Here is a 288,358-nt window from a genome sequence, read left to right as displayed (position 1 = left end):
TTCACATCATATTAAGAAAAAAGCTCTATAGCGCGTTCGTCACGGCTAACCAAAGGGGCTGCGCCTCCTGTACCCCCGATCACTCGCCACGCGAGTGACATTCGCCTCTCTTGGCCGGCCATTTTTCTGAGTAGTTAGGCATTTGATCACTATGATGTATTCATCTTGGAGACTCTCAAGACAAAAATGAGTTTGTCACAGAACCTGTTGCCGGAGCGTGCCATCATTTGCACGTTGATAATAAATATACATAATATGGAGATGAAACAATGATGGGGCTCGATCATTTCTTCAAAAACGTTCTTGACTGGGACGTCAGTCCCATCGGGTGGAGGAAATAGTCCGGCCCGACGACATTTTGGACACAAGTCTTGACTAATTGAATCTGAACTGACACGGAAAATGGTTGTCTGCCACGTGTTGGCACACCCTACAACGTGGCCAATGATCAATTTCAGTGTCAATTTGAGTAAAGCTATTGATTTAAGTGGTCAAAACTTGTGTCACGAGTTTGTCGCAAAATGACATCGGGCTCTCGGACTAAAAGTGACAATACCGTGGCTCTCATTCCGCCATTTGACTCGCTGAAGTAGCAAAATTTCATATTGACGACTTCTCCATACTAATGGCTAAAGTAGAAAATTTCTTCTCAGAAAATTTTAAATCGCAGCTTTCTGCTAACATTATTACCATTCCATCTCTCCCAAACAGGAGTCATAATATTAATGACCAAAACAGTCCAATTAAAATGCGAGGTGTAGGTATGTTGTTTGAACAAGTTGTGTGTGCGGTACCATGGCTGATGGGTGCATGGCCCTTTGGGTTCGCCCTCCGGGCAGACTCTATAATCCCCCGCGATATACTTTGGATTCCCAGGAATTCATTTTGAAACTCTTCAACCCCAGTGGCGTGGCGTGAATTGCGATATATCGATTGTTATGCCATTTAAACCTATGGTAAAGAATCGACTATTAAGGTGTTCGCTGCGAACACCCTATTTATCGATCCTTCTGCATAGGTTTAAATGGCATAATAATCGATATATCGAGATTCACGCCACGCCACTGTCCAGAACGTAAGTTTCGTATTCGTTTCGCGGAAAGAGAGTCGCACTCCCACAGCAAAGGAACAGGTAAAGTCCGCAGATATTCGATCGAGAGGAAGGTGTGACAAAAATCTTCGAACACAAACGAGCAGGAAATAAGTTGCCGGGATTTCCTCCCGTTTTGTCCAGGTATAAGTGCCGGAAATCAGGAAGTATAACCTGTGATTAAATACAATTCCAATTTAACTTCGCCAAATTTCCTAAAAAAATGCTTCACAATCGCGACGTATGCGAGGGAACTAGCAACTTTTTCTGCCATTTAGCAACAACATCCTCCCCCTATCGCGTTGAAGTCTATTATGCGTTATTGAAGGACCGAATTTTGACACTTTCTGTATTGGAACCTCTTTGCAGGCAAAAAAGGGTCTGATAATCACTTGGGGTGTGCTCCTAGTCTATTTTTCCCCTCTATACTTCTCGCCCTACGATCAGGCTAAGAGGAGTCAGTGATGACATATCGACGGTGAAACTATCAAACCACGTATCTCGGTTTGCGACGTCGCAGACTTCCTGTCATACTTTATTTTTTAAATGAATAACTACTGAACGTCCAGTCTTGAAAATTTCTGTGATTTTTCCTCTTCGTGCGGAGAAGATTCTGTGAAAATTTCAAGGAATGATATTGATTTGGTCTACTTTAAAAAAATAAAATGTGAGCGTAGATTTTTAAACACCGCAACCGAGATACGTGGTTTGGTAGTTTCACCGTCGATATCCAGAGTCTTCACATAGATGAAGGGGCAGAGCAATTTTGGACCATCGGCAACTCCTCTGTTTGTTTGTTTGTAATTTGATTGCGTAATGCAAAAGTGCAAGTTTTTTGAGAAATATATATATACTATCCCCTTCATATTTTTACTTAAGGCTTCAATCATCTTCTCTGTATTCTCACATTTTTTAATAAAATCTGGATGCGAGTAGACTTCCACGCTGAGCTAACAATAAGTTCGCAGTACTACATATGGACTGTGAAACTACCAGACCACGTATCTCGGTTTGCGACGTTGTATACTCCCTGTTATACTATTCATTTTCGTCATTTTCGTTTTTTTTAACGTCACTTCTTGAAAACGTCCGTGTTATTTCCTGTCTGTGGACGGTCTGAAGGAAATCTGTGAAAATTTCAAGGAATGATACCGACTTGTTCTCCTTCAAAAGAATGAGATTTAAACACCGCAAACGAGATACGTGGTCTGGTAGTTTTACCGTCGTCGATATTATCTTTGCTACCCAGGTGCTGGGTACGTAAGTACTTTAAAAAGGGCACTCATGGCTTAAGATCCGTGATTAGGAGCATTTCCCCTGCAAACTTAATCTAAAAGTAGGCCATGAAGACATTTTTTTTAGAATCACGCGTGACCCACCCGTAACGCTAGTCTTTCTCCTCCAAACTGGCAAATTTCGCACTAAAATTGAAAAATATAGGTAATGAGAATACAATACTCGATACTCTACGCTTTAACATACCAAAATTGTAGATTTTTAACTCTTATGGAGGATCAGACTTATCAAAATATAGAATAAAAAAAGAAGGATACTTCTGGCGCCTCACCTGTTTCAGCATTTTCATCAAAATTAGCTGATATTGAAAAAAAAAACTATCTAAAATGATAGTAATAACTGAGCTTGACCCGTCGGGTTTGTAACTTTAGAATTTAGTCTTAACATGAATTGCTCGGAAATTCTCTCTGAAGGCGTATGAATGTGTCATCCGATACACTAGAATTACCCCTTTTCTCATCGTCCGAAAATGTTCCAAATTAGGCTACCCAAAGACGCCACATCAAGCTACCTCTGTGTTCATTCTATTTTCACTTACACAATTAGATGGCCTCTGTAAAGTCTAAATAGAGGGAGCTTTTGAGCCAGCAATATTAACCTGTTTTGCAAAAATCGATCAAATAAATTTGAAATGCATTTTAAGGTTTTCAAAAATAAAATGAACAAATGGACCTGGATCAATGAGCTCACGACTCAGCTTCTGCAGGGGCTTTGTTTGGTTTTCAAGCTGGGTTTCTTTGATGTATTCGCATGCTTTCGCTAAAACTCAACCCTGTGTGTAAGCTCCATGACCGCTTCGCAGTCCAACCCCCCCCCCCCCCCAAGTGCTTCGCGCCTCAGACGTCATGCGTTTCTCTTACGTGATTTAATAGCATAGATAGGTGCCCGATTACCGCACAGGCTCGCCAGGCTGAAGCCTGGGGCTCAAGCTTCTTGGGTGCGCCATAAATTTTGAATTTTATCGAGACTATGAAGGAAGAAAAAAAAAAGAAAATCCTCGTCATCAGGAGCGGAAAAAATGTGTGGAATAGGTACGTCTATGCGCTCCGTGCCCCTTCTCTGGGCCCGGAGGCAAAAAGAAAAGGAGCCGGGAGGAGGGGGGAGCAAAGAAATCATTAGCCTGGGGCGCCAGATTCGTGAAGATTTTGGAGTAATTTCTCTAGAGGCATCATTGTGATTCTTACTGCGTCCGTTCCAGAGAGCTAAATGTCAAACTGCAGGACTCAAACTGAAATCTACCATAGCTTACCATTTTTTACTACGGCAATCGTTATTGGGTCGCCAATTTCTCCTCATAACCCAAGGCAATGTAATAGACGAGGACCACACCATTAAACGAGATGATTTGTATCCATAGTCTCACGAAAACAAAATAAGGGTTGTGTAAAATTGGAGTTCATAGTGGAAATGAACAGTGTGCATGAATCAACATTTTAATCTGAACATCAAGAAATGAGATTCGATCGATTAGACACGTAGATAGATAGGATCAATCACCTCACATCAGAGACCCGAAAGAGAGGGGGGGGGGGGGAGTGGAGAGAAAGAGAGGGGGAGAAAGAGAGCGAGAAAGCCTTGGTGCAAGAAATAAATGATAAGATGACAGCAAACACAACATGCTGTCGGATTGGTGCGGCCGCTTGATCTGACAAGTTTGAGTAAAAAAGCCGCATCTACACGGCAAGTTGAAAATAAGCGCGGAACTTCACACAAATTTCGATGACTGGATGCCCCCCCCCACCCTCCCTCCCAAGGTGTCTCATGAGAAAAAAGTGTGGTTTGCGTCGTGCAGTTATTACAAGGATCAATTGCCATGTCAAAATTGAGACTTGTGTCGTGGATTTATGTGTTCTTGAATGCAAGAATCATGCGTCCGCTGCTGTAACTAAAGCTGCGGATTTAGGAAAGGGAGTAGTTGGTTTTGCGTCTCTTGGATGAAGATGAGGATTTTTGTTGCCAAGTAGTAAGCTTCATTTCTGTTGCTTGTAGTCCTAGCAGCAGACATTATTTTTACTTACTTTCACATAATTTTTCCCTCTTGCTCGGACACGTATATTTTGGGTCTAACAAAACTGTATAAAATCTACTGTCATGTTGCGTATGACCTACCTCCTCTTACGTGAGTGGCCTCAACAATAATGTTTACTCAGGTACGGAATTTTTCTACTTTAATTTCACAAGAAAAATCATTGGGGCAATAGTACTTGATGTAACGGGACGTCCTGTTAGAAGACTTGACCGAACTAATACGGCAGGACCCGGGCTTGATCCCCTAGTAGGCTCCAAAATGTAATATGCATTGTCTCACATCAAAGAAGTCGAGGGAAATACGTAAGGAATAACTCCGACATTAATCATTTTGTGATTTTGAAAGTATTCTTCCTTTTATAAATGCTGATATTCCTCTTACTGAGGGTTCACAACCCATGGTTTTTCATTGAGGTAGGTAATCGTGTTCTTTGAATTTAAGAACCATTTCCAGTTACTTGAACTAAATAAAAATTAACTGGATATTCGAGTTGATTCAAGTAGCATTCTCGCCCAGGGAATATTCATTAGAGTAGTATTTATATGGAAGGATAAAATGGATGTATGATAAATGGATATATTTTTGGATTTTTCTTGTTGATCTGACTGAAAATTTCTCCAAGTGAAAGGTTCTATGAAGCCCGTAAAAAAATTACAAAGAAAAATATAGTAACATCAATGCCTTATCGATGAGTTGTTAAGAAGTTACTTCTTGAAACTGAACGGACTGGCGCGGCGCGGCGTGCGCATGTCAATTGCATACGTTTCCTTGTTGGCGGACCGGCACCGAAGAGGCAGACAGCAGACCTACCACCAGTTGCTAATGCTCCAAAGAAAGTGCTCCTCGTAAATTCACTCGGACATTGAGTGTCAGGATCGCTATAACGGACTGTGTTTTGATCACTCAATCGCCTTCTGCGGATTATTTTGTCACCTCTGAAACATCAAATCTCTTGTTTCCAGGATTAATTCGCACGTTCGGGATCATTTATTGCGGCAATAATTCATCTTGCCGTATGAAAGGCTCAACGATAAAATGCAACAACATTGAAAGCGAGATGTCAATAAAAAATCTGTCGTTTAAAATTGTATCCGTGTGGCTCCTGAGTGCATGATTTGGACATCATTTTGCAATGAGGAACTGTAATTTCTGATTACTTCATAAAGCACATATCTACATGGAGAAACTAAAGGCACATATGTTGTTCCTAAAATGAGCCGATACTTAGTAGTACATTAGAGTAATTCTAAATTGCAATATGTAGTCAATTTTCATATTTTCCATCTAAAAGCCCCCTCCCCCCTCCATTCGTAAAACTGAAGGAGATAGGGAAGTCCTGAAGTGAATGGTTGAAAAAAAGTGTGCCTTTTTTTAGAATCATCGAATGTAGTTCGTCATTTCCATACTGCAAAACCTCTCCCACCGTCCTTCATTATGTGTACTAGGTACTTAATCTCATTGAAAACCACTTAATGTACAAAGTCTGGTGTACATTATGCTGAATTTTGGAATTAAAATATTGATTTAAAAAGAGAACAAGAAATAAACAAAGTATACTTTCTCTCCTTTTACTTATCAATCCGATAAAAAACTAACATCTAAAGTCATGTAATTTTTATAAAGAATCGTCGGTTTACAGATCAGAAGGCATCATTTAGATCAATTTCAATTTTGAAATGTTGTTATGATTCATTGACTAGAATTAGTTACATTGGTGATGACGAAGGCATTAAGAGATATAACAGACCTGAAATCTTAAACCAATAGTTCGATCCGAAACCTAAACAACACCAATAAAAAAAGCATTACTGTTTAACAAACGAAATAATACGTGGAAATACAAATCCTTTAAAGTGCACCTCCGTGTCAGACTTCATGTCATACTGTATTTTTCTTAGAGAAATGAGTGGATGTGATTTCTTGAAAACTTCCTTGATTTTTCTTCTCTGTTAGTTCTGTATGAATTCTGAGCTTTAACGTTGGCTTATTTCTCCTCGAAAAACTAAAATGAGGGCGGAAAGTTTAAAACATCGCAATGGAGATATGTGGTTTTACACTTTGTCCTTTGAAATAAACTGCATTTTGCAATTTGGAGCTATAAATTCTGGCTCATCTGAAAAAACACTTATGTGCATAGGGAAACTAATGACACACATACGTTGTTTTTAAACCGGGCTAGAATTTATAGTTCCAAATTGCTAAATGTAGTCCAAATGTAGGTACTTTGGTCTTCAAGGCTGTAAAAGACATCCGACAGCTTACTGTGGAGGATAAAATTTAGCAACCCAAATTTTCCTGGCATGGTGAGCAACTTTAAATTATATTCACCCATTTAAAATGTTACAGTTGAATTATAGGTCAGGCAAATTTTTTGCTCAGCTATTCGCAAACTCCATGCATCTGGTCCAATGAACTCAAACGATATTATTTACATAATATTGGGCAAGTTTATGCTGATAGTTCAATGGCTAAAGTGCGACGCCACCTATCCATTGCAGTGTTTTAAAATCTCCGCTTCTTCTTGATTTTTTCGAAGAGGAACAAGTCAACTCATTATCATGTCTCTACAGAATATTCCACTGATAGAGAGGAAAAATAAATAAAGTTTTCAAGAAATTACGTTGACTGGTTTTCCAGGGAAGAAGTAAAGTCTGACCAGAAGTCCAGGGGTCGAAAAAGTTCCTTGCTTTTCACGAGGCCTTTTACCTTGCTCGAGCCGAAAAAGTACTCCCACCAAAAGTAAAGACCTCTTCTTTTCTCCCCCTCTCCCTTTTGTCTTTTCTACCTTCTCTTAATCGTCAGGTTTTTCGGTCGACCAGTGGGATGAAAATTTTAAAATGGTAGTAAGAGGGGCTTATCCAACGCTTATTTTACCATTTTTATGCCGGACGTCACAAAAAAAAATAAAACAAAACAAAACAAAAAAAAAAAAAAAAAAAAAATCTGAGGACTTTTTACAAATGTATGCGAGTTTGGATCACGTGATTGGGAATTTTATCGACCCCTGCGGGAGTATATGCCGTCGCAAACAGAGGTTGGAGCAGTAGCGTGGCGCGAATTGCGATATATCGATTGCTATGCCAATTAAACCTATGGTAAAGAATCGATTGTTAAGGCGTTCGCTGCGAACACCCTGTCTATCGATCCTTTTCCATAGGTTTAAATGGCATAACAATCGATATATCGCAAAGCATGCCACGCCACTGGGTTGGAGGTACGCGGTCTCGCACATTAGCCATCGATTTATTCTAGTGTGAACTGTCAAAACTCATGTCCACCATTGGAACGTTCTCACACCAGCAAAGAATTAGGCACAACGTTCGTGAACGAGGAAAGGATTTTATATCTAAGCAATTTGTAGATCAAAAGACTGGCATCGTGTAATCTGCTTCGTGCACGAAACACAAGTGTCGTTTGAGTTTGATATATCCGTTGTGGTTCGAATGTCTTGCACACGATTTCGGGCGATGTGGGTTTGGGGGCTTGTATTTTGGCTTGCATCTCTGGTTCCGGCGGCGAGGAGGATCTTCCTTCCAAAAACAAGATTGGTAAAGGCCGCATTTTTTCATGTATTTTTCTTTACTTGCGGTCTCCTTACATATAATATTTCAAAGAAGTTATGTCCCTCCATTTGGCTCAGGTGAGCAAAGAACCGCTCAATGCGGACGTATAAGCCGTTTTCCCCCTTCAGTAGAGATTTAGGGTGTTGCAATCGCAAATTTGCATATTTTTACCGCAATTTTGTCATTAATATTGTTGATTCATCGATGATCTGGAAATTGAAATTTGTGAATGCGTATATATTAAAGGAGAAGAGAGGGGGAGTACTTTTTAGTGAGTATTACTTTTGTAAATACAATGCGTCTGCCAATCAGAGCCGGATTTACCAATAGGCTACATAGGCTATAGCCGAGGGCGCAACATTTTAAGGGGCGCAAAATTTTTGAGAATTTATTCAAAAACGTGACTTATTAAAAAGTGTCCACGTTGTGGTTGACAAAGGTGTTTTTTTAAAGGTGAATTTGAACATTTTCCGGACACTACTTAACATTCTCCTTCTGATTTGGAGAGGAGGGGCGTCTGGGAGACCCCCCCCCGCCCCCCACGAGAGCGCCTACTTTTAGGGGCGCCACCCCAAGTTTAGCCTAGGGCGCTAAAAATTTAAATCCGGCCCTGCTGCCAATATAGTTCCATATTTCTCTTCTTCTTCATCTTCTTTTTTAAGAAACAGGAGCATTGCTTCTAGAGCTTGATGCGTATAGGTACTCATGATAACCAGGTATAGGCATTTTTTCATCAAATTTTTAACGGTGCCGGTGGAAGTTGATTAATGTCACTACTAATTTTCTTTACACACGGAGCATGAACTTCCACCCTCTAATTGCTGATCATTGATCTATGCTGTAGGCACTGTCAACCCTAGTAGCAATCATCCTACAAGGGTGGGAGTAGTTCCAGAGTTTAAACAGCTCTGTCTGCCGTCACGGGTCACGTGATATTCATTTCCAGCCGAACAGAACGTTCTTCCATCGAACAATTTGCTATCTGTGTTACTAAAAACACATGGAGAAATGGCAACGCCACTATGGCACTTGTACTTGTTGCACTTTTATCACTTGTGGCAAAATTGAGGACAGAATATGACATAAAGTAAGCTGTTCTTCAGAAAATGAGCTTCTGTGGGAAATAATTCTTAGTGAAAAATTCACATTTTCGTATATTCTTCACTTTTTCATTTTTTAGCGTAAAAGTTTAGTTCACCGTTTAGATGATGGATAAGCGGTATCATAGAAATGTGGGGGAAAACCGGATGATTGGAGGCCATTGTTGAAATTCTGATCTAGGTTTCAATTGCATCGCCATTTAATCGCTCTGAATGTAAAATATACGACTGTGAGCCAAATTTGATGAGTTATATTATCTCTTCTCCAAATTCGAATGTTACGAAAGTTCTTGACTTAAATCTTACAATTTATTACGATGTATTAGCTCTGGAGACTCAAACGCACGGTACGGAAAGTATAGATTGCCTAAATTCCTCAGGTTTTGGAAGCTGCATGAGATTGGACGATAATTCGAAATAAAACGGTTTTAATCAGCGGCGAGGCGTAAATGATCGATTATCGATCTTTCCCCATTTGAAGCTATGGCAAAAGATCGATTATTAAGTTGTTCGTTGCGAAGACTCTCTTTAATACGTTTAAATGGCAGATCAATCGGTATATCGTAAAGCACGCCACGCCGCGTCATTGGTTTTAATGCCTCAGTAACCGATAACATACGTCATCGATTAATGTAATACATACATTCAATTAAATCTTACTTTTAATTCGCAATACTTTCATCAACATTTCTCTCCGATCAAATCAATTCATACATAAACGTCCGTGTTTGGCTTGCTTGAAAACAGCTCTTCTCAAGCCGCGGCTCCAATGGCTTCTCACGAACCAACGACTGACGGTTTTTTCTCCATATGATTCCATTGTAAAGACCGATTCTAGGTGAGGCAGAATCGACTGTTTTACATGCATTTACATGGAGAAACAGCTGTGTTGCCAACGCGTGTCGCCGGACGCTGCGAGTGAGGCGCCGCGCCGCGCGCATAAATGGACTCACCGTCCAGTCAATTAAAAATAATAATCGATCCCGAGTCCCTCTTGCCCACCAATTTTTACTTTATTTAACTTAGTCACAACCTGTGACGTCACACCGCAGCTGCGAGCACACTTCTACCCCGGCTCGTACCACCTTGGAACCCATAGGGTGTTAAAAAAAAAAAAAAAAAAAAAAAAAAAAAAAAAAAAAAAAACTTCCTGACGATTCACGGTATTTAAAATATTCGTGGTTTTCATGGGTTTTTAAAGGGATTCATCTACCCACCATATACTTTCGTTCAGGCCTTTATCAACGGTGCTGAGGAATGTTCCACAATTTTGTGTTTTTCAGCATAGTCAGGTAAAATTACACATGTCTGGATTTTCATTAAACAATTTCCCGGTCAGGTTTTTCCGATCGTACCGTAATTTTCCCAAACGAAAGAAAAGAGAATCTGCGTTTTTCACTCTCCAGGCATCTGCTTGCCAAGGAAATCGGAAACTGTAGATTCACATGCAAAGTAATTAAAACAATCGGTTTGGAAAGACGAATGCAAGTGTTGCAAATGAGTTCGAACATTGATTAATCTATTATAAACCATACCCCGGACTTTAAAGCAACGCTAAACAATCGATAATCGCCACGGCCTGAAAATGTTTTACATTGACACATTTTTTAATTTTTCTCAGAAACAACGCACAAAAACGAATGACTGTAAAAAAATGAAAAAAATATTCACAATGCCTATCTATACAAAGTTTGAAAATATAGATCTTTTAAAAACATTTCACTCAAAAACAATCAATGTGTAGTGATGACGGTTTCCATCGCCAGCAATATTTCTCTGCTATGTGGGGAAAAGTTAGTTGATCCAACCCTCGGAATAGCGAATGGAGTAGATAGGAATGCGATGTAACTTCAAAATCACTGAAAACTGACGAGTGTAAAAAAAAAAACCTGACCGCAGCTAGGAGCTAAAAGGCTTGAAAGAAGGAAAGAACAGTCAACTACCAGCACGGTACTTTCATAATCAGTGGGAACCGCCGAACATGAAAAAAAAATAACTGCAGTTAGGAGTTAAAAGGCTTGAAAGGAGGAGAAGACCGTCAACTGCGGCTCTTTGTCTTAGGTACTGATTTTGGGGATGAATCTTTCAAAGCTAAAGAAAGCTACTTAAGGGTAAGAATAGTTGTTGAATAACATCATCCAAAAAAGTGTCGAAAATTCTTTTGGAAAGTCATACGGAAAGGGGGGGGGGGGGTCCTACCAATTGGCATCGGTCACTGCCTCTCTCAAGGAAAAATGCATCAGCCAAAAATCAGGGATAGGATTTGCATTGTTCTGGTACAAAAAGATGTGTTACAGATTCTATGGGAAGGTCGGAAAGGGGGGGGGGAGGTGCTTCCCATCAAAATGTGTCCGTCCCAAATTCACTTGACGGAAAAGCCGGGGGAAACCCATCCCACAGAACGGAGGGGTAGCATGTTCATAGAGCGTTAGCCAATCAGCTTTCAGTGCTGGTACAGGGTGAGTGCGGTGTATACAGACTTCCTTTCCAGCGCTTTAACCATTCCTTGACAAGTGAGGAGAGATGGACCAATCAGCAAGTAGCTTGCATAGAGTGACTCATACACACAGACGTCACTCTCATGGGAGAGATTAGGGCATACAAGTTTGAAAAGCTCCAGGAAAACTTTCAACGGAAGATATTTAAAGTTTCGAATTTTTGGTATCATCTAGACATTAACAGCTTTCGTTTGCAACAAAAAATCAAGGAAATCGGCCCGGCAGTTCCTCAGAATTCAACTCAGGATCCCAAGGTTTCGACCCTAACAGTTTTATTTCTATAGATGATTACTAGTTCAGGCTTTTATATTCAATTTCATTTTATTTTATTCAATACTGAGTCTATGCATAACGACGGTGAAAGTCGGCAATCACATAACTCGGTTTGCGACGTCGCAGACTTCCTGTCATACTTTATATTTTAAATGGAAAACTACTCAACGGCAATTCTTTAAAACTGTCATGATTTTTCTTCTCAATGCGAAGAAAATTCTGCAAAAACTTCAAGAAATAATATCAATTTGTTCTCCTTTGAGAAAATGACGTAGAGGCGGAGATTTTCAGACACCGCAAACGAATTATGTGATTGCCGACTTTCACCGTCGATAAGTTAAATGTGTGTCCATAATGAAAGAAAGAGAGAGAGAAAGGAAAAACCAAAGCAACCCTAGATCAGCATCGGACCCATCGGCATGTCGGCGTCGGACCATTTATATACCTCAAGTTTTAACTTACAACCAACTTGACTCAACTTGATTCAACTTGGTTTCAGCATCGCGTTCTCGTGGTGTTTGCTATACGTTTGCCAGTATTAATTGATTTCGTCGCCGAAATATTCGCAATACAGTTTTCAGAACACCCTATAGACGCCCCTCGTTGTCCTCCCCAACATGTACGGAGTGAATAGCAAAGGATGAGGGTGCTTTGGGCCAACTGGCTGAGTTAATCAACACGAGCTTGAGCATTCCGTTGAGCTGAATGGGAATTTATCGGTGTTTATTCAGGATAATTACACGTTCACGTAAAGGGGTTCAAGTCTGATTTTCGATCGGAGGGTAACGACGGCTTGGAAATGGTTTCGTCACTTCAAGCTCACTCACCTGAGAGTGACGCCTGCTCGACCCTCCCCCTCACCCGAAGGCAAGGGCCTTGGCCGGTTGGGTCCAAGAGGGCCCTAAAAGCACCACATTTCTCGATTATACCCTTGGCCCTGAAGCAAAGTAAAGCCACGTAAATGGGAAGCATAAGTATTGAATAGGTACGATCCCCTTGGTACCCTTGGCTGAGGGCAGTCCGTGAAGCCATTTTGGGTTGAATGCATCCAGTGGCGTGGCGTGCTTTGCGATATATCGATTGATCTGCCATTTAAACCTATGGAAAAGGATCGGTAAATAGAATGTTCACAATGAACACCTTAATAATCGATTCTTTACCCGTAGCTTCAAATGGGGACATATCGAAAATGGATCATTCACGCCTCGCCGCTGAATGCAACGACTATTAGCGTCCTCCTGGCGTTCATATGAAGTGGAGTCATGTGTAAATAATGATTTTTGGGCTCTACTTAGTCTTCTTGTGCGCACTTGGGTTACATTAAAAAAAAAAGATGCAAACGAATTGAAGCGAGGAGCTTCGTAATTAACGGAAGCGGTCATTGTGTAAAACGCATCAAACGGGGCATGGAACTAGATAAAGCGCTTTTGAAAGGAGGATGGGGAGAAGGAGTAGAAGGATGAAGAGGGAGAGGTGGAGAAGGAGGAGGGAGAACAGGGAGAATGGGAGGAACAAAAGGAACAGGAGGAACAGGAGGAACATGGTACAGCCCTAGTAAAAGTGAGTCAGCCTGACGTTAGACTATGTTTCATAAACTACCCTGAGTCTGACTGATTCAGGCTGACTCAGGGTAGTTTATGAAACATAGCCTGACATCGGGCTGATTCACTTTTACTAGGGAGGAGGAACAGGAAGAACAAGAAGAACAGGAAGAGGAGGGAGAGGAGGAGAAGAGGAAGGAGGAGTAGATGGAGGAAAGTAAGGAGGAGTAGAAGAATGAGTGTAAACTATTTTAGCCATATTAACTAGGAGAATAAACTATTTTCGCCTACTTCGTGGCTCAGTTTCATGGAAATGAATTTTTATTTTCTTTAAAATTAACAATAATTTTTTTGAAAATGCTGTGACTGACCAACATCAAATAAGAATTAAAAAAGACGAAGAATTATGTCGTACAGAAGCACGTCGAGGTGGGGGCTTTGCTTTGGCACGATTTTGGCGACCACCAAACCCACCGTCTACCGCGGACCCCACTGCTTTAATTATTTTCCGGAAGCAGCTGAAACGTGACACGAATCCCTTTCCTTCGGGTACGGATCAGGGACAGGCAAAAAGAAATTGTTTACCGAAAAACATAGATGATTTATCTAACCGGGGCCAAACACATCTGTGAAAACAGGCTGCAACAGGTTTCGCCGCGTCCAAAAACGCCTCTGCGAATGGCACGGGCCGGGCCCCCTACCCCTTTAGCTGCAACCCTTCCGCCGCTCGGAGCTCACCCTGATCCAGCCAGGTACAGAATACTACGGTCAAAGGCGTGCAATTGATTTAGCTCGCACACCAGAAGTACCACTGTGCAGTAAATCTGCAATCGGCATTGCCAAAACGTCCAAATATAAAAAAATTGTAAAGCGTATGTATCCTGAGGAATTGAGAACGAGAAAGTAAAACTTATGCATCAATGACTTAGTTTGGCATTGGTGCACAATCTGGCGCTTACTAGGCAGGCTTGAATGGGTCTGAATGTGTGACAGTGTCACTGAACGAATTTGTTTCTTGAATAGGCAAGGGTTGGCGACTCCTCGCCGCACCTTTAAAGGCCCTTCGCATAGGCTGCAGGGGAGTGGGGGATTTGTGAGACTCAATTCTTTCGCGAATCTCTGTAGTTAGTAGGTTACCCTTTGGGTCTCCCCTCCTACCTGGGGGTCCTCAAGGCCAGCTGGTTGCAGGAGAAGCGTGCCGTCTTGCCCCTGGTTCCATGGTTGCGAAAACGAGCATCTAGTTACGGCAGAATTTTTTCTTCCTTACTTATTTTTATTTTCTTGAGTTTTTCCCATTTTTTCATGGTAATACCTCTGCAAGACAAAGATTTTGACATGACGTCATATCCATTAGGCTGTTTTAAAAACATACATTTCTACTATAACGGAGAAACTGAAACCCAACTGATAAAAGTAAAAACTAACACTCAACTCTCTTTCAAGTGCCTCTCAAATGTCATCCGAATATTATTCGGGATACACTATACAGTATTGCACAGTATCAGGATCCCCCCCCCTCCACTCCCCAGTTCAGCGAGGGATGGAGCTATGGATTTGCACTAAGCCATGAGTTCTCTTGATTCATAATTTAAAACGGAAACCCCTTACCTTGCTCCATTCAATTTCTCAATTTTTAGCTCACGTCTCCCTTGTTGATAAAAGAAATGGGGGGGGGGATGGTAGTTGATATTTTTGCGAGAACCTTTCAGATTTTACAGAACCATTACAGATTTTTAGATAATTGAAATTCAAAGCATTTAAGCTGGATTTTCAGCCGTGCGCAGTGAGGCGAACATCTCCACGCAGTGGACGCAACCGCCATGTTTTCATTTTTTGGTTCACAATATGGTCAATTTAGTCCTTCCAGCTTGAAACAAGGAGCAAAAAGATATCATTTTTGCACGCTCTAAATGAAACATTTCTCTTCACACCGATTAAACTAGATGAACGACTTTAAAACTTCCTAGCTGGCAACCACGCATCACATCCCTCACACGTTTTGGGCTCGGCGAGTTTCCTTTCGGCAATCTGCCCGGGAACTCCGGAAAGATGTGGCAAAAGCTATAGGTTGACCCTTTGGTGGGTAAGGTCAAGTTTCCATCTTTTCACCCAATCTTGACGGGTGGCCGCTCTCTACACAAAGATGCACGTGGCTTACCAGATTGTTTCTCTACTTTTATTCAGATCCCGGCTATCGAGAAGTGGGATTGATCAAAGGTGAATTTTAACATGTTTTTCTGTATTTTTATGGAATTTTTGCCTCATTTTATCGTTGCTGTCTTGAAATCGGCACTTTTGACCGGAAACTCACCAATAACTTTTTGGAATAATTGGACCCTGTCTTACGTCTTCCACAAAAGTGAGAGAGTCGATAGTTTAGGTTGATTAAAAAAAGGCCTTTCCAAGTAGCATTGTTCAACGGAAAAATCGCGATATTTTAAAATTAAATTACGATTTTTTTAAAGATATTTTGGCGATGAAATCGCTCGGATTATCAACATCCGAGCGATCATCCTCAATCTTGTCGCGATTTTATCCCCATAAGATCGCGTTCGATAAAATCAAAATTATATCTCAATTTATCACAATTTTGTGTACGATAATATTGCGATAAATCGCCATCGATAACATTGCTATATTATTGCAAATTTATGGCATGTAATATCAATTTATCGCAAATTTTTATCCGGTAATATTGCAATAAATCGACATCGATAAAGTCGCGATACATTTTCCGATCAAATCGCAACTCATCATCAGCATTGCTACTTGGGTAGTAATGATACTTAATTTGAAGAATGTAATCTTTGAATAGTTTTATTTTCTCTGCGATAAATCAAGCCACAGTGCGGCACTACGTATCTCCACTGACGACATTTATTTGATCACTACCGAAATCTTCACTCCGTGTTTTATTTACAGAATCCCTAAGGAATAGTTTTCTGAAAACGTCAGTTTCCAAAGTGATGCCGTCATGCTGGTTCCTATGAATCAACCGTCCCTCACATAATCTTCAAATAAAGTTTTTATGCTTTCCTCTGAAGAAAATCATCAATCGATAAACTTCTCATCTCCTAGCATCCAACGGCACTATAGCTAGAAGTCATGAGTCGGCTAATTTTGCTTTGAAAGCAATGTAACAAACGAGGTTTCAAAAGATCTGTAAATTATTTTTTGAAACTTATGTGCCACAAGGGGTCGTCCAAGTATTACGTAAAGCATTTTTGCCAACTTTTTGACCCCCCTCCCCCCCATTCCCCCCATCCCCCCCCTATAAGGCACCCGTAAGGAATCTCTGACCCCCCCCTTTTTGAATTACGTAAGATTGGCCGGGACCCCCCTCCCACCATTTTTTTAAAAAAAACGGAGAAAGCCTGATAAAATAGCTGAAATAAATTTAAGGCTTTTGTAAAGGTATTTTGATGAAAATCGGCAAAAAAAGAAGCAAATAATTTAAATTTAACTATCACATGGTGTTTATCAGTTATAAAGAACCAAAATTGGGGACTTTCAGGGAGTTTTAGGGGTGTTTTTGCGGCATCAAAAAGTCTGTATTGAAATGGCAGGGTTTCACATGTCACAACGCCGATAATTTTTTTGTTTTTTAAACAAATAGCCTTCTTCTACAGCGGAAAGCTTCCGTTAGACTCGGTTTGACCCCCCTCTCCCTTCGAAAGGCTCCGAAAGACAAGCTCGGACCTACCCCCCCCCCCCCCCCCCCGTGCTTCACGTAATACTGGAACGACCCCCAAGGACACTTAAAAGTGGTCCCAGCAAACCATTTTCCAATTTAAAAAAAGAGAAAAAAAACAAGAGAGCTCTGAAAAGCATGTGCTTATTTGAAGCAGCTTGTCAATGAAGGCGTTCAATTCTTGCAGGGTTGTCTGGAAGCTGGAGCCTCCTCTGCCTGGACCAAATCAATGCATCTCGAACAACTTGTCAGATCTGAATCTGAAGCCCCATGAAAAGTTCGACTGTGTCGAGAAGGGGTTGAAAAGGGAAAGTGAGGCTAAAAAAAAGTTAAAAGAAAATCAAACAAAAGGGGTGCCTCTGGCGGGCGGCAAACAGACCGTGCATCGAAACCAGTCGGTGAAGTCAGTGGGGTGGAATGGCTCGGTCCGCGGCAATTCCTCCACTACTGCACCAATCCACAGGATACCCCAAAAGTTTTAACCCCTGACTTTTAAAATGCGTTCGACTCAACTGAGTGACTTCCGTGGTTTTTTGTGTTTTCCACCCTGAAGTGGACGTTTTTATACTAATAGGAACGACAGACGGGTGGGAGAGAAGGAGTGTGCTCATTAGTTTAGAGTCGTAAGAATGAATGGAAATTATAAAGCGTAAGTAACGTCAGCAGTGACAACGGGAGCGACTATTACGAGCTACGCGGTCTTTAACTCATGAGCCTTGTACACATCGCTCTTATCTTATGCCCAAGGCTCATGAGTTGGATTGCATTTTGCAAAAAGGAACCACTAGCATTGCAATGATGCTAAGATTGTGCAACTTCATCCTTTGCAATAAAATTGTGGAAATTGTGAAAAACTATGAAATTTAGATGGTAATTTTTGTCTTAAATTTACAGTTTTTAACGAGTAAAATAGAAACTATTAAGGGATAATCGGGTTTTTCCTCCAAGACGAAAGAAGTTGCACAATCTTAGCAACATTGCAATGCTAGTGGTTCCTTTTGGCAAAATGCAATCCAGTTAGCACACGGCAGGCGCTTCGTTCCTTTTGATCAAGTGAAATCTCATTTTTCCCAAAAAGAATCACGCTTACTTTTACATTGTTCGTATGCAGCTCAAGCGATCACTCTCCATCTTTCCCGTCCTTCCCATGTTTCTTTTAGCACAACACAGCCAAGTTTCACTGCTTGCACTGAATTATTCCAAATTCCACTAGTTCAACACAAACACAAACTTACTACAAAATTAACTTTGTTTATTCGTATAGTTGCCCACGTGGGCATTGATCTATTTCCTTCTTTTTCTTCTTTTTCTCTCTCTCACCGCCCTTCCCTTTTCTCTCTCTCCTTCTCGTTTTCTTTAAAGTTTTCTTCATTTTCGTTAAAATTAGTTTCAGTGTGCGGTGCTTTTAAGGATGATGTTTTCACAAACGTAACAAAGCATTTGCCATGTTTTTTACGACCAACCATAGGATCTGGTGATGGGGGCCTTGAGCCTTGAGCCTTGAGCTCCGATACATCTAACAAAAAACAGTGTATATGAACAGGGTGAGAAGACAAAAACACTATATATTTCTTATCTTCTTAAATGGAAAAAGAAAAGCAAAAAATCCTCGTAGGGTTTTACTTCAAAATGAGGGTACAGCGTGCAGGAATTTTCCTTCAGCCGAGCAACCCTCGGCGAGGGGTTGAACTTTTGAACCTCCCTGTCCTGAGTGTACCACTATGCAAATTGCGCGCGGGCCAAACATCTGCTCGGCCCACAGCGCACTACGATTTTAAAACCGCCGTAATCTTTTGTATCGTAATTTATTGTTGGACTTGCGCGCGCATTTGCTGGCGGGCGGTTTAGCCACCCCCTAAAATCAAGTCGACGCCTTTCAAATCATGGCGGATCACACTCGCATCGACGCGTGGCAGGCGGTCAGGGGTGGCCCCTCCGCTCCCCTCCCGCAAGGTGAGCGAGTCTCTCCCCTCAGGCTAGTGTACAACCGGTACAGAGGGTGGCGTGCCTGATTATTTACGGAAACTTATTAAATTCCGATTTGCTGCATTTTAAATTGCCCGCTGTGAATACCGATACAAGTTTGCACGTGCTTTGATTTGGGTTCATGCGGAGGGGGTGGCTATGGCGCGACCTCTTTGATCGCTCGTAATTGTTATCGTTCCTTTGGATAGGGCTGCATATTCGTGCTCGCTCCTTAAATCTCCTTTCAACTAAAGGCCGGTTATTTGTGATCGAATTCGTGAGAAGGGCCACTTTTCGTCGTTACCCGGACCAAGGAACGTGACTCCATTCCAAGATTACAGCACTGAAAAAAAAATCTCGGTCTATTAACTAAGAGAAGGGTAAAAATACCAAGAATTCAGGGTTCTATATGATCCCAGTTTTTTCTTGGTAAAATTACCATCTATGGAATTGGTAATTTTACCGAGAAATCTCGGTAAAATTATTGGACTTTTTCAATAATTTTACTGGACCTTGGTAAAAACGCCAATATTTTTTATCGACTGTGGTAGAATTACCGAGATAAAATGGCAAAGTTACCGGGAATTGATTACCAATAAAAGTGGTATTCTTACCTGAGAAAAACAGTAAAAATACCGGTTTTTAGGTAAACTTACCAGTCTGTCTTGGTAAAATTACCAATAATTGGTAAAAAAAGTGAGATGGTAAAGGTACCAACGGACCGTGGTAAAAACGCCGAGAATTTTTTTTCAGTGAGAATTAACTCAAACAATACAATTTCTTAAGAGAATGTACCCGCACAATGTATATGTCTAAAAGGTCTGATTTTTGCGTGAGATCAGAAGAAAATTAGTAAAATATTAACTGAAAATGCCCATGATTCTCCCGATAAAGCTGCCATTTCCGAGGGGCGATTAGGCAATATTGCAGTGTAGTTACGTCCTTTTGAGAGGAAAACAACGATTTTTGCTGTGAAAACTATTTAAGAGATAACGTAGGCGCGATTTGAGCTACTCATGCCTAAGATTAAAGTGACAGAATCATGATGCACAGTTTCTTAACTGGCACCATAAAACTTTTGCGAATAACCGAAACTTACGGATAACGCGAATTACAGAACTAGACAGTAGGTGATTCGTCGCTCGTCGTTTGGCTGGCAAAAGAGTGTAACTAAAATTTGAGATGAGCCAGAGAAAGCATTGAGTGATATGGGCGGTAGAGGGAGTTATAAAGATAGTTATGTCTTTTTGTCAGGAGGGCGACAAATTGCCGACTTGCGAGTAGCACATTCTTGAGTAGGTAACGAGGGATCTCTGTGCATCAATAAACGTACTGCGTTCAGTAGAAAGGAACCCAGCCATATCAGCCATTGCCAAATTTAATTGGACAGTTTAATTTTTTACATGAAAACGGTTTTGCGAAGAAAGTAACGTGCAAATGATAGATAGCCATCTCCATTCATAAACCATTCCGCTCGTCTCCACCCAACCTCCCTCCTATGACTGGAAAATTTACCCCGAAGCAGTCTTTCATTGTCATTTTCAGGATGGTTTATTTGTTAGACCTGCCCCCCCCCCTTCTCAAAAAAATGTTTAACCGTAAACACGTCCCTCGAGAAAAATTCCTGGCTACGCCACCGGTCTTTTCATTACAATGCAGTGCAGTGCAAGTGCATTGCTGCAAGTGTGCGTTTGGGGATGTGAAGTATGGGATCCGTAGGGCGGAGGGGGGAGGGGGGTCCGCGCGTGCTGCACCCCCCTTGTTCCACACGCAAGCAACAGATTCGGGCCCAAACAAGCAGGAAGGAAGGGAGAGGGGGCCTGGGGCCCAGGTGCGATGCATCAGTTACCAGATGGTTCCTGCACGGCTGCGGTGACTCCTTTCAACGTTTGACCCAAATATCGCTCCTTCAATCCTTTACTCTCGATTTTCGGGTCAAGCAAGTGTGACGTCAGAGGGAAAGAAGCAGATGTTGGCACTGATTGGGATCAGACTTTTGCATGAAATACTCGTGCATTATAAAGAGGAGTTAGTCTAGGTCGACCTGTCGAAGGTTTTTTGACTGTCTTTTTTTTAACTTGAATGGCGTAGTTTTTGGATCCTTAGGTTCCTATTTAAAGGTGTACTTATCTGTGTTCCAAGAGACTATTCAGTTTCAAGCGTTCAAATATAATTCAGATCCTGTGCGAGCCATCGAAGCATCTTCATGTGGATTAAATACAGGAAAAAGAAATTAAGCCGCACTTTATTTGTCATATTTGTCATAATTCGGAACCAAAAGAGAGTTCACCTCCAAACAGATGCTCTTTACATACCGGTTCTCACATCGTTTTCCAATAAAAGCTGTGGGAGCACCAAAATGGAAGATAGAATTATTTGAACTAAAGTGTAGCTAATATTACATATCAATCGAATCGAATTATTTTTCGCTCTTAAAGTGGTCCAGGCTCAATGTGTGGAAGATAAAGGCTGAAACACGTGATACAATTTTTCAACCCCCAGGTGGCTCTATTTGTATCGCCATCGGATTAAAGCGCACTGTACAGAAAAGAGGTTACGAGTTATGTAGACATACCGTCCGTTCCGGGCTCAGAGGCCGACATTCCCGGCTGCTGGAGCCGTAACTTTGACTGCCCCGGCTGCTACACCCGGAACGCGGACGGTATGTCTATACAAGCCCGTAAGTACGGCATCCACGGCCGTGCCTTTATTTCCACCCTGCTAAAAATGACCATGTTGGTAACAAGTTCGTCTGGCCCAACATGGTAGCAACAGGGTGAATGGAACCTGTTATCACCATGATATCAACATGTTACCAATATGGTATCACGCACTGAAAAAAAAGTTCCAAACATGCCAAAATGCTTAAATTTAGGCGCGCTGCACGTTCTTAGGCTTAATTTTCATCGCGGTCACCAGAGAAGTGACGCTGAGAGAACCTGACAGTCAATGTTCGCCAGAGTTAAGCCGCGCTGCGCCCGAGTTCCCAAGCGGTCACCCATCGAAATACTAACTACGCCCGACGTTGCTTTAACTTCGGTGATCGCCCGAGTGTCGCTGCCACTCCGCCACGGAAGCTCGTTTAGGGGAGGAGGCTAATTTACCAGTAATAAACGTCCCCAGATCTGGTTCAATGATTAGAAGCAATGGTATTCTAGCAATTTTGTACATCATTCAGTTTCACAATGAAGGATACGAAAATAATATAAAGTAGATCAAGTTTTTGAAAGAGAGGAGTACGAACAACACATGAAAACAATAAAATAAAATATGGACGGATAAATAATTATTAAAAATGAAATTAAGATAAATAAATAATAATAAGTTAATGAAAAATGAATAATATTATTAATAATTTATTATAATATATTATAATTTATTATATTATATTTATTATATTATGATTTATCATATTAATAATATAAATTCGTAATATTATTTAATAATTTGTATAATGACTTCCTGGTCCCATCTTAATTGAGCAACATTCTTTTGACTTTAAGCCGCAGATATAAATGAAATTTTATTCAATGCACAAATGAGTTTCGAAAGTAAAATAGATGAAAAAAAGTCGAAAGGAAAATTTACTCACAGAAAAAATATCAACTTGGATTTCAAAAATTAATACCTAAGGCCACAAAGGCAAGAATAAGAAAATCGTCTTTGAACACAATCCATGGATCAACACATACAATAATAAGACGCCAACCGAACGTTCCGTTTCTGCATTGTGAGCATTACGGTAACAAGTACACATCTTTTTCCTTTTCTTTTTCTCTTTTTTCCAGGGGTGAAGAAAGAAATATAAAACTTAAAAGAGTTCAAATACACTCAGGACGTCACGCAATACCTTTTTCCAGATTTTACGCATCGTTAAAGAAAATGTGAGTATCAAAAGAAAGACACGTAGCTGTTCACTGGATGAGCTGAAAGATCTGTATCTGACCTTGAGGCGACATCTGAATTATTGCTCGCTTTGGTGATGCCGGCGTAAATACTTTAAAGGAAAACTGGACGACACGCCTTAAAAGTTTAGCGCAAATACACAAAGTCTCCAAACAAACTGTCAGCTTTGACGGTAATCTCGCACAAAAATTCTTACCGCAAATCGCATCATTGGCAGCACTGAAGCATACTCCAAAAATGAAATGAAATTGAACGATTGCGCTCTGAACATAGAGGATATTTTGTACCTACTGCGCTGAAAATACCGGTTCGGTAAAACAATGCGTGGACGATAAAAGGTATTTGAATGGGTGTATAACTGATGACTGAACATGCGCGCTGCGTTTGTTCTTTATTGAGATCTTCATGCGAGTGAAAACTGCGATAATTGGGCTTTAATTTTGATCAGAGTGAATGACAGCACGGTATCCCTGACAGCGGGCAAACAAAGCCGTTGTTCGAGGAAATTTGTTCACAGGACCATAAAAATAAGAGCGCTGTGTTGCAATGTCTTCGGATTCCTTTCATTTACGTGTAAGTCTACCCCGGTCAAAATTGGCTGTATAGGAGCTGCGTTTCAAAATACCATAAGAATTCTGATAGCCGGCTACAGAAGGCGATAGAAAATCATAGAGCTGGCTGTAGAAAGCGAAGAAAATCATTCAGCTGGGCTATACGAAGCGATAAATAATTATACAGCCGGGCTACAGTTCCGATCGCCGGGCTATACAGTTTATCGCCTGGCTGTAGCTTTATCGCCATCGGCTATAAGAAATTGTATAGACGGGTATAGAAGCTATAGGAAATCTTACAGCGGGCTGTAGGTCTAGCTAGTAGGTATTTTGGAACACAGATCCAGAGCCAATTTTTAACAGGGTAGGCACGCTACGGTTCAGTGAGAAGGACGGGTCCCATCGGTGCTAAAGTCACGATTCATAAAATAAAAAAAAAAAAAAAAAAAAAAAAAAAAAAAAAAAAACCGCGATCAAAAATAATAATACGGAACTCTAAAAATGGAGGTGAAGTTCCATCCGACTGAAGCCAGTGAAACAGCCAAGTGCAATTCATTCGGGAGAGTTGAGTTGAGTTAAATCTTAGAAATCCGATTCTATAAACATAAAGCTCGTGGTTATATGCCGTCCGTATTCTTAGATTATCACTAACTTCTCATCAGGACCATACGTCAGATTGTGAGCGGAGACCAAAAAATTGATGGTGAAAAATAGCCCTATGTATATATCTAGCACCACTCTATGTTGTTCTGTGTTGATTTTATTTCAGCATAACACAAGCTTTTACAATTGCAGCGTCGACTCTGCCGAATATGCACGGTATCTCCCGAACACGAACTAGCACAACCCTAACATTTTTGAGTGTGTATTTAGCCATGTTAAGAGGAGGAAATAAAGATTACAAAATGCGTCTGACTGTAACTTGGGCACCATCTCATCTCAGGATCTATCAAAATATGTGATTTATTCGTAAGCTCCTCTTACCACACAGGATCATATTTTGATGTATAATTATGATAAAATTCAATCTAAACGCCAAATTCAACGTCGTATCGCACAATTACGAGGTCAAAAGCTAATAGGAAAAACCACGCGAATCAGCAGGTGGATGAAAATCATGCTTTCTACATAGTTTGGTCTCATCAATGTTGCTAAAAAGACAACCATTCTAGGTGTACCACAGCACTGCCATGCTTGAAAACGCCGTATGAGCCTCCAAGCGTTGCCAACTTTCCTTCAACAAAGCTCAAATTTCCAGGAAAATTTGTGAATATTTCTCTACCGATTTTACAAAGGATCGAATTCATAATTTGATCCCGGAAGTCTGAAAATCTCAAGGGGAAATACTCATAACTTTCTCCAGAAATGAATATTTTCTGAGAGGAAATTTGGCAACATTCCAATGTTTATACTGAGTTTTTACGTAGCACGCTAGAGGCTAGAGCAGTAGATAACGTCATTCGTCATCCACCGTGTTCCCGAAAATAAGATTTTTGGCTTCGGATTTAAATCCGCTGCTCTCAATTTTAGCCAAAGCTATGAACAATGCCCATCAAAATTGTAGTCCACATAATACACTTGAGTCGGCCAGGGTCGGATTTACCTACTTGCCGCCCATGGGCCGCCTGTATTTTTCCGCCCCCTTCTCATTCGTTTTGAAACATCAGTAGATCGTATTCGACAGTGGTTCGATGTATCGTTTGCTTCAAAATAATAGAACATAACCTCAAACAAAAATTTTAGGATTTAATTTGGAAAAGCTGAAAATGAAAAAATTCCTCACAATTTCATTTTTCATTGCCATACGGTACTCGAGAGAATAAAAATTCGATCACAAGAGACCCGTTACCTCAGATTTCTAAATTGACTTTTGAGGCTGTGGTTACATATTGAACCAATCGATATCAATATAATCTCACCTGTGAGATCTGTCGAATACGATCCATAAAAACCATCAAGTGAACGTGCCGGTGGAGAGAGGTGTATGAGACGCGTTTACTCGTGTTAAGCTTGAGCACATTTTTTGTGAAAGCCCTGTCAACACTAACAAAAGTTCGGTTCCGTAAATCCATCCTTGTTTGGACAAGGCCTTCCATTCATAAAAAACGAACGAAAAAATTATGAAAGAACAAACATAAATGTGGTTAAAAATTTTAACTTATAACCGACCGCACCGTGTTGGCGCAATGCGTGAAGTATTCATGCAGTCTTATAGGCGCTATGCGTGAAGTATTCATGCAGTCTTGTAGGCGCTATGCGTTTCAAGCCGACTGCTGCTGACCGCAGTGTGTTTGACCGTGTTGGCGCAATGCGTGAAGTATTCATGCGGTCTTGTAGGCGCTATGCGTTTCATGCCGACCGCCGCGCCGCTCCGTTCCAGGTCAAATTGCGTGTTTGGTTTCTCTCTTAACTCGACTAATTAAAGGTGTTGTCTCTTGTATCACCGAAAGACGACAAAATTAGAAATTACTATACTTTTACCTTCAGGAAATGAGAGATTTTGTCGCCTTCTCTCGTTTGTAATTTATTTTCTGAATCCGATTGTTTTCTCTCATTTTTTGACACCTACATTCAAAAAGATTGCGAAATTTCCCGCCCCCTACATTTTGCCGCCATGGGCCGCGGCCCATGTGGCCATCCCCTTAATCCGGCCCTGGAGTCGGCTCTTCCCAAAAAGAACTTCTCGCATTTCCAGACCATCCGACAACGCGGGAGACGCTCAGATATTAAGGCATGCACAGACTGCCGATTGGATCCGCTGCATACATTGTTCGTCAAACGTCCGGTAAAGTCTTCTCAGCAAATCCATCAGCGGGGAAGCCAAGGAAAAATTCGTCAGGTCTGCAATTAGGTTTCGCCGCTTTGAATGCCTCAAAGATGGCATTCAAGGCATTTGTAGGTGTAGGTATCTGTCGGCAGCCCTCTTTTATTTTAACTGAACCATGTCGCACAATGAGCGTGTCTGAGCTCTAGTTCGACACCACAGCAAAATAAAACATTAAAAGTAACGATGTTTTGGGTCAAACTTGCGGTAACATAGCGGGTGGATAGGGTGCGGATGGGGTAGATTGGTAGATGATACTTTTTTTTATTTTAGGGAGGGCAGTCCACCCTGCCTCCTGCCCCCCCCCCCCTGCTTCACTCATGGGGAAAATGGATAATTCGAAAATATTCGAACCCGGATCATGTGTGCTCGAACAAAATGTCGGAGAAGTTTTAGAAACAGAACAAGGAAATTTCGCTTAGGAAGATTTTCGAGATGAGCAAATGATGAGCAATGATAAGCAAAAGAGAAAATTTTAAATTTAAAAGTCGGGGTGCTAACTTCACAGACATGATTTTAACTACTTATAGAGGCTGTGCGTGCGATCTTCAGTTTTTATGACTCCTTTTCCAACAAAACTCAGTAACCAAAACTTCATCCCTCCCCCCTCTCAGCACGGACTTACACATCATTCAGATTGGAAAAGAGAAAGACCTCAAACTAAACTAAAAATGAATCCTTCGAAAGGATTCTTTAAATATAGGTATATTTGTTTCCCATAACCCAACTTGTCAATCTATATACTCAGTCTTTAGAATGTCTTCTCCAAACACATTCTGTTTTTTACAAGTATTTCGAAAAACGGCACCTAAAAGAATTCTAAAAGCAAACAGATAAATACCTATGTAAAACACTATGCTGTCTCGACGAGAGCAAATAGAGCGAACTGCAGACATAGTCTAAACATACCGTGAGCTATATCAACACTAACTATAATTTCAAATTTTGATAACCGTCATTTACGCCCTCCAAATAACATCATAGATTCAGACAGCAGAGATTTGCGTCAAAATACATTCTTTCATGATGACTTCAATTTTCAAAAATGAGGTCGATGTTGCAATTGTAATGATCGGAGCGAGTTTTAATATCGATGAGCCAAAATGAATAAGTTAAATATAGATGGAAAGGTCTCTCTCGACCTCGGACCAACCATACCTTTCTCTCTCACACCCTCTTGTATTGTCAGAGAGCGTTCTTTTTCGTTTGACCCTTTCCCTCCCGCGCCCGATCCTTTTCATTGCTGCCATGTTGCGCCGATAATGAGCTCTTTCTCCCATTTGAATCCATGTAAAATATCCATATTTAGTGGCACACCCTGGCAACCTTGAATCCTTTTCTGTAGTATTTGCAATCTACAGTTACAGCATTTGCACTGCTTTGAGACGCTTCGTTTCGCGCCCACCGTATCAGCTTACATCACCTGCGACTGTTTGTCGAGCCGGGACTCAAAGGGTTCCCTCAAGATCCTCTGGCAAAGGGTAAGGGGGGGGGGGAGGAAGGGCTCTTTAACAATAGTTATTTTTTCTTTCCAAATATGAATTTTGATTCACAAACCCCCGGCGCCCAACCGATCTCTTATTGAAAACCCCCGTCCATTTCAACCCTTCTTCGCACGCGCTCTCACCCTCTTCCCTTTCACCCGCGAGTCCTCTATCCCGTCGCTGATCAAGAATCGGTTTTCAAAAATATTATATTCAATATCCTGCACCTTTCCTTTACAGGCTCGATTGCCATAGATAAGCCAAAAACAAGGGATCAAACGATACAATTTTTTTAGCTCATGATTTAGACCTACGGACATTAAATTCGTTCGTTCCCATAACATGCTGAAGTTTTGAGTGGCGATGACAATTTTCGCAGATTTATCATGAATGCATACAGAAAATTAATTTTTTCAACCAAATGTTGCAGCTTCGCAAGTAACCATCACACCGGATCGATCCAGTAACCCACAAGCCTATACCTGAACATTAACCCAATCAATTGACGGGTCGTGGTAAAAACATAATCTTATCCTTCCCAGAGCCAGAGCAGAGGAGATGAGTTTTTCGGTTGCCAGAACTGCTGTTCAGTGTGATTCGGTTGAGTTTGATTTCGAAGAAGAAGAAAGTCTGATTGGTAAATGCTCGAAAAAAGTTAGGGCTTAGAGATTTCCTCCTCTTTTATCACTCTCACCTCTAAGAATCTAAGTAGACTTATTGCTAAAATGAGACGAAGAAAAATAGGTACCTTTGGCACCTTTCAGGAGGAATTTAAGAAACTGTAAGATTTTGCATTGATCTCCAGAGGAAATAAAAAGTAAATGCGACGATGAAACTTTCAAATCAGGCATCTCGGTTTGCGACGTTGCAGACCTCCTGCAATTCCTACTTTATTTTTTAAATGCGAAAACTACTCTATCTGATTTCTTCAATATTCCCGTGAGTTTTCTACTCTGTGCGAAGAAATTTCTACGCAGATTTTAAGGAATGATGTTGATTTGTTTCCCTTCAAAAAAATAAAATGAGAGCCAAGATTTCAAAACGCCGCAAACGAAATTCGTGGTTAGGAAGTTTCACCGTCAATATACATATGTATGTTGACAGACGAGCGTTAAAATGTTTAGAAAAGTTCACTCACTCGCGACAATTTCATTTGTATTATGCAATATAATCGAAATTCGTCGCAAGTGAGTAAACAAAATTTTAACTAATTTACCTAACTTGTGCGGAAACATCGTTCCCTCAATTTAAAGAAAAAAAAGCTGGATGCAGAATGATAGCGATACATGTACCCGTGCCTTTGCAGTAGCACACGCGCTGATGAAAAGAGCTCATATTTAAACAATATCACGCTTTTCGTTTTTCACATTTATATCCTTATTATCATCTAGGCCCAGGGGTCCGCAGGCTCCTAAGCCCGGATGGCGATCGTCACCCCGTCGTATAGTGGCGGTTGTGTGACAATAGTTCGTGCAGCTATATTCGATACTGATCTCAGAGGTAGACCTCTTCAATTAAAGTTCCTCGAGGTCCCTCTAATCTTGTTTTCCGAAATATGGACTGGCTGAACAATTGGAGAGGAGGTGGAATTGCGAACAACGTAAAATTGTCCATCCTGTGCGGTGCACGGCTCCATTAAATAGGATTAACTACTCGGACAAAGAAAACCGAAAAAGAGGAGCGCTGCAAACTGCAAAGCCGGAAGTTTTCGGCCGCAAACACTTAACTCTCAAGGACGAGTCGAGGTGGAGCCACTTACCAATTCAACCCTATCTCGATGACTCGAAATTGGACGTATTTCTGTCAAACGGAACTATGTGCATTAAGACATGAGCCCTGACACCCATAAGCATGTGTGCATAACAGGGCTCACGTCATGATGCACTTAGTTCCGTTTGATAGAAACACGTCCAATTCAACCCTACGTTGCCTATTTGGACGTATTTCTACCAAACAGACCCATGTGGAGGTGAGAAATACGGGGTGTGCTCGTTAGTTCTCTGGCCGTAAGAGTGAATGAGAATAATAAAGCGCCAGTGACGTCAGCGGCAATGATGGTGCAGCCGAGTATCGAGGGGGGATCATTGTCGGGGCGCTTTAACTCATGAGCCCTGTCCACAACGCTCTCGTGCCATGCCCGCGACTCATGAGTCCCCAATCAGTTGGCACATAGGTCTGTTTGATAGAATGTAATATCCCGCTTTTACAATTCTTCGAAAAGAATCACGCCCTCTTTTACATTGTTTCTTATGCAGCTTCGACGAGCACACCCCATATTTCTCACCTCCACATAGTTCTGTTTGATAGAAATACCGTCCATTTCAAAGAAAGGGTTTCGATAAGGGCTGAAATTTCTTCAGCTCTACAATTTCTTGCACATTGAAGGTCTGTATTTTGCAGAATTTATAATAATTTGATCATTTTCTGTCTCTTTTCGGGTCTAGCACTGGCCTAAATATGGGTTTGAGGACCTATCTCCGGATAGTACGAGTTTTGCGGGTTTGCGATCGAATGCCAAAAATCCGAAATTGTTCGCCAAATTCGATCACCTGCAATCCCACACTTAGGCCCTAGACCTTAGACGCTCAATAGACCTAAAGAATGGCCAAATCATGAAATATAGACATGCAATCAGCGAAAAAATTGAGGATGAGAGGTAATCTAGTTAAAATGAGCTCAAAAACGGCCCATGTAGATACCCCTCCTGTCTAACTACCCCAGACATGAAAAAATTGTTACGGGATTCTCAAAAGATTTCTCTTACAACCACACCATATTTTACTAACATCTATGGATTCAATATAGGTAACAAGCCTGCACACAATAAATATTAAAGTTATAAAATACTTCATTTTCATTTTTATATATCCGCGCAGAGCCCAAATCCTGGGACAATCAGTGTAACAGGGTCGTTTTAAATTCAAATTGAATCTATTGTAGGTATCCGTTTACCTTTAAATCAATATGGCTCAGACAAGCTATAAGACTTACCTTTGTCATAGGAGCTCATTTTTTAACCTTCCGTTACTTGCGTTATGTCGTCTTATGTGCGGAATTTTGCAAAAATCACGTGAAATGTGCCTTGTGGGGAGGGGGGGGGGGGGGTCATCAATTTGTTTCAAATATTAAGTTATTGTCAATCTACCCGCTCACAACCAGTATAAATTGGACGTATTTTGGTCAAACGGAACCAGAGGCAGGTACGACAAGGAAGGCGTGTGCTCGTTAGTCGAGGGCCGTAAGAATAAATGGACTACATTTTGCAATTTGGACCTATAAATTCTGGCTCATCTGAAAAAATACTTATGTGCAAAGGGAAACTAATGGCACATACGTTTTTTTTAAACCGGGCCGGAATTTATAGTTCCTAATTGCAAAATGTAGTCCAAATGGGAATTACAAGGCGCCAGTTACGTCAGCGGCACCGAAGCCGTCTCTGTTGTCACTCATGGTCGGCATTAACCCATGAGTCCTGTCCACAACGATCTTTTCACATGCCCACGGCTCATGAGTTGGCACATAGTTCCGTTTGACTGAATGTAAAATCCCACTTTTCTATTTCTCCAAAGGGATTTGCGCCCACTTTATTAACATTGTTTCTTATGCAGCTTTCTAGAGCACACCCCATCTTTCTCACTCGTCTATACTTCCGTTTGGCGGAAATACGTCCAACTGGCCTCTTTCACACACGGGAATCTCTTGAACGCTGTGTTTGACGATCAGACGCCTACGGATAGAAGAACCAAGTCTCCCTGAAATCATCTCAGGAATTGCCTAAACATGAAGATTCCAATCTGCGTAAAAATGTGAAGTCAGGAAATTTGCAAGAAGAGTCCTAAAGTATTCGCTGAGGGCAGTTTCAAAGGGAGAACTTAAATCATTACTCTTTAATCCTTTCCCTCGTCCCTACATTTTCTCATTTTTTTACTTTTTTTCATTGTTTTCTTCTAAAATTGGATTAGGCTTCTAACAGGCATCACGCGTAATGCCACGCACCACGATAAAAGGAAAAAGTTTAGATGAGTGTTCCAGTCCTCTGTCATCGAGACTCTGTAACGCTATAATCCAATGTTAATGTGTAAACTGTAAGGCACATAAGAAAATCAGCAGAGAATGATGGATAACTTGCAACATGGTTTAATCCAATGACGAAAATCCAATCCTATCACAGTCCCAAAAACGCACAAATGCATTTCTTAACTAAGGGGTGGGTAAGAGCCGGCAGGAGTGTGTTGGTCAGAGGGCAGCTGTGGCCAAAAAGGCGTGATAATTGGCACGCGTGGTACATTAAGCCACTCAAAAATCAAGGCAGGATGCTCACTCATTCTGCCAATTAACTCAGCCGTTATGCAGGGTCGCGCCGGCCGCGCCGGTGTGACTGCCTCCAGTTGTTTTGAGATGTTTTGACAAATTTTTACTTGACATTTACGCGCGCGTTAAATACCTGCAGAAACCCGTGTTCGCGCCTCCGGCTCTCCTCCGCGCATCACACAAATGTCATCGCTCCGTTTAAAAGTAGCGCCGATCTCAAATGACACGAGTGCAGTAGTTGTCGGTCAGATTTTATCGACCCGGAAACCTAACCTTATTTGGACGCTGTTATTTTCCTTTGATTACTTGTCTCCAGCCAGATTGCCACGAGTCAAGTCCAGGCTTGCCAAGCGCCCTTTCGGGATGGCTAATCTGAATCTCAGTACCGTAGCCGGGGGGGGGGGGGGTGTTAGTTTGAACGAACGCCCCTCTAAATGACAGGAAAATCTTCATTAAAAAATCGGCATTGTTGTGATTTTAAGGAATTTTTCATCCTCAGACCCCCCTTCCATCAGAAATTTTTGATCCTAGACGCCCCTCCCCATGAAAATTTCTGACTACACCACTGCTGAATGTAGGCACCATCCAGTCGCGTGGCGTCCTTTGCAATATATCGATTGATTTGTCATTTAAATCTATGGAAAAGGATCGATAAACAGGGTGTTCGCAACGAAACCTTGATAATCGATTCTTCACCATAGCTTCCAATCGGGGAAAAATCTATAATTGATCATTCACGCTACCTATTCGCCACTGGCATTATCATCTATAAGTGTCGGATTTTATTCCTTCCACAAAACTCTATTAGCTAAGCCTGTGCTAATTTCAAAAATTAGAAGTTTGGCTCTCAAGTGAATTTGAGAAATTAAGAGTCTTGCAGGACTGAAATCCTAGGCTGCCCCTCTTGACTCCTTTCATGTACAATCTCATTGAGATTGCGTCAAGTATAGGGCTTTGAATCCATTGTTAAAATGGGAGTTTTAAGTAAAGGAAACAAGCATTGTCTTAAAATCCATCGAAAATCCACGACAACCTGACGCTATTCATCAAGGAACAAAAAAAAAGAAAAGGAGTGTAACTGTACAGAATTCCCTATCAACTAGAAAGCAAAGATAACGTCGAACGCTAGAGAGCGAAACTGGAATAAAGTTTGATTATAAGACTAAGACAATATCTTTACTTTCCACGAATCAAAAATGAGTCGAAAGGCCAAATACTTAGCAAGGAATCCGTCGTTTTAAGCTAGTAGATTCTTTACGTTGATAAGTGACAACACGGTATAGGATGATTGCAAGTGCGATAGTCAATCCGGAGAAATTTCGGCAAGGGTTTCCGCTGATTTATCGGTGTTTTTGGCACTACTTTTTGATAATTCCAGGATGGCTATCTTGGCTGTTGACACGCAAAGGCGCGACCTAAAATTAGCGACTTCTCGGCTTTATTGTTCTCTTCCTTTGTCTCTCCCCGTCCCGTCGTGTGTCAGCAGATATGTTTTCGTGAGAGTGAGCGCTCGCGTGCCTACATCTCACGCCTCCCTTCACTGACTTTTAAAAAATGACACAAGTCCCTCCGGAGATCCGAAGATGAGTTGCGAAGATTACTCCGAACCGAACGGTTCATTTGGCGGCTGTGTCAAAAGATGGTGCCGAGGGGCTGGCGCTGGCCAGCACAGGTGCCATTTTTCACAGTTTTGCAAAGCCATGCTCACCTATGAATACTCACTAACGAATCCGCTGATTTATTCCCCCAAGAGCTGTTGAGACCGAGTGTCATTCCCATAACCGATTGCAATCGGATTTCTATCCATCGAGGTTCATGATCAAAAAATTCAACGGTGGTTCTAGGGTATCTCTTAATTGGACGTATTTCTGTCAAACGGAACTATGTGCATTATGACGTGAGCCCTGTTATGCATATATTCGTATGGGCCTCAGGGTTCATGTCTTAATGCACATAGTTCCGTTTGACAGAAATACGTCCGATTATTAATCTACTTGCTTAATTTATAGCTTCCTACCCTCCGATGCTTACAACTTGACAATTTTGTCATTTCGGCTAGTGGTAAGGTGTTACTAAGTGAGGACAGATTTCGAACAGGTATTCTCAACGATTAAGAGTTACTTTTTAGGAAAGTAGCGATAGGTTTTTGCCCTTACTATACCCTTGCATTCATTGTGATTTCCTCTTTCATTACACTTTGCGAGGCATGGAGAAAGCGAGGGATTGCTAACGTAAGAGGATCCAACTATGGGGGATTAAAAAAAAAATATTTTAATTAAATGAAGTGCACCCACCGTAACTAACACGTAACAACTGTTTCCAAACACGTCTTTTCTGTATCACTGATGTAACTTCCACGGCATAAACCGTGTGCAAACGATGTTAAAAAGAATGCATTTTCACGCTGCAGTAACAGTAAAGTTACCCCTGTTTTTTAACTTACCAAGGGAATCGCCCCCTGACTGCAGTAACTGCTTCGCGGCCCGGAATGTGCTTTGGGCCTCGGGTGTTATGTGTTACATGATATTCGTATGATTTTATATGATAAAGAAAGATTAAAATCGGAGGAGGAGATGCTTGCAATGGCTTAACTTCTGAGGTATGGGTCTCGTTGAGATCTTAAAATGTCGTATATGCTTTCATGGAGTAATATCGATTTGTTCCAATAGATAAGAAATGAAGCGCGAAGACATAAAGGAACTACCAAAGATAACACACATACATTTTTTCATACGACGTGAGGACATTTTTTAGAGTGATTAAACCAGTGACAGCTGGGAGACTGAAACGCAGGTCAGAAAAATAAGCGATTCGTATGATAAGACGCGTCGAAGCGTATCCTCATTGCCCCATCAAGTTTTCCCTCCATTTCGTAACCAATTGCATCAAGTTCTACCAATTTCTATCTCTGAAAAGATAGTTCCTCTTGAAAAAAGTCACCTCTTATATTCTTGCATTTGGAATAAAATAGAGATGAGCTAGCCCGAAACGTTGTCCTGATTTTTCAGCCTTGATTCTCAAGGCTGCCACCGCACCGCAGAGAGCGGAAAAAACGTGCATTCACAAAGCTTCAATAAATTATACGATATTTAAATATTAATAAATGCAGACGCACAAAAATTTCCGAGACGGCGCGGCGGTCCATACATCCTCGCTTGTTCTTCACATCATAACAATAATTATACATCTTTTCTCGATTCATAATGAGCGCCCGAAAAAACCCCCAAGAGCACCGACGTCTGAGCCAACAAACACACATACTCCCACACTCAAAACACAAGAAAACACTCACACAAGAGCGCACGTTTGAAAGAACACACACCGACAGCTTTAGACACATTCAAAAGAGGAGCCCACTCACACACAGACCAAAAACTGATAAACTCAGATAATAATTGAAAGTTAGTAAGTGGTCCAACAAAGCCGAGAACAAATTCATAAATATTGATTACGAATTCTTCGCGACTACGAAAAGGGTCTGAATTCTTCTGGCGCTTGGTGCAGGTAAAATGTATTATACTAACGGTGGGTCAGGGTAGGGCGGGGGGGCTTGGATCAAGTGCCCAGGAGCGCAGTGGAATGCTTTACGACCTGCTATCTCCTTTTTGGAGATAAATAAAACAAAGCACCGCGAGATAAAGTGGATTTGCCTATCAAAGGGACATGGACTGTGTTGTCAGTTATTCACCGAAAAACCCCAAATTAAAGTAAGAAGAGACCCGAAATAATTTCCAACGGAACTCGGATATTTGTAATGATACCTATCAATACTTTTTAAAAAATTTCAGGGAACAACTTAAGGAATTCTTTGAGCGAAATTTTGTAGACTTGAAGCACGTGAAATTCGATTAATGTCGGTTCTAGGCGCTTGTTCCCTGCGCCCTGACAACTTGAACGACATATATAAATTGAAAAATTTGACAATATCAGCTTTGAAATGAACAAAATTGATTTCGTTTTTTCAATGTGTGAATAAAAAGCGTACACAACTGATTTTCATGACAATGCCTTTGAAAACAATTTTTATTCTTTTCACTTTTCGAATAAAACTTTAGGAGAAGCAAAATGGTAGCGGTTCGTCAGAGAGAGAAGATTGAAAATATAACAAAAAAATCATGGGTACTTGCCGTAAAAAAACTTTGATAAAAATGTCCTTTTAAATTGTCTGTTTTCAAAATATTGACAGCATTTCCCGATCAAACTGCATTTACGATGTCTATAAAGAAATCAATATTGAACTCACGGCGCACGTCAACCTTTAGCTATCCCTCCCTCCTCTACATTTATGTAGTTCAGAATATCTCCCGTTAATTTGACAACTTCGATGGAATTTACAGAGCGTCGCGAGCCGATTGAGATACACGCAGCTTGTGTGTTCTGTTTTCTGTTCCACCCCCATCCGCTATCATCCCCTGACAACTCGGACCCGACTGATATCAAGCGTCTTAAGCAAGTTCCCATTAAAAAAGCATATTAATTTGCCCTTAATCGCTGTCCGACCATCTCGCATTCGAAGTGCGCTCAGAGCAATTCAAAATACACGTGATATTTCTTCCGTACGGATGAAAGATGTTCCTAAGGGTTGGTTCCTGCACGCGCGCTCTCACCGTTGCCACGCTTCTTTTCGTCGAGGAAGTTCGGAATATTGGTGCCCTCCGACAAAGGGAAGAGTTAACGGCATGTGTATTAACTAATCATGCTTTCGTTGTTATGTTCACAGAACAGCGAAGGAAGAAGAACACTGGAATTGGTCCCCCGCGTTGCATATCAACGAATGTGCTGTACTTTGAACTTTTGGTGGATGACGCTTTTGTTTGGGCTAGAGTCCTCGTGCGTCTCACAGTTTCCTCTAATCTGGTTTCACTGATGTGAAAAAAATTCAAAAATTGGAAAAACCGTACTCTCTCACGAAGTAAGTATTATACACTCGAACAAGTTTCAACATCTAAGATACTATTTTCAACCTCGATTGGTACCGTGGATGACACGAAAGATTTCAAAACGTGTCCCGGAATAAAATTAGTTTTGTGCCAGTAACATTTATACAGTTATTATAATTTACTATAAACAGTTATTTTGGTACCAATAGCGAGTTGATTTTCCAACTTTTGAAATTTCTCTACTGTTTTTCGCATTAACAGTGCTCCTATTTCACATCACCTGGAAGAGTAAGACGGAACCGGTGCGGACGAGTGTCCGTGTCCGAAGTGCGGAACCGCACGTATCTCCATTGCGGTGTTTCAAAATTTCCCTCTTTATTTTTTTTTCGAAGGGTAACAAGCTAGCTCCATACCTTTAAATTTTTACAGAATATTATGCTGGCAGAGAAATAAAATCAAGGCAATTTTTAAGGTATTATTAATTTAAGAATCAAATTATTACACTGGTCTAAAATCTGTATCCATTAAAACAAGTCATCATTGTGTGGTAAGGGCAACTGCATGCGATCAAGCAAACTTTCAGCCTTCCTCTAGGTCCTCGACAGCACCTCTGTTTCCATAGATCCACGTAGCTCTAAGACGGTTGTTGACAGAGATCGAGTTTATTTCAGATTGTCATTTTGAATTAATGTTGTCCTACTCCTACGAACCCAAGTAGCGGTAATCGCAATAAGTTGCAATTTGATCGGAAAATTTATCGCGATTTTATCGATTTATTGCAATATTATCGGATAAAAAATTGCGATTTTATCGACGGCGATGTATCGCGGTACTATTGAACTAAAAATCGTGATAAATTGAGGTAAACTTTCGATTTTATCGATCACGATTTGATAAAGATAAAATTGCGACAAGTCGAGGAATTTCGCTCAGATGTTGATAATCCTGGCAATTTTATCGTCAAAAAATCGTAAAGAGATCGCAACTCAATGTCGACATATTTTAATTTTTCCGTCAGTAAATGCTACTCGGGGAAAGAATAAGTATAAAAAATACGAAGGCAATAATGTCTCAGGTGATATGATTTCTGAATGTCTGATGATCCACGGCAACAATGGAATCATGTTTGAATCTTCATTATTGATCTTACAACCGTTAAAGCGGGAGCCCAGATCTTTAATGGAGACACAAGAATGGCTAAAGAGGCGCTCGGGTCAAAACTGAAGACAGAAAAGAATTAAAGTGTGTTTGGGATGTCATTTTTCGGAGACTGTAACTCATCCTAGACCTCCCTACCGCAGACACCCACTCCATGTCGTATTTTTATTCGGTTTTACTTGTTTCCAGCCCTTTGGAATGATTTTTCTGCCTCCTTCTAATTAGTGACTTAATATTCCCCGGCTACCAATATCGAAAGGTCAGATTTGCCGGCCACTAATGAGCCATTAGGAGCCTAAATAGTCTTCGTGGCGCTTTTTATGACTTAAGCACGGCCTCTTCCGTAGATTAATGATTCAGCTATCACTTTCACTGATTCAACCCCCGTCTTAATTACTCGTAACCCTTGAGATGTGGCCGACCGCGATTCGCCGCCACATTAATACAAGGATCCAGCCAATCAAAGTTAATTTGAACGGACCTCCAGCGTTTCCTCGTAAAGGCGCCGATATGGCTAGATATAATCGTAAAACTTTGTAATTATCAGGCTCAAGTGTGACTAGAGTTTTTGGATCGAAGTTTGGACAGGATTGAGTGGAAGAGGGTACCTACATTTTTGGGGTGAGTTTCATTTCGTTGGATTGAATATCGTTATCGTAGCTCACGCCGGACGTAGGTAGCTTTCTTTAACTTAATGCGCTGTTCAGTTAACTAACACAACTACTAGTGAAATTAATGACCCTTAATTGAAGCGTTCAAGGGGTGAGTGTCATTAATGTGTCTCAAAAGGAAACTATACGTGTGACCTGAAATTAAAAAGTATCATCCTTTAGACGATGAGATTGTATTTTTGTAGTAGTCACCTTTACGGAGGACGCTCTGCGACGGCCAGCCGCTCTATCAAGGTAGAAATGTTCCGGATACTGGCATCTTGTATATCTCTCTTTGGTTACGATATGTCCAGATTTTTGATTGACCCTCTTTTCTGTCCGGAGGGAGTTGAGCCGAAACATTCTTCGGAGAGCTGGTATCAGTCATTTTCTGCACATATCCATACCATTCCAACTGCGTGGTGATTACATCGTGAACGATTGTCCCTCGAACACCTATGATCTGTTAGGACCGAGACTGTGAACTGTGTTCATTTTTAATAGGTTCTCTTCTCGAGATTCCAGCCGATCTTCTCCATCTCTGTGAACCTGGGCATTCCTTAGGACCGCCTCTTCATATCTGGTCCTTCTTCGACCAATCGCAGTGGATCAATATTTTATAGCACGTTCCGAAATTTCTCGGATCGAAATTTCAAAAACTCTCGTAGGTGGGCGAAAACTTAAAATAGGGGACAGACTTCAAGGTGAAAAAAGTCGAAAAATCAGCTTCACAATTTCCCCTGGAAGTTGTGTTTTCCTAATTCTGGGCGATTTCTTGGATCTAAAAACGTATATGGTCCCAATGTTTTCGGGATTTTTTCTTTTTTTACACAGTTTTCCCTATTCAAATTTCAGCCATTCGTGACGGTCGCAAGCGTGTGGCGATCGTAAGTTTTGAAACGAAAACGCAGCACATGCCGCTATGTTTGAAAACTAACAAATGAGCACAAACATGGACAGGACACTAAAATTATAATAAACGGTTGAACCAGATCGAATCATAAAAAAACGAGGCATGTAAAATACAATGAAGGATGAAGAAAAGAATGAAAGTAATGAAATTAAACAAACAAACAAAAACAAAACAGAACAAAACAAACAAAATAAAGAAAATACAGAATAACTGCTCAGATTTTTACGAAAAATGTTAAATGAAACAAAATTAATCAGAAGAGGCGTTCTAGAGATCGTGACAGAAAATCTAGCGTTTCACTGCCTGTCTGATTCATTTGCATGCGTACATTATGTTCACTTTCATGAGTTTCATTGACTCCAAGAATTTGAGCATGTTGTGGTCAGGGCCGGGCCGGATTTACCTACTTGCCGCCCTATGGGCCGCTAGTATTTTGCCGCCCCCTTCTCATTCGTTTTGAAACATCAATGAAAACCATCAAATGAACGTGCCAGCGGGGGAGGAGTGCATAAGACGCGCTTACTGGTGTTGAACACATTGTTTGGGAAAGCCCTGTCAACACTACTAGCAAAAGTTCACGAAACTTTGCGCGAAAGTTCGGTTCCGTAAATCCATCCTCGTTTGGACAAGGCCTTCCATTCATAGTAAATTAACGAAAAAATTATGAAAGAACAAACATAAATGTGGATTAATGATTTTAACTTCCGCCGCCGCGCCTCGCAGACCGCACTGTGTTTGACGCAATGCGTGAAGTATTCACGCAGTCTTATAGGCGATATGCGTCTCCCACTGATCGCACTGTGTTTGCCGCAATGCGTGAGGTATTCATGCATTCTTGTAGGCGCTATCCGTTTCACGCTGTCCGCAATGACCGCACCGTGTTTGATGCAATGCGTGAAGTATTCGTGCAGTCTTGTAGGCGCTAATATGTGTTACATGCCGATCGCCGCGCCGAGGGCTTCTCCTTTTCATCTCAAGTCCTCGTCATCATTTCTCTCTCGGTAAGTCGCGCAGTTCCAGGCCAAATTGCGTGTTTGCTTTCTCTCTTAACTCGACTAATTAAAGGTGCTGCCTCTTGTATCACTGAAAGACGACAAAAGTAGAAATTACTATACTCTCAGGAAATTAGAGATTTTGTCGCCTTTTCTCGTTTGTAATTTTTTTTTTCTAAATCCGATTTTTTTTTATACCTACATCTAAAAAAATTGCAAAATTTGCCGCCCCCTATAGATTTGCCGCCATAGGCCGCGGCCCATGTGGCCACCCCCTTAATCCGGCCCTGGTTGTGGTTAGGAGAGTTTTAGAATTTGTCTTTCACCTGAGGTAGATACTGGTCGATCCATGAAAATCCAAGGAGGAAGGCTGTGCCTTTGTGATTCTTTGATGGAACACTAAAATATTAGATTTTCTTTTTCCCCTCGGTAACATCTGAGGCTGCGGCTACTGTCTAAAAAACAATAAAACCACCATTTTTCTCCGGATAAGTTTCTGTTTTAAACCATTCAAAAATTCCGTGTAGAAATATATAACATTTTATTGTTTGTTAAGTATTTAAGGTCATTATTCCGGTAAGCTCACGTGTAAATCAATCAATATGAAACAACGACTTTGAACGGGAGACGAGTGACGGTTTAAAATTAACTCTGTGGTAGGGCTCAAAATCTTCGGTATTAATGTTTATATGCATTTGAATAAGTACTCCGCCTTAGCGAACGGGTCATCTCGTTTTTTGCCTAAGCTAATCGCTCAATTAAGTCAAATCGGAACCATTTGACCATGATTGCCCGTCTGCTGTTCACTTTATTACGCCTGTTAGGCTAAATGGTTGAAGACGTCTCTCACGTAAAACATTTTGGGGAAACACTAAACGAAAATGGATTGAAAATGTTGGAATGCCTCGAGCGGAGGTAGACAGTGAGGTCGTAAAAATTAATCGGCAACCTTTTATCATTGGCGTTACGGAAAACGAAATGCCGTCGTTCACAATACTTCATTAATTAGAGGAGGCCAGAGAAAATTCAAAAGGGTCTCAAATATCTAGTTCTTTTTTACGTACTCGGTGTAGGATTAGACAAACCTACCAACTTTTTCCCCTTTAACAAGTCAAGGTCCAACTCTGTCTACCATTTTCAAAGCCGATTTTCTAAGAAGACAAAGAACTTTCAATCATTGAGCAACGAACCAGTCCTGAGGTTTTATACATGTTTGAGGAGGTGAAGGAATGCGGAACACCAAAGGGATGATCCGACACGCAGGGACATACGAAGCTCCTTCATTTGAGTTGAATACAACTTGCACCACACAGACCTTAAACCGACGTGGGTCATTGAATCAACATTGAAAACGAAATGTATACTGTTTGCCATGTGCCGGAAGTTAACAGCTGCATGAAAGAGGAACGAAATCAGGAAGATTTGCATGAGCAAAATCCAGATGTCGGTAGCCCAGTTCAGGTGAATAGCCGACAGCGGAGTTAACTTTCGTCCGCGTGTTATTCATACTTGGTTCAGGATTGAGAGGAAATCTTTAGTCACACCTTCAGACCTTTTTTTTTTGTCGGAAAGAAGAGACTCGGAACTTCGGCAGGTGTGACTTCCAGAATAGATTGACAAAAATTCCATAGTCTTTCAAGATGACGTGAATTAGTTACGTGGTAATATCACTGTGGTTCTCCTTTTCTGCTTAAGTCTTAGAACAAAGTTCTTATTTTCTCACTAATGAAAAAACACAAAGTCTTGAGAAATGCTATCTAATGATAGCTATATTGAACAATCTATTTTTAAAAATAAAGAAACAAAAAAAAGGGGGGGGGAAATCACAGTTTAATAAACTGACGCGCATTTACCGATCATAAGTATTCATTCGGTGGATATGATGTATGCTGCTCATATATGATGCTGCTCAATGATAATATTTCCCAAAGAAAGTCCGACCAATCTGGGAAAATGAGCAGACTTTTATAGAAGTGCTTAATTTCAGTTTGCGCAGAGCACATTTATGGTGATGAATACCTTGCCAACGAATCAGAAAAAGGACAACCACTACATGCAATTAGGCCAGAATTGCAATTTTGGTTAAGAAAACCAAGGCACTGAATATGATATTTTCAATTCTAAAGGGGGGGGGGGAGGCAGGCAATTTTAATAGAAGGGACGAGGAAATTCCCGCTCCCAATTTATACTCATCAGGACTGAAGTAAAATTAGATGTATTCATGTGTGGGGTTATGAGTGGTTTGCCTTGAAATTTAAATACGTTACTATTACCATCGGAAACTTCTTTTGATGTACTCATTTTTTCGGTAATATTATTATAATCTGCGGCAAAATAAGGTTTGTTCTTAGCGTCTATGCGTTTCTACGGACCGTGGCCGTTTAGAAACTGTCGGAATATGTCAAATAAGTTTTAAGGTTGGTTTTTTTCTGTTTTTGTTTTTTGTGGGGTGTAAACCACTTATTTTTGGACCACCAACTTTTGGACGTTGAACTCAACTGGATTTTGGCCGTTCCTCCGACGGCAACGAGGACCATCTATTTGTCGCCACGAACACTGGTAATGCTAAAAGAAATCGATTGCGAAGAGCTCTCCCGAGTGGGCGAGCTCAAAAAACCTATCTGTCGGCACACGAGTCGGTATCATCCGATGTGAATGAAACCTGGCAAGGGGTCTTATTTGATCGAAGTGATCAATGTCAGCAGGGCTAAGATCAAAAAGATTCCGACATTGCCAAATTTTGGCCACGTGCTGTTATCTTAAGGTACCCGCGTCGATACTTCGGCATCATCTATGCTCCTTGTTGTGCTGAGAAACCGCAAACAACCGAAACCGCATGCCTTTGAAACAAGGTAAGAAGGCCGATCCGCTTCGATGTTAAAAGATTCCGCCGCTGAAGAAGTCTTTTGAGATCTCTCATTACCACTTTTCTTTGCCGCCAACCCCCTTCCTCCAATACTCCTCTCGACTACATTCCGCTTAGCGCCGGCTGTATCAATCATGCCTCATTACTTTTCAAGTGGAAATATTGGTTACCGAAGCTTCGTGCTTGCGAAATAAGCTTGCAACATATAGTTACTTTGAACATCGTACTCAAATTTTAGATGTAACTGGCTGCTTCAGCTCCCTTCGCTCGCCTCCGCACCAAGCCAGGCTGGACCTCCGATCACTCGCTCCGCTGCAGGGAAACTTCCAAGAGTGGATATTGAGTGTTGGAGTTTTGTTTTTATCATCTGGACATTAACAGCTTTTTTTAGACCCTTACAGTTTTATTTATATGCATGGATTGTTTTCATCACGGCTATCATGGTCATCTGGACTGGACGAACAGGGAGTTGTCGCGTCATGAAATGGTTTACTTTTCTACCGCAGCGTTCAAGTCACCAAGATTTCCTGTGTTTCCCGACCCAATAAGTCGTTGGGAAAGTTTTCACCACGGCTTGACTGAACGAACAGGGAGTTTCCGCGTCATGAAATGGTTTACTTTTCTACCGCAGCGTTCAAGTCTCCAATATTTCTTGTGTGTTTCCCGACCTATTAAGTTGTTGGAGAAGAAAATATTTGTCACCGCGGCTTGACTAGACGAACAAGGAGTTGTCGCATCATGAAATGGTTTACTTTTCTACCGCAGCGTTCAAGTCTCCAAGATTTCCTGTGGGTTTTCCAACCCAATAAGTCGTTGGAAAAGAAAATATTTTTCACCACGGCTTGACTAGACAAACAGGGAGTTGTCGCGTCATGAAATGGTTTACTTTTCTACCGCAGCGTTCAAGTCTCCAAGCTTTCCTGTGTTTCCTGGCTCATTGAAGGTGTTTAAGAATAACATTTTTTCATCAGTTTTTCATCGTCGGACGGTAGTTCGCGCACGAACAGGAGACGGTCATACCAAGAGATGACGCAGCTTTTCGTTTTCATTTTGGTAGACTACGTCTCACAACTTTGTTAAACGATCACATTGATTTTCGAGCGTCCGCTGAAAATCTGCCCATCTTCAACTGCAGACATTCTCGAATCAGCGCATTGAAAATTAATAGGAATTGAAAAAGCAACCGGCATGTATCGGCCAAATGATGAGCATCGATTGCACCAACTGGCAAGCAGAATTCCTCAACGCGTAAAAGTGGCAACGCCCCCACCGCAAAATCGCATCCATTAACAGAACAATATTGACCTGAGCCAATGATTTGCCTCCAATCGTTTCTCACCTTTCCGAATCGATTTCAACTCCCACGTCCGTCCAAGTCAAAACGTGGGGCTCGTCGAGAGAGGTGATTTCAGAGTAATTTCATCCGGCTCTGAGAGCCCGCCAAAGAAGTCGGCGCAAACTCTCGCCGTCGCCACTTAGTTGATCAAAGACATGCTTCAAATTGGTGGGAGGGTTCCCAACTTAGGCTGCGGTTTCATTCAGGAGTGCAAACCGACCCTCGTTTTAAAGCGGGCTTTCGATATTTCATGTTCTGTCTCTTTCCCAACTGACTTAGTCAAACAGTGCGTTGATACGATAAAAGAATAAAAGCGTAAAATTTTTCCATGTCACATTCGCTTCGCATCGACAAGATTCGTTCCGTAGAGATAAAAAAAGCCCCTGCCGCGTTTTAAACATTTTTTTTTATGAGCGTAGCTAAAAAAAAAAAAAAAAAAAAAAAAAAAAAAACGGAGCGTCGAAACGGGGACTATACCTAAATACAAGACAATTTTTTTGGAGTTTAATTACGCCCTTGTTGTTTTTGCCTGCTTAATAAGCAGTAAATAAGCATAGAGCATACAGAGTCGTAATAAGAATGGAGGCACTGGCGCCACTTTTAGGCATTTCCCAATCAACGGATTCTATGACTTTGGTGCGGTTTCAGATCTCCATCTCGATACATTATCGATTGTTTTTGATACACGGGTATATGGCCATCCGATGTAAGCTAAGAAGTAATGAGTTATTACTTAATATAAACCGTCATTTTAAATCTAAAATGAATCGAAAAGGTGACTTAATCTCGGCGCACACCGGGCTCGGAACCCGTCGACCAGGACATGACTTCAGCTCACTTCATTGTATTACGACTCTATGTACTCTATGCAAACAAGGAACAGACACATGCCTTAAAACTATAAGATCACACGTACAAGTTATTTGCACTTTTAGGTTAGGTTTTCTTATCCCCCTATTCTCTCCTCGTGAGGCAATTGCGAGGCACCTCTTGACCCCCTCCCCCAAGATGCCTTACGTAATTCATGGTCAGACCCTAAGAGAAGTTACAAGGCACGGGTGAAAACACTTTGAGAAAGGCATGCAGCGACGCAAGCGCATTGCGCAGTCTGCGCAGCCGGGAGCCGGATGGAAAGTGAGTGGAAGAGGCGCTTAGCCGAAAAAGGAGAGGGTCATATAAAGAAAATAAATGAAAGATACGAAAAGAAGGGAAAAAAGCGAAAAGGCGCGCAGTGGGGCAGGAGGCGGCGCGCGGCGTGGCGCGCGACGGACGTGCGGGCCCGGGCGCGCGCGGCGCGCGCAAGGGGGGTGCGGTGGGGGGAGGCTGAGGTGAGGCGCGAGCCACTGCACCTGTCGTCGCGCTCTCGCCGTCTCAAGTAGCTCCATCGCAGTCTCCCGCTCATCGGTTCATGGCAGGTGATATCATTCCGTTAATAATGCAACGTTTCTCCTCCTTCTAGACCTCATACATATAGCATATAATCGGAATTATTCCTCCACCTCCCTCTCCGCTCCCGCTCTTTTTCCTACACCTCCTTCATTCAACCCTTTCTTCATCACCGCACCGGCGCTGGATACTCGGATTTGGGTCATCGGCGTTTACCCGAACCTATCTCAATCTTCGCCGAAAACAAATTTCGGCTACATGGACTGAACTCCAGTTTCAATTTTCGGTCGTGCTAATCGAACCTCCTGTACAGACAACCGGAGACTCGGGCTCAGACAACCGAGGTCTCTGGTGTCTGGTTCAGACAACCGAAGTCTCTAATTCAGACAACCGAAATCTTCGATAAGTAAGTAAGTAAGTAAGTAAGGGCCAGGCTTACCGGCGAGGCGCCCACAAGGGGCCAAGGCAAAACTGGCTACTGCCGTCGTGCACCCCGAAGTTGGACCGTGCTCCTTAACGTCGTACTATTGTCACATTCAGTAACCTCTATATTCCCACAAGGCCTAGCCGCCGTCTGATGGCCAACGGTAGGTCTTATCAAAAACTGTGGCAGACCCTGCAGAGAACGGATTTTCAGAATACGGTCATGCCTCCACCGAGTTGGATTGTGTTGTTTCAATCTCCACTGATAGGTAGCGCTGGCAGTCGCGCACACTACGAGTGATCACCGATTTTTTTCACAACTCAGTCGAACAGTGCGCAGACGGATTACTTACTGAGTGACTATGTCCCTCTCCTACCGTGGTACCTCAAAGGGTCACAGGGTGTTGGAGTGGCATATAGTCATCCACGGTCACGATGACTGATACTTAAGTGTCTTTAAGTATCAGTCACCTCCGGGGATTGAACCCGGGATCTCAGTGTTGGCAGCGAACTGCCTTGACCACTACACCACTGAGGCTGACTCTTCAGCAAATAAATACGAGCCTCAGTGAGCCTGACGAAACCTTCAGTTCAAACAAACTTCAGTCATTACGACCGAAAACTTCGGGTACCATGAAAAATATAGTTCTGTTCATAAGGCTCCTGCACTTCTTTTGTATGCAGTTACAGAGGTTTCGATTGATTTCGATTTAAAAAGAAGAATCGATTTTTAAACCAAAAAATCGATTAAATCGCATCAGCTTTATTATGCTCGATTAGTCATGTAAATATGGATTTGTTCCTTCAAAATCGAAAATTCCGATTTTTGCTATCCTCATGAATTAAATCGGCACGTGAGTCGATTCCTGAACCGATATTTTAGCGAACTTCCCGGCATTTGTATCCAATTTTTTTTTAAGAGTGCGGATTTTTTAGGATAGATTTTTCGGAGAATCGATTTTTTGTCACGATTTAAATCGACGAGATCGGATTTTTGAACAAAATCAAAGCGATTCGACGAATTAATTTTTTCGAAAAAATCCCGAACACTAGTGACGATAATTATAATAACTAATTCATTACGGATCTGAGTGAGCTATGCTATGGCTGCGCGGCCGGCCGTCGCGTCGCGGCAGCCAATCAAAGCGGGCGTCGCAGGAGGTATGGGCCGAGACTGGAAGCAAAGACGCCTCCGCGAGGCGCCGCGACGCCTCCCCGTCCCCCTCCCCTCTTCCACTGCCGCAGTTACTCTCGAGGTGCTGGCAAATCAATTACCTCGCCTGCTTCTCACTGCCGCGCTCCATTCTCTATGCCCCCGCGTCAGACGCTAAAACACGTAAAGCTATTTAACGTCTTCTTTGGAGAGGGTCGTAACCGCCAAAAGTCAGCTTTCGAGAAAACACTTCATTCCTTCAACAATTGAATTGAATTGAATTGTATTAGAAATTGTATTGTATTGAAATGAATTTATTCTCGTTTTAGTGTACAACAGGTAACAACAGACAAATAGGTAACAAACAAAAAACGAAAATAAAACACCCACCAATGACACTTGGCCGTTGTGTCGGGTGGAGCCTCTTTGTTTGATTTTATTTTGTTTCATTATTCCCCTTTTTTTGCCCCCTTTTTTGTTAAATTGCTGATTAAAATGCCAAATTAACCACACTCATGGTTAAATTATCTTGCCACTAGGTACTGCAAAACGTACATTTGAAACATGTCGGACATAATTTTTAACACTAGACCACTAGACAAGGTACGAATTTCAGCATTCTGATACATGTTTCCTAACCAAAATGTCACGTAGAACACTATACGCACAACGAAAATTATCTAAATTAACTCCGTACGAAGATATTTAATGATTCTTGATGCGTGAATTGAAACCACCCGCTCATGAAAACTCAATGCTCTACGTGATTCACATCGCGCGCTAAACGTTATCATAAACGTCTCAGCGATATAAAAATCTGGCAGCCTCAGTCTTGACGCTTTGGCTCAGCTATAGCAAATTCCTTATAGTTTGAACAACACATGGTGGGAAATGAACATTGCTCGATTGAGAAGCTTGCTGAAACCATTGTAGTGCGCGATTTGACTCACGTAGAGCTTTGAGTTTCTTGTGAGCGGCCAGTTCAAATTTCTCGTAACCAGTGTGAAATAAAAACGTTAATATCTCCGTTAGGAATTGGTTTCAGTAATTTTCGTTGTGTGAATCGTGTTCTTCGTAAAATTCTGGTTAAGAAACACGTATCAGATGGCTTAAATTCGTACCCTGTCTAGTGGTCCATTAAATTGTTAAATCAGCATCAATCAATTCATCTCGCCGCTCAAAAAATTCAAGGACGTTCTAACAATAAGTACCACCCACAGTAAGACCATGGCCACGCGAGGGAGGTCGGAGAGAGTTGGCAAGAATTAAAAACATTTCAAAATTTTGGTGGATACGCCCTTCCTCCACAAAACCGCTCAGTGCTGTCATTTTCTCCTTCATCAGTGCAAAGGAAAATATACATAGAAAAGAATTTTAAAAAAAACGCTGGCAAGATGCATAATCACAAAGATTTCCTTGAAAACGCATATCACTGATTAGGATGTTCAAAACTCGCCTAATATTGGTACAAGTCAATCCAGCGATTTCTCATTCTTGATGGATAGATATTTCTATTTGTTTTTAGATTTTTGTGTACTGTTTTTTTTTTTTTTATGTTTAAAATATTTTTCCTCGGCTTGGAGTGGTGTCTGCGAGAATTGATACACGAAATTGTTATACACGATATATGTTGATACACGAATTGGATACATATGTCTTGTCGCTAATTGTTCACAAAAGAATAAGTATCACCCGCTTTCAACAACACCAGAAGTGTAGAAACATGATGTTTTCATAAGTGTGCCGAGTTCGCGAATCTGCTGCTGCCGCAATTAATCAAAATACGGGAAAATCGCGGGCACCGGTGAGAACCGTCCGGGGATTCGAAAAATTGTTTGAGGGAAACCGAAACTGACAGCTAAATAACATCTCAGAGCGCCGGATCCATAGACCGACCTCTACTCTGCATGCTCGTATCTCCGTGAATTCTCCAAGAGGTTGTCAACTCGTGGTCAAACAAATGAGGTTGGAACGGAAAAAAATTATTCGTAACTCTCAATTTCGAAACTATGTTTCGTGTTAATGCGACCAGAAATGCCGAAAAAGAAGGTGAATGTAAATCAAGGCGGACGAAACTGAAGAAGTGTGATATAAAATGAGCAGGTGCGAAATCCAGTAGCCATGCCATGTTACCTACGCACCAGGTCCTCGTTCACAAGTCGACGATAGCAGGACCTGTCAACACCTATGAATATCAAACACGCACTCACAGCATTATTCAAAAGCCATGCTACCTGCTGGAGGTTTTTTTTTTTGTTTTTTTTTTTTTTTTTTTTTTTTTATATATATAGTCAAAGATGCCAAATACTTGAATGATCTCAGATAAAGACGGTTATTTGCGGCGTTCGTCATCTTGGCCCAGTCTGATATTTTTCGGAATCCTTAAATAATACACCGATCTATTTGCGTTATACTTACAGGGAGAAAAATCGCAATATTGCTACGTTTGAATCCTTGAATCAATGTTGTCGTCATATCGCGTGTCAGATAATCAAGTCCGGTGGAGATGATTTGGGCTTAAGGCTCTGACAAACTCCTAGAATTTACCGAGAATGAAAATGTTCAGGAAAATTTTCATATCAAGAGTTTTCCAGACCATCTGAACCCTCTCTTTTTCTTGGCTACATTCACACATCCACCTCGGCATCATCTTGGCTTCTAAAAAAACCTACATCTAATATTTTCTCACTTGCCTAAAAGAGTTGAACAAGTAAAGTAATAGACTTGTTGTGAACTTTTGCTAGAGCAAAAATAAGAGTTTTTCCTAAATAGAAAATGTCTCCAAAATCGCGATGAGCGCACCAGCAAAGTCTTAAATGCACTCCTAACTTCACAATCTGCGTAAGAAATGTGCGGGTTTTTTTTTCTTTTTTTTTTAGCTTGCCACTCCAAAAACTATATTACGGCATAGGAGAACATTTTGTTACAGAAGTTGTTCCATCTAACTCCTGCTCAATAGAACACTACTCAATATTCAACATGGCCGACGCCAATCGGCCAAAACACGTGTGATGGGGCGAGATTCTAACCACCTAATAACAATCGGTGTGTTCACATTCGCATTTTCCTCGCGTTGCGATTTTTGAGAGATATCCGCCTTGATTGACCTTGTGCCCCTTCGACTTACGCGCGGAAGCGTTGCTCATGATGACTATTGCGAAACATCCTATTGAGCAGGGGTTTAGCGGAACGACTCCTCTAACTAAATTTTCACCTGTGCTCTGGCTCGGACTGGCCATAAAACCAATCTGCCATTGGCAGATACGCCCCCCTTGGCGCGACGAAAACGCGCCCCTCTGACAGATAACAAAATAAGAGGAGAAACAAAAATTACGACCAAGAATATAGGTATTATAGAATAAGAATAAGAATATATATTTTGATATATAAGAAGAATATATATCAAGAATAGATAGAGTTAGGAGTAAAGAAAGGTGCTTTTATGCATTATAGTGGTGAACAGAGGTCCAAGAACTACTTTCTGAGGCGTAAACACTTTTCTGTGAAATTTTCACCTTTTTGTTGACATACAGGCGCTTTATCATCCCCTTCCTTCATTCGCTATGTGTAGCGAAGAGGCGATGGTCGGTTCGATGTTTACACATACGCACCCTTTATAGACTATTGAGAAACCTTTAAACACATTTCTTCCTTTTCAAAATGACTCTTGGTTTGGACATACAATACCATATCTCGGGCAAACCTAACCTTAATTTATCACGAAATTCAAAAATAAGTGACATCTAAAGTGTAAACGCGATACAACTATTCGCGCAAGATGGATGTCCACATTGCATATGAAAAATGTAAGACGCGGTGCGGCATGAATCGGGAGCTCGCTATGCTCTGCTCTATGCTACTAGTTAAAAGCACCATTACGAATAAGACAAACGCAAACAAACACAGTATTGAAATAGAGGGAAAGAAAAGATGAGCGTTTACGACGGCGCAGAGATACAACTATTCGTACTCGATGGACGTCCGTGCTGCATCTAAAAAATTGAAGGCGCGATGACGCGAAGCGTGAGCTCTCAATGCTTTGCTAAATACTGTCGATGAAGTGTCGCTCAGATTCGGAAGAAAAGTTAAAGAAGAGGCCCGAACACATCTCTCCTACCTTCGGCTGTGTTGCTCACGTAGTGCTTGAAGCATCATTACGAATAAGACAAACGCAAACAAACACAGTATTGAAATAGAGGGCAGGAAAAGATGCGCGTTTACGACGGCGCAGAGATACAACTATTCGTACTTGATAGACGTCCGTGCTGCATCTGAAAAATTGAAGGCGCGATGACGCGAAGCGTAAGCTCTCAATGCGCGATATGTTGTCAATGAGGTGTCGCTCAGATTCGGGAGAAAAGTTAAAAAAGAGGCCTGAATACGTCTTTCCTGCCTTCGGCTGTGTTGATTCTCGTTCTTTCTTCTTTTTTCAGGTTCTTGTCTAATTATTTTTTAGGATGGATTTGCAGACCCACGTCTCAAGCTCGCAGCACTGGCTCGGTTTTTTTGGAAATAATGGTGCTTGGATGCGTCTAGGCGGCTTTGACTTTTTATGTTTTCTCTAATTTTAGAAGTCTGTCGGCTACTTCAATACGTTCACTTGTGCAATTTTCACTGTGAGCGATTAATAAACTGTGAACCTGAAAATAGCGTAAACATGTGCTGCTTTGCCAAAATTTTATGAACCCCTCTCCACGTGTAGGGGTTGCCTTCACCAGGAAATATCACATTACGCCCCTCAAACCAGCCAAGGGTCTGCGCCCTCAGATGCGAGCCAGTCCGACCCTGCCTGTGCTGTGGTAATGTGGTATCGTTTTTGAAGCGGGAAGCTCAAAAAAAATACACATTTTTTACGCTGATTGTGAAGTTGGAAGTGCATTTCAGAATTTGCCGATGCTCTCGTCGTGGTTTTTGAGACATTTTCTATATGTGAGCAACATAACTCTTATTTTGCTCTAACGAAGGTTTGCAACAGGTCTATTCTCAATAGCTGTCATGGTCAAATGGACTGAACGAATTGGCAGTCGGGTTTACTTTTTTTACGCTGCGTTTGAGTCTCCAATTGAATCAGTGAGTTCGAAAGCACACCAACTCGGAAAAAAAGAATTGTTCAGGAAACACCTAAAACTGCGCAGCGGACGAAGAAGTTATTTTAAGAAAAACCTTTTTGGTGCCAAAGTACAAATACTTAGAGACTTTGTACAGCACCAAGTTGAAATCGATACACCATGTTTGATGACAGAGAATTAAGCGTTTAAAAATTTCCGAGTTGGTATGTTTTCGTTCTCACCGACTTTCAGATACTGAATAGTCTTAGTCTGCCCAGAAAAATTTATATTTTTTGACCTGAATAGCGCTTGAAAATTTATATAACTTGTTGGTACAAGTTATACTGAACCGAAAACAGAAAACCGCAAAATCGGATGGTCGCCCTTTTCCCTTGTAATGGCCAAAAATTGGTATCTCCATAGAAATACTTTGATTTTTCCCTTTACCCGTCGCTGTTTTGAGCACTTCCGATTGCAATTTCGGAATTTCCTTTTGCTTGCAGATGCGTCTATCCATAAATGTTACTGAACCGTAAAAAAGTGAAAATCGAAAAAAAACCCGAGTTGGTGTGTTTTCGAACTCACTGATTCAATTACTTCCTGAGTGTTTTCCTGACTCATCATTCAAAGTTGTTTCTTCTCCTAGTAAAAATTATCAGGATCACTCAGTGGCAATTCTTGAATGTATGATAAACAATCAATTCTAAGGAAGGTAGCCTGTCTAACCTAGGATCGATATATTCAATGGATTGGGATGGAGTATTAACAGTGTTGCCAACTTGCCTGAAACGCCACAGGGATCACTTCCACACGCTCCTCGTTGCTTTTGTAATCCTACATATTATACTAAAATAAATCATTAGGCAAGGTATATGAATTAGAATACTCACCTTTTTCACGAGGAAAACAAATCACACAACGTGAAGTATGAAAATCGACTCCTAAACAAGATATTATGTTTACAATATTAACATTGGCTAGACGGCAAAAATACAAATAACGTCAGACATCGTTTGTATTACCTAATTTCCATTTAATCAGTATTTAAATTACTTGTCGATTTCTCCAAGGAGTTGATTTCTGACTTCCAGTTATGAGAATCATTTTTTGCTCAAAATTTCGAAAGAAAGAAATCGAAAATAATTTGTAAAGAATACTTATGTTCATGCCTTGTTTTGTGGCCCACTATGACTACTGTCAGTAACAACAATTTCAACTCAGACGATAACAAGATATTCATGGAGGATTTTTCGATGAAATTCTGATAAAGTGAATCCCATCAATTCCAAATACTCTGTGATTTTAAGTAAGTTTGTCCCAGAGAATATAATTCCAGTTTTTTCCTTATTGTCGAGAGCACTGGAGAAAAAAAATGGATTAGAAGAGAGAAAGAGTAGACACTTCAGCAACGAATGATAAATCTAATTTTGGGGATGAAAAAAACAGGAATCCTTACTTACCTCTATATTTTTACAAGTAAGAAATATCAGTGTGAAATATAAGAGAGAGAGAAGAAGGCGGTAATTAGATGGAAGTCTGGGAGGGTTCTCGGAGGGAAGGACGCGTTGTAAAAAGAATGAGACGAATTAGAGCGGACGGAAAGGTCGTTATAGCGAGGCCGGTCCTGCTTTTAGGGATAGAAAAATAAGTGCAGACATTCCGGACCTCTTTCCGAGAAACCGCCAGACTTGCCCAAGGTTGACTCGGCATGCGTGATACGCGATATCTATCCCTATGTATTTATAATCCTAGATTAATATGATAATGGGTCGATATAATTGGACTGCTGCCCTATTGAAAGTAGATTAAAACCAATTTGTAAAGAGTTAAAGGGGATCGGTGACACAGTCGGGCTTTTTTCCGATAAGCAGATCAGAGGTTGTGAGCTTAAAATGAGACAGGGTGTCAAGTTAAACCAGACATCCAGCACTTCTTCACCTTTTTTCAATCAATAAGGGATTTGGGGAAACTAATGTGACAACGTAGGTCCGGATTCCGATTTCAAGAAAAAAAAACGAGCTTGTTATCAAGAAATCTAAGGTTTTGTTTTTGGAGCGCGGGTGTACGAGATATGCGGTGTAAAAAGGTGGAAACATGTGTAGGTAGCTCTCGATCACGAGAGATGCATCTAAGAAACAGTCTGCCTACTCCCTTGGATTTGAACTGAATCTCGATCTGCCTTTTCATTCTATAAAGTCAATATTTTATTACTTTTTTTATTGCCAAAGTTGAAGTTTTGTGCTCCTCATTTATCATGGCTAGGGTGGGGAGCAGTGAGTTTTTTATCATTACGATGTGCAAATAGATAAAACAAAGTGCACAGCCCTCAAACGTACAACTTAGGCACCCCCGGAATCACACAAGAGAAGAACAAGAACAAAGAAGGGGAAAATCGGGAGTTACCCAGTGACCAATTGGGCTAGGATCTAAATAGGCTGAGGTTGCATACTCCAAAAATCAAATCAACACAGCAAACGCGACAAACGGCGAAGAAATATTAACCTTTTGGTACTTATTTAACGAGTTTAATACAGCTTGTTTCGACGCTTCTTTAGAGACTTTAACGATAGGGTAGGAAGCTAGAGATTATTCTCACAGTTCACGGTGTCGGCAGAAGTTTGTCTACCTTTTTTTCTCTACTGGGTGCCTTAATTCCTATCTCATAATTTTTTCCCATTTCTTCTGAAATCTTTGTCCCCTATAGCTGAACACCCATGATGACGAAAAAGGGGGGAAGGGAGAAAAAGAGTGCTCCTCAAAATTTACTGAAATATTTCAATCCAGAACTATAAAAACAAAAATTTACTAAACCGACGGTTACTCAGTACCTTAGAAATAAATAGTCCATACACGAAAATAATATTTCTGTAAAGGAGGTTTTATTCGTCAATGTTCAACTTCCAAATAATGCACAAATTTTATGCTAAAACTGCTTAAAATTCAATCTAGAGGGGGCTATTTTTTTAAAATTTTCTGGGGGTGTCCCTCAGATCCCCTCTCGACATTAGCAAATGCCCCCCCTCCTCCAACTTAATCTGGATCCACCACTGGCCTAAAGGTGGAGGTAGGAGTATGAGCTTGCTTTCTAGGGTCTCAAGAAAGGGGAAAAGGGAATGAGGGGACAATAACGCTCCTGCACTTTGGTGGTTTACCATTGAATCGCCCTGTAGTCTACGAAGTTCTGATCCACCTAATTGGTAAGCCAGAGCCGGAAAGGAAGGAAAGAAGAGCCAAGTAGCCCACTACGTTTAGCGGCGCCTGGTCTGATAAAAGGATTGCTACCGAAAGAAGAATCCAGGAAACTACGACGATACATCGAATCCACAACCGTTACGTTGGAAAGACGATGAGTGATTTATCGAGGAAGAATCGAAATCAGAGAGTGAAAGGATTTGGCTACCTTTGCCAAAAAAGGGGGGCAATCACGAGGAGTTACCGAAAATTGAAAATAATCACAAGCGCGGTGCGTATTGTTTGTATTTCATTTTTTATTAGCCCGTACCACGATGAGGGTTGCTTACCGGCGGCGGCGTCTCCGATTACAAAGGACCCAGCGCCGTGGGGCCGCCCCTGACGGTTCGTTTTCATAAGGAATGGCTTCGGAATTGGAGGCATTTTTGGTGCCTCTCCTGTTTTGTCCGTCTAATGCGAGAATTCGGAATATTCCGTCCGTAAAATTACGTCAGAGACTTTTCATTCGGGGTTGAAGAATAAAGTCAGGCTATCATTCTTGTCGATGAGTGAAACAGCCCACTCTCTCCTTCGCTCTGATGCGCGCGACCTTAGACATAACTTACGTACTGATTTAAAGGGGGGGGGGGGGTAAAGTGTATTTTTATGAAAGTTTATGCGGAATATTAAGTTGGTCCAAATTATGAAAAAAGACACGTATCTTCACTGATGATTTATCTGTATATCTGGGTACTTGAAAAACATAACATGCTAATTTTAACCCCCCCCCCCCAAAAAAAAAATAGTTCAATATGATACTTTTATTCAATTAAATACACCTACTTCTCATTTTGCATACATTTTTCATGTGCAGTTGATTTTTTTTTTTTTATTTAATTCTCCCCTTTTTCTTTCAAGAAAACAACTAGATATTTCTGTCAAAGCATTATGCAAAGATATATCAAAAAGAAAAAGAAAAACCTTTAGGCCATAGATGGGTCGGTTCCAAAAACTGTTTTTTTTTTTTTTTTTTTTTTTTTTTTTTTTTTTTTAGTTTGAGAGGTCATTTCAAGTTTTTTTTTAGTAGCGCCATTGTTCTTTTCGTGAAATTTGCCATTAGAATCAGTTATCAATTCGTAAATCCTCAGTTGGCTGCCAGTTCCTCATGGGAAAATACATGGTAAGTGATGGAAAGACCAGGTTTGCCATGAAATGTAACGTAGCGAGCAGTGTACCGGGTCCGTTCCCGCGTTAAAGTAACCGTTTCGAAAATCCGAATTTTGAGGCGTTTTTAAGTTGATTTTTTGGGAGTTTCCGGTGGTCAAAAAACTGCGGGAAAATTCCTGTGACATCAGGAGCCTCAATTCTTTCGATTAAAGAAATTAAAAAATCACGCGCGCAACAGGTCCATTATTCGCTAGAAATTCTGCAACATTCGAATATTTATACGACGTGTGTAGAGGAGTCCAGGCGGTGAACCTCAGAGATATAGGGCAAATAATATTGAACGGCGTTGAGGTTTCTACTTTAAGCGCCTTTATTGTCTTCAGATCGTATAATTCATCATAAAATATTGGAGCATAAGAATTTCAAGGAATGGAGGTTATTCAGAGTGAAAAGCACTCGACACAAGACAAATTCTGAGATATCATCCTCGATCATAAATTTTGACAGTTCAGAATTTCATGCTTGCCATTACGAAAGTAATTAATTTAGGTGTTCGAAGAAGTATTTTGCGAACGCCATTCACGTTTCCTCACAATAAAATACTTCAACTGAACAGCTCCTAGTACGGCAAATCCATCAAAGATGTAGGAGTCAATTAATACGAGTATTAACGATAAAATATTAAGAATGAACTATAATTTATGTATGTTGTCGTTACTTTCGGTGATGGCGCTTGGCTGAGCATTCTTTCATCAAATGGAGCTGGTCCAAAAAGACTATTGCAAAGTCAAGATTTTGCACAGCATGCATGGACTCCTCGAACTTGACGTGCTGAAGATTGACGTTCTAAGAAAGTCCAACTCTCTGACTAGTTCGTCAGCCAATGCAGAGATTAAAGGGTTGTCGCGCTTACGATTGTAACAGTGGGCGTAACGTGCTTTGCGATATATCGATTGTTATGCCATTTAAACCTATGGAAAAGGATCGTTAAACAGGGTGTTCGCAGCGAACACCTTAACAATCGATCCTTTACCATAGAGTTAAATGGCATAACAATCGATATATCGCAATTCACGCCACGCCACTGGATTGTAACTGCGGAGTTTAAGTCCTACCGAATTTTAGAGAAGGATGACAAAAATGTTACTTTTGCGGTAGGGATTCTCTCGGTCCCAATGGCCAGCCAGCATTACCTCGGGTGCTGAGTGATATGTTATCACGACAGTATCAAATCGTAACCACAACTAGGAAAGTCAGTAAGACCCGGAATCCTCATGACCCAAGTAGCAGTTATCGCGATAAATAGCGCTTTTATCGGTCGGTTATCGCGATTATATCGTTGGCAATATATCGAGATATTATCACATTAAAAATTGCGATATATGGCGATTAAATCGCTACACATCGCAATTTTTGGTTTGATAAAATCGGGATCAATTTTCATCGATGAAATCTAGTTCAAATCGCCATTTATTACGATTTTTATTTCGAAAATATCGCGATAAATTGTCGGCCGATAAAAGCGCAATTTCATCGCGATGAGATCGAGGATTATCGCTTAGATGTTGATGATCCTATAAAATCGCAAGTTATAGCGATTTTTCCGTTGAGAAATGCTACTTGGGGAGCATATCGTAAGGGAAACGATTGTTTTTTCTCCGTGAATGAGAAAGCCTCTACCTTTGGCCGAGAACAAGTGAATCTATTTACAATTCTCCTTCATTATTGGAGGTAGTCGAAACGAGCCCCCTCCAGAGGCAATAGTGGTATTTTAAAGATTATGCAAAGTGCCAGATTATCCACCCTAAGCTTGGTCGTATCTTGATAGCGCATTTAATCCGCGAAAGAGCCTGCTTTGTCTGGTCTATAAAGTTAGACTGAAGCAGGGCCGGATTTAGGGGGTGGCCACATGGGCCGCGGCCCATGGCGGCAAATTTAGGGAGCGGCAAATTTTGCAATTTTTTTAAATATAGCTATAAAGAAAAATCGGATTCCGAAACAAAAAAAAAATACAAACGAGATAAGATGACAAAATCTCTCATTTCCCGAGAATATATCTCTAATTTTGTCATCTCTCTATGATACAATAGACAGCACCTTTAATTAGTCGACTTAAGACTAAGAGAGAAACCGAACACGGAATTTGGCCTGGAACGGCGCGGCGCAGAGAGCAATGATGACGAGAACTTGAGATGAAAAGGAGAAACCCTCGGCGCCTTCAAGACTGCATGAATACTTCACGCATTGCGTCAAGCACAGTGCGTGCAGCAGCGGTCGGCGTGAAATGCATACCGCACACAAGAACATAAGACTGTAGGAATACTTCACGCATTGTGCCAAACACAGTGCGGTCAGCGCAGCGCGGCGGCGGAAGTTAAACTTATTAAACCACATTTATGTTTGTTCTTTCATAATTTTTTCGTTCATTTCATATAAATGGGAGGCCTTGTCTACACAGAGGTAGGTTTACGGAACTGAACTTTCGCGCCGAGTTCCGTGAACTTTTGCTACTAATGTTGACAGGGCTTTCGCAAAAAAAAGTGTCCAACACGAGTAAACGCGTCTTTTGCACCCCTCGCCCTCCGGCACGTTCACTTGATGGTTTTTATTGATGTTTCAAAACGAATGAGAAGGGGGCGGCAAAATACGGCCCTGGCGAAGTAAGTAAATCCGGTCCTGCTCCGCTTAAGTGTAACTGCTCGTCAAGCCCCATAAAAACTTTCATGTATTTGTTGAATTGATATGAAAAATGATCGAGGGTTGCGTGAGGAAACCCCTTCTTTTTTCCAAAAACCATATACCTACTCTCAGTGAAAGTCCATCGCCAAATAAATAGAATCTTAATTCTGAATTAGTATTAAAAAATAATAAAAAGAACTGAAACATGAACGAATCTCGCCATTACTTAAATACCGCCTGTAACACTTCCCTATTGCAAACAGGAAAGACACATTTCATTCTATGTTTCAAGTTAATGAAAACAGGGAGCAAGTCTAAGAAAGTCCACTCGATAATTTGTCAATTTAAATAGGCAGATCCCTCTTTCAAGTGATTTCCTCGAAACTTTTTACACCTATCTAACTAACATATCGACGGTGTAGGTCCGCAATCTTGTATCTCGGTTTGCGACGTAGCAGAGGTTCCTATCATACTTATTATTTTTTGTATGGAAAATCACTCAATGACGGTCAATGGCATTTCTTAAAAACTACCGTTTTTTTCTTCTCTGCGCGAAGAAAATTCTTCGATAACTGCCAGGAAAGATGCTTGTCGATTTGTATTCTCCTTGAAAGAAACAAAATAGGAGCGGAGATACTAAGACACCGCAAATAAGACACATATGGTTGTGGACTTCCACCGTCGATATTTTCAATCTATATTGTTTTGTAGCAATTTTTGATTTTAGCTTCTAATTTTAGATCATTGGTTTCGGGTTTTAATGTTTTTTCTCTGACCTTAAGTACCGTATATAATTCAGCGACTACTCTACCTCTATGAGATCTATAACGTAAAAAGAAGGTCGCTTTTGTACGAACTCATGTAATAAGAGGCAGGGATTTGTGCTGTAGAGTGACTCAGCATAAGCCGTGCGTTAGATGGCAGCCTTGCTGTACCTAAATCAATTTCATCTTAAATTTGCTTGCGCGGAGATATCTTGAGAGAACGGGGACTTGTAACCCGATTGTTGGCCCGGTATTTTAAGTTGGCAAATTAAATTCCCGGCGGTGTTATTGATGTCGAGCCGCCACTTCATCAGTTCGTGCCTCTATAGTTTCGTCGATTCTCCCCATCAATTAAGCCGCTGGATCATTGTTTTTCGAGGAGGGTATTATTGTTTGATCAATGACACGTTATAAAAATCTCTGGCATGAGAGTAGTCCGCTGATATTTGTATCGAAGGGCGATGTTGTCTTTTTCACAGCTTCAAATCACGAAATGTGCTCATTTCTCCCCCTTCCTCCTCACAACGACAGAAAAGCCAGATTATTACTTAGGTAATCATTATAATAATTAGTTTAACTACGAAAGATACACTTTTGTCGTGGAAAAATCACTTTTTAAGACATCGACCAGTGCCATGCGAGAAGTTTAGAACAACACTAGGAGGCCACCTGGCAGCTACGCGGCCCAACTCCCATAGGGTGCTTCGCGGCCTTTCGTTAGTAGTCTAAAAAGATTGGCTCATCATTAGGGCCTATCTCGTTTCGATAGCCGCAAAAATCATGAAAATCGGCCCAATTGAACGGTGGAGCTAACTATGACAAACAATAAAGCTCATATGGCTTGGAGTAAGAATGATGAAAGATAACCAATGGATAATCAAGAAAACATTAACTGCACTTCAATGATTTGTCGGTGCTTGATCTGGACTGATGCGTTTCGCTGGCCCTATTATGGTCTTACGATTCGCTATCTTTTTTTTTCCATTTCGTTCGATTTTCAGAAATCTGGCAAACAGCTGTCCTGTCAGTAATGAATATGAATGAAACAATTATGTCAGCCAAAGGAGCGGGCATCCATTCATAAGGCAAACTTGGTACGATTTCTCATAATAATTGATCCTCGCGCTTCTCTCTCACCACGTTCGACGCAGCAATCGGAAATGGATATTGATAAACGGACCGCATTGTCCAGTGCCCCACCAGATTCGCCGACAAAACGCTCTCCCTCTCCTGCCCTCCCCTATTGTTATTCCCTCAACCCCCTCCCATCCCTCTATTTCCTCGTAGATCTTGTCGTTGAAAACTCCCGTCTCAACGCGATGGAATGCGCTTCCATTCCACTCACGATCAGACGTTATGATCCCAAATTGAGCTCTTACGAAATTCCACAAATGGATTGCATTTTGCAAGAAGGAACCACTAGCATTGCAATGTTGCTAAGATTGTGCAACTTCTTTTGTCTTGGAGGAAAAACCCGATTATCCATTAATAGTTTCTATTTTACTCGCTAAAAACTGTGGATTTAAGACAAAAATCACCATCTAAATTTCATAGTTTTTCACGATTTCCGCAATTTTATTGCAAAGGATGAAGTTGCGCAATCTTAGCATCATTGCAATGCTGGTGGTTCCTTTTTGCAAAATGCAATCCAAATTTTACAGGTATTCCTCATCATACCCGTTTGAACACATGGCTCTTCAATCGATTCTGGAAAAGGCGAATTTCATGGCTTCATGTCTTCACAGCCTCCCCCCCCCTCCCTCCCGCCGGGGGAAGCTCTTATCAAGTTGCCCGCTTCAACAACGATACTATACCTACGGCTCAGGTGAGCATTTCATATGAGGAGTCGTCCCATTCAACCCTTGTGCAATAGGTTGCTACCCAATATTCACCATGGTTGACGCCAACCCGCCAAAACACACGTGACGAGACGGGATTTTATCAATCGGCGTGTTTACATGTACAATTCGTCGTCTTCCGCACGAAAGAACGTAACTACATTTCAATGTTGCCAAATTTCCTTTCGTAAATTGCATTTTAACCAGAAAAGTATTGGGCATTTCTAACTGAAAATTTCACCGATTTTTCTTCCGATTTCATGCAAAAATCAGACAAATTTGAGTATAAATTGCACACTTACATTTTTGTAAAATAAATTAATTGTTGGAGTCAATTTGGCAACCTTGGATTGGAGTTACGTTCCTTCGTGCGGGAGACGACGAATTTTCTTGCGTTGCCGAAGACCACGGTGCTTCCTCACGGTTTGCGCGCGGGAGCGTTAGCCATGTTGAATATTACGTAACATTCTGGTGCACAAGGGTTTGATGGAACGACTCCTCCTACAAAATGTTCACCTGTGCCATGGTATAGTTTTTAAGGCGTGTAGCTTAAAAAAAAGGAAGTTTCTTACGGAGATTGCGATTTTAGGAGTGTATTTCAGACTTCCCCGTATGAAGTTCATCGTGAATTCGCACTGAAAAAAAATTCTCGGCGTTTTTACCACGGTCCGTTGATACCTTTACCATCTCACTTTTTTTACCAATTATTGGTAATTTTACCAAGACAGACTGGTAAGCTTACCTAATAACCGGTATTTTTACTGTTTTTTTTCGGGGTAAGAATACCACTTTTATTGGTAATGAATTCCCGGTAACTTTGCCATTTTATCTCGGTAATTCTACCACAGTCGATAAAAAATATTGGCGTTTTTACCAAGGTCAAGTAAAATTACCGAGAAAGTTCAATAATTCTACCGAGATTTCTCGGTAAAATTACCATCTATGGAATTGGTAATTTTACCAATTGGTAAAATTACCAATCATAGATGGTAATTTTACCAAGAAAAAACTGGGATCAAATAGAACCCTGAATTCTTGGTAATTTTACCCTTTTCTTAGTAAATACACCGAGATTTTTTTTTCAGTGCGTGATTTTTAAGCCATTTTCGTTAAGTGACAACTTTTCTGTTCGCTCTAGCTGAAGTTTGCGGTAGGCCCATTCTTGTTCGTTCAAGATCTCGATTGCACCGCCGAGGCCATGTGAAAAAGCTCCAAGTCTCTGTCGGCAGGAGCTTGTGACGGGCGGCTTCTGTGGTGACGGAATTGTAAATCGTGGGTTTTCGATGGTTTTTTGCTCGTTGATCGGTGGCGATGGAATCCCGTCGACGCGCGACACTTGTTGAGTTCCCCGCGCCCGCCAGCAAGCGGCTTAAGCCGGTCCCTCCATAAATCCGCCGCCGCCGCCGCACAGTGGATCGAGTCAATGTGAGAGGTCGGACAAAAGTAAGAAATTTTAGACGCTTATAACTCCGTTTATACAAAACTTTAAGGTTCTTAAATTGGCTTCATTGGTTTTCTCGTGAAATTTTCTTGCAGAAGCACTTCAAATGTGACGAATTAAACATCAAAATTTGCATTTTTAGTCAAAAATTTCATGTCCGACCTCTCTAATTGACCCGATACACTGTGCGCCGCCGCGCGCCGTCGAACATCTGTCGTGTGGCACTGGCAGTCCGGGCACCGCGCGACATTCATCTGCCTCAATGAGCCAACGTCGTCGCGCTAATCAATTCAAATTCATCAAACGAAATGCAAATGTCTCGCGGCCCAGCTTCGGCGAAAAAACCCAGCGTCGCAGTTTAATTGGACGCCGTCTATTCGCGTCCTTGCCCAGCGGAAAAGTGAGCTCGCGAGAGGAGAAAGCCACCGCTTTCAATCGATTAACGGCCAATCATAAGAAGAGCTACTGCTTCGGTTGATTTATATTCTTCTAACTTTTTACCGATCGTGGAAAACGGTGCTACTCTGAGAGCGCGAGACTGAACTTTTCTTCCGATGAGCGACAAGCTTCGGGCAACGTTAAACACGGGAAGGAAAAGAATTATTGTAGCCCTTACCGTGCCCGTAGGTTCCAGATTTTGGGCTGGCCCGCACGCTTCTAGTCTTTTTTAAAATTTTACTTTCAGTCTCTGCAAAATGATTCGGCATTGTTACTCGGACCGCAGGATTTATAACCGAATGGGTGTTCGGTGTTACCAGAAAAGTAACGTTATGACTGACAACGAGATTTTTTAGGATTGGGCCGGGGTGGCTACCGCCACCTAGAATTAGAATTTTACGTTTGACTTGAATTGAGGACCCCGCAATAACAACGGCCTATATGCGTATAGTTTGTTATTGCCCCCATCGGTATTTGGCTTCTCCGTGATCCAGGACTATGCCGTGGTATAGGTAGAACATAGTTAGGTAAGGGCTTGAGGTCGAAAACCCTCTTTTCCCCGAGTTAAGTCAGTTAAGGCCTAAGTAAGAGTTAAGGCCTGTAGAGCAATGGGTGGAATAACATGCTATACGCGTGAAGGCATTTTATGCGCCCATCACTGGAAAAAAATTCTCGGCGTTTTTACCAAGGTCCGTTGGTACCTTTACCATCTCACTTTTTTACCAATTATTGGTAATTTTACCAAGACAGACTGGTAAGCTTACCTAAAAACCGATATTTTTACTGTTTTTTTCAGATAAGAATACCACTTTTATTGGTAATCAATTCCCAGTAACTTCGTCATTTTATCTCGGTAATTATACCATAGTCGATAAAAAATATTGGCGTTTTTACCAAGATCCAGTAAAATTACCGAGAAAGTTCAATAATTTTACCGAGATTTTTCGGTAAAATTAACAATTCCATAAATTGTAATTTTACTAAGAAAAAACTGGGATCAAATAGAACCCTGAATCCTCGGTGATTTTACCCTTTTCTTAGTAAATACACCGAGATTTTTTTTTCAGTGATCAACTCGGTAACGTTGATTTCGGTTCGCGAGTATCGCTGATAGTGACTGCTTGTTCATTTTGCATCAATTTTGCGCGATCATAATGATTTTTATTTACTAACTCTAACGTTGATGATTGTTGGACGCAATGACAGCCTATAAACTGATTTTTTAAATTTAGTATATTTCTGTGAAAGCCGAAAATGTATCGCAATGTCAACCTTGCATCTTTTAATCGAAGGGTTGAGCCACCCAAAAATACAAAAACAGGATAACGAAACTTTAAATGCGTTATTCTCAAAACGCGGTTTCCAGTTATAGGTTGTTATTCGTGCGGGGTCCTCAATTCCACCATGCGCATTATGTGGGCTAAAACGGACCATTTGACAAGGTACGAATTTAAGCATTCTGATACATGTTACATGATGACACGTGTTTTTTAATCAGAATTTTATGTAGAACACGATTCTCGCATCAAACATTACGGAAGTCAACTCCTCACAAAGATATTAACGGTTTAATATTACATTGGTTATACGGGAAATTTGAATTTCCCACGGCGGGCACAAGAAACACAATACTCTACATGAGTCAAATCGCGCACTACAACAGTTTTGGCAGGCTTCTCAATCAAACATTGTTCATTTTCCACCTTTATCGTTCAATGTGTAAACAATTTCCTATAGTTTGTGCCAAAGCGTCAAGATTGTGATTTCCATATTTTCGTACCGCAGAGATTGGCACGGTACGTTTAGTTTACGATCTGACGTACGTAGGCCATTGTGTTTTCATGAGCGGGAGGTTTGAAATCACGCGACAAGAAACATTAAATATCTTGGTTAGGAGTTTAATTCGGTGATTTTCGTTGCACGAATTGTGTTCTACATTCAATTTTGGTTGAGGATTATGTATCATCAGAATGGTTAACTTCGTACCTTCTCTAGGGGTCCATTCCTTTTTATCGAGAAACACCAAGTTCCTGGAATGCAAGCTCTTCGAATGATAGTGACATGCGTTTGAGGGGCTATAACTACAGGATCATTGTGCCAATTCCCAAGACCATTGTAAGGCGTGTATGGTCACTCAGCGAATGGGAGCCAAACTCACAATATACCAATTATGATAGTTGCACAATGATTTTAGCGGCTCTGGTGCTAGCACCTAGAGCTGCTATTCCGGCTAGTTGTACATTGAAAAATGACAAAATTTCACCCAGGGCGCCGACCATACTAAAACCAGGCCTGTAACATTACTGTCGTGAAATTTTAAATCTCGACGATTTATCAGGCCGAATAACTTCCTCCTGTGAAGCAAGGCCTTGATTTTTCTTAATGGTAGATTAAATTATACCCTTGAGTTTGATATGCAATTACCCTGGATACCCTTCCGTGAACTTAAGGAAACGGTGCTATTACCACTCGCGGTTTGGATTAACTGCAAAGAGCCCATTCAATCCACCACGCACGTATTTTGGCGATCATAAAAACGAGACACTCGTCTCGTGCTAATACCTAGTGGGAGAAAAAAGTCCAATTCTAGTAGAATTGTACACAAAATCAGATCCCTGACCTACAAAAAGAGTGCATATTCTTACATTAAATTACAGATGTGAAGTATTGTGGATTGCTATTCTCAGGAATTTCAAAATTTAAACTCCTTCTCTTTCTCCCTCCCCGCAATTTTACGCACCTTTCTGACATTGAATAAACCCTTTCTTTTTTTTCAAGTAGATTCCAAATAATAATTCGTTATACTATATCACTGCTACGATACAAATAAGAAATGTTCCTCTTTTTTTAAAAAAATACTTATATTAATACGAGTACCTTGAGGGCTTAAATTCTTCCACATTTTATTGTATCAAAACCTGACTAATGGTTGAAAAAGGAAATTGAGCTCTTAAGGCAAGCATCTAATAGATTAAGGCTGAATAACTCCTGCCGTGTTTTGTAGCACTTCTGACGGTTGAAAAAGCAAATTCATCTCTAGCAAAATGTTTGTCTTTGTATAGTTCTGAAACTAGCTTTTGTTTGTGCATGTCCTCGCTTCAACCCAGAATAACTTATTTTTCTCTGATGGGAAATTGGCGTTGAAAGTCGGCGAAGTAAGCAGACACGAAAAAACATTAATATTTTTGGTTCAACGGGGAGCACAGATCAATCGATTTTGACGTTACGAAATGGACCACTAGACAAGGTACAAATTTAAACACACTAATAGGTACATGTTTTTTAACCAGAATTTTAGGTAGAACATGATTCTTACATCAAAAATGACTAAAATCAACTCCTAAGATATTAACGTTTTAATTTTACATTGGTTACAGGAAATTTGAATTGACCGGTCACAAGGAACTCAATACTCTACGTGAGTCAAATCGCGCCTTACAAGGGTTTCGGCAGGCTTCTCAATCGAGCACTGTGCATTTTCCAACCTTTATCGTCCAAACTGTAATCAATTTGCTATAGCTGAGCCACAGCGTCGTAATTGATGCTACAATATTTTCGTATTGCAGAGACTGCCATGGTAACGTTTAGTGTGCTATTTGACTCACGCAGACCATTGAGATTTCATGAGCGGAAGGTTTGAATTCACGCATTAAGATACATTGGATATCTTGGTTGGGAGTTAATTTCAGTAATTCTCGTTGCGCGATTGTGTTCTACGTGAAATTTGGTTCAGAAACACGTATCAGAGTGCTTTATTCTGTACCTCGTCTAGTGTTCCATGGTCCCTCCCTTCTATTCGCTTGGGAGGGGTGAGAATGGAGATGTTGCATGTGCGAGGGATTTGCGATTTGACTGTTGTTTCTTATGTAAAAGTTCGCGAGAAACACGATAGTGCCACTGGTTTTCTCTGAACTCATCTCCCAAGCGCAAAAAAAGCTCTCAAAGTGAGGCCAAAATGGAGGGGATATCCCGCCCTACCCTGAGAGTCCACCTCTACATCAAAACAAACTCTCCATGCAAAGATAGGGAGCAAATACATTGGCAGGGTTGCCACTTTATTTGGGGACTCCAAAACTGAAAACACGGCAACCCTGTCAATGTATTTGCTCCCTATCTTTGCACGGAGAGTTCGTCTTGATGTAGAGGTGGACTCTCAGGGTAGGGCGGGATGTCCCCTCCATTTTGGCCTCACTTTGAGAGCTTTTTTTGAGCTTGGGAGATGAGTTCAGAGAAAACCAGTGGCACCATCGTGTTTCTCGCGAACTTTTACAAAAGAAACAACAGTCAAATCGCAAATCCCTCACACATGCAACATCTCCATTAATCATGGAATACATTGTGAATCTTTGTAATTTAGCTAAACTTTCCGGGAGAATACGTGCGCTCTGAACTTGAGAGGATGTTGAATCAGTGATCTGGAGCAGGTATCTGAGCTTTGGGCGGCAACGTGGCGTCAGAGGCGAGACACGGCGCAGACGGAGCGGACGAGTGGGCCACTGGGAGCGTGGTGCGGGCCCCCGGCGGGATCGGCGCGTGCCGGACGGACGACCGCCGGACCGCTGCCAGAGGGGGCGGAGGCAGGGGGGAGCGAACCACCGGTGAGTGGATACGGATAACATTCACCTGCCGATCAGCGGCGGGAGTCCAACGACTGCACCTTCAAGACTTCCTCAAGAGAACTGGATTCTGGACGCATCGCACACGCTCTTAATCCCCACAAAAAATTCCTTTAAACCGCCCGCCCTCTTTCTTTCGTTAGAGCGGCTCAAATTTGGGGGCTCTGTTGCGGCTCTCCTTTTACAGGAGCTATGACTAACAAACGAAGGTTTATATTTGATCCATGCTGATGGTTAAACTTCAGCGAACTGATTATTGGAATTGACAAACAAAGCTATGGACAAAGAACACTGAAAAAAAAATTCTCGGCGTCTTTACCAAGGTCCGTTGGTACCTTTACCATCTCACTTTTTTTACCAATTATTGGTAATTTTACCATGACAGACTGGTAAGCTTACCTAAAAAACGGTATTTTTACTGTTTTTTTCAGGCAAGAATACCACTTTTATTGGTAATGAATTCCCGGTAACTTTGCCATTTTATCTCGGTAATTCTACCACAGTCGATAAAAAATATTGGCGTTCTTACCAAGGTTCAGTAAAATTACCGGGAAAGTTCAATAATTTTACCGAGATTTCTCGGTAAAATTACCAATTCCATAAATTTAATTATACCAAGAAAAAACTGGGATCAAATAGAACCCTGAATTCTTGGTAATTTTACCCTTTTCTTAGTAAATACACCGAGATTTTTTTTTCAGTGAAGACGAGGGGAAAATGGAGCGAGCCTACTGGTTGAAACGGTTGGTTTCTGTAGAGAAAAGGGGAAAATGGTCGACTAACTATAGGGTCTCCGGTGTGTTGCCGTTATTTAGTCCTTTACTTACTACCGTTACTTACTATTACCCTTTCTTCATTCCAACCACCCGCTTCCACCAACAGGATCGCTCCGTTTTCTCTTGTCCTCTTCGTCTATGAGTTTGTCTATCAATTTTAAGAATCAGCTCGTAGAGACATCGGGGATTATGCAGCCTCCAACATCTTTTTTGGAAGAAAATATAAGCAATATCACTATTTAAATAATGTCTCTATAATATAGGATTTCGCCAAGCGCTAAATTTCTGGAATCTTGGCGGTTAAACACTCTTCTTCAAATAAATCGTTCAATTAACGCGAAGAGTGGAAAAAAACCTGATGAGCACCATCACGTGTTGCTAAAGTTGTTTGTGGCGTCTTGATGTAAAGTATCCTTCGGTGCATGGACTTATGATTGGAAAACTGTTCTCATATTTTGGTCTAATTCTTGTAAACCTGTTATCAGGCTCGCCACATCCCATCTCGGGCCCTGGTGCCAGTTTTAAGGTCCGGGCCCCAAGCACGGAGGGGGGGGGGGTCCGAGGGCATCCCCCAAGAAATTTTAGAAATCATAGACTAATCGATCGCATATTTGAAGCTTCCATAAAGAATTTTTCCATCATTTCTGAGGAATAATTATGTTTTTTTTTTTCTACTTTCAGCACAAAATACTTGCGAATTGTTGCATTCAAAACATCAGGAAAATTTTCATTTTTTTTTGGGGGGGGGGCATATGATACTATTTTCAGTTCTAAGAGGGCCGGGCCCCCTGGACTCCCCCTTCGTTTGTCTATGGCAAGGGAGTTGAGCCATGAGCCATTGAAGTCGAGGATGTCCAGACTGGAGACGGAAGAAAATGAAACGCAGTTAATAAAAATATTCCTCTGTACTGAATACCTTGAAAATAGATAGAAATTTTCCAGGAAGTATACTTCTTTGAAAATTTAAGAAGAATTCTACAGTGCCCCAGCGTGTTTCTGAAAATCTATTCACCTTTCGCGAAATTTTTAGGGTAAATTTTTCAATTTTTCCTACGAAACAAGGGTTGCATGTGAATTCGCAGTGGTTTTCCACGGGTAACACGGGCCCCCTCCGGGGCCCGGGCCCCTGTACCAGGGACCCAGTATCCCCCCTTGTGGCGGGCCTGCCTGTTATTCAAAAAGCCTCATTGGGTGAGAGAGTTCAACGCTGGGGTAGGCAAGTGGCCACCGGCTCAGGCGTGCATTGCAGTCGTATCGCGGCACGAGCTGATCTTCCTCTCTGTCAATCAAAGCAACGTCTTAAAAAGTGAGAGGATTTGTCGAGTCAAGTTGTTGCTTGATTTTTAATATTATTGATCGCCTCTACGAAATAGTTGAACTGAGCTCGTGATTAGAATTTAGTTTTGTTGCAAAGACTTAGCAGGAGTTAAATAAAAGAACGCTTCAAAAAGTTGTTTAAGGTGATTCGATGAACGCCATATTTTGTGTCAGAACGGCATGCGATATATCGCATCAATTGGTTCCATTTTTTCAGCTACTCGTCATTTTTCTCCAATTTTGAGATCGCAATTCTGTTGTCAGGAGACTAAAGCACTCTTTCACCAATTTTAACAAAGAAATTCAACGTAATAAAGGCGTAGTTTTTTGAGAGAGAAAATATCGCATTCGATACTGATATCGAAACTGCACTCGAACGCGATATTTTCTCTCTGGAAAAACCACGCCTTTATTACGTTGAATTTCTTTGTTAAAATTGGTGAAAGAGTGCTTTAGTCTCCTGACAACAGAATTGCGATCTCAAAATTGGAGAAAAATGACGAGTAGCTGAAAAAATGGAACCAATTGATGCAATATGTCGCATGCCGTTCTGACACAAAATATGACGTCCATCGATTCACCTTAATGAAACTTTGTTTGCAGCCGCAATTGGTGGTTTTTCAAACCGTGCATTCTTAAATCATCTTTAAATCATTAAATTACATTTTCTGAGATCATACCCGTGAGAATTCTAGGCTTTGAATCAATGGTGCACTCGTAAGAAAACCAGAAGGGAAATAATTGTGTTAACTCTGTAGTGTCAAAAAGGGAGAAAAGGAAGCGAATAATGTAAATGAACGGAGTAATGGTTCTAAAATTCACAAAATTAATCCATTTTGAAGGAATTATTTGATAAGAGTTCAAATTAATTCAATCTCCAAAAATATGATCAGATTAACCCCAACCCTCCTTTCCCAGTGAATCTTTCAGAAATTTCAGCAGCTCGGTGAATGACGATTTCATACCTTATCCTTATCTTCAAGAACCTAATTTTACGATATCTCAAAAGGATTCCAGTTATAAACTCAGTTCGAAAATTTGTATAGACGATCGACGAATTTCGTGCTCAAAAACAAGGAGTTTCCTCACTTTTCAAAATGCTGCACCAACTGACTTACGGTGAGTATAGCTCGTGCAGTGAGCCTCGCAATGCACGCCTGTGCAACTTTCTTACCCCAGCGTTGAGCTCCCTTGTTATTAATTTCGCAAAATTGTTGTTTTCAAACTTGCACGACAAAGTGTATCCAGAAATCAAATGATATAAAATCAGTGAGTGAACTGAGGGAAAATCTAAAGTGAATTTGCATACCTCCACTTCATATATTATAAAACATTCATAATTTCGAGCTCCAGTTATGCATGTGGAATCCTGCAGAAATCCTTCAAAAATCGGCAGCAAAGAGGCTTGTCGGTAAATATATCGATTTTATGAATTTAGGCGCACATCACGTATGTACCTACAACGCAACGTACGTCCTAAAACGGACATTTAACGACGTGGGCCTGGTCAACAGCAGGCACTTTTTAGAGCCGATTTCCTACACAGAGGACATTCCGCTATCCACCAAATTCCTTGCTAAGCCGCCCATTCCAGGGCTGATCGCCGGATTTTACCGCAGCCATGCGTCAAAGGAGGCTGTGACGCTCTGATAACGCATCGATTTTAGCCGGGTTTGAAAACCAATCGGGTGATAGCCATGAGCGTGATCATTGCTTTGTCAGGGTGAGCAAGTTAAATACAGACGGTAAAAAATGTTGGAATCTTTAGTTCAGACTCACTGTACATAAAAAAAAATAAAATAAAATAAAATAAAAAAAATATCGCAGAGGGAAACTATCTAAATTAAGACCATAAAAAAGTTTCAGAGGAAAACCTAGGGAAATGCTAATTTAACCGTTGGTCGTTGATTCATGCGCAATTAAATGAAAGGAAAAAAGCAAAATGAAGGAGAGAAAGTAAAACACGAATTTTCCACGAACAGGGTTCTTCTGGAAAAAGCAAATACTACCTACATAACAGAAACTCAACGCTCGAGATAAGAAAGAGTGGAATTATTAGTTGCAGTTGATTTCTCAACTTGGCAAATACGCAGCACGCCGCGTAGGTATATCAATGTCCACTCATTATTTTTATTCGCTCATTGAAATAATTTTAAAATAACTCGGGAAGAGTTTTATCACATAAAAATTCTGAAAAGAATTTCGGTTATTCCGAGGAGAAAAGATTATTAGTTGAAACACTCCAGAGGGTCATAAGATTTGTAGTGTATTTTCTGAAGGAAAATTCACTATTTCATAATGGGTTTAGAGGTCTGAAATAAATGCTATGCAAAGAAAGGTGCAGACTAGTTGAAATGAACAACACAAAATTGAGGATGGAGATGCGGGCATCCTCTAGCCGTGGCTCGGCGGTTAGCGCCAAAAATTAATGAAGCATTAAAATGTGGACGTATCGGTGGCTGAATAGGTGCGGCGAGGCAATAACTAATTTATTCAGAAACTCGGGCATTATGGCGCAAAGCATACGGGCATGTTCTTGAGGTTTCTCCCTGTGGCTCGCGCAATAACATACCTTGCTCTTTATGAACACTCCGTATAATTACAAACAGCAAGCGATCATTAAAACGTTCCCGGCTATTTCATTATGACTATCGAAATTGGTTCGTTCGGAGCGAGAACCCCTCTAACTCCCGCACCCCCTTCCCAGTATTTTATCCTTTCTCTTCTAAATGTTTGTTTCGACTTCTCGTCGAAAAACCCCTTTTTAAATTCCAAGTGAATAATCCTCTGTGCATTAACTCCGTATGAGGCGTATCTCTCAACTTACATAGGTGTAGGGAATGAATTTGTTTGCTGGACATAGATAGGTACAGCTAATACTAGTTACAGGTACTGGTACCATGTACAGGTACAGGTACAGGTACGGTACCCTGTTTTTCGTGGGGTCACAGTTCTTGACCATCGCTCGCCTGGACATCGCAGGCGGGCCGCAAAAACGGAGTGTCAGGTATCAAAACTCGATCAGCGCCTCGTATTTTCAACGAATGGTGTACGTTTCACGTGCGGCTTTTCAAATTTTCAGGGATTAAGGTCAAGTAGAATCTGTTACAGCAGATCCACTCGTCCGTTTCAAAACTCGTCAAAATTTGACGCCACTATCGGGCTTCGAATTCGAGACTTAATGATCTAGATTTAGTCGCGCTGACTACTGGGCCATCCTGATCGGCAAGGCAACTAATTTTGATTAGCACTGTGGACGGATGCATACTGACATTTCGCTCCCTAAGAGACAGTTATTCAGTCAACCCCTCAGCTTTCCCCAATGAATGAGGGCTCGCCTTCTACTGAGAAGACTCGAAAGTGCTCCACCGCAGCGTTGACCACCGTGCGTCGCCAGTGCCCGCGGGGTGATGGCTTAAGAAGACAAAGAACCCGGGCCCGGGCCCGAATCAGATACCTCCCTATTGTTTTTCACTCGCTTTTTCCGTCCAATTGTAATTTTTTCGCTTCAATTTCGAGCGCTTTCTACCTTTGTTTTTGCGCCAAAGCATCGTTGATTCGATTGGCGGATTCGCGCGGTCGAGCTGGAATTGAGATCTATAGGTAGCGGACTGCGGAGTTTCGGCGCGGCTAATCTTTGGCCAAGATCGGATCTGGGCCTGGAATCCATAAATTTCGCCGCATCTCCGGGCATTTCTCCTCTCGAGGCCGCTTTATCTCCAGATCGCCGGAGATTTATGGCACGGACAGCTGCCCAACATGAATTACGTCTCACTCTCCTTTTGTATTTTCATTATCAATAAATGCACCAGACGCACCTATTAATAACGCCGGCTCTACTTCTTTTATATCCTCCTCCCGGGCCACTCATTCAAAGGCCGAGTGTTTTGGTCATTCATTTTTCGTATTAACATTCGTAATTATCAAGTTAAAACAAACAACGAGCTTTATCTTGATCTGAAAATTAGTTTTGACCCCTCGGATCAATTCTTCTGGTTCTCGCATATAGTTTGCCTCATATTTATAATTTTTCATTATCACGCTTGAGGCCTCTGAGTTGCGGAAAAAGACACAAGATGGCCGCGCGAGGATATTCCTGTCGGTTTCACTATTTAAATCTGATACATACGTCCATGTAAGATCGTTTGAATCATTGACTGGCCCAATCCGCGGTGCGTACTTATACTGCAGGCAAATCAGAGAGAAAAATATTTCATTGGGTACCTATAATAGCTGTTTTGCACGTATAGCCTCTCAGCGGCTGGTCGAAACTACTATCTCAAAGGTTTCTACATTCAACTCCAAAAATTACCCTTGTGTATGTGTATAGTGACGAATTTGGCACGAAAAACCCTTGTTCGATGAAATTGTCGGCTTATGCTTAACACATAAAACTTAGCAGGCAATGCATAGGAAAAATAAGTATATATCGCTACCCAGAAGGTAAGTTTAGAGGGAAAAATGTTAAACTAAGCCCTGCAGGAACCATGGCGAGGGATCTCTATTTGATCGTAAACATGCGGGAAGGAAGTTTATAGAAATGAATTGGAACACATTTTGCAATGGAAAACATCTCATACATCTCTGGCTCTTCCTTAAAAGTAACTTTCTGAGGAGGGAAACCAATGACATTTATGTTTTTTTTTTTTCAAAATAAGCCAGAACTGGTGGTTTTTTATTGCAAAATGGTGTCCAATTAAATTGAAAGGCTGAACAGAGCTACGTGTGTAGGATTTTCGCTCTTCGTAGATTTTCATATTTGATTCATTCACGCATGGTTTTTGTGACATCAAGTCATCCACTTGTCCCTGAGACAACTACTTAAATTATCCGTACCTCAAAATATTAATGAAATTGAGAATGCCTACACGTATATGGGCCGAGTTTAACATAAAGTTGAAACTGAGAAAATGAGGTTTGACATTTTATACCTCCATAAGGCTCAAGGTAGGAAATAAACTCTAACCCCTCCTAACACTGACTAATTTTTTTTCTCGACTTTAAGTTTCTAGCAGGGGTATGTATGCGACTAGTGGAACTCAAAAACATTCTTAACTCAATTTTTACAAAAATGTGGGTTGATTCCTTTCTGATAAACTCGGTCAATTTATGAGTTTTAACAGAGACATATCTTAATATTGAATGCTTCGTGAAGGAGAGTGGATCACACAAATGATAATCCAATGTTTTAACAGATGTATGTAGTGCCCATCTCAAAAGACATTTAATAAAAAAAGTTAATGTGACGCATGTGAGCGTTAAAAATCATTGAAAATAACATTTTGTGTGTCATAAGAGTTTATTATTTGCATTTTCAGCTCACTACTTATTTGTAAAACGAGAAGAAAATAATTGACCATAAATCAATGAGGAGCCTTTGTTAAATGCCCTAGTTTGACTATAACTTAGTCCTCCTCCTTTTTTGAAGGAGCCTCGTCCACATTTGACGCAGTGGCGTGGCGTGCTTTGCGATACATCGATTGATCTTCCATTTAAACCTATGGAAAAGGATCGATGAGCAGGGTGTTAACAGGAAGCACCTTAATAATCGATTCTTTACCACAGCTTCAAACGGGAAGATATCGATAATAAATGCTTGACGCCTTACCGCTGATTTGGCGTCGCGCCGGACAAAGGACACCTCTAATGACTCCCCCTCCTCTGAATCTGAATCTGCCTTTGGCTGGAAGCTTCTGACGGGGTGACCATCTTGATGCATTTCTGAATGAACGAGTATCTAACAAGGGAGAAAGTAGCTTGCGTTTAATCATTATGATGCATAATTACAGTAATCACACGTTAAACCAGGGGAGGGGGAGGGTGGAGGGGGAGCATGAGAGGGGCAGGCGGTAACAAGGTGAAAATAACGCGACTTTGGTCCCTCTTTAAAAGCCGGGCCGAAGCGACGGACCAAGATCAGCACCTACTTAACACCTTCTGCCTCCAGAGGGTGTTAACTTGGGCCCTGCATCCTTTAATTATAGTTTATTTGTCTTGCAGTCTGGTTATAGCACTAAGCAGAGAGGTGTTGCCCGAAAAGAGAGAGAGGGGGAGAGAGAGAGAGAGAGAAGATTCAAGCTGTTCGCACCCGGGCGGCTTGTTAAGATTGCAGATTGCATGAATTCCTTTGGCTTTTTTGTTGTACGTGTAGAACCTTTCGAAATCGGCGAGGGCTGGGCTGATCTGGCAGCAGTTTGGCTTACCCTGTCGAGGTGCTAACAAGGCCGGCATTTTTATCGATTTTTGCGTCGGGGAGTAAATGAGATTTTAAATAGACACCGCGTGCCCAAACCCGCGTAACGAGAATTGGCACTTTGTTCCTCCTCGCGTCTGTGCCTTTACTCTCGGCTATTGGCGCCTGTATGGGATCGTAAGAGTATTCTGCAAATTTGGGCCTCGGTCCGGTGCCGAAATTATACCTAAGGACGACTAGGCCTAATGAACCTAAATGAGGTGTGATTGATACCCAACCCAGAGCCGTTGAAATATTTCGGAAATGCTTAGCGTCATACAAAGTAGAGATGGAAGAGAAAAGAGAATCTGTACACGGATCATTAGACTAACATCCTTATTAGCGGGTTACACTACTGATTAGTGATTATGAACACATTTGTTTAATGGATGGACTAGGGGGTTAGTGTAACTTGAGTGATGAGCCACAAATACTATACGGCCTAGAAATTCTTGAATGAACTATGCCTCTTGGAAGGAATATGTTACCCGTGCAGAAATTGAGAGACTTCGAAGAGTTGTAGGTGCAAAAGTTGGGTCATGAAAAAGAGGCATTGCCTATCATATGAGGGGGATACTAAAAGGAATTTTCCTTGATTTACACCTTAAATATACTGATAAATACAATACAAAAATACTGTAAAAATATGGATATGACAAGACTAAATAATGGTAAAAACACATTTTTTTTACCATTTTTACCCTTGTTTTTGAAGCTTTTCTTGTAATTTATGCAAATAGACAGAGCGAATCAGTAGAGAGGGTTGTGTGTAGGCCATTATCTCAGCGCTCCGACGCAGTAGTGTTTGAAATTTGGTCAACGGTTTAGCCGGGATATTCAACTTTTTCTGGCGCCCACCGCGGGTCAAATTTTGTTCATTCCTAACACACCATAAGTTGATGGCATTGTCAACGCGCAATTTATGGTAGCTATTTCGGAGATAAACGTCGATTTTTTAAGCTAAACACTCTTCAAAACTATCTAAAACATGTCAAAGTTTCAAGCCTGTATGAAGATCTTGCGTGCATCAGGGATTTGCAATTGAGGTGTTCTCCTTCCTGTAAATTTTAGCGAGAAACATGACGGTGTGGTTTTCCCTGAAGCGCGGGATCCTCGCCATTACGGCCTCAACTTTGAGAGCTTTTTTGAGTTTTGGACTTCGTTTCAGAAACACCTGTGGTACAATCGTATTCTCACAAAAAACTGAATAAGACCAAGTAAATCTCTGACGCATACATAGGAACTCTATTCATGTTAACGTCATAACCGTTTAGTAATTTGCCTCTGAGAAAAGCAACAGTGTTGGAAAACTTTAAAAATGTTGGACAAGGAAAGTTTTTCACCACACGGTTGTCGAGGTCGACTGGGCTGGACGAATAGGAAGTTGTCATGTCATGAAATGGTTTACTTTTCTACCGTTGCGTTTAAGTCTCCAAGATTTCTTGTGTGTTTCTCGACCCATTAAGTTGTTGGAGATCATTCTATTCTTCTACTTCTATACTATGAGCTTTACGAGCCGAGACCTCCTAAATTTGCATATCTGATAACGCTTAGTTCCAGCGTTCTACTGGGCCAATTTTCATGATTTTTGCGACTATCGACTGGCAAATGGATGTATTTCTGCCAAACAAAACTATGTGGATTAAGACATGAGCCCTGAGACCCTTTAGAATATATACATAGCAGGGCTCACGTCATAATGCACATAATTCTGTTTGGCAGAAATACGTCCAATTGTCTTTAGATGAGCCCACTATATTCAGATTTTGAAAATATCACCCAAGTTTTTTCAAGGTTGGTAAAGTTTGGTGAAGTCGCTAATTCTCCCATTTAAGAAATGAAAATTTTTATTTTTTGTCACAGTTCGTTTAAGCGTTCTACCGGACCGTTTGCCATGATTTTTGCGGTTATCGACAGCTGATAGTCCATTTATAAGCCCGCTTTAATCAGAAATTGAAAATAGTGCCCAGGCTTTTTTTATATGTGAGTAGACCAGAGAGCTTAGGTAGGGGGGCAACATTTGAAATTCCTGCCAATGAAAAATGGCGGGAATTTCAAATTTAGCGGAAAATTAAACTAAGTGGGAAATGTTGAATCTTGGGCTGTTAGTAGAGTAAGTAAATCGAAGATATGCTCCTTTGCTACGGGCTATCCAAAAGGTTCGAAACGCTCCGTTCCGATCCGTTCCAGTCTTGGCGTGAAGTTTGAAATGAATGTAGATTTTTTCATTCGATTCTTATTGGTGCAATCGCTCCCAGCCAGAGGGATGTCGGACAAATGAGAGGCGGGTATGAAAATCTTTTCATTTTTTGTCGACGCGGGTTTAAGAGAGCGCAAAGCGCCCTCTGAGGGTTGGGCCGCATATCGGCCAGGGGGCATGGCCCCCTAATAAAATAATATTCTCCATGCACCATGGCTATATCACGGCCAACCGGACTGAACGAATAGGGTCGAGTTGTCACGTCATGAAACGGTTTACTTTTCTATCGCTGCGTTTAAGTCTTCGGGCTTTCGTGTGTGTTTCCCGACTAATTACCAGCGGTTTTTTATAAGTCCTGGTTAATCATCGGCAAACTTTGAATTGCTGCCAAAGGACTTCGGAATTTTCGGGTTGTTCATCGAACTAGATGATCTAGTATCAACCACTATTTGTAATGGTTAAGTCATTTCATTTTTTCCCCTTCCGCGTAACGGCACATTTGCCTTGCTGCATTACTGCGATGCAAATCATGGTATGAATCAAAGTTTTCAGCATGAACGTCTGGGGTCTGGCGTCACTTTAAAGCACATTTTCCGAGGAAACAAATGCCGTTAAATTGTTGTTGCCAATAAAGCACCTTCAATTCAAACGGATACCAAAACTTATATTCCGGAGAAAAAATTAGATCTTTACCAAGGGGCTGGATAAATAATCAATCTTCATTCTTCTCTACGCTAAAATGTCCATTGTCCTTTATTAGACAATAGCAAAGCACTTATGCAGATTCAAGTCCCACCAGAAAAATAAGAAACTTGTTGTTGTTGTCTTGTCTTGGCAGATAACTATAGTTAGCTGATGAACTGTGAACAGTATGATTACAAAAGGTGTCCGTCAGTTATTGCGTTGTGCTTTGAGAATCGATTTTTGGAGTCAAAGTAAGAATTTTTGCTTATGAAAGTTTCTATGAAAACGCTTTTTCTTGGCGCTCCTAAGTTGTTTCTACGTTCTGGGAGTATGTTTATGTGTGCTTCTTATTTTTTGTGGTCTCAAAGGTTTACGCTCTCGTGGGAAGGTGCTAGACAAAATCTCTTCATTATAAAAGTTATACTCATTTTTCATGTGGGTTGAGATATTGCTTACTATCTTTACATGAAAAAGTAGACCTTTGAAACCACACAAAAATGAAGAGCACGCTCCCAGAGGGTAGAGGGCGTCCCGGCGTCCAGCTAAAAGGTGGAATTGACGGCATCTAAAAAGAGATCGAGGGATTTGGCCATAAATATTGTATATCTGTATCGTAAACATACATCGTGAGAAAGATAGTTGTGAAACTTCAGTTGGCAACATTGATCCCTGCGCCTGCACCCGCGGAATTCCAAGATTCTCCGATCACAAAACCGGCTGATTGTGAGAATCAGCGGCTCTCAATGCTCCGTGATCATAAATTATGAGCCGACGGAAAAAACACCTTGTCCGAACGAGTGCGAAAAAATATATATAATGGAAAAATAAAAATAAGCAGCGGTAACTTATTGTTATTTAAGTGGTTTTAGCTTATCATCTTGCACTATCGCCGTGAGATAAAGATATCCTCATCGCATACATTAGATGACCGGCAAATTGTGGGAATAAAGAGGTGCCGCATGCCGTTGATGCAACATTTTTATGGAAAAACAAACCTTTTTCTTCGTCCAATTTTCACGTCTCTAAATGGAATTTTTCAATAGAGGAATTCAAGCATGCCAGGTTGGTATTTCAGATCGACCACACAGTACGCTTAGGCTCGTGGAAAATCAATGCATGAAGCATTCAGCATGAAGTTTGACAACTTTGCAAGTAAACATTGGACACGGGTGCTTTAAATCACGCAGACTAAAAATGCGCGCATAGTAGCTAAAAAAGGACGACGTGTGGACATGTTCTCGGCGAAAAACGCGGTTCATTGTGCTCTACCGCTTCATCAGCCGTTGTCTTCGTGCGAGGAGTAGTGGGTCCCGCTCCAAAGCAGCAGCAGAGGCTTGCCTGTAAGCTCCTAAGGCGAAGTTAGAATCGAGAATATCGTGGAGAGGGTTTTCGAGCACGCCAGTCTCCTGTTTCCTCGCGCCCTAACCTCCCGCTGGATTAGAATTAGATATGGATCAGCTTTCAGCAGCACGCCTGAGTTATGTGGAGGGAACTTTAAAGTATATCCCGTCACTGAGCTATTCCGAAGAAGCAGGTCTGGATGTCTCCACTCCGGGCCAGTTCGGTTCCTCTTGTGGCGGAATGTCGCAGAAATTCGGGGGAATCCGGATGCGTCCGTTGACCACAAATGCTGTAATACCACCTTCCTCCCCTTTTCCGGAGAACCTCAAATCTTAGGTAATCCACGACGTGATTCTTATTGGTCCTTTTAACGTTTCGTCAACTGTATGATAAATGCGGTGTATCAAAATTTCCGTTCTTAATTCATCTCTTCCATGAGACACAATCCGAATTTACGACCTTAAATTTCGAAGCAAATCTTCTGCCATCGAATACGAAAAATCATGGAGAATTTTCGTTTTATGTTGACCAGTTTCTCGAAAGAGAATTAAAATTTCTAAGGAAGTCTGCAACGTCGCAAATGGAGAAACGTCGTCTCTCATTTTGCCCACAATTATGTGTGTATTATGACTCGCCTCTCTCAACTTATATTCGTCTGTAACGATAAACAATGGGACGCGCTTGCTACGGCGCCTTGATACAATTTCAACCTCGACGGATGTCCTAATTGCGTTCAAAAATTTGAAGGCGTTTTGACTTCCTACGCATAATACATGTCGTTGATTCGATCGACAAACGCGTTGGTCGGCGGTAACGGGGACTCGATGCCAGTATTTAAGTTTGTTGGATGTCCGTATCGGTCCGACTGAAATGCGAAACCACGTACCTCCATTGCGGTGTTTCAAAATTTCCGTTCTTAATTCATCTCTTCCATGAGAAACAATCCGAATTTACGACTTTAAATTTTGAACCAATTCTTCTGAAAAAAGTATTAATACTTTGGGCTAGACGCGATTAAAATTGTTTCTGATGACTAATATTCCGCGTATATTAAATATTACGCCGAAAATAACTTACGTTTATGAATGTAGGCATTATGCTCTCATCGTTGAATGCGGAAATCAAACGCATTGCTATTCTAACTCTGGAGTTGTTATGTGATGTGATATGTCACGCGGAAATGAAGGAAAATCTTAGCTTTTCACCTTTCTCAAATTGCTGACGTTTATGACTATACTACTGTAGGCATTACGCATCGCTTAATGCGGAAATCAAGAGCGCAACTATTCGAACTCCGGAGTAGGTACCTATGTGATGTGCTATCAAAATGCTAAAATGAAGAAAAATATTACCTTTTTACCTGGCTCAAATTACTGACGTCTACGCATGTAGGTATTATGCACGCATCATTTAATATGGAAATCAATACTATAGGCCAATTTCCGCCCCCAGTCCGTCAAGATTTTGCGTGAGGAGCGGGGGTGGGGAGGCAGAGGCATAGACAAGGGGAGTCCAGGGAGTCTGGACCCCTCTCCCCTTAGCCTCCTTAATTTTGTATACTTTTCTTTTACTCTTGGAGGGCAGACATAAAAGATATGATCAGAGACGTACACAAAATAATGTAAAGTTACTCTGTTCGCTCAACAGCTCTGTCAGCTCTGTTCAGCTGTAAAGTTACCCAGATGGACAAAGCTAATCATCACAGTATCACAAGGGGATAGGGATCTTTCCAAGTGAAAAGAAAAATTGAGGTCAGTTACCCCCGAAGGTGATCCTCTACAGTTTCCTAAAAAGCTCACCTTCCTTGAGCATTCCTTGTGTACATTATTCCGTATGTCACGGCCTATACATCTTACAGGCTAGAATAGGTACTGAATTTGGCAACACCGCGAGCCACTCCGCGTAGAAGGCCGGTGTACGGTGGAGATTCTGTTGTTGAGCGCCTTATCAAAATTTCAAATTTTGTGGTTAGTTATGAGTTGACAACGTGTAGCTCACCTGCAAGAAACAAATAAATGGAATTATTAGTGATGAGAATCGTGTTAAACCTGTTTGACACCTTTTCGAGGGGGGTGCAAACAAATAATATACCTTAGTTTCATAGGCGGTTCTACGGGATTGCCAGTGGGTGCCGGGCACCCCCAAGCAAAAATTAAGTACGGTTATCGGAACCGTGAAATTACTGCTTTCCCTGGTAAAAATTGGCAGTAAAATCTGTGTTCCAAAATACCATTGACCTAAGGCCGGCTGTAAAATTTCCAATAGCTTCTGTAGCCGGCTGTACAATTTCTTATAGCCTTTTATAGCCGATGGCGATTAAGTAACAGCCGGACGATAAAGTTTATGCTAAACGTTACTAAATACGGATACTAAGACTTAGTTAGTTTTTAAACTACCGCTCTCTTTTATCGCCGTAGTATCTTAATTTATTTTGCGAGGAAAGCTCCGTACTTTTGATGGATGCCTGCCATTCCTAATATATTAGAGCGCCTTCAGTTTCGTATGATACTGTGCAATACCTCTGGTGTGAAATAGTTGCTTCAGACGCCTCGGCACGCTGCGGCGCGGCGGGCGGGCAGAGAGCGCGAAACGCGCATTGGCGCCTACAAACCTAACAGGGATACTTCACGCATTGCGCAATGCGTGAAGTATCCCTGTTAGGTTTGTAGGCGCCAGTGCGTCGCCGCGCGATGCGTGAAGTATCCCTGTTAGGTTTGTAGGCGCCAGTGCGTCGCCGCGCAATGCGTGAAGTATCCCTGTTAGGTTTGTAGGCACCAATGCGTCGCCGCTCCGCTTTGTGTTAGGCTCTTTTTTCAGCTCATGATTTTGAAATGTTTGCACACTCTGTATGGACCATCTCATTTTAATTGATGAAAAAAAAATATGTTTTAAAGGAAAATATAAAGTGTGTTTTGTAAATATTAAGGTAGTTCCGTATCAATCTTAATGATTTCCAAAGCACACGAATTTCTACACAATTTCTTATAGCCTTTTATAGCCAATGGCGAGAATGTGTAAAGCCCGGCGATAGGAACTATAGCCCGACTGTATACTTTGTTATAGCTTCGTATAGCCCGGCTATATGAGTTGCTCAGCTTTCTACAGCCAGCTATATGATTTTCAATAGCCCTCTTTAGCCGTCTATAAGAACCCCTATGGTATTTTGAAACGCAGCTACTATCGTCAATTTTTACCAGGGTTTAAAGATTCTGTATTCGCGCACACTGAGAAAAAATCCCAGCAATTAATTGAAAATGTTTTAAACAGAATCAATGTTGATAGCCGTGTTTTACAAAGAGTCTACTGTTTTTTTATGGTAAGACTGTAGTTTTGATGGAAAGTTTTGCTAAAAATTTTCTACATTAAATGTATAGATATTTAAGTAGAAAGGAAGGAGAGAGAAAGAGAAAGGAGGGTAGGAAAGGGGTAAAACTTGAGGGCCGAAACTTAGGCCTCCCCTGAGCGACCGTCCCCTTCGGGGCCGGTCTCCGACATTTTCCACCTCTGGGCACCCCCAAGCATGAATGTCTAGAACCGCCTATGGAAGAGCAGCATTGGGGGACATGAGCGAATGTCATTTAATTTTCAAGTATTTTCTGCATGGAACTCCTGCTTTCAAGTAACTTTCATTAAATACTATCGTAAGTAGATGAATTATTCTGAGAATACTCTTCATGCACATGCTGATTGATTTATGAATAAGAGCAGTGCAATTCTTCTGCTCTGTCAATCATTACCCTAAACGTAGGTATGCATAAAGTGGCAAGTCTGGATCTAACTTTTGATAACCATCCACATAGGTTGGCAGAACTTGGCAGAACAATGAATAGAGCTATAATTAAATTAAAGAAGTACTATGTGAAAAATAAGAAATTGACATACCTTCAGGAACACAGATCCAGATTGACCAGATGAGTACAGATGCAAAAACAATCCAAGAACAGCATGAGAATGAGAGGTTAAGCATGCGGTAACAATCCAGTCGATTAAAGTTGAAACACACTTCACATTTGACAAAAAATAGGTTTGCAGTTTAGGGACACGGCTCCAGCCGAAAATTGAAGTTTATACAGAAGGAAATTAAATATTCAAGAGAGAGATAGGAAAACAAATTCACAAGTTTATAAATCCTTTAGGCACAGTGATCACACTTTCTTTCAGACACGAAATCACTAATAAATCCGATCCGAAACTACGAAGTAAATATTTCGCACGTCGCGCACACGCTCGCACTTTGCCATATTCAAATAAACCGCGTCACGCTTTGAATTTCGACCCGCTAATCCGCGAAGAGCGAGATAATCCCATGGATAATCCGAAAGCTCGGCCGTTTCCGTGCAGCAAACGAGGGCCTTCTACAGTGTTGCCGATAATTGACAATATTCTAGCCTGTAAGATGTATAGGCAGATAGGCAGATAGGCTGTGCATATGTACATATTTATATTTCATGACAACAGCGCTACGAGGTAGTTTTCGGAACCAGCCTTTTGAGGTTATAATTTTGTTTACAATCTTCCTCACTCAGTCTTAGTTTCCGAAGTCGTTCCTGTTTTATCATGTTACGCGAAATAATCTGTAAATTGTGTTATGTTCTATCCCTCTCAAGTCTTCCATCCCTAAAGCTTTAATTTCTCGGAGATTACTTAATCCTTTCACAAATGAGCAACGAATGAAATAATCACAGCCGTCCGCGGCCGTACCTACCAGCCTTGATTGCCTTGATCTGCCTGAAGCTGAAAGGTGCACATCCAACTGACCTGTCATTGCCGGCTGCTGCTAGATAGGATACGCAAAAGTAATCTCCGTGTCATTTCTTCAACTGTAAATCCTCGCTTTCTTAAATAGTCTCAAGTAGTGAGCAAGCTGAGGAAAACCTTTGATCTTTCAGGAAGTATATGGAGAAGTCAACCAGATTCACAGAAAAATTTTTCAGCAGTTTTTTACTACTTCCCAGTTTAAACCATGAGATGTATGCCTCTTACAATTAGATCTAGGAAAAGAAAAGAGCGGACATGTGTCACATCAATCACCAGTTGGCCTACCAGTTAATACATAATTTATGTTGAATGGTGCTATTTACTGAAGTGACGATTGTTCATTCTTTTCTTTCCCCAGTTCTAACAATTTCTTTACACACCTCTCAATAGAGTCCACGCCTAATAAGTTTAGGCACTCTTAGACTGTGACAGAAGATCTGCCATCTTCAGTCTTCTATTTACTTTACATGTAAAAAGGATGTCGGACAATCTTCCGTCGCAGTCTAGAAGTTCCTTCGTTAACTTATTTGGCGTTGACTCTATTTGACTGTCCTGCAATGGCTTTTAAATCAGTTAGGACATATTGACGGTGTAAGTCGGCAATTACATAACTCGGTTTGCAACGTCGCAGACTTCCTGTCATACTTTATTTTTTTAAATGGAAAAGTGCGCAACAACAATTCTTTGAACTGTTGTGATTTTTCTTCTCTGTGCAAAAAAAATTCTGCATAAATTTCATGGAATGATTCCAATTTTTTCTCCTTCAAAAAAATAGCATAAAGGCGGAGAATTCAGACACTGCAAACGAGTTATGTGATTGCCGACTTACACCGTCGATATGTGACCCCAATTCAGAACCTACAATTTTTGGTGGAAATCTATTAGCATAACAGGATGCAGAATGGAACCCTGGGCTATTGAAATCTGTCAACTTTTTCAAATTCTGAATGAACATTTACGTATTCCTAGAATTACCAGAGGCAATTTTCCTGCATCTAATTCATCTCAATTTTGTTCCACCCTGCAGCTTTTCTCTCTTCCATTCAATTTGTGCTTTATGTTCGGACAATTTTTTCCCCCAGTTGAAATGTGTTAAACCAAATTTTCTCTTCTATTTTTCAGCATGGCGGATGAGAGTACGGAGTCTTTTGGAAATGCAGTGGCCTCTCATTACAATAGTATTGAAGATGTAGGAGGTCGTGAGAGACAGAAAAGTCGAATAGTACACTTGAGGAATTTCAACAACTGGATTAAAGGAATGCTGATTGGTAAGACTTAATAGAGAACAGTCTTTTCAATAAATTTTCAATTTATTCTTAGCAAATACTTTCATCAAATAAATGTGCCAACGGGCCATTTGTTTGTTGGTAGTTCAACTAGAAAAAGATTGCAGCATTGCAACATTGGGAACTTTCCCTCCTGCTCCAAGTATTTCAATTTGGTGAAATCAAAACCTTTTCAATTTTTAAAATTGAGCTAGAAATATCCTCAATTATCTGAAAACATTTACTAAATATTTCACACAAAATTATGAAACAGTGGATTTTCTTTTGAAAAATAAAGTGAAATTAGAAATCTTGAAACAGGTTTAGCAATGAGATATCTATTTTTCTAGCTCACTGAATCTATTTTTTGCATAAAGGCGTTAATCCATTAGATCGTTTTAAAATCGCCATTATCCGTTCAGTTTTGTGAGGTAAGCAACTACCAAGAAAATTTGACTGAAAATTTCTCTGATTCTGATTAGTCACAAGAAGAGAATTTTCTCTCTCTCCTCAAGGATTTTAAGTATCTTTGCAGTATTGAATCATCCTTGGACGTTTCAAAATATTGCAATCTTGTCATTTCCTTGTCCTAAAAACTACTCAAACAATGCAGACTAAGGTCCTAATAATTTTCATAGAAATGTGGACACACAGCAAAACTAGAAATGTTCTTATATCCAAAAAGAAAATACTCATAACTTCAATTCGGGTTCTCCCTGTCGGGCTTATTTGATATCCCAGTAGGTGCAGTGTGTGCAGTCTATAATGTTGTATGGATACAGAAAGAGGGTTGCAAGTTACATCATTAAAGAAAAGGGAACTGGCAACAGCGATTTTGAGCAAAAACTTTTCGACTGTAATTTTTGATCAATAATCTTGCGATTGAACAAATTCAGAGAAATGTTTGTTTTCTCAATCCTCTTTTGGAAATTTCCAAATCTTAATCTTCAATTTCATCTCTAATAGAGATGTTTGTTATCACACTGAAATCGGTCAAAAAACGTTCATTAAAAATTAAGAAACTTCTCCTGAAGCACACATACATTTAGATAATATCTGTTAATTTTCGGTCAGCTCTCACTTTGTACCTTTTTGCACAGTCAAAATTATCTAAATTATTAATGGATATCCAGTAATCTTGTTTTTTTTTTCTTCTCTGCAAAGTTGAAGCATAATATAATATATTGATCAATGAACGAGAAATGAGTCGCATAATAAACTTAAACTTTCAAATTACCTTGTTTTATGCAAAAAGGGACAAATTTGTTTCAGGAGCCTAACTGCTCCCATCTTCAGCAAGTGACAACTGAGGCATTCGTAGCGCACCCTTCGTCAGATTCCGAAACTAGGACAGAGAGTTGTGGATCGTCCAGCCCTTCAAGATCCTCATTCATCAATCTAGCTCTCTTCCTGAAAATAAAAATTTTCTCTTGCATTGGCAAATCAATTGGACAAGTGAATAACTTTTTTTAAAAGTACAGGTTCTTCCTTGATCATATGAGACTCTTCACAACAATGTTTTGCAACTGATGACTTGTCAACTTCTTCATTATTTATATTTCTAAGATGTTCCTTTTCAAGAATACCTTCTTAGTATATTCCTCACATTCTTACTTATTCATCATTTTATTTGTTCTAGGTATTTTCAATTGTTAATAGTTAAATATTTATTTTCAGACCATTACTTGAAAAAAGTAAGTGAAAAAAAGAAGCATAGAGAGCCCCTTAAGGTGCTGGACTTAGCATGTGGTAAAGGTGGTGACTTGTTAAAGTGGAACCAGCTGCAAGTAACGCACGTAGTTGGTGTGGACATTGCAGAGGGCTCAATTGAAGATTGTAAGAACCGATACAATTTTTTGTGCAACAGGAATTCCAAAGAACGGAAAGACCATATTTTCAAGGGACATTTTTTTGCAGCTGATTGCACAAAGGTACCTCTTTTGATCCTTATTATGGTTTTTTTTTTTTTGTTTTTTTTTATTTTTTATTTTATTTTTTTTTTTATGGATGCACTATAGACATACATATGTTGTTTTTGTTTTTCGAAAAGTGACATACTCTCGAAATTGATTATATCAATCATTGCTATGACAATTCTATTAATTCTATCGATTCATTTCTATCAATTATAAAAATTGAACATCGATCTGTCGATTAAATGGATCAGTCTTTGATTAATGGACAAATTTTGATTTATTGGGGTTTTAAAAATTGTTTGACTTATTTGGCATGCTTCCGAAATTTTATCTATAGAACACAGTTACATTGATTGTTTGTAGGTATATTGATGTATGTTGCAAAATAGTTGTTTGGTGTGGGTTTAAAATAATTATATCTGGAAAAAAATGAGAATTTTGAGAGTTTGAGAGATCATAGTAATGATGATGCTTGATATAAGGATGATAATGATGATTTAAGTTTCTTTGAAACTTTTTTTGTCCTGCATCTCTTCCCTTTGTTTCATGCAAATTTGATTATGTGCTTTTACAGACTCGACTCCGATCAAAATATGATGATCCAACCACTAAATTTAGTATTGTCAGCTGTCAGTTTGCGTTTCACTACTGCTTTGAAAGTCTTCCACAAGCAGAGCAAATGCTTCAGAATGTTTCTGAGTGTTTAGAACCAGGCGGCTATTTTATAGGGACTTTACCAGATGCTAACACCATTGTGTAAGTCGACATTTTGGACCTTATGAATTCCTATAGATAGTTGTTTACAAACTAAAAATTTTGACGAGGCTTGGTCCAAACGCTGCCATTTTGATATCTTAATGCGACGCCTGTACATGCACTCCATGAAGATTGCAACTTTAAGATGTGAGTAAGTATGAGAACAGCTTGCATACAAAGGTATAATATGGCGATATTAACAGAGCGTTTGGACTAAGTCTCATAAAAATTTTGAGCAGAATTCGAATCTTCAATCAGAAACACCGCTGATTTAAACATCACAACAATGCACTAGGACTGAAGGTATGTACATGTCCTTTGAAAATTACAAGTCTCAGTGTCATCTTCTTTATTAGCATCGAGGTGTTGTTCAGTGGTAAAGCCAGGCCTTGGGTTGGGTTAAGACGCTTGCGTTTACCGGTTTTAATCTCAAATATTTTGCCCTAATTACTTGCCAAGGAGTATAGAATAATTGCCAACACCTTTTCATTTTTACAACTCAAATGACTCCATATCTAGCTCTTAGAGGTTTAAGTCAATTTATCATTGTTAATGCTCAACAAAGGCAGGGGGACCATTGTCTATATTTCCTGGAATTGGTGGATTAACTTTTCTGTGCCTTCATTCAAAAAAGTTTTGGTAAAGATCGACGGTGATATTGCTAAAGAGAGGTAGCTTTTCAGAGAGACGGTCGTGGGAGGAGCTTTTCAAAGAATCTATTTTTCCTTTTAGTTTAATGCTACTGGCATCTTACGATCAATCTTGACCCTTCCCCTTCCATTGAAGGTCTGTGAAATTCACCTTGTAAACCCCTCTCCCCCCCACCCATTTTCTTCATCAGCATTTTCTAATCTTTCCTTCTTTTTTTTTTGGTTTCCACAGAAGTAGACACAGGCAAGCTGGTAACAAGAAATTTGGTAATGAAATTTATCACATAGAAGTTGAAGATTCAAGCTTTAGTTTATTTGGCGCTAAGTATGATTTTCACCTGAAGGGAGTCGTTAACTGCCCTGAATTTTTAGTTTATTTCCCTGTTTTTTTAAGGTGAGTGTTGGAAATGTTTGTTAAAAATGCTTTCTTTTTTAAAATGATATCACAGAGAAATTACTGCCTTCTTAAGAGAACCAGAAGATGAGACATCATATCTGCAGAAGTTGGGGAAGGAAAGCAAATTAGGATTTGCCTTATTCATGATTAATTTGCTGTAAATTGATGTAAGACTGCATGGTTTGAATCGAATTTTGTTTTAGTTATCATATTTTTATTCCATTGTTTCATGAATAAACCAATATACCTAATTCAAAATTGGATCAAGTCGTGCAAACACCGCTAATGTCCATTTTCTCTGATTTTGAAGAAACGGCAAAAAACTGTGGAAGCCTTTTAAATGTGGTATTAAAAAATGTTAGGATGTTAAATGTTGTGTTGGTTAGTGGATTGTAGAAATGAATTCTTGACAGTGTCCAGCTCCTCTTCTGTCCAGTATGGAATAATTAAAAACAAAGGACACTGGACATTAGCGGTTTTCGCATGAAACGCGAAAATCCTCGAGTTTTGAAGCTGTTTGATGTCTTCAAAGGAAGACTAATCATAAATAGAAATATAAAAAACAAACACAAACAACAAACAACAAACAAACAAACAAAATGAATTTTGAAGACATCTAAACTGTAGACTATCATTCAAATAAAGTAAAAAAATTAAAGTCTTGATTTACAACGAGTTTCATTACGAAGCTACCGGCAATAAACTGGACAATAGCAGTTTTCGCACGATTTGTGCGCGGGCGGTTCTAAAACATCAAAAACGCATATTTTGTGTACGGTATGTACTGAAAAATTTTAAAAAAAGTATCTTGAGAGTGACAAACAATAAAAGGAACCTATTTTAGCACCTCCCAACTCGCTGCCGTCACTCTCTTCATTGGAGAAGTCATTATTTGCCTCTGTGAGTGGCCAATTCGCCATGCCGCTGGAAAACTGTGAGAAGTTTTTGGGTTTTTACCCTGAAGTCTGAATTAAAAGATTAGAAGGTGGTATTTAATTTTATCATGATTTTAAATCAAACAATACACTGATTGTGAGGCATGTAACAAAAGATGGACATTAGCGGTTTTTGCACGATTTGGACCACAGCTTTACTCTTAAAAAGGGTTCAAAAGTAAAAAACACAAATTTTCACCTTATCTATGAATGTGTCTAACCTTCAAGAGTATTTTAACCCAAAAATCTCAAAATTGAAAAAAAATTCACATTAGCGGTTCCCACATGACACGATTCAATTGTGGATTTAACAGAAAACAGTCCAACCCGCAGATCGGCGATTTTTTTATTTCTGGTAGATATGAGTTGCAGGGAAGGTCAAATAAGTTGGTCTGTAGTTTTTGAAACTGCGTGCCCCTTAACGTTTTGTCCCCCCAGATGTGCAAAATTTGATTTTCTGTAAAGTTGGTAAAATTTATCGATCCATATTAATGTATTTTTTTTTTTTTTTTCAAATGCATAGATAATTCATGTGGGGATTTTTAAACGTGTGCTGATTCGAAGGCTCTGTTAACCTTTTGATGGGGAAAGATTAAGTTTCATTTGTGCTCTAATTAGTGATAAAATGTGTGTCATGCCAGGCTCATAGCCCCTTCGGATATAGTCTCTGTGATGCTGTAAGGGGCCTATGAGCCCAGCAGCTGATAGTTGGAAAAATATAATCCTGCACTGCTTCTGGGCCCCCATTCAATATGTACCAATGCCCAGTACAGTGTCCTCCCATGAGTGCACCGCAGAACTTTTCCAGGTCTATTTAAGAATTCTAGAATGATGAGGACCTTTTTTTCTACAAATTTATGTTTCTATGGATCTATTTGTTTAAGATAAATATAGAATTTTATCTCTGGACAAAGTTACTTCAGCAGTTCTGTTGTTTTACAGGTTAGCGGAAAAATATGATTTGGTATTGATAGAGAAGAAAAGCTTCCCTGATTATTTCAATGAAATGAAAGATACTGATAGAGGTAAAATGCTGTTGCAAAAGATGTCAGCCTTAGAGGTAAGAGCTTTTATGATCTCCTTTTGTTTTTGAACCATGAGTCTAGATTGATAGAGGTGTGTACATTGTAAATCCCTGTAATTATTCTATCAGTAAATTTCAAAATATATCATCAAACCACAACATGTTGTGATGTTCTACCAAAAGTCTCTTCCTTTTTCTACTTCCTCCCGATTTTTTCGTTCCTTCTCCCATTTGTTTGGGTTGTAAGCTGGAACAGTTTTTTTCAGCTGCCTCCAAGTCAATCCTGTTTCACTCTCCTCTTGAAAACCTCTGAAAAAAAGGGTAAGTCTTAATTCAGACGTAGTTGTCAATAAAAATTCTGGATTTAGATTTTCGATGAGACAAGGTCTGAACCTCATAAAATATGGAATGGAACTGTGGGAAAAGAAAACAAATTCGTACCTTTAATGTTACCAAAAACAAAGACTAGTACCGAAAAGGAAAATTTCATTGAGAAAAGTGTCTTTTAGTTAAAAAATTTAGACAAGTTTGGGCACAAAAAATGTTTGGAATATTTGTATGGAAACAGAAACTCACAATACAATTTTAATTATGAAAATTTTGCAACTATGACAACACCAGGTACATACCTTGTTTCAGTGTTCCCGGGTGCTCCGTGTGCGAGATCCGTACGCTCTAACCGCTCTCCGTGTTGCTATTGGCTGAGCGTCATTCTGTGACGTCACGCGTACAGATATTTTAAGATAGGCAAGCGTTTTTCCCATAAGGTTTTTGTCCGTACGCGGTCCGTGTCGGTATAGGGAATGTCCGCGCGGCACGGGTAAATCCGTACGCCTGGCATCACTGCCTTGTTTCCACTTCTGCAGCTATTTTCAGTGTTTGAAACTTAATAATCATAAGTTTGAATGGGAATTCGTAAATAAAGAAAAACCTGAGAATTTGTAAGTACAAAAACCTGGGAATTTTTAAAATGTCTCGGACCCTGGTTTTGACCAGGTCATGGTCACATACTTAGTGAAGTAAAAATTTTCTAAAAAGGGTTCGGGTCCCGTTGAAAGCAGAGTCTGGCCCCGGTCCCTGGTCCTGAATCCTAGACTTGGTGTGTTTCAAAACTTTGATTTTGGATAGGATTTATGTAAACTCTTATGCTATTTTTCCACCACTTTAATATTTTTCACTCACCAATCCTAACTAAATTGTTCTAGTTTTCTTTCTATTTTTCCTCTTTTCTATTTCTAATTCTCAATTTACTCTGAATTTTTTCACAATCCCACATTTTGTTTATTTTTATAGTCCGTGTATGTTCCTCTCCGTTCTTGACAACTTCTCTTAGTTAGTTACCTCCAGATGACATGCATGCGAAGATAACATGTTATTCGAGACATTCGATTTTGTTGTAAACGACCATGCCATGACTATGACACTTTTTTCAGTGATATATGACAAGATATCATAAACTATCATGTTAAAGTGGAAATATATTTTTAGTTCTCCACAAAAATTTTATAGGATCAAGAAGATGGCAACAATTTGTTATGAAGTTGGAGCTGTCTTAATTATTTTGTAGCTAACCAGTTGGCGGTTGTCTATAATATCTAGCTCTTTTTTACGTTTTTCTTTGTGTTTTACTTAGAGTTACCCTCCATACCGGGAAAAAGAATTGGTTGGAGAAGAGTCTGATTATGAACATGTAGCAAAATTCAAGAGTTTGTCCAGTGAAGATAAAGAAGAAAGCCCTATGAAAAGGATAGGCACTCTCACAGCCAGTGAATGGGAAGTAGCAGGTATGACTGACGTCACATGTATGATCTAACTTTTTCATGATCTTTACCTTAAAACACCACGTAAGAACCATGAAACACAGAATTATTACTTGAAACACAAAGATTAAATATCTGGGTATGCTTAGGGTGTACACATTAAATCATTAGTGGTTTATATAACACAGACCAAGCAAACAATAGTGCAACCAAAAATGCGACACGACGCACAAGTTGTCCAGAGTGTTTTGATTATTTTGCCAACGTGCACCCAAAAAGGTGCACAGATTCAACAGTGAACTAGCCCCGCTAAGAATAAGGGCGGTCAGTATAAACAGAGCTAAAGTCTGAAACAGGCACAAGATTGCTCTGACACTAAAATAAAAAGAAACTCGGTGAATAAAACCAAGAAATCCTCCAGGCTCTCTCCACCATTGAATGATGATGGTCACAAGCGATTTAATCCTCTGAAAATACTACCCCGTGATCTTTCAGAGATGTGACACAATTTAATTCAGTACCACAAAGCAAATAATTAACAATTATTATTGGAGAGCAATGTCCTTAGAAGGAGATGACATTACATCTCATGTTATTGAAGAACAGATAATTTTTGACCAGTTCTCCAAAATATCATTATCCTTCTGAAAATGATGTTGATCATCGATGGAAGAGATAAGTTAAAAAAATTTCTAATCATTGGCAAAAAGGGGACTTTTTACAAATTTAAGATCATGAAAGCCTTGAGGAATGCTAGACAGCACATTTTTAGTTTTGGATTTTAATCCTTGGACTCCTCTATTTCCGTCTTTTCAGACAGGCATGCTTTGACAGAAAAAGACAGAAAATACTTTGCGTTTCGGTGCCTTTATTTGTTCATTTGCTCGAAAATCATTTGCATTATTTTCGGGACAAACCATGTAATTAAGACGAACAGAACACAAAAAAACCTACAATTTTAAGAGAGGACACTGAACATAACAAACTATGATTAATTGGTTTTTTTTTGTATTGAGTTGTTAAAGGAAGCCATTTCAAGTTTTTATTTATGTTTTAATCCAATTCTTTTTTTAAAAAGAAAGAAAAAAAAGAAGAAATGTTTAAACATGAAATCGAAGTTTCGGTATAGTTTGTTTAACTGAACTTAGTATTTCAATTTTCAAGGCTCCGTGGTATCTGATAAGTCAATGGGAGGTCGTTTCAACAACATTGGCAGATGCTACTGAGCATGAACTTTCAGAGCATAGCTGTACCTCCCTGCAGTTAGACTCTGTTGTTTTAATAATCTCCCCCTGATAAGTAACGCTGACACGTACTACAAGTAATCCACAATTGTTTCACAACCCAGTCAAACAGTGCGAACTTATTACTTACCAGCAGGTTGATTATTGAAACTATGTCAGCAAGACAAGACAAACATAGCCCTACCTATCTTAATCATGCAATGTATCGAATTTCGATGTCTCATCGGGCTCTGTTTAATCTAATGGTCCTTTCATTGGTGTGGCATAGTCATCTACGGTCTTGATGGCTGATATTTGTGTGACATCAAATATCAGTCACCATTGGAAATTGAACCTTGGGCCTTTGTGCTGGCATCAAACTACCTTAACCAGTGCACAACCAGTGAAGCTGATTCAGTCACAATAATAGCTTTTTCTTTACTCTCTCTGCAACTAAAATGTTTGTTAAATCTTACAGTTTTGGTATAGCCTAATAGTTTATTCATTTTTATGTTTCCCTTGAAGCTCATCAGTTTTTATTCATTTTTCAGGTTTGTACCTAGTATTCGCTTTTCAAAAAAGGAAGCCATCCTGAGAGACCTGCAGAGGAGATACATATGCTTTCCTAGATAAGAAACAAGTAAGATATAGATTCTTAGAAATGTTAACCTACAAAATTCTGAAGAATTTTTGCTCAATATACAGACTGTCTGGGCCAGGCTTTTTTATACACTCTAATGATAAGGCATTAAAAAACAATGAAATCCACACATTTCCCAAAATTCCACAAAATTTCAAAAATTAGTACAGTAAAAGTTTATTTAGTCGCATTGTCGGGGGACCAATGAAAATTTCAAATTAAGCCGCTATTTGACTTACTCGTTTCTCTGCTTAACTCGCAATTCGCATGGAAATCGTAGAAATTCGACTCAAGCGGCAAATGTGCCAGGAGTAAGCAGTGATATCGAAGATGGTGGTGAAGAGGATGTTGCCAACCTCGACACAAAACCGTTTTCTGCAGTAGAGGTACAAGTAGCTGTTGACAATTTGCGAATTTTTTTTGTCAGTATGAAGTCGACAAAACACTCTGGGTCGACTGGGTTCCTCCTGGGAGAAGACGCAGAGGGCGCCCAATGAAAGGTTGGAGGGAAGGGATTGAAGCGGAAATGTTAAGGTGCTCAATCCCCCAAGATTTGTGGTTTGAAAGAGAGCAGTGGAGGTTAGGGGTCGTAGAGCGCGAGGGAGTGCTGTAAAGCGACTTATGTATGTATGAAGTCGACGACAATGCAATAGCCAGCCTCCAATATCTAGAATCATTGCTCATGTCGGGAATGCTACATCAACAGAAGCAGACAAAAATCAATGATTTTTTTAAAGTGATTTCTTCTTGCACTTTTCAAATTTTTAACTATTTTAATGTATTTTAATTTTTTTTAAAATTCCTTATTTAACTTTTTTACATTTAATCAAATCTCAATCAAGAGTGAAGTGAGCCAAGCTTTAAAAAAAAAAAAAAAAAAAAAACTACGTACCAAATGCAGAACCCCAATCCCCCAACTGCCAAATTTTCATACCTATCAAGCAACATATGTCACTTCTACACTTCCTTCATGTATACAAGTACGTAGCCACAAATCTCTTTTTTACATTTCTTTCGTCAATGTTGCTTATTTTTCGGGGTTTTGCTCATTAAAACCCGACAATTTTCTGGATTTCTCAAAAAAAAATTCCACAAAGTGGCTTTTCATCTGGCACGAAAAATCACTAATTTGACTGAAGCGCTGTTTTTTAGCATTGTTCCTCATGGGAGCATCCTGGGACTGAAGAAAGTTTTGACTTAAGGGGATTTTTGTCATAAGCGATGTTCGACTTAAGGAACTTTTACCGTATATTGCTGAGCTCACATGAGTTGTTGCTTTAACTACAGGGTTTTAAACCTAATTCCAAAGAATTATGCTGTTTAAGAAAGCTTAAGAAATGATTATGAACATGGCCTTTATCATCTGCAGCTTTTATTACGCGGGTGGGTTTTTAAGTAAGTTTACTCATTTTATATCTCTGAAAATATTAATGAAAGAAAAAAAAACTAGACCGGCTTCAGAACTATCATATCCTCAGCTTTTTAACAAGCTGTAGTTTTTAAAATTTTCAGACCGACTTCATGTCCAAACGTGCCCGCTTTTACCACGCTGTAGGGTTTAAGAGAAAACAAAAGTTTAAGTCCATAAAGCAGTAAAAGGAATTTATTCTTTTGGTACAAAACTTGTGAAACTGATTTAAGACTTTTTATCCTACCTCTCTACGAAGTCAACTGCCGGATCCTAACATTTTTGAAAGTGGTGCAGCAACCTCTTCCACCTGGTCTCATAAAAGTCCTTCTTGTTAGCCCGCAGCCAGTTATTGACACAAACAGTAATTTCTGTGTCATGACTAAACCCAGTGGCAAGGCGTGAATGATTGATTATCAATATTTCCCCATTTGGAGCTATGGTAAAGAATCGATTATTAATGTGTTCACTGCAAATACCCTGTTAATCGATCCTTTCCATAGGTTTTTATGGCTGATCAATCAATTTATTGCAAAGCACGCCACGCCACTGATTATACCGCTTGCCATTAAGATACTGTTTTTTTAACTCAGAAAAAAAATGAAAATCACTCGTTACTGAACGCAGAAGTATTGTTTGTGTCTACAACTGGCTGCAGGCTAACAGGAAGGACTTTGACACGATTGGGTGAAAGAACTCACTGCACCGTTTTAAAAAATGTAAGGATCGGGCAGTTGACTACGTCGAGAAGGAGGATAAAAAGTCTTGAATCAGTTTCACAACTATTGTACCAAAAGAATAAATTTCTTTTACCTCTTCGCAGACTTAAACTCTCGTTTTCTCTTAAATCCTACAGCGTGGTAAAAGTGGGCACGTTTGAACACGAGGTCGATATGGAAAATCTGTTATTACTTTGCACAACGGGTACCAACTTTTAAACACTACCGCTTGATAGAAAGCTGAGGATATGATCATTCTAAAGCCGCTCTGGTTTTTTTTTCTAACATCAATAGTTTCAGAGATATTAAATGGGTAAACTTATCTACAAATCCACCCTCGTATTATGTTATTCTAATGTGATCTTCAATAATTCTCCATCTGTTCTTAAACGTATATTCAAGATCTTCCTCTTTAAAGTCCTCATAACTGTTTACTGTTTCATATTCACACTGCTCGTGATCTTTCCCGATCCAAAAATTTGTCCTTTTTTTTTCTTTCCTTTCTTTACTTTCTTTTTTTTTCTTTTCTTTCACCCAGCAGTCATTTGTAAAATTCTGACTGTATTATTTCCTAGTCCTCAGTATTGTTGTTAGTATCTGAGATTCATTGGATAAAACCTTTAAAAAATGGTTCAATTTTATGTATTTTAATACCAAGAAGCAAGTTACTTTCTCTCCTGGGAGATTAAGCTGTAATTTTATATGAATATCTTGATAAATACACTGACTTGTCAAAAGATATTTTATAAAATGAGCAACTGCAATTTTTGTAACCAAGTAGAGGTAGAATAATTCGTCTACTCTTGAAATCAGGATTTAAAAAGAGAACGCTCAGGAATGTAGTGCTAAAAATTATTGTTTTTTATTATATTGAGAACTACATACAGGAGTTATCTCTTAAATACACTCATTTAAGGATAGTTGAACTTTATTAAGAGCAAATCTAAGTAGGTATCTGGGAAGTAATTTCGAAGAAAATGTGTGGTCCCGTATAGTGCTTTAAAGCATTTTTTTTAACTACCTTGGTAGATTCGAGGGTCATTTAGAAAGTAAGATCTCCTGCAGACTTTGTCATAAACTGTTAATCTCCTGCACCATGTACGGCGCATGGTCGTGCCCAGAAGCCAAGGGCTCAAAACTGCTTGGATTTCAGTGGTGATTACATTGAAAAGTTTTGAAAAGTAAAAGCAAATTGTATTATTTTTCTTGTGATGTAAGTACTTTTCATCATCTCCTCACACTTTTACAAAGTTCATGCTTTCTCATTGCAGTTTTTAGGTGATCAGATCGGGCAGTAAGAGTGGCAACAGAGACAAGGGAAAATGAATCCCCCAAGTGTTCCTGGGGTTCAGTTCCAGAACTTTCATGCTCAAATCAAAATTGGAGTACACTAAAACCAGCAGTATAATCGGTTTTTTCTTGCATTAATGGTTGAAGAGAAAATCTATAGACCTTACTTCCTGGATGACCCTTGTAGATCCATTGTCTTCAATGACATCCCATTGTTTATAACATGGTCAGTGGTTTTTTTACATGAATTTTAAATTTTTTATTGAAGCTTTGTAAGATAAAATAAAATAAAGATCCTGGAATACTATGGAATAAAATTTATATTTTTAATCAAATCAGCTGGTTGGCAGCTATCTTAAATTCTATGTAAAAATTGGTCAAGTTATTTTTTGCAAGGCTGGACACTGATTCAATCTCTGCTTTGCTGTTGAGTTTTTTTAATATACCAATCTGAAACAAAACAACAATTATGTTTTTTTTTCTTTATCGGGTTGTACTTGTATCATGGTACTTACATTCCTTTTTTGTCTGATGTGAATTTTTCTTCGGTTGTCAAACTGAAACTACTTGGCCATTTCGGCTGTATCAGAAATCATCCGGTGAATTACAAAGTAAAAGGAAGTAAAACGTAGAACGAAAATAAAAACGAAAACAGAAGCTAAAACTTTAGTTCACTATCTCTGGCAGGGCGTCGCAAAACTGGCTCAGTTGCTGGCCAGTTGGTTTCCTGTTCTGACCAATTTCCTGACGCGTCGCCAAAGATAGTGCATTAATGTTTTAGCTTCTGTTTTCGTTTTTATTTTTGTTCCACGTTTTACTTTGTAATTCACTTGATGATTTCTGATACAGCCGAAGTGGCCATAGTGGTTTAAGTTTTTCAACCGAAGAAAAGTTCACATCGGGCGAAAAAGAAATGTAAATACTATGACGAAACAACAATGTCACAATAACTAAAGAGGATTTTAATTGAAATGAAGTTGAATTGGTCTCAAAACCATAAACGAATTTTGACTTGCGAATACATTTGTCTAAAGGTAAATGATGTGTAGAACACGATGCCTAAATTCAAAACACAACAAAGTTTTTAACTCAGAAACCGAGAAATATGCAGTTCAAAAAGTGCAGTTTTCCCTCAAATTTAACTCGCTTCAGTTTTGCGCCGAACTAAATTATGTCATCTGGTACCAATCAGAAGCAATCATGGGATTCTACAACTTCTGCCTAATGTCTTTCTATTCCTGGCATTTAAAAATAATAGAAAAGTCGAAACTATATACTCGGAATCGAAGAATCGAATCTCATTCATGTTATCTGTAGGTAACAAGCAACAATTCCTCCTTGAAATGCGTTTTATTTGAACAAACATCGGTGGAAAGTGAGAGGAGATAGCAATTTGACTGCTACAGTAGATCACTTCCATAACTTTCCTGCCATTACGGTGCATTTGAAATTCTCTTGAGTCTTTAGACTTTTGGAGAATAGGCCTGTCAGGGAATTTGGCTCTAAAAATGCATATCTAATAAATCACAACGTAATCTACTCACCTGGTACTTACAGAATATTCAATGTTAAGTACAAGAATTAGTAACCCATTGTGCTAAATGCACAACAGAATTCTGCAGATTTTTACTGTATTTTAAAACTGATCTAGCTCTTCAAACGATTCTTTCCTTCAAAGATAATAAAAGAAAAAAAGGGTCACAAATTACTGCAATAACCATCTTTGGTGGTTATGAGGAGCATATCTAGTAAGCTAGTCAACACCAGCCTTTCTTACAATACGGGTTACGCCCCCTGATCAAGTGATTACTTCACGGTCTAACCCCATCCCCCCCCCTAAGTGCTTTACCTTTGGTGTTATACGTTACGCGTTACTCTCATGATTTCATATTATAGGTAAGATAAATTTATAACCTCTTTTACAAGTTTTGTGTTTGCCAAGGTATACACACGACTGGCCAAGCTGTTGAGTTTGTCTTCATCTGCTCTAGTAAATGGAATTTTTGTCAGGTGTAATATTTCAATATCAGATGGATGAACTCCTAACCAGTGAATTTCTGGTACTGCCAGCATTTGTGCGTGTTCAGACATAGTCTGAAAGAAAGGGAAAAATACATTTTTAAAACTGCTTTTTTAAAACTTGCTGTGTTCAGCAAAATGGGCATAACTTCAAAAATTGAAAAAATTGAGTTAGCCTTGGTATCAATGTCTAGAAGGAGTGTTAAAAACACTATTGAAATCAGATTTTTGAAATCACCTTCAGATGGCAAGGAACAGGATTTGTGTGAGTTACATCTCAATTAGAATCTGTGCACTTTTCGAAATCAGTACACTGTCACAATCAATGTACGATTTTCAAAGTTCCATGTGATCAATGATTGGTTCAAGGGCAGACCAAGAAAAATGCAGTTTACCTTCCCATCCAAGGTAGTTCTAAGAAATTGTCATTCTAAAATTAAAAGTTTCACCAGCATTTCTTCTGTCTTAAAATTTTAGGAACCAACGCAAAACTCTCATACATTGTCATGAATGATATAATATTCAACACTTACAAGTGAGCCATAGCGGTAGACACACATAATTTCCATCCCATGTGGATCAGCATCGGCAATCATAAAGACTGGAATCTTCAAGGTGTTTGTTAGAAGCCGTACCAACAAGCGTGTATTCAAATCAGGAAATCCCTTCCCCTGAAAATGTTTATTTTGCCATGAGTTCAGAAAAATATTCGAGCAAGACCAAGGCTGCATTCAAAGTGATCTTACTGTTCAATATTCAGCGTTATTCATCTTATCTTCCTCTCTCTAAGCTTATAATTCATGCAAGACTCACAAAAAATGTCAAGATCCAGAGTAAGATACCAGGACTCATCGGAATTGTCGCAAAAATACCTCCTAAATGAATAAAAATCGTAATGAACAAAGCTTCTCGATTGCCAAAAAAAATTTGTAATTTATGAACAAAGCTTCTCGATTGCCAAAAAAATTTGTAATTTTTTCGATCATTAAAATAAAAAAACGTCACCTCATGACCTTAATTACTTGGCAAAAATATTTACCAATGCATGATGGCCAACCCAAGACCTTCATTTGCAGTCCTGTGGTCTCAGTAACCTACTACAAACAGGGAACCAGATATTATCGCTGGCGCATCGTATTTCTTGACACAGGACATCCCACTCCCCCTAAATCATTGATAGTGAAAATAATGTGACAAAATAAATCCTGTCCCTTCTCTTTTCTCAGTATTCCTTCATTTATCTTTCTTTACCTTTGTTGGCTCCTAAATTTTTAGACGTTAGTTATTTTCCCCAAGTATTGGCAAAGAAACACTAATATAAAGTATGGTTCATCTTCTTCTTCTACTCACAGTGATTAAAATTAATTTGTAGCGGTCCAAAATTTTTTCATCTAAAAGCGTTTGGAAAGTTGCATCTTTTTCCACTATCAGGATGAATTTTGCCTTTGAAACAGGTTTCAATGATAGTACATCTTGAGGTATGAGTACACCTTTGTGTAAACAAATTGGAGGAACATGATTAAAATTAGAATTTAAGTCAAAAGAAAAATATATTGAGAATGGTTTTAAATTACAAAACAACAAGAATGAGAAATCAAGAGGGCAAAATGATGTCCAATTTTTTGTTTGATTATGATGATGCTTTTGTTCTCCCAAATTCTACTTATTGATACAGCCACTATACAAGACCAAGATCAGTGTAATAGACCACATATATTATATGTAAGCATGTAAGTCTAATTCAGATCCCGGTAGGTAAATGAAAATAGGTATTGATTAATTTTTGTACAGATATACATCTAACGATATATATCTAATAACGAGTAATATCAAGCTTATTTAGAGCAGTAACGGTCAGTCTTCATATTGATAAAACACCCATTGTACAAAAAAGGTTTTAGCAAGCATTTATAATGTTTTTTTTTTTTTTTTTTTTTTTTTTTTTTTTTTTTTTTTTTTTTTGTGTGTAAAAATAGCTAGTGGAGTAGCTTTCAGCTTGCAGCTTGCAGTTTGAATAGACTATCAGATTTAATCAGTACTTATGTCTCATAGACATTTACCTCCTGGACTCAGGCAGTCAATAGTATCTTTAGTATTAGTCTGCAAGACTAGATGTCCAGCTACCAGACCTTTTGATGTCCCAAAAACTCCTAATTGCCAGGGTGGTGTGTTGAGAAGACAACATATTATTTTAATTGCTTCATCGACTATATCCTGGCTTTGCAGCAATTCAACATCCTTGTAGTATAGCTCCCTTAAAAAAGAACATTTAATTTAGTTACCTCTCCTCGTCTAAGGATTTGATATTAACCTGGAGAAATGGAGGACTAACAAGTCACAATAAGTAAAAAAAAATACATCATATCAAAGGCGAAAAATATGTGCCTCAATCTCAGTGTTGAAAAAGCTCTAATTAAGTTATATTATCTGCAAGGAAAACTATTTAATGAAAATGTTTTCTCGCAATTTTGTGTGTTTTTTCTTTCTTTTTTTTGAAGTAAAAAAAGTAACCAGAAAATTCAATAAAAGCATTTGACTAGTTTTTCCGTAAGATAATAAAACATGAAAGGAGACTTACAGCGTCACAATATGCTGAGATAGGTACATATTTTTAAGTTCAGCCATCAATATCAATGGCTAACTTGGCATCAGCACAACTCAATAAGAGTACCTCCAAATTTCTTCCATCGCTTTTTCTTTTTGAAGAATCACATGCTAACTTCTTTTGAATTGTTTGCAGATTATTATTCATACAGAGAAGAAAGATAATAATAATTGTCAAGAAATTAGTCACGTTCATTAGCTTTTTAATTGAAAATAATGTATGCTGGGAAGACTTCAGCATTGTGAACAGTTACCTAGCTTCAGAATTGCAAATTTTAGAAGAGATGCGCCTCTTGAACTTTACATATTATTTTTTTAACAACATTATCCAAACGTAAGAAAATACGCTAAAAGAGCATAATCTAATAAAGTTAAAAAAATAACGTATGTTATGCTCACCGGCGTGTACTTGTCAGTCCTTGATTAAGCATCTGATAAATCTTAGAGAGCAAATGGACGATAATCGTGTATTTTCGTTGACTTCGTTCTGAGTCAAACACAACTTTGCATGTGGTTACCTCTTTATCTGGCTTCAAAATCAATCTAAAAAATTTTTTTTAAAAAAAAAACAAAAACTTAGCTATTGGTAAAGGCTTGTGAGCTATTACCTAATTATTTTTCAGAGCTTTAATTGTTCTAAAAGAACCTCTCGTTTTAACCTCTATTTAAAATCTAAAAAATTAATAAGAGTGGGTTTTAGTTTACTAACATAAAACTGGTTTTTTCTTATGCTTAAATCATTTTAGGCGCTCCTACTACCACCTGGAATATTAGGTATGCTTACTCTCACAGTTCAGGATCCAAAATGAAGGGAACTACCCAGAGCCGTCTAGGCTGAACTTGAATATAAACTTACGAGTAAATAAAATTAAATTGATTTTTCTTATCTCTCTACTTCATAATGTAAATATACATTATAAAATTACTATTCTTATCTTTATATGTACATATTGTTAGGTAGTGCTCAAATTTTTTTCTACAGGCAAAGATGAAACTTTACTCAAGACTCACTGGCTCCTCTGCTTAACTAGTCTTGAAAAAATTAATTTACTCATTTAATGTTTTACTTGAGGCTATTTAATCATTGTTCAGAAAAAACTGAATATTTCCTCCCTTTTACTGGAACATTTTACAAGCAGGTATTTATATGCATAGTAATCCAATTATTATAGGTACTCTTGTTTAAATTTTTTTAAGAACGTTGGCTGCTCAAAGACAGGTCTCGCCAGACAAAAATTCTGCAAGACCAATCATTTATCCTTTGAATTTGAGGCAACTTTTATTCTTCATGGTTTAGAAAGAGACTCTATTTTATCTTTTTTTGTGTGAGTAATTACCTATGTCAGTAGGTATTCGTGTGATGTCTCCGGCGTTTACTCAGAGGGACAAGCTGTACAATTACAGTCATACAATAATGTTTAACACTATCTACTGCAAATAATACGAAAAAATAAGGGAAGTACGCATCTTTTGTTATGAATTTTTAACTGTACCAAAGTTGGTATTGATCACTGGGAGTTTCATGCTGCATAGGTTGACCTTGGTCCTTTGGTCCAGTTTTAAGATATAAGGCAATTGTCTTTCACTGACCATCAGGCCTCAAAAGCTATACTTTTATAGAATGTAATCAAGTTTAATATGTTGGGTATTTCAAGTTTCAATTTCCTGCTACATTAGCATCAATCCTCGCTACCTACAACAGCATCATGAGTTCGAAATTTTCTAGGCACCTAAAATTCCTGTGCAAAGGCGGACATATTTCTCAAAACTGGAGGTAAGGAAGATACTTTAAAGTATTACAAAACTTTAAAAAAAGGAGGGAAAAAATTGGACTCATTTTAATATCAAGGAATGTAAGCAACTTACACATACAGTTGTAGGTACGGATACGAAAGGCTTTACCTGTCTGCGTAAGTGCAGTTGTCCCAATCTCGGAAATTTTTTACATCGAGTCTGAGAGGTTTTCCTTTTTGAACTGATTCAACTACATCCAGAATCACACCTTCAATTTTCTTCATTATGGTTTTCCTAAGGGATTTGAAGTGTATGTATTTTAAGTGGTATTCAGAATTTTTATCATAAAAGAGGAATTACAGAGGCAGGAGCCGAATGGCAAAGAGCGAAGGATCTCTTTCTCGCCAGAAATTGGCCTCCATTGGTGTACCTAGTGATTGTATAGGCGGATCCAGACACCTCATCGGAGGGGTACGTAAGGAAGGTCCGGGGGCCTTCCCTAGATAATTTTTAAGTTTTTGAAGCATCTAATATGCAGTTTGAGTCAATTTAATTCGTCATGAATAATTACCAAATGTACCTAAGCGTTTGTCCTTCTCTTTTTATTCCTCCTTTTTCACGAGGAAGGGAAGGGGTGTAAGTCCCCTGCGCATACCCCCCCCCCCCCTCCCCTGGATCCGCCTGCAGTGATTGCATGCAGTGCTAGCTCTACAAACAAGAGATACCTACCAGGTTCAATTCTTGGCCATAGCGGCCTATAAGTAATTCTGTAAGGTTCTGGAGAGAGTGATGAGTACAATAATATGAAATATTACAAATATATAATTACAGAAACCCCACTTTAGGAATAAGTGGCACTAAGGAACTGTGCGTCCACCCTAATCCTAGTGACGAATTTCTTTAAATGTCAAAACGTGCCCAAATTATAAGATGAGACTAGAAAATCTTACTTTTTGACCGGTTTATCTTCGTAGTCTTCCGCATTGTTTGCTTTTTGTTTAATTTCCTCCGTGAGAGTCCGTAAGTTTCTCTCGAATTCTTCCCGAATATCCATCACTCACGGAATTGTGGCTCTACGTAGAGGATAAGTATTTTCTAAGCAAGCAGGCTCAAATGTGAATAAAGTGAAATGTAGGACATTTAGACCAGATAAGCATTTGAATTAATGTTTCCAGCTGCTCGACAGGGACCACGTCACATAATACCTAAGATATATTATGTTCTGTAGTACTTCAAATTCACTGTTTCGCACACCCGCGCACAGGGTGGCATGAAGCATAAGAAAGAAATGAAAGATTGAAAATTTCAGTGAAATATTTTATGAAATTTCACGAGGCTATGAAATATTTCATATATTTTAGGGGAGAGTATGCAACCCGCACCCAAACACCCAAAAATAGAAGAAAATAACGATTTTTACATTTTGCAAAACATGAAAAGGGAACTAAACTTGTGTTTTTCAATATCTTTCATAAATTTCTGAAATTTCATGAAATATTTCACGTGAAATTTCAAGATTTAATTTTTCATGATATTTTGCCACCCTGCCCGCGCACCTGTTACCTGATTCCCGGAACAAACTTCCAATATAGGGTGTGTGGAACATCACCATTTCGCTCGCAACGCTGTTTCCACGGCTGCGGCGCTACCACTCGTCTAACCTCAATCGGCGGAGCTTTTCTTCAACGAAAAGAAAACCGGCTCGAAAAAACTAGGTAGGTATCACAACCAACGAAATTTTTTGATATAACTTCATTATTAGCTAGTTTAATGTGCATAGGTATTTATTAACGTTGAATTTAAAGTGTGATTGGTGAAGTTAGATGAAAAGTCACTGTCTCTCACACTCAAGGTAGGTTAAGTTGGCAGCGCTGTTTTGTTTGCCTTTAATTTACACAGTTGCCAGACATTTCCCAATAGACTAGGTACTTTAATGTCAGCTAGGTTTCTATGTTACAACCATTCCTGACTTCTTCAACCAATCGGATCCCAACTTAGTAGCTCTATCCTTATTTTCGCACTTATACTGCATATCATTCGCTGATTTTGAGCTCCGATGATCTCATGGCGCATCTTTGACAAAAAAAATCGGGCTCAGCTGTTCATTTACGTTAGTTGCCCCAACGCATTGACACGGGGGAGGGGGGTGGGTTTGCTGTTTGCCTTTTACATAGGTACCCAACACATTTTTAAATGCAGATTTTCATACTCTTTCATCAACTATGCGTACTACAATACCTAGTCATCATCTTGCACGATTCCTATCTAGGGATTGAATCGTCACGCTGCCGCGTCGCCCTTCGAGCTGCAAATTGAGGAATTGGATGCAAAAAGAGCATTTCTTGAAAAACCTTGTTTTGGGATAAAAGCGATTGAAAATTTGAATGTTATTTCCGACAACATGTTGGGCCTGATGTTGTTCAATTGTTTTTTCCATGAAAATGTAAGTCTCAAGGAAGTGCTGACGGTCAGAATCAGAATTCTTATGTGAAAGTACCTAATTTTTTGGTTGAAACAAGTAGGTAGTTTAAGCTGCCGAATGAATGTGCCCTTTATGCATACTTAGAACGAAAAAAGTCATTCAGAATAGGTATGTTCTCACTATTAATACCAGGCCCGGACTTGGGGCGTGTGCAGGGCGTGCGGCGCACACGGGCGTCAGCCTTTGGGGGGCGCCACGAAAGAAGAAGAGAGGGAAAAAAAGGGGGGAAAGGAAAAGGAAAAAAAGGGAAGAAAGGACAAGGGGAAAAAAGGAAAAGGAAACAAGGTGGGCAGTGAAAGCAAGGAAGAAGGGGGGAAATGGAAGGAAAATGGAGGCAAGAAAAGTGAAAAGAGAGTCCGCGAGAAAGGGGGGGGGGGGGGGGCATAAAAACCATAAACAAAATATAAAGAGAATTGCCGTCTAAAGGTAAATTTTCAGGACAAAACTCCATCTGGTCCATAGACGGTCAGGCGCCCCTTGACCCTAAATTTGCGGGCTGTACCTACAGAAATACAAGAGTAGGCATGTAGTAAGGGGGCGCCATAAATCCGTCGAACAGGAGTCGACATAGCATTTTAGGCCACGTCCGCCATCTTGGATTTGAGAATTTTCAAAAATCGACTAAAAATTCGAGTTTCCCGTCAAAAAGTACCCCTGATCCCGCGGTTCACAAAGCTCTAACGAACAGAAACGGAGGCCAGAACCGGGGCTCATTTTAGGCCACATACAACATCTTGGATTTGAGAATTTTCACAAATTGACTAAAAATTCGAGTTTTCCGTTGAAAAATACCGTGTGATACAGAGTTTCGCGAAACTCGAACGAACAGAAACCGAGATAGCATTTTAGGCCACGTCCGTCATCTTAAATTTGAGGATTTTCAAAAATTGACTAAAAATTCAATTTTCCCGTCAAAAAGTACCACCAGACACCGAATTTCAGAAAAATCCATCGAACAGGAGCAGGATAGCATTTTAAGCCACGTCGTCATCTTGGATTTGAGAATTTTCAAAAATTGACTAAAAGTTCGAGTTTCCCGTCGGAAAATACCCCGTGATACAGAGTTTCACGGAACTCGTACGAACAGAAACCGAGATAGCATTTTAGGCCACGTCCGCCATATTGGATTTGAGAATTTTCGAAATTGACCAATAATTTGAGTTTTCCGTCGAAAAAAACCCCGTAGAACAAAGTTTCACGAAACTCGAACGAACATGCAGAAACCGAGATATCATTTTAGGCCACGGCCGCAATATTTGATTTGAAAATTTTCAAAAATTGACCAAAAATTCGATTTTCCCGTCGGAAAATATCCCGTGATACAGAGTTTCACGAAACTCGAACGAACAGAAACCGAGATAGCATTTTAGGCCACGTCCGTCTTCTTAAATTTTAGAATTTTCAAAAATTGACTAAAAATTCGAGTTTCCCGTTGAAAAATTCCATCTGATACCGAATTTCAGAAAATCCATCGAACAGGAGCCAAGATAGCATTTTAAGCCGCTTCTGTCATTTCGGATTTTCGAATTTTGAATTTTGTGAATTTTGACAGATTTTGATTTAAAACGCGTGATACCCAAAATCGAAGCTCAGATTTGGATTCCTCGTAAAAAATCGATGCGATTTGATGTATCATACCCTGACACCGAATTTCAGAAAAATCCATCGAACAGGAGCCGAGATAGCATTTTAAGCCACGTCCGTCATTTTGGATTTTCGAATGTGGAAAATCTTACTTAAAACGCGTGATACCCAAAATCGAAGCTCAGATTCGGATTTATCCTTAAAAATCGATGCAATTTCATGTATCATGCTCGAGCATAGCGTGAAGGAAAGGGACGTAACGTAGGCATACTGATTCGAGCATATGAATGCAACGTGGCAACATGGGTAGTGCTCAGTGGGTCAGTGGAGGAGGAAGAATAGGAATTTATCGTGAGGAATTCCTCGCGACGAAACCGAACGCTTAGCCGGCGCTAAGTGGGGCCTCCCCGTTCGGTTTCACTCGGGCGACAGGCGGCGGCGCAGTTCAAAAGGGAAGTACGACAGAATCTATACGCGTCGTTAAACCTTTTTCCTTCACGCTATTCTAACATATGATACATGAAATCTCATCAATTTTTCACGAGGAATCCGAATCTGAGCTTAGATTTTGGATATTACGCGTTTTAATCTATTGAAATCATAGGAGAAATTACAGAATTGTCCTTGAAAATTGATCACACATTAGTGTTTTTTTACGTCATTAAACCTCTTTCCTTCACTTTTTTTCGACCCCCCAAAATTTGCCACCCTAAGCCTTTTCGCACGGCCTCAACGGCCTATTCATAAATCTGGCCTTGCTCCGGAGTAGATATACCATATGGTATCACGCCAAAATGAAGGAAAATCTTATCTTTTAAACCGTCTCAAATTACTGATGATTATGAATATTCTTGGGCATTTTGCTCGCATTGTTGAATGCGAAAATCAAGAGCACAACCAGGGGCGGATTCACCTACTTGCCGCCCATGGGCCGCCTGTATTTTGCCGCCCCCTTCTCATTCGTTTTGAAACATCAATAAAAACCATCAAGTGAACGTGCCGGAGGGGTAGGGGTGCATAAGACGCGTTTATTCGTGTTGGACACATTTTTTTTGCGAAAGCCCTATGTCAACACTGCCAGCAAAATTTCACGGAACTTTGCGCGAAAGTTACGTTCCGTAAACCTATCTCTGTGTAAACAAGGCCCTCCATTTATAAGAAATGAACGATAAAATTATGAAAGAACAAACATAAATGTGGTTTAATAATTTTAACTTCCGCCGCCGCATCGCGTTGATCGCACTGTGCTTTTCGCAATGCGTGAAGTATTTCTACAGTCTTGTAGGCGCTACGCGTTTCACGTCGACCGCTCCTGACCGCACTGTTTTTGACGCAATGCGTGAAGTATTCCTACAGTCTTGTAGGCGCTTTGCGTTTCACGTCGAGCGGTGCTGAACGCACTGTGTTTGACGCAATGCGAAATTACTGTACTCTCAGGAAATGAGAGATTTTGCCGCCTTTTCTCGTACGTATTTTTTTCTGAATCCGATTTGCTTTATACGTTCACTTAAAAAAATCGCAAAATTTGCCGCCCCCTAAATTTGCCGCCATGGGCCGCGGCCCATGTGGCCACCCCCTTAATCCGGCCCTGAGCACAACTATTCCAACTCCGAACTAATGCTGACTTCATTTCCGCGTGTTGTGGTGGGTATCTTGCAGAAATGAAGGAAAATATTAGCTTTTTACCCGCCTAAAATTACTGACTTTCATGAACGTTGGCATCGTGCTCTCATCGTTTTATAGAAATCAAGTGCGCAAGTTCTCTGATTAGGTTTAATGTGGCAAACTCTTTTGAGAGACCTGCTGCGTCCGATTTTCTCGTCTAAATCGGTCTAGTTCATCGGAGATAAATTTAATGGAATGCCTACAAAACGTTCCCAACACCCGTAGGTATATTTTCCCAGGAGGCTCCTGCGTGTCTCAGGATAGGGCGAAATCGATTTTACACCTCGAACTACGTCCCAATCGGATCGGCTATAGTCATTTTCCCACGGGACCATCTTGGTTCCAGCTCGATCGGAGAACTTTCGATTTTGACCCCGAAAACTTAGTCCATGTACTTAATCCCTGTCGATTTTTTCAGTGATTTATGCGGTAAAAATTCGTGATTAGTGTCGAATCCTAGGTAGTTTGAGGCGTAAAATCGATTTTGCTGCCTAAGACTCGCAGGAGCTTCCTGAGAAAATATACGAGTGTTTTGAACGATATCTCCGATGAACTTGTGGAGCAATTTAGACGAGAAAATCGGGCTCAGCTGGTCATTTCCAAGGGAATTCGCTTCAATCAGCCAGATCAGAGAACTTGCGCGCTTGATTTTTATTCTTGACGATGAGAGCACGATGCCTACGTTCATAAATGTCAGTAATTTGAAACAAGTGAAAAGCTGAGATTTTCCTTCATTTCCGCGTGATATCACATCACATACCTACCTACTCCGGCCGCGTCCAAATGGTTTCGCACTTGATTTCCGCAATTCAGCGCTGTGAGCATACTGCCTACATTTATAAACTGTAGGCAGTAATTTGAGACAGGTGAAAAGCCAAGATTTTCCTTAATTTCTGCGGCATACCACATCACGCGGCAATGGAAGTTGGCACATTCGGCATGAAGACACTTGGCGATCTAAGTTAAGCAATCATGTTCATATTGAATCAACCCTCAGTCCTGATAAAATTATAAAGTGATTCAGCGGTGATCATTGCTGAATCACTCCATTGATAGAAAATCCCTGATCACGGGTGTTGTTATACAATATACATGTTTAAATCTTAAGCTCTAGAGGCAAGGCCAGTCAGGGACCTCAAAAAAAGAATTTCTCAATTCATTCATACAACTAACTAAACAGTCTCATAATAAAAAATTATTATCAAAATTGAATCTCCATGGAGCAATAAAGAACTGAGTACCTACTGTTATACCTGTTATACCTAGAGTCCTATCATAAATTGTCCAAATTAGCAAACTGATTCGGCAGAAGCTTAAAATTCTTAAACAGCATATCTCCGGCTTTCAAGCTGTGAGCCATTACTGTTCAAGATGTGATCAATAATGAAATAATTAATTGAAAAATTCATGGTTGAATTGTTGACTCAAAATGAATAGAGGAGTAATGATGCAAAAGAGAAAAATAAAAGGTAAAGCGAGGATATTTTAGGAATATAGGTTTATTGAATAATAAAAAGGAAACTAAGTAAACCTTTTTTAAATATTAGTTCTACAATAATGTGTAATTTTGCACATAAAAAACAATGCAAAAATATAACATTGATTCTGGCCACTTAACAACGACGAACTCTGTTAAAAGTTCCCCGCTCTGGAGGAGATTTCTAAAAGAGATTCATAGGACAACAACCCCACTGCAGCAATGATCACTGTCACTGGCCACAGCAGTCAGATCTTAAAATACCCGCCACAGAAGTTTGATTAAAAAAATGCATAAAATTAAAGAAGATACGTATTTGAGGGCAAAAGCAAGCATCACGTTTACAAATCTAAGTTGCAGTTGCACCTCGAAAAAAAATAATGTCTGGCCACATCTTAAGAATTGTAGGCCATATCTTGCAGCTAAACAGGTGCTCATGCATGGTACATCTAAAAATCTTGGCAAAAATTATTATGCTCCTTTTCTTATTATGTACTGAAGTTATTTTCTAAGAGACCATGTAGAGATGTGCTTTTTCAGTTGCATTCTTGTTGGTCAAAGAACTGTTTTTACATAACCCTTAAATTTTAATAAAAAATTTAGCTAGCCACAGTGAGAAAAATGATGGATATTGAAGATATTTTTGTCAGTCTAAGAATTATTTTTTTTCATTTCACAAACCAACGACAATATCAACTCATAGTTTTCCTTTCCTTCTTAAAAGCTCCGAATTAAAATATCAAGGATGAGATCAGATGATACTTCTGTGTAAAGCCTCTAGAGGATAACCCTAGTTCATTTTTATATTCTCCTTTTGATACATCAACTATGCAAAAGAAATTAATAATGTTTCTGAAACCTTTCTGCTGTAAGTAATTTAAAATTAACTGTTCACATTTCAAGTATTTGGAAAGGGTACCTATTAATTGTTTACATTTGACAGTGATTGAAAGTTAGAATTTGACCCAGTAAACTTAAACTTACAGCAAAATAAATGTAAAGAAAGAATTATTGGAAGAATACAAAGAAAAGCTGAGAAAAAGTATAGAATACAATAATTTGATAGAGAGTAAATAAAATATGTCAAATTGACATAGTAATTGAGAAACGTTTTTTCATGATTACCTAGCAAATATATTTTTGAAGCAGATTTTTTTTTTTTTTGGTAAGTTGCAGGTTTGAAATTTGTAATATCTGAAAGGGAAAAACTGATCATATGATGTGGAATAGGTTAGGTAAAAAACAATTAGACTCTTCTGAGAAGCACCCTCTCTTTGAGGAATAAACATTTGCTTACATTAGAATGAGACAGCTACAACAATTGGACCGAATACAGCATTGCAATAACATCATGTCAGTCTTTTTTTTTCTTTAAAAAAAAAAAAAAAAAATTCTTAAAACAAATTTGAACCTGTGATAACTGACTTCTATCATTAATCCTAATATTTACAATGATCTGTATGGTAGGCTTTCCTTAGTGGAAAAGTCTGAAACGTAATCGGTAAAATATTCATAAATGCGAAGATATTAGGATCCAATTGTTCCAGAAAAATGAGGAGACTCACGGAAGGAAATACCAACAACATCAATACCAAAAATTCAGAAAACTTTGACAGTAGGCTACAAAATTATGGTGAGTTACAAAGAGAGGTGTGTAAGAAACAGTAAAGAAACTTTTGACAAGGAGTACAATTCTGATATTTAACCTAACTGCTTTAATTATTTCAAGCGCTTGTCATTGAAATGTTCTGCTTTATTGTGTCATTTCATAAAATACAAAAGTTTACTTAGCTTCAAAACAGGATTAATTGTACTTTGAGTCTGAAAAGATGCATTGCTCAAAGACATTTGAAAGAAATGACAGCATATAAAAACTGTATGTCAAAGGTAACCCACTCGGAAACTACCAAAAATAACATTACATTTGATTACAAACATAAAAAAACGTTGCGAAAACGTTGCTGCAATGTTAATTTTGGCGGTGACTTTGTGACAGCATTCTCGTAAATTTTTGCGGGGTGGGAATCTAAGTGATTGAGCATTGGCAACATTTTTTTCCCCTTTAAATTTAAGTGCATAAAATTACTTAAGTAAATACATAAAAATAAATAAAAATAAAAAATCAAATTAGGGAAAACAAATATGAGTTCAAAGGATAATAAAATTTGCATTATATAAACCAAAATTCCATTATAGTTTCATTTGTACATGGGAGACATAAAAAATTTTAACTGTAATTTGCAAACTGATACATTTTATTCAAGTGACAAAATTAGAAGCATTGAATCAGTGGAGAATTCGCATATGTCAGAAATTTGATGAATTTCATTTGTAGGCGGAAACTGTTGAGAATATTGGGCACGAGGATGCTAAATACATAAGAGTCGCTATCATGGCACTCTTTGGCGCTCTGCAACGCCAAACCGCCACAAAACTTAGTCCTCCCACAACCCATCAGGGAGTTGGCACTCTTGAGAATGTTACTGATTTCTAAATTAAATAATTATTAGAGAAGATATGACAAAATGACCTAAATCTGCTGGAATACATGTGTGTAAATGAAAAATATCGCCTAATTATAAATTTAGAGGCAGTAAATTTTCTCACTTTTTTACATATTTTTTTACAATTTTCCAAATCAAAAACATTAGGAAAAAATGCTGCGTGCATGGCTCAAAAAGCACTTTCAGAGGAAGGAATAAAATTTTTGTGTGCAAATTCTCCATTGAGATGAATGCCAAAATTCCTGAGATCAAGCATGGCTCAGTAAATAATTCATATGACTCCCAAGACTAGTGGGATGAATTAGAGACAGAAAGAAAATTATATTAAATTCATAATATGATGGGTGGTCTGATCTACAAAGCAATTTGACTTACTCTAAGACAAATCAAACAATGAAAGATAGGCTTTAGACCACATGTGTGAAGGAGGCTTCGTCAGTCCAATTATGAGAACTAACAAGAAAGTAATAAATGCTTGTAAAACTTCCAAGAATGGTTACAGCTTTTCCAAAAACTTAGAGGGAAATGAAACAAGAAATAATTACCTTCAAAACGTTGTATTACTTTTTTAGGGAAACCACCTCTTGAATCGGGGCGACATTGCCAGCTTTAAGCAAGATTTTTCATGCCATCAGCGAGGTATTCTGTTGTTCTGCTCTCTAGCCAAGATCACACAGCCTCTTTGGTTTCATCATCCGAGACGCATTAAGGACTTCTGAGATGCTATTTAAAATTTGGGAACAAATAAAAATTGCAAGTAGCAAGATCAAGCTGAGCGTACGGTGTGGTAATGTCTCAAGTTCCAGTTTTGTGAAGGCTTTCTTGATCCTGTGAGATGTAACTGAAGTCTAAGACATGACCACATCCTACACAAAGCTCGTGCTTTGCTCCTTATGATTAATAAATGATGAAACATTTTAAGTGTCACATATGATAGAACCAAAGAAGCTGTACAATCTCAGCTTAGAAGCAGAACATTAGAATAACTCACTTAAACAGCATGAAAAAACTTTTGCAACTTTGCCAACACTGTATAGAATTCGGATTTGACGACTTTGAAAATTAATGCACCATTTTAAAGGTAACTATATCAGCATTCATTTGCTTGCATTTTTGTTTTTGGAAAACTATTTAAACCATTCTTGAGATAAAGTGTGCATTACCTACTTCCCATTCAGCCCTTGTGTATTTGATCTTTCAAAATCTATTGACTATTCTGTTTGAAGAATCTATGAATATTTTGAAGTGCACTGCAAAGGCGATTTGATTAAAGATTGAAAAATAATTTTTGAGCTGGAAGTCTAGGCATTTCATGTTTATTTAGATGAATCTTTACACAAGTGTAGAGAATTTCAAACAATTATAGAGCAAGATATAAATGCTCGAAGAAAAAACGTGGAAACGAACTCAAAATTCCAGCCTTCCGATTCTTTTTCAACAGATTCATCAAGATTGAGACAACGCTTGATCTACTATGGGCTTTGCATGAATTACCAGCTTAAATCAACAAAAATCTACTTTACAGTAACTGTGAATAAAACTTTAATCTATCTGTAAACATTCTATTTTAACCATCCAACAGAACAATAAACAAAATTATGAGGATTAAAAATATAAAATTTTCAGCAGAAGTTATGTCTTAGACTACAAAGCTGATTGTAAAACTTTCATCAGTTCCGAGTTGAGCTGATTGTCAAACTTTGGATCTACTGCCATCAGGTTAGAGGTCTGCCCCATTGAACTGAGGTAATTATTCGGTGGCTCGGGTTCTATCGAGGATTTCATTCGGCTTAGTTTTTCAGTCTCGTTTTTGAGGGCTACCTGGAATCATACAAAGACAAACACAATAAGTAAGTTAATTAAAAAGCATAAGATTACTATGGATATCCCAAAGATCTACTACTTGAAATTTAGTTGTTGAACAACAAAAACGCACAAGCAAGTTTTCAAAAATGCCTGATTTATACATTTGTATTCAGATGTGGTTATGCGATTGAGGAAACTTAGCTTCTACTTGCTCAAGACTAGGTACCAAGGAGGCACATAAATTTCTGTGCACTACTAACAGTTCTCTGCTATTATCATTATTCACTATTCCCACCCTTTTTAAAATCAAAGAAAATGTATAATGTAGGTATTGAGAGATGCAGTCCACAAATAATGTTATTGATGGCGAAAAACATTAAGCCTCTGGACTTCAGTCCTAAAAAACAAACCCGTCTCTCACACACATCACAATAAATATTACTTTATGACCTAAATACAGAGACTATAATATTCACATTAATGCATTAAGAGTGACAAATCATCAGGCTTAAATCTTAACTTGGTTTAGAAAGAACCATAGATTCGTTCATATTGTTTCCAGTGCCCACAAAAAGAAGAAAAAAGTTCCTTCAATTGGTGGTACTCTCTAACTTTAACGTTCCAGGCCAAAGAAAAGGCTAAGCCTCACATTCAGTTCTATAATTTATGAAACAAAGACTGTCCTATTTCCACATGAAGCAGTTAATACCTACTTCAATCTCAGAGGCAGACAGCTACTAGGAGCATACCTACTGAAGAAAAAATGTTTAGCTTTGTTCTAAAGTGCTACATCACGAATTCATCATTTACCTTGAATTTTACTCTAAAGCAACTATCTCCTTCTTTAGAAATAGAATAAGGCATCGTAACAAGTCATTATTGTTAACCAGTATTATTTTTTGTTGGTATTCCATTCATACCAATGTACCTAAGACTCTTTGAAGAGAAAAATTGTTGAAAAGGGTTTCCATAATTTCTTTATTTTCCGAATTCCTGACTTTTTTCGGTTTTTCCTGACACTGAAAATTTCAAATTCCCTGACTTGACAATTAAAAAAAAACTTCCACTTAAATTTTCATACTTTAATTTATTCTGACTTTCTTTAAACGCTGCTCGCGAAATTCCCTGCTTTACCCAATGAATTTTCTGACTTTTCCAGGTCCCTATAAATTCCGGAGTTTCCAGGTTTTTCGGACCGCTGGAAACCCTGTGATTAACATCAATCAACCCCAACATAAATGTACTTACTCAGCAGCTTAATTTGACTATTAACTACTTCATAAGGATCATCAGTTTTTGAAGACTGTGAAATGTAAATAAATTCCCGTAAGTTCTTTGGGAGAAGGAACGTCAGTGGTAGTTTCCCACTATGTTCAACATTTTTTGATAGAATGAATTTAAATCAAGCAATACATTTTTAGAATTTGAGTCCCTGAATTTATGTTTCACATTTGTTTGATTTATAAGAAGGGCTGTCAAAGGCATAGAGTGAAGCTAAAAATAAAATAGTATGTTTCTCATTAGTTAATAATTGGAAAAAAATCACTTTTCCTAGCACTAAATTGCTATCAAAGCAAATATTTATTTCTTTCCACAGATAAGTTGCTTCCTTCTACAAGGGCAAATTTTTCCCACCATCCCATCGGATCTACTGGAGATCAATTAATGAACAACTTAGATTTACTAACAAGTCACAGGTATGTGATCTCTGAGAGTAGTTAACTTCATTTTCATTTGATTACTTAAAGTGTTATGGACTAGTATGATAACTACACACATATTTTTCAGAAAGCACTATACTCTAGGCCCAAAGGGCGGGGCTAGATGAGCGGTTCCGCCTGTAGTTTCAGGTTTTCTGCTTCCGGTCTATTGCTTCAGCAGCCGTGGGTTGTGCGAATAAGTCAATGTACCTACGATTAGACCCTTAAACATCATCCTGAGGCAGCCAATGAGTCTGCCTCTTAATCACCACTTTTTGTGGCGTAGACTGTAGTTGCAGTGCATACCTTTTCTTGGTGAGTTAATTCAAACAGAATAAAAAAGAAAAAAATAAATATACCTATAAATATAACTATTCTTTGCAAATAGGGAAAGGATAACGCACCATCTTCTTGACAGTAAGCTGTGGTAAGCAAAAAAAAATGACATGAGAAACAAGAGTAATTTTCTACCTGGTTTTGAACATGAACTTAACAGGGAATATTTTAATGTGTCCGATAAGTACTCAAAACTTGATAAACCAAAGGGACCGGGATGATTTGCTTTGTGAAAGGAATCGGAGGGTGGAAAAATATAAGAGCATCCATAAGGGGAGACAGCTTTAGAGAGTAGATGAAACATGGAGGAAAGATGGGAGGTCTCTTTCACTATTCCAGAAATGAGAGATCGTGGGTTTTACACTTTTAATAAAGGTAGTATCTTCTCCATAGATTGAAAACCAGAAGAAATAAGTCAGAGCCTAAAAAGGGTCGCTGGGTAGACAAGTCACATAATACCAAACATAATAAGTCATTCATAATTCAATAATTTAAACTATGGCATTATCTTGAGACTGTTTCCTTATCTAGCTTACTTCTTGTCGACAGGTGAAAATTCACTCCATGTAATGACTTCTGAATAAAGTAATTTTCTGTGACAGAGCAGAGTTAAAAGATTCTCTTTTCATACGTATAGGGAAATCGAAAGGTGATGCTTCAAAAAAGCTCGTGACTTTCAGGTGAAATTCAGTTGTTTTTACTTCTGTGGGAAGATCTTGAATAGATAATAAAGATTCACTGATGAGTTCTAAATCACTAGAAATCATCTAGTTCCATTCAAAACCAATCAGATGACTAAACAATACTTCCCAAAGGCTTCCAGAAAAATTACAATATGTGGCACTTGTCTGAGTGGAACGGAAGTTGGGCTTTTGTAAGTTTTCACTGCTACTGCATGCATTTGAAGATGTCAAGCTACCCTTTGAAAAATAAGAGGTTTAAATTATTTTCTTGACGAGCTCAGAGGACCGTTGATGACAATTGTGTATTTATTCGACTTATTGGCTGGAAGACTACTGTCATATTCCTAGGAGGATTAAATATACTCTCCACATGCAAAGATCCAAGTTGAAACTATTGTTCTCGATGTAATTGGAGGATTGGATTATACTTAATTGGATTGTCTTGCTTTCGGACAATGTTCCTCAAGAAAAGTGCAGTTACAATTGCCACTCATTCATAATCTGTAAGACTTTTCGTCAGCCGTTCCTAATGCTTAATGCATTTCAAAAAGGCAACCAATTTCTGCTTGGAGACAGCAGGAGCTTACTCCCAACTACAGAGAATATCTCGAATCAATACTTCGTACAACACGGTGGGTTCTTTCACACTTGACTTTCCAGTTTGTCTTAACATGATTTCATGAGGCATCTTGTTTTAGATAATGCTGATAGTTTCAGAAGGTGGTAAACAAATTACAGAAATTGGTTAGGTACATATTCATTTAGTGTCATTGTTGAAAAGAGTAATTCGGCCATCAAAACCTTGACACATCCTTATTGTTGTGAAGGAGCTGCAAAGCTGGAAATTCTTTTGTTTCCGACTCTTAGACAAGAAATAAAATTCTTCCATGTTTGCTTTCACTTGAGGCAGGGCGGTCATAGCATCTAACTAAACCAAGAAGTTGTGAACGCGCCTATTGAAAAACTTGATTCTAGTGTTCTATGTCTAATGAGATGCCATACTTGAAAAATAATGCTGAATGAGAGCACGATGGCTTCATTTGAAGCTTTTTTTCACTTATTTTTTACCTACTTAACAGTTTTATCATCTATCTATTTGACATGGTTTGTATTTCAATTAATACTCAAATTTGAAAGAAGCAAAGATAACTAAAGAAATAGTTCCTTGAAACAGCATAAACTCCCTATTCTATGAGATCAACTAAATTTGAATAATCTACAAATTTATAATGAACAAATGAAAGAAGAGAAAGAGATGCCGCAGAATGCAAGAAAAATGAGAGGAAAAAGCACTGAGGAATTTTAATGAGTTGCAAATCAGTCAATTTCCGCAATGAGTGAAGAATCGACAGACTTGATAGTGAAGGAGATTGATCATAAGAGGATAAATTTTGAGGAAATTTCTGAATCATCTTCAGACTCATTAGGTACCTTTGATTTATAATGCCTGTGAGGAGATGATTTGAGGTTTTATCCCAGGATTCTTTTCGATTGAATTGCCTTGTACAAAAACTGCCTATGTTCATTATTCCTAATTTTGAGGGAACTGCAAAAAACTGCTCAAGTTTTATAATCACAAGATTAATTAGTATCCAAAAGCTAACCTCTAAACTCTCCCACCACAAAACCTCCCAAATTCTAATTTCCGAGTCTCCAAAAATCGTAGATACCAACAAAGCTTAAAATATGAAAAATAGGACAATAGCAGTTCTCGCTTAGCTGATGTAATTACAAATCACTTTTTTTCTCAGGCATAAATTTTTCAAATTTTAATATTTATTTTATAGAAAGATGACGTGTACTTTAAATTTTATGATGCTCTTATATGTGAGAAATCAAAATTCAGTGGGGTCAACAGATGTATGGAAGAAGAAAAGAAGCAAGAGAGAAGGTAAGAAGAAAATAAAACACAAAGTTTAATGAAACTATAATTCATACTTTTTTATGAATTTCTCACAAAATTCTTCAAAAAGTTTATGTAGAACAATTAATATGTAACGAGGTTTTATAATGGACAATTTGAACACATAAAATAGCACATATGCAGTATAAAAGTTAGGTGTACTAATAAAAATAAATTACTGTGGCACGACCAAGGCTAGTCATGCACCGGACCCAACAGGCATGGGGATTCAAAAAGACTCCATACAAATAAAAAAAACAATGCTCTGGCCTCATGTTTGTACTTTATACACATAATGATATAGATAAGTAATTTCATTGCACAACAATATACAGAATAACAGCTTAATTAAAGATCTGTAGACATTTTTTGCGGGCATACTGAAAGAGATGATAAGCACTCATTCTCTTCCGCTAAGAACAGAGTCAAAGAAACTGGCAAGTCCCGTTTCGTTATTCCAAACATAATCTCACTGCAAGTTCATCATTGGTTGCAGTAAGAGTTTCGTTCTGTTTTTCCTTTGGCTTTTTTTCCCATTTGAATTAATAGCTCAGGTTCAACACCGAAACAGTACCTCCTCTTCAATTTATATTTTAAATTATTTTCTGATTGAAAAATTTAGACCATCATGATTATTAAAAGCTCAAAACTTTTTTTTTACCTTCTTAAAACTACACACAATTGTTTTGGCAGGTCCTACACTAGCTTTCTTCAGTATTTTCTTTGGGTCTGAAAACTGCCATAAAAAAATACCGAATAAGACAGGCAGAGAACCTGCTGAAACAACTGCTTATAGTTTTAAAAGGTACAGCAAATTTCCAAGTGATCTATAATCATGGGAATTAAAGTATTCTTTTTGTGTCTCGTGTCTTTTTGTGTAAAAATTGTAGGGTTTAATTAAATCAGCTCAGATATTGCGCCATTCTTTTGAATCAAAGCAGGGATGTATCAGGAACAAAGTGTCAAAAGAAAGTGTCAAAGTGAAGTTGTCAAAAGAAAGCTGATCATTGTACTCATAAAATGGAGAGAGAAAAAGTGAGGCAGCAACTTCTTGGAAAAAGTTCGTTGACACAGGAGGGATATTGTACCAATAACCACCCGATTTATTGCTATAAAGAGGTCTTCAACTAATTTTCTTCTTGACAAAGGCCTAGTATGTAGCAAAATCTTAAATTTTTTCCCTTCTTTTTTCGAAAAACAAAAATTCATTTCTTAATTGAAAGAAATGGACCCACCATACGAGGTTATTTGACCTGCTTGTTTGAATTTAAGTTTCAAAAGTAAAGGGAAAGTAAAAAAATAAAAATAAAAAATGAGAGAGGGAAGAAAATTAGACCTTGAAATATATTGGAGTTGATGGCCAAATATTTAAAATTTCTCAATGACAGCTATGTCCAAGCTCATTCAGAGAGATTAGAATTTAGAAATTATATTTTAGGGGATTCAGTTTCCTTCAAATGTTTGATGAACTGAAATACTTGCTTACATTTTTGGGTCTTAAAATATGTAGAGAGTGCAAAAGTAACACATGAAAGGGAAAAAACTTTGAATAAATAAATATCCACATTAAATCCATTCCCATTGCATCCTCGGCAATATCTCTCCGCTGCTATGCAAACCCAAGCAAACACAAAAAAGAGAATGAATGACTCATGTGTTCACTCAATTGTTGATGTCTTCTTGACATTGTCCTTAAAATTCATAAAAATTCTAATTAACTTTTAGGAATAGAAAATGCATCCTTCCTAAATAAATTTTTTTCTTTTGACAAAGAATAATTCAAGTCAAGAATGATTTAGAGACATTAACATTTAGAAAATTTGTAAACAAAACAAGGTGGAATTATAACTCTGTTCTCAGCCTCAGTCTGAGGAAAGTCCTAGTATTAAGTAACATTCAGTGCGGTTAAAAAGTCCTGGACAACCCCAATAACTTTTTTGTTGATCGAACTATTGAGCTGAAACTCCGGGGGGCCGTTCCTGAATCAAAGGCACCTAGCTACTTTTTGGACCACACTGCATACTTTAAGATGATCAGAGTGGAGCAGTTTGACTGAGGCAGACATCTTGCTGAAAATTAGCGGTGATAGTGGGGTGACACAATTCAAAAATGCCTACAGAGGTATTGAGTTTAGTTCTGGCACTTGGTTTAAGCTACTATCATGCCAGAGAAAGTAGCCAATGCAGAACTTACTGACTTTGAGGACACAGGTATCTTTATACGACCGAAGAAGAGGAGATATTGTATGCTCCAGCTCCCTGGCAATGATACTGGAAAAAAAAATTGAACGGCGACTGTCCAAAAGTACCCTGAATGATAGCCAGACACTGCTCAATGTAGAATATTATTGTAGAAATGTTTTTGATTGCAAAACTCCGTATCCATCTTTTAGACTGATATAATTAGTCTTCTTTGAATTGTGAGCTTAAATGACCCCCAAGAAAAGATTGCTGAAACTCTACAAAAAGCATGTAAAGGCCCCTAGTTTGCTCATTTACTTACTGAAAATGAACAGGAAAGAACAGACTGTATCAAGATCATCAAACCCATGTTAAGGTCTTCAGAGCTGGTTTTTTTTTGAAGATGGTGCGTTTTCAATCCCCTGAGCAAAAGCTGAAAAGATTATATATATCGAGATCTGTAAGAGACAGTATTGGAAGGAGGTGTGGTTGTTTTTTGCTTATTCCGAGAATTACTGATGCAGACATATCCGGCACTCACATCGCAGCCGCTGACGAGGAGGTTCATCAGAACTGAGCCTCCTCCTCCACCTCCACCACCGCCTCCGCCTTCAATAATGCGTGGGCGTGCCATTGGTGACTGGGTTCTGCTCCGCTTCCAGTTTGTTTTGCCCCAAGGCCCATCGTTCGGAGGTCCTCCAATGCGTTTGCTCCCTGCCACATCTGGTAAACGAACACCTTCAAATTTCATTTTGATATTATCTCCTAAAAACAGACCAACACTTAATGTCATTGACGTCAGGACTCGTTAATTAAAACAAAATTCAAAATACTCCTGATTCTTTTATTTCTATAGAGGGTATGCTCCAATGTTCGAAACACATTTTATAAATGAAAATTTTGCATAAGCTCAAACGTTTAATGATTGAAAAATTATATCTATGATGTAATCATTACAACTCCAAGAGCATTAGAACTGGCATCAGAAAAGGCATCGCAAGGCAGAAAGGCATCGCTCGTCAGTCCCCGGGCCATAAGAATGAATGGGAAATATAAAGCGCCAGTGACGAAGCCGCCGTCGCGCCTCTTCCACCCGCTGTTGAACTCATGAGCCCTGTCCAAAAGGCTCCAGATACATGCCCACGGCTCATACACTGTGCACATAGTTCCGTTTGACAGAACGTGAAATCCAGCTTCTCCAATTCAGCAAACGGAACTGTGAGCCAACTAAGTGCGGCACCCATGAGCCGTGGGCATGTACCTAGAGCCTTGTGGACAGGGCTCATGAGTTCAGTGGCGGGTGGACAAGGCGCGATGGCGGCTTCGTCACTGGCGCTTTACATTTCCCATTCATTCTTATGGCCCGAGTACTAACGAGCGCACCCCATCTTTCCCCCTGCACATAGTTCTGTTTGATAGAAATACGTCCAATTGTAAAATGTAGTCTAATTGCTTTACTACCCATGACAGTCAAAAGTAAACAACTGCAAACTTACCAGATGCCAGTTCTAAGAGAATTGGCAATGAAAGACTTTAGTTGCAAGAAAGATAGGAATCATTAGTTGGGAAATGTAATTGGGCTGTATTACCTTTCTTATTAGCATAACGCTGCCTGAGTAGTTCGCTCAAAGGGCTTCCTCCTCCACTATCAGTGCGAAGAAGCCTTGCTAAACTTGAGTTGGGGTCTGGTGATGAGAGTGATGGTATAGGAGATCCTGGCGGTGACCTGGAGAGATTTGAATTTATTTATGATACTTCAAAAGATAATATTCCCAGTTTTGCACTCAATGTAAATATTTTTGTAGCAATAGTTATATTTTTAACATTGTAACCCTGCACTAACAATAGGGAGTGGACTATACTTTGGAGTGTAACTACCTTGTGGATGGATTGTATCGGATAGGTCGGGCAGAAAGGTATGGCAATAGAAAAAAGTGAGCATTAATTTGTTCTGCGTTGAGGTAACATTTTCTAAGAATTCATAATTTAGATTCATCGAATAAAACGTCTTTGCCCAAGAAGAATATCTCTAGCACCCACGGTTTCATTCTACAGGCAGCACTAAAAGCTTTCTTGCAATGGCTAGAAATGTTGTTGAGATGAAGTTCAACAGCAAGGTGTGAAGTAAATTTGCTTATTATGGTGAAATGATGGTTTCAAAGACAAATAATTTTCACTATGGGCTTTGACTCTTATCATCCTTATTATAAGAAGATTCTGAGAGCGCAGAGGCAGTTCTAATTAGTTTTAATTATATCTCATGCTTGCCGTGTCGTGTTGCAAGCTTGTATTCTAACTTGATGAAGTTTAACATAGCCAAAAAAAACAAAGAAAGCAGTTTCATCACTTTCAGCTGTTGCCATACTTGATGATTGTAATACTTTTCCCCAGATGTGACATATGAGATAGAAACTTTCCTTGACTTTTACAGTTTTTCAACCTATTGAATGATTTCAACTAAAAATTAGTAGATAAGAGAATATGAAGACGGAGGGGGGGGGGATTAATTATAACTTCTATGTGTAAAAATACCTGATTTATCCAAAACAAATAGTAACTTAATTTTGTTACGGATAGGATTGGTGATAATTTTTCTTAGAGAGATTTTAATTAAAAAAATTAATGTTGGTTTTGTCAGACATGAGAGAATGCATGGAGCTTCATACAAAATCACCAAGAAAGTTTGTCCCAGAATTGTTTGATTAATTTTCAATCATATATAATATGTACTTTCAGGAGCCAAATCCTTTGATTTACACTCTAAAAGATTAAAAGGACTATGAAGTTTTTCTTTCTGTTCCTTTATATTTTTCAAGATCAAAAAGCGACTAAAAAATTGATTCCAATTTTCTGAACATGCAGAATCTTCCATGACGTAACAGTCACTAAAAGTCTAGCCACATCTCAAGATTCGAAGGTTGTGGATGAATCATTTTTGATGTTTGCAGAGAGTAAGTAGTTCTGTTGGCAGATTATACTTAATTTCTCATCCATTAATAAAGCCGTTCATTTGCACTTTCTTTTTGTTACTCAAATTTGATAAATATATTGTTCCTGAGATGTTTATAACATTGTTACCAAATACTTTGGATCACAGGTCATCCCTAAAAAATTGTTGTTCTTTTCTTTGTAATGTGAGCGTCATCTTAAAAAGATTAAATTTTTCAGCTCTTGATTCAAACTTACAAACTGAGTAGACTATTAAAGAAGATACAATTCCCACAAAAAAAACATGCTTATCCACTTTGAGTTGAAAGAAATCTGTAAGACCACGAACAGACTCTCTCTCTCGCTTGGACACTTTGACTTCATAATAGAGAAAATAAGAAAGGCTTTGAAACATTGAAATAATGAAAGCATGACTTACCACATATTAGAATTGTGATTATTATTACTAGCGTTATAACTGTTTCTACTAAGACTGCTGCTGCTACTGCTATTTGAAGTATTACTTGTACTGTTTGCACCCCACATTAAGTCAGCAGAAAGTAACAATGGAAGATCATTATTAGGAATGTATGGAGCTCTCATACTAAGCTCGTTCGAATCTAGGTCTAGGCCCAATAACGAATTTATGGTAGAGTCTTCTAGGGGCGGCGAATCAGTGCCAAGAGAGGGTATACTTCCGTCCTCAGGGCTCTGTAACAAAAATCAAGATTTTTATACAATAAAAAATGAGATGTAGAGAGTTATCATCAGAAACAAGCAGGTACTATGGGGCTAAGTGCACAGAAGCTCTTCTGAAGGCTGTCAAATTAGTAACATGCTCACTCACAGTATCACAGATTTTAGAAAGGGGTCTGAATGAAGAAAGACAGCGAAAAGTCTTAACTTTTTTACATGTTCTTTGTTTCATTTTTATGAAACAGATAAAAAATAATTGACACAGCTATGACAGGAGGATAGAGGCTAAAAATTCAGGTAGGGATGTCACTCGAGGTAATAGAATATAGGGAAACTATTGATTTTTGGTGCATCTTTTGAGGGGCTTGGAGGACAAGGCACATGAAAGCAGTTTTTGAAAAAATTTAGAAAGTAATGATTGCAAGTAAAACTAGCCTTAATGCCGATGTTGTGAAAAATTCGCTCCCAAATTCCAAATATTAAGTATCAAAAAGTCAGTTTGAACTTTCTTTCCACCATAAGGATCCATGTGATTTCGAAACTTCAAACTTGTACTTCTCGAGATAGCAAAAACTGCACTTACGCACCTTGTCCTCCGGGCCCCTCCTTCGATAGTTGCTTTCAGCTACACAGGCAAATGCAGTGCTTCGAGACCAACCTCCCTTTACTAAACATTTTGATTATTTTAATTTATTTTTTTTAACCAAATATTTTTTGTTATTAGTGGACTAGCATGCTCACCTGAGTGAGAGAGGGTGACAAAGATCTGGAGGACGAAAGAGCATCCCGGTAGGAGAAGAAAGAGTCCGAAGGAGACATGTCCTTGGTGATGCTATCAGTAGTGGCCTCACTGAGCAGAGGACAATATGAGTCCGAGAGGATGAAGTCATCGAGCATGGAGTCAAGGAAGCGCGGAGTGTCTAATGGTACGCAAACATCTCCAGCTGTTGGTGCTAAATGCGTAAGATCCTCTGGCTCATCTTTCAGCACTGCAACACAATTTCATTTAGGGTTAATTTAGATATAAAATAAAAATGTATGAAGAGAATGAACGAAAAACACTTAAAACTCACCGCATTCGTGAATAATCAAAATTAGCTTTTAGAGAATTCAGTTGAGCATATTCCAAGTCTAAAAAATCCTAAGGTAGGCATGGTCACACGTTATTTATTTTGAGAAACCATAGCTCTGTTTACAGAGCAATTGTAAAACCAATATAACAGGATAAATTAGAAATTGCATGGTGAACCCGAAACAGCACCAACAATTTTTCACTGAAATTGACTTCCCCTGCCTTGAAGACTCACGATCAGATCGAAATTTTTCAAAATTCTTTAATTTTTCTCCCTGAGAGCTACCTATCTGGCTGGACCAGAAGAGAGTCAGACATAGTTTCATGATTTAAGCTATACGATTGGTACCATTTCTGCATTTTTATTTTTTTGGAGGGGGGGGGGGGTGAGTGGAACGGCTAGAAGTTAAAATGAGCTTTTAAAACTAACATTTTATGCTCCTTAGACTGAAATTTAATGAAATATCGAGACGAAATTTTGCATAAAAATATTACCGCAATCCTGCCGCGAGGATTGAAATTTGAAAGGCTTACTGCTTACTTTCAGGTGCCGACAGAGATCACATGAAATACCTTGCTGCGGTGCTGCGAGACCGGGCGATTTGCATCATGCGGTGCTATTGAATTGGCAATGATCCATTACTGACCTCCCGAGTTATATGAGTGCAACAGTGTTGAATCGTAAATTACCCAATAAACGTTAAATTATACAAGCACACTGCTGCAATCTGACAACAACAGCTTGACTCCATCCCATTCATGAACGTAATGTTGCCAAATTACATGATTTTTCCAAGTCCCTAGAGTATTTCGGCTTTTACTTTTAGAGTCACTAGCGTAAGTACCACGCAACGCATTCAACAGAGTTGAGTCCACGGTACGGATCAGTATGAGAGGGATACGAAGGATTACACCGAGTAACCAGTGGCGTGGCGTGCTTTGCGATACATCGAATGATCTACCATTTAAACCAACGAAAAAGGATCGATATACAGGGTGTTTGCGACGAACACCTTAATAATCGATTCTTTATTATAGCAGAAAACGATCTGAAGATGAGGTAAATTTTTATACTTGGTCTCACTTGATGCCAAGCTGCCGAAGTAGGTATACAACCAGTCTTTGGGATGCTGAGGACTGGTTGAGCAGTGATTGTAGCTGACTCGGAGCTTTTCCTCTGAAGGCTCACAGAGCCTTTCCTTGGAAGTTGGAATCTTAAAGTCTCAATTTGGCCGGTATCCATGTCAACATTTTTGCATGCGAGGGGTCGGAAAAGTTCGAATGTATGAACCACTGACACATCACCACAGGCTATTATCATTCCCGCGGATTATTTACTAATTCGTCAGGCAAAATATTCTGAGGGAATAACCCTTGACATTTAGCTGAGAGCAATGCTTTCGTGCTAGCTCACGGAAGGTCTCGATTCACGCTGGGCGCTTAGGCTAAGCTCCTCGGTGCATGGGTGCTAGCTGTTCGGCCCTGCTTAGAGTCCACGGTCCACGCCAAATAAGTTTACGCATGCACTGGTAAAAAGAGACAAAAGATCCGCCTGCCGTGACTTTCCGCACTTACTCTCACTCTTGCAATGAAGGAGACAGATTTTTGTCGCACTTAACAAAAGCGTCAACTTATTAGGAGGTGTGGACTCTGAAAAGAAGAGAAGAAAATAAAGAGATAAAAATGGTTTTTCGCGGTCGTCGAAAATTTCTAAATACTAGATAAACTCTTTAAAAGGCCAAGCTTTGGCCACTCCGTGATTGACACGATAAAATTATTAGGGAGGAAAATGTATTCGTTTAAAAAAGGGGGACCAACGTTAGCGACTGCTCTTGTCAAGCGCCTGTGACGGTGCACCGATATCCCTCTCTAATTTATTCTCGTCTCTTGTTAGCATGATGCGAGCTTCCCGAACGCCCATTTCAATGATTGCAACGCCGAACAGTGGAACAAGCAGTCATACATGAAATTAAGAAATAGACTACAACTCCACTTTTCGATGTTAATTTCGTCACATTATCAATGGAGACCTTGTATGCGTTAGGGATCTGCCTTTTGAGAACTTCTTCATCCGAAAAAGATTCGCGAGAAAGAAGATGGTGCCATTGGTTTTCTCTGAAATCAACTCCCAAGCTCAAAATAATGCTCTCGAAGTTCAGGCCGAAATGGAGAGGATATCCCAGGCTACGTTGAGAGTCTACATCTATATATCTAGTTCAATTTTTCATATTGGATAAGGTGAAAATACATTAGCAGGGTTGCCTAAGTTCCAACTTTGGAGTCCCCAAGCAAAGTGGCAACCCTGCTAATGCATTTTCTCCCTATCTGTATGGAAAGTTGATCTAGATATAAAGGTAGACTCTTAACGTTGCCCGGGATATTCCCTTCATTATGCATGGCCTGAACTTCGATGGCTTTTTTGGAGCTTGGGAGTTAATTTCAGAGAAAACCAATGCCACCATCTAGTTTCTCGCGAAATTTAACACGAGAAAAAGTACTCAAATCGCTAATCCCCAACAAATGCAAGAACTCCATTTTGAGGGGTTTCAGGGTGCAATTTGTTTCATCATGGATCTCTAACTCTCCAATTCATTCGTAGTTTTCTACCCCATTTTACAAACGACAACTACAGTTAAACGTTCTGGCTCAATCTTCGTCAACGCAATGAAAAAAAGAACCGTGCTCAAAGTGAATTTCAGGTCTTACCTACTCTTTAAGTTGTAGTACCACGTTAATTTCGTGGTAGCATTCTAACTATCAGACTTAAAAAGGAGGTAAGACCCGAAATCTACTGCGAGCAATGTGAGGACGACGACTCTTGACTTTTTTCAGTGAGGTCCACTTTACCGTTCATTGTTTCGTCTAATAGAGGAAGACTAGGAAGCCCTTGTACATGCTGTTACCGAGGATTACTTACGGGACCCTTGAGCGATTTTGGCGCTTTCGCGGAAGGGACATGAAACCTGACCAAACAGTTATATTAGACAACGCTGCATAGATTCGTCTCGCCAGGGTTCCGAGCTGAAGCACTGCCCATTAATGACGCAAACTGCGCACAAAGCCGATCCGATGCCTAGACGTCGACTTCGGCTCCGACCGCTTGCTTGACGAGGCCCTATTTTGACTCCCAAATTATAACTTGGAATGCAACTATAAGCTGACTATCAAAAATATTCCAGGGGGAAAAAGCAATCAGGTTCCAAATTTAAATTTAAAAATAAATTATGTCGAAAAATGAATTTTTGGATTCAAAATATAGGATGTTAAAAATTTTATGTTTAATGGCACTGTGCAAATTTCAAGATAATTGCTAGTTTAGGAACTAAAGATCGCGTAAAATACCTTCCTCTGATGAACACTTTTGCAGAGAATCTTTCATTCAGTGAGCAATGAACCATTTTGTCGAAAATTAGGAAAATAATCAGAATTTCAATCTGAGTACAAAGGTTTGACTGTTTGCTTACGCATTTGAGAATATACCTAATTTGATTATTTGCCAACGATACGTCGACACTGAAATTCCCAAACCACGTATCTCGTTTGCGCACAGGAAAAAAATAAAGTTGATTTAACATTTTGGATGTTTAAAAAAATGTGCGAGAACTTAAAAAATGCTGGTACAGCAGTTACTTTAGCAATGCCAAGATGTAAATCTAACTGCAGTGGCGGATAATTCAGCATTTTTAAAGTTCTCGCACAATTTTTTTACATCCAGAATGTTAAATCAACTTCACTTTTTTTCCGCTGCGGAGTTTCGAAATCTTTGCTCCTTCTTTATTTTTTGAAAGAGGAAAAATCAACATCATTCTTTGAAGCTTTTTCAGAATTTACTTCGCACAGAGGAGAAAAGTTACGGAGGTTTCTTAGAATTGACGTTGAGTAGTTCTCGAGGTAAAGTGTAAAGTGTGACAAGAAGTCAGCAACGTCGCGAACTGGGATACGTGGTTTCGGAGTTTCACCGTCGACATGGATGGTACGGAGAACGCAATGCCGAAAAACTGAAGATGCATGCTGCAAACGGTTTGGTATCACTCGGTATCATGCTTTTTTGTGTTAGATCAACCCGAGGGACTTGGTTGCTCAACACAATTTTGTGTTAAATCGACCCGAGGGACTTGGTTGCTCAACACAATTTTGTGTTAAATCGACCCGAGGGACTTGGTTGCTCAACACAATTTTGTGTTAAATCGACCCGAGGGACTTGGTTGCTCAACACAATTTTGTGTTAAATCGACCCAAACCGTAGGTCACTCTGAGGGATCGGGGCAAGCGGAAAGCCTCCTGTGGAACTGATGTACTATTGTTTTCCTCCCAATACTGGGAGCCAGGGCCGGATTAAGGGGGTGGCCACATGGGCCGCGGCCCATGGCGGCAAATCTAGGGGGCGGCAAATTTTGCAATTTTTTTAAATGCAGGTCTACGAAAAAATCGGATTCAGAAAAAAATTACAAATAAGAAAAGGTGATAAAATCTCTCATTTCCTGAGAGTATAGTAATTTTCAATTTTGTCGTCTTTCAGTGATACAAGAAACAGCACCTTTAATTAGTCGAGTTAAGAGAGAAACCACACACACAATTTGGCCTGGAGCGGCGCGACTTAGGGAGGAATGATGATGAGGACTCGAGATGAAAAGGAGAATCCCTCGGCGCGGCGATCGGCAGGTAACGCATATTAGCGCCTACAAGACTGCACGAATACTTCACGCATTGCATCAAACACAGTGTGGTCATTGCGGACAGCGTGAAACGGATAGCGCCTACAAGAATGCATGAATACCTCACGCATTGCGCCAAACACAGTGCGGTCAGCGTGAAACGCATAGCGCCTACAAGACTGCGTGAATACTTCACGCATTGCACCAAACACGGTGCGGTCGGTGCGGAAGTTAAAATCATTAAACCAAATGTGTTTGTTCTTTCATAATTTTTTCGTTCATTCTTATGAATGGAAGGCCTTGTCCATTGGAGATAGGTTTACGAAACTTGACTTTCGCGTGAATTTCCGTGACCTTGTGCTAGTAGTGTTGACAGCTCTCTCTTACACATTGAGTCAATGGACGAAGTCCGTTATCGTAGTTTCAGGTATTTTACTTACAATGAATCTTAACAAAGATGTCATTCTACTCAGTATTAGTGCTGCTACACGTTATGGATTAGTTTCTCGCGTTAACTTGTATGCAACGATTGCAACGATAATTACTGCTTTTCAAAGACACAAACCGCATAGCAGCGCCATGTAGTGGTGATCTCGTCCCTGGATCACATGGAATCACCTTAACCTCGACCTTAATTACGACAAAATGTTGGTTAGTTGGACGTATTTCTATCAAACAGATGTGCAGGTGAGGAATATGGGATGTGCTCGTCAGTTCTCCGGCCGTAAGAGTGAACGAGAATAATAAAGCGCCAGTGACGTCAACGGAAATGGATGCGGCTCCTCGTAGTGCGCTTTGCCACAGAAGCCCCGTCCACAATGCTCTCGTGTCATGCCCGCGGCTCAATGTCCTGCATTCAGTTGGCACATAGTTCTCTTTGCTGAATTAAATTCCTCTTTCCCAATTCTTCAAAAGGAATCGCGCCCACTGATCACATTGTTTCTTATGCAGCTTCGACGAGCACACCCCATCTGCCGTGAAAGCGAAGAGAGCCGTGAGTGCAAAATTTTTGAAATCGAGTTTACTTCAAAATTCGTCTAAACTCTTTTAGATGAAATTACTGAGACAGCTAAAACAGCAAAATTCATCCTAATTTAATGAAAACGAGACGTATGTAAAAGCCGTAAGCGCACGCAAAAAAAATGACACAGTTCTTTTTCAAGACAGCCATAGATGCATGAGAGCTAATGAAAACAGTGCTTTCCAGTAAGGTGCCGCCCTCTTCTGCCAATTTCTAACCTGAAAATGTGTTTGTTGTGCGTCCAAAACGCAACCACGAAAGCTTGCAGAAGATAGCACTTACGGCTGTCTTGCCTAACAATAACCTCGCATGAAAATGAAAAATACCCTTTTTTATGTAATGGAAATAAAATCAGTCGATTTTTAATCATCCATACGATTTCTAGGAGTCTTCCGGACGATTAGTGGCAATTTGACAAAGAACGGAGGCTTCTTTCAATAAAATGATCTTGCCAGAAGCTTCTGAGCCCGTTTTCTCAGAACTTCATTTTTGCACTTTCGGCTCTCTTCGCTATCACGGCAGCCATATGGATTGCATTTTGCAAAAAGGAACCACTAGCATTGCAATGATGCTAAGATTGTGCAACTTGATCTTTTGCAATAAAATTGCGGAAATCGTGAAAAACTATGAAATTTAGATGGTAATTTTTGTCTTAAATTTACAGTTTTTAGCAAGTAAAATAGGAACTATGAACGGGTAATCGGGTTTTTCCTCCGAGACAAAAGAAGTTGCACAATGTTAGCAACATTGCAATGCTAGTGGTTCCTTTTTGCAATATGCAATCCATATTTCTCACTTGCACATAATTCTGTTTGATAGAAATCCGTCCAGCAGGCTGATTATTGAAATTGACAGACAAAGCAATAGACAAAGAAGACAAAAAACATACGAAGATATCCTATTGATGGAAGCGGGTGGTTGCAATGGACAAAGGACGTACGCAATAGACTAACTAACGGCAACCCACTAGAGACCGGATAGTTAGTCTATCATTTACCGCCTCAGTCTTTAAGAACCACTCATTTCAACCAACTGCGGGCTGATTATATAAATAGATAGACAAAGCAATAGACAAAGAAGACAAAAAGGATATGGAGGGATCCTACTGGTGGAGGCAGGTGGTTGCAATGGACAAAGGACGCACGTAATAGACTAACTAACGGCAACCCACGAGACACCCGATAGTTAGTCCATCATTCACCCCGTTAGTCTATAAGAACCACCCATTTTAACCAATAGGGCGGCTCTATACTCCTTACGCCTTCTTTGTCTATAGCTTTGTCTATAAATTTCAATAATCAGCCCGCAGTTTCCCTTGGTGGGTAGAAGAGAAGGGAAGGAGACTCACTGGCAAGGCCGTCGTCGTCGGAGAAGGTGAGGAAGCCCTTGTTCATCTCTTCGGTTCTCGGGGCGAAGATCTTGGCGGTGGTGGCCTGGGGCCGGAGGCAGAGGGCCGGGTCGCCCTGGGTCTGCGGCTCCGGGGTCGTCGTCGGGTAGGGCGCGAACACCTTGCTCGTCACCGTCTGTGGGCGGGCGGGGGCGGGCGCGGGCGCGGGCCCCGGGAGCGGCAGCTCGCCCAGCACCTTCTCCTCATCCAAGAACTTGGCCTCGGGCAGCTCGAAGAGGTACTCGCTTTCGGAGAAGAGCGACTCCAGGAGCTCCGGCTTCGGCTTCTCCGCGCTCCCTGCGCTGGCTAGGCCGGCCACGTCCACCACGTTGACGACGTTGGCGACGTTGACGCTGCCCACCGGGCGGAAGAGCTTGCTCGTCACCACCCGCGGCTTCGCGTCTTGGGCTCCCGCCGCCGCGCAGCCGCTTCTTTCAGCGCCTCCGGGCTCCTTTCTACTCGCGCCGGGATCGGCTCGTTCTCTTTTCCATTGCTCAGCAGCTGGCACGCCGAGTAGATTTCGTTCTTCTTCTCCACACCACTGAAACACATCCAAAAAGCGTCTCGTTAGAAATGAAAATCCCCCGTATTCGTGAATTTCAAGGCTGCCGCAAAAAGAAGATGAAATCACCGGACATTTCCCCGTCACATTTAGGGAAAGTTCCCTGACGATTAAAGACAAGCCGGACGGTTAAAAAGACATAATGCTAAATCTGTTGATTGGAACATCAAACCTATCCTCGAAGCAAATGAAGGCGACTTCACAAATTTCCCCAGGCATTTTTGTCATTTTCTCTGACAAACCCAGGCCATTCCTGACTTTTCAAAATTTCCTGGTATTCCCTGAATGTAGCAATCCTATAAAAAATTATCTCCCATGTAGATATTAATTCTAGGAACCGATCAAATAGTGCGCAACTCTAGCCTCTTGGAGGGGGGGGGGGGGCATCAAGCCGGTTTAACGTAAACCTTTTGCGTTGAAAAAAAAAGGGTATATATCGATTAAATGATTTTTTCCAGCTATTTTTCAGGCTTTCTAGATATCAGGTTTTTTTTTCAATGGACAAAGAATCACCAAGCTGTTTAGATGGCTGTTCCAGTTGATTCACAAGGAATTTCTTTCCGAGCAATATTGAGCAAAGCGTTTTTCTCGTTGCAAATGTTACTATGATCATGCACTCGTCTTCAATACTGTCTATACGAGAGCGCGATTCCCTCGCCTTTTAATGATGACTTGATAACAGAATTACAACGTAATCGCGGAAATTTCACGGGCATTAGCATCACTAGTGAGACTCCTGAAATCTTTCTCTGGATACACCATGCAAGCCTGCGGCTTTCCGATCGAATCTCGACTTCCAGCAGCGAAACGGCGCGAACTTTCGACGCAATATCGTGTGAGGAATTTTTCAGCACGCAAGTCTGGACGGATGGAAATTTTACGTCTCCGATAAGGAGTGAGTCGAGGAGCTCAAGTTGAGTGGCTATGAAGATTTGGGAACTCGGTGGAATCCCGGCTCTGGGCGGACCGGGGGGGGGGGGGGGGGGGGGGGGGCGCCGCGTCGCATCGGAGCTTACGGTTTCATACGACACGTATCGAAAACTACCCACCATCTACGACCTTCGCTCACTTCCGGAACGAGAGTGAGAAAAAGAAGAAGAAATCCGTGTTAATCATGTCAACACAGGAACAAAATGAGTAATTTAATGGGAGTTAACGGTGTAGAGAGACGGAGTTACCGGACGTACAACCAACCGCCTTGCGCGATTTGCAACGTTTCTGGCGCCGGCTGCCATGCCGGCTGCATCAGACCCTGTGCAGTAGCCCGCCCCCCCCCCCCCCCGCTGAGGAAAAACGCCGTATGAGCCGTCAGGCGGTGCCAAATTTCCTTCCGAAAATCACGATTTTTCAAGGAAATTTGTGAGTATTATAAAGTATTTGCGAGTATTATTAGTGTTGTTATTTTAAATTATTTACTGATTGAAGTTATTAGCCTTTTTAATTGTTGATCCATTGATTTTAATTTCACTTTTCGAGAGGATACTTGGCAACACTGGAATGCTCATATGGTGTTTTTACTTCGCACGGCAGAGTGGTCCAGGGTTGCCGTTAAACCACCACCTTCAAATTACCTGACTTTTTCTCAACTTTTTTCTTCTTTTCCCTGTCTCCAAGATTTTCTAGTTCCCTGACTTTCCAAGACTTTACCCTGAATTTTCTTGACTCTAAAATTATCTAATTCCCGCTTTTCCTAATTTTCGAGCAAAATTTCCTCCTATCTTTTAATTTTTTAAAAAAATTGTTCGGATAACTTGGACTTTTTATAAACCTGGGACGAAATTTCTTTGTTTAGAGGTCAAATTATGGAAAAGGGCAATCAGAGTCTGATTGAAAAAAAGATGAGCCTTAATACTAGCAAGAGGGTAGAGGAGAGAGAGACTAGCAAGGGTAGAAGTTTGAACGATCAGTGATGAGAAAATTTGTCAGGAATTCCCGGACTTCTCCCACGAATTCCCTGCTTTCCCTGATTTTCCCGGTTTTCAAGACCGCCGGCAACCCTGAAAATTCTTCGGGGTGGCTTCGCAATTCTCCACGCGGTTTTTAACGACATTCTTCGCGCTCGCCGCGCCGCGCCGCCACCATCGCGGTCTCGTGCTCGCCGACGCACAGTGGATCGAGCCAATTAACGAGGTCGGACATACAATTTTTGACTAAAACTGCAAATTTTGATGTTTATTTCGTCATATCTTATATTTCAAGGGGTGCTATTACAAGGCAATTTTACGAGGAAACGAACGAAACAACTTTTAGAGCTACAAGTTGTGAGCGTTTAAAGTTTCCAAATTTTGTCCGACCTCTCCTATTGAATCCATCCACTGTGCGGCGCTTGGGATGACGTGAGCCGCCCGCGCAGATGCCGTATAATCCCCGTAAACAATTCCGCCGTGCTAAGGAAGAACGCGCCGTATGAGCCTTCAGACGTTGCCAAGTTTCCTTCCACAAAAAGTATATTTTTTTCCCAAAATCTTCAGAGAATTTTGCACGCAATTTACTCTAAAATATCTGAAAATTTCAAGGAAAAATATGCATGAGTGTCGTAATTTTTCTAGGTTAAACGATGTCAACTGAGGTAACCGAACTGATATTAATCAACGGAAAGTGAATAGTTTACGTTATTTCGACCAGGTATAACAAGTAGCAATAACATTATAACAGATATGGATAAAAGGTAACATATTCGATACAATTTTATTTTTCTGCTGTGATGATATGCTACTTACTAATATGTAAAATTAATACTGAAATTTAGACAAATATTTGGACGTATTTCTGTCAAACGGAACTAAGCGTCATCGAAGGAGGAAGGTAGAGGGGGGCTTGGATTGGCGGCGGCATTGGGTGTCGGGCTCATTCCGTCCTATACTCGCAATGCTTTTCCATGGCGCTTAGTTCCGTTTGACAGAACGCGCTATCTGGCATTCTAAATTCCTCAAAAGGAACTCAATTTGGTGCTTAGTTCCGTTTGGCAGAAATACGTCCATTTCTAAATAATAACCGCTCAGAAATAAAACATTCGTAATAATAAACTCCCGCTTCACGAGTAACCAGCATTTATCAATTCAGAACACGAAGGTTAACAACTGTTCGAGGTTCCCGGTTTCTGACCTTGAAAGTTTCACTTTTAAGTGAAACATTCACACCTCCTTCCTTCAATAGTTGCACAAAATGCCCTCAATAGTTGCGCCGCCGTTGAGAGAAGGCCTAAGTGAAACATAAGAATATCTCCTCGACCCTTTCGCCACCCGGCCAGAACTCGGTTTTTGCGGCGCGAACTTTAATGAATTACAACAACTTTCCAGTCTTGCCCCCCCCCCCCCCAAAAAAAAAAATAAGACCAAACATAAAGGGAAAGGGGAGCCGGGGGGTCAGAAATACCGAAAACATGCGTTACATAATTCATGAAAGCACCGGAAGTGCTACCACGGAAGAAGGCTGCGAAAAGAACTTGTCCGCGATTAAATTCCATTTTAAAATTGTACGGACTCTCGAGAATATGGAGATGTTCCTTTTCGGATGGAATTGCAAATAGAATTCCCGAAGGAGTTCCGGGCGAGGGTGGTGTTTTGAAGGCGGCAGCGGCGAATATAAGCTCCTCTCGGTCTGAGCGGTGGAGAAAGAGTCCCGGGAAGATGGGGAATGGGGGAGGGATGAACCTAGGAGCGTGCCAAGAAATAAAACACGCGCAAACAATCGTGTTTTCGGGCGGCGGCGTTCGCTCCGAGTTCCTGGCGTGCTTAGAGGGGCTCGCTAAAATTGCAATTTATCGCGGCTCCAAAACGCCGGTTTTCGCTCCTCTGCCGGAGTGTGAGCGGGAGATAGCGCTACGAATTGGACGTATTCATCCTAAAAGGAACTATGTTGCACACAAACCCTATGCACTTAGTTCCTTTTAGCCTAAATATGTCCAATTGCGCCATGCTTGCGAGATGATGCCGCTCGGGAGTTGAAAATTTCGTCATTTCATAACAACACCCCTTCCATAAATTACGTAACGCTTTTCCGGTATTTTTGAACCCCCCCCCCCCCCTTGGTAACGCTTTTGTGACGTAGGTCCCTGACGTTTAACACGTAAAAACAAAATGGCTTAACGCTTTCCTCTGCTAGAGTCCCTTTATACTGAGAGTCGAGACAACACCCCTCATGGAGTCACAAACGGGAATAAAGATTACAGAAACTGAACGATTTTCGTGATCTCTGATCGGCCCATTCTCAAATTCCTTTCTCCATTCCTTCTCTCATTCCGTTCGTTCCTTGCCGAACCCGTAATTCCCTGGTCCATTCCAGATTATAATCTTTGCAATCGATGAAAATGTAATCTTTATTCCCGTTTGTGACACTGTGAAGGCCTAAAATACAGGAACCAATCAGAAATGGATTCACATTATCTTGACTCTCAGTATAAAGGGACTCTATCCTCTACCCCCTCCAGCGTTACGTAATTTAGGACCGGCCCCAAGAGGAAAATTCTCAATTCATAAGAATCTTCAAAAGATACAAAAAAAATTATTTTCAATTAAACTGACTCGACGCAGTTGATGTACCAAAAACTTGGTCGATCAACATAAGTGCTTTTAGTTGATCTGACCAAAAAAAGTAACTCATATAAACCCCAGCAACCATAAACAAAGGTTGAACTGTGCAAGAATGAAAACCAGCGAGCTTTGAACATTTCATGACTTTGGCGCAACGAAGCACAGTACAGCGAGGCAATGATAGAGGTCAGACAAAATGTGGAAACTTTAAAGCTTGGAACTCCTTTACAAAAAAACTTTGAGGTATTAAAAGTGGCTCCATTGGTTTTGTCGTAAAATTTCCGTTGCTAAGCACCCCTTTAAATTCGGAAATTGACGGAATAAAAATCAAAATTTGCAGTTTTATTTTTAAAAAATAATGACCGACCTCTCCCATTAACTTCGTCCACTTTGGGAAGTCTATAGCGACCACTTCACTTCGGAAAAGTTTTGGGGATATGAATTCTTATGATAAGGATCTACTTTAGGTGAGGCTGAGGGACCAATGGACAGGAAAATCTTTTGAAGGGAAGGAGGAGGGGGGATTAGGGACTGCAGTAAGAGAAATCCTACACGATTGCTGCCGGGCAATATTGGCGAGAGAAAAAATTCCTAGATTGAAAAACTTTTCATCAAAATTTACAAGGGAAAAATACAAGGCTTAATTAAAAATAAAATATTGATTAAAATTAAATTATAACCGGCTGTGTCGAACGTAGTATCGGTGGAGTAGCAAGAGATATGGCCCTAGCGGGCGTTTGCGCGGCAAAATAGCGCCACAAATCGGCGATCTAGGAGTGATCATTCCCTAAAACCGGTTCCGTCCTCTGATGTGGACGAAAAACCGACTTAGGAAATCGCACGACTTGATTAATACCTCGCGAGTTAGAAAAAAAGGAGCTGAGATTTCCAGACTAGACGTGTCTACAAAATGCAACAGCTTGGATAGGCGCTTTTCGTCGGAGTTTCCACGCAGAACAAGCTCTTTGCTGACCTCGTTAAATGAAAAACGCAACGTGGTTTCCAACTCGGAGATTAATCAATGCGGCTCAAAGAAATCGGTAGAGGAGCCGATCTTCAAAATTGCAGTTTGATATAATAAACATCTGTACGGTTGTTCGTCTTTTAGCTGCGGAATGCAAAAGTGATGTAATTCGCCTAGAAAATTGAATGATAAGCGCAAAGCTACATGGCTGACTGCTTGCTGTGCGAGTTTCCTTTAGCATGATGATATGCATTTCGCATGCAGAAGCAAAATTTTGAACAAACATAGTTTGCAAATCACTGTTGACAGCAGTTTTCAGAATATTGCAGTTTCACAAATACGTACGATTGTGAGACGACCAGCTTCATATTATTAAAAGAGAAAAAAAGAAAAAAGAAGAGAAAAATCATACCAGGGCGGTGCCTGATAATCCGTGAATTCTTTCCTTCACCAATGTAACTGCCGCCTTGAATGACACATTTAGAAACTGTGCATTTGCGAACACATCAAGGTTCCTGGATTATGTGAGTTGAAATGAAGTGAGCATATTTTATATTACACGGGTTCGCATTGAGGAAATTGCTGATTTTCCGCCTTTTTTGGCGGCGATTGTACACGTTATTACAATGTGAAAAACGAGGACGAAAAATTGGAACGACTATCATGATGATCGGGATAGTGAAAAGTCGAGCTCTGTTCCCAACCTGTAGTTAGGTCTACAAATTTAATCATGACTGAATAAACTATCATCTGTAAGATTTTCAACAGGCTTGTTTTAGAGCATAGAGAAAAAAAGGAGGTGTTTGCATTTCGGGCATCTTGGATTTTTTTGATGACGTAGGTCGGTACAGTGACTTTTATCATCCATTTTCTCGGAAATGGTGAAATTTATGGAAAAAAGTCATTCCATTAAAAGTGCTTGAAATTATATCATGAGTTGATTTGAGCAAAAAAATGGGACATTATGGTTCGTTTTTCATACTTCGAATTCCGGATTTAGCTGGCCAGGTTGTACCGACCTGCGTCACAGGGTAAACAAACCTCAAGATGCAAACACCTCCTTTTTTTTCTCTATGGTTTTAGAGTGCACGTTTTTGAAAAAGCACCCCGAGATCCATCGATGAACTGACGATATTCATTTTTTATTTGTATTTTTCATTTTGAACCCGTTGATCGTGCGACTCTCAACGACATGCGTGTATTCCTTGCTTAAACTGCACAGTGGTGTCTTACAGGACTAACAATAAGGTGTCCAAAAAAGCTCACATGAAACGAGTGGAATCTTCTGCGGTTCCATGCAAAACCGTTGGAAAGAGGCAGTTTTTTGACGTTTACAAATAGAAAAAAAATAAAGAGGTAAGTAAAAAAATCTTCACGAACCACCACCAACCAGAGCCGTGTAAATTGCCTAAGTCAATACGGAAAAACTAGTTTTTTCACGCTCACTATCGTCAGTTCGGAAACGAATTCCAGATTCCGGCTCAGCCGCTAACAAGTCTGACACGAGTTGCTTTAAATTCTGAGGTTGCCAAATCGCACCAAATTCAAACATTGGCGATATCCACGAATCGGGGACGTGTCATGGGCCTATGCGGCAATAGCGCTGCAACTCTTTACTTGGTGCATTTAAATTTGTAATAAAAATTCAGCGCTTGTTGCTGGCACTATGAATTAAAAATGAATGATAAAGCGAGAAAGGGGAAAAATTCCAACGGCCGCTCACATCATTGGTGAAAGGTATACTCAACGCATTGGTTATAGAGATAGACTCTGAATGCGGCCTTTTACATTCCGCAACGTCAATGTATAGCTGCCTTCGAGGCGATTCAATTAAATATTTCGCGTAAATATATAATTTATACGAGGGGGCGGATGACATTAAAACCTCCTTTAGGTGGCCCGTTAGACTCTAGAGAGACTGTGGCTGCCAACAGTAGCCCATTGAGAGGGATTGAAGAACCACGGCGAGTTCAGAATCTAGAAGAGACTGATTTAGTGACTACGTCATTTGATATAATATCGAACTCTTGGGTCAAACCAAAGCAAACTGACGTAACCTCCTGTACGAATTCTTCATGAGTTGTGTTAATTCATTAAATTCATTGACCGGTAATACATCTATTGGAGACTCGCTAAACACGAGAAATTTTGATTGTAAGAAAGAATTGGACGCATTTTACCACCATAGCGCAAAGTGCGCGAATCAAGAACAAGGTTCTGTGTTTGTACATATTTGAACCAAGGATTCGATATTATATCCACTGACGTGGCCACTAAATCAGTCTATCAAGTTCGTGAATGAATTTGGGTAAGTGGTGTCATTGGCTATCGAACGAGTCGATTGCTGCTGGTGTGGTGATGTACGGTTCTTTAAAATAAACACTAAACAAAATAAGAATTTCAGCATTATGGTATACGTTTTCTAATCAAGATACCGGGTGAAACAAGATTTTTCGACGGAAATTAATGAATTTAACTCCGATAACTTAGACATTTAACGTTTTTCGTTCCGTAAATTCAAAATTCCCACTCATGAAAAAATAAAGAGAGGCTGCACGCCCGTAGTCATGTTAAATTATGTTATAAATCCTCCTCCTTGTTTCAAGTCCCGCGAGGACTAATCCTTCGCGTAATCGCGTTTGCGAATAAACGGCACAGATCCGTTCGTTTCCGTTGTCTACGTCGTAAGGGAGTGGGCCGTGGAGCGCCACTTTTTTCACCAACTCCGTTCCGATTCTGATTGAGAAGCGGGGGGAGGGTGAAGAAACATGCGGGGGTGGTAGGAAAGGGGGCATCGATTACCCCAATTTTCAGCTCTACGCGCGGTCGCCTTACCCCCACAATTTTCCCGCGCTCACGCACAGAGCGACGCACCTCTACGAAAATCCATGCGCGCCGAACCCTGGAAAAGTCTCCTTTTTACAGATTACGTCAAAGAGACATTTAAATCGAGAACTAACGCAACCTCGGTTTTTTACCCCCGTGAATTAAGAATTTTAGTTGAGAATGTTTCGTTAGAAGTTTTGGTTAACCCTTTTGGTTAAGAATGGACTAGAATCAAACGTGAAAAAAAGGAAATCTCCAACTTGAAACATTTAGAATAGTCTGAAAATTACGAATATATCTTCCTCGAAAGCGAATCGATCGACCGATAATACCAGGTGCAGACACATTTTCTAAAGTGATTACATTCGTAAAAGCGACGATTTCAATTAGAGTTCTTGATAATACAATGGATCGGTTCCACAAGAATCTGCACTGCACTTCAGGGTTGTTAACTTCGCACTTGTGAATTATATCAGCCATTTGAAATACATATCCTCACTCCAAAATTTGGAACAGAAAACGCAAAACTAGAGAGAACTAATTCCTTCGCCGTTCATCGGCATTTACGATTGACGATGATCGAGCTAATTAATCCAAATTGCGTACTCTGCTCTTATCATTATGCTGATATTAAATGAGAGCGGTAATATTTAAGTCGGGCATCAACTCTCAAGCTATTCATCGTACTACGAGGTTTTTTTTTTTTTTTTCTTCTTTTTTTTTTTTTTGTTAATGAAAACGTGTGTGGAGACCCTCTAAGAAGGTTTTTCCTGCTGAATGGCAAATCACTACGAGAATAACCATATTTCAAAAACGGTTTATTATAGGTTAAAAAAGGTTCTGTAGAGTTATGCGATAGTCCTGACTCAACAATGTATTAACAGTGAAAGATGAAAATACCCGGCGAATGACTAATAATTGAGTAGTTGTTTTGGTGCATTGTTCATCGAAAAATTTTCTAAAAACTTATTCACCAATACAAGTTTTACTATAAATACTTAGTCAATAAGAGTTAAACACTGTCAGTCAAACGAACAAAAAAAAATTGTCAGTCGCAAATAAGCAATAATATTGGCAGAATGGAGCTTACAAGTCGCTGCATGACTTTTCGAATGATCTTGGGCAAGAAATTTTGTTTCGTCAGTGTGATAAGATTATTTCTTAACCAACGACTCATTCCTTCAGGGGTTCTTCATTATCAGCTCATGTAATTTTTTCCCCCTTTAATTTGTCGTGCGTGCTTTTTTCCTTGAAAAATGTGGGTCATTATCATTCGTTTGCCCTCGCGTAACGTGTCTTCAACTATATGCGTTAGTGCTCTGGGGTTATTACCTGTGCGTTCAATCACTGGGATTCAGTAGCGTGGCGTGCTTTGCGATTTATCGATTGATCTTCCATTCAAACCCATGGAAAAGGATCGATAAACACGGTGTTCGCAACGATCACCTTAATAATCGATTGTTCGTCATAGCTTCAAATGGGGAAATATCGATAATCGATCATTCACGTCTCGATACTGCCGCGATTCGTTCGTCGATCTTCTCACCTTCTTGGAGCAAAAAAATTGAGGGACCTAAGCTGCTTTTGTTTCTGATGACCGTAAAATTAAAATAATAATTTTTATGTGCATCCCGGAGGAGTTTAAATGTCGATCGTTGTGCTTTTCTATACGTAGGCTGTCGGAAAAACACTGCAAGTTTTCTTTTTGCGGACAAACGGTAGCACAGCTAGGAAATGCTGTACAACGTTAAAGTGGTAGTAATGACGTGTAAAACAAGACCAACTCGAGCTCTCTAGGTCAGAAATTGACCAAGTTACAGCGATTATGAAAATGACTGTTGTTTCGATGTTTTTTGGAGGGCCCGGAAAAGAGCCAATTTTTTTTTCGTTCTGGCGAGCCACTCCCATTCGTCGGTCTCTTGAGCGGATCCGGCAAAAAAGTGTAATTCACGCCTATTGTTCGTAGGCCCCGATGCCACATCTCCGTAGAATTCTGCCTTTTGAAGCCAATACAAACGGAAAGATGGGTTGTAAGTTGTATATGACGCTCGCAATGCGGCGTTACGGCAATTGCGAGACATGTTCAGGCATCTCATCACCATCGACATCGCGTCCTCGGATTCGGCAGCTCTCGCCACATTTCTGCCAAATTGTCATGAAAAATCAGCACTTTTCTCCATTTAAAACCATGTAAATTTTATCGTGCAATCTGGCGACCTTGCCTCGCCGTTGCCGAACGGTGGCCTTTGCCCGTATGAGCCTTCAGGCGTTTCCAAGTTTCCTACGTCAAAATATGAAATATCAGGGAAATCTGTGAATACGGATCTAGAACTTTTCGACAAAAATTGAAGAGGTTGACCGTAGAAAGGCGTCTTCGAAAGACATAAGTTTCGGGCAAAGCTCATTTGAAACTTTAAGAAAGTGGCTTTGCGGCGAGATTTTTTTTTCAGTGTAGGCGGAATAGAGGGCGGGCGAGTTCGCTAGATGCTCACTCCTTGAGTCTCTTTATACTGAGAGTTAAGACAGCCCCCCTCGTGGAGTCGCAAACGGGAATAAAAATTACACAAATTGATAGTTTTTCGTAATCTTTGGTCGGCTCATTCTCAAATCCCTTTCTCCGTTCCTGCTCTCATTCCGTTCGTTCCTTGCCGAACCCGTTATCCCCCGGTCCATTCGAGATTGAGATCTTTGCAATCGGTGAAAATGTAATCTTCATTCCCGTTTGTGACGCTGTGGAGGCCTAAAACACGGGAACCAGTCGGAATTAGATTCACATTGTCTCAACTCTCGGTATAAAGGGACTCGAACTCACTCCGAGGAGGATTTGGCGATTTGTTTGGGTTGAAGGGCTCGCGGTTCCGGCCCGCAAAATCTAACATTTAAAGACACCGGGGGGGAGGAGGGGGGGAGGAGGGTGGGGGAGGAGAAGGGGGGAAGGGGGGGGAGGGAAGAGGGTAGTAGGTCGGTTCGTCGAGTGTTCCCCGATTATCAAATTGACTTTTCACCGCGAGCGAAAGGATCGACCGGAGACGCGGCTGTGTCGCGGGAGCTCCAGCTGAGCGCGGAGTCGCCTGTCCGAAGCTCGAATTCCCGGATTTTACATTCCGCTAGTCTTGGGGATTTTTTCGCAATTCGATTTCATCAATTTATTAATCGTGACCGGAAGTTGATTTCCCGAAAAATCTATTTAAAAAGTTCGGAAATCGCGCGTGCAGACTCAAAATTCGCACTGCTTGAAAAAGGATCGAACGGAAATTTCCGGGAGGTTTACTGAAATTTCGGCTCAACGATCGACTCGCACGCCGATTCAACACATCTGGGTGACAAAATTCGGAATTTTCGATTTGAGGGGAAAATCGATTCACGCAATTAATCGATTAAAAATCCCTAAATATGTATTTGAAGCACCCGTGCAGAAACAACATACCTCTAAGAAAGGCAGCAGGGTGACTTTGGATGGAGCGCAAAATGTTTCAGGAAGGTTAGTTTAGGCTAGCGTGCTCTGACCTGCGATTGGCGTGTTTGGTCATAGCGGCTACGCTTCTCGAGCCCTTGGTCCCTCTTATAGTCCAGGGTAGGTTCTTTTAATCCCTCTTTTAATAGAAACCCTATTTTCTTAGCAGTGGCGTGGCGTGCTGTGCGATATATCGCTTGATCTGCCATTCAAACCCATGGAAAAGGATCGATAAACAGGGTGTTCGCAACGAACACTTTGAAAATCGATTCTTTACCATAGCTTCAAATGGGAGGATATCGATAATCGATCATTCACGCCACTCCACTGTTTCTTAATAATTACTAATCAAAACTTTAGCATGAGCTGGGAAAACGGTGTCCCAGGGGATTGAGAGCTCTGAAATACAGTTCAAATAAAGGTTTTCCTCTCAGCGCTGTCCAGTCCACCACTCCTCACAAGTGGCTCGTGCATGCACTTATGAGTCGGACAGCCAGGGACGACGAGAGAATAGATTCGATCGAACCGTCGCCGACGAAAATAACAGCACTTAAAGCTAATTCGGTATGATAATGACACCCGACCGAAAAAATTCCACCGCAGCATGACAAGGCAATGAGTTTGGGATCCGTCTGTCATGAATTACGGGCTCCGCGGAATCGAAGAAATCCTCGAGTGCTGTCATGGATTTGTCTCGATGGATTGGAAAACTCGGATTCTCAGTTTAGTCCGCAATTTTTCATCTAACATCATCATTCCCTATTTGATTTTAATTGCTTGGATTATTAATTCCGTTGTTGCTTAACCGCCTCCGAATCGTTTCGCTGGACCGGTATGGAGCAGAAATATTATCCTTACGTTTTGGTCAGTTACACTGAAAAAAATAATATGCTGTTTTAGCACCTAGGATGTCAAAAATGTGTCTGGTGATCCCAAAATGCTGCCTTTACTGCCCTCGCAGTTAACTTTACATCCTACGAATGCAAATTCAACTGCGTGGGCAATCAAGGTAGCATCTTAGGATGACCAGACACATTTTTGACATCCTAGGTGCCAAAACAGCATACCATTTTTTTCGGTGTAGAAATATTATGCAAGCCTTTCTGACAAAGATCCCCCCCCCCTCTTCCCCATACCGATTACGATAATTGATAGTCGAAAGAGTGCATTACTCAGGGGCGGTCCGGCCAGGGGTGCCAGGGCGCTTCAGCACACCAGGAATTCTGACAGGTGACTCTGGAGGCCCCGACAGGACTCCTATGGGAGCCCCAAAACTTGAAAAAGCTACGCGAGGGAAGGCTTTTGATTAGTTAGGGGGCCCAACTCGAGAGGGGGGTGTACGTACCTACCAGTACCCCACGAATTTTCGAAACGGACCGACACTGCGCTTACTCACTTATCAACGGCCGAGAGACAATTCATCTCATCTTTTCCAGATGAAGTTTTAGGTGTTTAAGTGTATACGAGACATTTTACGATTCCTTGAGATTCTACTGGTATCCTTCGGTTCCGCGACCAGTCAGTGCTATCTTCGACGGTAAGGACAGAAACCTTTAATGGACTTATTTACCTATTTCCTCGGATTTTATACGTTGGAGTTGAAGAAATACTGAGTGACATGTAATAATCGGCGCAGATCCTAAATATTTTGAACCCTACGGAATGTCGAAATTTTTTTCAGGTATTAGTAGTTATTCAGGAAAATAGCACCTTCAATAGAATGCAACTCAACACGTTACATCTGAGCGATTACAACCATAAGATAGGATGGTACACGTCTCAAGGCCTGCTTAATTACAACCCCTAACTCTCCAGAGCTCGGTTATCGAGGTCTGTTTCTTTTTTCTGGTTCGGGACCTGTGCTCTAGTCCACCATCAATCCTGGGTCAGGTCGACCGCTGCCATCTCGAGAGAAGGCACCGAGACTATAGTCTTGGAGTTGAACGAGGAAAATTAGAGCATTCTAATACGGCAGGCAACGTCGCTTGAGTGTAAAGTAAATAAATACATCCGAGCGCATCGCAGGAAGCTTTTTTTAGTTACAACGCGAGATGGACAGACCTTTGACTCCTTTTATCATTTTAGGATTACCGTTATCCCGAAGAGAGGAATAGTGCACGATGTGAATGGAGTGTTCGAGAATACGTTCTCCTGGTGGGCTAGGCAATTCGTCTTTTCAACCATGAAAAATGAGTGTGGAGAAATTTTTACTTTAAACCTCAGCGATGGTGCTTGGTTTGCTTAAAATCATTCTAAAACTATTATCAAGAAAAATAGATATACATGAATAAATATTCCATTTAATAAAACTGGAAGAAAATGAATTTTATTTTCTTGGGCATTAAACAGCTCTCGCTAGCCATGAATATAAAAACCAAACGTTTCCAGAAAAATTCGAAATGAGCTCATTACTGGTTTACTTAAGATACCACTTAATTTCGTGACATACATGTTAAATAAAATAATTAAAATGGCAGGAACGGATCCACGAAGCTCCTGGATCTTTGACTTCGACATAACCGAACGCAGGGTCAAATTGGACTCCATTTTGCAATCCGGAACCACAGTTTTTGGCTCATCTGTGAAAACACTTGTAAACGTGGGAAAACTAATGGTTGTTACGTTGATTTTAAAAAGAGCCAGATATTTTGGTCCCTAATTGCAAAAAAAATAGTCCAATTAAGGCACTGGTTGTCACGGAAAAAAATCCCTTTGAATTTAGTTTGATTTCCTGAATTGGGTTTTGGAAAGAATTAAGAGTAGAGCAAGAATGGAAAAGCAGGGCTAATTATTAAGGTTGCAAGTGATTTGTATGCACTGGTAACTAATGATAACTCTTGACACGACAACGACAACGCGTAAATGATAAGAGTCCCGGCTCTTAAGTTTCGCGCAAGAACCGATGCTTGAGGTGGGTATTTTATAAGACCGATAACGCCAGTGACTAGTCGGCAGTTGTCCCATTCAATCAAGTGTAATATGCTTAGGATTACGTAATTTGCTGACACGGCTCGGAAAACAACCCATGATGTAATGTAAATCTTCTACGCGAATGCATGCCGGCCAAGTCTCGCTTTGAGGTTAGGATTCCCTTACGTTTACTCGGAACAGCAGCTGATTCCTTACGCTATCAGGTGAAATCAGCCTGGAGCTGAATTTTTTCGAAAAATACGGTTTTTGCGTTTACCCTAAGATCGAGCGCTCTTATTTCATATTACCTGCGTCGGTTTAATTTAAATTTAGAATCAATGTAGAATTTTCCCGAGTATTGAAATGCCATGTCATAGGACAGAAAGAATTCGGCTGCAATTCGGACAAAAACGACGGTGAGGCTTTGCGGCCGGCGACCAGACAGAAATTTTCTGAAAGGTTTTAGATCCCATGGCTCTCGACTGAATCTGGGAATAAAAAAGAGTTGAGAGGGAACCACGAAAAGTTACTGCTCTTCCGCAGTTACCCCCAATTCGCCACGGTTCGCTGCAGGCGATATCGTATTCTGAAGAATATGTTGATGCTACCAAAACCGTTCAGACGATGCGCGAAGTAGACCCATTCGATTTGGACTATATTTTGCAATTAGGAGCTACGATTTCTGTCTCAGTTTAAAAACATCGTGCCTATGTACCATTAGTTTCCCTGTGCACATAAGTGTTTTTATGGATGAGCCAGAAGCTGTAGTCCCTAATTGCAAAACGAAGTCCATTTGATGATGTGTTGACCGTCGTAATCATTGCTGCGAATTCGCAATATGGGCGTGAATATTAATCACGATTCTTGATTAGATTTTCGCATTTGGGTCAGAAAGAAACACACTTGAAGTTATCGAAATTTCTCCGCTGGTAGTGATTAGATATTTATTGAGGTGTCTGTTATAAAGTCTAACGCGAATAAAAACTTTACGAATTATTTCAGCGAGCCAACTCGCACGGAATTAGGAGCAGAGTAAAAATTTGCCCAATTTCCCCAGAGGAGGCATACAACTTTCAAAAAAAAATTGGCAACGTCTAAAGGCGTATTTTTTATTTTTTTTAGTGCAACAGAACACACTGAGGTTCAAAAATGTAAGTGGACCCCTATCGCTTAATGCTCTTGAGTCTCGACGCGCAAGTAACCAAAAAGCTCTCAATATCTCACCGGTGCGATAAAGAGGGGAGGGGGAGAGAGGTAACGCGCAATTTGCCAAAACGAGAAAATAAGACGGGAGACAATTCAATTCATCCTCTTGTCATGGTAGTTTTCTCCTAATGAGTGCTGCTGAAACTGAGCCGGTTCTTCAAAGGTTTGACTCGATATCGATTTGCCTTGAGTAGGTGCACCATGCGAGCCTGGCACATACGTAGGCCTCACTGACGTGCTAAAGAAGAACGCCGTATGAACCTTCAGACGCTGCCAAATTCCCGTTAGTGAAATGCAACTTTTTGGAAAGATTTATGAATATTTTTCTTCAAGTTTTTTAGAATAAAACATTCGCAATTCAATCGAAAGTATCTGCAATTTTCGTGGAAAATAACTTCCAAAATGAAAAATGTATCGTATAATGAGAATTTTAACAACATTCGAATGTTCATGCAACGTTTATCCTCAGCACGACAATTCACCCCCTACATATGCTTATATTGCCCACTGGTTCTGTTTGTGTTTTCGGGTGCTCGCTCGGCAATAATAATAGCAATAGGGGAAAAAATAAATAAATTAATATATAAGAAAATAAATTAAATAAATTTAAAAAAAACCCTGGCAATTTTGGTTTACCAAATCTTGGTCAGCTTTCGGCCTCCTAAATGTGCCGTAAATCAATACAAAATAAGAATACTTCATGGTGTATAGCACTATTGGCTTTCAATCCGTTCGGTTTGCCGCGCCAAGAGCGAACATTAAAATGATAACCCCAAAAAAGCTTATTAAATATTTTCATAAAAAATACAAAAAGAGGCTACTTCAATCTTCAATGTTGGAAATAATAGGTTTTAACATCATCGTCCTGGGACCGGAGATATTTTGAAAGGATGACTTAGGCAACAATCTTGACCGTGTCGACTGCAATAATCTTATAATTGTCTGTCTATATTTATATATATTTATCTATCTATATTTATCCTTAAAAAGAAAAATCAGCACAAGGACTGGGGAAAATACCAAAGTAATAATGGAACCTGAAGTTTAAGTTAAGATCGTTGACTATGTAAGTGAATTAAACTTGAGCCGAATATTAATTTGTAATACCAAGGTTGACTTGTCCGCCCCCCCCCCTTGTTGTTGCTAAATAAGGTGGGAGGGGAGTACGATTACTAGCTGCAAATTCTTCTTTTAGTGGAATGCACGTATACTATTGCCGCACCTTCCATTTCAATCAGTTAACTTGTCCCACCTACATCGCGACGGTGGCCAAAACAGACGAGCAAACCTTCCGTGAAGAAAGGGTGCACTAAAAAAAACGTGTAGAGAGCATTGGCGGATCCAGCAAATTGGCAACATTGTATTTGCTCCATTTAAACCTATGGAAATGTATCGATTCTTGGAGGGGCCAGGTGCTCCGACAAAAATCGATCTTTTAGCGTGGCTTTAAATGGAGAAAATCCGGTGTTGCCAAATTGCTGGATCTGCCTTTGGTAGAGAGCCCAGAGGCAGGGGGCATCAATGAAAAATGAACATTGTTAAACGAATACAATAACGTGGAGCGTTGGCCAGGGTACATTTTTAAAATAGAGGTGGGCTTATAAATATTATTGGAGCCAAACTCTGAGCCATGCGCCCTGTTGCCGGATTTTGCGTTCCACTTTGAAAATTCAAGTGAAAGAATCCGCAAACCTTACAACGTCAGCTGGAGGGGGATTTTTCGCTGGTTTAGAACGTTAGACGAACGATCAGTGATCTATGAATACGATGGAGCAATTTCTAGAGGACGACGACGACGACGTCTGATGAAGTTTGGCAACATTGTTTTTCCTCCATTTAAATGTACGTAAAACAATCGATTCAATGGCGTTGGCTCGCAGATGCGTCCTAAAACAAATACTCTATTATCCCTGAAATTACACCCCTAACACCCGCTCAATCCAAATCAGACCCTAAACTCCAAAAAAAAGGAGAATTTGCACGCAAATTTTTTATTGCTTCATCTGAAAGTGCTTTAAGAGCTGATTTCATGGTATTTTTTATAATTTTTTCTGGTATGAGAAACTGTGTACAAATAGATTTAAAAGTGAGAAAATGCACCGCCTAGTGACGTCATCTGGCGGCGTTTCCCATTTAAACACAGGTATTTCAGCAGATTAGACTAGCAGATTAGAACTGGAGCAAAAGCCAATAAATTACAAAAAAAAGAGGAGGAAGAAACGATAAAATTTTGTTGAGGCAGCCTCGCCTAGAATCGATATTTTTTATGGATTCAAATGGAGGAAGAACACAGCAGTCAACTTAAAAAATCGCCACTGTATTCCAACTGACAATGACGCCCGCACAACCCACCTCGTTTGAAATTCGTCCAAATATCTGATGCACAGGCAAGCATACTTGGAGATCTTTCCCGGCGAGCAAGAAGAAAAAATTCCTAACGCTCCTCGCGCTAAAAGTCGCGCTGCGTACCCAGAAATTTTTCTTCACGTCATCGTCCGTCCCTTTCAGAGCGACGATGACGGGATGGACGATTTCGGAGCGAAACTTCTCGGTTCTTTTCGATCAGATCCAAGATCACATTGGATTGAAAGACCGTGCATCTTATATTCTTTCACAATGGACCACTAGACAAGGTACGAATTTCAGCATTCTGATACATGTTTCGTAACCAAAGTTTCACGTAAAACACGACGCGCACAACGAAAATCACCGAAATCAACTTCTTCCGAAGATATTTAATGATTCTTGATGCGTGAATTGAAACCACCCGCTCATGAAAACTCAATGCTCTACGTGATTCACATCGCGCGCTAAACGTAATTATGAACGTCTCTGTGATAAAAAAAAATCTGGCAACCTCAATCTTGACGCTTTGGCTCAGCTATAGCAAATTACTTATAGTTTGAAAAACACCTGGTGGGAAATGAAAATTGCTCGATTGAGAAGCTTGCTGAAACCGTCGTAGTGCGCGATTTGACTCACGTAGAGCTTTGAGTTTCTTGTGAGCGGGCAGTTCAAATTCCTCGTAACCAATGTGAAATAAAAATGTTAATATCTCAGTTAGGAGTTGGTTTCAGTAATTTTCGTTGCGTGAATCGTGTTCTACGTGAAATTCTGGTTAAGAAACATGTATCAGAATGCTTAAATTCGTACCTTGTCTAGTGGTCCATTCGAATGAACAGCTAGGAAATCGTTGAAAAGCTCGTGTCTATGATACCCCGGCTTTCTTATGATTTTCCTTGCTTAAAGCGTTTAAGTCAAGCGTAATGATCATCGAGTGTTACCGGGTTCTCATTCAGTTTCAACACAGACGAATTTCAGAGCAATAATGATCACCGCTCATGATAAGTATTGAAGACAGTTCGGTTTTTGAAATTTTTCCGCAAAAGAAAACATTCAGTATTCGCTACACTGCTCTACTCACGAAATTTGCATATGCGGTAGTTTTGATCGGGCTTGGTCCAACACAACAGGAGCCGAGCGACTTCAGTGTTCTTTTCAAAAATTACCCCCACAGAGCTTTCAAAACTATTTAAATTCATTCGGAATGTTCGATAAAATAGTGATACAACACCCTCAGAAAATGTTTTGGGGCAAATCTGAGAGGCTGTGCCGAGAGGGGGGAGGGGGGATTTCTTATGTAAGCTTCGAAGCACCTTGATTAAAATAGCAAAATTCGCTGAAATTTTTGGAGAAACCTATTGCGATGGGAAACTAAGAATATCCTGGTCCAATTTGTTTGAGGGTTTTTCGCTGAAAAGAAAAAAAAACTTAAAAAAGCTTAAAAGTATCCATGAGTATTTGAAACGACTCGTCGGACGGAGCATATGATAATCCAGTGAAATTTTACAAGAAAGAAAAAAAAAAGAAAAAAAGAAAAAAAATATCGGTGAGCACTAGGCACGTCCGAGGAAACTTGACACAACACTTGAGGATTCTCACCTTGTAAAAAATCTACAAAAAAGAAACCCGAGTCGTGAAAGACTAGACACTCCGCAGGAAATTCCGCCGGGTCGAGGACGATGAAAACTGGAAAAACTTAACAACGGTACGAAAAAACTATCACAGCCTGGCGCTTGTCTCGGAGTGGAAGGGGCGAGAAAGCGCTTTTTAGGAACAGAGAACTCTGCGTGTGGAAAAATAAACTCGAGAGTTAACGGATTAAATAATTGTACAAGAAATGACACTTGGTGTTGGGGACTAGAGTATGTGCAGTGGTTCGGGAGTCAGTTTGGACTTGACTGACGGGCTACGGCGAGGCGAGGCGGCCTCCAAAACAAGCGTCGCGACGACCGACACGGAGCGGGTTCGCACATGCGCGTCGCTCCCAACTCGGCGCCGACGTCGACGTCGCGTCGCGGCGCTGCCGTCGGGGCGGGGGCGGGGGCGCCCTTTGAGTCCGGCGAGGGCGCCATTCCGCCTCCCGAGTTGACGTCGACGTCACGCGCAGAGCGTCCACCGATCAGCTGATTCCACCGCGCCTCGTCCAGTCCAGCCTCCCGCACCAGCGGGGCGATTATTGAAACGGATGGACAAAGCTATAGACAAAGAAGACATAGGGAGTATGGAGCGATCTAAGGCCTTGTCTCCACGGGACGTTTTCATGGGATTTGTCCCGAGTTCGAATCGCAGGAATGAAACTTCTGGGATTTTTCCCAGTTACCGTCTCCACGGGACGGGGCTCATACAGTCCTGCGACTAGTTTTCGCGGGAAGATAAATTGCTTAAAGTCGAGTATTTAACCGGGATTAAAATAATAATTGCACTCAATTGACAATTGGACACATTATTTTAACTAAACAAACATGAACAATGTAGTGATGAATAAAATATCGCACAATTCGTTTTCACTTCTTCTTCTTCTCTCAGTGGCTCCTAGGAGTACAAGTACCATACTTGGTACTGGGAAAAATATTGATTAACTCAATATTTTTCCCAACTTCGTGAGTGGGATTTTTCCCTGGGACAAATCTCGTGAAACGGCTCGTGGAGACAAGGCCTTATTGGTTGACATGATCGGTTCTTATAGACTAAGGAAGAAAATGATGGACTAACTGTCGGGTCTTTAGTGGGTTGCCGTTAGTTAGTCCATTGCCTACCTCCTATGTCCATTGCCATAGGAACCCTCCAAATCCCTTTTGTCGTCTTTGTCTATGGCTTTGTCTATCAGTTTCAATAATCGGCCCGCAGGGCAAGGCTACCAACTCCAGACTGGGGATGCGGATTTTTAGAAAGAAATCCGTAGGCAGGGTGTCTACCAGTCAGTGTTCGAAACTCACCTTTGCCTTTCAGGCGCCATGTGGCGCATCGAGCTCGATTCTCTGGGGCCATTCAAGATTTTGCAGGGGCCAGATTCACTTCTTGCTTATATGTCACGGCGCATTTTGTGAAAAATTACACGCAAGATGTTTTAATTACAGGACTAGTAACTGTAACTTGGGGGAAATTTTGAAAAATTACTAAACAGAAAAATTGAGATTTTATTTGGAGAGGGGAGGGGCAATATTTTAGGGGCCACGTTGGCGCAGAGCCTTCATTTCTTAGGCGCCATGACCGATTTTTTGGGCGCATTTGGCGCGTTGGCGCCCGTGAGTTTCGAACACTGCTACCAGTTATAAAAAACCAAACTCGGGGACTTTTAGGGGTGTTCTTTCAAAGAAATCGAGGACTCATTCACCGAAATAGTAAAAGAAATGGAGCTAGTTAGAGCGTTAAAAGCCGTATTTTATACGACCAATTTTACAAGGCATGTTGAACCGTTGAAAGCGTACGGAAAACCAAGCAACGTATTAGTTTTTTTATTCCTGGTTATACCGCGACGCCGAAAATTTGAAAAGCCGGTGTTTAGAATAATTTTTGTCATTCTTTAGGGACCTGAACAAGAAAATAGGGGACTTTCGGGGATATCGGGGACACCCTTCAAAAATTGGGGATGATCGGGGACACTGGGAACTTTTGGAGACCGGTAGACACCCTGATCGAGGCTGAATCGATTTAACACGGAAAAACGAGGGGGGAGGGGGAGGGGGGAGCAAGCAGGACTTTGGTCCCGCAGCCCGAGCTTACCAGTTTCGAAACTTTTTATTTTTATTTTTGAGGTACCGGAGGAATTTGTTTATCCGTTTCAGGACCTTACGAGTCTTTTTGCATTGCATCCAAATTTGGGTGCCTCTCTCGCAGTCTCACCAGTCCCCCTCCCCCTTGGCCATCTCTTCCCTTAATTCTCTTCAGTCGTATTTGGCAGGCACCTACCCTGGAGGTAGTTGTAAATATTAATTAAAAACTGAAAAAGATACTGGAATTTTTGCAATAAATTACGAAGAATAGAGGGCTTGAAAATTATATTAAGTGGGCTCAAAATTGCATCTGTGGTACCAACAATTTTGAAAATTTTTCAGGGGAAGCCCCTAGACCCCCTTTTTCCAGATGGGAGGGGGAGTCCCCCTCTCCAGACCCCTGCGCCCTACATTCAGCCCCGAGAGATGTCGGTCCATTTACTTTTACTGATAAAAGAGAGAGAGAAAGAGGGGGGAGGCATATTCGAAATGGAAAGTTGTAGCACGACTGATAAAGAGTTGATAAAAAATAGAAAAATTCCACAAGGATTTTAATAATAGCTTAGATCGAATCATTCTCTCCTTCCTATTTCTATAAGCTCCGAATCGCACATATTTACGGGGCATGCTAAACCATGGACAGACCATCATTTTATTACAGCTCAAAAATTTATTTTATTCACTTCTTACAGCTTGCCTGCACTGATAAAAGGATGTCAATTTTGACGAAAAGTATGAATGATAAATTCTTTCATGCGAGTTTACTTGTTTTTTTTTTTTACAGTGATACTACATGGTAAGGACAATCAGACATCTGGTAGAATTCACCATAATTCTGGAGAATATTGTTAGAGTTTCAGTAATTGCTACCACAGAGTCAGTAAGTGATTACCATATCCATATGAATGTACCTAATTTTACCTCAAACCATACCTTTTATCGGTGTATTCATCTATTTGATTTTTCAGTGAGCATAAATAATTGATTAATTATGTGGTGCTACATCGAAGTTGGTTGAAAAAAACTTGATGGGTCAATTGGGGGACTTTTCACTCACCATTGTAGTTTTGTAGAAGGGCAAGGGGTGAAAAAAGAAAGAAGAATCGTTGCTTAATCATCGAACCCTTTCAAGATAACAAAAAATGATGGAAGAACGGGAAGGATGGACATTTGGACGGAGTTAAACAGAAAGGAACCAAGCCACATCGAGATCGAACAGAGAAAAGGAGGTTCAAAGTTTAGCTCCTGCATAAGACTCAATGTTAAAGATAAACTTCAAGTTCAATTTCTGCAAAATTTGCTCCAACAAAAACTTTGAATTTTTGGCGATAGATAGTAGAGCAGTGGTTCAGTTCAAAACCACTCATAACTCAATTTTCCCCAAAATGTGGGTTGGTTCCTTTCTGCTTAATTCAGTCCATTTGGAAACATGGCATGAATGACGCTTTCTAATGGGCGGTTATTGTTTTATTTTCATCGGTGGCACACCTGGAATGTTTTGCGGTTTGGCGTGGACCAGATCGATAAGTTGACGATGACAACTGCCAAAACTCCCTCGCCGGGGAGTGAAGCACGTCGTGAAATTCGCGAAAAGCATGAGAGATGCGCGCGGCGCGGCGACCGGCGAGGCGGATAGGCCTACAAGCAACGCCACAACGCCACGCTACACATCTACGATCTGCAAATAACTTTGCATTTGAGCTTAGATAACCGCTTCGAGGGGGCTATGCCAAATCGCTCATTTTCCCAACATCCCGGCTGACTCGATTCCATATTCTTCTCCTCGAATCCTCAGGCATTCAACTCGAGACTTCGGCACAGGATGTTCTCACATTTTGCCTTACAATCGATGGGTATATCATCTTACATACTTTTAATTGAACTTTGGTCATTCGAATTCCACTGAAAAAATGATTTAAAACAATGGGTCAGTTCGGCTGGTCACAGAATCGTGTTTTGATGCTTGCTTCATGCAGATGAGCTAAAAATAATAAGATCCGTCCAAACAGCAACTTTCGACGTTCAATATGAACCGAGATATCGCGCTATGAAAGGTCGGGGATTTGACGTCATCTGCCGCGGTAGTGAGACCATTGGTTATTTCCACCGTGCTTTCTTCGAACATTCACGCCGAGTAACCAGTGCAAATGGGCGTCACTCTGACTGATGACTGATGAAACCAAAGTGAACGAAACCAAGGGTGTCACTACCGCGGTGGATGACGTCAAAAACCCAACTTTTCAAAAAGCGATATCTCGGTTAACATTGAATGTAGAAAGTTGCTGATTTGACAATATGCTTATTTTTAGGAAATCTAAAAGATTCAAGCATCAAAACACAATTCTGTGACCAGCGCAACTGACCCATCGCTTAGAATCCAACTCTATTTGATTTAAAGAAAACATTTTAGAGTAAGACATTTGCTTTAAATTTATTTGAAAATGACATTTTTTAGGTAGAAGTTTGCTTATTTTCAACTGTTTGTTTGTTGTTGTTGTTGTTGTTGTTTTTTTTTTTTTTTTTTTTTTTTTTTTTTTTTTAAATACATTTATTTGAACAAGACCAAATTTGCCATCGATGACAAAGTTACATTTCTTTGACACAAATATTCTTCATTAAATAAAGTCTTTCGTTAAATTACAGATAATTTCTTTTTTACTTTACAAAAGCGTGTTTTAACATATTTTTATGGGGGAGGGGGTAATAGTTAGACGATCGCATTCGCAAATTTGAAGCAGAAAGGAAGGAACCATAAATGGATGGATTTAACCAGGATGGAACCGACAACATCAGGCGTTACTTAATTTTTTGTCGTGTGTACCTACTGAACAATAAATAAAGTGTCATTCTAACTTCAGGAGGTTAATTATCGATGATCGAGAGCGAAATTGGCGAAAGATCCAAGGCGTTATCTTGTACATACAGTTTCCTATTGACAAAATAGTACATGAGAGGAAATTACTCAACCTAAAATGCAATTAGCTGATTGTTACTGAATCTGTCCAAATATAACCGTACCAAACAAAAGTTAGTACACAAAAGCAACAAAGTTGCAGGGTTGAAAGGGTTAAATAATGTATTCGCGAGTGAAAACGCTGCACTCTTGAGTAAGTAAAACGTACAACTGACCTTTCTACTGACTTTTTTGTAATTATTGTGATGAGGAATTCCAGTGATGGACACTCACCTGCAACAGAAAAAAAACAACAAATTAAACGAATGAAAGTAAGGCATTAGAAAAGAAAACCCCACAAAATCGTTAGATGACTCATGAGAGTCCTCAAAGTGGTGTTGTAAAAAGTGAGGTTAACATTTCTCTTTCTTTTCAAGACTGATTCCGACCTTTGCAACAACAACTAGGACTAAAAGTAAATGGAGCACAATCAAGTTTTTAACTGCAAGTTTCTTCTTTAGAATTATTCCCGACTACACGGGGAAAAAATTATATGTTATCCCCTAAAATTGTAGTACTGTTCCGATTTGTTGGATGGTATGAGTATTTCCAATTAATTGTGGTAGTATGCGCGATAAATGGGTTAGTAATGTAATTTATAGGGTTACTACCACAATTAATTGGAAATGCCCAAGTTGGGACACAACTCCAACCTCTTTTTTTACCGTGCACACCTCAAATCCGTAAAAACATTAAACAAAGATAGTAAAATTTTCAGATACTCAAAAAAGACCATCTCCATACCAGGGTAGTTCCCTCCACTATACTTTCATAGAAGGGACACCTGGCCACTTCTTCCAATACAACTTATAAACTCGATGATCATTCTCTGGCTTCTTGAGTGCTACTAGCACTGATAGGACGACCACCTGGCACTGCTGCGCGAGGCAGTGCTTGTCCAAGAAATTGCCTCAATTATGTACTTAGCCAGCTCTTGTCATTTTTCTGCCGGCCCCCTCTCCCCCCCCCCCCTTCGCTCTAACTCTCTCTTCCTCTCTCTTGGAGCGAGCATACGCGGCGGGGGCTGTCTTCATCTCGTATGACGCTCGTTTCATTAAACTGGATGACGTCACAAGAATTTTGCACTAGGGCCCGGACCTAGGTCCGGGTGGGGGGGGGGGGGGGGGGGGGGCGCAAGATCCCTGGACTCGCGCATTCGGCCGCGCTTTTGCACTAATCAACGCCCCATTCATGCAAGCCCGTGCGGGCGACGCTAGTGGCCGAGTGGCGTGGCTTGCTTTCCGATAAATCGATTGATCTGCCGATTCAACCTGAGGAGGAGGATGGCAGTGGCGTGGCGTGAATTGCGATATATCGATTGTCCTGCCATTTAAGCCTATGGTAAAGAATCGATTATTAACGTGTTCGCTGCGAACACCCTGATAATCGATCTTTTTTCACAGGTTTAAATGGCATAACAATCGATACATCGCAATTCACGCCACGCCACTGATCAGGGGTATTCGGGACACGTAAATAATCGATTCTTTACCATGGCTCCAAACGTGAGTGTATCGATAGCCGATGATGCCCCACGCTTCGCCGCGCCCGAATTCCCAACTTTAAAATTCATCATGCTAATTCACATCCTTGCCGCACGCCACAAACCTGCGAATAATGCTGAAACAATTGACAGCGAAAACGATCGTTGGTTTGTGCCTGAGGACAGTGGTGAGGCGTGAATTATCGATAGTTCCCTATTTGAAGCTATGATAAAGAGTCGATTCTGATGTTCGCAATCATCCTGTTTGTCGATCCTTTTCTATAGGTTTAAATGGCAGATCAATCGATATACCGCAAAGCACGCTACGCCACTACCTGAGGACCGTATTCATTGTCGTTATTTAAAAAGTTTCGACAGCAAATGTACAACAAGAAAGCGCCAAAACACGATGCTGGGACCAGCCCAAGTGACCCATTGATGAAGGAAACGTCAAAATTTAATCTACGATATGAGTTCATATACCAACGATAGGAATATATTGGAGAAATGCAGTTCTCTAAAGAATATACATTAGGTTCCTGTAAATATACACGCAAAAATAGTGTATACACTAAAAACTCCGGCTGTGGAAGCCGTACTTGCGGGCTATGTAGACATGCCGTCCGCGTCCCGGGCTCACAGACCGAAAGTTCCGGGTACAGCACCCGGAGCATTCGAAGCTACAGCTTCAGCACCCGGAACTCGCGGCCTCTGAACCCGGGACGGACAGTGCATCTGTATAGCCCGTAACTTGTTGGTTCAGTGAAGGCGCACTTCTTTGACCCACTCTAAAAAGGGGGGGAGGGCATTAAAAAAATTTCTTTCATGTGCAAGATAGTGTACATAATTTTTCCTCAGAGCACTTGTGACACTGTTGATAAATTCCATAGGAAACCATTCGGAACAAGATCAACGAGTGGACAAGTTATGCTAATTTTCTCATACTTCACATTCTGCGAGACCGCTTTTTTCAGAGGTTGTTAAGTTCGGCGTGCATTTGCGATACTGCTGGTTCCCCACGACGAGTATAGGTGTGACTTAACTGTCGATTGCACCGCTTACGGCATCATTTCCACTTTTTCCTTGCTAGGAAATTTCTGAAGAATTCTGAAGGAAACCGTTACCTATTTTAAGAAATCAAGGGAAGTTGCATTAAGAAACGAGGCGTAGGGCGCAGAAAGGGCACTTCTCAGTTGCGGTGTTTCAGAATCTTCGGCGCTAAATGCTAATTTATTTTTTAGAGAGGAAAACTTTGGGTGAATTTTCTAAAATTGTACATTTTCAGCATTGCAAAACCATGAGGAATATTCAGTGAGAGTTACAACACATTTCGTACATTTGCTGTCATCATAATGGATGAAACGTTAGCGGAGATTTGGAGAAATCGCAACCAAGAAAAGCCCTTTCTGCGCCCAGCGCTTCAATTGCCTTAAATCCCCTTAATTTTTCCCAGATTTAGTAAAATCACGGGGAGGGGGGCGCCCCAATCGATATCATTTCAATTTTTCAAACGAGAACAAAAACGACGTAAGTTTCAAGAGAGTAATGAGAGTAATTAATTTCGATGACTTAAATTTAGTCAAACTGCAGCGTATTTTTGAAAAATAAGATGATGAATATTCACGTTATCTGTGATATTCAATTTCAATACATTTTTCATTGAGACTAGTTTAAAACGGCTTCGGAGGCGTTTCAATGTTTAGAAATGTCCCGGAGAGGACACCAGAAGAAATTCCTCGTTCCACCTATGCGTAAAGTATCCTCGTTTTTGGTGGTTTTCCACACCTCCCAAGGACCTATCGTTCGACGACATTTTTTCGTCGGTAGAGAAATATACGAGGGTGAATCGAACATGGTTGCCTGAATTTGCCGGTCGCTCTCCGATTACTGCCGTGCTAAGAAAGAACGCCGTATGAGCCTTCAGACGTTGCCAAGTTTCCTCCGATAAATACCGAATTTACTAGGAAAATTTCGAATAACATTTTCCAAATTTTTCAGACAATTTTGTACGCAATTTAATCCAAAACATCCGAAAATTTCACGGGAAAATAATGTATAAATGTCGTCAAAAATACATGTTTTATCGAGGGGAATTTGGCAACTCTGGAATGTTCGTACGTCGCTCTTCCTTAGCACGGCAGATTAAGGATTGAAGGCCATAGAGAAAAAAAAGGAGGTGCTTGCATCTTGAGGTTTGTTTACCCTGTGACGTAGGTCGGTACAACCTGGCCAGCGAAATCCGGAATTCGAAATATGAAAAACGGACCATAATGTCCGATTTTTTTTTTTTTTTTACTTAAATCAACTCGCGATATAATTTCAAGCACTTTTTATAGAATGACTTTTTCCCATAAATTGCACCATTTCCAAGAAAATCGATGATAAACGTCGCTGTACCGACCTACGTCATCAAACAAATTCCAAGATGCCCGAAATGCAAACACAGAGACAAGAGACCCTCCACTGGCCTCCTAGCGACAGGTGGAAGCTTTTACTTTCGGGGTTTCAACAATTCCTTATGGACAATTATTAGCGAGCAACAGTCATCACCCTATTTTCGGCTGTTGACTTACCTACATGGTCGATGATGAGCTTCGGATGACGTCATGAGCCAAACAACTTTCCCAAACGTCGGCCATTTTCGGCTTGTTTGCAAAACGAAACTGCCGAACACGTTGTTGAACATCAACCATCTAGGTAAGTCAACAGTAGAATGCTGAAGTCCCGAAAGTAAAAGCTTCCACCATGGCCAAGATACTAGTGGAGGGTCTCTTGTCTCTGTGCAAACACCTCCTTTTTTTTCTCTATGATTGAAGGCATGCATGAATGAATAGACGTACAGTGACAGCAGCTGAGGGACAACGAGCGGAGAAATGACATTCGGAGTGAACGATGCAGCTGAATGAGCGAGCGAGATCTCCGTAATTCGGAAAATGAAACCGAGCAGTGCCGAGGCGAGAACGATCGACTATCGATATTTTCCCATTTGAAGCTGTGGTAAAGAATCGAAGACTAATGTATTCGTTTGGAACACCCTGCTTATCGATCCTTTTCCATAGGATTAAATGGCAGATCAATCGATATATCGCTAAGCACGCCACGCCACTGGAGCCAAGCCCGAGTTCCCGCCATCATCGACAACCCTCGGCAAAGTTTCCGCAGGACGCGCGCCGATGAGCTCTACCGTACTAAGGAAAAACGCCGTATGAGCCTTTAGGCGCTGCCAAATTTCCTCTGATAAATCACGAATTTCCGGGAATATTTACCCTGGTAAAAATTGGCGATAAGAGCTGCGTTTCAAAATACCATAGGAATTCTTACAGCCGGCTAAAGAAGGCTACAGAAAATCATATAGCTGGCTGTAGAATGCGTAGAAAATCATACGGCCGGGCTGTACGAAGCGATAAAAAATTATGCAGCCGGGCTATAGTTCCTACCGCCGGACTTTACACTTTATCGCCTGGCTGTTGCTTTTTCGCCATCGATTATAAAAGGCTATAAGATATTGTGTAGAAATTTGTGTGCTTTGGAAATCATTCAGTTTGATACGGAACCACCTTAATATTTACAAAACACACATTATATTTTCCTTTAATACATATTTTTTTTCATCAATTAAAATGAGAATAATCCATACAGGATGTGCAAACATTTCAAAATCATGAGTTGAATAACGCTGACTCCGCCAGATTAAATATTAGAGCCTACTGCCTAACACAAAGCGGAGCGGCGACACACTGGCGCCTACAAACCTAACAGGGATACTTCACGCATTGCGCAACGCGTGAAGTATCCCTGTTAGGTTTGTAGGCGCCAATGCGCGTTTCGCGCTGGCTGCCCGCCTGCCGCGCCGCGGCGTGCCACGGCGCTTGAAGCAACTATTTCACACCAGAGGTATTGCACAGCATCATACGAAACTGAAGGCGCTCTAATATATTAGTAATGGCAGGCATCCATCAAAAGTACGGAGCTTTCCTCGCAAAATAAATCAAGATACTACGGCCCAAAAAGAGAGCAGTATTCCGAAAACTCACTAAGTCCTAGCATCCGTAATTAGTAACGTTTAGCATACACTTTATCGCCTGGCTGTTGCTTAGTCGCCATCGGCTATAAAAGGCTATAAGAAATTGTGTATCCGGCTATAGAAGCTATTGGAAATCTTACAGCCGGCTGTAGGTCTATGGTGTTTTGAAATACAGATTCTACTGCCAATTTTTACCAGGGTATAAACATGTTTCTTCCATTTTTCAGGGAATTTTGTTCGTAATTCGATCTAAGTAGTCTAAAAATGTCAAGGAAAAATATTTATAACTTTTCTCAAAAATAAACATTTTATCGGAGGCAATTTGGCAGTTCTCGAATGTTCATACGGCGTTTTTCCTTAGCACGGCAGAGCTGTGCTGTGATTTTACTCGGTTTATTATGACCGATAAACGCCCCCATCGCCTGCCTCACATCACCCAGAACTGCGGGCTGATTGTTTAAATTTATAGACAAAGCGATAGATAAAGAAGAAGTAAGGAGTATGGAGCGATCCTATTGCGTTGAAATGCGAGTGGTTCCTATAGACTGAGGGAGAAAATGATGGACTAACTATCGGGTTTCTAATGGGTTGCCATTAATTAGTCTATTACATACTGCCTTTGTCCATTTCAACCATCCGCATCCACCAATAGGATCCCTCCATTTCCCTTTTGCCCTCTTTGTCTATAGCCTTGTCTATCAATTTCAATAATCGGGCCGCTGCTTGAGAGGGAGAGTATTACAGCCATCTTCATAAACTAGGGATGGAAAAGGGGCAGAAGTTGCATGCAGGTGATTCAAAAATGCAGATAAAAAGGTTTTATTAGCTTGCATCGCCGTGAACTTAAATCTAATCACACAATGAGGCGTGTTTAATCACTTCTGAGTCCAAATTCGTGATCTCAACAATAAACGCAAGAAAATGGGTAATCAAGCCAAAAAACAACGAACACAAAGCCTGGGACGCTGCAGGGTGGTTCCGACCCCCTCCACGACCAGGAAACAAATATATATAAAGTCGCTTTATAACGCACTCTGGCGTTCTACGACACCCAAATGCCACATATGCCTGTCTTCCCAGAGGTTATCGGGCAACTGACACCGCAACATCTCTTCGTCAACGCCCTGCCGCCAACCCTTTACGGGACGTCCCCGTCGCCTCTTCCCAGGTGGTACCCAATCCAAAACTTGTTTGGGCAACCTCTCCTCCGACATTCTTTGCACATGTCCATACCAGCATAACTGCCTGGACATGACGTCGTGCACGATACCTTTCTCAACCTTCATCACCTGGCGAATTCTCTCATTACGGACACGGTCCCGTCTCGAAATGCCGGCAGATCGCCGCCAAAAATCCATTTCAGTTGCCCTCAACATTTCTTGCGTTCTTTTCGTCATAGGCCACACTTCACTACCATAGAGCACGATACTTTTAACGATGGCGTCATATATCCGGTGCTTGTTTGCCTTTGAGATGCTCTGATCCCAGAGCACCCCGTTCAGCATCGCGATGGCTCTCCTGCCCTGGATGATCCTGTCCTTAATTGCTCTATCCATCCTTCCATCCTGATCGAGCCAAACACCGAGATACTTATACTCGACCAGGAAACAAAAATATTCAAAAAATTATAAACATCAAAATTTCTAGACTCTCGTTTGTGATAAGAAAAAGTGAGATTATCGAAGGTTATCAGCATCAGGTTCTTGTTATCACAAATAGGGGTCTAGGAATTTTGATTTTTGATTCGTGATTTGAACAATAAACGCAAGAAAACGGGAAAAATCAAGAAAAAGGATGTTCTCAGGGAAATGTTTTGGTCTTGAGGGAAGAGAAGGAGGGGGTTGGGGTATTGGACCCCTTATACCCCACTGACTTCCGATGATAAATAAGAAGACTGAGCGATTTCCTGCTAGACGCTGCACCTCGGTTCCTAGTGAGAGTAGTATGTAGATCATCCGCGTTCCAGATTCCGCCAGGTTCCCAGTGTAGTAGCCGGTCATCGCCAATTAAGGGCCTCCCCAGCCTGCGCGACGACTGACGATGACGAGACGGCCAGACGAGTGAGTCCATCCGATGAATCGAGCATGTCTGCCGCAATGCCAGATCGCCCGACTCGGGCAAGCTCCGAGGGAAGAAGTTCCAAGCCCAACAGCGACTTACGTGGGGGTGGTATCGCCGCCAGACTTGATCAGACTCAATATCGTGACGGTCTGTAATGCCGCAATCGCACGCTGAATGTGGCTTGAATGTGAAAGTCATCGGCCCGATGCCTGAATTTCGGGCGTGTCGCGCAAAATTCAGCGACGATTCTCAGCGACCATCGGATGATGTCGGATTTGTCTCAACTATTCGAATAGATTTGATACACATCCGGATGAAAATCACTCGAATTTGCGAAAGAGCTTGATGCAAAAACGGCTTTTTTCGCCCCCCCTCTGGAAGTTCTTCAGACTTTGTCTATTGATTACTCATACTTGAGCGCTTCTTTTCCCAAATTTTCAGACCCCCAAAAAATTTTGGGGGGGAGCTAGGGGGGGTGGAAGTCAAAACCTGTGAACCTCGATATCTCTTGAACAAAGAAAGATATCGAGGTCCGGTTTGGACGAAAAATCGTCTAAAATTGCATACTTTAAGATTCTAAAGGTCGAAATCCCGATGTCACATTTTTAAGTCAACATATGTGCTTTTTTCCAGTTTTTAGGTCTAGAAAATTTCTTTTGAACGAAAAATTTACAAAGATCTCAATTTTTTATTTGAACCAAAACCAGTTTTTTAAATTGTTCGTCTTTTTCCGCATCCAACGAGTGGTCCATTAAGCTGGAGAACCAAACGGTTCCGGAGTTATGATCGATTGAAGTTTCCGCTCAACGCGCGCCGACCGATTTTCGCGCGCAAAAAAGTCGGATTTGACTGTTATTAGATCAGATTGAATGTTCAAACTGAGCAAAATGCTTTATTAGGGACTCTTGAGGGTCGCTGCGTTCAGAAATTACCGATACTTCCAAAAAATTCACGTTTTTAAAATTGCAGCTTCGGACAGGACCACTGAGCGGCCGGTCGGCGCTCAGTGGGCCTCTAAAATAGCGCTGCGGAGCTGTAATTTTAAAAACGTAAATTATTTGGAAGTATCGGTAATTTCTGAACTCAGCGACCCTCAAGAGTCCCTAATAAAGCATTTTGCTCAGTTTGAACATTCAATCTGATCTAATAACAGTCAAATCCGACTTTTTTGCGCGCAAAAATCGGTCGGCGCGCGTTGAGCGGAAACTTCAATCGATCATAACTCCGGAACCGTTTGGTTCCCCAGCTTAATGGACCACTCGTTGGATGCGGAAAAAAGACGAACAATTTAAAAAACTGCTTTTGGTTCAAATAAAAAATAGAGATCTTTGTAAATTTTTCGTTTAAAAGAAGTTTTCTAGACCTAAAAACTGGAAAAAAGCACATATGTTGACTTAAAAATGTGACATCGGGATTTCGACCTTTAGAATCTTAAAGTATGCAATTTTAGACGATTTTTCGTCCAAACCGGACCTCGATATCTTTCTTTGTTCAAGAGATATCGAGGTTCACAGGTTTTGACTTCCACCCCCCCCTAGCTCCCCCCCAAAATTTTTTGGGGGTCTGAAAATTTGGGAAAAGAAGCGCTCAAGTATGAGTAATCAACAGACAAAGTCTGAAGAACTTCCAGAGGGGGGGCGAAAAAAGCCGTTTTTGCATCAAGCTCTTTCAGTTGTTGAGCGATGACTGTTGAATTCCAGATTCAGCGTGTGATTTCGGCACAGAGTTCTGTGAGGTGTCGAGAACTTGGATCTTCTGATTGGCTGAGGAGTTTCTCATATCAGTAAGATCTAATATAGCAGAGGAAAGAAAATTGCAGATTCTAGGTAGTATTGGGGATTCTTACGAAAAAATCCATTGATCGGGTCGATTCGGGTTCCTTCAAGATTCCCGTTTCATCGAATGAAATGGTGAAAAAAAGCTAGCTTTGCGAAAAATCGATTAGGAAAAAACGAAAATTACGAAGGCTCTAACTATGTACTCCTTAAAAAAAAATTCGAATGAAAATTGTCGGGAACTTGGTTGAAATTTTGTTCCAAAGATCCGCTCGCTTGCCGCTTCAACACATTCGAGTAGGAAAAACCGGAATTTTTTATTGTGAGGGAGAAAATCGACTCGCACTATCAATCGAACCCGATAAATCGCTGCGATTTGATAGATTGTTTTGGTGAAAAAATCGCTTTCTCAATAAAATCGATTAAAAATCCCCAAGGATGCGACGATGCAACGTGCGTTGATGGCCACGTGTGATGCAGGGTGTGTCACTGTGTCACGCGGCCCAATGGACGGTAACGCTTGGACGCAACTATTCGTGTTTCGCGGATGTCTGTATTGCATATACGGATACAGTAAGGCGCTCCAGTTACCTTCGCCATTGAATCTATGCTCACGAGAGCTTCCATGCGTATACGTGTTTTGCGAGTCTTCTAATAGTGCTACAAAGGATTCCTCGTTGCCTTTTATCCCTGTTTTTCCCCCATCAAACCTGTAGCTATATCGAAGTATATCCGTGCCGGCTATTGCTATGAAAGTCTTATTACTCATGATTCGGGAATTTAGACCGAATATTTCATACTTTTTATCGACCTTTTTCGACAATTCATTTTCCATGGACTCGTGTTGGTGAAAAATTCGAGTAAAAGTAGTTGCACACGACTTAGAAGAGACATCTTGACGCTTTGAAGAGCTTTCTGATTGACGCAACGAGAAAAATTCCTGTCACGGCGTACTTAACAGAAGATGTCTATCGAAATTTCATTTTGGATTTTTCTGATTTTTCCTGACATTTAATCTTACTCAGATTTTAAATGAAAGCTGGTATGCACCATACATTCACACGATCACCTTTGAGGAAAAAATCACGAATAAGGGCTCATACGATGGACTCTTAGAATTTTAGGAAAGACAAGGGCACCCTCTTTCAGTCAATTTCATCGGATCATCAATAATTAATCAATTGGCTTGAATCAATTTGCTATTCGCGATAGGAAGGGTTCTGAATCGAGTGATAAATGCGGTGCGTAGCGTGGGCTCACGGATGGTGGTATGATGAGACAGTAATAATTCTCGCAATCGGCGACGACAGACAAACCGACGCCGCCGACGCGACAAGGTGGACATCGCAAAAAGCGTCGCGACGCGAACTCCCGAGGTCCGCATCCAGCGCTGCCTCCGTCGCGTCGCACATTGGTTCCAGGGCCCGATCTAGGTGGCATTAATTAGAATATCACTGATGATGACATATTATATATGTTTCTAGGGGTTCTTTGGGTCGCCAATTACGAATTTGAAGTCAATTTGACTGTATCTTTTAGCATAAGGTGGTAAATTTGCATTTAGCTTGAAAATTCATACTTAATACTACATTAATAATATTTTAAAATGGCTGAATTCCTGGACTGATATATTTTTCAACCTTTTTTGATTTATCATTAAAAACTATCGATGAATTTACGAGGATTTCTCCTCTAATTACTAATTTTTTTATGGGGAGGGTGGGCAATGTTGCATAATTTTGTGAATCAGGAATTGGTATTATCTGGTAAAATATACCTCCTAAATGGGTGATAGGTCAAAATGTCCAAAACAAAATGTCCAAAAGTCAAAATGTCCAAACCCTGAATGCCCAAAAATCTAAAAAGGCCAAATATCAGTAATGTCCATCAGACAAAAAAGTCCAAAAGTAGGCAAATGTCCAAATGTGAGGTTAGGCATTGGTTGAGTTGTCATTGGATTTTTGGGTGCAGGTTTGCAAACTGTTTGTGAATGCAGCCATAGAAACAGATGTGTCGGATAATGAAGAGATGCAGGTTAGGAAAAAATGGTGATAAAATTTTTCATGAGAGCAGGTAAATTCTTACTTTTAAAAATGCATTAGTAATCTATTTTCAAAATTCTAAGTGATATTGACAAACATAACAAACATGGCTAATATTACCCCGTTTGTCATGAAAAGCCAAAAAAATAAATTTATTCTTGTCCATAATAACTTCCTATATCAACGTCACTCTGCTTATAGGGACACAACCGTATATTGGCGTTGCGTAGAGCGATCGACTTGTGATGCACGGTGCTCGACCAATGCTGACATGAGGGCGGTGCATATCAAAAGTGACGGAACGGCGAAGCATTTGCATGCTCCCGACGTGGCAAATGTAGAAGTTAGACGATTTTTGGAAAAATTAAAGAAACATGCAACGACCCGACCGAATGAAGGCGCCACGGATATTGTCAAAGACGAAGTAGGAGCCATCCAAAACGAAGAAGTGTTGGCACGCATCCCTGAACGCAATGCCCTCCGTCGCCTTGTAAACCGCACTCAGAACACAACGCGGCCACCTTTACCCATGACATTGGAAGATACTTTTGGACTTTTTTGTCTGCTGGACATTACTGATATTTGGCCTTTTTAGATTTTTGGGCATTTAGGGTTTGGACATTTTGTTTTGGACATTTTGACCTATCACCCCTAAATGCTGTGGTTTCCCTGAGGAAAATAAATTCCAGTACCAAAGAAAACTGCTTATCTCACTATTCGAGTTGTTCATACAGTGTTGAGAAATCAGCGTAAGAAGAACTTTATTTGAACCTCAATGCTCGCTGATTTCTTGATTCGCCGCGCTTTAAAACCAACAGAAATTTTGAAGCTTCGTAATTTAATGGTACAATTATGCTATCAGAATTATTATATTATCAGAATAACTATGAATTAAGATTCGATCTTCGTCTATAATTCAAAAAATACATTTAAATTCATTATACGTGGCAATTTAAACATACGTAACATAAATATTTTACTTGAACAAGAAGTATAGGTATTCACTCAATGAAGGAAAGCAGAAACCAAAATTAATAACAAAGTATTTTGAAAGAAAAATGATTACTGTCTGTAAGAGCAGGAAAATATTCATCGGTATAATATTTTATTGCGCATCAAAAAGAGTGAGGTGTCACACTTGCTTTTTTTCTTTTTTAAACAAAGTTGTGAGCTTGCGATGATTTCAGAGCCTTACAAACCTGAGAGAATAAAAACACGAAGAAATCATGAACCAAGAAAGAAATAAGCATTCGTCGTTAAGTTAGAGGACATTTACTCATACAATCACGGAATAATGCGCGAGGAGTGCAGTAAGCTCCTTTTCTGTGGAACAGTGCTATGTCTATGGGCCTCTCTAAAGGTACAGACAATGTGAAAAACAATTATCTAAACGATTGAGAGGATTTAAGAACCCACGTGTTCTGTATTTTGAGCCATAATTGTAAAATTTCTAGTCAAAAAACGGGAACTGTCTTTAGTCTATGGGCTTCTCTACAGTTATAGACAAGGTGAAAAATAATCATCCCAATGATTGTGAGGATTTGAGAACTCACGTGATGTGCAAAAAATGCAGTCCTCAAAGATTTGGAGTTTGCAGTAGTGCAGTAAACTCCTCAGTGTGTCAATTTTCTTCATTTCTCGAAGGCCGGTTTTGGAAATTCAAAGTGCGCTAACCTCCAGGGACGCAAGTATGCGCAGAATTTTTTTGCTCCGAAATCAAGTGTAGGGTCAGCACTAACTACTACAGTCGGTCTGCACGTGTGCGAACCTACGCAGGGCCTTTATTTTGAGTCATAATTGTAAAATTTCCGGTCAAAAAACCGGAGCTGTGGTAAGTCTATGGGCTTCTCTAGAGGTATAGACAAAGTAAAAAATAATCATCTTAACGATTATGAAGACTTGAGAACCCACATGACCTATAAAAAATGCAGTATTTATATTCCCAAGGATCTGAGGTCTGCAGTAAGCTCCTTAGTGTGTCAATTCTTTATTTCTTGAAAGCCGGTTTTGGAAATTCAAAGTGCCCTAACCCCCAGGGACGCAAGTATGCGCAGAATTTTATTGCACTAAAATCAAGTTTAGGGTTAGTACTAACTACTACAGTAGGTCTGTATGCGTGCGAACCGGCGCAAGACATTCATCTAGAGCCATTTTTGTAAAAATTTGCTTGGAATTAGTAGAAAATAACGCTTTGTCTAACGGCTTGTCTAGATGTATAGACACGTTTTTGAAAGATAGTAAGAACGTATAAACCTTTAACATGCCTTATATTTTTGATACACCATAACAGAACACTTCACATTTGCATCTATTTCTGTGTGATGAACTTCAAATCATAGGACCTGACAGTAAACACTGAAAACTGGTGCGAGTCCGCCCAAAAGTACCTCGCGGCCTCACCTTTAGGTGCTTATCATTTCCTTATTAGTGATCCAATCTTCATGATATTTGGCCAAGTTACTCTCGAGAGTATGCACTATCAATCTGTGGTGTCAAATTTTAATTTTTCCAAAATTCATTTTTTCGAATTAATGCCACCTAGATCGGGTCTCGGAACCAATGTGCGTCGGCGCGGCGCTGAATCGGCAAAGTAACATTTCATCGCGTGTTTTGACCAGGTGTAAAACGCAATTTATATCACCGGACGTCCTTACTGGAAAAACTGGAAGCTTAGGGGCCATCCATAGATTACGTAAGGCACTTTTTCCATTTTTAGACCCCCTTTATTCTTTTAGAAAAGCAGTGAAATTTTTAGGCCAAAATTTTCATTAAAGAAACTAAATTTTCGAAGTAAGTTCGTAGGAAATATTAATGATACAATGAGTTTCATAAACAAAAGTACGTGGAGCGAAATTGAAGATTTTTTTGTCTTTGGTTAGAAGTATCAAGTTGACATAAGAATGAAGTCACTACTCATCATCCCACGGGATGGAGAAGTGGGAATCAAGAGAAATGACAGGAGCATGGCCCGATCGGTCAGCAATCGGTGATGTGCTGTTACCTCTGTTTCATCTTGAGTTTTAATATCAACCTGACGAAAAATGGAGTTTTGCATTTTCTTTAAATATAGGCAGGAAAGCTTACGTAAGGCTCAGCCATACCCCCCTCCCCTCCCCCTCGTAAGGCTTTTAGAGACCCCCCCCCCCAAGTGCCTCAAGTAAATTATGGATGGCCTCTTACGAAAAAGATAATGGATCCGAATTTCGGATCAGAACAACGCAATACACCGCGTTTATGATGAGGATCCGCATCAGAACAACGCAATACACCGCGTTCTTGGATCCGGATCAGAACAACGCAATACACCACGTTCATGGATACGGATCAGAACAACGCAATACACCACGTTCATGGATCCGGATCAGAACAACGCAATACACCGCATTCATGGATCCGAACCATAGAGTACATAGAGTCGTAATGTAAATGGGAGAGCTGGCGCCATGTTTTGCTCGACGAATTCCGAGCCCGGTGTGCGCCGAGTTCGGGTCGCTTTTTCGATGCATTTTCGATCCAAAATGGCGATGTGGAATACGTGGTAATCCCTATCTCCTCTGTTGTTGTTGTCATCGGATGGCCGGGTACCCGTGTATCGCAAACAATCGATTATGTATCGAAAAAGTGACCCGGCGTCACACAGGAGTCTCGGAATTCGGGACATGGAAAATGCTTAAAAGTGGCGCCAGCTCTCCCACTTACATTACGACTCTATGTACTCTATGATCCGAACACGCATCAGAACAACGCAATACACCGCGTTCATGGATCAGAGAAAAACTATCGATGAAAACATCAGAAAACTACTCGGGAAAAAAAATTGGAATCAGTTAAACTTAAGCTCCATTGTAAACGCAAAAGAGGAGATAAGAATTAATTAGTAGGCTCTTCTAATAGGAAGACAGAAGATAAAACGCTGATAAAGAGTCACATCATGCATTGAACTGGAAGAGAAAAAATTGAGGCATAGCGGATGCGTGCGAACTAAAGTGAGAGATCTTCACCGCACACGAGAGGACAGCGCCGTTATTCGAGATGCCTAAAATTAAGACGATCAAACTCCGATGTAGGAATTTCAAAATTTGAATATTTAGATTAATAACCGCACTTACTCATGCCGTGCAAAGTGTCTAGGAAGTTTGATTTTAAGAGAAAAAAGAAGAAGAAGAAAGTCAACACGACGTCGTGAAATCCTCATATGATCTTCCGTGATCCTCGCGAAAAAAAGACCGTTTTGCAAATAGGCTGTAATCTATAATTCATTTAATTTAAACATACTTTATTCGAAATATGCATTTCCACTTAAAAAACGATAATCCTAAGCTAAATATCATCCCGTACTAATCAAATTTCAATCGAGATACTGAAGCTACGCAAAATTAATTAGGTTTTTATTTATTTAATTTTGGGGGGAGGGGGTGGGGTCCATTTTAGAGTGTTTACGCAAGTTTTAAGGCGAAATATTCTCTCACTCCTGTTTCCAATATTTTAATTTTTTCTGAGAAAAGAGATGGAAATCCTGACTTTCTTAAGCTTGCCTTTCACAGGAGTAACCAAGCGTTGGTTTTTATTTCTTCCTTTAACGTGTTATTTTCCAAATGAACTTCTCACGGAGCAAATCGTCCCCGAAGCAGAATCGCATAGCTATTTTATGCATTTCCCAAAGAAGTGAAAAAGTGTTTCAAAATGTTCTTCTTTCCTAACTTAAAGAATCAACGGGTCATTCAGGAAATTTGTTAACAGAGGCCCCTTCACACTTAAAATCTACAATATTTGCTTTCAGGCCAATTCTAAGTCGATCGCTTGACCAGAGGGCCTTGTCCACATGAGCGCGAAACTCTGGAAGAACTTGGGGCGAACTTGTTCCAGGGGCTTAATATCGCATACCTATAACTTCTTCCTGAAACCCCCCGTTCGTAGAGCTAATTCGTCCAAACTGTGCTCGTGTGGACAAGGCCTAAAAGTAATTTCCTTAGGGGGCATATACCCTTATTTTCCTCACATTTTCGGATTCGACTTAAAGACTTATAAAAAGCCACACTCATTCAATGGTTGGCTCACTGTGATTTTAGCGGCGCTCTGCACGCATCCACTTGCAAGTTTAGTGATAACGGGCAGACAGCTGGAGATGAAGAAAACAGCAAAAAATCAACGCTCAGTGAAAAATGGAGGTTTGATAAGCGAAGAGGTATGAAAGAGGTTGAGAAAGAAAATAAAATAACCTGACCACGTGGGAAATAGCTGTTAATGTTGATAATGATCGTTGCGATAATCGACCTGCAACATTCTCGATGGCAGCTGAAATATTGTAACCAAGCTTCACAGGGAGGTGAAGATGGCCCATAGAATTACTAAGAAAAGTTATTTATTTTTATTGTTTAGAGACACTCCGCTACTGAGGCTATTAGCGTCTTTGAATTGATGAAAATGTTAGATGTTCAACTTCATAGATGTGAAAAAGTTCAAACTCTTGGTCGTTTCAAGTTTAGAACGAATAATGTTACTCAAATAAAAATTTTATGGACCGCGTTAAGTAGAAAGGAACCAAGCCACAATTTGAGTATAGGCATTTTAATTTCTTACATGAAAACGGTTCTGCGGATTTTTGTGCAAATTTCGGTGAATTTTCTGCATAGTGCGAAACAAATTCCTCAAAATTGTCGAAGAAATCTGTTAAACGCTTAAACGGTTAAACGTTTTCTTGTGGAAAATTAATTCGCCCAGTTAAATTTGGCAAAAGCTGATGTGACTTTGGTTTCTTTCTGTTCAATGCGGTCCATACATTTATTCATTCTGTGCTTATACCTTTCTTTCCAAGAGACGCTATTAGTGTTACGTCACAGAAAACCGATGCATATCCCTTCATTCTCATTGGTAGCAATGAAAGAGGTTTTTGTCATTTTTATTATTTTGGATCGAATTCGGTTTAATGTAGAATCCCTATGGAGAAGTCAGCACGAAGAGCGTCCATAAGCACTGACTAGCAACGAGTCAGTTCGTGTACGTGTCAAAAAGATCGTGGTCTGGTGGTTATAATAATAATTTTAGATAATAGTTCAATCCCGACGAAGCGTGAATTTACGACTGGAGGGCCCACTTTAGCTATTGTTTAAAAGCCGCATAGAAACAAGACGCTGCTTACTTCACTTGGCGTGACCATAAAGGCGGGGAGTTAAGGTTTTAATTAGCATCATAAACGTTTAATTATCCTATCAATACTCCGTTGAACATTTATGGCTGCATTAAATTGGTGTGTTTATGATGAAGAGGTAAACAAACGATTTTGACAAAATGATGCAGGGATGTGATAGGGGGAATACATGTTTCCATTAAACGTAGAGAAAAGCAGCAGTGCTATTGGCTTGCTTCTCGAGTACATGATGCCTCAGCGTGAATTGTTCCGGTACCGTTTTCATCAATAAAAACTGCTCAATTGTCGTGATACTCGCCAATTTTTACGGTAGAAATTTTTCAGGAGCAACTCTAATTGGTCATCGTACTAGAAGGAAAGCTATAAAGCAAGACGTATCTGGCTACACGACGGAGTGTTTTACATTTGAGCTCACTTTACTGCAAAGTTTTAATTTTAAAAATTTTAAATGCGTTGGAAAAAAAAAAAATCTACATATTTATCTGAGGGCTAGAGGCGATCATCCCTTACGCAGTTCCGTTGAAAGAGAAACGCCCAAAAATTACAAAGTACCCCAAAAAGGTTAAATTAAACTAGAATACAGTGTCGATGTGACCAAATATATTTACGCCCCTGTACCAAAACCTATTTAATCGCCTCACTGGAAAAAGAAAAAAAAAATATCTTAAATTTGCCAAGAAGTATTTTTTCTTAAATCGAGAATTTTGCTGCTTCATAAAAAATACTTTTTGCTCAACCCAAGCGTTATTTTTCTTGTATCAAGAAAAATTCAGCTTGAATCAAGATAAAACAAATTCTTGGCGGCAAAATCAAGAATAATTATGTTTGAGCCGAGCGCACCCTTTTATTTCAGTGCTCTCTTATCCTTAATGGAGCTCGGCAAAAGCTGCGGAAAAAATTTCGATCGGAAGTTGATGGGCATTTTTTGGAGAGAGGGATTTGAAGCAATGGTAGAAGCTGCTAATTGCTTCAGGTCACTGTGTTTATGGGGCTGTAATCCTAGGATCAGGAGGACGATTACTACTGAAACACGGCAGACTTGCCAAGAGCCGCTCGAAGCTCTTCTGGACGACAATTGGCTACATATCGATCTAGAAGCACCTAGCACCTAAAGTGCCATTGTCCACGTTTCAGACGTCCTAACAATAAATGCCGCCTTCCATCCTTTTCCTGGCTCGGTTCGCTTGAACAAGCTACTCACTCTAGACGCCGCGATAATATCAGGGTTGCCACAGAATTTAGAAAATAAAATTCCCTGACATTTCCCTGATTTCTCTGACACATTTTGGTGAAATTCCCTGACGATCGAAGATGTGACGGATGGTTAAGAAGACATAATTGAAAATAGTTTTCAGGCAAAGTTTGTTGTTCGAAACCTCAAACCCATTCTAGAAAGCAAATGTAGGTGTTTAACAAATTTTCCCTGACATTTCCCGGTTTTCCCTGACTATGGCAGCCCCATAATTATTTGCTAATCGAATTTTAGTATACTTTCAACAAATTCCAACTAAATGGAATATATAAGTTTAATATTAATTTTATTTTTCATTTTCCGAAGGGAGCTTTTGCTCATTATGGTAATACGTTCGGTCAATAGAATCCTCTAACTTAATTCTATTTGAAAACGCGTGTAAGTGGTGAAGATACTTGCTCCTTTCTAGGTATAATTGGTAATTTTTTATCATAATTTTAAAAGTTCAGTAGCATGCAGGTTTCGAAAGTTACTACGAAACATGAAATGACCTTAAAACGATGAGCCACAAAGATGCATGGTTGTTTGCTGAGATCACATACGCACTTTTTTCTGTAGAAGTTGGCTTACAGATTATATATTGGGTTAGGTCATGAGCTTGCACTTGTTTCTTCTCAACCGTTATTCCACGAGATACGAAAATTAAAAATAAACGTAAAAAAGAAGAAGAAGAAAAAGAAGAACTATAGAAGATAACAAACTTGTGCGGACAAACCACAATAAAATCCAGCGAATCCAAGGCGGAGACATAGCCTGAAGGGCACGAATGCATCTATTTTATCAATTCGTTCCATCATTAGGAACCATCCAACTAATTGTAAAATTCAAAATATCGATTTAAACAAATTAGAAATGGGTAGTCGGTCTTTTTTTTTTTTTTTTTTTTTTTTTTTTTTTTTTTTTTTTTTTTTTTTTTTTTTTTTTTTTGCTTTTATATAAACAGCACTGTGTAATTCAGGTCAATAATTATCGATTTACTCCGGCTTTTAGTCTTAATTTTTGCCACAGTTTTCCTCCTACTCCCAGTTGCAAGGGCGATATAAACTCGAATCAAACCTAAATCAGCAATGAGCATAAGTATGTCAATCAGCTCATTAATAATTACAATTTACGATGCATTAACACATGGTGAAAGGGTGCTGATTCTTTGAGTATATATTAACGTTTACCTTTATTTGTATTCATTAATTCGTACATTATAAAGCATAAAAGATAATCTTGATCACACAAGAAACTGACTTTCGCTTCATTTAGATTCTCACAGTATTGATCGCCTCCCGTCCCCTCCACTTCTATTCAGCGCTTTGATCAATTATATTCATTCATCAACATACGACATGTATTCATGGTATTTATCAGTCACTATGTATTAGAGACATTTGGAAATTTACGCAATATGGATTCGTAATTTTTTACATGAGTTATGATATACTAGAGGCCTGTGGCCGCCATGCGGCCGGCAATCACTGAGAAAAGCTACACGTAAAAAATAGTAGAACAACCACGTTCAAGTTATTTAAGAAAAGAATGGATTCAAAATCCGACGGATGCATGCGAAAGAAATTTTGTAGAAGTTCCCGAGAAATTCCCGGAATGATTTGAAATAAAATCACATAGGTAACATTTCGACGCGATATTTCCGTTCGTTCTAATATTTTTTTTTTGGTTAACCAAAATTAATTTTACGCAAATCAGGTTCCAGAATCGCTGCATCGTTTGAACATCATCCGAGTTGCTGAATCGTTGCAATTAAGATACTTATTTACCCTTTAATTAGGGCAAAAGCCGGGCAGGGACCGTCAAAAAAAGACGCGTGGACCTAGTTTTCCGGCGATTTTAGCGTCGCGCAAGCCAGGGAAGGAGGTGCGGTCGAGTGTCGAGTCATCTGCATAAAGTGATGCGCCTTCAATCCAGCTAGCGGCAATGTGCCTATACCCGTGGTCGAATAGTTATCGCAAATAACTCTCGCAATGCGTTTGGTGCAACGCGAGAAGTATTTATGCAGTCATGTAGGCGCTAACATGCGTCTGACGCCGACCGCACTATGTGGCGCAATGCATGAAGTATTCCTGCAGTCTCGCAGGCGCTGATATGAGTTTGACGCCGACCGTACCGTGTTTGGCGCGATTATTCGAACTCGCGTAAGAACAATCGCGGCATCGAAAAATGGGGCTTAAAAGGCCTATTTTGTGTTTTGACGCCGTATGAGTGGTCCAACATTGGCTCGTTTCTCTCGATAAAACATTTTTTCTGAGAAAAGTTAGGAAAGTTTTCTACGTTCGCTTGTTCAGATTGAATGGACCCTTCAACAAGTTAAGAATTTAAACACTCTGATACATGATTCCTAAACAGAATTTCGTGCAGAACACGATTTGCGCAACGAAAACTACTAAAATAAACTTCTAGCTAAGTTATTACCGTTTTCATTGTCCATTGGTTACAGGGACTGAATTCAAAGTGTGTAGAGCTTGAGCTTAGCGTCAAGATTGATGTTGCCATATTTTCATATTAAAGAGACTGCCATAGTTACGATTGGCGTGAAATTAACCCCTAGTAAATTATTCTTTCTTCCATGAGCAGAAAGGTTGATTTTTTTTTTTTTTTTTTTTTTTTAAATTTTTTTTTATTACTACGTTATTGCCACGGTTAGGAGTTAATTTAGAGTTAGGATATTCTCGTTGCCTATTTGTGTTCAGACCGTGAGCCTGCAATCTTGGGATCGAAGGATTGCGGAAATTTTCCAGCTTTTTGTGTCCTCATTTTTTTCCATTTTTTTTAATGGGAAAGAAGCTAACTAAATTGCTTGGAATATGTACAGAATATTCCGCCAAAAAAGAAGAAAAATTACGATGATTTTAAATAAATTACGTTGAGTGTAGCGGGGAGTCTGCTTCTGCAACGCCGCAAAAGGAGGTCCGTGGCTTCTCACTTTGGTCATCGATTTGCTTATCTCGTTCAGAGGTTGATCTCCGAACTTCCCGTTGTGTGCATTTAGTTAATTTTCGTAAAATTATGGAGTACGCTTCCGCCGTAAATTCACCATCCACGACGATTTTCATGACGACAAACGCCACCGGCAGCCGAATTTATTAGCTGACCGAAAAAGCGTCCGGAATTAACAAAAAAAAAACGAGCATCTTTCGGCGGGACTAATGGGATAACCGATCCTCCGAAGGGCGCATGAGGAGCCGAGCCCGCCGGTCGATCCCCATACTTGCCCCGCCATCGGGGGACCGGAACGGTCAAGCCGGTGCCACCCGCGCACGGATCGGCCCGGCGGTTCGCGCTGAATTTTAATGCCAAGGATAGGGCTTACGGAATTTTCGCCTTCAATAAACTAGCAGGCAATTTTAGCGGCTCAGGAGCAGTGATAGTTGCATGCAGCAGTTTGAGCATTTCGTCAGTTTCCGTTCCTGTCCGATGTCGATCAAGTTAATATACTTACAATGTTCCGCCCTCATTCTAAACAGTCCGCCTTCAATCAGCTGGTAGGCAATGTGAGCGACACAGTAGCAGTAATAGTTGCTTGTGGCAGTTGGAGTATTTTATCGGTTTCAGTTCTGCGGGTCATTTGAAGAGGGCCATAACCGCCAAATTTTTAAAAATAGAATCTTCGACAGAATACTCTTCTTTGAGGTGGACGCAGGACGCATCTTAGTATCAACTGGTTGTACCTAAATAGTTTTTTAACAACTTTTTTTCAATCTTTTAATACCTGCCACGGTGGAAAAAGGGCGATATTCTCTAGCCACCTCTTCCAGCGCAAGGTAATTTCTCTCGCTAAAAATCAAGAGTAAGGACACAACCTATGATGTTTAATAATGTCAATTGTTATAATACTGCTAAAAACGGTAGCCGCTAAAATGTTCGATCATTTTATTTCTGACCCAATTTCTTCAACCCTTCAACCTTAGAAGGGCACTCGGACACCGGGGGGGGGGGGGGGGGGGGGCATAACGGTCAGGAAGCGCATCCCCTGGTTAAGATTTAAGTCGGGAAGGGGGCTTTTTATTTTCATCTTATTTACTGCTTTTCCCATCCATCATTCATTTACTTTTTGTCTAATTTCAGTTTATACTTTTAAATTATTATTGACATCAACTCATTGTGACGACCATTGTTACTCTGTGTGCGTATACTGTTGCTTCGATCAAAATTCGAACCATTCCATTACTTCGAATCAATCACCCAGGTATTAACCAGAAACAGACGCAAAAGCGAATGATTAGAGAGAGCTACTTTTTACCCTTCGAGCTGCAATCAACAGCGAAACAGACCAGAATTTTTCTACATTATTCGCAACAGATTATGAGCGCAGACGTAGGTGAGCATAGTGAAAATAAACAAACAGATAAGATTTTACGTCAACACCATTAAATTAGGTAATAAAGAGACGTCGGTAAATTTATGCAACTTTGATATTTTGGAGCCGGTCCGAATCGAGTCCGATGTTGCCTCATCGGTGAAAAAGTATAAATACCGTGACTTTGGATGGAGCATCGACATTTTCAGCACGATTCGGCAATGCTACTCGCGTCGATTCGGAGTTGATAGGAAGTTGCGAGGTGGTAATTTATCTGGGGGACGGAGGTCGGAGGAGGAACGTTGCTAATTTTCCAAAAATAATACGCGCACAAGTGAAATAATGACTCAATAAGTGCACAATTGGGCACCCTCAGACAAGAGTGAGAAATTGGCTAATGAATATCAAAGTTGTCAAATATAAACGCTCGATAAGTCGAACATTTGAAATTTGTTTTCGCACTTTTTTCTTCTTACCTCATCATCTTAGTTCATTTCCTTGTAGACAACGAAATGAAGCTCAGCGGGTTGATGATTGGAATGGATAGACAAAGTTATAGACAAAGAAGACATAGCAAAAATGATGGACTAACTATGGGGTCTCTCGTAGGTTGTAGTTAGTTAGCCTATACTTGCAATTTATTGTCCGTTATAACCGCCCGCTCCTACCAATAGGATCGCTCCATTCCTCCCTTTGTCTTCTTTGTATGTAGCTTTGTCTATCAATTTCAGTAATCGACCCAAGGAGACAAAATGCTTGTAAAATAGGCACTTAAGATATCAAGCAAATGAATGGTCTCAAGTTCAATGCATCAGTGAAAATGAAAACTCACGTGTTTCGGTTGAATATTTCTTATGGGTAGAGGGTAGACGCATATATAATCATGCTGATCTTGTGCTTATTGGGTCCTTTAAAAAGTCTTTAGAGTAGTCCTCTGACACTAAAAAGCTTTCCTCATTTATCCTACTGACTTTTTCATCTACTATACAGTTTTTTGTGTCTCCGGAAAATTTTCATTTTTCCGAGTAAATGCGTTTTCATTCTCTCTGGTTCGATTGAATGTACGGAAGCTGTTCTGCCTACTGACATGGTAAGATGGAACACGGTGTCACGATTATACAACATTTGACTCCAGGACTGACCAAAAAAGGGCAACGAAATGGAGATCAGAAAAAAATGAACGGATTTGGAACTGTTGATACATTGCAATTATCATAAAGAGAAGTATACAAAAACAGGTATAATTGTAATCAGCCACCTATAGGACTATAAATATTAGAGGGTTTTAAAGCAACTTTACAGTCTTTAAAATCTTCACGAAAAATATCATCCGTTAAATGTCACGCTATCACGAGCACCGAGAGAAATATGAATGGACCATGTTGCGAGGCGTGAACGATCGATTATCGATTTTTCTCCCATTTGAAGCTGTGGTAAAGAATCGATTATTAAGGTGTTCGTTGCGAACACCCTGTTCATTGTTCCTTTTCCATAGGTTCAAATGTCAGATAAATCGATACATTGAAAAGCACGCCATTTTACTGGAATGGATAACGATGAGTGAGAAAAAAATATAATAATTCACCCCCTCTGCTTGTTTCAGGCACTTGGATATATTTACGCATTTACAGAAAGAGGTGAATGAACCCAGAAAATAATGAGCATGGGGATAAGGAAAACGTAGAAAGAATACCAGAATATACCAGAAGCAAATAGTACCAGTGGGAAGGAAATGATAATGCATTGGCATGGATCAAATATTCAAAACAAATTGATAACAACACTCACTGAAGAACCATCAATGAGACACTTGATGGAGTAAGAAAACTGTAACCGCGTCTTACCTGAAACAGAATAAAAATTAGATTATTCCATCTACATATTTAAGTCATTGATATGCGATTAAGAGATCCCATTGAAAGAATTTTCAAAAACTTTCGCATGATGGAAAATCAGAGCTTTGTCGTTACCTGCAAAAACAAATCTAGCTCGTTTTTAATGCATGGTGTTTTCCAAAAAGTCAAGTTGATTTTTTCTCGCGTTATACTGAGTTGTTCATCGCAAAAATGTAATTCTTGAACTCCGCCGGTACTCAAGCAAATTTTAACATGGGAGTTTTGAGATACAATGGGTCTTGAAATATTCCGTGGTTTATGAGTCAAATTTCTTTCAGGATTAGTTTAAAGACACTTATACATATCTAAAAGGCGCAAGTTAATTTCAATAATTACATACAATTTTGGTTGAAGTTTACAGAAAAGTGGAAGGAATGCGGCGGAAAAATTAGATTCCCCATCGGATGGGCACCGTTTTCTTGCTGGGCTAAAGAAAGCACTTGCAGCGTCAAGAAAACGACTAACCTAGCCTAAAATTTTAGTTGTGACAACAGTTGTTTACTTATTACGAGATAACATTCGACTCAAAGTGATTGTATCGTTCGATCTCATTGTACATTTTTGTGTTTTTGTGGTTTTTTTCTTTCTTTTTTTCCTTCACTACTTCAAATAAGTACCACACGAGTGGTAATCCTGCGCTTACACTCAGGGCCCCACCCCGTCCATCCCTACTATGCACCAGCCCGAGGCAACCGTTGTCGCCTAGCCGGGAATCGAACCCGGGACTTCCTGAACCAAAAAAAAAATAGAAGCAACAAAAATAATGGACCACTAGACAAGGTACGAATTTAAGCAATCTGATACATGTTTCTCAACCAGAATTTCACGTAGAACACGATTCACACTATGAAAATTACCGAAATCAACTTCTAACGAAGATATTAACGTTTTTATTTCGCACTGATTACGAGGAATTTGAACTGCCCGCTCACAAGAAACTCAAAGCTCTACGTGAGTCAAATCGCGCACTACAACGGTTTCAGCAAGCTTCTCAATCGAGCAATGTTCATTTTCTACCATGTGTTGTTCAAACTATTGGTAATTTGCTATAGCTGAGCCAAAGTGTCAAGATTGAAGTTGAAGATTTATACATCGCAGAGACTGTCATGATAAACATTTAGCGCGCGATGTGAATCACGTAGAGCATTGAGTTTTCGTGAGCGGGTGGTTTGAATTCACGCATCAAGAATCATTAAATATCTTCGTCAGGAGTTGATTTTGGTAATTTTCGTTGTGCGTATCGTGTTCTACGTGAAATTTTGATTAAGAAACATGTATCAGAATGCTGAAATTCGTACCTTGTCTAGTGGTCCATTCTTGTAACAGTAATTTATTTTGCCGCGAGTGTTGAGGGGGAAAAAATCGACAAGGCAATGCAATGGTAGAAAAAAAAATAAGGGGTCGCACCGAGGAGGAGCCGCTGCTGGAAACGCGTTTGCCTATGAGGAAAAAAGTCGTCGCAAGTGAGTTTTTGAAAACCCTTTATTTAATCGGTAGGAAAACTTAAGAGGAAAGAAGTCCACCTGAGACTAGGCAAATGCTTTAGCAAAATGGTCAATGACGCATAGTGACGCAGTGCACGCTGAGAAGAAAAATTCCGATCATCAATCGCATGATTCCGTCTAGAGAACCTATATTGAGAGAGTATGGCCACTGGGCCCCATGGAGAGGCTCAGGACCCAAAAATGGCGGTGCTTTGTTTTGGTTTTTGTGGATGGGAGGGGGGTCATTGCCAACTGTTGACCGTTATCACCAACCGCACTTGCTGCCGACCTTACTACATCTAAGATAATTTTTCTCAAAAATTGCACACGATTAGCCTTAAAAATATGTAAAGATGTCGCAATAGTGCATTTGAGTAAATTTCCCGTTACGATAAGCAAAGAAAACTACATTTTGAGTCATTTTGCATTACATTAATTTATGGCGTCCGCCATTTTTGGGTCCTGAGGGCTCCATTTAGCCTAAGATGGCTGAGCCAATCAGAGGTGGTAACCCCAGTGGCCATACTCTCTCAATATAGGTACTCTAATTCCGTCGTGATTCGTACTCCGATCGTGCTACCGAAACCAATTCGTTCCTATGGACCGATAAAAAAATTACAGGCGCCAAGATATTCTGAGAAGTGTGCGCAGTGGCGATTCTTCAAATTTGGCAACACTGTTTTTTCTCCCTTTAAATCCATTAAAAATAAATAATCGGTAATATATGAGACAAGCTGCCTCACCGAGAATCGATACATTTAACTGGGGGAAAAACAGTGTTTCCGTTTTTCAAGAGTCGCCACTGGAACTACGGTTGCGTGAGCCAAATAGTGCGGCCCATATGGACGTACTTCTGCCAAACGGAACTATGTGCATTACGACGTGAGCCCCGCTATGCGTACATTCTTATGGATCTCAAGACTCATGGCTTAATGCACATGGTTCCGTTTGGCAGAAATATGTCCACATAAAAAACCCGCACTCGGGTTCACAATCGAACTTTTCACTCGTTGTCAGTGCGGGGTCTTTAATCGGCTCTTCCTGGAGGTAAAGATGACTTCCATTCCTTGAGCCGAAAGAACTTTCACCAGGCGATCGCCGGCTCACGCCTGACAACCTTCCGGAGGGTCAAGAGTGGATAACTGAGTTGTAACTCGGCGGAGTAAACCAGGTGAAGGTCGTCGTCGACTCAGTGCTTCAGCTTTTGATCAACGCCTTATTCAGGATTTTTTACGTTAATCCCTGCTGCGAGGCCTCGCGGAAACGGCGATGGTTAACGCGGCAATTTCGACAGTGGGTCGTGACCAATGGCGTGGCGTGCTTTGCAATATATCGACTCATCTGCTGTTTAAACCTATGGAAAAGGATCGATAGACTGACCAATGGCATATGGCCAGTGGCGTGGCGTGCTTTGCGATATATCGATTGTTATGCCATTTAAACCTATGGAAAAGGATCGATAGATAGGGTGTTCGCAGCGAACGCCTTAATAATCGATTCTTTACCATAGGTTTAAATGGCATAGCAATCGATATAACGCAATTCACGCCACGCTACTGGGTGCTACACACGAAGGGGGGAGGGGGGAGGCAAAAAGGGGAGTTCAGAGGGGAAAGCCTCAACCTAACCTCTAAACAAAAGGAAAATGTTTGCAACATGTGAATGCTTTTAGCATGGGGGGAAAAATTTCAAAATCTAGAATAACTGTCTCTGGGCGTTTCTTGGTCTTGTGCATGCATCCCCCAAAGATTCAACAAATTTCGTGAAATTTCAAGAGAATAAATCTCATGAAATTTTCCATCTCTGCCTATAATGCAGAAATTATTTTCCGAAGTAAACGACCAGATATACTTCCAGACTACCTGTGGTTTAAGCGATCTATTTTGCAACCGAGAACTGGTTGCAAATACCCTCACAGGGCTTAGAGAATACGCAAGGAGGCTTTGTTCCTGATTAGGCTGGTTTTGTACATCTGAGATCCAGAAAATGGCGGACCTTGCGTGCATAAAATTCAAAAGACAAAAAATGATGTTTGACTTGTTTGCGATAAACCTCAAATTACATAGTTAGACGGGTTTACTCAGTTTTGAGTCCAATTTTAAGCATTGCATTTTAAACGCCTTTTGCCTATTTATATTGCGACAATCATAATTGCCCACGACCCCACCCGAAACCTCAATCAGTAATTACCAATAATCAAAGTCGGCCCTGCTCTCCGGAGAGGGTAGAGTCAGCAATGCTTCCACCCACAAAACATGAATGGAGTTCTTGCACGTGTGTCGGGGTCCCTGAAACAGGGATTTGCTTTTTAAATTCGTAACCTAGCGTAAAATTTAGCGGAAAACACGATGGAGCCGCTGGTTTTCTCTGAAATTAACTCCCAAGCTCAAAAAAGCTCTTAAAGTTGAGGCTGTAATAGGGGGGAGGGGGTCCCCCCCCCACGCTACGTTCAGAGAAACTCTCCGTGCACAGATCGGGAGAAAATACATTAACAGCCACAGCAACCCTATAGTATTGCATTTTCTCACCATCTGTGCAATGTGCATGGAGAGTTTGACTAGATGTAGAGGTGGACTCTCGCATTAGCGTGGGATATTCCCTCCATTACCGCCTCAACTTTGAGAGCCTTTTTTGAGCGTGGGAGTTGATTTCAGAGAAAACCAGTGGCACCATCGTGTCTCTCGCGAAATTTTTTACATGCATGAAAAGTACTTGAATCTCAAATCCGCAACACATGCGAAAGCTCCGTTGAAAGTGCGTGTCTCAATAGATCGTGTTCGATGCATCAAGGGGGTGAGATCGTATCGACATCGATTGGTTCAAAACATAAACATAACCTCAAAAGTCAATAGAGAGATCTGACGGAACGGGTTTTCCGTGATAGATTTTTGATTGGAGTGAGTGCTAATTAGCCAAGAGCAGTGAAATTGCTACGAAATTCCTCATTTTCAGCTCTTCTGACAAATATCTTAACACTTTGGTTTGAGGTTATGTTCTCTTATTCTGGACCAAACGATACATCGAATCACTATCGAATACGATCCATTAAGCTGTCTCAGTTACAGTCTCAGCCGACGACGTCGAAATTGGCGGGGTTTCGGATAGACGCTAATAGTGCTATGCCACAGGAAATCGATTTTTTCGCATTGGTAGCATCGAAAGAGGTTATGTCGATGTTATTGCTTGGATCCAATTCGATATAATGGAGAATCCCTATGATGACGTCGCCAATAATAGCGTTTATTACCGCTTGAAGAGGGCGGTCTTCCGCGTTGAGTCTCGACGATGGGGGGGGGGGGGGGGGGGTGGTGGTGGTGTCAAAGGTCAGAACTCGTGAGTGGCCAAGGACAGGATGCAGATGCAGATGCAGATGCAGAAAAGGAGCGCGAACGAGGGGAGGGCGCCACCGTCGCCTCTGCGAGTCCGCGACGCGACGCGACGCCGCGCCACGCCATGCGAGCCGTCGTCCACACTTCTTAAGTTGATGACCCCCAAAAAAGTGATACTAGGTCATTCTATTCTTGACGTAATAATTAATGCGGACACTCCTCCCATCGTCGCCCTCCCCTGCCCCTCCACTCTTCCTCATACCATCTGCTAAAATGGTCGCCATTTGAATATCTGATCTTATCCGATCCGCGGCCGGTCGCTTCCACCACTCGCTGATTCCTTCGCTTGAACCGGGGGGTACTCTGACAGGGAAAGACTCTTCAACTCTAGCGAGTGGCAACACTGTTTATCCTCAATTTCACTTCATACGAAACAATCGATTTATGCGATAGCGGCTCTTTCGTTTTCAAACTAAGGCCAAAACCCCTACTCTTTGCTCTCTCCCCGACAAAAAAAAACGATTCTTCCTGAGGCGCGGGAAAATTGATATATGTCGATTACTTTACCCATTTCGAAGGTTTCTCTGATTATTAAAAACCCTTGCCGCTTTAAGACATTATTTTGTCTATCTTTTAACGTTTTGGAAGACGTAAAAACTAAAATCAGCACGTTTCAGATGGAGTTCTGGTCTAGGGTTAAAATGGTTTCAAACAGGCCTTAAAGGGAGACAGTAGCGCGGAGTAGTTGTCATCGAGGTAAGCCCCTCTCCTCCCCGACTTCGATATAAAAAAAAGAAGAAGAAGAAAAATAAAAATAAAAACATTGAGAAGTTTAGTCTGCAAAGGAGAAACTAGGGACATTAAAATATATAAAATAAAAATAAAAAAATTAAAACTGGAAAATTTTCAGAACTGTATCCTTGAGAGTAGGAAGTATATTCCTACCCTTTTCGCAAAACTAGTCCCTAATAGTCTTCGGAAAAGCTGTCTTTCTTCCACAACTTTATTTGAGCGTACCGTAATTACGACAGACTACAAACTACATACATCATCTTTATCTATTGACTTGTAATACAAGGCGACAAGAACGATGACAAGCGACGTCGACTTGGTTAATGGTTTGCACCGTTGTGGAACCATAAGATGGCTCGAGCCTGCCGTGAAAAAATGCTCAACTTGCGTCCATCTTCAGTTTAGAATACATATAATTTGTGCGACTTACAGTCGAATTTAGTTTCTCAATGTGCGTTAAACCAACAAGAATAGGGCCCCGGTCGTTAATTTTAGCAGCGGGGATTAGCTAATCAAAATAGGATGAAAAAAGGTAGCGACAAAAGCCGAAGACAGCACTCAATTCCAACCAACTCAAGTGCAGATATCAAATAATGAATGAGCGAGCATTTCGGCAAGTCTGAGGATGGAAATAAATCGATTACAAAACAAGAACGACACCTCTAATCGTCTCTCATTCGGCGTAAGGGGGTAGTTTCATTTCCACGTGAGCCTCAGAAAACACGGAGATATATGGAAAATGGGGCTCATCCTAAAGTTGAGATAAGCCGTCGAGATAGAGGAGCAACGTAATGAGCAATTAGCGGCTTCACTTGGCATTGATGCCAACTAAGCGAGCTTCAACGAAATGCATGCGCCCGAACGAAAAGATAAAGCTCTTGGCTTATCAATGCCTTAACGCCCCTCCCTTGATCGACGACGCGACGGGAAACCCATCTCTTCATTAGTACGGATATTGTCTATACAAATTGCCTTCGTCCCGGAGAGGCCCACGCGCTTTTCAAGGCCTAGATACGCCGAAAAGATCCTCGCGGCTGAATGGAAAGTTAGGGACTAGATTTCGTCCAATATTGACACCCGACGCCACGAATCCATAGTATTCTTCCCACTTTCCCCAGTGAACATGGCTTTTTCCGCGACGGGTTCCCATAGTATTTTCATCTAAAAATTCCCTGACAATATTTCCTTTTTCCTGCCTCCAAAAATTTTTTTGTTTTTTTTTTTTTTTTGTTTTTTTTTTTTTTTTTTTTTTTAATTGAGAGTTTAGTGGCTTCTATTCCTTTAGGAATCTACAGCCATCTATAGGCACTATTTATTGTCCGAAGACATCAGGGAGTTTGGTAGACATCCATGCTCGGGCTTACAAATTTTCACGGATTAAGGCCGAGCGAATTCTGCTTACAGATCCACTCGTCAGTTCCATGAAAATTTGTCGCCACCACCGGGATTCGAACCGGGACCTATTGACCTAGAGTCAGACGCGCTAACCACTAGGCCAACCTGGCCGGCTGCCTCCAAAATTGTCCAATTCCCTGACTTTCCCTGACCTTCGAGCAAAATTTACATTTTTTTTTAAATTCTCTGACTATCGCTGAACTTTGGACGAAATTTCCTCGTTAGAGATTAAATCGTGGAAAAATGCGTTCAGTAGATGGTTAAAAGATGAGGAGTCTTAAAAATGACCAGACACCAGAAAGGGGGAAACAGGACGATCAGTGATATGTTTTAGTGATTGGTAAATGTGTCAGAAATTCCTTGCCTTTCCCCACGAATTCCCTGACTGTCCCCACGATTTCTCTGATTTTCCCCGATTGTCGCAGATTCTCAGACTTTTCCGATTTACCAGACCGTCGGCAACCCTGCTTTTCCCCACTGTGTAACAATTGGACGTATTTCTGCCAAACGAACCTATGTGCATTATGACGTGAGCCCTGTTATGCATATATTCTTATGGGTCTCAGGGCTCATGTCTCAATGCACATAGTTCTGTTTGGCAGAAATACGCCCAATTGGATGACTACAAGCGTTTCTTGAGAAATCTACTGTTCAGGATCGGAACTTAGATACAGCTGTTGAGCATGTTTCACAGCTTCATTGTACTGTAGTTTAATGTTTGGAGATAAAACAACCCCCATTTTGAAACGCTTTTGGCGATTAAAACTACTATTTTAGGCTCAAGCATCACATGTTCTATTGGTTCCTCTATGCAGTTAGGTGCTTTTATAGATGAGTTAAGAATAGTAGTTAATTATTGCAGAGCATAGTCTACTTATCACTAAAAATACTCGACAGAATATGATGCCGATACGAACATTCCGACGGCGAAACTATGCAAATGCGTATCTCGGTTCCGGTGTTCATAAATCTTCGCTCCTGTTTTTTTTTTTTTTTTTTTTTTTTTTCAAAGAGGAGCCAAACAACATGATGACTTCAAATTTTTCAGAGAATACTTTTAATATACAGAAGAAAAATCATGGAAGTTTAAAAAAAAAGACGTTTGGTAGTTTTCCATGCAGAAAATAAAGTATGACAGGAAGTCTGCAACGCCACAAACCAATATACCTCTTGCTCCAATTTCACCGTTGATATATAACGCCGCGTGGCGCGTTTTCAGAGAACTTCAACTCTTAACAAATATTTCCGCATGGTCAAGCATTAGACACAATACACATATCACTACCAATGATAGTTTTATCAATCACCAATTACAGTAGAAGACACGCGAACTCAACACGTTGAGATTGTCCTGTCCCAGGAACGTTTCAATTTAAAAGGATGATTATATTGTAGATCACAAGTGATGCGAAGATTTCCTCTCGATCACCGATTGGAACTTAGGGAAACTGATTCAACCGCGAATTAATCCGATTGTGAGGAGTAGCGCGACTGTCGTGGAGAGTGACACGGCTCCGATAGAGGTGGAACCTCAACCGACGACTGACGCAATTCCAGGGATGCTTGGCGAGGGTTGTAGCATGATGTAATTCAGATGGGGGTTGAGCTAAGCCACGGTGAAGCAGATAATGGTACAAGTGGACCACATTTTGCAATAAGGAACCACTATTTCTGACTCATTTTAGAAACAACGCATATGCCATTGATTCCCCAATGCAGAAATGTGCTTTTGTGAAAGAGCTGGAAATAGTGGTTCCTTATTGCAAAACGTGATCCAAGTATCCTTCATGCGGCCGTCACGGCAAAAAGAGCCGTAACGCTCAAATTGTCGAAATCGATTCACCCTCGAAATTCGTGCGCCCCCTAGAACCCCCCCTCCCCCCCGGGATCCGCCTATGCCGTAAGGAGTGCAATTCCGCCAGAGAATCGTACTTTGAAGTAAAATTGTGTCCTTTTCTGCCGATTTCGAATATCTTTTCTTCGATGTGTGTCCGTAACGCCAAAACGAAAGCCACGTAAGGCTTGTGATTTGCGTTACTCGAGTCGGACTGCTACGTGAAGCGGTAGCGCGCTTTCCTCTGAATAATTTCCAGCTGGAATTCGAATCAACGCGATTTGATGGCTAGGATGTTGGCCTTAGCGTTAGCCTCGGGATACTTTGGACAAGATTGCGCCACCTGAGCAATTCCTTTAGATTCGATGAGCTCCTAATTTATAATCAGTCAACTAGTCCAACGCTCGATTAATCAGAGCCAAATAGTTGATTCAAACTCTCCTTTCGACAGCTTCAATTCGAAGCCATTGCCTCGACAATGCTGCAATGCAGAAATTTTTCCAAGAGACCTTCGACAGGGAAAAGGGGAAAGGCAGTGGTAAAAAGAAATACGGATAGCGATTGGGGCAATCCAGTTTTCCAAGGCACGAGATATGTAACGCAACGCAGTCATGGCTCTCCTGTTAGCGAAGTTAGTAATCGGTTCTTTCATACTAAAAATAGTAAGACATCAATGGATAATGTTACGGCAATACGTAACATTTACAAGCAAAAGTTAAGAAACTTTCGATTAAGTGACGTGTACGCCTGGGAACACATTTCCCCTCCTTGACCAGGGTGTCTAATATTTTTAAATTTTGAAAAATCCAGATATTTTCCTGATTTTTCCTGATATTTTGTAAAAAATTCCTGATTTTATCATTTTGAAAATTCCTGATATTTTCCTGATTTTTGATGAGGTCTTCACTATACGTCACGAGCGCTACGGGTGAGAAATTATCGGAAACAAAGACGGCGCGACAACTCCTGGCACGGTAGGCAAGAAGCAGTAAGACTTCTCCGCTGAGGAGATTCGCGTGGGAAAAATTCCTAATAAAACGTCCGATTTTCCTGATATTTTCCTGATAGGCCAAAATTCCTGATATTTTCCGGTTTTTTCTGATGCTAGACACCCTGTTGAAATATAAACTATTCATTATTCATAAATACAGAGCGAATGTTTTGCCCCACAAAAAAAAATTATATTCAAAAATTAAGTTTTTTCTCTTAATTGAAGGAAAATTGAATTGATCATCGATGACAAAGTCACATTTCTTCGAAAAAGAAAAATTCCCTCGCCAAGAAGAAAATCTGTTTGAGTTATAAAAATTTGGCTTTAAATAAAAAACGTTTTTATTTCCCTGAGATGGCGAAGAGGGATGAAGAACCTAAGAGGCTCGTCTTCTCAGCCGAGCCCCCGAATCACCGAGTTTGAGACTTCCTCAACTCGGCGTCGAGGGGAGGGGGAGGGGGCGAAAACGAAAAAATAAAATAATTTAAAAATAGATCACTCATGCGTGCGAACTTCGAGTGCCAAACGCGATGGACACGACGACTAAATTATTCCCGATGGGCAGCTTACTCTGTGGGAAGATGTTTTCGTGACTACCACCCCCCTTCTCCCCCCATTTCACGCTACGAGGGGACAATCTCCTTTCACGCGTCAGAAGCTAAAGCTCACGTTTTTATTGTAAGACATGAATATGAGCGGATCGTACTGATTAGAAACTGATCTTAATCGTCCGAAAAAGAAACTTGAAAAATAATCAAAACGTGGGACTTGCGTACGTTGTGTTTCCTACACTGAAAAAAAAATCTCGGTGTATTTACTAAGAAAAGGGTGAAATTACCAAGGATTCAGGGTTCTATTTAATCCCAGTTTTTTCTTGGTAAAATTACCATTTATGGAATTGGTAATTTTACTGGACCTTGGTAAAAACGCCAATATTTTTTATCGACTATGGTAGAATTACCGAGATGGAATGGCAAAGTTATCGGGAATTGATTACCAATAAAAGTGGTATTCTTGCCTAAAAAAACAGTAAAAAATACCGGTTTTAAGGTAATCTTACCGGTCTGTCTTCGTAAAATTACCAATAATCGGTAAAAAAGTGAGATGGTAAAGGTGCCAACGGACCTTGGTAAAAACGCCGAGAATTTTTTTTCAGTGTATGATTAAATTCATTTGCACGTAATTCCTTTACTGCCGTCCTAAAGAGAAACGTCGTATGAACATTCGGGCCCCGAATTTTGCCGATAATTTTGCAGATTAAACAATTTTGCCCAATTTTTCGTGATAAGGAATTTATTTTCGGGGAAATTTAATGTATGTTCCCTTGAAATTTTCGGATGTTTAGATTGAATTGCGAATAAAACTTGAAAAATCGGATGAAAAATGAGAGCAAATTTTTCTAAAAATGGAAACGCCTGAAAGCTCAAACGGCGTTTCTCTTAGCGAGGCAGTTTCGGCATGAATACGAGCAAAACATACCACGGTCAACAAAATGGAGAATCGGGGAATCGGGGAGCTTTAGCGAGTCAATCTGCATTGAAAACTTGCTGAAAATAAGCAGAAACATTTTTTGCTGCAAACGCGGTAGAATCAAAAACAAGTGCTCCGCCCGATGACTCAAAGCAGCGATTCGACGTGATATACTAAAACAGTGCGAGAGTTGAGGGGTGAGTTTTTGACATTTTTGATGTCCTCAACATGATATGGATTCTATTTTCGATTAGGAACTTCAATTTCAAACACTCATGTGCATCGGGAAACTAATGGCACACACGTCGTTACTAAACTGAGCTAGATATCGTGGTTCGAAATTCCAAAATGAGATACAAGTCATACAGAGAGGATCCACTCATTGTCAGTCAGATACTATACTGCCGCACTAAGGAAAAACGCCGTATGAACCTTCAGGCGTTGCCAAATTTCCCTTGGTTAATCACGAATTTTCTGGAAAATCTGTAAATATTTTTCCTCAAATTTTTCAGATAAGTTCGTTCGCAATTCCACCATAAAGTTCCTGAAAATTTCAAGAGAAAATATTCTCAACTTACTTCGAAAATAACTCTTTTCTGAGAGGAGCTTTGGCAACTCTCGAATGTTCATGCGACGTTCTTCCTTAGCACGGCAGTATATGACAATGTAAAAAACCCATTCTGCGGACATCGCCTACGTCTGAGGACCGCGACGTCAAGTCCGCGCCGCCGCCACCGGTGTAAAACGCGAGAGACGGGATAAATGACGTGGACGCGTCTACGTGAGCGATGGCCACAATGGGGCGTTTATTACTCAACGGCTAATCTGCGCTCAAGCTCGCACTAAAATGAATTGGAGCCCAACTTCGAAACGGCGCGCGGCGTCGCGCGGCGCACTGACGCGGTTACACCTTCACGGGAGAACACCCTCTATCACGCATCGCCGTCGTTGTCATGTTCGCCAAGAAAGGCGCACTTCCCCAAGAACGAAGGGTAGATTCTACCAGCCCGAAGAAAGTTGTTTTCGAAAAACTTGAAGAGTTCGCTTTGACTTGAAGAATGGTGGTGACTCTTGGTGGAGGCGGGTGAGAGGAAGTTGCTGCCAAACCTAAACGTTCGCCGCCTGCTGAAACTATTGCAGACTTTTTAATTTTGGACGTTCAAGTTACGATGGGCCTGTTGCAAACTTTTGCTAAAAAAAATAACAGGGTTGCCACAGAATTTAGAAAATAAAATCCCTTGACATTTCCCTGACACATTTTGGCGGAAATCCCTGACAATTGAAGTTATGTGACGGCTGATTAAAAAGGCATAATTGAAAATAGTTTCCAGACAAAATTTGTTGTTCGAAACCTCAAACCCATTCTAGAAAGCAAATGATTGGGTGATTTAACAAATTTTCCCTGACGTTTTCGTCGTTTTCCCTGACATTTCCCGGTTTTCCCTGACATTTCCTGGTTTTCCCTGACTGTGGCAACCCTGAATAAGAGTTGTTTTGATGAGTGAATGTCTCAAAAAGCACGATGAGCGCATTGGTAAAGTTAGAAATAAACTCCTAACTTAACAATCTGCGTAAGAAATTTGCGTTTTTTTGAGCGTCCAAAAACGATACTACGGGACAGGTGAACATTTCGTTAGAGGAATCGTTCCATACAACCCTTTCGCAATAGCAATACTCAACATAGCCGCCGCTTCCGCACGCAAATCGGGATCGGGAGCACAAGAGCATAACGGATCTTCACCAACGCGAAGAAATCGCGAATGTAGGCACGGTAGGTGGACGGGAACACCCGGTTTATCGATCCTTTTCCACAAGTTTAAATGCCCATAGGTTTCAATAAGTTCCATAGCATCCAGATCAATGGATAAATCGCAAACCACGCCACGACACTCTGCCGTGCTAAGGAAGAACACCATGTAAACATTCGAGAGTTGCCAAAATTACTTCGATACAATGTTTAATTTTGAGGAAAGTTATGGATATTTTCCCTTGAGATTTTCAGGAGCTTCAGGTGAGATTGCGAACAAAATTATCCGGAAAATTGAAAGGAAAATATTCATGAACTCAACAGGAAATTCGTGTTTTATCAAAGGGAATTTGACAACACCTGAAGGTTCAGACGGCGTTGTTCCTTAGCACGGGAGCCTTGGTATCCCTTCCAAAGTCGTCTTTTTTTATGTCGTCGGTCGCTTACCGATGGCATCGCTGTGATTGCGACTGATGGTTACGCCCATTTTTCTCTATCCAATCACAGACAACTTGACTTTGTTATGGCGCGATGTTATGGATTACGCTACTAAAAAATTGTTAGAGGTTAGGTTTCACTGATGGTGCTCCATGGAGACACTCCGGACTCGGGTGACGAGTGATTGCGGCTGATGGCGTCAAAGCGTCACGTGACTGATGGTCTAGCTCAGTTTGACAAACTAAGCTCCGCCCATTTCTGATGGCATCAACGAAACAAAACACGAATGATTGCGCAGTGACGGCGACTGATGGCGACCGATGGCATAAAAAAAGACGACTCAAGACTTGGCGGTCCTGAGAGACGGACTAGGTGTGACAACAGAGCTCAATTGCCACGGCGACGGACCCTCGGCCCTCGGCGCAGGTGAGCTCAACGGGATGGACGAGACGGACGAGATGAATGTAAATGTCAGATCACGAGGTTGGACAGCGGAGTCGTAACACTTGGCCCGGGGCCAAAGTAAGCGTATAAATAAGAGGAACCCTACCGTACCGGGTGCGGGAGCATGCTTTACCAAGGAAAACAATTGGGAAAAGTTCCGTTTCTTTTCGCTCTCCCGTCCCGCCGCCAGATTTTCTTCTCCGGGGCCCGGAATTCCCCCCCCCCCCCCCAACAGCTCGGGCTAACATTTCCAGTCCCATCCGATGTGGCTTCTGTGACGTATCCTCTTGGACCGTTCAAATATCACGTGGGATCAAGCTCAGTCTTACAATTCGTTAAGCCTTCCGTTACTTTTACGCGCTCTGCCGATAGAGAGCGCTATTTGATTTCACCCTGCCTCCAGCATACTGCCGTGCTAAGGAAGAACGCCGTATGAGCCATCAAGCGTTGCCAAATTTCCTTCGACAAATCACGAAGATTCAAGGAAACTTGTGAATATTCCTCTTTCCGATTTTTCAGAGGATTTTGTTCGTAATTAGATCCAAAAAGTCTGAAAATTTCAAGGAAAAATATTCAAAACTTTCTTCGAAAATATATATTATCTGAGAGGAAATTCGGCAACATTCGCAGGTTCATACGGCGTTTTTACTTAGCACGGCAGCATACTTCGTCGCTCCTTTGACGTAAGGGCGTACCTCATTTTCCACGTGAGCCCTGTTTCCCATATAACTCCATGCATTCCAGGGCTCATGCGGAAATCGAGATACGCCCTTTCGTCAGAGGAGCGACGACTTGTGGCAATGCGTTCAAATGGCGCACCAGCTCAACAACAAGCTAGCGAAGAGGGGTCTAACATGGTTAGAATAGACTAATCTATGATACCTTAATTTAATGCTTGTGATGTCAAAGTACCGAGGACGACAATCATTTTTCTATAATTTATTTGTTTAGCAGTGGTGTGGTTTTCTCAAAATTGGTAGTTGAAACTTTAAAGAGCAAGCTCTTTCATCTCAACGGTGCTCATCTTCTTCAGGGAACTTAAAAACGCGCCTACATGGGGAAAGGAACCACCCTCCCCCCCTAAAGATTCTCATCATACTGCCATGCTAAGGAAGAACGCCGTATGAAAATTCGAGAGTTGTCAAATTTCCTTCGATAAAATGTTCCGTTTTTGAGGAAAAGTGTGAATATTTTTCCAGGAAATTTTCAGGAACTCTAGGTAAAAAGTATCTGAAAAACTAGAAGAAAAATATTTTTAAGTTTACCAGTAAATTCGTGTTACAGAAATGGAAATTTGACAACGCCTGAAGGTTCATACGGCGTCGTTTCTTATAGCACGGCAGCAGTAGAGTCCCTTTATACTGAGAGTCAAGACGATGTGAATCCAATTCTGATTGGTTCCCGTATGCTCGTCCTACACAGTGTCACAAACGGGAATAAAGATTACATTTTCACCGATTGCAAATATTATAATGTAGAATGGACCGGGGAATAACGGGTTCAACATGGAACAAATAGAATGAGAGAAGGAACGGAGAAAGGAATTTGAGAATGAGCCAATCAAAGATTACAAAAAACTGCCAATTTGTGTCATCTTTATCCCCGTATGTGACTCCATGAGGGGGGGGGTTGTCTTGACTCTCAGTACAAAGGGACTCTATAGGCAGCATACGTCTCACCTAGAATCGATATATTTAATGGATTTAAAAGGAATATTGACAATAATGCCGACTTTCTGGAATCGCCACTGCCCTTTGCAAATCCGCACATCGCCGATCTATCCGCCCGTCTGGTCGTCCTCCCGCCGATCCCCGAAATTTGTCACAAATCTTGTCCCAATAACGTGGGCTCTATTATTTTTAACAGGTTATTTTTCGCGCCATTTTCGCGGGACGAGTTTATTTTGGGGTGGACCGCTCTGACATCCATCACTGTACCCATTACGAGGCTGGATTTATTGCCGCGAGCATGCTTCGGCTATTTTAGCGCCAGCGCCCGCAAAATTCCGAATTTTTTCCACGTCTATGTAGTCAGTAGTTTACAGCTGTTATCTTTTCTGACAACGTTTCAGCGCTGAAAGATGGCTTTCGGTTCCTTTCAAAAAAAAAAAAAAAAAAAAAAAAAAAAGGCTCCCCGTGAGAGTAAAATGTTTAAGGTGGCTCGAGTTATGTTGTAAATCAACTTCCTGATAACCCACATTATGACAACTCACGGCGAAAAATAGGTTGTTGATGCCAGTCTTTTGTTCTTGTTCTCGTTTTTTTTGAAAGTTGCGTTGTTTAGTTTTCCAGTTTTTGTTAATGTTTTGGTTCCATTACGTTAGAAACTGGCTCTTACGAAATATCAAGCCGACAGACAGTCGAAGTGTTGATGCTCATTTGAAAAATGAGGTGGAGGACAACTTCGCTCCGCCGTAAGTTTCTTCATCAAAGTTTCCCCTATAAGCGAGATTTAAAGTGAAAAATGAAAACAAAATAAGCGGGAAAGAGAGAAGCACTCAGCTGTTTTCTATGTAGGCGCGTTTTAAAGCTCCCTCAAGATGAACTCCGTCGGGATGAAAGAACTCGCTCACCAAAAAGCGACTATCAATTTTGAAAAAACTATACTATGGCTTAAAAAAATAAATAATAGAAAAGCGAGTATCGTCCTCCGTGCTTTGACATCAGAAGCATTAAATAAAGGTATCACAGATGAATCTTATCTAAATACGTGAGGCCCCTTGCTGCCATTTTGTTGTTGAGCTAATGTGTCATTTGAACGCATTGCCACTCGTATACTAGAATTCTAAATTAAAATCAATTCTAGGATAAAGTCAAAAAGCGTTTCCTATCGGCTGAGCTCTGAATAATGACGTTTATTGTAAAGTCTGCAGCATTTAATTTTTTTTTTTTAAAAAAAAAAATTGATTACGTATTGGCGTTAAAACGATGAAGGGGGGAAAGATTGAAGATCACCTTTTTCATCAAACATGAATGATTAAATTATCAATGATTCAATAAGGAGCATCACAGGATGGCTCCATGATGGTTCAATGAAAGAATTCAAAGGATGAAAGTCGTCATATTTGAATCGTCAAATCAAAGGCATCTTTCATGAGGAAGGTGAGAAGGACATTTTCATCGTTTGCATGGAATATAAAAATATGCGACTAATTCGAGATGCACATGCTTCCAGGCAATGAATTATTTTCTTACGCACGCTAGTTCGCAAACGCTGCAGCTAGGTCAACGAACGCTAGTTTGTAAAGTTACAGCCAGGTCGGTTCCCTTGACTCTTAGTCAGTCAATTTGGCACTGCGATCTATTTTACCTAGAAGTGTAACAACATGAAATAGAGTGACACACCGCCGTACTACGGAAGAACGCAGTATGAGCTTTCAGACGTTGCCAGATTTCCGTAGACAAAATACGAATTTGTGACGATATTTACGAATATTTTTTTTTACATTTTTCAGATAATTAGATTCGTAATTTTAACTAAATTGTCTGAAAAGTTCAAGGAGATAATTCATAGCTTTCTTTAGACTTAATATTCTCTGGGAGGAAATTTGGCAACAATCGAATGCTCATGCAGCGTTTCTGCTTAGCGCGGTAGCATAGGATTACACGTCTTTTTATGGCTAACCTAACGGCTCCGCGTAGTAAAATAACAAAAATGTCACTTGCGATTGGCATATAACGGGCTTCGGCAAAATTTAGAGGGGAAAAAAGCGGAGAAATGTTTTAATTTTGACCACGGTTCGGTAGTCTCGTGCCTTCCTTAAGCTGTGCGAACCTATCGAGCTGATTATATGCTGATCACGTGATTCCCTTCCCTTCTAACTGAAGTTTTTCACATTGTCGTAGGTTAAGCAAAATGAGAACAATAAATTGAGATAAGCTATAAAAAAGTGTCTAATTTTAAGCGAAGGCATTCGGTGACTGCAGCCGAATGACCTCGCCGAAAGCCTCTTGACACTTCGACCGCAGGGCAATCATGTGTTTCCAGTATCCAAATATCGGCGTGCAAAAGTGTGATATTCGGTTGCACCGAATTGCGAATTAATCTTCCAATTTTTCCATCAAATCACTGAAGAATGGAAAATTTTCGAGCCAACGTAGGCAGCGCTGGGTTCACGCGTCACGCAATGTGTGAATGCAAACCCCCCCGATGAGAACTTATCTCGGCCATGAAAAGATCACAAAAAACCATGCGAAAATAACTGTAGAACAATTTTGCGCAAACAGGAAAGGTGGAAAAAAAGCAATTGCATCCGATTATTGATTCAAGAGTGATATTAGTTCACTGAGCTTTCGGTACAACGCCCTACTGATTGCCATGCAAATTTTACGTAAGGCACTATTATTAATAACTTCCTGCACTTGAAAAAGAAACCGTGCAAAAATACTATCGGTTATAAGAGAGAGCTAAATTGGGAAGGATACTAAAAAAATAGTCAACAACTCACTACTAATGGCGTTCAATTAAGGAAAACATTTAACCTGCGGATGCACTGATCGAACCACCATTATTTTCTCAACATGTAATGCATGCGGATATTTTGCTCATAATTCCGTATTCTTGGAGTAGGCGATGGGTTTTACGAACTATTTTTTTCTACAAATTTACTGATTTCCATAGATAAAAGCCAACCCACATTTTCTTTTAAAAAAAATTGGACTGATTTTTTCTTTCTTTCTTCCTTTCTCTTTTTCTTTTATACTACCATCTACGTGCCTACGTATTTTCCGTTACGCATAATATATTCTTTCCTTGTCCTATCTTTTAATTTCGTGTACTACCCTTTTGTGACCCCTACTTTTTTAATTTTTTAAATTCTGCGCTACACTATTTTGATCTCTCCTCTAAGGTGTTGATGACCCAGATGTTAAAAGCACCTTTAAATAAACGTATCTAACCAACCAACCAACCATTCATATATTAGCTACTGCTTATTGTATTTGGACAGTATACAGACTCCGGAGTGAAATATGCTCCGCGTTTTACTCCGAAATTTTTAATCGTGATGGTTTCTTCCTGGAGGGCAAGGAATAAACCGAGATTCTCTAGGTAGCTATCTTTCACAGAGCCTGGAGAGATCATAGGTTTAGTTCAATCTCAGAATACGGTACAGTAAAAGCTCGTTAAGACGAAAAATGAAGGGACCGAAAAAAATTTCGCCATAAGCGGCTTTTCGTCTTAACCGTTCTCCGCTTAAGACGAAAGTTTTCGGCATAAGCGGCAACTGCGCTTAAGACGAAATTTTTCGGCATAAGCCGAAATTTGGAAGCAGTTTTAAATTTTTAAATTTATTCAATACGAAATCCAAATTTAAAAATTGTAAAATACGCAAATCGGTTTATCGTCAACTGTCGATTGCATCTCAGTCATCCAGCAAAACAGAGGATACCCACGATCTACTCCCAACCTACTCTTTTTATGTCAAGATGCGTAAAACTAAGTCTATTTTCCCTAAGAATTGGCTCTTATTTGTCGTTTTTACCCAATTTCAGGGGGGGGGGGAATGGGAAATTTTTCTTCGTCTTAACCGGCTTTGGTTACGGGTCAAAATTTCGAAATTTCGTCTTATCCGTATTTTTTTTACATCAACTCTTATGGAAGTGTCAAGAGACCGAAAAAAATTTCGTCTCAAGCGGATTTTCATCTTAACCGTATCTCGTCTTAACGAGCTTTTACTGTATATCTTTTTAATAATTAGAGAGAGCTCTCTTTGCCTCTACCGTTCGCTACAAAAGCTCGGACAGGGCTTCCTCAAATTCCTGACTGGCGGCCTTGCGAATCGGGCGATTCGATAGCTTTGCTCCCGTCGAGTGATGATTTGAGGAAAAAACGTCACTAATTTTGCAAGTTTAGCCGTATGTTAAACACATTTCGCACCGCGAATGCAAAACCAGACCGACCCGTAGCGAGTGTGTTCACACTAACGCGTACTTGAAAACCCAAGCGAAACCGGTCTGAGAATCCTTGAAAATCAGATGGCGACGAAAAACGGGAATCGGTAACGTCGTAAAAGAGAGGGGGGGAGGAGGGAGAGACGGAGGAGGGGACATCGACACTATTTTTAAAAAAAGAGAAAGGTGTCGAAGAGATTCCAATGTTCAAAAGTCTGGACTTTCGACAAATTCCTTTACACTTCAAAGCTCATATCGAGGCACACGGAGAGAGAGCACTGAAAAAAAATTCTCGGCGTTTTTACCACGGTCCGTTGGTACCTTTACCATCTCACTTTTTTTAACAATTATTGGTAATTTTACCAAGACAGACTAGTAAACTTACCTAAAAACCGATAATTTTACTTTTTCCTTCAGGTAAGAATACCACTTTTATTGGTAATCAATTCCCGGTAACTTTGCCATTTTATCTCGGTAATACTACCACTGTCGATAAAAAATATTGGCGTTTTTACCAAGGTCCAGTAAAATTACCGAGAAAGTTCAATAAGTTTACCGAGATTTCTCGGTAAAATTACCAATTTCATGAATGGCAATTTTACCAAGAAAAACTGGGATCAAATAGAACCCTGAATTATTGGTAATTTTACCCTTTTCTTAGTAAATACACCGAGATTTTTTTTTCAGTGAGGCTCAAGGGGTCAAAGCGCTAAATTTGGTGTTATATTATGTCCACGTCCACGTCCACGCCACCCCGCACGCGCATCTCCTGAAAATGGAATCGTGTGCGAGTTGTTGGTCTCTGGTGGGTCAGATTTTCATCAGCTTTTTATCCCCTCGGAAGCGCTTTTCAAACTTTTAATTGGACTTTTTGGTTCTTTCATGATATTTATGATCGCGAACAATCTCGCAACACCTTTTTCACCGACCTGCACCGATTCCTACATCCAATTTATTTACGGTCACGGAAAGAAATTAAATGTTGAGATAGCATTTATACTGTTAAAAAGATGTCCGACAAGTTTCAAATGCTAATTTTACATTTTAACAAATGCTAACGTAACTACGCCCACTGCAAAACGTACAAATTAAACTGTTATGTTAGCATTTTTGTACTGTAAAATCAGCATTTGAAACTTGTCGGACATCTTTTTAACAGTATAAATGCAAAATCAACATTTAATTTTTTTCCGTGCTGGTGGATGCACGTATGGTATGTGTAGTTGTAGCTGTCCTCCGTATTTCTTGAGGGTATTGATGATCCCCCCTCCCCCCCAAGACCCTTTAAACCCTTCAAATTGCCCAGATAAATCAGATGGATGCAAGCTCCGTGGCTCCATCCTTTGAGACTAATAGGCATAAAGCCCCAGGCAGGAAAAATCCAACTTTTGTTCCGACCGATTTCATTGTTTAGTCGAAGGGGGGGGGGGGGGGGGGCACGATAAAAATGAAAAACATTCTCTGGGTGATTGGCAAGTTTACACTTACAATGAGCGTGTCGACTATTTACGGGATCGGATAGTTCTCATATTACAGAAATTCCACGATCCTGGGGTGCGCTTTCGAGCATTTTTAAATACGTATATTGAGGTGTGGTGTCCCCCGTGAATTTCATCCTAAAAGCGGACTTTCGAGCGGTAACTTAGTCCGAGTTCTCGGAATGAAACGTGCGCGCGCGCGCAATGCTGAGCCTTGAGTTCTTGCTGGTAAAGTGCTAAATTACTAATCACGTTCAAGGCTCGCTCAGCGGCGCGGCCGCGGCTCGGCGGCGCTAGCGTCGCGTTTGGTTTTTACGAATTTCTCCAATTCGCGCCACTCGGAGACTATATACATAAGTATACACATACAGAGATACATACATACATACATACATAAATACATACAAAAACACGTCTTTCACCCACCAATTTATAATCAAGAAAGTCCAACCCCCAACCTGCATCTCTTGTAATGTCCCTCTCTCAGTTAAACATGTTTTAACAACTTGCCCTACGTATCAACAATTAAGATCCAAAATTTTCCCTCCACTTTCTGATCTCCATACCATCCTTTCAAAGTATTGTCATTGAAATCCCTCTCTTTTTCAAACGAATTAATCTCCAAATTTAATGTATTTTTTCCTTGTCCTAACTTTTAATTTTGTACTACCTTTTTGTGACCCCTACCTTTTAAATATTTAAGTTCTGTACTATACTATTTTGATCTCTCCTCTAAGGTGTTAATGGCTAAATTGTTAAAAGCACCAAATAAACGTATCTACCAACCAACCAACCATACGAGACCCTGCACAACTAGACAATGAAATCGGGCGGAACGAAAGTTGGTTTTTTCCTTCCTCGGGCTTTACGCCTATTGGTCACGAAGGACGGAGCCACGGAACCTGCATCCATCTGTAGATTTATCTGGGCAATTTGAAGGGTTTTGGGGGGTCATCAATACCTCAAAGAAATACGGATGACAGCTACAACTACGTATACCATAAGTGCATCCACGCGCGGAAGGGTAAATAAATCGGATGTAGGAATCGGTGCAGGTCGGTGAAAAAAGTGTTCCGAGATTGGTCCCGTTCATAGATATCATGAAAAAACCAAAAAGTCCAATAAAAAGTTTGAAAAACGCTTCCGAGGGGATAAAAAGCTGATAAAAATCTGACCAACCAGAGACCAACAATCGTAATGACATAACTAGGCTGTCTTGGCTGGGCTTCAACCACTCATAGAGCGCCGACTCTTTCGCCTGTTTCCGTCATAAGAGACCGCCAAAAAGATGGTTGCAACAAATCCACGCTTGGGCGACTACAAAATCGATTTTCTCCTTTACTTGAAGTCAGACAAATCTGAAAAATTACTTTGAGCTCAACTAACTCTGTACATTAAGAGAGTGGGTTAAAAATTATTCGCCAGTGACCCATTTCAACACTCGGTTGCGTTGGTCAGCGTCAAACGCAAGTTGCACGCGAAACTAGCCAATGAGAGAGCTTAGTGCTTACTTCCAATTCAACGGTAACACTCAAGATTGAAAATAAAATTTGGGCCCTGAATGTCACAGCCAGAGTCACAGCCTCGGCAATGTTGAGCAATTGAGCATCCCTTCTGTGGAGGAATGATTAGGTGCTGAAAAACATCGCACCTATCTCTTTAAAACTCAATCACTTCAATCGGAAGATGCTGTCTCAAACTTTTGACATCTGTTATTTTGACTCGCCATATCCCAACTTGCCCTGCGGGCCGATTATTGAAATTGATGGACAAAGCTATAGACAAAGGAGACAAAAGAGATATGGAGAGATCCTATTGGTGGAAGCGGGTGGTTGAAATTGACAAAGGAGGTAGGTAATAGACTAACTAACGGCAACCCACGAGAGACCCGACAGTTAGTCTATCATTTCCTCCCTTTGTCTGTAGGAACCACCGGTTTCAACCAATAGGATCGCTCCATACTCGCTATGTCTTCTTTGTCTATAGCTTTGTCCATCAATTTCAATAATCTGTCCGCTGAATGATTCCCGTTTACATGATTAAACAGAGACGCCACTAATTATAATTGTTTTTCGAGCAGCGTTAGGTTATCAGCGAAAACCACAGCTTTTCGAATTGTGCGAGTTGGGTTATCGGAAAAAACTCGGTTCTTGCCGGTTAGTGTATATGACGCGCGGTACAGACTATGAACTTGTCTATTCCTTCATTTTCGTTTCTTTATTTCAGTTTTATCAAAATGATGGGATCAGCATTCGATACCCACGAATGGGCTGGGACGGCCTTCATTCATCAACGAGATATGCTACCGTGCTAAGTAAAAACGCCACATGGGCATTCCAATCTTGCCAACTTTCCTATCAGAAAATATTTATTTTTGAGGAAAGATATGAATATTTTGTCTTGACATTTTCAGACTATGCACATCAAATTACGCTTCAAATCATCTGGAAAATCGGAAGAGAAATATTCACAATTTTCCCTGAAAATTCGTGATTTATCGATGGAAATTTGGCAACGCCTGCGGCTTATACGGCGTTCTTCCTTAGCACGACAGTATGTGCCTAAACCTCGGCGTCATCATCAGACGGGCAACGCTTTTCAATCACTATTTTTCTTTTTACTCCGTTTTTTCATCCAGTGGAATATTGATAGCTTGGCTACGAAAACACCCGTTTGAATGATCAAACTAATTTCTCACTACTCGAATGTTTTCTTTTATCTATGAGAAAAACTCAATGATATTCTCCTTCTCGAACCTCAAAGACTTTTATTTTTGCATTATCAAGGAAGTTTATTTTTGAGAATCTTCATTATTAAGTTTTCTTTTCTTCATCTTGCAAAAGTGACCGCTTCGATTCTCGCGGGGAAAAACTCCCTTCTGATACAACTTTTCGCCGTCGATAATTCTACTTGCCTTTTGAAGACTAAGATCAGGCGAACTACATCAATTTTAAGTCCAAGAATCATTAATATTTAGTCATACTCGCAAATATTCAGGGTGTCTACTAAAACAGGTTGGTCAAAAATAAATACTTTCACAATACTTTTTTAGTGCATTCTCGAGACTTCCAGTACCTCCTCTAACAGAAAAATTCCGTACTTTTTCAGAACCTCCATTTGACGGAATTTTAGAAAAACTTCAAAATTTTGAAATTGCGACAAAAATGACAAAAAATTTAAAAAAAAAATTCCAGACCTTTTTGCGTAATTTCCGCACTTTTTCAGTACTTCCGGACCGCCCTTAAGAAATCAGTACTATTGTCACTGCGAGGCGATAGTGTTTAAAAATTGGACAATATGGTCGATGTCATTAGACGGCAACTGAGACATGTAAAGCAGTCAGGGGAAGAAGGTATCTGACCTCGTGACACTAATTTCGAGACTTTAATTCGGTAGAAGAGAGGGGCGGGGGAGACGGAAGGCACGGAGTAATTAAGATAAAATATGATTTCGCGCGAGACGCCATGAATTGGATGGGTAATGCCTAATTCTTGTCAAGACGTGCTGGAAATGAACATGAGAAGTAAGTTACAGAGTTGCGGGTGACAATAAAAGGAGCGATGATGAGTTCTGGTGCCCCGATCTCGCAAATGTTCTCACAAATGTTTCCGCAACTTGTTTCCTCCGTCATATGACCAGACGCTAAATGGGTAAACCAACTGAGATGACCGGCTCATTTTCCAAACTGATTGTTCCTTGACACTTCACAGGGGGAAAAAGTCTCTTGCATCTAGAGTCCGGACTCTTAAAAAATTTGACAAGAAAATATACACTTGATTCAATTAGATTTTCACTTGGATCTAGAGCCAACCTCTTAATTTCATCGGATTTCCTTTTGACCCAGGCAAAAATCCGATTAAATCAAGGGTGTTTTTTCTTGCCAAATGTTTTTAGAGTCGGAGCTCTGGATCCAAGAGACTTTTCCCCCTAGTTTTTATGACGTTTTTAGACTTAAAACTCCTTTTCTAGGTGTAGAATGCGGAGGCTTATCGTTTGTTGGTTTGCCTTTTTATTTTCAAATACAGAAATTGCTCTCATTCCTTGGTAAAAAAAAAGGTTCAGGGAATCTCTAGGTGTGAGTATCTGTGCTGGCGTCGAGAAGTCACTGAACCGGAACTGGCACGGCACTTATCGCGGAATTATTTTTGGGCCACCTCTAGTTGAATTGGTTTGTTTATTTGTGTATTTTTAAAACACAATCAGAGCAGATAAACCCGGGAAAAGCTTGGCCGAGGGCATGGCTGCGCTGATAAAAAGGCGTCTGCAAAAAATTAGCACTGCGACCGCGTAAACATCCTGACAACGTTCTAGAAACTAGAAACTGAGATGCGATCCAGGCCTTGGTCTCGGCTTCTTCAGTTTTCTTCATATTCTATTTTCCAGCGGCAGAAATTGACTATATTTTGAAATTAGGAACTATAAATTCTGTCTCAGTATAAGAACAACGTATGAATCATTAGTTTCCTTATGCACATACGTGTTTTTTCGGATGAGCCAGAATTTATAGTTCCTAATTGCAAAATTAAGTCCAAATTAGAGTGCCTATACGGGAACAGTACGGACATGTCGGTGATCGTAGGGTTAGGCCATAGAGCTGTTGTGGCCCGAAAGGGCAGCCAAACCTGTGAAATCAAACGCTCCAGAACAATATTTATTACTACAATTGTTGCGACGCGTCGTTTGTAAAGCACGTATTTGACATAGTTTTTGCATATATTTACTCATTTTCTTGGGAGGGCGCTCATTTAAGTACATTCTGGGCAATCTTGGTTCACTATTGGAATCTGAAGATTGGCAGCGGCACATAGTGGATCGAGTCAATAGGAGAGGTCGGACAAAATTTGAAAACTTTAAACGTTTATAATGCCGTTTACACAAGTGTGTGAGGTTCTGAAAGTGGTTCCATCGGTTTTCTCGTGAAACTTGCTTCAGAAAAGGCCCCTTGAAATTTCAGTTACGACGAAATAAACATTAAAATTTGCAGTTTTAGAAAAAAATTTCACGTCCGACCTCTCTAATTGACTCGATCCACTGTGCGGCATTCTTCTAGTTAAGTGTTGGCTGCCCTTTTGGGCCCCAGGGGCTCCATATCTCAACTTTTCGGTAATTTTCCCATTAGGACAAGCTAGGAAGAAATAAAGATTCCAACCTCTAGAAAGGAGGCGAATGCACATAAGTTAATGCCATCATTTTGTCTACTTCTCCCGACGAGTTGGCGTCTTAAGTTGCTCGGTACACGCAACTATAATCATGCATGCGAAAACCATCCTTCTAGTGGTCCAATAGTGGTCCATAGTGGTCCATTTATTCGTCATAGAACCAGAGGCGGATCCAGCAATTGGGCAATACCAGATTTCTTCCATTTAAACCCATGCTGAATGATCGATTCTTGTGGGAGCACCTGGCCCCTCCAAAAAGCTATATATTTCCTTGGGTTTAAATGGACTACATTTTGCAATTTGGAACTATAAATTCTATTCCGGTTTAAAAACGACGTACATGCTATTAGTTTCCTAATGCACATAAGTGTTTTTCCAGAAGAGCCAGAATTTATAGTTCCAAATTGCAAAATGCAGCCCAAATAGAGGAAAGACAATGTTGCCAATTTGCTGAATCACCAATGTTAATGCATAGAACTGCAAAGAAAAAAGTAAAAAATACCGCTCTCACCATCAGTGAGAAAAAGTAACCGACATTTTGTGCTGATAAACCGTGACATGCGGTTTACACTATTTCGTTTGTTTCTCTTTAGGGGGAGGATACTGATCACAGTTTTGGCTTACATTGACCAAATCTTGGACTAAGTCTTCGCATGTGATACGTTAGAAAAGTATCGCTTGCTATGCGATAGGGGAAGAGAAAGATTAGGAAAAAGATGCAGAGAGGGATCTTACCTAATGATGAAATTGACGCAGACAACGCTGTTGGCTTGCTTCTGGCCTTTGTTGTTGTAACACAAGGACGCCTGGGTAAGAACCCAAACATAGCCGCCACCGTTGACGAGGAAACGGTACTGCTCAGTCTGAGACTGGCCTTTAGACAACACTGAAACACACGAAAATACATGAAAATAAATATCAGAAAATAAGGCAGGCCTGCGAGCTGATTATTGAAATTGATGGACAAAGCGATCCTGTTATCTTAGTAGAGGTGGGTATTTGCGCTAAAAAAAGGAGCTGAATAATAGACTAACTTAGGGATGTCGATACTTATCCGATACTTGCAAAGTATCGATACTTTCGATCGATACTTAACGATACTCGGCATCGATACTCCACGATATCGATACCATGCAGTATCGATGCCAAGACCCCAGTATCGACGGTATCGATACTTAATCTGATTTGGCCATGAAGAAGGCCTCTTTTTCTTTTTTAAAAAATTCTCTCCCCACTATTTCACCTTCATGATGCACTGTGACAAACGACGGAGTAATCAAGTTTCTCAAGATGATTATACTTCAATAAAAATGTTAAAAGCTCAGTTCGATAAGTGTAGTTAAGGGCTCAAAATAGTTGACTAAGGACGCGAACAGGGCTTTTTCGAGAGAGGCGTAAATCTGGCGGAATTTAACGGCCGACAGACATACGCACACTCAGAATCACGGCATAATTCAGAAATAGTATCGATGGTATCGATACCTCATAAGTATCGATACTTCAGCTCGATGCTCGATACCGGTATCGATGCTTAGAGTCGATACCAGTATCGATACCGAGTATCGATACTTCCCTGAGTATCGACATCCCTAGAACTGACGGCGACCCTATAGCAGATATAGTAAGGAGAGGTTTGGTACTCATTTGCTAGGGGAGGGAGAAAATGATGCATTCAGCTTGGAAAGACCATAAAGGCACTTAAAAAGGTCGTGGGGAACTGTAATGTAGGATCTGGCTCTATACCCATTATTGTGTTATTCATTTTCCCTTTTTCACTAAATGCGGACTAACTGAAATCACTTACTGTCAATAGTTACACAAGACAATAAAACATGCAAATGCGTTTGAACTTCATACTTTTTTTTTTTTTTTTAATTAGAGAGCAGAATTTGAAGAGCTGAGCTCCCTCGCTAGCTTATGACTGAAAAAATTTAAATATGAATAGAAGAACACATCGCGAGGGAAACACCCAGCGAGGGCTCCATTCGAAGCAGTTGAAGTATTTAGACTCTGACATTCCTTATCATGAAGTGGAAAATATACGCTGGAAAAACTGGAAGTTTTACCAAGATCACCCCAAGTCCTGTAGCGCTTAGAAAGAAAGTAATTTTCTGACGATAAACAGCTCTCGAGGTTTTGTGTACTCAGCTCCATTCGCAAGCCTAAAACACCCTTTTTTAACGGCGCACAGTGGATCGAGTCAATTAGAGAGGTCGGACATGACATTTTTTAATAAAACTGCAAATTTCGATGTTTATTCCGTCACTTTTTAAATTTCAAGGGGTGCGTCAGGAAGAAAATTTAACGAGGAAACCAATGAAACCACTTTTAGAACCTCAAAGTTTTGTAGAAACAGAGTTATAAGCGTTTAAAATTTCCAAATTTTGTCCGACCTCTCTTATTGACTCGATCCACTGTGCGGCGTTCCGCTCTCCTTCATCATGCTCGCTCAGGAGAAACCCATTCCGCCGCGCAAAGGAAAAACGCCGTATGAGCCTTCAGGCGTTGCCAAATTTCATTTGACAAATCGCTCATTTTCAAGAAAATCTGCGAATATTTGTCTTCCAATTTCTCGGGTAATTTTGCTTGATCTGATCTAGATAGTCTGAAAATTATAAGGAAAATATCGATGATTTTCCTCGAAAAAAAAAAAAACGTTTTATAGGAGAAAATTTGGCAGTTCTCGAATGTTCATACGGCGTTTTCCCTTGGCACGGGAGCATTAGGCGTCAGCGGTTTGTTGAACTCCAGAACATCCCGCGTATTATGGGAGCGGTCCCCCCACTGGTGGCCCGCGACGGGCTGTTGCTTGGTGGTGCGCGAAGGCTCGCCGGACTGAAAAAAAAATATCGGTGTATTTACTAAGAAAAGGGTAAAATTACCAAGAATTCAGGGTTCTATTTGATCCCAGTTTTTCTTGGTAAAATTACCATTTATGGAATTGGTAATTTTACCGTGAAATCTCGGTAAAATTATTGAACTTTATCGGTAATTTTACTGGACCTTGGTAAAACGCCAATATTTTTTATCGACTATGGTAGAATTACCGAGATGAAATGGCAAAGTTACCGGGAATTGATTACCAATAAAAGTGGTATTCTTACCTAAAAAAAACAGTAAAAATACCGGTTTTTAGATAAGTTTACAAGTCTGTCTTGGTAAAATTACCAATAATTGGTAAAAAAAGTGAGATGGTGAAGGTACCAACGGACCTTGGTAAAAACGCCGAGAATTTTTTTTCAGTGGCGAAATTTTTTATCTTCCTCTTTCTAAGAATGCAACTATGAAAAATCGAATTGAAAAACATAAAGACAAAAAAAAATTGTTCATTGTAGTTGGTGGCCCGCTACCTCCGCTTTCAGCGGAAAGGTGGTCCGCGGCCAAAAAAGGTTGAGACCCGCAGTATCATTTAAAATATCGGAGTAGAACCCGAGGTGACTTTCACCCTAAAAAGCACCCAGACAACCCCCCGAAGAATGTAGAGAAGAATCTACTTTCTTTGGGGAGTGTAAGTTCACTGAAAAAAAATTCTCGGCGTTTTACCACGGTCCGTTGGTACCTTACCATCTCACTTTTTTTACCAATTGACTGGTAATCTTTACAGAGGACTGGAAGCTTCCTAAAACCGTATTTTTACTGTTTTTCAGGTAAGAATACCACTTTGATTGGTAATCAATTCCCGGTAACTTCGCCATTTTATCTCGGTAATTCTACCACAGTCGATAAAAATATTGGCATTTTACCAAGTCAGTAACATACGAGAAATTCAAAATTTTACCGAGATTTCTTGTAAAGTAACATTCCATAAATGGTAATTTTACCAGAAAAACTGGGTCAAAAGAACCTGAATTCTGGTAATTTTACCTTTTCTAGTAAATGCACCGAGATTTTTTTTCTAAAACTAAATGGGAACCTCGACTTTTTGATTTACATAAATCGCGAACTCGTGAGTATCGAATAAATGTCTTCGGATATGTCTCCGGCAATTAGTCAAAACAGGCATTTTATCAAATGCCTAGCAAGATAGTCAAATTTTGACAGTTTACAAAATTTCTTATTACGGCGAGGAGCTCGAGAATTTTCAATATTTTTGAAAACGTACGAGTAACTCATCAAACCTACGAACTCCTCTTGTTTCTTCCTCTTGAAGCGAGTATTATATATTTAAGTGATAACATTTTAAAAAATTCTGTGTGTTATGACATGCTGAAAATTTCAAGATGAAAGCCCGTTCAGGAACTGAAAATCATTTAAAATATTACTGTAAGATGCATATTTTTAAAGAAAATTATTTCTAGCAAGAGCGATGAATTATTTGCCTAAAATTAGAAAAGGAATCAGAATTTCAGTCTAAGTAAGAACATTTGACTATATTTGTCGCAGCATTTGACAAAATGCATGATTTTACTATTTGCCAGTGATAGATAGATCAAAAAGTGCGGAGATGCCTCTTAATCTTGATTACCAATATACCCAACAGTCGCATGGCTGTCCCAATATGGGCTCATTTTGTCAAGGAGGCATGACTTGAGGCAAATCCTACGCAAAATCAAGACATTTGTTCTTCTAGTTTCAGAGTTCAACTCCTTTTCCGGCGGAAATTGGATCTAAGTTCACTATGGCGGATCCTTTGTTTCGAGGGATTGATATTTTTTCTCTGCCTTTTCGTACAGCTTGGCATGACTGAAGGAGGAAATTGATGAGCCTCTGGGAATACTCGTGGGATTAGGAGAGGCTTCTGGCAATGATCTGGCCTGTTTTAACACGAAGTCCTTTTGATCAAATTTTCGGCGGGAGGCAGCTAATGGGCATTTTAGTTCGCGCGCAAGGGCAACTTAAATGAAACGAGAAAATTAAAACTGGGCCTCATGCTGATAGCCCCTTCGTTGCCATACCAACTCTTATAGGAGCTCGAAGTTTTTCAGTAAGTTCAGGCTTGAATTCCAATTTCTCACTTCCGCGATGGTACAACATGCGACACGTCAATCCTAAAGTCAGACCTTAGGAAATATTTCAGTAAAAGTAGCTTTAAATGCAACTGATTGTAAATTTTCTTCCGACAAATATTTAACGTCCAGAAAAAAATAATTTGAGTGCGCATTGTGCAAACAGTCGTTTTTGTACTTAACATTGAGTTCCCTGCAGAATTGACACTATAAATCCCCCCCTCCCTCTTTTTATCCTTAACTTGAAGCAACTTGGCGAGCTTCTATTGAACACTGTCCCAGTGGCGATTCTTGAAAGTTGGCAACACTGTCTTCCCTCCATTTAAATGTATGTAAAACTATCGATTCTTGGTGAGTCGACTTGCCTCACCTAAAATCGATATTTTTAGTGGACTTGAATGAAGGAAGAGCAGAGCTGCCAACTTTCAAGAATTTCCACTGGGCTGTGCATATGACGTTGACAGAGTTTGCGGATAGTTGAACGACATTACTTGCTTACTAAGCGGGTCTCAACTGTATTGCCCCGTGACCGAAGCTTAAGTATTTGGAAATTAGTTTTCTTTAAAATTCGTCTGATCAAATTTAGATGAACTCACTAATTCAGCTAAAACAGCAAAATTTGTTATATTTAGCATTAAAGGAAGACTTATGAGAAAGTAGTAAGAGCGCATCTGATGGTTATGCGCATTATGATTGGACTGCTTTCTGCAATTAGAAACTAAAATTTCTGTCTCAGTTTAGAAACAACGTATGGACCATTAGATTTCCTACGAACGTAAGTGTTTTTACCGCTGAGCCAGAAATTGTAGTTCCGCGTTGCAAAATGTAGTCCAATTAATTTTGTTTTACGAAAAACAGCAGTGCGGGTGACATTTTCCGATCGAAGAGCTGTACTTATTGAATAAAATTATGCCCTCCCTATATCCGTAAAGTGTGTGTTGTGTGTCCTAAACACAACCTCGAAAGCATGCGAAGGATGATACGTACTTGCCTAACATGAAAATGGAAAAAACCCTTTTTTATATTAGTTGCAAATGAAATTCGTCCATTTTTGAACATACAGCCGATTTCTAAGAGACTTTCGGATGGTTCGTGGCACTTTCACAAAGAACGGGGGCCTCTTCGAAAAAAAAAAGTTCCATAAAGACGCTGCTAAGCCCATCCCATTATCTCAAAACTTAATGCTTTGGCCTTATTGTTCCATGAGAATCACAGAGCCCGTTGAAAATAGTGATTCGTAAAAGAGTTTATAATGCTTGCATGCATTGCTCTTATAAAAATTTGGGACGTCACGCAGTGGATAAAGGGATAAGAGGGGGGATAAGGGGGGATAAGGGGAAGGGGCAGTGGATCAAGTCAATCAAAGAGGTCGGACATGAAATTTTTGACTAAAACTGGATATTTAGATGTTTATTTCGTCAAAATTTAAATTCCAAGGGGTGCCTCTGGCAGAAAATTTAACGAGGAAACCAATGGAACCACTTGTAGAATCTCAAAGTCTTGTATAAACGGAGTTATGAGCGTTTAAGGCTTCCAAAATGTGTCCGACCTCTCCTATTGACTCGATTCACCGTGCGTGACTATAGCCCAGACTCGATAATTTGATATAATCGTCGACAGACAGCGAAGGTTCCTGGATGAATCTGGGTCCTTTGCAAACTGAGACCATAGTGTTGCACGATGCAAACCATATTAGAGGGTCTGAATCATGGCCATGGCGCATGATTCAAATCAGAATTTTTCGTGAAAAACTATTCACGCGACGAATGTGAATTTAAATAATACGTAAAGCGAGATATTAACGTTTTACGTATCCCGAATTCGAACGATAGGCTCTTCAAAAAAACAAAAAAAGTCAAAATCTACTTGCGTCAAATTGCGTGCATTTGACAGATGTTGCCGAATCAGAGGAGGAAGAGAAAAGTTTTGAAAAATCTGACGCAGGTAATTTGCCAAACGTATTCTCATTTTCAACGACCGAATCGCCTCACTCAGAGTTTGGACTTTTTTCTGTGAAGGACCTACCAATTTTTTGAGACGATACTAACTAGTTCATTGTACCGTTTGTTTAGCAGGCTTCCAATGAGGAAAAAAAAAAAAAAAAAAAATAGGAAACTGCTTCGATTCAGACCCCAAAGCGTCTATTTCTCATGATCCTGTGGGCTGATCATTGACATTGTTCAACAAAGCTATAGACGAAGAGAAAATGGAGAGATCGCATGGGTGATTCGCAATGGGAAAGGAAATACGTGAAAGACGAACTAGAGACAGTTCCCGAAGGACCCTATTGTTAGTCCATTATGCCCCCCCCCCCCTCGTCTATAACAACCAGTCGCTTCGACCAATAGGATTGCTCCATGTTCCCTCTGTCTGATTTTTCTAGCGCTTTGTCTATGAATTTCAATAAACAGCTACCTGCACAGAGTACGATTTGTTTTTCTTCCCAGAAAAAGCTACCATGAACTGGGATCCCAACTTTTTCTGTACAACCGATTTTCGTAAATTGCATAATCTTCGTCAACATGACGAGCCTTCATTTGTTTACAAATTTTCCACCTACTCCGGCACAGGGGCTGGGAATTTTCCGCTCAATCGCCTTTTTTCACCTACTCTCTCCCCGTGATAGTGTGACCTGAGGTTCCCACCGATCAGCGCATCATTAACGATAAGTAGTAAAAACGACTGCGTAAAGTATCAAGTTGTTTTTCCCACCCACACGATGTGGGACACACGAAAGTTTCCGTCGATGAGCCATGCGTTCCCGACGTGCAGAGCTGAAAAATGTAACATGTCACCCTCGATTTTTGAAGGCAACGGCGAGATAATTTCATATTGATTAGATGTGCCAAAAATTTTACTCTCGGAATCAACCTACTGAGTACATATGAGGAAAATTTGACTTTTTCCTGCGTAAGGTGAATCATTTATGAGAAACTACCTCTTTGATACTTTCATTGATACTTTCAATGTTTACTTCACATGGGTCACTAGACCTTGTGTTTTTTAATTAATATTCTGAAAGTAAGTAGATTACGTGGTGATTTATTGCGTATTATTGGTGCCAAAATGCCGGACAAGCCCGCTTTTGAAACTTCAAAGACTCGAAGGAATTTCAGACGCGCCGAAATGGCGGGAAAATGATGGAAATTATGTACTACGGCAGTCAAAACGCTATCTCCTCTCATTTTCCATTGATGTTTGTTAAAATAAAACGTATTTCAATGTGGAATCGTTGCTTGTTGACAAAAAATAACATGAATGAGATTCGATTCTTTGATTCTGAAGATGTAGTTTCTACTTTCCCAATGTGTCGGATGACATATTTGGTTCGGCTCGAAACTGGGGCGTTTTAAATTCTCGGAAAAGTTGTGCTTTTTGAGCTGCGTATTTCTCGACGGGTCATTTACCTTCAGAAAAATTATTCGCAAGTCAAAATTCGTTCATGATCTAGTGACCCATTCTCTAGCTCAGCACAAAATTTGAGTAGTATTTTGTTTACATGAACAAATATAAAGTGTGAAATAGAAAATTTGATAGGTCCAAATCAACTACATATATTGGCTGCGAGACAAAATTTTGGCACAGAATTCACCAGAAAACTCCAAAACCAAACGAACATTTCGAAGGCTTCAAGTTTGCAAATCCAAAAATGTTAAAGGTATTATGTTTAAATTTCTCATTCTGGACCTTAGGACAGTTGACTTGTTACCTCATTTTATGCTCTCTATTTGCACAAAACTAGACTAAAATTCTTGCAACCGTGAGTATTTTTCGTCATAAACTTAATTTGGTTAAATTCGATCCGAACTGATACAAGCAGCGTTCTTGAGAATGTTGTTTTAGAGCGCTTAAGTTCCTCCCGCGTGGATATGCTGTCACATGCAAGAAACTGGCAACACTGTCTCGGGCTCCAGTAAAATGAAACCACGAATTTTCCACTCTTTTCCCCGTTACTTTTTCTTTCCCTTTCAAACAGTCGCGAAAATTTATGACTCGTTTAGCAACGTTCTTCGTTTGAGAGTGTGTATTCTCTTATTTTTTTATCTGGATTGTGTATCTTCTAATAAAAGGGAGGTGTCGATGGACTTTATAGTTTGCGACAATTTTACGACACTAACCCACATATCGCCGCTTTCGTTTTCAGGGGCGAACGACCGCGGTACCGGAGACCTGTAGGTCGATTACGGAATCGCTATCGAATGATCCGGATCGATAAATCCCTATCTTAGCGATGATTTCTATCGATTAAGGTCTTTCGATATCGATTCAAACCCATTTTCCCCGCTTTTCTTCATCCGCTCTCTCAGCATTTTCCCCGTGAACCTCCGGCCCGCGAGTCTTGAGTCTCCGTAGAGATTGCAATAGGAGCAGCTGGTCGATTATTGAAAGCGATAGATAAAGAAGACAAAAGGTACATGGAGGGATCCATTGGCGGATCCAGCAAATTGGCAACATTGTCTTCTCTCCATTTAAACCTATGAAATTCCGGGGGTTCTTAGCAAAACCTTGCACTCGATCTCCTTGCGCTGATTTCATCCGTTAATGATGACGCCCAAAAACCGCGAATATTTGAATTTGTTAGAACCTCGAATGAAATTCACGGACTTTTCCGTGATTTTGGGACAGCTCATAAAAATTACGGACACTTCCGGGGCTTCCGAGAGATCCTGAAAAACGATCGATCTATACCGCTAACACCTATGAAAAAGGATTATCAGATCATGCAAACACCTTAATAACGGAGATACAATACTTCCTTGAAGCTCGTACCTCTCTTCACCATTCGAAGTGAAACCATGAGTACGAGGGCTGTCCCAAAAGAAACCGGACTTTTGTCATAGAAGGCGAACCGAGCGTCGTAATGAAGTTTTCTTGGGCTTGTTTGAAAGCTGATAAGCTACTGAAGATGCTTGTTTTTACAGAATGCAAAAATTCGTCTTGGTAAGGAAACTACACGCTTTGGAATAAAGGAAAGTCAAACTCGAGTTGCGATTTTTGTCTTTATTTCAAGAAAAATTTAGATACAACTTTAAAAAAAACCCAGGTTTTAAGTTAAAAACTTCGTTGCTCTCTTATTCAAATGCTTAAAAATAAGGAAATTAACATTTTAAGCAGCTTACCAAGTCATCACCTATCCCCTTCAAAATACTCGCCAGCTTTGTCGATGCATTTTTGCCACCGTTTCTTCAATTGGGAGAAACACTGTTGGAAATCCTCAGATTTGAATGATCGCAATTCCTACAAGGTGTTCTCTTGGATTTCCGGAATGGTTTGAAAACGTCGACCTTTCAAGGTAGATTTAAGTCGTGGAAATAAGAAAAAATCACACGGAGCCAGGTCAGGTCACCTTGAAGGAATTGCGATCATTCAAATCTGAGGATTTCCAACAGTGTTTCTCCCAATTGAAGAAACGGTGGCAAAAATGCATCGACAAAGCTGGCGAGTATTTTGAAGGGGATAGGTTATGACTTGGTAAGCTGCTTAAAATGTTAATTTCCTTATTTTTAAGCATTTGAATAAGAGAGCAACGAAGTTTTTAACTTAAAACCTGGGTTTTTTTAAAGTTGTATCTAAATTTTTCTTGAAATAAAGACAAAAATCGCAACTCGAGTTTGACTTTCCTTTATTCCAAAGCGTGTAGTTTCCTTACCAAGACGAATTTTTGCATTCTGTAAAAACAAGCATCTTCAGTAGCTTATCAGCTTTCAAACAAGCCCAAGAAAACTTCATTACGACGCTCGGTTCGCCTTCTATGACAAAAGTCCGGTTTCTTTTGGGACAGCCCTCGTATTGAGCCCTGCATCAGACCGAGGTTCGGTTTGATGGCGTTGTGTTTTTCTTTGGCGCTGCGCTAGTGCGATCTCATCAGATTTCCTATTTTCCAGATTTTTCCAATTGAAAACTTGATCAAGTTCCTTGATAGTTCCCGGTTTTCCGAAAGCGTAGGTACCCTGGTCATTCAGCATTTCGCTAGGGATTGGTGCAATATCTTGAGCCTCATCTGCATTATCGATCAGTGGCGTGGCGTAAATGATCGATTATCGATATTTCTCCATTTGAATCCGTGATAAAAAATCGATTATTACGGTGTTCGCTGCGAGCACCCCGTTAATCGATCCTTTTCCATAGGTTCAAATGACAGATCAATCGATACATCACAAAGCACGCCACGCCACTGTTATCGATGGCTAAATTGTGAAACCGCGTATCTCCGTTTGCAACGTGGACGGACTCCTCGTCCTCCTTAATTTTTTCTTTGGAAGACTAGTCGACGTAATCTCTTCAAAACAATGGAGATGTTGCAAGTGTGAGGAATTTGCAGTTTGACTGTTGATTCGTTCTATAAAAGTTCGCGAGAAACAAGATGAAGCCACTGGTTTTCTCTGAAATCAACTCCCAAGCTCAAAAAAGCTCTCAAGTTGAGGCCAAAATGGAGGGGATATCCCACGCTATCCTGAGAGTCCACGTCTACATCAAGACAAACTCTCCATGCAAAGTAGGGAGCAAATACATTGACAGGGTTGCCGTGTCTTCATTTGTGGAGTCCCCAAAAAAAGTGGCAGCCCTGTCAATGTATTTGCTCCCTATCTTTGCATGGAGAGTTTGTTTTGATGTAGAGTGGACTCTCAGGGTAGCGTGGGTATCCCCTCCATTTTGGCCTCAACTTGAGAGCTTTTTTTGAGCTTGGGAGTTGATTTCAGAGAAAACCAGTGGCACCATCGTGTTTCTCGCGAACTTTTACATACGATTTCAGTATCAAATCGCAAATTCCTCACAGTCACACATGCAACATCTCCATTCTAACAATTTCAATTAAAAATATCGATAATTTTCCTCAAAAATAAACATTTTATTGGAGGAAACTTGACAACTCTCGAATGCTCATACGGCGTTCTTTCCTTAGCACGGCAGCGCTTTCTCCGGATAAGCCAACCAAAATAAGTCAATTGCTTGCAAAATCCGGGCACCGCTGCTTTCGAGGCGTGTGAATGGTGTACTTTGACGAATTCGCAGCGGTGTGAGTAGGTCCTTGCTGCCATTTCAGACAAGAATTGCCAAAATCAGTGAAAAGAACGCTTAATATTCACTTCGAAGGAGTGTGAAGAAACAAAATTAGGCGCTATTTTGAGCGCATCCACCGCAAAAGAGAAGTTTTAAGTTCGGTAAAATCTAGGAGTATCGTTGGGAAGGGGAAGCATCAGGAAGGACAATGTCCCTTTCGTTGTCCCCCAACCCTGCATTTAAAATTGATTTTCGGGCAATATTAGTCAATTTTGCACTATTCACCGAAAAAACGACAAAATGTTCCAAATAAAAATTCATCTCCTAAACTAAAAAATTTAATTTTGGTTATCTCTTGCTTTTAGAATATTAAAATTACCGATAATTTCGTAGAACTGTTACCATGTCTGTTCAGATTATATTATTTAAAAAATTGATAATCCAATGATCCTATCTGTAGATTTTACGATTCAAAAATATAACACGGTGTGATATTCTAAGTTAACCATTATAATGAAGATAAGTATTTTTGAAATAATCACCACCCATATAAGTATGTATATTCACTAATAACTAAATTATTGATGATGTGAGTTTTAGAAATAGAATAAATAAATACTATCAGGTACTGTGTTGGTTTCTTTTATCATATATTTTTAATTCAATTTCAACTTAGGAGCCCAATGCAAATTAATTGCAATTAAATTGATTAATGCAATTAAATAAATCCCCTCCCCTCCCCTTTCTAAGATAAAGCTATGAAAACATCTGACAAAGTATCAAAACTTTTCGTGGACCCAAGATTGTTTTTGTAAAAACTGGATTTTCATTAATGACATTGTTCAATTTTAGCAGACTTCACGCTTTAAATGCTGTTTGTTTGAGTGCTTTTTTTTCATTATTTATTTTTTCTTCTTTTTCTTCTCCGTTTTAGTGAAGTAAGAGCTGAAATAGCAAAAATTTTAAACATTTTATCGTCAAGGCCCCAGGTTTTCATCAACTTAACTTCATCACTTGATTAAGCTAGGATGCTTCTGAGCTTTCAATTGACTTAAACTTGAGATTTGAGTGAGGTTAACAAGGGACAAATCTGCTTAAACAGTGATCTAACTGGCCCAGTCATTGCTCATTCTAAGGATTACAGTCATATCGAGTCTCCTAGACGTTCTGAATATTTCGTCTGGGGAAGAAGCGAAAACTCGCCACTTATTACAATTTATCCGAGTTGGCCCGAACGTCTAAAAGCGCCTGCAGAAACACTTGATGCAACCTACGATACGCGGACGTGCTGATTGCATCGTCTCAAATTGCGGGCGCTTCAACTGAGAGAACTTCGGTGGCAGTGACAATGACCAGACAGTGTTACTTTCTCGATGACAGTTAAGGGAACTCCGCCACAAATGAATAGTCTAGCCATTCACTAAAAAAATCCTGGGAGTAACAAAAGCTGATGACCTATTATTCTTTTAACAGAGTATCCAAATGTTTCAGCGAGATCCACCATAATTTCAGTTCACCTACTACCTTAAATTTTTCTGACTTGAACCATTTAAATCATCCTTTATTCATCCACCATTTCTATCATTATCACAGCAGGTTGTTCAATTAGGGAGAATTTTATCGATTTATAGAATATTTACTCGGAAAAAGCTTAGGAAAGTCAGGGAATAATAATTTTTCATTTCTGTGGTCACCCTATAATTTACAATATTAATTATTCCTTGACTTTCCTAGGCTTTTTCTAAGTAATCTTGAGTAAATTCTCTGGCTTTTGAGACAGTAACGGTTGATTGATACTAATTTCAATATTTTCAGAGCCGTACAAAACAAGTCAAAGTTATGTAACTAAACATGTGAAGACTTACAATTATGCGATCATCATTCCTCAAGCGTGATTTTCCCCTAATTTGTGGGCCATTTATTCCCCCCCCCCCCACCAGGTTAGTACCCGACTGTTTCAGGTTTTCCCTGACTGTGACCACTCTAAGAAAAGCCCTGAGACACCCTGTCATAGACTCTTACTTATCTTGTAACTTTTGCTGCTGTTTTCATTTCACAGATGCAGTGGGTCATTAAGTTATTCAGGACTCAGTACATTTTCTCCGTTTATATTTCTTTAATCATACTTTAAATCCCATTTCGGTTGTAAAGGAACATACATCTCATGACTCCAGCATATTGTGTCCCTCTGATGCCATATTTAACATGACATGACCTTCATTTTTATCCAATCAGGTGCCTTCAATCTGTCAAAGCATGTGATGACATCATGACCACTGTGATTAATGTGAAAACCAATTTACATAGCCTAAATATCATGATCCTGTGTCTGTAGAATGTGATGCTCAACATAAGATACATAACATAAGGATACTAACATAAGAATGTTAGTATCCTTATTTATTTTATTTAACGATCTTTGTGGTACAGTTCTTTACAGAAAATTTACATTTTTAGGAACTTCAAGATATGAAACTAAGTTTCTGATAATGTTTGTCTTTGTTCTCCCCTTTTTTTAAATTTTTTTGTATTCTGTGAGTTTCTACTCCTTTATGATTCAGAAAAAGTGACAAAAATAAAAATTAGACTTACAGTGTTTGAAGGACTTTTCAATGGTTTTGCTGTCTTGAGCATGATGGAATTCGTACAGTGACTTGGTGAGCAAAGTATCTGGATCATAACCAAGAAAATCTGCCATTCTGTAAAAGAATAAAATTACTAATGTAACTGAAATAAGCACTAAAATAAGATAAAAAGCTCTTTTTATCACTACTTGCACATATACGCACACCCTTAGACAATCCTGTATGCACACACATCTTCACGGGAAAAATGAGTATTCTTTGCGGAAGTGCAAGAATTTTCCGACTAAGCGACCATTTTAGTCCTGTGCCAGTTTTATGGAATGAGGGAATTCTAGTAAAATCGGGGAAAAATCTGAACGAGAGAACTCTGCCAGATTTTTAGAAGTTTTTATTTTTCCAGCGTTTTCGTGGTGGTGAAGTTAAATATTAGGGGAATTTCGGTGAAAAGTTGAGGAAGGCTTGCGATTTTTTGGCACCACTGATTAATTGAAACTATTTTCTTGCATTATATATTTTTTCTTTCGCTAGATATTTTTTATTTCACTAGGTATTTTTAACCTTCACTCTTCTCTGTGTGCATGACAGCCATTCTTTGACTTATTTTCATTGCTACCTGCTCCCTTCTCGCAACGACTTGCCTGAAGTTTAGAATTAAGAGTGTTCAACAGCCCTTTCTCAGTTTCTGAGGTACTAAGTTAATTTCCTGTTTGTTGGTTTAAAATCAAGACCAAAGACACCGTGAGGATAAAGATATTAATTTCCTACAAAAAATGGATGGCAGTTGAATTTTCTCCTCAATTCTAGAGGTTTCGTGACGAAAATTTCTGTAATATGGCAAGCTCTTCATATTTGTGAGGGACCTGCAGATTAATTTATTTAAATTATGTTTGCACAAAAAGACAGAGGAGAATAGCCCTATTTTAGCCATGCAACACTTACATCACATTTTAATGTATTGTGACTGCTAGAAACTTTCAATAATCAGCCCGCTGTTCACAAACAAGGCTTAAAAAGCTCTAGGTCACTCCATACTCTCACTTTCTAATTGTGTGAGACTCTAATTTACACCCTCAAATAGCACTGCTAATAATGTTAATAAATTTCTAGATTTAAAGGTAAAACGCTACACAAGAGGAAAAGAAGAAGACACAAAAAAATTAGCCTGAGCTGTATCTAAAAAAGTGGTAAAACAGTGCAGGGTTCACATTATTTTGCGGAGAAAGCAAGACCAAAAATTCCAATTAGTCAATATTCTTGTGCTTTCACGAGTATCAGTACTAAACTGACACTCTCCACTCTCAGTCTAGTACTAATACTCATTCAAGCTCAAAAATGTTGACTCTAATTAAAATTGTTGAACTTTTTGGCCTTGCTTTCCCCACAAAATTATGGAGACCTAAGACTATGTTACCAGCTCGTTACAATAGAGCAAACTGGAGAAGAGAGGGTACTTTTTTTTAATTGGTTACACTGTTCTAATTTTGATTTTTTGAGTCTGCGTTTGTAAAATATTTGAATAATTTCAAAAAGAACTCCCTAAGTCAATTTTCCTGGACATTTTGTAACCTACCTGGGATATGAGAGGAGTGTCAAAGATGTCTCATTGGATCTGTTAATTTCAAGATTTGCAAAAATTTTGAATTATTTGTTTATTAGGCCTCTATAAGTACTATCTGTAATGTAAAGACAACCTGTTTCTGCAGTTTCTTCGCAATTTTGCTTTTTTCTGTCTGACATAATATTCTTGCTTTTACACAGTTTTGTTTTTAATTTTTCTGTAGGTAAAATGTGCTTGTAATTTCGTAAAAACTCTAAAGTACTTAATTTCACAGAAGAAGAAATGAAAAGGTCTTTATTGGTAAAAAGTGACAATGAAGAGAATCAGTCATTTTTGTGATATATCTATCTATCCTATGATTCCACATCTCTTCTTCAATTCATCAGAGGCTTGATCTGATATTCACAGGAGAGGCCATGAGAGATATCTTTCACCGAGAAAAAATTATCAGAGGGTTTTAGTTTTTGAATACATGTTAAATTTTTGAAAATTTTGATTCCAAATACTCACTTTTCATCAGCGTAAGTGAACTTCATATCAAGTGAATGCTTTGAGAGGAAAGTACGGGAACCAAGAGGTATTTCAATGTTTGATGGATGCGGTATGGGTTCTCCGATAGCAATTAAACAACAAGACATGGGTGAGTCACTTTTGTCTGAGTTGTCATTGTCTTTGTCTGATTTTGTATCGCTTTTTACGTTCAATGGTAGAACAAGGTGGCCTGTGCAATGGATGACCTGGAACACAACAAATGACAAATAAATATACGAAATGATAGATGATGAGAAATTCTGAAAATACAACAACAGATGAAAAACGAAACAGTATTCCCGTTGAAATATATTTTTATTGGGCGGTCCCCCTTCATTCTGATGCACGGTTCGTTTCAGAGGGAGGTAAATAAAATAGTGTTGCCCACTCAAGATTCCTTCGGGATCTTGAAGTAGGATGCATACACAGTCATTTAAGCCTAAAATGAAAATATTCTGTCGAGCTCTTCGAAAATAAAATCGATTTTTGTGTTTTTGGCGCTAAAATGGCCTTCAAAAACGATCAATGATTCAATTCCGATGGGTTGTGCATATGCAAAATGGTACATGTATGATGAAATCTACGTATTTTTGGACCAGGAATCGATTGAGCAGGGTCCCGAATCGGTTTGAAGCTTCATTGACCGAAAAATGGGCCTTTTTTTGGGATTTTAGGGATGTTTTGGGCCCATTTTTTCCCAATTTTGGCGTGAGAAAACCTGTGCCGTCATGGGTATTGATTATTAGGTACTTTCGGGCGATAAATCGAATGCGCTTGGTCCCGAGTCACTCCGGGGCTTCCTAATCCAAGAATACGCTGTAGGCCCAGGTGGAGCTCCGGAAGAGCTTTGAAAATATTTTTTGTCTTTTATGTTCAAACTGGATGCTGAAATTGGCCTTTCTTTGACTTTAAAATGAGACTCCTGAATAAGTAACAAGAAACTTTTCTATAATTTGATGACCTTTGGCCTCCTTCAGCCAGTCCACTGTGTAAGCTCCTGCATGAAAGCACGATGCATATCTCAGATCTGATCATGCGCTGTGAAGAATGATATCAGTGCGCACGCATGCTGATCTGCACTGATTGACGGGTTCACACACATACACATCAATTTCTCTTTTTCAAAGACCTTCTGACGAGAAATCGTATGCGCTTTATGAAGAGACGGTATAAATTTGGACTCGAAAAATGAACTCCTCTTGTGGATTTATAATATTTATATGCAGAATAACTATTTTCCCTCCTTTTTCGGTCAAACAAATAATCTTAACCCAACCAAGCCGAGAAAAATTTTTCGGCCTAAGAAGCCCCGAGTGACTCGGGACCAAGCGCATTCGATTTCTCGCCCGAAATTACCTAATAATCAATACCCATGACGGCACAGGTTTTCTCACGCCAAAATTGGGAAAAAATGGGCCCAAAACATCCCTAAAATCCCAAAAAAGGCCCATTTTTCGGTCAATGAAGCTTCGAACCGATTCGGGACCCTGCTCAATCGATTCCTGGTCCAAAAATACGTAGATTTCATCATACATGTACCATTTTGCATATGCACAACCCATCGGAATTGAATCATTGATCGTTTTTGAAGGCCATTTTAGCGCCAAAAACACAAAAATCGATTTTATTTTCGAAGAGCTCGATAGAATATTTTCATTTTAGGCTTAAATGACTGTGTATGCATCCTACTTCAAGATCCCGAAGGAATTTTGAGTGGGCAACACTATTTTATTTACCTCCCTCTGAAACGAACCGTGGATGGTCTAAGGTAGAGGTAATCTTTTACTTTGATGACCTTAATCTTCAACTTTTCTGTAGAACAGAGACTGTAACCCTTCTGAAAGAGGTAATATTTTTGGCAGAGCATAGATGGAAAAACACATGTTTTATGAGACAAGTCGTTACAGTAATCGCTTTGAAAGAAGTCAAAACTAAGAATCGACATTTTTTTAGACGTAAAATTCCCCGTTGTATTTGTATTTTAGTTGGAACTGACAAGGAAATTTTTTTAAAACCTAATAAAATGCTGGTTAAGCGGACTTTTATCACATCTTATGCCCTGCAATGCAGACAAACGGAAGATTTGTGCCATGAAAGAGGAATATAATTTGATCTTGCTCAGATGAAATTAAGCCTAAATCTAATAAAGTTTTAACTCTTAATTTTTTTAAAACCTAATAAAATGCTGGTTCAGCGAACTTTTGTCACATCTTATGCCTAGCAATGCAGACAAACGGAAGATTTGTGCCATGGAAGAGGAATATAATTTGATCTTGCTCAGATGAAATTAAGCCTAAATCTAATGAAGTTTTAACCCTCTTACAGACCAGATAAACAAAGATCAAACACACACATACACCCTCTCCCCCACTCACACACACACACTCATGATCTAAGAATATTTATCCCAATACTTAAAATTAAATTCGAGCATATAGACTTTCTTTCAATTTTATTATTTTTTTCCCTTCTTTTTAGATACATTTTTTCTTTTTTTCTATTTTTTCGTTTTCTTCGATTTGTTTTTATTACCTATTTAAATTTCAAAGTTAAGTAAAGACAAGTGTAGCATATATATTTTGTATTGCCCACCACTAAATCTGATTCATGTTTCGACGAAGGGGGTGGAAAGGTAGTTTCACGATTTTAAGTGCAGCACTCCAAAGAGTCTATTCTCATACCCTACCGGGTATAAAGGTATGCTGTCTTTTTCTAAAAAGTAATGTGGGCCAAGACATCAAACACCTACCGAATAGTGAATTGAAATCTCTGACGCACACTCTGCTACTTTTTATTCCATACGATGATGGAGCCTAATTTCGTATGCATCAACATACACTCATTTTATTCCTGACAGTTTGTCGAACACTCATTGTGAGCTCCTTTCAGAAAAGCAAAGTGCGCACAGGAAGCTTTACTAATGACTCTGCTAACCATGAAATGTATTTTTAAAATGTCTATCCATAGAATAAAAAAGCACCGTTCCACACATCAACTCTTTTCCACCATGCCTTAAATTTCAGATTTCAATACTGGTACTTACTTTGTATGAGGCAGATTTGAAATTAACACTTTTTCCTTTGCTTGTTAAAGTGCACTTTAACCGCATGAAAAAGGACCTTTCGGGTGAGGGTTCTTTGACTGACAATATGTCACGCATTTCGTTGTGGTCACAGGGGTGAGACACATCGTAAATACTTTGACCAACGAGTTCAATCTGAAAAGAGATGGATCAAAAGTTCAATTAGAAATCAAAAAAATGTAAATGCAGGCACCTTTAAAATTCATGAGCCCAACTCACTAGTGTAAGCACTCACTCAGTTACTCTTTAACATTTAAAACTGCATAGAAGCTAAAATATTTTTTCATGGTTAAAGATGACTAGATAGGAAAAAAATCGATGATCCCTTTCATTTCTGCTGAAAAAATTGTTTCTCGATAATTTACTGCTTCAGTTAAAAAAAAAAAGGTTGCATTCAGCACCCTTTCCGACTCCGCTTGCATCTTGTCATTTTCAAAGTACCTGCCAGTCCTCGGTAATGAATGCCAAATATTTCGCCAATTAAAACCTATATCGACGGTGTAAGTCGGCAATCACATAACTCGGTTTGCGACGTCGCAGACTTCCTGTCATACTTTATTTTTTAAACGGAAAACTACTCAACGGCAATTCTCTAAAACTGCCGTGATTTTTCTTCTCTGTGCGAGGAAAATTCTGCAAAAACTTCAAGGAATGAGGTCAATTTGTTCTCCTTTAAAAGAATAACATAGAGGCGGAGATTTTCAGACACCGCAAACGAGATGTGATTGCCGACTTACACCGTCGATATACCAATATTTGTAGATAAAAACTGTTTTTTTAGCAAGTATTTGGCTTCCATCACTTTTTTAAAAGGCACGTCTCGTACAACTTTGGTCCTCTCGTACAGCTTTTCTCGTGCGTCTTTATGACCTTTAAATTGGCATTCGATGGTCTCAAGGCAGCCTCTGTACCAAATAAAAGAATATTTTGCCGATTTTTGAGAGATTATCAGTTTTACGTATGTTGATTTTAATTTAACCTGCGTGATAATTAATCATGTACATTTCTTAAAAAAGTGAGAAAAATGGAGAAGGAAAAACTTTTCCGAATTTTCTTTCTTTTCCGAAAAAAAATTTGCCAAATTCTTTAAGAAAAATCATTCTAACGTGCCTAAAAATTAATGAATATGAATTGCGAGGATTTTAATTTTGGGAAATCCATCATTCCTCTTTAAAATCGCAGAGGGGAAAAATGCCTATAATACCTATCCAGAATGAGGACTTACAGCGAAAATTCCTTAGAGGTGCTGATTACCATTAAATTAAAAACGCTTCTTTCAGAGCAAAAATGGTACCTATTTTTGACATGATCAAGTGAGTTTACGCAACCTTGGAAGAAACTGTCAAATTTTGAATTCTTTCTTGGGCAATAATAGTACACAGACCTGAGATAATCCAAGGTACTCGTTCACATTTTCGGATAGGAAAACGATATCACCATCAGCAGATAGGACCAAAAGAAATCCTGTTAGAGCCTCCAAAAACATGGGATCGTACTTTGGATCGGGTTTGATACTGGGCACTACAGGCACTGAAATAAAGAGAGAACAATAAAATTGATTGGAAGGCAGTAATGATTCATACACTTTCAAATTCGGTTGCAAAAACGAAGGGCAAGGTTTAAAAGGTTTCAGAGATTCCAAAAAAGGAGAAGAAAGAGAAGATGATAGACGTGGTTCGTCGATTGTACTTGCCGACCATCGAATCCGATCGAAGTTTATGCAATTACAATGAGAGAGGCTGTCCGATAAGGTAGAGAGCCTTCAGTAAGTAGGATAGGCAAAACACCCGCCGAAATGTAACTACCACGATGGCACGCTCCGGCAACAAGGTTCTGTGACAAAATTATTTTTGTCTTAAGAGTTTCCAAAATGTATACATCATAGTGATCAAACATCCAACTACTCAAAAAAATGCGGTGCGAGCCGAATGTTTTTCCCGTAGCGAGTGACCGGGGATCCAGGGAGCGCAGCTCCTTGGCTATAGCCGTGACGGACGCGCGCATACGGCTAGTTTTCTAAAAAATTCTACGTTTCCAGGACTATCCAAGAGAAAAAAATATACTCAATATGGGCAAGTTAGAAGTAAGACGAGAAAATTTCATTTAAATGGTCTTTTGTTTCTTAACTTAGCTTGAAAAAAGATTTGAGATTCTATAACTTTTTCTTAAATTCGTGTTATTTTTTTCACTGATTCTCGGACTGAAAAGCTTCATGGGAAAATCCTAGGTTTTCATAGCACTCGGGAAATTGCCTAATTTGCAAGTGCTAAGAGATGACCGAAAATCCAGACAAAATAAAAGCACTATTAGCTTCTTATTGGGTCGGTGGCGCAGGGAACAGAATCGTGTTTTGATGTTTAATTGTTGTAGATGAGCTAAAAGTAATGAGATCCGTCCAAACAATAACTTGTTACGTTCATTTAATATTAACTGAGACATCGCGATGTGAAAAATTCGGTTTATGAAGTCATCTGCCGCGGTAGTGACACGACACCCTTGGTTTCTCCCACCTTACTCTCATCAGTCACTGCGAAATACATACGCACTGGTTACTCAACGTGCAACTCGGATGAAAGCGAGGTGGAAGAAACCAAGGGTGTCATTACCGCGGTGGATGACGTCATAAACAGAATTTTTCAAAGCGCAATATTTCGGTTACTAGTGAGCGTAGCTGAGAGTTGCTGTTTGGACAGATCTAATTATTTTAAGCAAATCTACAATAATCAAGCATCAGAACACGTTTTTGCGACCAGCCCAACTGACCACTTGCGGTGGGTAGACGATAGAAAGCGATAGAGTACCTATATTGAGAGAGTATGGCCACCGGGCCCCATGGAGAGGTTTAGGACCCAAAAATGGCGGTGCTTTGTTTTGGTTTTTGTGGATGGGAGGAGGGTCATTGCCAACTTTTGACGGTTATCACCAGCCGCACTTGCTGCCAACCTTACTACATCTAAGATAATTTTTCTCAAAAATTGCACACGATTAGCCTTAAAAATATGTAAAGATGTCGCAATAGTGCATTTGAGTAAATTTCTCGTTACGATAAGCAAAGAAAACTACATTTTGAGTCATTTTGCATTACATTAATTTATGGCGTCCGCCATTTTTGGGTCCTAAGGGCTCCATTTAGCCTAAGATGGCTGAGCCAATCAGAGGTGGTAACCCCAGTGGCCATACTCTCTCAATATAGGTACTCTAGAAAGCGAAGGAGAGGGATCTGAGGCTGGATCCATCCGGGGATGGGGGGGGAGGGGGTGTCGTGAATTGCAAATCGCGAGTGGCGAGCGCGATCACCACTTCCGTCTCTCGATGTCGTCGGTGGGCTGTGGCCTGGGGCATGTCGCTCTTACTTATAACCGGGGCCCGTCAAGGTCATCAGACTACGATTCCATCACACCATCAGTTCGACGGTGCAGTTAAGTCGACTATCGAGCAGAGAATCGATCCCGATCGGCCGGGAAAAATCGATCGAATCCGAAGAGTCGATCTACCGAAAGACCGATCCGACGATTTCGATCTTGCGAGAGGTCAATCCGACGATTTCGATCGTTCGATAGATCAATCCGAAGATTTCGAAAGATCCATCCAACGATTCCGATGTTTCTCACTCATCTAAAATTGTAAATTAGTCGATCGAGTACGCCTGGGTTTTCGTAGAGTGATCCTGAATCGATTTAAGATCGTCACGCGGCGACCCAGAATCGTCACGTCAGATGACGACGACGATCTTGGATCGATTCTGTGAACATACAAAGAAATAATTTGTATGATAACGCTGCTCACCAAATAATTTGTTTGATTTTCACAAAGACGACTGGTTGATTTTTAGCTCTGATTCTAAAAATGACCTCCGTTTTCTGGTTCGATTCGATTTTCCCCGGACAAATCGGCTTATCCCTTGAAAAGTGAGCTTTCCACAGAAAGTGAGCTTTTCCAGAGAAAAGTCGATTTTCCGGAAAATCTGTGGACGGGGGGAAAAAATAAGGCTATTCGGATTCTGTATCCAAAATTCCCTTTTTGTTGCTAACATCGAGGTTTTTCTGGTCAAGTGCGCCCTTCCGCCCATTCATCACCATGTGAAGCTCATCAGATTGTTTTGCGTGAGGTAGGAGGGGAACACTGTTTTTTCTCTGGTAACAAATGGGATAGTTGCCACTCTATTTTACTGCTGAAACCGAAAACGATCTTCGTTTTCTCTGAAAAACCTACAAAATTTTTGAAAAATGGATTTTTCGAAAAAAAAATTGTTTTTTAGCTTTAAAAAAACCATTCTAATGGAGACATGATTTTCCGGAGATTTTGGAAGAGGGCGAGGGTCATTTTCAGTTTCAGTGGTAACAATCGAACAGCAATAATCCCATTCGTTACCTAAGAAAAACAAATTCCCCTCCTTCCAGACGTAAAACAATCGGAGGAGCTTTACATGGTGGTATATGAGTGGAAGGGAGCACTTGACCGGAAAAAACCTTGATGTTAGCAACAAAAAGGGAATTTTAGTAGGCATGTAATACAAAAATTCTCGTGTATTTTTGGTTGCTGAACCCGATTATGACTTAAATTTTTTTCCGCCGTCCACAGATTTTACGGAAAACCGACTTTTTTCTGGAAAAGCTCGATTTTTAGAGAAATTGCCCATTTTTCCGGGAAAATTGAACTGATCCAGATAAACGGAGACTATTTCTGGAATCAGCGCTAAAAATCAACTAAGAATAAGTGAACAAATTTTTCGCAATCGACCCGTGTTGACCAGTGAACAGTTGATTACTATGATTTGTACCCACATTTTAAAAACTCCGTTTTTCATTGATAGTTGTGTTTACGTCACGAGAACGTTCAACTACGTGAGAACCAGTGGCGTGGCGTGAATTGCGATATATCGATTGTGGTGTCATTTAAACCTATGAAAAAAGATCGATGATCAGGGTGTTCGCAGCGAACACCTTAGTAATCGATTCTTTACCATAGCTTCAAATGGCGAGATATCGATAATCGATTATTCACGCCACGCCACTGGTGAGAACCCCGCCCCTCGGTAACGGCGATAACCCGCCGGAGCTTTTTTCTGCGCGATTCGACGCTGCGACAAAGCTCCTGAAATCAGCCCGTGGAGACTAGGCCTACGACTTAATATCACTGGTTGAGTTCAACGCCTATTTTCACATAGCACAGTATTTTTTCCTCAACTTGGAATTTTTAACAGGAGAAAATGTACGGCTGTTTAAGCTCAGAACCACTTCTGTCTCTCTTTTTTTTTCTTTTTTTTTTTTGGTGAGATTTGATTCTTTTTGGCTTATTTCGGTCTAAATGATCTGACTACGAATCGACCTCACCTCAGTACTATTATAATTTGACAAAAGAGACGTTGAATCGCTCCCACGTAAAACTCATGACAAAGCTGCAAAGCTGAACACACGTTAAAGATTTATCACACCAGTGCGGAAGCAGTGCTCACTGTCAATATATCGTAATAAACTATACCACGCGTCAAAAGCATGAAACTTGAGCATTTTCGACTGATTGGCCGGTTGTTTGATAATCTCAGTCGGTTTTTCTTTCCACCCATTTTTTTACCTTTTTTCCAATCTTGAGGGGAATTGAGGACTGACTGTTTACAATAGATCGGTCGCAACACACATGCGGGAGAGGAGTGACAGCGGAGAATGTCATGATTAGACAGATACAACCAGTGGTGATTCTTGAAAGTTGGCAACGCTGTGTTTCCTCCATTTAAATCCATTGAAAATATCGATTTTACCGGTAGGCTGCTTTATCGAGAATCGATTATTTTAGATACTTTTAAATGGAGTAAAACCCGTGTTGCCAACTATCAAAAATCGCACAACCAAAATCAGTCTGACTACATCACACCTACTTTCCTCTCACATGTTTTTTCAAATATTTAGTTTGAAAATCGTGCATTTTTTATGACTTGGAGAAAAACTAAAAAGGTCAAGGTCAAGGCGTTGTGTTCTCCAACGCTCTATGAATGCAACGTGAGACGGAGCTGGGCAATGTGAAATAAAGATAGGCCAATCAGAACCATCTGAATCTTTGCATTTATTAGAAAGTCATCAATTACACAGGCTAGATCAATTGAAGCTTTTGCATTGGGATAGGTATGAAAACAATGAGGCAGATGCACTTTTGGACCGCGTCAAGCAGAAAGGAAACGCCAAATCACCTACTGCCGAATTTAATTTGGCAGGTTAATTTTTTACATGAAAACGGTTGTGCGGATTTTTGGGCAAATTTCAGTGAATTTTCTGCTTAGTACGAAGCAAATCCCTTGAAATTTTCAAAGGAGCCGCACAGACTTTCTCTTGTAAAAATTTAACAAGCCCAGTTTTTGGCAATAGTTGATGTGGCTGGGTTTCTTTCTGCTAAACGCGGTTCATTTGACTATATCTCTAGCTTCGTCTACTTTTCAGGACGTTGCAAGATTCATTAAGCGCTGATCCATCAGTCACCAATAATTATTTGTCTTCACTCCGAGAAATTAGAGGAGATCTGTTAGATTTTAAGCGCTCAAAAAATGTTGGATGAGTGGCTCGAGCCATTCGACGGATAAATTGATTTAAATTCTACAGTTAACTATCGAGGCTCTATTAATAGTGCGCTTACCGAGAGACCTTGATCGATAAAGCCTTATCTTTTATTTTTATTTATCGATCCATCTCGTTTCATATACGATCTTAATGAAAGTTCAATTCGACCATCAGTCGCCTGGTTTGCGGACATCTTGGTTATGGTCCACGCGCTGATCTACTGTAAACCTTTAAACACGCGTCGCAGGCAAATAGTAAAATCAGGCATTTGAAAAAATGCCTGATTAGAGGCACACAGTCAAATTATAACAATTTAAAAAATGTAGTACTTTTTTACGAAGGCTTCACTAGTTTTGGATGTTTTGAAAGTAGGAATCCATCAAAGAGGGTTATTCAAAATCGGCGATTTTACCCTACGCTTGGATTTTGCCCGGAGTTGGATATGTTGTTCCCTATCACAAGACACGCCTTTTTCCGGCATTGGCAAGTTCACCCGAAATTTTTCCCGCGCGCTACAGCGTTGCCAAGTTGAAAACAGGCAAATTCCGTAAGTGGCATCAAAATTGAGCTATGAAGTTGCGGTTTTAACGAAAATTCTCTAAAAATTACGCACTTTTAGGATATGACCATGTTTTTAATGTCGCATTAATTTTAACATGCATTATTGCCAAATTTCCGATTTTTAAATTCGACAAATGCTACATATTCGCAAATACCCAAAAAAGCTATCTTCAAATTTGAATAAAAAGTTGTCTAATCGATAGTTCGTTCGATTCCGCATCCATCGATATATTATAGCTCGCTGGGAAACTTTTGGTTCGCGAGATATCATCATTTTTGTGAACAGCTTTATGGAGCGACGACGCTTTTTGAGTCCGGGCGGATAGAAATTTTAGCCTCCAAAAACACCGGGTAGCATTAATTCCATGGTTTCCTATGTAATTTTTGGCGCTGAATCCGAATTTGACCATTTCATAAAAAAATTGTCACCAAGATGTTGCCAAATTTGGCAAAAATTGCTTAAAATCGGCCTTTTTGGCGGATTGTAGCCTGTGACTTGCCAGGAGTTGATCAGACGACAAAATTGGTTATTTCCACAGTTAAAACTCGTTAAACTATCTACAAGCTGAGTCAAATTCTTTCTGCTCACGGTAAAATTAAACGCGCGACAAGCAGCAAACTGAAAAAAAGACACCAAAATTGGCGCTTTTTGCGGTTTTTGTCGTAAGTTTCTTGTTTTCCGATTAAGAGAATGTTTCTTAGGAAAATCCTAATTACGCCGAGTGTAACGACAAACTATTGTATTGTTACATATATAGATAAAGAGCCGCTTTAACAGCGGTCTCTCGGGCCCCGCGACGCCTAACCGCCATAGTCCCTTGTCCACCCACAGGTCCTCAGTAATTTAGAGCGCCCTTGTTCCTTTTTAAGCCCCTTATTGTCCTTTCCTGGGCGTCTTCTTCAGTTTGGTGTCGTTACTTTTTTCTATTAAACTCCATTATCTCAGAATTATAAAATAAAATTGTATTCTAAATATAGGGTAATGAATAATAACGGTCAAATACCGCCAAAATTCAACGATTTGTACGTAATTTTGGCAATATTGCAATGCGTCTTGTCTTGTTTTAATGAAGTCTGTCTGAGGAGTACATTTTATTCATTAATTTTTAACAGAAAATTTTCCATTATTGTTTCAAAATGTGGTTTATTGACACGATTCGATAAAACTCACTATTTTATGAATTTTTCCTCTCTGAACTAAATACCCTAGTTATTAGTATATATCTAAGTTGAAAATTAAATTATTCTACAGAAGTGTATTATTTTGCAAGAGAGATACATTTATAAAATTTAAAAATAAGAGGTGAACAAAGAATATAGGACAATAATATCGAAAAAACCAGCGAAAATTAAAGTATTTTGTTTAAGCTTGGCAACATTGGACTATGTTCGATCTTATTTTATTGTTCAATTTTATTAAATTCTGCTCATGTTGTTCATTAGTATAGTCAAGAAACATTCTCTTAATCGGAAAACAAGAAACTTACGACAAAAACCGCAAAAAGCGCCAATTTTGGTGTCTTTTTTTCAGTTTGCTGCTTGTCGCGCGTTTAATTTTACCGTGAGCAGAAAGAATTTGACTCAGCTTGTAGATAGTTTAACGAGTTTTAACTGTGGAAATAACCAATTTTGTCGTCTGATCAACTCCTGGCAAGTCACAGGCTACAATCCGCCAAAAAGGCCGATTTTAAGCAATTTTTGCCAAATTTGGCAACATCTTGGTGACAATTTTTTTATGAAATGGTCAAATTCGGATTCAGCGCCAAAAATTACATAGGAAACCATGGAATTAATGCTACCCGGTGTTTTTGGAGGCTAAAATTTCTATCCGCCCGGACTCAAAAAGCGTCGTCGCTCCATAAAGCTGTTCACAAAAATGATGATATCTCGCGAACCAAAAGTTTCCCAGCGAGCTATAATATATCGATGGATGCGGAATCGAACGAACTATCGATTAGACAACTTTTTATTCAAATTTGAAGATAGCTTTTTTGGGTATTTGCGAATATGTAGCATTTGTCGAATTTAAAAATCGGAAATTTGGCAATAATGCATGTTAAAATTAATGCGACATTAAAAACATGGTCATATCCTAAAAGTGCGTAATTTTTAGAGAATTTTCGTTAAAACCGCAACTTCATAGCTCAATTTTGATGCCACTTACGGAATTTGCCTGTTTTCAACTTGGCAACGCTGTAGCGCGCGGGAAAAATTTCGGGTGAACTTGCCAATGCCGGAAAAAGGCGTGTCTTGTGATAGGGAACAACATATCCAACTCCGGGCAAAATCCAAGCGTAGGGTAAAATCGCCGATTTTGAATAACCCTCTTTACGGCTTTTCCTTTCACATTCTTCTCCAAATGCTCCTTGTATGATTTAAATTTCAAAATTTGAAAAATTCTGTCATTCATGACACGCAGGAAAAATTGAGACAAATGTTAGTTCAAGGGCTAGAGAACATAACTGATACGGTTGTATTACGCACATTTGTACCAAGAATTATTTCCTTTGTAAGCAAATAATTATTCTGTCTGAAATTAGGATACGAACCAGAAAAGTTAATCCAAGTAAGATTATTTGACTATTAGCCTAAGCATTTGAAGAAATGCCCAATTTGACTCTTTGCCTGCGACAAACCATTAGACTTATTACGTAATACACGTAAGGACACGTGTATTATGTAAATCTAACCGCTGCTGAACCGTTCCTTAAAATACTGCATTTTCCGAAAGAAGGGCTACCGCGTCTCAAAAATGTTGAGTTGATACTGTAATTGTGTAGTGTGCTTTATTCTTTTGTCGACAAAAACAGACGAAATATGATATATAGAAATCAAGTTTAGAGCCCTATGGCTTAATGGAGAATCGTACTGATTTTGTACTTGCGCGATTTGGAATCAAAATGAGAGATGATCTACGATGGTTTCGTTCTCAGAGACTGATCCACACAAAGATAATTTTCAAAATAAACTTTGGTTCATGAAAATTAGGATTCAAATAGATCAACTGAATTGAACGAGGGGTAGGAGTAAAAATGCGAATCCCTCTTCCTCCCTTTAAACTTGAGATGAGTTGGCTCCTTCCTGCTCAGCTTTGTATATCTGACTCTGACATCCTCGTAGATGTTACGAAACTTCACGCCTGTGCCTCCGGCCAAGTGCTCAATTTAGAAATAAAATCACTCTAGACACAAACAGGTTACTATCAGGTCACAAACTTTGATCTAGCCTAATAAATCCGGACGCAGCGCTAATAGTTGAGATAAGACTGATAGAAAATAATTTCTGATTATCTGTACCATTTCAACACCGCACTAATCACACTTTTTCTTCTTTTCTATATACCCCATTAAGGAGTTGTTATGACGTATGAGTCGTTGTAACATTTATTTGTAGCTGCAAATGGCAACTGTTTTCAAAAAAAATGTTTTGGGTCATTTTTTAAAAGAAACGTAAATGAAATGCAGCCCGCGCACTGGGGAATAAATAATAGATAAAAGATTATTTACACTCAATTTTCGACTCATGGCTTTCGTCCATTCATTTTCACCCGGAGTCTTGAATAAAAATACGGAATTCTTTCAGTTGTCGCGCTCTACGAATGTTTAGAAAAATAAACGATGCTAATGAACCATGATCTCTGCTTCCTAAGAAAATCACATTATTAGCCAAGAATGTTCATCCTCTTCAAGCGTATTAAAATTCTTTCCGATTAAACTGTCACATTTTCCGCCAGAAGTAGGCGATTTATTGGCTGGTCGGGAATTGTTTGCGAGGCATTTTATGTCACATTGACTCTATTCCCTGCTGAGCAACTCACCGACGAAAAATAGATTTTCATTGACTCAACCCAAAATTGATTTTCATTGACTCAACCCAAAATTGATTTTCATTGACTCAACCCAAAATTGATTTTTAAATTATGATATCAAAAACTTAGGGGGATGATACCCCCCGATCCCACTTCCTCTGGCAACTGAACAGTGACCATTTGATTACGTGCAGATACATATTTATCTGTGATAAAATTAGTTATTAACTCCGTACATGCGTCTACTTAAGCCATGAGTCTTTATTGAGTTTCCCTTGTCTACAGTATCTTGAGAGAGCAAAAATTGAATCGCACTTTTAGCAAAAGGGCACAAACTTGATTAGAATGTAATCGGAATGGACCTATTGCAAACTTCAGTAAGAGCAAAAGGAGGAGTTTTTTCTTGGAGAAACTGGCTCAAAAATCACGATAAGCGCACCAGCAAAGTCCGAAATGCACTCCTACCTTCACAATCTACGTAAAAAATATGCGTATTTTACGCTTCCCGCTTCAAACACGATACCGCAGCACAGGTGAACATTTCTGAAGAGGAGTCGTTCCATCCAATCCTTGCGCACAAGGATGCTACACAATATTCAACATGGCTGACGCTTCCGCGCGCAAATCGTGAGGGAGCACCACGGTACCACGGTCTTCACCATACGCAAGGAAAATGTAAGCATAAACACACTGGTTGATAAAAACCTGTCTCGTCACTTGTGTTTTGGTGGATTGGGATTTCCCTCCAAAATCGGAATTTTCGAGAACCCGAGACTTGAATTGAATGTTCATGGACTTCAGGAATTATGACTTGTGCGGCCCCTTAAGGGCCACAACTCTTTTTACCGGGGCCCCAAGCAGTGTTCGAAACTCACAGGCGCCAACGTGCCTGAAAAATCGGCCATGGTGCCTAAAAAATGAAGGCTCTGCGCCAACGTGGCCCCTATAAATTGCCCCCTAAAGATATGAATTTTCATATTATGTGATAAATCGAAATTTTCAGCACTACAAAAGAAAGCTTTTTCTATTCTTCACGATTTCATCCTTGGTACTTATGTCTTCCCCAAGTTACAGCTACTTACTAGTTCTGTGACATCTAAAACATCTTGCGTCTAACTTTTCACTAAATGCGCCGTAATATATAGGCAAGAAGACAATTTGGCCCCTAAAAAAGCTTCAATGGCGCCTAAAAATCGGGCTTGGTGCGCCTTGTGGCTCCTAAAACCTAAAGGTGAGTTTCGAACACTGGCCCCAAAGCTCCTACATCAGCATTTTTTTTATCTCGGGACCAAAGTGTGGGCATCGATCTGGAGCCCTCCGTTTTCTTCACGGCAAAAATTCAATTGCTGATTTAACAATCCAATTGCTAAAACAAGTGACTGCAACGTTTCAACGTAGATTTTACAACGAAAAAAATGCTACTTTAACCGCCATTGTAAGCTAATTTAACCACAGGGGTGGTTAAAGTAGCATTTTTGTGTTGTAAAATCTACATTGAAACATATATTGCAGTCACCCTTTTTAGCAACTGAATTGTTGAATCAGCAATTTAATTTTTTCCGTGCTGGAAACGTGAACGGCCTTACAAAGTATGCAACCCGCAATGTGTGGGCCCTTTTACCCGCCAGTATCCCGGGCCCCGGAGCGCTCATCCGGCCCTGCTCAGAGGCGCACAAGGGGCGTACTCTTGAATAGTTAATAGACGATTTTAGTGGTGACGTCACGGAGCGATATTGGTGGTTCGATATCTCGAAAGTCGAAATGTGCCCCAACAAACAAACATAACCTCCAAAATGAACAATTGACGAAATAATGCTAAAACTAGCCTGAAACCAAACAATTAATCCATGGGACTTTAAAATTATGAAAGCTACTCATTTACCAAAACGTTTGAGATCACAATCACAAGAATTGATTGTAAAATAAACTCGTAATATCATAGACAGTCATCGAGCGAATTCCCCTACCCCCCTACCTATATCCCGCAGATTCCTCCATGTTCATTTGTTGGGACACGTTTCGACTTTCGAGGTATCGAAATTATAACGAGATGTGACGTCACACTAAATTCGTCTATACTTTAGGCATAATCGGCGCCGCGTTACGCCGCCGAACGCTGCGCAGCGCAGGAGCTGAACTGTTTTTCGCCGACTCTAATCGCAACTAGTGACACGACGAGGGGGTCGCGACCTCGACGTGACGTGACGCGTGATGACGCTTCAAGTGACGAGCGACGCGACGGGCACCGGCACACACCGGACCGAGTCAATAGTACAAGTCGGACGATATCTGGCAACTTTAAACGCTTTTAACTCCGCTGAAGAAGTTTGAGAGTAGTTTCATCGGTTTTTTTGTGAGATTTACCTTCAGAAACACCCTTAGAAATTGAATTTGAGACGAGATAAACATCAAAATTCGAAATCTGAGCCAAAAATTTGATGTCCGGCCTCTTCTAGTAGCTCCAGAGACAAGGACCGGGACCCTCCACTGGCCTCCTAGCGACAGGTGGAAGCTCTTACTTTCGGGGATTCGACACTTCCTCATGGACGATAAGGAAGATTTCCTCAGATAAGGGAACAACAGTCATCACTCTTTCTTCGGCTATTGACCTACCTACATGGTGGATGATGAGCTTCGGGTGACGTCATGAGCCAAACAAGTTTCCCAAACTATCAATCATGTAGGTAAGTCAACAGCTAATGGAGATGTTGCATGTGTGAGGGATTTGCGATTTGACTGTTGTTTCTTATGTAAAAGTTCGCGAGAAACACGATGGTGCCACTGGTTTTCTCTGAAATCAACTCCCAAGCTCAAAAAAAGCTCTCAAGTGAGGCCAAAATGGATGGGATATCCCACGCTACCCTGAGAGTCCACGTCTACATCAGAACAAACTCTCCATGCAAAGATAGGGAGCAAATACATTGACAGGGCTGCCACTTTTTTTGGGGACTCCACAAGTGAAGACACGGCAACCCTGTCAATGTATTTGCTCCCCATCTTTGCATGGAGAGTTTGTCTTGATGTAGGGGTGGACTCTCAGGGTAGGGCGGTATATCCCCTCCATTTTGGCATCACTTTGAGAACTTTTTTGAGCTTGGGAGATGATTTCAGAGAAAACCAGTGGCACCATCGTGTTTCTCGCAAACTTTTACATAAGAATCAATGGTCAAATCGGAAAAATCTCACACATGCAACATCTCCATTTCGACAGAATCCACGAGTCTATTTTCGTTTGTTGTAGAGTTTTGCCTCAAGTTGACGCATTTCGTTGCGGCAGTGGAACGTATCGAAATGACAGCATGCATGGAGAGTTTGTCTTGATGTAGAGGTGGACTCTCGGGGTAGGGCGGGATATCCCCTCCATTTTGGCCTCAACTTGAGAGCTTTTTTTGAGCTTGGGAGTTGATTTCAGAGAAAACCAGTGGCAATATCGTGTTTCTCGCGAACTTTTACAAACGAAACAACAGTCAAATCGCAAATCCCTCACACATGCAACATCTCCATTGTGTAAGCCCGAAGGTAATTGCTTCCACAATAGCCGAGACACGAGTGGAGGGTCTCTTGTCTCTGGTTAGCTCGCTCTACTGTGCGGCATGAGGCAAAGCACTCGACGGTCGCACCGACTTGACCCACATCGGGGCGATTTTACATGGATGTGCATTACAAGTTCGCGAAATCTCTAGTTAGCGGATCAGCGGGCCGCCCTCCCCCACCCCGCGCGCGCGCCCCACGGGCCACGCAGAACAGCCAAACGCAACCGAGTCGCCACATGACACGCCGCCGCACGTCATTTCCCGTTCCTTGGCCTACCTCAACTCAAATCTTCTTGTCCCCGCGGTTCCGCGGTCCTCTCCCGAGTGCTCTCATGCAGTTGCGGGGCGTGAATTGCGATACATCGATTGTTATGTAATTTAAACCTACGGTAAAGAATCGATTATTGAGGTGTTCGTTGCGAACATCCTCTTTATCGACCCTTTCCCGTAGGTTCAAATGGCATGACAATCGATACATCGCGATTCACGCCACGCCACTACTCTAATGTTCCTACGTCTTAGAGTAACTTGATAGAGACTGGACATGGCGCCCCTTCACTTTCAGGGTTCCCATAATTTCTTCATTTTCACGTCCCTTGATTATTTTTGTTTTTTCCTGACTCTGGAATTTTCCAATTCCCTGACTTTTTCTGACCGTCTGACAAAATGTCCACTTTCTTATGAGTGTTAAATATGATGACTTTTACTAAACTTTGGACAAATTTTCCTTGCCTAGAAATCAAATTATGGAAAAAATCACACTCTCAAGAACTAGTTGAAAGATGGAAAGCCTTCAATATGACCAGCAAAAAGTAAACAGTTCAAAGATCAGTGATATGTTTTGGCGATCGGTAGATGTGTCCGAGATTAACTGACTTTCCCTGATTCCCGATGTTCCAGACCGTCAGCAACCCTGACTTTCCATGGAGGCCTTGAAACCCAAGAATGACGGCGCTTTGTTTCAATTTTTTATGGTGAAGGGGAGTCACTGTCAACTTTTGACGGTTATCACCAGCCGCACTCGGTGCCAATCTCACGATATCCAAAATTATTTTTCTCGAAAATAGAACACGATTTGCTGTAAAACTATGTAAAAACGTCGTAATAATACATTTGAGCAAAACCCCCGGTCCGAAACGCAAAGAAAACTACATTTTAAGTCATTTTGTATTTACGTTTACTTTCAGCGGCCGCTGTATTTTTGGGTCCTAGGAGCTCCGTGCAGCTCAAGATGTGCAAGCCAATCAAAAGCGGTAGCCACATGGCGAATTGGCGATACTCTCTCTACCAAGTTACTTTCGTTCGTCCTTCCTGGCGGTGGCACGGTGGTCTGAGATACAGATTTTCAATTATGGATCAAACCGATTAAGTATCGATCAAATCGAGTAATTATCGATTAATTTTGATCAAATGTGCGCAGGTCCGTCACGGGACGCAAAAATGAGGCACTAGCATCTGGCACCAAAATGGTCTCTTTTACTTGTTAGCTAAGTATTGATAAACTTCCACGCATTTCCTCTTCTTCGTTTTCCTCCTCAACGTGAAACATGAACTAAAATATCAAAATTTCTTGACAAAAAAAAGCTCATCTTAAAAAAAACCTTAACTACCTAGGTGGTAAATTTTGGGCGAAATGCCCTGACTTTGCCCTGACTTGTTTAAAGAAAGAAAAAAAAAGTGGACTACTCTTAAAAAGGTAGACCTTGCACAGCTGCAATCAATGCGAAGCGTGAATGATCGATTATCGATATTTCTCCATTTGAAGCCGAGGTAAACCATCGATTATTAAGGTGTTCATTGCGAACACCCTGTTTATCGATCCTTTTCCATAGGTTTGAATGGTAGAGCAATCGATCCATCGCAAAACACGTCACGCTACAGATCTGCATTCATACAAGACTAGATACTTACTATCTCCGTGAATCTTGGAATGTTTCCTTCCAACATTAAAATCCCAGTGCTAAAAGTGTGAGCCCTCTTTTGACTACAATAGTAACGCCATAGTATTGAGTAGCTGACGCTACTCAACATGGATTTGTGTACATCACGAAGCCCTCTATTTAAATTTTTGATTACAGCCCGAAAAATTGTGGAAAATTAAGCTTAGCGCAATTAAATTTTGACACGCAATTGCAAGAATAAGCGTGCAAGCACCGGACAAGACCTGTCACATTCGGCAACTCTCAAAGGCCGGCGGGATTAACGACTTTTTCAAGTCGTGAAATTTGGAGTCGAGCTCGATTCTCGGTGCACCCGAATCCCCTCATCGTATTTCCCGAGAGAGGGAGCGCCCCCTCCCCCCTACTATAAGCGCGTCCGCACTGATGAAATTAATCACGGATAACCTTGCATTATGCCACGTGCACATTTATCAGTTCGTGGTTCAGGTGAATGAACTAACAATAAGAATGTTTATAGTTAGCATTTCGATAAATTCAGAGCCTTTTTCTTACCGCGATAGATAACGAACTGCTATTTCAACTCAAAACAACGCGAGGGACAATGGGAATACACGAAGTTGGGTTCGGACCCAACATGCGACTATTTTAACTCCGCGGTCGGCCGGGTTGCATACTCTACGTTTTTCGGGCGAAATTTGAGATCTGCATGCCCACGACCTGCGCGCTCGCGATGTACATTGCCATGCTAAGGAAAAACGCCGTATGAGCCTTTAGACGCTGCCAGATTTCCTTCACTAAAAACCGAGTTTACTGGTAAATTTTTGAATATTTTCTTCCAAAATGTTCGGACAATTTTTTGCGCAATTTAATCTAAAATATCTGAAAATTTCAAGGAAAAATGTGCATGAATGTCGTCGAAAAAGCATGTTTTATCAAGGGAAATTTGGCAACCCTCGAATGTTCAAACGGCGTTTGTCCTTATCACGGCATTACAGCTCACGTTTTTAGACACATGTGCGATCAGAGGTTTCCTCGAGCGTATGCAACCCGGCCTACCGCGAGGTTAAAATATCTGTATGCCGTGTCAAACCCAACTTTGTATAATCATCCATTGTTTTACGCTCGTGGCATTATTCATATGCCGAGTTTGTCTTTTGAAAAACAACTCAGCTCGTAAATATCGCGTTACAAATCCGTGGGACAGGCGACAGGAGCATCCAAATAGTTGACCAAATAGACGTCATTCTCGAGGAAAACGCTATTTGCACCCGTATCCTAGCGCGAAAGCAGTTGGCAGATCTTACAATCAGATATCGCCCGCAAAATCGAGTGTATGCAACCCGGCCCACCGCGAAGTTGATATAGTTGCATTTTGAGTCCAAACCCAACTTCGAATATTCTTCCATTGTTTCGCTTTCCGCGCATAATTCAAACGAAGAGTTTATCTTTCGGATGACATCTCGGCTAGTTTAAATGTCGCGTTGTTTTGTTCATAATGATTTTTCTTTGTTAACCGAGGAACCTAGGAAGTTTTACGAGATATTCTCGGATGATTTCCATTCCAAAACGGGTAGTGGAAGGCTGCTCTTGTGAAACGTATTTTCCTATGTGAAAAGTAAAAGATGCCCTCCTTCAAAATTAAATTTCATTACGGACTCCAGTTTTAATTAATATCAGGAAAAGAGAAAAAATTCTAGAGCAAAGGAGTATTTTTTTGTTGAGAAGATTGATGCGAAACTTCCTTATTCCACTCACACTACTTAATTTTCATTTACATACGTACATGACTCGCATGACAACTTGATCATAAATCTTGTCACATGAACTTTCGCATGGTCGATAGACATAATAAACGGATTCTTTACGATGTCAGACTGTTCCCTGGCATTAGAGTATGGTTTTTTATAACTTTTATTGTCAAGATGGATGATAAATCATGTTTTTTTTGGTTGCTGTTCTAATATTTTGATGTCACACACAATGAGTATTCTGCGAAAACCTGCTAACAGTCCTTACTAGGGGTTTGCAACAAAGCGAGGACTTTCAGAGGAGCAAGGATGTGGCCATGGTCTGTTTCTTGCCTGACGTAAGAAATATAAGGAAAGATGGAACTATAACTTTAGATGGTAATCTCTATGGCCAAGAATTTTGACTTTTTTAATTTTTTTATTATTATTATTTCTTTCTTTTAATTTTTCATTTATAATCTGACAGAAAATACCAGTACACAATTTGTGGTATAAGGACGTCGCATCAAACAACTTATCCAACGTTCAACACACAGAATGAGGCTACGAACAATGGATAATTTCTTCAAATCAAAATTTTAGGAAATCCCGCAAAAAACCCCCGCACCTTCCTCGTGAGCAGGATGGAAAGTGAAATTTCGCGAGAAATTTCAAAATGCTCGAATAAATTTCACAAAATTTGAAATTTATTAATTTTTTCGGAATTACTAATTAGACCTTCGGAGATTCGGAAACGTTTCAGATGGTCTACCTGTTGAGTGTTGATGCGTCATTATATTACCCTACCGAGGTGCTATGCACGAAGGGGGGTGCAAAGAGAAGTTTAGAGAAAAAAGCCCCAACCTAACCTCTAAACCTAACGAAAAACATTTGCAACGCGTGAATGTTTTAGGCTTGAGGTGAACAACGTCAAAATCGAGAGTCACTGTCTTTATAGGCGTTTTTTGGCCTTCTGAATGCATCCCGAAAAATTTCAAAAAAATTTCATGAAATTTTTCATCTTTGCTCGTGAGTGTAGGCACTAGTCGGAAACTCCATCGATATACATATTCCACGGATTATTCTAAATAAAATCTTAGCTCCATCGATACACCCTCATTCATCCCAATGTCCTCAAGGTCCACTCATCCATCCAGAGAATACTAGGAACTCTGCCGTGCTAAGGATGAACGCCGTATGACCATTCGAGAGTTGCCAAATTTCCCTGAATAAAACGTGTATTTCTGAAGAAAGTCTTGCATATTTTTCCCTAAAATATGCAGGTATCCTACATGCAACGTAAATGTAAAATGCAAAGTTCCGAATTTTAGATTAAATTGCAAACAAAATTCTCTGAAAAATTGAAGGGAAAGTGTTCAGGATTTTTCCAGTAAATTCGTTTCTTATAGAAGGAAATATGGCAACGCCTGAATGCTCATACGGCGTTTCCCCTTAGCACGGTAGAACTGAAATCGACTCCCGCGGACTGATAATTGAAATTGATGGACAAAGCTATAGACAAAGAAGACAAAGGAGTATGGAGTGATCCTATTGGTTGAAATGGGTGGTTCCTATCGACAAAGGGAGAAAATGATAGACTAATGTCGGGTTTCTCGTGGGTTGCCGTTAGTTAGTCTGTTACCTGCCTCCTTTATCCATAGCAACCGCCCGCTTCCACCATAATAGGATATCTCCATATCTCTTTTGTCTCCTTTGTCTATAGCTTTGTCGATCAATTTCAATAATCGGCCCGCTGTGTCGATTGCGGTACTTTCTTCCTTCGCCTAATCCTGTTTTTGTTTCTCCGGATTTTGCAATTTTTGTTTCTTGGCGAATGGTTCTACTCAGACGTAGAACAAGTGTTGAAAATGACGTTGGAATGGGCTGGTTTGGGGACTTACCCGACTGGAGAACGTTGCGGACTCGGAGGAAGGAGATGACCAGTCTCATGACGGAGGCCTTGTCCAGCTGGTCCAGGGCCGAGCGCGGCAGGGGCAACAGCGACGCCAGCTCCGTGAATATCTCCGTCTCGCGGCTCCGTCGGCATCGCGCCGCGTCCCGCGATTTCTCTTTCCTCCGCTCCGAGCTCCTGAAACACAAACAGACACATGAGTTCTTGCTCCTCATCCACCTTACAGCTTTCAGCGAGACATATCCAACGTCCGACTATCCAATCATGCTTCCTCGATTCACCACTGGCTCAGAGACAAGAGACAAGAGACCCTCCACTGGCCTCCTAGCGACAGGTGGAAGCTTTTACTTTCGGGGTTTCAACAATTCCTTATGGACAATTATTAGGGAGCAACAGTCATCACCATATTTTCGGCTGTTGACTTACCTACATGGTCGATGATGAGCTTCGGATGACGTCATGAGCCAAACAACTTTCCCAAACGTCGGCCATTTTCGGCTTGTTTGCAAAACGAAACTGCCAACACGTTGTTGAACATCAACCATGTAGGTAAGTCAACAGTAGAATGCTGAAGTCCCGAAAGTAAAAGCTTCCACCATAGCCAAGTTACTAGTGGAGGGTCTCTTGTCTCTGATTCACCCACTGGCTCAGAGACAAGAGACCCTTCCCAACGGGCCGATTATTGAAATTGATAGACGAACCTATAGACGAAGAAGACAAAAGAGATATGGAGGGATCCTATTGACGGAAGCGGATGGTTGCAATGGACAAAGAAGTTAGGTAATAGACTAGGTGAGTAACGGCAACCCATGAGGGACCCGATAGTTAGTCCATCATTTTCTCCCTTAGTCTATAGGAACCACCTATTTCAACCAATAGGAGAGCTCCATACTCCCTAATGTCTTCTTTGTCTATCGCTTTGCGATCAATTTCAATAATCGGCCCACTGGTGTCTTGGCAATGGTGGAAGCTTTTACTTTTGGGATTCCAACATTCAACGGTTGACCTACCTACTCTGCCGCGATAGCCAAGAAAGCAGTAAGCGCAAGAATGAAGTTTTGAGAAAACGGGTTCAGAAGCTTCTGACCGGGAAATTTTATTCAAAGAAGCCTCCGTCCTTTCTCAAATTACCACTAATCGTCCGAAAGACTCCTAGAAATCGTTTAGATGATTGAAAATCGCCTGATTTTATTTAAATTACATATAAAGGGTATTTTTCATTTTCATGCTAGGTTATCGTTAGGCAAGACAGCCGGAAGTGCTATCTTCTGCATGCTTCTGTGGTTGCGTTTTGGGACACAAGACAAACGCATTTTCAGGTTACAAATTCGCAAAAGAGGGTGGCACTTTACCTGAATAAGCAATGGAGAGCATCAGTCGTATCTCATTTACTTGAAAACCCTGTTTTCATTGGCTCTACGAGGGAATCATGTCACTTACTGCTTACTTGCCTGCAGCTACTTCAATTTTTGCGCACTTACGGCTTTCATAGGTCTCGTTTTTATACAATTAAAATGAAGTTCGCTGTTTTAGCAATTTCAGAGATTTCATCTAGAAGAGTTTAGACGAATTTGGAAGGAAAGTCAATTTCGAAAATGTGACACTTGCTGCTCTCTTCGCTATCACGGCAGTGCATGGGTGGATAGTAACAACGTGTTGAGAATTTTGTTTTGCAAACAAAGGGAGGGGGCGGGGGGCGGCCCCTCCTGGGGGTCTGGGGGGGAGGGAAAGAGGAAAGAAAGCGAAGAGGGTAGTTTTAGTAGTAGTGCGAGTTTATTTTAAAGCGGTGCCTGAGCATCTATGACCATTGACACCACTGCATGTAGTTAAGTAACAGGGTTCGTTACAAAATAGGGGAACAATTTTTTTTGGTACTTAAATAGTAAAAAAAAACAAGAACGGAAAATTTAGATAATTTGAGGAAAAATAGAAAATGAGTTAAGTTGAGTTATAAGTAATAATTGGAAAAAAAAACCAAAATGATGGAATACTTAACAGTGTGGAAAAGTCCATCACTGGATACTGGATTTACGGTGTAAGACGGAGGGTGAGGTGGGAGGAGCTATATTTTATGTTTGGCAACAACGCACACAACGACCGTTCCCACACTCAATATCTACACTATTATCTATACTACGGGGTGTTCCAGACCACCCGTACCAGGCTTTTTTCTCGGTTGTTATGGGTCGTACAAAGTCAGGGACCGCGGGGTTGAGAGGGAATCGACCCCGAGGAATCTTAATTTTATTGTCCCAAGCCCCCCTCCCCTCCGAAACCCCCTAGAGAAGTAAAAGGGGGGGGGCTCACGATCCTAAAAAAAGTCAGGGTTTCCGACCAAATTGCGAATCAATTGCATTATAATTGACAAGTCCGGAACATTTCACTTCAATTTGACCCCTAATAATCCAAATTTGACCCGTCCTGGGCATAAAATAATCCCTTAAAGAGGGGCTCCATAATTTCTCTGTGGTCATAAAATTGACTTAGATTCTTAAGGAACCAGTCATTAACAGAGCTACCACTTAATTTGATACGACGAGTTTAGGGAAAGACTTGGGTGAGCTCACAACTTAAAACATTGGTTCCATGATACAAAAGTAAATGGTTAAGCCAAAAAATTCTCCAAAAAAAGCAAATGGTTTGCACAAGCTATGAACGCGTGAAGGAGAATTTCAAGACATGAACCACCACAACTTGGCTTGGCTAGCTTATGCTTATATTTGTATGGATATGTCACCGGTACTTAGCACTGTGGAGAGACAATTTGAAGCAGGCGTCAGGCGTGCATATCATGGAACGAAAAATCATCTGCGAAAAAGACAAGTCCGGGCTACTGTAATTATGACTTAATTCACCGACAAACAATTACAGCTTCTTGCCTCACAAGGCCGAAAATTGGCCGCTTCCATTTTACACTGAGTACGGAATTAAGCTGGCGGAATGAAACCTGGTACCTCGAATATGGAACGAGGCGCAGCCGTTTCAGATGAATCGAATAGAATTTCCGATGATGGGATGGAAATGACATCACGAAGGCAAATAAATTTTAGATTAGTGGAACAGTAAAAAAAAAAAAAAAAAAAAAAAAAAAAAAAAAAAAAAAAAAAAATTCAATACAACTATGTAGCGGCGATTTAAAATTTTGGTCAATGCCGAAAACTTATTCCGAGAAAAGATATTATTATTATTATTTTAGACAATAATTTACTAAAATATTGTCAACTGCACATCATTGATATGAAAATAAAAATTGCCTTGCTCTCTTTTTACTAGGTAGGTGCTACATTACAAAGGGGTCATTTTAAAACCGTTCACTGATCTGTTGATACACGATTATTGCTGCATTCGCTATAAACGGCTTAAAAATTTTTCATGAATTTTTTAGTGTAAAAATAAGCAAATAACAATTATACTTCGCGGATCAATAATTTCAAAATTTACACGAAATTCATTTGACAAAAATAATCGATGCTCAAGCCACTTTAATGTATGTTTGCGATCACTATCAAATGCGGATCGAAAGAACTTACGAGATGAAATCACTCGTTAGGTTAGAACCTGATGTTGAGCAAATAAACCAACGTTGCGACAATGCACTGTGTATCAAACATGATTGAAGACTCCTCAATCCCACGCCAAACTGCCGTGCATTAAGTGGATTGCATTTTGCAAAAAGGAACCAAGAGCATCGCAATGTTGCTGAAATTGTGCAACTTCTTTTGTCCTGAAAGAAAAACCTGATCGTTTTTGAAAAATGTCTATTTTAAACGCTTAAAACTGTAAATGGGCCTGTTGCATGCAAGAGATACAGTCGCGCGAATAGACTTTTCAGCGGTTAAATGACACGAAAATACGATGGTCACATTAAAAAGTCTGAAATACACTCCTTGCTGCGCAATTTGCGTGTTAGGAACGCGCTTTTCAATTTCCCGCGTCTGGGGCAGTTTTCTAATCACGGAAACGAGCAAACGGCGGGCTCGGTGATTTCCGGAAGATGTCGAGTCGTTGTTGTTGTTGTTATTTTTCCTTCAGTTTGTTTACAAACCAACGTGATCTTTAAAGTGGTCCATATACGCTTTATGCGGTAACCAAATCGATCAACTTTAAATATCCAACGCAATCCTTCTACATTTCATTTCACGATATCACGAGCTCCGATTTTTAGGTTATGTTGTCAGTTTAGTTGACCGGAAATAGCCGCGAGTTGCCGTTAATTGTTTCCGTTAGAAACTGCCCCCAGACGCGGAAATTTGAAAAAGCGCGTTCCTGACAACGCAAATTGCGCAATAAAGAGTGTATTTCAGACTTTTTTAATGTGAGCATTGTAATTTTCGTGTCATTTAACCACTAATAGTCTATTCGCACGGCTGTATCTCTTGCATGCAACAGGCCATTCAAGACAAAAATTACCACGTAGATTCCATGCATTTGCAAAATTATAGTAGTTTTATTGCTGAGGCTGGAATTGCACAATCTTAGCAACATGGCTATGCTGCTGGTTCCTTTTTGCAAAATGTAATCCAAGTATTATGCAGAAATGAAGGCGCGTGTGGCCAAAAGGATTCGGCTAATTTTTCAGCGCTCTATTCAGCAGTAAAATTGGGTTGACCAAGTTCCTTCAACCGATTTTACTGTTGCAATTCCCTAAGAAGACATTCATTCGATATTATTGGACCAACAGGGGCAATATGAGCTCCTCTTTGAAATATAGATGGCTGACGGAGACATTAAACAAAAATTAACTATCGTAGACAGGGCCGGATTCACCTACTTGCCGCCCATGGGCCGCCTATATTTTGCCGCCCCCTTCACATTCGGTTTGAAACTCGATAAAAACCATCAAATGAACGTGCCAACGGGGGAGGGGTGCATAAGACGCATTTACTCGTGTTGAACACATTTTTTGGGAAAGCCCTGTCAACACTACTAGCAAAAGTTCACGAAACATTGCGCGAAAGTTAAGTTCCGTAAACCTATCTCTGTGTGGACAAGGCCTTCCATTCATAAGAAATGAACGAAAAAATTATGAAAGAACAAACATTAATGTGGTTCAATGATTTTAACTACCGCCGCGCGCCGCGCAGACCGCACCGTGTTGGACGCAATGCATGAAGTATTCACGCTGTCTTGTAGGCGCTATGCGTTTCACGCTGACCGCACTGTGTTTGGCGCAATGCGTGAAGTATTCATGCATTCTTGTAGGCGCTATCCGTTTCACGCTGACCACAATGACCGCACTGTGTTTGTTGCAATACGTGAAGTATTCGTGCAGTCTTGTAGGCGCTAATATGTGTTACATGCCGATCGCCGCGCCGCGCGAGGGCTTCTCCTTTTCAACTCAAGTCCTCGTTATCATTTCTCTCTAAGTCGCGCCGTTTCAGGCCGAATTGCGTGTTTGGTCTCTCTCTTAGCTCGACTTGTTGAAGGTGCTGTCTCTTGTATCACTAAGAGACGACAAAATTGAAAATTACTATACTCTCAGGAAATAAGAGATTTTGTCGCCTTTTCTCGTTTGTAATTTTGTTTTTATAAATCCGATTTTTTTTTATACCTACACTTCAAAAAATTGAAAAGTTTTGCCGCCCCTTAGATTTGCCGCGGCCCATGTGGCCACCCCCTTAATCCGGCCCTGATCGTAGAAAATTTCCCATTTTTGGATTTATCAGCCAAATGTTTACGTATGCTCAGACCCGCCAAGGTATTGAGCGACCATAGAGCGGAAAAAAGGGCGGTAGTCGCATTTCGGGCATCTTGGATTTCGTCGATGACGTAGGTAGGGTAGGTACAGACACTTTTTATCATCAATTTTCTAGAAAATGGTGTACTTCATGGAAGAAAGTCATTCTACATAAAGTGTTTGACATTATGTTTTAAGCTGAACTATAAGCTAAAGCTATGCTTCAAGCCAAAAATATGGACGTTAAAATCTGTTTTTAATACTTCGAATTTCGGATTTTCCTGGAGTATCGACGCCATATTGTACATACCTACTTCACGGGGTAAACGAGTCCTAAAAATGCGACAACCTTCTTTTTTCTCTATGCCACCTGGCTGCTTCTGACACCAAAGTATCTTACGGTCAAATGACTCTGTCCGTCAAAATAACATGTACGACTGACATATCCCATTCTCTTGTAGAGGAATGGGATTTCCCTCGCGGATAATGCGGTTATCCTCCCCTGGGCATTGCTGCTAAAAATAAACCATCTACATTTTCTTTGCAAAACGTACTACTTATTAGAATTTTCAAAATAAAAAAGGAGGATTTCAAAGCTAAAATAAATGAATTTTTTTTTTATTTCGTTTTAATTTCTTTTTTCCTTGTTATTCAATTTTTCGCAAAACTGGTAAGAGCTAGAAATACTAATTAACAACATTTTCGGCTTCAGCAGCAAAAAGAAGGTGGAAATAGCCAGATCTGTCGCGTAAGATTTTGCTTTTTTTCGGTCCTTTTACACGTAAAGCCAGCGGCAGACAATATTTTTTAGTAGACACGAACATGGAATATGCTCAGGTACCATGCCATTGTAAGACTGCATGTATTTTTGACTGCTCAAATCGAAAATGATCTTGGTTGGTCTTAATCATGCTCTAATTTCTTCAGAGACAGCCCGACTTTTCGGTAAAACACAGCTTTTTCTCAGCGAAATCAAATTGCCGGTAAAAAAAAATACCAACATAACGCAAAATTCTTCCGACTGTACGGCTTGTGGACACCCTGACGTAAAAATGATTTTTTGATTCGTCAAATATTACAGAATAAATTCCACAAGAGGTGAAAGTTTCTCAGCGCTCAGAACACTCATTGCTACGTGCCAATTTCTCTCTCGAAAAGGGAAACAACGTGTCAAAAAACGCGGCCATGCTGTAAACAAAATAATTATATTGAAGCACACGGTTACAAATTAGGGACCCTTCCAAAAAACGGGTCAAATAACACAACTAAAACGCAAAAGAGTTCGGAGGCAAATAATGACTACGTGCGATGAGTTTGAGCCAAATATGTAAACGAACTTGAATTCAGGATTAACGCAAACTGTTCCCTCCCTCCGCTCCATCTCATTATCGTTAATAATCGAACCGTTTGAATCTATGGCCACCAATTTACTCTCATTCTCTTCCTGGATGGATCATATTTGCTCGAAATAATTTAATTGTGTGCGCTTCAACAATTGCTGTGCTTCGTTTCTTCAATCGGACGTATTTCTGCCAAACGGAGCTATAAGCATCAAGACATGAGCTCTGAGACCCATAAGAGTATGTGCATAACAGGGCTCACGTCATAATGCACATAGTTTCGTTTGACAGAAATACGTCCAATCTATACTTCTTGTTACTGTGTGGGGCCACACTGTCATTCAGAGAAACGCAATGGCGGCAAAGAACAAAAAATACGAGAAGAGGAAAGAAATAACTTGATCCTAAGTATTTTAGTGCAGTAAGTTGGTAAATTAACTCAGCACAAAAACTCAGGAGAGTTAAACTCACTTCTAAAAAACGACGCGCGCTTCATTGGAAAAAGATCCAGGTTTTGCTCAAGTTTTTGAAGAAAACGAACGTTTCAAAGTTTGAAATTCAATCCATTATGAGCTGGTTAAAAACTGACAACCCCAATGAGATTGCCGACGAGTTTAGGAAATAATTTTTTTCGTTCGAGGAAAGGAAATCTGAAAATGGAAACTTACTCAGTATCAAAGTCGGAGGTCTGAGAGGGCGACGAGTACCGCTTGTAACTGACGAATGAAGTTGAATCCGCAGAAGGTGTAAACCCTCCGAACTGATTATACATGATGGACGTCTTTCATCGATGACAATATTGTCAGAGGAGTTTCTCAAAATAGATTTCACTACTCCGATAGGACCACCGAGGGTCAGGCACAAATTATTCGAAACGAGTATTCTTGCGCTTTCAAAGGCACTGGGAGATCTTAACTATTTTCGAAGACGGACTTTAAAAAAACCTGAAACGAAATCGAACTTTCGGATGGATACGAAGATACCGGCTGAATGGACTGATGATGAGTCCACTGCTGGGGCATAAAAGTGCGAATGAAATACAGATCACTTGCCGATGAAGAGTTAAATGTTGGTGTATTATATCGACGGTGAAAATACCAGACCACGTACCTCGTTTCTGGTTTTTAAAAATATCCGTTAACATTTCATTTTTTTAAAAGGAGAACAAATCAATATCATTCCTTAAAACATTTTCAGAGTTTTCTGCGCACAGAGAAAAAAAATTGGACGTATTTCTATCAAACGGACCTAAGCGCCATGGGGTGAGGAAGGTAGAGGGGGGCTTGGATTGGCGGCGGAATCGGGCGTCCGGCTTATTCCGTCCTACACTCGCAATGCTTTTCTATGGCACTTAGGTCCGTTTGACAGAACGCGCTATCCGGGATTCTAAATTCCTCAAAAGGAACTCAAATTGGCGCTTAGTTCCGTTTGATAGAAATACGTCCAATTAGAGAAGTTTTCAAGAATTGACGTTGAGTGGTTTTCCATTTGAAAAATTAGGTATGGCAGGAAGTCTGCGACGCCGTAAACTGATAAGTGTGGTCTGGCAATTTCACCGTCAATATATTGAGGCCCAGGGGAAAAGGACGATATGGGAATGACCGTGTTTCAGTTTCTGGTTAGGCGTTACGTTTACTTAATTAAAAGTGCGTTGGTGCGTATTCGATTCCGTCAGTCTTCCATGCTTCGCCCTGAATATAGCTGGATGGAAAGAATCCTCTCACTTTAAATTTATGTCGCATGGAAAACTTAATAAAATTAGCTCTCAATGGGACAGTTTGCCACCGCCACCACTATCCGATCCATTCCTCAACCTCAACTGAAAAATAAATACAAAAACCGTGGAAAATTCCCATTCTTCCTTGCAAAGGAATCGAAGTAAACAATGATCTTCATAGGTATTCACCGACAGTATACTAGCATACACAATGAGACTGCGATAACAGTTATAATAACATGTATAGAGAGATTTTGTTATGCGTGTGGAATGAGCGAAGATTTTTGATTTGGCAGAAAAGGAGGCAAAGGTCACTGCTATCAACTTTCACGAAAGATAAGATTGTCTGCTCTCATTCAATAATGTAAACGCTAACGCCATTTTCACTATCTTTCAGGGGGATGAGATTTAAACTTGGCTAGGGTGCTGCAATAGGCACGGAAAGCGAACTGGTTTGGGCCAACCTAAGGCTAAAAATGAAAATTAGCGAGTGAAAGAAAAACGCTGGAATGATAGTGGATGGAAGTTCTAAACTGAAAATGAAAAACTTTTATTGCTGGCCCAGCTAATATCCCTTGTTGAAGTTGCACATCAACTAGTTTAGCAGATACAAAATCAGCAATAATGTCGGTACAGAGCACCGTCTTATTTTCCGTGTCATTTCTTCGTTATCGACCTTAAGATTTAATCTTTCATAATTTTACTTTGAAGACAACTCCAAAATGTTTATAAATAAGAAGAAGTGTTTCACGTCCACACTCAAGACCCCCGAAAATTAATATCTCTGAAAAACTCGATGCATTCTTTGTTCTGATATCCCTCAGGGCACAGTATATCGCATGAAGCGAAATTAAAAAATTTAGATCATGAGCAGTGGACAAGTGACTTCATACATATATTCATTACTGTGGAAATACCGCGTGTTATGTGTTAGAAACTCCAAATGTTAGACATTGTGTTTCGAAATATACTGTTCAAACGAGAGAAGTGGTCAGGTTATGCGAAATTCATACGATCGGATGCTTTTCATCCTCCTGTCCAAACGATGCAGGGGAAAAACAAAAACAAAAAATTACGAATTCGCACCACAACTTTAATTAACTGTGACGATGGAGTTATGCTGGTGTCAACATTTCCTCACCAGAAGAAAATTTTAAGAAAAAACTAATATAGGCTACAAGCTCAACTCATTACTCGCTGAGCACTATTTGAATGAATAAATGCAAATTTCTGCAGCAAAGCATCGATGATAATTAAAGATGTCACTTGATCGGAAGCTGCGGCCGATGGTTGAAACCTAGTGATTGTGCTTGTGGACTGGACATGAGAGGACTAATTTGAAATAGATGTGAGTGATTGGTTGGCTTCGTCAATTGCCATCCTTATTTATCGTGCTTACGTCGCGTCGGGTAGAATCGTTGACACGCTATCATCGGTGACTCAGGATGTTCCCTCGGCTTCTCCTGATTATACTGGACGAGGGCACGATAGAGAAGACGAACGACATAAACGACCAATCTGGTGACTCCATTTTACATTGATCTTGTCTTGTTGTCCAGTCGACAAACACAGCTCGCAGGGCCAAAAAGTGATGTTCAGCTTTGGAGCATTTGCAGGTGTCTAAAATTTGGTAAATTCCATGTTCGAATGGATGGTACCAAGTGAGCTGAACACGAGGATTCATAAATTGAACAATTATTAGAGGAGAAATGACAAAATTATCTAATCTGATAAAATACATGCATTTAAATAGAAAATGCCGCATTTCCTATTCACGTCACTAGGCGGCGCATTTTCTCAATTTTAAATCTACCTTTTTACTATTTCCCATGACCGAAAAATTTTTAAAAAATACTGCAGAATCAGCTCTTTGGGCACTTTCAGATGAAGGAACAAAAAATTTGCGTGCAAATTCTCCATTACGACAACAGACAGAATCTTATGATTACAATCTTGTAAAGTTTCATTAATAATTGAAGGGTCTGTGATTTCGCAGATTGGACTTCAGGGGACGAATAGGACTCTAGGGATGAAGAATGTTCTCCATCGCGCGAAAAGGATCGCACGACCGCTCGCGAGAGATTTGAGGAAGGCTGCGAAAATTCGGGAAGGATCTCTTCTTTTTTCCTTTTTCTTTTTGCTGTTCTTGGGGGAGGAAACTTTTAAGGGCGCTGTTTTAAACGCTGGAAGTCTTTCAACCGCGCTACTTTAGGGGACGGAAACTCTCAAGCTCGTTGTTTTTTGCAAAGGCGCAAAAAGCAAAACATCAAATTTTGGGGGAAAGTAAATTATAAATTGGGGGAGACTAAGAGCTTTCGCCACCCCTGAAGGACACCCACTCACTGAATTATTCCCTTCCAAACAGGTATCTGTCGAGAATTTCTTAGGACTCGATTCTCTACCTCGAAACGTGCATTGCAAGTGTGAAAACTGATTACAACCAAATCTATATGACAGTATGACCTTTCGTTTTCTCCACTATCTAAGAGAAAAATGGACTCGGAAGTGAGATGACGACACAGAAATTATGGAAAATGAAACTAAAAGAATTATCGACCCGCAAATTCAATTAGTTTCATACATTGAAGATAATATTTGCGAACGGCGCGCCGCGCAGGTAGCTACGTGATCAAATTGAGGTTATTATCATGCACTACAAGGAGATAAATTTATCTTCTGTCGTCCCCCGCGCTGTAAATACATTCTTCAACAGATCAACGCCTGTGGAGAATTTTACCCGTGAAATGAAGCGCTCTTACTGCAATGTCTCCTCTGAAGGTTTCAGCGCCATAGGGAGGGGGAGGGGTTAGGGGGAAATTTCCCCCAAAATACATCGAAACTGGTCGTCGGGCAGTAGCCGAGATGAAATTACTAACATTTCAATGCAGCACGTACAACAGTTACACTGTTTATACCATAACATTCTACAAAATAGAGGAGGACGATAATCGTTTTTCTATAATTTATTTTTTTAGCGGTAGTGTAGTTTTCTAAAACTTAAGCACAACCTGATATGTCTCCGTGGTAACAGAGTTCTATATAAATACGCATTGTAATGTTATAAACCCGCTAGCAGCTATTGTCAAAATGAACTAGGCAATTTAAGTTTTTACATAAAAACGGTCGTGCGGATTTTTGTGCAAATTTCAGTGAATTTCCTGCAGAGTTAAAAGCAGATTCCTTGACATTTTCGAGAGAATCCGCCAAAACGTTCTCTTGCAAAAAATTAAAAGGCCCCCTTATACAGGGTTATTCAAAAGTTACGCACCACTGGCCATAACTCTAGTTCTTTTAGTTCCCCCCCTCCCCCTGCGGGGATGAAGAACTGAAAAGTACCTCAAAAAGTTTCCTCCTCGATATGAGGAAGGACGCCACAAACCGCAAATCGATATCATAATTAGAACTAAAGTTATGGCCAGTGGTGCGTAACTTTTGAATAACCCTGTATCTGGTAATAGCTGATGGGACTTAAATGTGGCTAATGGTTCCTTTCTGCTTAACGCGACCCAGTCGATGGTTGACATCTTGGTAAGCAATTTCTCATACGCGGTGCTCATCTTCTTCGGCCGTGTTCGAAACTCGCAGGCGCCAACGCGCCAAATGCGCCTAAGAAATCGGGCATGGCGCCTAAAATATGAAGGCTCTGCGCCAACGTGGCCCCTAAAAATTGCTCCCCCCCCCCCCCCAATTTAAAAAAAAATCCTAAATTTTCTGTTGGTGATGTTTCGAATCCCCCCCCCCCCCCCGTTACAGTAACTAGTTCTGTAACTAGAACATCGAGCGTCTAACTTTACTCTAAATGCGCCGTGATATATGGGCAAAAAGTCAATCTGGCTCCTAGAAAATCTTCGATGGCCCTAAAAGTCGAGCTTGATGCGCCACATGGCTCCTGGAACTCAAAGGTGAGTTTCGAACACTGTTCCTCGGGGAACTTAAAAATGCGCCTATGCGGAAAACAGGTAAGCGCTTCGCTGATACGAACCTAGAGCTTTCCTGCTTGTCTTTTATTTATTCAGATAAACGGCAACATTTCAGGTAAGCTATTCCCTACCTGCACTGTACGCTGCGATTCAATCCTGCGTTTTTGTGACTGAATGCCGATGGCGTGGCGTGCTTTACGATATATCGATTGACGTGCCATTTAAGGCTCGGAAAAGGATCGATAAACAGGGTGTTCGCAAGGAACGCTTCGAAAATTGATTCTCAACCAAAGCTTCTGCGGGCCGATTATTGAAATTGATTGACAAAGCTATAGACAAAGAAGACAAAAGAGATTTGGAGGGATCCTATTGGTGGGAGCGGGTGGTTGCAATGGACAAAGGAGGTAGGCAATAGACTAACTAACGGCAACCCACGAGGGACCCGATAGTTAGTCCATCATTTTCTCCCTTAGTCTATAGGACTCACCCATTTTAACCAATTGGATAGCTCCAAACTCCCTATGTCTTCTTTGTCTATCGCTTTGTCTATCAATCTCAATAATCAGCCCGCAGATGGGGAAACATCGATAGTCGATCATCACGCCTCGGCACTGCTGAATTCATTGATCGCGGGATGGAGACTGTGAGTGCTGTCGCATGAGATAGTAAATTTAAAATTCAAGCTTGCGTAATGCATTCTCGCGGGGAAATGACTTGAGAATCACTGCTTATGACTAGAACTCCTCAACGACGGTTAAGAAAATTATTCACAATTCTTCTCCCTCGACATCGGCACTGATGCCATCTATTATCCTCTTTGATACGCACAGCAGTTGAAATATTCGAATCCCTCTTCCATGGTTGCTCAGGCAAACTGCGGCCACGTACAGGCCTTAATACACAATTGGACGTATTTATGTTAAAACGAACTACGTCACGCGCAATCCCTATACACATAGTTCCGTTTACCATAAATACGACCAATTCAAATCCCGGTCGAAGAAAACCGTTTGGTTACCGTCCGTTACTTTGCAACACTCTTCTCTGATCAAAATTGAGGCGTTTGGAGAGTGGGTTTGATTGAATTTTTCGTCCAAATCCTAATGAAGAAGGTTTTTTTAAAATCCAATCCAAGCTCATCGGCGATCGGTTTCAAACCAAATCCATTTCTCGGCTCACCTACGGAGGTAGTCGAAAAGTCTGGACGGGAGTAAACGATTTCACCAGGAATCTCGAAGAGCAACCAATTTTTCTAAAATTGCGGTGCTCTGTGCGACTAAGACAACAACTAAGCGACATCGACCAGGCGAGGTGATGGTGAGGAAGTAAAGTGTACAAGAAGCACATATTTTCGTTTATTTCTATCACAATTTGTATGATATGCTGTACTGTCGAATAAGTCGTGCACTGAGAAAAAACTATGGTTTATAAACCTATTAGAGGTAAATATGGAACACCTATAATAGTCGTAAATAAACTAATGATTCTCGGTCTGTGAACCATACTAAGGTCTCTGTACCTAATTAAGGTACCCCGTACCATAACTAAGGTATATGTGCTATTATTATATGTAGAGGTACTACTATTAGTGGTGTTCCATATTTACCTCTAATAGGTTTATAAGCCATAGTTTTTTCTCAGTGTGTTGCATTGGCCAATTAGCGCTTTTTTAGCCTAATCCGGAATTCAGCTCGTTTTCTTCAGGATTCGGTTGAAAATTAGATACTTGATTTTGATTGGTTCAAATTTCAACGGTGATACAACAGTCATAAATCCAAAAAATTAAATGAATCCAGTCGCGAAAATTCGCCTAAAATTGGACGACTCGTCGAATAGCTCCTTCCATACGCTCCAACTGAAGCGCCGCACAATGGATCGAGTCAAAAAGAGAGGTCGGGCAAAATTTGGAAACTTCAAACGCCGATAACTCCGTTTATACAAAACTGAGAGGTTCTAAAAGTGGTTCCATTGGTTTCCTCGTGAAATTTTCCTCTGGATCTAGAGGCAACGCTATAAAATTTAAAATGCGACGAAATGAACATCAAAATTTGCAGTTTTAGTGAGTAAAACATTTCATGTTCGACCTCTCTGATTGACTCGATCCTCTGTGCGCCGTCACACTGAAAAAAATTCTCGGTGTTTTTACCAAGTTCCGTTGGTACCTTTACCATCTCACTTTTTTTTACCAATTATTGGTAATTTTACCAAGACAGACTGGTAAGCTTACCTATAAACCGGTATTTTTACTGTTTTTTCCAGGTAAGAATACCACTTTTATTGATAATCAATTCCCGGTAACTTTGCCATTTTATCTCGGTAATTCTACCACAGTCGATAAAAAACATTGGCGTTTTTACCAAGGTCCAGTAAAATTACCGAGAAAGTTCAATAATTTTACCGAGATTTCTCGGTAAAATTACCAATTCCATAAATGATAATTTTACCAAGAAAAAACTGGGATCAAATAGAACCCTGAATTCTTGGTAATTTTATCCTTTTCTTAGTAAACACACCGAGATTTTTTTTTTTCAGTGCAGTCTGCGGGCGTTCACTAATAAACCGAGTGCGACACTTTTTCCTGAAACACCTCATGTTTTTATCCCTGCAACTTTTTTCCTCCCAAAAGACTTTTCAGACTAATTTTTAGTCTCCAGCGTCGCGCACGGAGATACGCGGTTGTTGTAGTCTCTTAATCGACGGTTGCGAGGTAATTTCGACTCGAATTTCTAAAAAAAAAAAAACATCGAGAGAGCCTAAAGAGGAGGGAATAAGATACTTTCACCTCTCGATACGGCCATGTATCTTATTCACTATGGGTCATTATAATCAGTATCCGAAAGACTCATCCTCCGGCGCTCGAGATCGGTGAACAATTCGGAAAATCATGATTTTGCTAATTAACGAGATCGCTGTCATTTCGATAGGTTTCACCGCTGCAACGAAATGCGTCAACTTGAGGCAAAACACTACAACTAATGCAAATAGACTCGTGGATTCTGTCGAAATTCCACATCGGGTGACACCAGTCTGAACTCGAAAACATACAGTGTGCAGGCTAAGCGCTGGGCAGTATTGTATTCTGCCGTGCTAAGGAAAAACGCCGTATGAACCTTCAGGCGTTGCCAAATTTCCTCTGGTAAAACAAGAATCCCCTGGTAAACCTATGAATAATGTTTTCTTCCAATTTTTCAGATAATTTTGCTTGTAATTTCACCTAAAGTTCCTGAAATTTTCAAGGAAAAATATTCACATCTTTCCTCAAAAATGAACATTTTATCGAAGGAAATTTGGCAACTCTCGAATGTTCATACGGCGTTCTTCCTTAGCACGGCAGAATTGCTCCCCATCAGAAAGCGTTTTCTATCGTCATCCTCGAGCGTTTCAAGGCCAACCGAAGCCGGACATGCAGAAGAATTCGACTCCGTGTCAAACGATGCCTCTGCTAATTGATAAGCTTAACGTTATTTTAATCTCTCGCCGACTTGGGAAAAAACTGTTTGGGGAACTTACTTTTGGAAAACTTGATTGGTTTCCTTCTTTGATTTTATTCAGAATCATGGAATTAATTCCATTGATTACGACTTACTATGTTTTTTCAATGATAAAAATTGTTATGCTTTAATACTCAGATCTTTAGTGTTTGGTGCATTGATGGGAATGAATGATTTTTAGTCCGGAGAATTCGTGATTTTGGAAATTTTTGACGGAAATTGTTTCTGTGGTTAATGTAATAATAAATAAATAATAAATGTACGAATTTACATATTTTTAGGAACATAAAAAGTGAAGAGTGGAATGAATTGTTTTACTTATTAAAATTATCGATTTAATTCCTTAAGTTTTTGCTTGTTCTTCCTATATTATGTTTCCTGTGAGATTAGGATTGATCAATCGCTCTACGTCTATTATATTAGCTAAGTAGTTCATTTTATGCCCCCCCCCCCCCCCAAAAAAAAAACTGGGAAAAAAAAGCTGAAAAAATTACTGTACCTCGTTGAAAGCTTCAAATTTAGATTTCTAAAAGACATTTATAGAGAAGGGTTTGCTAGGTAACAAATGTTTTTACAAAACCCTATTTGCTGTATGGGCGTCGAAATGCATAGCTTTGAAAAGTTTGAATGCGAATTTCTCAAAACTCAAAAACTCGACATCCGCTGTTCATACATAATTCAACATACCTATTTATTTTTCAAATTTGAATTTTCCGTAGAAGAAAATGTGCTCCGACTACTCCTAAATATTTTTTTTTTCTCATTACTTTATTCAAACATTTTGGTTTCTCTCTGTTTAATCCATTCCATATTGTGCTTTGAAAAAGATAAAACAATATTAAAAAGAATGTACCTACTACAGTCTTGCCTGCTATTCGGTCAGCGAGAACAAATTAAGGCTGACCAGTTACAATATGAATACAGTAAAACATTTTGACAACGGTAGTTTAAGGTACTGGACTATTCGATGCATTCGAATTGGCAGAAATGAGGGTGCAAAAAGGGAAGTATAAGTACGGGCTCGTGGCATCTACAAAATTAACAAATTAAGAGACGAGACTGGGGGGGGGGGGGGGAGGAGACACCCCCTTCCCCATGAGACAACAATGATAGTGCCGAGGGACAAGAGGGGGGGGGGGTTTAATACGAGTCCAGCGGGCTGATTATTGAAATTGATAGACAAAGCGATAGACAAATGAGACATGGGAATATGGAGCGATCCGATTGGTTGAAATGGGTGGTTCTTGTGGAGTAAGGGGGAAAATGATGGACTGACTATAGGGTCTGTCGTGGGTTTCCGTTAGTTAGTTTATTACCAACCTCCTTAGTCCATTGCAACCAGACGCCTTCGCCGATAGGATCCCTCCATACCTCCTTTGTCTTCTTTGTCTAAAGTTTTGTCCATTATTTTCAATAATAATCAGCCCGCTGGCGCTTGATTCACCGCTAATGTTGCCGGACGGCACAGAATTATTTTCATCCGTCGCATGATAATTGTGTTTGACAGGCCAAATTTTGGAGTAAAATTTGACAACACCGTTCCGGTTGATGAGTGTTTAAGCTCTGCGCAGATTAGCATTATTACTTTAATAGCGTCCTCCGAGTTTGTGTGAGCGAATCCATGGGGATACACCATCGCGGGATGAACGAATTTTCAAACGAGCAGCTTATTTTCTTCCCGTCATTCCGGGTTTGAATGATAACGAAACGAGACAAATTTTCCATCTAATTATGGTGACTCGGTGACGTCATTGAGGCCTCAGATATAGCACGGGGCCCGAAATTTTTTTCTGCTTCAACACCCAAGTGAAACATCCGTCGATGAACCGAAACTGAGCCGAAGATCAATCGGCGGTCCTTGACTCCTCCTGGAACTGACACGGAAAGAGTCTCGTCTCGGTGAAATGGACCACTAGACAAGGTACGAATTTCAGCATTCTGATACATGTTTCTCAATCAAAATTTCACGTAGAACACGATACGCACAACGAAAATTACCAAAATCAACTCCTGACGAAGATATTTAATGATTCTTGATGCGTGAATTCAAACCACCCGCTCATGAAAACTCAATGCTCTACGTGATTCACATCGCGCGCTAAATGTTTATCATGACAGTCTCTGCGATGTAAAAATCTTCGACTTCAAATATCTTCGACTTCACTGGCTCAGCTATAGCAAATTACCAATAGTTTGAACAACACATGGTGGAAAATGAACATTGCTCGATTGAGAAGCTTGCTGAAACCGTTGAAGTGCACGATTTGACTCACGTAGAGCTTTGAGTTTCTTGTGAGCGGGCAGTTCAAACTCCTCGTAACCAATATGAAATATAAACGTTAATATTTTTTCCCGTGAAATTCTGGTCAAGAAACATGTATTAGAATGCTTAAATTCGTACCTTGTCTATTGGTCCATTGCGATAGTGTTTCGTTTAGTATTCCGTATTTCTTGATGTTTCCAAGACTATCAATTTTTGAGGAAGCCCTTACAGCATTCAGAGTAATAGATCGTATTCGATACATCAAACGGGTGAGATTATATCGATATCGATTGGTTCGAAACATAAACATAGCCTCAAAAGTCAATTGAGTGATGTGACGGAACTGGTTTTCTGTGATAGATTTTTGATTCGTTTGAGTACTTCTTGGTCAAGAGTAGTGATATCACTACAAAATTTCTCATTTTCAGCTTTTCTGATAAATGGATTACACTTTGCAATAAGGAACCACTATTTCTGGCCCATTTAAGAAACAACATACATGCCATTGGTTTCCCCTATGTAAATATGGATTGCATTCTGCAAAAAGGAACCACTAGCATTGCAATGTTGCTAAGATTGTGCAACTTCTTTTGTCTTGGAGAAAAACCCGATTATCCATTAATAGTTTCTATTTTACTCGCTAAAAACTGAAAATTTAAGACAAAAATTACCATCTAAATTTCATAGTTTTTCACAATTTCCGCAATTCTATTGCAAAAGATGAAGTTGCACAATCTTAGCATCATTGCAATGCTAGTGGTTCCTTTTTGCAAGATGCAATCCATTTGTGCTTTTATGGAAGAGCCAAAAGATAGTGGCTCCTTATTGCAAAATGTAATTCAAATATCCTACAATTTTGGTTTGAGGTTATGTTTATTGTTTTGAACCAAACGATACATCGAACCACTATCGAATACGATCCATACAATGAACTGCAGGGGGGAAAAATTATCAAACGAGATAAAATGGACGAAACACGCATTACACTGGGCACTCGTGGGCAGTTGACCAACTTCTAGCAGTTGACAGTATATTTTCCGACGATGGAGAATTTGCACGTGTCTGAAATTTAATGAATTCCGTGTTTGAGTGGAAAGTAGGTACTAAGTGAACTGAACACGAGAATACCCTTCGTTCAGAAATTGAACAGTTACTGGAGAGGTTATGACAAATAATCTAATATTCTAATTTACATGTGTTTAAATGCGGTAAATGTGGCAGATGACGTCACAAGGCAGTGCATTTTCTGACTTTTAAATCTACTTTCATACTATTTCCCATGGCAGAATAAAATTACGGAAAATACTGTGATGTCAGCTCTTTAAGCACTCTCGGACGAAGAAATAAAAAATTTGCGTGGAAATTCTCCATTTACCATTCATCGCAAAATTCCTGGAACATATTTTTAATTGATGAAGTGGGCGGTTTTCGAAAAAAGCGATTTAATTCTTGGAACCGGGATTGTTCGCCACTAGCACGCGCACCATGGATTCACCCTGAGGCCTTTTGAGCCTTTGTCTTCAAAGGTGCCCCCGTCACACGATCATACGGTTCACGCTTTATTATTGTGCGAACCCTCAGACGTGCTACTCGCACGTAAGCCAAGTATGCAGAAAAGCACGACCTTGGTGTAAACATCAAAGGTTACGCCCCCGTTTAATCAACACGTAATTACTAACATCAAAGGAGGCGCCGCGCACAGTGGATCGAGTCAATATGGAAGAGGTCGGACAAAATTTGACAACTTTCAGAGCTCATAACTCCGTTAAAACAAAGCTTTGAGATTTAAAAAGTGGTTCCATCGGTTTCCTCGTGAAATTGTAGTCTAGAAGCATCCCTTAAACTTTACAATGTGACAGATTAAACATCAAAATTTGCAGTTTAAAAAAAAAAATTTCATGTTCCACCTCTCTGATTGACTCGATCCACCGTGCGCCGCCAGCTGATCATAATAATTAGGACGATTTTCATATAGAATAGAAAAATGATTCAACAACAAGAGGATTTTAAAATCCCGATCGCCCGAGTACAGCTGGTGCGCAGATTTCATGAAATGCAACCATCGATCGAGGAATATTTTATTTGTACTCGCATTCTTATTTTTCATTTTACACCTCCGATGATCTATTCTGCCGTGCTAAGTAAAAACGCCCGTATGGTCATGCAAATGTTGTTATATTCCTTCTCAAAAAATAAATACTTTTGAGGAAAGTTATGAATATTTTTCCTCGAAATTTTCAGACTTTTTAGATCAAATTACGAACGAAATTCTCTGAAAAATCAGGAGCAGGGTGTCTCCTAAAACAGGCTGGCCAAAAATCAGTACTTTTACAGGGCTTTTTAGTACATTCTCAAGAAATTCAGTACCTCCTCAACATGAATATTCAGCACTTTTTCAGTGCCTCCAATTGACTCAATTCGAAAATTTTCAAAAATTTGGATTTCTCGCTCAAATTGCGACAAAAAGTCCGGACCTTCTTACGAAATTTCCGCACTTTATCGGTACTTCCGGACCGCCCTTAAAAAATCAGTACTATTTCCGACTTTCGGAAATTCCGGACTTGTAGACACCCTGAGAAGAGAAATATTCACGAATTCGCCTGAGGATTCGAGATATTTCGAAAGAAATTTGGCAACGCCTGATGGCTCATGTTTTTCCTTAGCACAAGAGTATCACAACCCGGATGGAACCCGGTAAAAGATAGCCGAACACGAAAAAGGGCACGGCCTTTGACTCTTCCCTGATTATTCCTTGAATTAAGTATTGCCGAACGCGAAAACATGAGAACATGCTCACGTATCCGCACACCGAAAGCTTACATAAAGCCAAGCGAGCAAACATACTTTTGATTGATATTAAAAGGAGTAAACTCGAATCTTCATAAAGTACGCGCCTTACATTAAGTTTCCATGAGTCCTTTTAAACGTTACAAAATCGCTAATTTTTTTTTTTTTTTTTTTTTTTTTTTTTTTTTTTTTTTTTTATACTTTTTGCATCCATATATTACACGTATAAAGCATAAGGAATGAAGCACTGGCTTTGGAAAAAAACACGGTAGCAAAAATACCCAAGCGTACGTAAATCGCATACTTAGATGTAAAAAACGGTCAAAAAATACGTGAGCTTTAAGATGGAACACTCGCTTGGTTTTCGTTTAGAAAAAGGAAAATTAACTTCACAGGTTCATTGCTCGTTTTCGCTTCCTACTTGCAAATTAATTAGGATCAAATGCCGTTAAAATTATAGTGCTTTCAGCCTAAGCTCAATTTATTTCTTAATTTTATATTTTTATATTTTGCTTTTAAATTTTTTTTAATTCTTTCTTACTTGTTTTATTTTTAAATTTTTTATTTATTTTTTTATTTTTCATTTATCTATTGATTTTTTCATTTTTGCTTTTTTTATTTATTTTTTTAATTTTTTTATGTTTTATTTACTTTTCAATTTTTTTCTTTATTTTTTTATTTACCAATTTTTCTTTTTTCGATCACGGGAAGGAAAAGTCCTCAGTTTGTATCCCGAGCACAACCGACAAGAGGCAAAGACCGGACAGAATATCGGAGCGACCCTCTGACGTCAGGGCATGAGCCCCTGGAAGCATGAATCTATACAGTGGCGTGGCGTGAATTGCGATATATCGATTGATATGTCATTTAAACCTATGGAAAAGGATCGATAAACAGGGTGTTCGCAGCGAACACCTTAATCGATTCTTTACCATAGGTTTAAATGACAAACCAATCGATATATCGCAATTCACGCCACGCCACTGATCTTAAACAGGGCTCACGTGGAAACTGAGATACGCCTTTATGTCTGACAGGCGACGATGGACGAATGACCTCTAGTTGACGGACGCCAAAAGGAATGAAATCCTGGCGCCAGGCGGAGGGAGGAGGGGTTGTAACAAGTTTTAAACCGCAACTTTTTTCTGTTCCTTCAATACTATCGCTTCGTATTTTGTTGCTCGTAGTTCCTTCAGTTAAAACATTGCTTACTTTTCAATTGTTGTTAAAACCACATGTCTCGAGAGTGAGTTTAGAGAGCGGTGATAAACTTGAAGAATTTCCTCAATGGCAGCTGGAGGAACCCGAAAAAATTGGATGCTATCAAAGTAAGACCGTTTCAGATGGGAGTGAATCAAAACTCTCGAGTTGAAGGCAACAGACACGGTCGAAATTAATGGACGGTATCAATTTCAAGCCCCCCCCCCCCCCCCCAATTTAGTGTTATTTTCGAGGATAATCACGAGACGATCACCTTAGGTCTATCTCCTCGAACACTGAAGATAAAGCTCTAATCTTAATCGTTTATTGAACGGTTTCACGCGTGTTATTGTGAATCTGCTGTTTCACGTGTGTCATTGGGAATCTGCCCATTTTATTCACGCAAATAGTAAAAAATCCATTTCTTCGACCTCGCCAGCAGTGGATTTTTTTTTTTTTTTTTTTTTTTTTTTTTTTTTTTTTTTTTTATTTATAAAATATATAAACATAAGAAGAAGAGGAAAGTGAATGAGTAATGAGTAATGTTTCGAGGTGTTTGGGCATTTCTAAAAGCGCAAAAAAAGGAAGAAAAAAAGGAAGAAAGAATGGAGAAATCTAAGAAAAGACCTTCGGAAGCGTAATTCATCTAACGTCTGGAGAATTTTCGGATGATTTGTCTCTGTAGTTATAAACCGACATAAACCCGTAATTTTCATCTTACGATTTACAGCGAACTAAAGTATAAAGTATAAAATGTGTAGCAGTGTATTGCATTCAAAACACGAAGAAAATTAATGTCAGAGACACGTGCACATTTTCATAAAACGAGAGTAAATTTCCTGTTAATGATCAGGTATGTAATGTATCAGGTGGATAGATTACTAGGTGATTTAATGCGTATTTGTGGAACAAAAATCCCGGATAAGCCCGCTTCTAGAGAGCTCAAAAACCCGATGGAATAATCCTGTTCGGCGCGAAACCGGGGCGTTTTAAATTTGCGGAAAAGTTGCGCTTTTTGAACTGCGTATTTCTGGGTATCGAAGTTTATTTTACGCAGTTTTTAAGTGCGCATTGTTACGCATCATTTTCCTTCAAAAAACTGTATTCGCGAGTCAAAATCGTTCATGTCTTATTAAGGACCCATTGTTGCGGAATGCTGCGGGGACCGCAAGTTCAAAGAATCATACCTCAGTTCACTTCAAAAATTAATGTTTGAGGTGGGGAGCAGCAACTTTTTCAAAGTTTATACTTCAATTCATGCATTAGCAACAAAAAAAAATCAAAATAAAAGATGGTGGATTACATGTTGGGGGAATTGGTGCAGTATGTCCAACGAAAAAGTAGCAAAGATGAATATTCTTCCACCGTTAGACGATTTTGAATAATCTAAAAGTGGGTAACTGTTTCTGCTATAGTGTCGGGCTACAATGGGGTTTCTAGTTCATGGTATTCAAACAGCGCGGTTCATAACATTCAAATCAGTCCTCGTGTCAGGGGAAAATCACAAGATTTCAACTGAACAACTAAAAGTCTAAGATAGAAAATTCAAACAATCTAGGGAGTACGGATCGATTTCAGTTTCACCTTGGCCGGACTTCGACCCTGGCTGATGCAATCGGTGTTGCCACATCCGCTTTCGGATTCCACCTGGAGAAAATAAATCCTGCTCCTTCGACAGCTCGATTCAAAATCATCGTTGGTGGTAAATATAAAGTTTCAAACCACTACTTTGATATCGAGCTAATGAAGTGCCGAATGCATAAAAGTAGAATGGAAAATTCGAATTGGTCTCGAGAATTCAACAAGTGCGGGTGCGATCTCGGCCCTCAGGAAATGGGAGTGAAAGAAGTATGCACTTCAAATTACGCAAGTGAGCTAACCTTGTTGCAGCTGCATGTTCACAGGCTATCGTACAAAAATGTAGTACTCAATATCGAGGGCATGTAATTGCTATTTCTCATATCCGAATCCGACTGAACTTCGTGTTATTATATATTGAACAACTGTTTCGACGCAACGGAATGCATTGCAGTGCAAATGCAGATGCAGTGCATTTGGTAATTTTGAATTGGATATTACCGGTGGAGTGGCGTGCTTTGCGATATATCGAGTTATCTGCCATTAAAAGCTATGAAAAAGGATCGATAAACAGGTTGTTCGCAACAAACACCTGTATAATCGATTCTGTAGCCTAGCTTCAAATGGAGAAAATATCGATAATCGATCATTAACGCCTCGCCAATGTTAACCAGGGGTGCAGAAAATGCCCGATCTCGCGCCCGCCGGAAAAAGCCCGCATAATGTAGAAGGAGGGGAAAATTTTGAAGGGTCACCAGTCAAAGGTCAACGAAAAACAGAAAAAGGTCATCTTCTTTTAAATTGGTGGGAAATTTTGTGGAAAGCCTGCGGGCGGGCGCGTGAAAATGTGGAACTTGGAAGATTCTGCACCCCTGATGTTAAAGTTCGCATGGTTTTCGGGAGATCTTTGAGTGATGTAATTTTAACTAATGTTACTCTCAATTGAGTCAATCGAAAAGAGAAAAAAATATGCGCGATATAATTTATCATTCGGTAGACAAACTACTACAGCTTTTAGACGGTTCAAGTAATGGTTTTACCTTTAAAAAAAAAAAAAAAAAAAAAAAAAAAAAAAAAAAAAAAAAAAAAAATATAGTGAGTCGTTTGTACAGGGGCTGAAATCAAGTTTGCATGTGCACACAGCAAAACTGATATGGAGTGCAGTGAGTCTACTGTGAGAATAAATCTACGATTATGCATTTCAGCTTATTACAGATATTGAATTGCCAAATTAATTATACGAATCCATTGTAAAATTAGAGATTTTTCTCATCACACCTTTGAACTTGAAGTTTCATGATCTTAAATGTAGGAAGGATAAAATAGAGGATCATTGTTTACTGTCGAACCTTCAGGAAAGAATTATAGATAAGAGAACGTCAATAGATTCTGAGTTTGCCCTGGGCAGTTTACTATTTCAATTGTAGGTGCGATATAACTTGGTCGCGTGAGGACGGCTTCAATTAGATGAAACTGATGACCCTAAGCTCAGAATCGGAGTTCTTGCTTCGAAGTGACAGTCGAACTAGTCGTAGCGGTGGCGATCCAATTGAGACAGCCAACACTGAGGCGATTAATCATGAAGAAATATTGATTTCCCTTCACATCGTCCCATTCACTGGTACCCCAAAAATGAGAGAAGCATACGGTTCAACAGCTTTGAGGCACAAGTTGATCCAGGAGAACTACCGACAGGCGAAAAATCACTAGAAATCACACTGGAAACCGCGACGACACTAATTCAGACTAGAAAAACATAAAAAAAAATACCCGAACCGAACACGGTGATGAAAAAATACCGACACAAACACGCACACGCCGACACGACGAGAAAATTTCGGGAATCGCGGGGGGATGCGAAATTCCAGGGGGGTGGGAAGACCCGGGAGGTGGGGAAAGGGGAGCGCGGACCCGGAAGCGTGGATCGATAACCGATTTCGATGATCGACTGGGGTTATCGGCGACGACTGAGGCCGCTTCGCGACAAAGTGTATTGCACCGACCGCGACCGCACACACACACGAAAACACGGGCGCCGCATCCAAACACATGCACAAAGACAATAGACGCTTATCTCCGACGCCGCGCCGCGCGCCGCTGGCCCCCGCTACCGTCCGACAGGTAGCTGCCGAATCTCACCGAAAAAATACAAGATTCCCTGTCAAGAGCTGCAGATTCTGCAATGAGACCAGGAGTCTGGAAAACCGACCTAAGTGGAAACGGAATGTCAACGCTACTGGAGTCTTTCTATTTAGGAAGCTATCACTTGTAAGAATGAAGTGCGAGGTAATTGTTGAAATTGATAGACAAATCGCTGAGCGAGGGAGATAAAAAGAAAATGGAGGGATCCTATTGAGGGAAGCGGGTGTTTGAAATAGGCGAAGGGAAAGAGGTAAGACATTTTCGCGTCGTCTTCTTTGTCGATCGCTTCGTCTATCAATTCCAACAATCAGTCCGCAGGAAGGAAATGCGGAAGGGAATACTAACAGAGACAGTGGCGAGGCGTGAACGATCGATTTTCGATAATTCCCCATTTGAAGCTGTGGTAAAGAATCGATTATTAAGTTGTTCGTTAGGATCACCCTGTTTATCGGTACCTTTCCACAGGTTTTAATGGCAGATCGATGGATACATCGCAAAGCACGCCACAGCACTGAACAGAAGTAGTAGTATTAGTATTAGTAGTAGTATTAGAGGCAGTAGTAGTAGTAGTAGTAGTAGTAGTAGTAGTAGTAGTAGTAGTAGTAGTAGTAGTAGTAGTAGTACCTAGTAGTGGTCGTAGTGGTATTAGTAATATTAGTAGTGGTGGTAGTAGTAGTAGTAGTAGCAGCAGCAGTAGTAGTGGTAGTAGTAGTAGTAGTAGTAGTAGTAGTAGTAGTAGTAGTAGTAGTAGTAGTAGTAGTAGTAGTAGTAGTAGTAGTAGTAGTAGTAGTCAGTTTATTTTTAAGAGGTGCCCTAACATCGGAATCCAATTACACCTCTCATAAAGAGAACAAGAGAGTGTTACAAATACAGAATGGGTTATGATGGAGGACAGGAGGAAAAGTAGAGTGAAAGAGAATAATAATAGAAAGGGTAGGAGAATCATGGAAAACACAAGATCCTTCGTATTGCTTGTGCTGCACTCCTGGATTTCAAGGGGGATATTTTCGATCGCGCGATTTCCACCCTAGTACCGCGAGAAATACGCATTCTTCCACAGGATCGCGGGAAATGCGCAATCGCCATATTACATACGCTAAAATACACTATTTTTACCTTAATATCGCGGAAAACGCCCGATTTTGAATACAATGCGAGCTAAACATTCATGAACGTCCGTAAATTGAAGATTCTCCTTCAATTTCGCGGGATACCACATACCTACTCCAGAGTTCGAATAGTTGCGCGTTTGATTTCCGCGCATTAAACAACCCACCTTCATAACCGCACATAATGCCTTCATTCACAAACGTCAGTAAAATTGAGACGGGCGCATACCTAAGATTTTCCTTCGATTTCGGGTGATACCACAAACCCACTTCGGGATTCGAATAGTTGCGCGCCTGGCATCCTTTTCTACGGATGCGAGCGTAATACCTGCATTAACTACAAGGGCAGCGGTTTTGAGAAAAAGTGAGACAAATAACGCGAGTTTCATCTCAATACCGTGAGAAACATGCATTGGAAAACTGCATGGTGATACTGAGATGCAAATCGGGCGAATTTTGTTGTGATTTACCGAATCTGCTGGATTAATCGCACACTGGAAAGAAAAACACATTGGATCTAGAGTCCAGACTCTTAAAAACATCGACAAGAAAAAGTACTCTTGATTCAATCAGAATCTAGATTAAATCAAGAACCAATCCTCTTAATTTAAGCGGATTTCGTTTTGATTCAAGTAAAAATCCGATTGAATCAAGAGTATTTTTCCTTGTCAATGTCTTCAAGAGTCTGGACTCTAGATCCGATGTGTTTTTCTTTCCAGTGTGCGATTAATCCAGCAGATTCGGTAAATCACAACAAAATTCGCCCGATTTGCATCTCAGTATCAACAGCCTTTCAGCGATTTTTTAATAAAGTAGAGAACTACGACGTAGTCACCTCAATATTGCGGCAAATACAGAATTTTTCCAACGGTTTTGTAAACTCATTGAAAAATTACGCGTTTTTCGCCTGAATATCGCGGCATCTGCCCGATTTTAGCGGCAACTGTGTATGAACATAAAATATGACACAATTTCCATCTCAACATCGCGAGCAAAGCGCAATTTTGAAAACGACGCTAGCTGAACGTTCAAAAACGTCCGTAAATTGAGACAAGCGCAAAGCTAAGATTTCCCTTCAATTCAAGGTGATACCACAAACCTAGTCCGGAGTTCGAATAGTTCCGCATTCAACGATGACGCAAAACCTTCGTGGGCGCAAATCTAAGATTAAGCGCAATTTTGAAAACGACGCTAGCTGAACGTTCAAAAACGTCCGTAAATTGAGACAAGCGCAAAGCTAAGATTTCCCTTCAATTCAAGGTGATACCACAAACCTAGTCCGGAGTTCGAATAGTTCCGCATTCAACGATGACGCAAAACCTTCGTGGGCGCAAATCTAAGACTCCCCTTCAATTCCGGGTGATACCACAAACCCACTTCGGAGTTCGAATAGTTGCGTGCTTGATATCCTCAATTAAGGACGCGCATTGAAATTAAGATTTAATACGATAGTGCCGTGGAACGCCTGGCGTCGCGTTATGACGCGCAAGTTCTGGTCTCCGGTGTGGACCCGGCTTAATGTATTCATCACGTGCCTGCGGTCCTGCCTGCGTTCGGAGAGTTTGACGCATTCGAGAAAGACGACGATGGTCTGACGCGACGCGCGCCGCGCCGACGCACAGTGGATCCATGTCAATCAGAGAGGTCGCACATGAAATGGATTGCATTTTGCAAAAAGGAACCAGAAGACTTGGATTGCATTTTGCAAATAGGAACCACTAGCATTGCAATGATGCTAAGATTGTGCAACTTCATCTTTTTGCAATAGAATTGCGGAAATTGTGAAAAACTATGAAATTGAGATAGAAATTTTTGTCTTAAATTTACAGTTTTTAGCGAGTAAAATAGAAACTATTAATGGATAACCGTTTTTTCCTCCAAGACAAAAGAAGTTGCACAATCTTAGCAACATTGCAATGCTAGTGGTTCCTTTTTGCAAAATGCAATCCAATTGCGATGATGCTAAGATTGTGCATTTTCGTCCTTTGCAATAAAATTACTGAAACCATGACAAAATATGAAAATTAAATTATAATTTTGTCTTAAATTTACAATTTTTAGCTAGTAAAATAGAGACTGTTCGAGGATAATCAGGTTTTTCTTCCGAGACAAAAGAAGTTGCACAATCTTAGCAACATTGCAATGCTCCTGGTTCCTTTTTGCAAAATGCAATCCAAATATTGTACTACAACTGCAAATTTTGATGTTTATATCGTCACATTTTACGTTGTGAGGGGTGTTCCGAGTCGAAAATTTCACGAGGAAACTAATGGAGCCACTTTGATAATTTCAAAGATTTGTATGAACGGAGTTATAAGCTTTCAAAGTTTCAAAATGGACCACTAGACAAGGTACGAATTTAAGCAATCTGATACATGTTTCTAGACCAGAATTTCACGTAGAACACGATTCGCGCAACGAAAATTACTGAAACTATCTCCTAACGAAGATATTAACGTTTTTATTTCACATTGGTTACGAGGAATTTGAACTGCCCGCTCACAAGAAACTCAAAGCTCTACGTGAGTCAAATCGCGCACTACGACGGTTTCAGCAAGCTTCTCAAATGAACAATGTTCATTTCCCACCATGTCTTGTTCAAACTATTAGCAATTTGCTATAGCTGAGCCAAAGCGTCAAGATTGATGTTGCCAGATTTTTATATCGCAGAAACTGTTATGATAACGTTTAGCGCGCGATGTGAATCACGTAGAGCATTGAGTTTTCATGAGCGGGTGGTTTGAATTCACGCATCAAGAATCATTAAATAGCTTTGTAAGGAGTTAATTGCAGTAATTTTTGCTGTGCGCATCGTGTTTTACGTGAAATTTTGGTTAAGAAACATGCATCAGAATACTGAAATTCATACCTTGTCTAGTGGTCCATTGTGTCCGGCCTCTCCGATTGACTCGATCCACTGTGCGACGGTAAGTATGTGACTTGAATAATGCCTTTGCTGGGTATCCATCCACGCACTTGCCCCGTTACTGCGTGGATCAGTGGCGTGGCGTGAATTGCGATGGATCGATTGTTATGCTATTTAAACCTATGGTAAAACATCGATTGTTGAGGAGTTTGCTGCGAACACCCTGTTTATCGATCCTTCTCCACGGTTATAAATGGCATAGCAATCGATATATCGAAATTCACGCCACGCCACTGGCGTGGTTCCACTCAATCGAACCATTTTCCTGTTTTCCTCAACCGCGGAAGTTCCCACTCACACCCCATGAGGCTCCGAATTTTATTGGGTACGACCGAGCGCAAGTTGCGAAACCTAAATTCGGAGAAATCATATTCTAAACTCAAAATGTACGCAGTTTAAGCTTCATACAGCAGGCTTGAGCTATCCTCAGTTTCTCAACGATGCAAACTGGGGTACCTGTATAACGCGAGTATAGACGGATGATGTGAAACTCCAAAAATCCATCTGGCCTTCAATGATATCTCCGCGAATACAGTTAGAACCCGAAAGGGGACAGAAATGGATAACTGTATCGAATGCGAGGTTTTTTTTCTAAACAGGATACTGCTTTCATTTCTCTAAATTTTGCTAATTTTTTGGTTTCGAATGATTCATTAGGCTCATGCGCAGGGGAGATCATCCTTTACAGAGTAAAAATTCAAAATCTGCAGAGATTTTTGACATAATCGACGATACATCGCACGCCAGCTTGACCAGGTCAGAAACCGTGACGAGTCACCTTAAAGGTCCAAAATGACTCCTATATTGGGGAGAGATATTATACAAGGAGGGGGGGCAGAATACAGGTTATAATAATTGATAGAGAGAGGTTGAGCAAAGATTTTTAGAAAAAATAAGCGAGCTTGTTGTCGAATTACACGATTTGTTTCTGGAGGCTGGGGCCGAATTCTGTCGGCTCCTTCTCACGGAGATGCAACATTCATTGATGCGTTCAAACAGCACCACCGACCCAGAGTCTCTTTTTACCCAGAGTTGAGGCATCTCAATTATCAGCTGGCCTGGGCTGGCCATGGTGTCACAATAATGTGTGCACCCAAACGAACGGTATTGAGGGGAAGGATAAGGAAACCTGCGATGGGTGCCATCCAAAACAACACCATCAACAAAACTGATCAAAACCTAACCAAAGAAATTGCAATAAAATAAAATGAGATTGATTTGTGAATAATTTCTTACTCTATATTCAATTTAGTGCGATGAAAATAACAATTTACTCTTGATAAATCTTAATTAAGTTTTATTTTCATTATTTTTGTTCACATTCGAGCCACCGCCATCTTGGTGCACTCTTTCGTGACTCCATGAGCGAGAACCAATCAAAATTTGATTTTTTTTAGGCCACTCTCAGTTGTCTCTGAGCTGAATCCATAGAGTACATAGAGTCGTAATGTAATTGGGAGAGCTGGCGCCACTTTTAAGCATTTTCCATGTCCCGAATTCCGAGACTCCTGTGTGACGCCGGGTCACTTTTTCGATACATAATCGATTGTTTGCGATACACGGGTACCCGGCCATCCGATGAAAACAACAACAACAACGGAGATAGGAATTACCACGTATTCCACACCGCCATTTTGGATCGAAAATGTATCGAAAAAGCGGCCCGAACTCGGCGCACACCGGGCTCGGAATTCGTCGAGCAGAACATGGCGCCAGTTCTCCCATTTACATTACGACTCTATGTACTCTATGGCTGAATCAAGCCCGACCAGAATGGAGATGTCGGAACTCTGGGTATGAAGGAACTCTACACGAGTCAAGACTCGTATTAAGTATATTTAAGTAGGGTGAGAGGATGGACAAAATTCGGCCCCTGATAATTTTGGGCGGCCAAGGGAGATCATTGGAGTGCGGGGTGTGGGCCATGTGCGGTGTTTTTATATGATACGCTGCAACGCGGTCGGCCGCGGCCCACGAGAGGACGTTAGCTCCACCAAGTGGAGAGATGAAGGAACAGGTTTGACGACCTTGAGGTTGAGGTGGCGCTCTAGCTGTGCCGCACAAAATACTCCACCAAATATTATCCGGACCCAGACAAGCAAGAGCCAAAGAACCTAGCAGCACCGCAATTACTGGAGACATTTTGCCGTATTCAAAACTTCACGTAAAATTAACGGGGTTTTTCTTTTCCTTTCTTTTTTTCGACAGGTCCTCCCTTCGCGAACGAGTCCAGAATCTGGCAGACGCGCCACCCGCATTCTCCTGCTCATGCACTGAAAAAAAAAATTCTCGGCGTTTTTACCAAGGTTCGTTGGTACCTTTACCATCTCCCTTTTTTACCAATTACTGGTAATTTTACCAAGACAGACTGGTAAGCTTACTTATAAACCGGTATTTTTACTGATTTTTCAGGTAAGAATACCACTTTTATTGGTAATTAATTCCCGGTAACTTTGCCATTTTATCTCAGTAATTCTACCACAGTCGATAAAAAATATTGGCGTTTTTACCAAGGTCCAGTAAAATTACCGAGAAAGTTCAAAATTTTACCGAGATTTCTCGGTAAAATTACCAATTCCATAAATGGTAATTTTACCAAGAAAAAACTGGGATCAAATAGAACCCTGAATCCTTGGTAATTTCACCCTTTTCTCAGTAAATACACCGAGATTTTTTTTTCAGTGCACGACTCCTGTGCTGCCGTACTAAGGGAAAACACCGTATGAACATTCGAGAGTTGCCAAATTTCCTTCAATAAAATGTCAATTTATCTGGAGTTACAAATATTTTCCCTTGAAATTATCAGATATAATAGATTAAATTGTGAATGAAATTCTGCAAAAAATTGAAAGAAAAATATGCTCAAGTTTTCCGAATCTCCTATTTCATCGAAGGAAAATTTGGCAACGCCTGAAGGTTCACACGGCGTTTTTCCTTGGCACGACAGTGTGGCTGACGCCCTCGCAATGGGTCGATTGCGCCGGTCACAGAATCGTGTTTTGGATGCATAGATCTCGTAGATTAGCTAAAAATAATAAGATCCGTCCAAACAGGAACTTCCTACGTTCAATATTAATCGAGATATCTCCATTTGAAAAGTCGGGTTTTTGGCCTCATCCACCGCGGTAGAGACACCATTGCTTTCTTCCGTCTTGCATTCATCCGAGTTTCACGTTAAGCAACTGGTGCATATGTGCGTCACACCGACTGATGAAAGCAAGGTGGGAGAAACCAAGGGTGTCCCTACCGCGGTGGATGACGTCGAAAACCCGAATTTTCAATTTTTCTCGGTTAATATTGAACGTAAAAAATTGCTGTTTGGACAGATCTTATTATTTTTAGCTAGTCTATAAGAATCAGGCATCAAAACACGATTCTGTAACCAGCGCAACTGACTCAGTGTCGATTCTTCTAGGTATGCCGCATTGACGAAGAGACAATCATTGTGTTGGGCGATTTCAACAGTAGAACGAAAGCAAGCTCGTAAGCCCTTTTGAAGAAACTGCACTAAATGATAACGTATCAATGACCTTTTCAAAAGAAGAGGGACGAATGTGCTCAATGAATTATACCAATCCAGTAACATCCGTCAATATACTTGGGTTCATTCCACTTGTGACTGAAAGTCGGTCATTGTGTGATTGTAAAGGAAGACACAGGGATGAAGATTCAATAAGTTCCTTAAATATTGCATTCACTTGGCATCAATGGAAGCTTTTGGTATTGCTGACAATTACGTATATTAACGACTCATTCATTCACCATTATCCAGGTAATTGACCAAAAAACGGGGTTAGACTGAGCATCAGTTCTAGTGTTCGTGGATCTTCGGAAAGTTTACGGTAACGTGCGTTGGTGAAACTTCGGGAGAGCCTTGCACGAAAGCGATTTAAAGAGGTACACGTAGTAAGAACTGCTGTGAAAGAATTTTATGGGAGACCTGGAAAGGCCCACACCAAGACGAATTATTTATAGCGAATAATTTACTTACACGAGAGAGGAGCACCAAAGAAACTGATTAATTCTTAACACTCACCTGAAACAGAAGAACACAAAAATATTTAATAATAAAAGAGCATTAAATAATAATATAGTTTATGGTTAATAGTTATAGTTAATAGTTAAAGTTAATAGTCAAAATAGGATTTTTGAAAAATTACTGGGAGTGGAACATCAAATAGTAGGAGAATAAGTCGAAAAATCCACAATACGAGAGATAAGTTAAAATAACGCAAATTTCCTATTTCACTAACTGGTGGTAAGTAGGTAAGGGTAAGGCAGAAGTGACCTAATTACGGTAGTGCCTGGAAGTCATTGTAAACAAAACAAGACATTTTTAAAATCCCCATTAAAGCGACCAACTCTGGATAAAGTATAATATCGGGACGCGATGCTTAGTTTGGATGATTTTTATGTGAATCATGAAATAATCTTAATAGCAGTGGCGAGGCGTGAATGATCGATTATCGATATCCCTCCATTTGAAGCTACGGTAGAGAATCGATTATTAAGGTGTTCGTTGCGAACACCCTGTTTATCGATCCTTTTCCATGGATTTAAATGACAGATCAATCGATATATCGCACAGCACGCCACGCCACTGCTTAATAGATAGCTCCGTATATTAAATTAATAGATGAAAAGAAGATATTTAACAATAATAGCAATAGAGAAGGCGAGGTAGAATAATATATATATTAACCATTAGCAATAGGGAAGGAGAAGTAGAATAATATATACATAAAAGAATATAGTTAGGTTTATTGTTTAGTTACTAATGATTCCGCCCAATTTCCGTCAAAAAATTGGTAGAATTGTCGTCCAGCAAAACTGAAAGCTCCTGGAAAT

At 40.2% G+C, this 288,358-nt stretch overlaps 3 protein-coding genes across 12 annotated transcripts; 1 reads left to right on the top strand and 2 right to left on the bottom strand.

Annotated features, from left to right (window-relative positions):
* The first annotated feature begins 37,012 nt into the window (after positions 1-37,012).
* On the top strand, positions 37,013-100,799 carry Rnmt (RNA guanine-7 methyltransferase). Of its 3 annotated transcripts, none has more exons than XM_072306290.1 (9): positions 37,013-37,034; positions 87,472-87,617; positions 89,292-89,545; positions 90,105-90,286; positions 91,169-91,330; positions 93,211-93,328; positions 94,926-95,076; positions 96,827-96,915; positions 100,314-100,799. In XM_072306290.1, the coding sequence occupies exons 2-8, from the start codon at positions 87,473-87,475 to the stop codon at positions 96,868-96,870; spliced, it is 1,056 nt and encodes a 351-aa protein (XP_072162391.1). In that variant the 5' UTR covers positions 37,013-37,034; position 87,472; the 3' UTR covers positions 96,871-96,915; positions 100,314-100,799. The 3 variants fall into 3 exon arrangements, with proteins under 3 accessions (XP_072162391.1, XP_018917060.1, XP_072162392.1); XM_019061515.2 differs by lacking the exon at positions 37,013-37,034 and adding an exon at positions 86,083-86,443; XM_072306291.1 differs by lacking the exon at positions 37,013-37,034 and adding an exon at positions 86,083-86,483.
* Positions 100,635-108,439, bottom strand: mei-W68 (meiotic W68). 8 transcript variants are annotated; one of them, XM_072306284.1, is made up of 9 exons: positions 108,246-108,388; positions 107,640-107,930; positions 106,858-106,983; positions 105,355-105,498; positions 104,412-104,605; positions 103,702-103,841; positions 102,885-103,022; positions 102,247-102,426; positions 100,635-100,782 (listed from the first exon to the last, which is right to left on the bottom strand). In XM_072306284.1, exons 2-9 carry the CDS (start codon positions 107,741-107,743, stop codon positions 100,663-100,665), a joined length of 1,146 nt encoding a protein of 381 aa, XP_072162385.1. In that variant the 5' UTR covers positions 107,744-107,930; positions 108,246-108,388; the 3' UTR covers positions 100,635-100,662. The 8 variants fall into 8 exon arrangements, with proteins under 8 accessions (XP_072162385.1, XP_072162383.1, XP_072162384.1 ...); XM_072306282.1 differs by having other exon boundaries at positions 107,640-107,894; positions 108,246-108,379; XM_072306283.1 differs by having other exon boundaries at positions 107,640-107,894; positions 108,253-108,364.
* Positions 108,440-115,274: 6,835 nt separating this feature from the next.
* Positions 115,275-279,264, bottom strand: sima (HIF-1 transcription factor component sima). Its single transcript, XM_019061382.2, is given in 15 exon segments — positions 115,275-118,222; positions 125,551-125,774; positions 126,599-126,735; positions 128,377-128,648; positions 129,375-129,622; positions 136,730-137,267; positions 137,270-137,309; positions 214,402-214,552; positions 228,207-228,313; positions 230,268-230,494; positions 233,332-233,505; positions 234,755-234,900; positions 253,350-253,537; positions 261,046-261,321; positions 278,981-279,264. Coding segments are annotated over 14 exon segments (2,733 nt in total). The 5' UTR covers positions 261,150-261,321; positions 278,981-279,264; the 3' UTR covers positions 115,275-118,045.
* Positions 279,265-288,358: the final 9,094 nt, after the last annotated feature.

Source organism: Bemisia tabaci, chromosome 1, assembly GCF_918797505.1.
Source record: "Bemisia tabaci chromosome 1, PGI_BMITA_v3".
Lineage (NCBI taxonomy): Eukaryota > Metazoa > Arthropoda > Insecta > Hemiptera > Aleyrodidae > Bemisia > Bemisia tabaci.
The sequence above is the reverse complement of the archived record's forward strand: the minus strand, read 5'-3'. Positions and strand labels throughout refer to the sequence as shown.

Bases quoted from the DNA above. Each gene is read 5' to 3' on its own strand.
- mei-W68 (XM_072306284.1), bottom strand. From the start codon at position 107,743: ATGGATATTCGGGAAGAATTCGAGAGAAACTTACGGACTCTCACGGAG. The intron at 106,984-107,639 runs GTAAGATTTTCT...CAAATCCCTTAG, and splicing joins GAAGATAAACCGGTCAAAAA to GAAAACCATAATGAAGAAAA. The intron at 103,842-104,411 runs GTAAATGTCTAT...GTTTACACAAAG, and splicing joins TGACTGCCTGAGTCCAGGAG to GTGTACTCATACCTCAAGAT.
- Rnmt (XM_072306290.1), top strand. From the start codon at position 87,473: ATGGCGGATGAGAGTACGGAGTCTTTTGGAAATGCAGTGGCCTCTCAT. The intron at 91,331-93,210 runs GTGAGTGTTGGA...GTTGTTTTACAG, and splicing joins TATTTCCCTGTTTTTTTAAG to GTTAGCGGAAAAATATGATT. The intron at 93,329-94,925 runs GTAAGAGCTTTT...TGTTTTACTTAG, and splicing joins AAAAGATGTCAGCCTTAGAG to AGTTACCCTCCATACCGGGA.